Source organism: Panulirus ornatus, chromosome 23 (genome assembly GCF_036320965.1).
Source record: "Panulirus ornatus isolate Po-2019 chromosome 23, ASM3632096v1, whole genome shotgun sequence".
NCBI lineage: Eukaryota > Metazoa > Arthropoda > Malacostraca > Decapoda > Palinuridae > Panulirus > Panulirus ornatus.
The window spans coordinates 1,370,001-1,637,500 of NC_092246.1; the positions used below are offsets into that span (position 1 = coordinate 1,370,001).

The 267,500-nt window shown below is 42.4% G+C and overlaps 1 long non-coding RNA gene and 1 pseudogene across 2 annotated transcripts; both read right to left on the reverse strand.

The window, feature by feature from the left end:
- Nucleotides 1–47,918: 47,918 nt before the first annotated feature.
- On the reverse strand, nucleotides 47,919–48,681 carry LOC139756657 (plasmanylethanolamine desaturase 1-like; annotated as a pseudogene).
- A 14,746-nt stretch (nucleotides 48,682–63,427) lies between these two features.
- LOC139756708 (uncharacterized) lies at nucleotides 63,428–235,349 on the reverse strand. 2 transcript variants are annotated; one of them, XR_011714418.1, is made up of 5 exons: nucleotides 231,086–235,349; nucleotides 142,963–143,140; nucleotides 136,073–136,229; nucleotides 73,060–73,175; nucleotides 63,440–63,869 (listed from the first exon to the last, which is right to left on the reverse strand). It is a non-coding gene; the product is annotated as an uncharacterized lncRNA (long non-coding RNA). The 2 variants fall into 2 exon arrangements; XR_011714417.1 differs by lacking the exon at nucleotides 142,963–143,140 and having other exon boundaries at nucleotides 63,428–63,869; nucleotides 231,086–233,171.
- Nucleotides 235,350–267,500: the final 32,151 nt, after the last annotated feature.

Below are 267,500 nucleotides of genomic sequence, written 5' to 3' on the forward strand. Positions count from 1 at the left end.
GACTTGTAGCTGAAGCTTGGCAGGTAACTAAGGTACAGGAAAAATCTCTTCTTTAAAATTGAAGGCTTGAGTCACGAACGAAAGTCGCCATCAAGGTCTGGCCTTAACTGATATATAGAAAGATTACTGAGAGTGAGAGAAAAAAAAGGGAAAATATATAAAAACTTTGGCGGAAGTGAAAAACCTGTCAAAATCTGATAGGTCATAGTTGTTGGGAAAAGCATGAGAAGGTAGAGAGTTGCAAAGGTTCGGGGTGTAGGGAAAGAAACAGTTATCAAAACAGCCCACCCCTGTGTTGCCGACGGCCACACAGCAATTATGTGACGCAGCAGTTTGCCAAGTATTGCGTGGTCTACCTAGTGCTGGGGGCATACAAGCAACCAGATCTCTGGAATAACACCTATAGAAGAGTCAAAGTTAATCAACATTGCGGCATATGACAAGGGGGTCAAGTTTTGAAGTTAGCCTGGGACAGTTTATAAGGCGGACTGCTTTCGACTTTGTCAAGCAAGGATGCAGAGTTAGAACTATCCCAGATGTGAGAGCAGGACTCCATACAAGGACGCATCAATCCTTTGTATGAACGAAGCAACTGTTCAGAAGAAAAGAAATTTCGACATCTAAACAAGACTCCCAGTTTAAGGACGCAAAGAAGCTGCAGGGAAGGTGCTGTATGAAACCAAGCTGCAAGGAGGGGATCATAAGACAGATAATCAAACTAAAGGAAAAGAATATCCTTCACAGACTTGTCTCGTGCGACCGGAGATGAACACGTCTCTTGAATTCATCAGAGCGTTTGAGGCTGGTGAGGATCAGTTGGTACACAGAGCTTGGAGGAAGCCGTCGACCAGACAGCTCCTGAGAATCAAGCGAGGAGACAGCCAGACGATACGTGAAGGTATCCTGCCGTAGTGATGGACCGATGGGACGTGGAGACGCCGTGACCACAGCAAACAGTCTGACAGTTTGGAGGAGTTAAGATGAGGATCCACGGGTGTAAACCCCTCCTCGCACGTACATATAGGTAACACACGCGCACACAGACACACACACATACACACAGACAGACAGACACACACACACACACACATTCTAATTGACTTACATCGGTCAATGTGTCAACCAAGGTATCTGTGGACGTGTGCTCTTAGCCCTATCAATTTCATCCTTATCTTATACACCTCACATTCTCATACCTCCATCAGCCTTCTCCTCCTCGTCCTACAACCTATCCTTTCCCTCCAACCCACCTCCGTCACCCCTTGTAGGGGGAGGGGAGAGAGAGAGAGAGAGAGAGAGAGAGAGAGAGAGAGAGAGAGAGAGAGAGAGAGAGAGAGAGAGAGAGAGAGAGAGAGACGGGCTGGGGAGATAAAAAAAAAAAGGGGGGGGGAGAGAGGAGCTACGAGAGACTTGATACCATCAGGGAGGAGAGGCTGTAGAGAGGCTTCAACACAAGTTTACGGCTTGACGTGCTGTAAACTGACTGGGTTTATCCTTCCTTCCAGGGAGGCTGTCTGAGCCAGCCTGTGGTAAACAACGATCTGGAGGCTTGCTAAACATGGCCGACCGACCGACCGACCGACCGACCGACGTTCTAAGTTAGTGTTAGTTTGTGTTGGCTAGTTGCAGGGGCGGCCGATAGCGTCTTCTTTTTGTGTTGCAGTGTTGCGGGAGGGGTTGGGCTCCCGCCTACCTGCTGGCGTCAGCACGATTTAATTCTGTGTGTTTTTTTGTTGGTTGCAATTTACATGTATAATTAACGTCTCAACCGAGCAGCCATGGGGGTCTCTCTCTCTCTCTCTCTCTCTCTCTCTCTCTCTCTCTCTCTCTCTCTCTCTCTCATTACAGTAACAACGTGAGACTGCTCATGCCTTGAAATACATTCTTAATCTGAGAAATATGTTAATTGCAATCACGAGTATTTACGACAAATGTTTGCCAAAAGACAGGCTCAGCGCGTAGCGCTCACCACTCACCTCAGGGAAACCAAGGGTTATCAAGAACGCGTCGTATAATTTGCGTATTATTTAAGGGATATGTGTGTGTGTGTGTGTGTGTGTGTGTGTGTGTGTGTGTGTGTGTGTGTGTGTGTGTGTGAGAGAGAGAGAGAGAGAGAGAGAGAGAGAGAGAGAGAGAGAGAGAGAGAGAGAGAGAGAGAGAGAGAGAGAGAGAGAGAGAGACTGAAGAAAACAACCCAGATCTACCACTACTGAGATACACTACATCATCTATCCATTATCTTATCTATTATCTGTCATTTCTTATGTCACCTCTCCTCATCCAGGCAGCGTAACGCCCACTTCACTCATGCCACAGTAACACAGCACAGCGTTATTCAGCATGGCCGTCCGTCATGACGCCCTTAACATAGCAGCATTCACCTGGCTTGACCCTTCCACCTGAACATGATCATCACAGCATTCACCTTGCACGATTCCCCTCTCCTCAGCATCACCACCACAGCACACAGCATCACCACCACAGCACACATCATACAGCATTTGTCAGCAATAAACGAGTCCCAGAGCGCCATCCACCACATCATCATTTACGCATCATACCACAGCACAATCACCAGCGCAAGCATTACGGCGCTTCCCTCAGCATGGACTGCCACAGCCTCCACCACCGAGCATGATGAGCCCCACACTGGACGTGACACAGCACACTTGTCCTTCCACCGTTTACTACGTCGAGCAAGAAGATAAACACCAGACACAAGGATCCCCTCACTCGCCGACCACACTCCGCTCCCCAGCAGGTACTCCTCCTCCTCCTCCTCGGCTCACCAACAGGAATCGATTAATTACTTTCATCCTTGAGGAAGATAATGAGCCGCGCATCTCCTCGGGGCAAACAGGACTCTCCATAGCCATCTTTCAAAGCTTTTTACAACGCACTTTAATCCGCTATCTTGGACATGATTAGCAGCGGGTGTTCCGGCAAGATTTACGAATGTGTCGGAAGATGTCGTCTGTAAATCTTCCGAGGCATATTGGTCAGTGAGGCAGTGTGTGTGTACTGCTGGTGAGGTGGTCAGAAATACCATGTGTAGTGAGGTAGTCGAACGTAGCGGGTTAACACAAGACCCAGTGTTATTCTCACTTTACCTTCCTCATTTATGGACTTATACTCTAATAACTATAGTTTTATATTACTCACTAATCTTCAATTTTCATCTCACTACGCACACACACACACACACACACACACACACACACACACACACACACACACAACATACGGTCAAGTGACCTCCACAAGATTTCTGGAGGACCTACTTACTGTTCCTGCAAGATGCTCACTGCTTACTTGTGGCTGTGTACCTACTTGGTGGAAGAAACGTACTTGGTCTATTCTCGTGCAGGGCTATGGCACAGGGCAGTCCCTCCCCCTACCCACCTTCATCCTCCCGAGATAAACACATACCAAAAACAAGTTCCCCAACAAGGCCATTTAGCACAAACTTGGTCGCCACGTTGTATAAAATTTGAACCAAACCGCTTTTCCTGTTGTATTACCATAATGTACACCTCACAACGCTGTCTTGTTATTTATATCCTTCTGTTAATGGTGGCAATAATTATATGCAAAACATTCTTCAGTTCGTTGCAGTTTTTTCGTAGACGATGAAGAGATAGTACTAATTGTTCCTCTGCTGCTGCTACCTGGGCCATAGTGAGCCTTATAAATTTAAATGAGGCAATGATACAGCAAGTGGCTGCCCTTCCTCCTCCTGCAGGTGGGCAGAGGATGTGGCGGCTCAGTGGGTTAGCCAGACCCGAGCCTGGGAGGCTGGTCACTGACTCATATATGGAAGGTCAGACGAAAGTTCTGGGATCCAACTGAAATACTGAGTAGATTAGGAGACTTCAGTCATGGAGAGGACTCCTAATTATGTTTATTTTGTCTTATCTTTCATTCTCTACACACGCTCATCTTCAGTCTTTAATTACATCACAAAAAGGTCACATCAGACGGGCGCTAGTACTCACAAGGTCAGACATCATGAAAGTAATGTTTAGAAAGTCTCAGATGTTCCCGAAATGAGTTGATTTGTAATCATTCAACTCCGGCTGAGCTGATTACAACCTGGGGTGATGGTACTAGTCCAGACGGTGGGAAGGAGGTCAAGAAATCTACAGTCGAAAGTTTCAGACATGTACAATAAAGCTTTAGAGTCGCTGAATAACAAACGGGGAAGAAATTTGACTAAAGTTTGTAGTAAATGTTGCAAGTTGTACTCAAAGCGGTGAAATTAGTACCAAAGAAATAAAGGTAATCGGAGTCAGTCAGGTGAACTCATGTGTAAAAGGGTAAGAGTAATCGCACTCAAAGAGGTTAAACCAGCAACAACATGGCGAGTATAAGTATTCAAATAAGGTTAAAGTGATCCTCCTCTGGAGAGTGAACATCTCAGTGTCAAGACCCACTATCACATCTTTAAGTTATGGTGTTGACAGGGTTGTTATCGTTGTTATGGTGTTGACAGGGTTGCCATCATTGTTATTGATCTGAATCATTGTATACCAGTGTTTAACATAGTCATGTTACCCCTCCAGCTCTCCTCCCAGGGTGGTGACATCAAGAAGAAGGTTCATTCCTGATGCTCACAGGGAGCGAGGTGGGCACACGACCACCAGTCTTTGCTCTACTTCACTTACATGGATAAAGTGATAAAGTATCATCTTACTCATGTGAGGAAAGTCTTGATAACGGTAGTAAAGTCTTTTTCATATGAACGAAGTCTTATTCATGTGAATAAAGTTTCATTCATGTGAGCAAACTCTTTCTGATGTGAGTAAAGTCTTGTTCATGAGAGTAAAGTCCTAGTGGTGTGAACTGTCTTATCTACGTAAATAAACTTTCCTTCATGTGGGTAATATTTTGTTTGCCGTATCAAATGTTCCTGACTGATGGATGAACATGAGATCTTGATTTGATTTTAATGATTTAGTGTTATTTAGATGATGTTTAGACGAAAGATCTTAACAGTTTCCTGGGAAGATTCTGAAGAAGAATTTGGAAGAATCACAACTTAGACTTTGCAGGTCTACTGTGACCAGGTTGGTTACACTGCTAGTTGCTTACATTCTTGGTTATCTACGTGGTTAGTGGCTACACTGGTAGGAAACTGTTAGATACTTACACTCTTAGTTATGTGTTTTGGCTTACTTATGATCTTAGCTAACGGTTAACTAACCATCCTTGCTACTCATGATATTCATTAGCTAACTTTTGGCTAACCACCTTTGTTAATCATGTTGTTCGCGTTAACTATCCACTAGCTGTCAGAATCTGCTGGTTATACTGTCACTTACACCGTAAGCTAGTTAACTGTTATTTATCTGCTCCAGCTAGCCAGAGTGAGCGGGAGGAGTTAAGTGACTTGTGAGGGTTCTACAGACTCACTTCACTATAAAGGATTCGTCATGAATCATGAAAGGATGGGAGAAGGAAGAGGAAGAGGAGGGAGAGAACACGGGGGCTGGACAAAAGGAGGAGAGGGGGAGAGAACACGGGGGCTGGACAAAAGGAGGAGAGGGGGAGAGAACACGGGAAACTAACAACAGAAGGGAACAAACGAAGGAGAGGATTGGGTGGGATTGAGGGAAGAGGGATTGGGTGGGATTGAGGGAAGAGGGATTGGGTGGGATTGAGGGAGGGAGCTGGTATAGAGGATCATTCCTCTCTCGGTGCACCCGGCATTGGCCTCCACCGGGGTGCCCGCCAGTAAGATGGTCACTGGAGTCCCCACGGTATCATTGCGACCGTCGTGGTATAACATCTAAATGATGTCATTTATGGTGAGACCAACGACGGTCGACCACCACCTTTACAGCTCATAATCCCATACAGGGAACCTAATATATCGGCCTTTGTGGACGGTGACCTCATGGCTCTGTCTTGGTCCGGGGCAGGTGTCAGGGAAGACGACAGATACATCACCTGACGACGTGTCGTCCAGGGGCTAATCATCGCTTGGCGACACTTCGTGGAGGAGGTAATTACAGAGGTGGTGTCGTGCAACACGACGCTTGCACGCTGCCTCCTGATGAGCCGGGGGGGGGGGGGGGGGGGGGGGGCGGTTACTCAGTGATGCAACTTGTGAAGTTATTCTTCTGCATCTTAACATCTCGTCTTCCCTCACTATAGTGAAAATTACATTATATATATATATATATATATATATATATATATATATATATATATATATATATATATATATATATATATATATGTATATATATATATATATATATATATATATATATAGTAGGTGGGATGAAGAAGTAAGATTATTAGTGAAAGAGAAGAGAGAGGCATTTGGACGATTTTTGCAGGGAAAAAATGCAATTGAGTGGGAGATGTATGAAAGAAAGAGACAGGAGGTCAAGAGAATGGTGCAAGAGGTGAAAAAGAGGGCAAATGAGAGTTGGGATGAGAGAGTATCATTAAATTTTAGGGAGAATAAAAAGATGTTCTGGAAGGTGGTAAATAAAGTGCGTAAGACAAGGGAGCAAATGGGAACTTCAGTGAAGGGCGCTAATGGGGAGGTGATAACAAGTGGTGGTGATGTGAGAAGGAGATGGAGTGAATATTTTGAAGGTTTGTTGAATGTGTTTGATGATAGAGTGGCAGATATAGGGTGTTTTGGTCGAGGTGGTGTGAAAAGTGAGAGGGTTAGGGAAAATGATTTGGTAAACAGAGAAGAGGTAGTAAAAGCTTTGCGGAAGATGAAAGCCGGCAAGGCAGCAGGTTTGGATGGTATTGCAGTGGAATTTATTAAAAAAGGGGGTGACTGTATTATTGACTGGTTGGTAAGGTTATTTATGACTCATGGTGAGGTGCCTGAGGATTGGCGGAATGCGTGCATAGTGCCAATGTACAAAGGCAAAGGGGATAAGAGTGAGTGCTCAAATTTCAGAGGTATAAGTTTGTTGAGTATTCCTGTTAAATTATATGGGAGGGTATTGATTGAGAGGGTGAAGGCATGTACACAGCATCAGATTGGGGAAGAGCAGTGTGGTTTCAGAAGTGGTAGAGGATGTGTGGATCAGGTGTTTGCTTTGAAGAATGTATGTGATAAATACTTAGAAAAGCAAATGGATTTGTATGTAGCATTTATGGATCTGGAGAAGGCATATGATAGAGTTGATAGAGATGCTCTGTGGAAGGTATTAAGAATATATGGTGAGGGAGGCAAGTTGTTAGAAGCAGTGAAAAGTTTTTATCGAGGATGTAAGGCATGTGTACGTGTAGGAAGAGAGGAAAGTGATTGGTTCTCAGTGAATGTAGGTTTGCGGCAGGGGTGTGTGATGTCTCCATGGTTGTTTAATTTGTTTATGGATGGGGTTGTTAGGGAGGTGAATGCAAGAGTTTTGGAAAGAGGGGCAAGTATGAAGTCTGTTGTGGATGAGAGAGCTTGGGAAGTGAGTCAGTTGTTCGCTGATGATACAGCCCTGGTGGCTGATTCATGTGAGAAACTGCAGAAGCTGGTGACTGAGTTTGGTAAAGTGTGTGAAAGAAGAAAGTTAAGAGTAAATGTGAATACGAGCAAGGTTATTAGGTACAGTAGGGTTGAGGGTCAAGTCAATTGGGAGGTAAGTTTGAATGAGAAAAACTGGAGGAAGTAACGTGTTTTAGATATCTGGGAGTGGATCTGGCAGCGGATGGAACCATGGAAGCGGAAGTGAATCATAGGGTGGGGGAGGGGGCGAAAATCCTGGGAGCCTTGAAGAATGTGTGGAAGTCGAGAACATCATTTCGGAAAGCAAAAATGGGTATGTTTGAAGGAATAGTGGTTCCAGCAATGTTGTATGGTTGCGAGGCGTGGGCTATGGATAGAGTTGTGCGCAGGAGGGTAGATGTGCTGGAAATGAGATGTTTGAGGACAATGTGTGGTGTGAGGTGGTTTGATCGAGTAAGTGATGTAAGGGTAAGAGAGATGTGTGGAAATAAAAAGAGCGTGGTTGAGAGAGCAGAAGAGGGTATTTTGAAATGGTTTGGGCACATGGAGAGAATGAGTGAGGAAAGATTGACCGAGAGGATATATGTGTCGGAGGTGAGGAAAGATTGACCGAGAGGATATATGTGTCGGAGGTGGAGGGAACGAGGAGAAGTGGGAGACCAAATTGGAGGCGGAAAGAGGGAGTGAAAAAGATTTTGAGTGATCGGGGCCTGAACATGCAGGAGGGTGAAAGGCGTGCAAGGAATAGAGTGAATTGGATCGATGTGGTATACCGGGGTTGACGTGCTGTCAGTGGATTGAATCAAGGCATGTGAAACGTCTGGGGTAAACCATGGAAAGTTGTGTGGGGCCTGGATGTGGAAAGGGAGCTGTGGTTTCGGGCATTATCGCATGACAGCTAGAGACTGAGTGTGAACGAATGGGGCCTTTGTTGTCTTTTCCTAGCGCTACCTCGCACACATGAGGGGGGAGGGGGATGGTATTCCATGTGTGGCGAGGTGGCGATGGGAATGAATAAAGGCGGACAGTGTGAATTGTGTGCATGGGTATATATGTATGTGTCTGTGTGTGTATATATATGTGTACATTGAGGTGTATAGGTATGTATATTTGCGTGTGTGGACGTGTACGTATATACATGTGTATGGGGGTGGGTTGGGCCATTTCTTTCGTCTGTTTCCTTGCGCTACCTCGCAAACGCGGGAGACAGCGACAAAGCAAAATATATTGGGGAAGAGCAGTGTGGTTTCAGAAGTGGTAGAGGATGTGTGGATCAGGTGTTTGCTTTGAAGAATGTATGTGAGAAATACTTAGAAAAGCAAATGGATTTGTATGTAGCATTTATGGATCTGGAGAAGGCATATGATAGAGTTGATAGAGATGCTCTGTGGAAGGTATTAAGAATATATGGTGTGGGAGGCAAGTTGTTAGAAGCAGTGAAAAGTTTTTATCGAGGATGCAAGGCATGTGTACGTGTAGGAAGAGAGGAAAGTGATTGGTTCTCAGTGAATGTAGGTTTGCGGCAGGGGTGTGTGATGTCTCCATGGTTGTTTAATTTGTGTATGGATGGGGTTGTTAGGGAAGTAAATGCAAGAGTCTTGGAAAGAGGGGCAAGTATGAAGTCTGTTGGGGATGAGAGAGCTTGGGAAGTGAGTCAGTTGTTGTTTGCTGATGATACAGCGCTGGTGGCGGATTCATGTGAGAAACTGCAGAAGCTGGTGACGGAGTTTGGTAAAGTGTGTGGAAGAAGAAAGTTAAGAGTAAATGTGAATAAGAGCAAGGTTATTAGGTACAGTAGGGTTGAGGGTCAAGTCAATTGGGAGGTGAGTTTGAATGGAGAAAAACTGGAGGAAGTGAAGTGTTTTAGATATCTGGGAGTGGATCTGTCAGCGGATGGAACCATGGAAGCGGAAGTAGATCATAGGGTGGGGGAGGGGGCGAAAATTTTGGGAGCCTTGAAAATGTGTGGAAGTCGAGAACATTATCCCGGAAAGCAAAAATGGGTATGTTTGAAGGAATAGTAGTTCCAACAATGTTGTATGGTTGCGAGGCGTGGGATATGGATAGAGTTGTGCGCAGGAGGATGGATGTGCTGGAAATGAGATGTTTGAGGACAATGTGTGGTGTGAGGTGGTTTGATCGAGTAAGTAACGTAAGGGTAAGAGAGATGTGTGGAAATAAAAAGAGCGTGGTTGAGAGAGCAGAAGAGGGTGTTTTGAAGTGGTTTGGGCACATGGAGAGAATGAGTGAGGAAAGATTGACCAAGAGGATATATGTGTCGGAGGTGGAGGGAACGAGGAGAAGAGGGAGACCAAATTGGAGGTGGAAAGATGGAGTGAAAAGGATTTTGTGTGATCGGGGCCTGAACATGCAGGAGGGTGAAAGGAGGGCAAGGAATGGAGTGAATTGGAGCGATGTGGTGTACAGGGGTTGACGTGCTGTCAGTGGATTGAATCAAGGCATGTGAAGCGTCCGGGGTAAACCATGGAAAGCTGTGTAGGTATGTATATTTGCGTGTGTGGACGTGTGTATGTACATGTGTGTGGGGGGGGTTGGGCCATTTCTTTCGTCTGTTTCCTTGCGCTACCTCGCAAACGCGGGAGACAGCGACAAAGTATTAAAAAAAAAAAAAAAAAAAAAAAAATATATATATATATATATATATATATATATATATATATATATATATATATATATATATATATATATATATATATAACCTGCCCATTGTTGTGAGCGGTAGGCGCCCACCCTCCCGCCTTATGACTACGTGTAGGTGACAAGTAATCTCCCTCACACACACAAACGCAGTCTCTCCTCTTCCTCTCCTGTGTCAGTAATTAACACAGACTAAAAATAATTAACCGTATGTTATGTTATCATCAGCACCAGTTCGTTTATATTAACCACCTCATTCGCCTCCTAACAATTTCCACCACTAGTGAGGGCAGCGGCGCCATCTTACACCTGTTCCTCATCACGTACCTGCACTAAAGCGTTGTCTTCGGCCTCCACACTACCACACACATGTAATCCTCCAACTCCAAATGATTATAGAAATCATCTCCGCCAGACACAGTTACAATTTCAAAGGGCTGACCATTCTCACAGGCCGACCAGCTGGGGTTATTTGAAACGAGGCGACTTAGTCAAAGTTAATTATAGAAATTACATCTATGTGATCAGACAAGGTGGACCTATTGCCTCCCGCTACCTGGGGTCGTTAGAGCGCGTGGTGTAACCAGCAGTCACCACACCTGTCCTCCCGCAGGCTCTTATTTGCATTATTCTAATTCTCAATTAACGTTTGTTTCATTTGCATTCATGAACGATACTGGTTGTTATCATCCCAGAGAATCGATGGCAATTAGAGGCAAAGGTTGATAAGAATGTGAGCCACATGGAGCAAGGGATGTGGTGGACGCTTTCCTGTGATGATCAAACATAACTCCGCAGGAAACGAGAATGACCGAGGTGGTCATTCACTCGACGTAACGAAAGGAAAACAAGATTGGATCAACGAGTTATCTGAATTTTCCTCATACGAGTTATTACATTATCACCAACAAGATCATTAACCATGTAAATCATCAACAAAAAGATCATTAACATTGTGATTCTTTCTCATACTAATTATACCAGACGAACACCTGGCAGCGTTCATGATGTATAATCACTTGTCTCACTCACACCAACTCTGAAGCTTCACCAGCAAGATGATCATCAATGTCTCTGATTCCTATCATGAAATATTGATAACAAGAATGATATCATCGCCAGATGCTTATCGTGATAACAGTCAGCTTGCTGGCTGTAGCTGTCAATGTTATCATGTGATGATATTTCTCAGTATCCCGTCAAATGTTACCTAACCATGATATGGTCCTAGCATGACGACCATGGTGTGGTGGTCCTAGCATGACGACCATGGTGTGGTGGTCCTAGCATGACGACCATGGTGTGGTGGTCCCAGGTCAGGATCTTATTTTCTCACCCGTGTATCGTGTTAACCCAGACGAGGAACATAATGTAGCCTCCTTAGTGACGTGTGTTGATACTGTGTCACGTGACACGAAGGTTCCCTCGTTAAAACTGTTACCCTGAGACGACGTGATAACTGGTCATTAAGGTTATGTATAGTGGGTAATGCGTTACCTGAACACACACACACACACACACACACACACACACAGGCAGAAGGGGAGAGCAGGTATGAAATATAGAAGGTGGGAGAGAGAGAGTGTGGCTATCTTCCTGCGACGAGACTTTGCATGTGAGAGAGAGAGAGAGAGAGAGAGAGAGAGAGAGAGAGAGAGAGAGAGAGAGAGAGAGAGAGAGAGAGAGAGAGAGAGAGAGAGAGAGAGAGAGAGAGACTAATAAGGGAAGAGCAAACACAGGAAGGATGGGGAAACGAGGGTTGGATAAGGAGGCAAACGTTGGGAGGGTGGGAGAGCTAGAGAATGGGAGGGAACTTTTTAGTGGGTATGGGACAGTATGGGAGCATAATGTCCCGGGATAGGATGGTAAAGCTATGGGCGTGGGAAAGGAGGCATTGCAAGTGGGGCGAGGGATATGGGAAGGAAAACGAGCGAGGTTGGGGAGGAAGACTACAGGTGTGAGACACTTCAGTCGTTGCACACGACCATTAGAAGCAAATGATGATATCAAGATGGCAGTAGACGTTTACCTTGGTCAAATGAAACCGAAAACAATTAGCTTATCTTAAGCAGGAGTCACCGGATGAGGCTGGTGGGGGGTGGGGGTCCTCTCAGCTGGGGGGGTGCGCGGGGGAAGCCATGAGGGCAATGGACGGCTGCTAGGGGGAGGAGGGGTGAGGGGGGGGGGTTGCAAGGTGGGTATGGTCGTCTTGGGGTGAGGGGAGGGAGGCGGGGAGATCTGTGATATGGACCAACCGTCGGAGGGAGGGTAGGTGTCCTCGGTCGTGACCGTCCAAGTGGTCGTTGCTTCGTCAGGAGTAGTGTCGGGGTGGCGGATCGTGAAGTGTTGCGGATCAGTAAAGGTTTTTGCGTGAGATGAATGTTTTTAGTAGCTTTTGAAAGAGGTTATGAGTTGTTTAAGAATATGAGGGACGAGGACAGGGAGAACTGTGGATCACAAGGAGGGGCTTCAGGATAGTTGAAAAATGACTGGGCGTCATCAGATCCTGACGACGCCGGACGAGACGCTACACCAGAAGTAGACCCTGATGACCCCTTCCCTCCCCCGCGAGGATGACCCGAACTTGTCAAGCCTCTAGCGAAGCTGCCACACCCACGCAGGAAGACCCAAATTACATTTTTTTTTTTTTTTTACGATGCGGAGGTTGTGGTGCGCCCAAGAAGATTTACTGCCAAACAGACGCACGGGACTTCCGCTCTGCAGGAAATGGAGGTTCCTGCTTGTTGCTGAACATTATGAACGCCTCAACATCGTCCTGGTAAAGTGTGCGAACACCAGAGTTCCTCCGATAAACATTGTGATGACTATAGTTCATCTGGTGATGACTGTGATGACTATAGTTCATCTGGTGATGACTGTGATGACTATAGTTCATCTGGTGATGACTGTGATGACTGTAGTTCATCTGGTGATGACTGTGATGACTGTAGTTCATCTGGTGGTGACTGTGATGTATCTCCGAAAATCTCTCTTATCAGTACATCACTGTCACGCCTTGCCTTTTCGCAAAGCAACAAAGATGATAAAGATATCATTACGTTACTACTAAGTGGTAACAAGGATAATAAAGATATCATTAAGTTACTACCAAGTGGTAACAAGGATAATAAAGATCACTACGTTACTACCAAGTGGTAACCAGGATAATAAAGATGCCATTAGTTGCCAGCAACTGGGAAAAGCGGTCATGTGACGCTCGAGTTTGACTATGTGGTTCATAATGAAATCAGAAAGGGATCAAAGAGGAAACAAAAAGAGATATAATCGTGATCACGACAGAGAACTGCGCTTATTTGATATCGTATAATGAGAAATGGAGTCCCACACCAAAGATATGTGGATCGTTGTTATAGAAAGTCTTGAGTAAAGAGTTAAAACATGGACGTTACTTGCTGCAGCTTGAGATGCTAGGTCGAAATACAAGCAAACAGAAGTATTGTGGAAAAGATGTCAAAAGGGAAAGGAGATCAGGGATGTACAGTGAAGACATAGGAGTTAAAAAAGAGGAGAGAAGGAGCACAGCAAGATGAGGAAGGGGATGCATAAAAAGTTTGGAGAAAATTTGATGTACAAGACAGGAGGAACGCGGCACTGACCCACCCGGTCCTGGGTTACGAAAGTCAGAGAGAATCAGACGAGCCCAACCTGACCTCAACGCCTCATCCACATAATTACGTTCTCGCTTGACCCAACTTAGTGTATGTAGTGATGATTTTCCATATTCCTACCTACTTTAATATTGTTCTGTTTCCTCAATTATAAGATTTTCTATATGTATGCTTCAACATTTTGTATCTAGATTGCATCTCATACTATCCTTCATGATAGTGTTAATTTGCTTCTCTTTTAAGACTTTCCCTTACTTCTATGTGCTATGTACTGTGTTATTCCCAGTGTGTATCTAATCTATACTTTGGTTGAGTTTTACATATCATATCCAAGTTTTGTGATTTTTTTTCTCCTTGTAGATTCCTAATGATGCCTCTATGAAGGCGAAAGCTTGATTGAAATAAGATGGATAACTTTGGACAACTGGTGTTTGAGTACCCATCTAAAGATAGAATAGTGCTGAGAAAATTAGAGAACATAAGAAAGAAGATTAATAATTCTAGATATTCTGTTGTATTCAATTCTATGTATACACACACACACACACACACACATATATATATATATATATATATATATATATATATATATATATATATATATATATATATATGTATATATATATGAAGTAATCATAAGTAATGCATGATGTTTAAATTTGTATTCGGAAAATAGTCAAGAAAAGTAGCCATATCCATGAAGAAATATTTCCACTCACGTTCATTGAGACATGCACCTCCACATGTACACTCTCAGACGTATACCTTACGTATAGTTTGCATACATAAAGTAAGTGAGCTGGTCAGACAGACAACCATTGAGACATTTATCAGGTCGTATACATCAGAGAAGGTCTGGAATCACAGACAACCCTACGTAATAAGATAACATCGGTAAAGATAATTACACTTCATAACTTATTCTCGAGTGCAGAAAAAACATGCTATAATAACCGGTGCGAACCGCTTGGTGGGTGTACAGTGTCATTCAGGTAACTAAGCCGGGGGAGGGGGGGGTAGTTTGTTGTGTTGGGTGGAGGGATGATGATGAGGAGGAGGTGGGGCACTTAAACGACTTAGTATCTCGTTCCTGTGGTCAGTACAGAGACGACCTATTTTCCATGGTAGGGAAGACGACCCGGGACCCGTGTCACTGGTCGGACACGACGAAGGATAATCTCACCGAGAACAACAGAGGTCGTACTTACCCCTCGACTCATGACGGTTGTAAGTGGGTTTTGCCAGCTGTTTACGACTACCGGTCGAGCCATTAATTTTTTTCGTCTCCTCATTTTCCATGTGGCTGCAGGTACGCCCCGACTCCTGACGACAGAGGGCGAAGATGATCCATGAGCAGACGTCTCTCTTCCCAGACTCACAGACCTGGTGTGGTACTATCCCAGGATCACCAGCAGCCTGGTGGGGTACTACCCTAGGATCACCAGCAGCCTGGTGGGGTACTACCCCAGGATCACCAGCAGCCTGGTGGGGTACTACCCCAGGATCACCAGCAGCCTGGTGGGGTAGCAACAAGGCCAGCAAGGAGCGTAACGAGACCACGCTACCCCCCACTTGAGGGCCGTTACCTCCCCACAGGAGGACCGCTACCCCTACTGGAAGACCGCTACCCTCCACTGGAAGACCGCTACCCTCCACTGGAGGGCCGCTACTCCCACTGGAGGGCCGACTCCCACTGGAGGGCCGCCACCCCCACTGGAAGACCACTACCCTCCACTGGAAGGCCGCTACCCTCCATTGGAGGGCCGCTACCTCCACTGGATGGCTGCTACTCCCACTGGAGGGCCGCTACCCCCATTGGAGGCCGCTACCCCCATTGGAGGCCGCTACCCTCCACTGGAGGGCCACTACCCTCCACAGGAAGGCCGCTACCCCCCATTGGAGGGCCGCTACCCCCACTGGAGGGCCGCTAGCCGCCATACCACAAGATAACACAATGATGACACTTAATTACCATGTTCAAAAGACCTTTCAGGTACTTCATTAGGACAGGGCTCATTACGGTGCTGTGAGCCGGCCACAGTATATATTTACTGGTGAGTTAAGCCATCATCATCATGGTGTATTCCCCAGGAGGAAGGTGCATAACTCCTGCCTGTGAGGACCCCGGTATGTGAGGAGGCAGGACCATATGTATAGTCTCTCTCTCTCTCTCTCTCTCTCTCTCTCTCTCTCTCTCTCTCTCTCTCTCTCTCTCTCTCCGTTGCCCACTGTAACAGCAAGAGGGTCGTGAAGACTTATGGGTCGTTCAGAGACCATACCGTCAATTTACCTTCACCAGGACACAGACGGACAACCTCGCTCAGACACGAGCAAAGTTGCCGGCCAAGACCCAGGTCCTCCTCCTCCAGCCACACACCACAGCGACGTGTGTGATCTTCCTGGACGCCAGTGAGGGTTCTCTTACCCCGGGCAGGCAGGCAGCCAGGCGACGCACGTAGCCGACTACTGCAGGAGAACAACTCCGTCCGCACACAACTGGTGGTGAAGGTGTTAACAGGATCCAAGGAGGGAGGGCTGGAGGATGAGGGGGATGTAGGATGGGGGTCAGGAGGGAGGGTGTGCAGGAGAGGGGGGGGGGGGAAGGGTGTAGGAGGGAAAGCTTCGCTTCCAAAGAGAGTAATTAATCCCTTCTATTGTCCTTCTTGTGCTTGAGGAGCAAGTCGGTTGAGGTCGACATGGTACCCACCTCCAGGTGCAGCTGAGGTCGACATACCTCTGTCGATTCCTTCAGTAAGATGATACAGGAAAGGTGTTGTCTAGGACAATACTGGTTGTGATGACGACGTACAACCACCATATACATATACGTATAACCACCACCACAACCCTCCTGTGCACCGTCAACATGTGGTCACAGTCTGTCTCAGCAACAGATGATATTTATCGAGGAATGACGTCAGAGGGATCGAACCCCGTGTACTCAGGAAGAAGGGCCTGATGAGTGAGATATGTCCAGCCTTGGATACATATATGGGTGTCATATATGAACTAAAGCTATAATATCAGTATCTCATATATAGTCCTTTATGTTGGTGCTGGGGTTTTGGTCTTACTGGTCTGTTGGCAACATTGGACTCTTTTAATGGTCGTTTGGCCTCGTTTGTACTGTATTGTATTACTGTTTAGGTGACAGAGGTGTGTGTTTAGGTGACTGAGGTATGTGTTGTATGAGAGAGAGAGAGAGAGAGAGAGAGAGAGAGAGAGAGAGAGAGAGAGAGAGAGAGAGAGAGAGAGAGAGAGAGTACTGTCATATCCTTGGAAAATTTCAGTTTCCTATTCCTTTATTTCATGATGTTTACCTGGACTTCGTCAATGATTAAAATCATTAACATGTTCAAGGAAGCTGTGTGTGTGGGTTGTCTTATGTACAAACGGTACTCTAGGTAGGATGTCTTATGTACATACATATTCGTTAATATGTAATCAACTGGGTTGCTTAATATCAACCAATATGATTTTTGTTAATGATAATTTTCTCATAGACGTACTCCTTTAGCTTAATTGGCAATTTTCTTTAATGACCAATACTAATTTTCTATGGTAGACATATGGCCTGCATCTTTAATTACTTCCTCCACGTAATCTATGTGATGAACCTTTCCTGCATTTCTATGGGTACTTCATATTCTTCCTTAGGTAAATATTTTCCGTTTTCTTAGTTTCTGTTTAAGACATCACTTTATTCTACTCTTTATGTGTTACTTCCTTCATGACATTAATCGTAAGAGACTTATTTCTCTTGTCTGCTTGCTCAGGTTAATTTGCACGAGTCTTGTGTCTCTCTTGTTTACTGTAACCACGAACATTACCTCCATCCTGGTCTCCAGCGTTGAACCTATACAGTGAACCTGTACAGTGAATCTATACACTGACCCTGTGCACTGGACGTGTGTATCCCTTAAGGATTTCCCTCTTCCCATGCTCTATTCAGTATCCCTCTTCATTGATTCCTTTTATGCTTTTCAGCCTCTCTCTTCCCGTTCAGTTCTCGTGAGAGAGAGAGAGAGAGAGAGAGAGAGAGAGAGAGAGAGAGAGAGAGAGAGAGAGAGAGAGAGAGAGAGAGAGAGAGAAGGGGGGGGGGGGCAAGGTAGTGGGAAGGGCGAGGTCACAGAGGAAGGATGTGGTGGAGGTTATGGATGAACATCAGTATTCACTTTTCTCTTTCTATCCTCGATTTTCTTTTTCTGTGCTGTTGTTCTTCTATAATTTTCTTCTTTTCTACTTTCACCTTCATTCCTTTTATTTTCTTCATCATTTCTCAGTATTTCTCTTTCTTATTTCCTATCCTTTCCCATTTTTTTCTCTTCACATTTTCAGTCTCCTCCTTTGCTTCCGTCTCTCCTCCCTGTTTTTCTGTTCCCTATTCTAATTTTTCCTTCCTGTCCAATTTCACAGTTTCTTTGTTTCTACTCCTCATATTTTCTTTTCTGTCCCACTATTTTCCCCTCATTTCTTATCATTCCTCTTCCTCTTCTATTCTACCATCACCACCAGTTCCTACTGCCAACCTCCCCTCTCCTCCCCCAGTGTTTGGACTAAACAGTACAAGATGATACTGAACCGCAGATTTGGTTACTGACCGCTGGTAGGCTCAGCAAGGAACAGGGCGAGATGGGGGCATGATGAACTAGAGGCATAGTGAACCTAGGTCAGGTTGAACTAGAAACATAGTAAACACGGAACAAGGAGCGTAGTAAACACGGAACAAGGTGATACTGAACAAGTTACAGGAAAAGTGGATGTCGAAATTTACGTTATAAAGGTTTTTTTTTTTTTTTTTAGATCCGTAGCGTCTTGGGTAAAGAACTCTCTAAGGTCCAGAGCTCTCAGTCTCAAGAGCTTTCCAGGTTCGAATCTCACCGGGTCCAAAAGTCTCAGGGTCCAGACCTACCTGGGTCCAGATTTCCATGGCACTGCAGTTCCTCACGTCAAGAGGTTTCTGGCTGTAAGATTCCCTATGTTCCAACATTCTTGACCTTAGCTTCCTTAGGTTTGAAGCTTTTGGGTCCAAGTTGTAGTAAGATCAGAATTCCTGGATCAACAGTTTGCAAAGCCAAAGTTCCCTGGTTCCAAAACTCCTCAGTCCAGCAACTTGGTTTCAGACAGTTTAAGGTCAACATCTATTAACTTTTTTTTATCTCAATTGATCCAAGGCCTTCTAGGCTAAAAGCCCTGTGATCAGAGCCCCTGGAAACCATAGGGTTCAGGTACCAAAGCTTCCTGGAGCTAGAAGTCCCTAGAACTAGAGCTTCCTGACATCAAGAGGTTCTTAGAACAAAAGCTTCCTGGAAGGAGAGATTCCTGCAACTAGAACATATTGAACGCAACGCTCCGTGATTCTAGAGCCCATAGGTGCGTTCTCTTCTGGAGTTGCCCTCCCTCCATGTAGAGCGCTTGGGCGCGTCTCTTCCTCAGGGTAGAGCTCAAGGGTGAGCCCTCTCCGGCTCTGGCTCTCCCCGGCCAGAGCCCCCGGCTGAGAGCTACTCAGGTGTTCTTCCCTTAGACAAAGATCTCGAGAAAAATGTTCAGGATTATTACAAATGATAATCTTGTTCGTTTGTTTTCAAATGTTTTTATCGTGAATCTTATTCGGGTTCAGTTAATTAATTAAAGCCCACACATCTGCACACGAGTGATAAGAAGCCTGTGTTCTAATGTTTGTCGTAAATTATGTTAATTACTTGTCATACTTCAGCATGTGTAGTGAGCTGGACGTGCTCGTGTTGTTACGGAGAGACGATTATTCACATTGCCATCTGTGCTACCATGGGAGAGACAACATACCTCGCTACCATGGGAGAGACAACATACCTCGCTACCATGGGAGAGACAACATACCTCCCTACCATGGGAGAGACAACATACCTCGCAACCATGGGAGAGACAACATATCTCGCTACCATGGGAGAGACAACCCACCGTGTGCACCAGTAGAGGTCAACACAGCACAGGTCGGTTGTATTGACCCTCAGTCATATGACGGTCAGGGGATAATTCATCTTTACTTTCATGATCAATCGCCACCATGGTGTCTCCCACCCCACTCCAGTCCGGCCCTGTTCTGCCCAAGCTGGGGAGCTAGTCTGGCTGTGCTCTCCCCTGGATGGGGAGATATGGTAGGGAGCTTGAGATAAGTCTTGCTTGCGAACCAGCTATTAATTGTTTCGATGATAAACTGAGTTGAGAGAGGGGTGGTGAAGGGGGGGGGGGGGGAGACCTGAGTGAAGGGGAGGGAGGGAGCGTGACCTCAGGACTGGCTAATTACTCCCCACACCTTCCTGCAGTGGGCCAGGCTCCAGCCCCCACCCCTTCCTTCCACTTCCCCTCCCCCTCCCGTGTCGCCCCTCCTCCTCCCTCACACATACCACTTCCGGAGCGCGCGTCACCTGGAGCCTCATGCATACTAATTTAATCATTACCGGGACACGCGGGGAATATACGGCTCTCCAAGACCAAGACCTGAACCTGGACGTAGACCTGGACACGGACCTGAACTAAGACCTGCAACGAGACCCGGAGGTGTGTACCTGGACGCCCAGCGGCTGACATGCATCTGCTGCTGCAAAGCTGCTCTGTGACGCTGTCATGTTGCAGAGCCAGAGCCAGCCTGTTGTGTCCCCTGCTGACCCAACTCGCTCGTGTACATTGTAGGACCTTCCAGCCATGTTCTTGCTATGACATACACATCAGCACCTCGTTGCCACGAGACACACACAGAGGGGTATCGTTGCCACGAGACACACACAGTGGGGTATCGTTGCCAGGTGACACACACAGTGGGGTATCGTTGCCAGGTGACACACACAGTGAGGCGTCGTTTCTTTGGACATACAAGAGTAGCTATAGTGGTGACGGTGGTGGGTGATGGTAATGGTGACGGTAGTGGGTGATGGTAATGGTGACGGTGGTGGGCGATGGTAATGGTGACGGTGGTGGGTGATGGTAATGGTGACGGTAGTGGGCGATGGTAATGGTGACGGTGGTGGGCGATGGTAATGGTGACGGTGGTGGGTGATGGTAATGGTGACGGTAGTGGGCGATGGTAATGGTGACGGTGGTGGGTGATGGTAATGGTGACGGTGGTGGGTGATGGTAATGGTGACGGTAGTGGGCGATGGTAATGGTGACGGTGGTGGGCGTTGGTAATGGTGACGGTGGTGGGCAATGATGGTGGGTGATGGTGGTGGGTGACACGCTGGTGGTAACAGTTGTGAGTTATGGTTGTGGATGACAATGGTAGTTGACGATAGTGAGTGACGGTGATAGGTGAAGGCTGCGATTGTAAGTAACAGATGCTTGATATAGACAAGCAAAAACATATCTACAACACCAGAAGTAATTCGTCACAGTTTTAGGAGAAAACGACACACACACACACACACTGTATACCTCATCTTATCACGTCCAGATCTTTACTACCCACACAGAACGAAAAGCTGCAAGGGAAGACGTTTTGAGTCCTGACACATCATGGATGGTCTGGTCTGTGTGCTTCGTACAACACTTGGGTCACACAGACAACACAAACTGGACTCCACTGGACTGCGACAAGAACAAGATAGGACGATAACGTTTGTCTACATCCCCAATGCCTCAAATGTTGTGTATGTTTGTGTATTTGTTGCTGTCATCACAAACTACAGTGGAACTTTTGTGGTATTTTTGTTATTTGTTATTCTTAGTAATATGTGCTATGGCGAGAGATGATAATTCTTATTTTGCCTTTACGATGATTGTTTCATCATTAAGAATGTACATGAAAGCATTTCTATCACTAAAAAAGTTATAGAATTCTTCAATGATTCAACATTGGAGGATTCAGTCACGAACAAATGTCTACATCAAGACCGGGCCTTAATTGGAATATAGAAAGGTTTATGGAAGAGAAAAACAAAAGACAAGGAAAAGTATTTACGAATTTTGGTGGAAGTGAATAACCTGCCTTTCAAACCGTTCCATGTCATAGTTATTAAGAAAGACATGAGACAGTAGAGAATTTCAAAGCTTCGAGTTGTATGGAAAAAAACAATTATCAAAACAGCCCAGCCTTAAGTTGCCACGCAACAATCATGTGACGTAGCAGCGTGCCGAGTACTGCGTGGTTTACCTAGCGGTGGGTGAGGGCACACAAGCAGCCACCTCTCTCATTTATATTTTCATCATTACTTTTGTTCCTGTGATCATCATTAACTATCATAATCATTATAATTATTATGATAAGAGTAAGCAAACACAATGATGATAATAACAAGTCACAATAATAATGATAGTCATAGTAGTAATATTCATACTTGTAATGTAATACTTCTTTTTCCACGCTTAATCGCCGTTTGCCCCTTTAGCAAGATAGCACCGAGAACAGACAAAGAAAGGCCGCTTTCGCTCACACCCGTTCTCTAGATGTCATGTGTAACGTACTGAAATCAAAGCTCCCTTTCTACAACCAGGCCCTCTCTACCATTACATGATTTACCCCAGACGCTTCACATACCCTGGTTCAGTCCGCTGACAGCGCGTCGACCCCTGTATGTCACATCGTAATATTGTTAGGACTACTATTCCTTTAAACCTGCCAATTTTTCCTCTCCGTGATAACATTCTCTCTTTCCACACATTCTTCAGCGCTTCCAGAAACTTCGTCTCTCTCCCCACCCTAAGACTCGCTTCCGCTTCCATGGATCTATTTGGTGTGACAACTCCAAGGTATCTAAAGCACTTCACTTTCTCCAGTTTTTCTTCATTCAAACTCACTCCCTAACTAACCTGACCCTCAACCCCACTGAACTTAATAACCTTGCTTTCACACACATTTACTCTCAACTTCCTCCTTTCACACACTCTTTCAGACTCAGTCACCAACTTCTGTTTGTTTCTCACTCGAATTTGCCACCAGTGTTGTATCATCGGCGAACAACTGACTTACTTCCCAGGCCCTCGTATCCCCTATGGACTCCATACTCACCCCTCTCTCTCTCTCTCTCTCTCTCTCTCTCTCTCTATTAACCCCCCCTTCCCCGCCTCACCACTCTACCCATAAACAATTGAATAGCCATAGTGACATTACACTCTCCTGCGCAGGCCAACCTTCACTTCAGACAATTCACTCTCCTCTTCCTACAAGCAGACATATCTTGCACCATTAATAAAAACTGTACAGAGACATGGAGGACTCTTCCTCCTCGTCTCAGATTCATATTTTTGAAGTTAAGTTGAGAGGAGAGTGCGTGGGTCAGCTGGGCACCAAGACAACGCAACAAACAGGAAGTTTGTTCGCTCGACTTTGTTACAAGACAACATCTTACGGCTGTGAACAGCGGGTATGTTGCAATGATACATACTCGGACATCGATATATACGAGAAGTATTCAATCACTGTGAAACAACTGTGATATATGCTTGATAAAGGCAGTTATGCGCAGGAAGTACTTTTATGACATTTACTCACAAAAGACGTTATTTTCAAGAATGTAAAAAGCTACTCAACTCATTTCTATGATACTCGTACAAAAAGACGTCATACGCGACAGTTACTTGAAGAAATATGTGATGTGACGGGATGAGGCTCCCACCTATTTTGAGATAATCACTGTGAAGGAAATCCAAACTGGTTCCTTCTACATCTAAGAGCGACGTCTGAAGACGACTGGCTCTCTTGAACATAGACTAACAGGCAGAGCATGTGTTGTAAGACCTAACATGGCATTAAAACTTGCCAAGTCATACATCACAACCTCCAGACTACAGGATAGGTTATTATCATCCTTAAATTCATTTAATATAACGAAAATGAGAAAGAACTAGTTGCAGATACACAGTGAAGCAGTTAACAACTGGTCATGTCTTCGATGCAAAGACGCAGAGACATGTAAACAACAGATCAGTATGTCGTTTGTTGCTGTTTACATTTCTTTATTTCAAGACTTTGATAAGTTGTTTACCGTTTCACCTGCGTCACATATCTGCATAGTGTCCTAACCTTTCCTCTGTATGGCACTCTGACCTGACCTAAAGGCAACGATGATAGCAGATGTCACCCACTTCCCGACAATCAACCCTCGACCCTTCCCTACATAGTTGACCAATCACTCCTCAGTCGACGTACGTACAAACCTTACAATCTTACTGAGAAATAATATACTCCAGCAGGAGGAAGGTCATTATATTCTGAAGATATGTTGAGACCTTTTAGACATACTACCAGAAATAAATTATATGTAAAGACATTAAGGTTTGCGTCCAAAATCAGGCAATTATAGTTGGTCATTCTCGGTCCTGTTCGTTCACACTCAGTCATGTCAGGTTCCAAGCCGTAACAACTGGTCAAGCTTTCACACACTCGGTCATACCGAGTCAAGCTTAGTCATGTTGGTTATCTTCTGTTAGGTTCAATCAGTTTTGGTCATTAACTTGTCCTCTATCATCACACTAGATCATAGTCGCTCGTAATAAATCGTACTGGAACGCAAACCGTCATATTAGGTCATACCGGTCATGCCAGGTCATACCGGTCATGTTAGGTCATACCGGTCATGCTAGGTCATACCGGTCATGCTAAGTCATACAGGTCATGCTAGGCCATACTGGGTCATATCAGCTGATACTCAGTCATGCTAGGTCATATCCTGTCACTTTCGGTCATGTTTACTTGCTCATACTCTGTTATACTTAATCATACTAGGTCAAAGTCACTCAAACCCAGTCATATTCGGTCATAGTCACCATATGCCATATTGATCATAGAGGAAAATTTTTCATATGTCTTACCAGCAGGTGAACGGACCACTAGAAGACCACTGGACTCGCAGACGCCGAGGACCGCACTTGACGAAGCCAGACGAAACCTAAGATCTGACAGACGCGAGTCACATGTCGTCAGCACCGTTCACTATGTGTATGTCACCACTACTGCCCATCGTATACCTATCGCCAGTGCTGTTCTTTATATATTTCGGTGCTGCCCTCTATATATCTCCAGAGCTGCCCTCTATATATCTCCAGAGCTGCCCTCTATATATTGGTGCCCTCTATACATCTCTCGTGCTGCCCTCTATGTATTGGTGTCCTCTGTATGTCTCCAGCACTGATGAACCTTACCGTCAGCCATGCCATATATATAACCACTGTTCTTCACACATGATCAGCACGGCTCTAGTCTAACGTCAGCCAGGCTCTAAATATCTCCAGCGTTGCTCTTTGTAGGTCACTCGTATTGCCTTCTGTATATTGACCTCTACAATTATCACATATTTTCTGTTTCATTCATATGTATACAGACGTGTGGGGCTTCATCAGGGGTTTGTTTCTGTGCGTGACGTCACGGGGTCCATGGCTTTCATGAATGCCATGGGAAGTCGGTGTGACGTCATGAGAGGGTTATCTTTATGTCTAACATCATGCAGCGTTTGATGTCACGACGGTTTGTTATCATATACCTTCCTTCGACCGTTCAGTGTTCGACCATGTGGCCTCAAACCGTAAGGGTCAAATCGTCAAATGACACACCACTTGACACGTTGCTAAGTCTCTCGTCATTTGCATCAATGTTTGCACATGACTTCATTTTCCCTGGTATGTTATGACGTGATTAGATACTATGTTACCTCTCAACCCGAGTTATGGTACCCATGAGGTTGTTATGATGGTAACACGCACACCAGCCGCATCTGTTAAGCTTGGGGTGGTGAGTTTGACTGCCTGCTAGGCCTCCTGTATAGTCGCCAGGCCAAATTCCGACCTATTGCGATATGGTAGCTTTCGGGTCGAGTTTTGATAGCCTTTCGGTCGAATGTAATGGTCTATAGGTCGAATACCTGCCCTATGTGTTGTGCTCACCTCGAGGTCGACCTTTAACTGCCTTTACGAAGAGTTGTACTTTTCGTCAAGTCATTGTGGCAGTTCTGTCTATCACTGGGTTACTGTGGTGGAGTTGAGGTTCTGCACCGATGTATATTCTAGCAATGCTAAGTAATTACTGCCGCTGTGAAAACTCTTACTCTCTATTACTTTCGTCCCGTGTGCTGCAACTGCTGTGGCTGGTACGCTGTTTTTAAAGACTAAACTGGAGGGCAGTTGTCACAGCTGCAGGAGAAACCGTCTCTCTTATGGAAAGTAAATGGTTCACTTGTTACACTTTCTACCTCCACAGCTTTGGATTATGTTCATCCATAAACAAGGTGTCTGTTCACTACATGTAGACCAGATCTGTGAACACAGGGATCCAGACGGTTCCTGTAGAGGAGACCTTATGTGTTGTAGGCACGGTGTCAACCACGAAGGTTGTGATGTGTTTCCCATTTGTAAGTCTTGGTGTAATGTTGATGAGGACCTCGTTCTGCCGTGTGCATCATTCATACAGAAGGTATGGCTGTGGATTCTAGTCTCTGAGGTGATTTTTTTTGGGAAATGAGATGAGTGAGGAGGTGATGGAAGCTGAGGTGGCTTACGGTGAGTCAAGAAAGTGAAGTGAATGACATGCCGAAGGAGACTGCAGAAACATGATTTGCCCGAAGGATGCAATGTGAATGAAGAGGAGAGAGCCAGGCCGGTAGGGCTGAGGGGTTCGACAGGAGTGCCTGATGGCCGGGTTGGTATGGATGGCGGTGGGTCCGACAGCGATGCCTTGAGGGCCAGGTTGGCAGGTGTAGCGGTGGGTTCGACAGAGGTGTCCTGACGGCCATGTTGGCAGGGTTATCCTAAGTCTTGATCCCTCTGCTCCCCTACCCTGTAATCCAGCCTCGTAAACCGGCGTGGAAACATTTGTAGCTCTCAGCTCGTAAAGGTTTACTGCCGCGTAATGAGCGGTCAGGATCAGCCAGCATGTCTGAAGAAGGTCTACCGCCATTCCACCTCCATCACAATCTACCACACAGCCATCCCACCTCCACCACACTCCACCACACCGCAAGTGACAACCTCACCGAGAACAGCAACTGCCGGGAAGTTGATGACACTTATAACCGATCAGAGACAGTTGTGGTAACAGATATAGTAGCATTCTGTGACAGAAGCTACACCAACAACAGCACGAGGAGAAGCAACAGCAGCAGCATAATGGAGCAGTAGCAGGAGCAGCAACAGTAGCTACCTGAAAAATATTGTTATAACAGGAACAACTAAAGGAGCAGCAGTGTCTGAGATAACATCGGTAGCGGCCGCTTGTAACTCATCTTCTTAACGCGAAGAACTAGTTCTGCTGGTGGGTATGGCTCCAGCCAGCAGCAGCAGCAACGCCGTCTCTCCTGCCTGCACGGAGGAACAGGTTAGGTCAAGCACCTGAGGCAAGTGGTGGACCTTGGAGAATGAGAGCAGATCAGGACGAACCGTCACCTCCTGTCTCGTCCTGCTGTCTCAGGGACCCGACACTTTACCACAGGAAATTTCCCTCACCCCAGGATACCTGCTTCATCTGGTGTTATGTGTGAGAGGAACTATAGGCAGCGTAACCACGCATGTACACTGACCTGATGGCACTCATATACATGGGAAAACAGGTTCATATAACTACAACAGTACGAAGCTACATAATTACAAAGGAAGAGAACATGAATGTAGAAACTGATGGTTATGTACCAAATTCATCCATCACATTGCAGCGTCATCTGTGGAAGGACAGACAAACCGTCCCTGACCTTGAGATGACAGAGGTCAGTGAAGATGTTCTGCTTGTCTTCATCATTGTGACGTAAAGGTCACAAGGTTCATTTCTCTCGTGTTACACTCCGCCTCTCTCAAAGCACAGGCAAACACCGACCGACCCCTTCCTCCCCGGGACGCCAGGGATAATTACAGGTCCCAGATGTACTAGATGACTTCGTGGCAGACCACAGTCACTAGGGACCAGCCCCACGGACCACAGAGAGACCGCAGGTCATCTTCTGTTGGCGTGTGCGCCTGTTGAGTGGCCAGCCTGGTCTGCCCTTGTCCTCACTCACCGCAAGGTAGACCTGCTGGTGCTCTACCCAGGCTGTTGGGCTGACACGCACAAGAATGACTTATATAAATGCTCTTCACTGACACAGACCAGGTCTCCCATACAGACATTTGTACTTTACACAAAACATTGTCTCCAATTACTGCATACGTCATCCACTTCACACACACACACACACACACACACACACACACACACACACACTTTAGACCGGTTTGTTTGGAAGTTGATAGTCAGTGACATTTTGCCATTTAATCCCTTCACACGCATTTGGTACGCCATAATTCTGCGTCCACAACTTGTCAGAGGCCTTTCTGAAATCTGTATATGTGACACCAACAATTTACCTATGGTCAAGGGCCTTTCATGTCCTACTGCAGCAGGAACATCCCTGAGCCCTGAGGACCTATTGTCCCTAGTAGTGCAAGACGGTACACTTCATGATTTTCATCTTAAATATTTGGACAACATGTCTGGGAGAGAAGCTGGTCAAGAAGTCTTAAGGTAGCGCTTTACTTCCTTGTTTGTGAGGTGACACCAAGGCTTTGACTAATGGCCATTTAAGTATTCTGGATGGGGCTTTACGAGCCTGGTCTTGGGGCGAAGGATTTGGAAACAATATCTAGTTATCTTTATTTCGATGGAAAGTTGGTTACATCTCGTGTGATGTTATTGTGGGAGTGGTGTTGACGGGTTCTGGTGAAGGTGGCGTGGATGGTGGGTTACTGAAGTGGTGGAGGGACTGTGTTGACGCACAGGTGATGCCAGGATGACGCACAGGTGATGCCAGGATGACGCACAGGTGATGCCAGGATGTTAGTGATGACATGTTCAGAGTCATTGTTGTTGATGGTCTTCAGTAGTTCTTATAAAACTGGTCACATCTTTTCTTCGTAATCTTCCTCATTTCTTTAATGACATTTACTGCAGGTTCAGCCTGTGTGTCAGTAGGACTATCTTGTAATCAGAGGATTTTCCATAGTTCTTAATACGTCTGGGGACAAGAAAACGATGGAACCTTTCACTCTCGGTCAGGTAGAGTTTTATCTTCCAGGACAAGTTGACTTTTTGTGTCTTGTGAAGGGTTTATATATATATATATATATATATATATATATATATATATATATATATATATATATATATATATATATATATATATATATATTATCTTTATTTATCATACTTTGTCGCTGTCTCTCGCGTTAGCGAGGTAGCACAGGGAAACACGAAAGAATGGCCCAATCCACCCTCATACACGTGTATATACATACACGTCCACACACGCACATACATATACCTATAAATTTCAACGTATACATATATATACATACACAGACATATACATATATACACATGTACACAATTCATACTTGCTGCCTTTATTCATTCCCGTCGCCACCCCGCCACACATGAAATGACAACCCCTTCCCCACGCATGCGCTCGAGGCAGCGCTAGGAAAAGACAAAACCAGTTATACGATGTTTTATACGATCTTTGTCTAACATTCTGAGAATATTTCTAAATATTTGTTTCAGTAAATTGAACAGACATTGAATAATTTTTGAAAGTGAGGAAGACCCTGGGAGGACTTACCACAAGCTGAGTATGTAAGACTAAAATGAACCATAGAAACGAAAGAGATGGTTTAGCGTTACTACGTCAGGAACGACTTTTTTCTCTTATCGAATTATGAACAATGATGTTGTTAAAAGAAAAATGAAAAGCGATTCTGTAAACGCCTGCCTTCAGGACCTTGCCACAGTGGTGGGACTTTATTGATCTCTTGAGTGTAATGTCACAACCATTTATATAATGTTTTAACTTCTTCAGTATGATGACACAACTATTTGAAAATGATGCTACAGCTTCTTGTCCAAAATGTCTTAACCCTTTGAGTGTAATGCTTTGTAACACCTTCAGTATAATGACTTATTCCTTTGAACATAATGCTTAGTCCACTGAATATAATGTCTGAACTTTCATAATAACTTTCAACCCGTAAATGTAACGTGTCAACCTTAGAATATAATGTCATCACCTTTGAGTATAATGACTACACTCTTAAGTATAATGTCTCATTCCCATCAATAGAAACATTCAACTGTTTAATGATAAACGTCACTCCCTTATGTATCATAAGAAGCCCTTGAGTATGACAACAAACCCTTGAGCATGATACAAAATACTTGAGTATGACAACAATTTCTTTGACGATGATAACAAAATCCTTAGTATGAAAATGAACTCGTTATTATGAAAAGAAATACTTGAACTTTATAACAAATCCTTGTGTATGACGATAAACCCTAGAGTACGATAATAAACCCTAGAGTACGATAATAAACCCTAGAGTACGATTGTCAAACCATAGAATACGATAATTAAACCCCAGAGTCCGATAACAATTCCTTGGTTATGAAAATATATCACTTCAGATAAGACTGTTTTGTTTAACCACTTGAGCATAATGATAAAATCTTGGAGTACAGTGGACAACCCATTTACCATAATGCTGGAAATGCTTGAGTATTATGAGTTATTCCCTAAACCCCTTAGTTATGATGGCTTAATCCATTAACTACGATGGCTTAACCCGTTACGTTATAATGTTGTGAGCATATGACCTCAGTCACAACCTCGGGAGAACATGAAAGAACAACATGATTGCCTTATGGCTTCCCTGAATGATTATGATAACATCAAATATGATGATGATGATGATGATGATGATGATAATGATGATGATGATAATCATGATAAGAATAATGAGAATGATAATAATGATAATGATTACAATAATTATAATGATGATGATAATTCTCAGACGTGGTAATGCAGGTATGAAACATATGGGACAGCTTGGTAACGTCCAGTAGATAGATAATATTCTCTATAATTATCATGATTATTACTCTCAACACATCATCATCCACATTATGTCCTCAGTCATGTGGTTATCATTTATGTGGTTCTTCCTGCTCATTACTGACTGGCAACATTATTCACCGAGATGTAGTAACATATTCATTTCCTGGTATCAAATGCGATTTATTCATTTATCTTTTTTTGACGCATTGCTGACTTCGCATCTTTGCTTGCACGCACCGCCATTTTGACTCGGTAGCCAAGCAGTCGATATTGGTTTACCGGGTGTCTGGTGTGGCCGTGTGGCATGTAGCGTCCAGCACCGACCGCTGGCTGGTGTGCACTCCTGTACCGACGCCCACATTGTGCACATGAATGAGTTCTAGACGAATGCAAATACGCGTCATCATCGTTGGGTGATCACTGTTGGTAGTTTGGCCGGAGACGCGGCCAGGCTGACCAACCTTACCACGACCAAACTTACAAAATAAGAATGAAAATAGACCAGTTCATCCATGAGATAAAGATAAATGATCAAATTTGGTGAGTTATTATCATTGCTGTAATGAAAAGAAGACGTTTCTGGGCTAGCGAAATGAACACTTCCCAGTGAGACCGAGTCTGTCTGCAGTGTTATGAGGTTGGTGTACGTGTGTGTGTGTGTGTGTGTGTGTGGAGTACCGGATGACCGCATCCACTGCAGCCATGGGGGGTGGGTGGGTGTGGAGGTGGAGGGGTGTGGGGGAGGTAGAGGGGGTGTGGGGAGAGGTGGGGTGTAACGGAGGAAGTGACTCGTGTGGGGGAGACGCTGCCCTCAGCAGGGAGGTACGAAGTCATCGTGGGGAAATTGATATAATATATATATATATATATATATATATATATATATATATATATATATATATATATATATATATATAGAGAGAGAGAGAGAGAGAGAGAGAGAGAGAGAATTCAGTACACAGCTGGAATTTAGAGCCCCATTTTCCACCAGAACAGTTGGCAGAAATCTGTATTGAACAAAATTCGATCATAATGGGACAGGCTAACCTGCCGGTAGGTATGTGGGGAGACTCCCTCATCATAGCCTCCTAATACAACTACAACCTCACCCGAGATAACAACATATCAGGTTTACATCCAGCTACAACCGAGGACCTCCTTCATAATGTTCACCAGCAAATCACTTTTGAGGTGAATTTCAACGTAGACCATTCTGCATGACGCGCTCCTAGCTATATACATGTGTACGTGGCTGTGGACACATATATACATGTGTACGTGGCTGTGGACACATATATACATGTGTACGTGGCTGTGGACACATATACATATCACACTTCCAAGTCATGATACACTCACCCAGCATCAGAGACGCATATTCAGTAATGCCTTTATAATAGTTGAAGGAACATTTGTACCAGCGCGTATAAGACGATAAGTTTATCCGAAGACACTGAAAGAGGAAAAAAATAAGATACTTAAACCCTTGGCTACACTTGTCAATAAGTCGCTCGTTGCTGGAAACGTTCCGGAGGAACACAAGCTTGCCAGTGTAGCCCCAGGATCAAAAAAAAAAAATGGGTATGAAATCACTGCCCGGCAATTATCATCCAATTAGCTTAACGTCTGTAGTTGGTTAACTCATGGAAACCATCATTCGGGATAAGATTGTAAACCATTTCGAGGACCACAACTTGATAAACGATTCATGCATGGTTTTTGATGCTCATGTTTGATGCTCGATGTCTTTTCTAATCAAAATGTATGATGAAAGTAAAGCAGCACCTATCTAAGTTTTCAAAATGTATTCAATAAAGATCCACATCAATGGTTACTGACAAAAGTTAAGTCACAAAGACTAGTGATGAATGGGTAATGGTTAGACGTAACAAGTGGTGTGCCACAGGGATCGGTCTTGGGACAATTTTTTTTTCTCTTATATGTTAATCATATTGACAATAGGCTGCATTCTAGGATGTCAGAATTTGCGGACGATACTAAGTTGAGCAATATAAATGCAACAGAAAATGAACTTCTGAAACTTCAACCTACACAGACGAAGTAATTGACTGGGCTGATAGATGGAACATGAATTTCAATAGTCATAAGAGCAAAGTTTGACATATAGGCTGTAAAAGTGAAAAGGCAAGATATGATATGATTTCCGTTGAGCTACAAAAGGTAAATAAGGAAAGAGACTTGGGTAATATAATCTCTAGTGACCTGAAGCCAAGTAAACAATGCACAAAAATGCAGTAAAAAAGGCGGACATTGTTCTTGGATTCTGAGGAAGAGCTTTTGACTTTAAGTGTCAGGAATTATTCTCACTATTTGTAACTCACTGGTGCTTCCCCATCTGGAATATTGTGTCCAGTTTTGGTCACTCTACTTAATGAGAGACACACAAATGGGAGAGTAGAGGCGCGAGCTACCAAAAAGTTCCCCAGCCTGAGAAAAATTCTATGAGAGCCGAACAAAAGAGAAGGTTAGGGGATGATGTTGTGATTATCTTGATCTCACTTGCTACTACAAGAGAGATTCGTCTGATATCACTCGTGCTAATGGATATAAACTCGCCGCCAAACGTATTATCACATTGGAGGCAGAATACTTTTCCATCAGAATTGTTCACATGTGGAACGATTTACACAGTTGAGTAGTTGAAAGCAATACCATCAGTACGTTCAAACACAGACTTGCTATATGTTTTGCGTCAAATCCAGGACTACCAATATTTTCACCTCCACAGTTATACGATTCATTAACAGGATTTCTTCCTTGAAAATCTCTTTCTACTCCTACCACATTAATCAATGACTTTGCGCTACCTTCCGTTATAACAAACCCTTTGTTAGGACCCAGTCAGTGGTCTGTTGCTGTATAAAGTCAGTTTTGTATTCAATTTTTGTCAGAGCACCTCACCAAGCTACCTACCGGCGCCACCCACTTTCCTAACTCTCCTCTCCCACACACATTAATGCTGATGTTTCCGGACTCCGCCTGCGAGAAGTCACCTTGGGTGGTGCTTGTATGATCGTCAGTGGAGGAAACGGAATATAGTCTTGTGAAAGACCTTCTCGCTCCAGAGGAGTCCAGTGGTCCCTGCTCCAGCCTCGAGGTTCCATAAGGGGAGTCTTGGGGTTTTATAACTAATCAGAAGAATAATTAAGGAAAGTAGGTTTTAGCAAGTAGGAGTAATATCGATAAACTGTGTGGGATGTGAAAATAATTCATAAACAAAGCCAAGCGATGTGAACACTTGACAAACACAGGCACACCATCAGACGTCCACATGAGAGGTATGAGGGGATCGAAGCAACGGTGTATATGGGCCTCCATAACGTTTTAGGATAAGGACAAACCTATTGTATTAGTACTAAATGGAAGAACACACAAATACACACACACCGTTGCCCATACCAGGTACCCATTCTATCGACCAGCCTCTGGGGAAGGATGAACAGCAGGCTGGGCTGTGGACCGACTGCCACGACAGTCACACATCTTAGTACGAGGAGGTATTTGTAGGAGGGGAAGGTAAGAGGGGGCTAGGAAGGGGTAGGAGGGAGGGAGGAGGGGGGTAGGAGGAGGTAGGAGGGGGTAAGATGGGGGAGTCGGGCCGTCACAACTGGCCAAGTGCTTCAAGTGTGGTCGTTATCAGTAAACAGTCTCGCTCCAGAAAAGCTTTGTAACTTCAACTTTTTTTTTTTCAAATTCCAAATCCGGTGAAACCACTTGTAAGATGAGGGGAGATTTTTGTAAATCATCGGATATATATAGGTTTTTCATCTTAGGAAAAAAATCGAGTCGTTGTAAATCATGGAAATTTGAGAGTCGTGGGAGGAGCGTTAAGTTCTCGTAGATCATGGAAAATGGGGAATAGTAGTAATAGCGTTAGTCTGTGTAAATCATGGAAAGTGGAGCCTTACCAGAGGCGTTAAGGCTTTGTAAATCATAGAAATGGGGATCCTTGGTAGGGGCGTCATATATTTGTAAATCGTGATACTCAGGTTTTGGAAGTAGCATCAAATGTCTGTAAATCATGGTAAATGAAGACTTACAGCATCTTCGTCATCTGCGTAAATCATGGTAACAGGGTATGGACCTAAGGTTCGGAACTCCCTCTCATTAAGATGTAAGAGACGACCTTTAGTGCCGTCTCTATACCCTCATTAGCTGGCTATTGGAAGGTTTATGAGTATTTCTCAGCGTCCCCACCCACCCGCGTGGGGAGGGGATCCTCTCCCTGACCAACATGAAGGGGTTATGGGGAGGTGACGCTGCTAAGTATGGTGTGGGGCGACCTTGGTGGTAGTGTCGTGAGAGCTGATGGAACCAAGAAGGCTGTCAGAGGGTAGTTGTATCAGTAGGAGTAGTAATGTAGTATTAGTAGTTGTAGTATTAGTAATAGCAGTAGTAGAAGTAGTGGTTAACTATTAGATGTAGATCCTCTCTTTCATTCATCAGCCACAAAGATCTAAAGGTACATGGGAAGGACAAAAAACGGGAGACCTGATGGTTCATGACGAAGTTATCTGCTGGAAGGCACTACTCGTATCATGAGTTCTTAATCTAACCAATAATGGAGACATGACAGTTAGGCAGAAGGCAGTTCCCCACCGACCCATTGCTTCCTCCGTAAGTAGAGAATATACTGCTATGGGAATTCTATACGAAGGCGTTGATTACAAAGTTGCTAAATCAAATAATGCAGAGGGATGATCCAGGGACGAGGCTCAAACCTGCAACGTTAGTTGGGTCACGTACTGCAGGGATATGGAAAGATTCATCTTTTCCTCCTGGTCAGACCTCTATGCTGATAACTGTTATCACTGAAATATTGATCCAGTCGTGACGTGAGGGTGTGGTGGTGGGTCATGACCGTAGGCAATGGCCTCCAGGATGTTCAGGATGTCCAGGACACTAAATGGGAACCAAGTGGCGCGCGAGGGCTCAAGGAGGCGACCAAGAACAGCGAGGACCCCCTAGGGTGGTGAAGAGAGTGGTGGCGGTGGGGCCCTAAACGGTAGCTGAGAGAGTGGTGGTGGTGAGGGCGGTGGTGAGGCCCACAGACAATACCCATGAAAGTGCTAAGGTTCCAGGCGCTGCCCCTGTGGTCTGCCGGGACCTCACACTATAATAGCCAATGGACGAGCTACTGCGCCTCCCACAGTAGCCAGGAAACCCTCATAAACTAGTGTAAGTCAAGGGCTCAAACTAAACCTGCCCAAGTCGACGGTAATTTTACACTAATCTCCATAAACGTATAATTGAGTCTGAGGGCCTCAGGAGTGGCCTAATAAAACGGGGGTTTATTTAAGGTTTATAATTCATGGTGGTGTAGAATGCCCCCCCCCTCTCCCCTCCCTGGTCGGCCCGCAGGGACAGACGGGATGGCTGCCAGAGAGGGTGTACATATATTTTTTTTTTTAATTTTCCAAAAGAAGGAACAGAGAAGGGGGCCAGGTGAGGATATTCCCTCAGTGGCCCAGTTCTCTGTTCTTAACGCTACCTCGCTAACGCGGGAAATGGCGAATAGTTTGAAAAAAAAAAAAAAAATATATATATATATATATATATATATGTGTGTGTGTGTGTGTGTGTGTGTGTGTGTGTGTGTGTGAATGTGTCCTTCGTTTATTACCTCGCTGACGCGGGTGACGGCAAACTAGTATAAAAAAGGAAATATATATATATATATATATATATATATATATATATATATATATATATATATATATATATATATATATATATATATATATATATATGAATAGGATTATTTAAGCATGTACTTAATGGTGGTAGACCTGCAGGTCAACATGTACCTGATGATGATGATGATGATAATGATGATGATGATGATAATGATGATGATGATGATGATGATGATGATGATGATGATGATGATGATGATCATGAAGCAGGTTTTGTCCCAGCTTTCGTTGTGTATGTCTGTCTCATCACATTCTCCTTCTAGCTCACTATCTCCTCGCCTCACAGTCTCGCCAGCTCACTATCTTTCCATCCCACTATTTTCCCACCACATTATCTTCTCATCGTACTATTTTCCTGTCTCACTATCTTCCTACAACAGTATCTTCTTATTTCACTATCTCTGTTTTTGGCGTGACATCTGCACAACATTTACAAGCTAATCTTGTGGTTACCTGAGCCATGTTGCACCATACCACCATGTTAGGGAGAGAGAGAGAGAGAGAGAGAGAGAGAGAGAGAGAGAGAGAGAGAGAGAGAGAGAGAGAGAGAGAGAGAGAGAGAGAATGATAACAGCGTCATCCCTGCTGCATCCCGTGAGCTGAGACAATTGACTGTACCTGGGGAAAGAAAGTGCTACATCTTCATAGAAGTCAAGGCAGAGAGCTCCCTTATGCAGGGAGTGTGGAAGGTCTCAAGTCCCATCAGCAGTGTTGGACTCCTGACACCTTTTGTTATGTCGGGGTCTTCAATTACGTGGAAGGTGGCTCTTACATCTTGAAGGTTTTTATTTTCATTTTTTGTAGGAGGATCCTTGAGAAGGGGGGGGGGGGGATTGGTGAGGTGGGGTTGGGTGGGGTGATGATGGTGACCGGTCATTCTCGAGTAAGTACACACTCGAGGCCCAGGTTCGAGACTCCGCTGACTTGGGCCATTTAGTCGAATTCGGCGAATCGTTTAGGCTTCCTCCGTGGGGGAGGGGGTCAAGGTGTTGTGGGCTGAGGCTGGTGTTGGCTCACGTACAGGCTTGAGAACCGCTGGGGCTGGTTCTGAGAGAGAGAGAGAGAGAGAGAGAGAGAGAGAGAGAGAGAGAGAGAGCCTTCACATAAGACTTCAGTCCAGCATGGCCATAGGCTGCTCAGTGTGTGTGGGTGGATTTGCGGGGTGGGTGAGAACATCCAGGGTGGGCGGAAGGGTGGATGAGGGCATCCAGGGTGGGCGGAGGGGTGGGCGAGGGCATCCAGGGTGGGCGGAGGGGTGGGCGAGGGCATCCAGGGTGGGCGGAAGGCGCCCCACTCTTTTCTTGTCGCCATGAACAAAGTCCGGAACACAAATGCTTCAGCCTCTCCAAGCAGAACAGGATGTCGTCCTCAACGAATCCACCCAAATTGTGGTATACTGTGGGTGGGGTGGGTGGGGGGAGGGGGGGTTAAGGCGAAAGTATACCTCAGTGAAGGGTCCCTGGGATATGCCCTAGGAAGAATAGGTATCTGGGATGTATCCCATGGGTGTGACAAAGAGATATACTCCATAGGTAGTAAAATATATCTCATGAGTATGCTAGAGTGATATACACTCTACGACTGTACTGAGGTTTTCAATTACGTGTTTGTGTGCTTCTATGGGGTATGTCACATAAGTATGTTAGAGTTATATACTGCAAGAATATGGGAGAGTGGGATGTCTTATGGGAATGATAGAATGATATGAAGTATAATTGTCCTGTTGGCAAATGGTATTGATATGTCCCTTGGGTATAACCGAGTGATGTGGTAATATCGTACTAATCTGTTTCCTCAGCATACCTCAGGGATATAAGCTGTAGAAAACTTTTCTTTATATAGTTGTATCGAGATGTGTTAGAGTTGTGGCTCTCCTTGTATATCGTGAGGACATACTCAAGAGGTATGTTCTTGTTATAAGTTCCTTTTTGTATGTTTCATAAGCATGTGTCAAGGGTATGCTCATTCAATCTATCATAGGGATATGCTCACGGGAATATATTTAAGGCCTGGTACACCCAGTATATATCCTGGGTACATTATCAAGATAAATCTCCAGGGTATGCCCACGTAAATATGGACATATGTAATCTGAGATCGACACGTATTTCTCTCTCACATACGTTCATGTTCAACCTTTCCCGAGTCTCTTCCATGGTTTACCATCATTATACAGCGAAGACGAAGAACGTCAGAAGAATAAACAAATCAGGAAGAAGAATATATGTGTGGGCAAGATTCATGACTGACTATGTCAGGGTAAAATGTGTCAACTTTCCGGTACCACTGGACTATAGCCTAGCCTCAGGCAACAAAAATGTTCATTATAAAAATTGACCAAATTACATAGGGTTATAATCGCAAATTGGTGTATAATTCGATGGAGAAAAAAAAACGCGGCAAATTAGGAAGTTGTCTTACGTGAAGGGCAGGGAGGAAGGGGGCTCCCATACTCTTGTGGTCTTTGGTTAGCCTGGTAGTCTTTTGTTCCTGGTTACTTTGGTGGTCTCTGGTTATTGTAGTAGACCATGGTCATTGTGTGGTCTACTGGTCAGTGTGGTGGCTTCTGGTCACTGTAATGGTCCTTGGACACTGCTGGTCTCTGGTCACTGTCATGGTCTGTGGTGTTGTAGTGATCCATGGTCATTGTGATGGTCTCTGGTCTTTGTATTCATGATAATGGTAACAGTGATAATGATAATGATGATGATAATCATTATTATTATGGCCTTTCTTTCAGCTTTCAGAATAAGGCTGAATAATAATGTATAACATTAGAAAGGACTAATGAGTACAGTGATTGAAAAAAGATTTTCCTGTGTTAACTTTGAAGACTTTTCATGGCTTTAAAAGTAATTCTAGACATACGTGGTATTAGATTATAAGTATTTACATGAAATACATACATTTTCTTCTGAAACCTTTCATAAAAAGTCAAATTAGTTTTTCAGTTTGTGTCTTGATAGATATTTCGAGGATAGATATTATCATAGCAATCCTGGAAATCACTCAGATGTCTTAGAGATAAGGTATTCTTGGAAGGTTATCTTGGTCCACACCTTGTATTTCCTGATATCTTGATTTGCATTCCTCTGGAGTGTCGTCATAGCAGTCACACCACCCTGGGCATGTACCGGCCAGGACCATGGTGGAGGTGATGGTGGTGGTGGAGGTGGTAGTGGTGGTGGAGGTGGTGGTGGTGGTGGAGGAGATGATGGTGGAGATAGTGGTGGTGGTTGGGGAGGGGGGAGTGGGGCAAGACAGACACCTCAGGTAAGTCAGTTTTTTTCTCTTTTTTTTGCCCAAATATGACTGATGTAATTGAATCTAGATTTCCAATAACCCAGGAGGGTTTGGTGTGGTGCGTGGGGAGGGCTGAGTGGGGGGGACTGAGTGGGGAGGGCTGAGTGGGGAGGGCTGAGTGGGGAGGGCTGAGTGGGAGGACTGAGTGAGGAGGACTGAGTGGGGAGGGCTGAGTGAGGAGGAGTGAGTGGGGAGGGCTGAGTGAGGAGTGAGTGGGGAGGGCTAAGTGGGGAGGGCTGAGTGACGAGGGGTTACAAGGGGGTAACTATGGGGCATTACGAGGCAAGGGATGCATGGGGGTAAAGGCTGGCAGAGAGAGAGAGAGAGAGAGAGAGAGAGAGAGAGAGAGAGAGAGAGAGAGAGAGAGAGAGAGAGAGAGAGAGAGAGAGAGAGAGAGAGAGAGAGAGAGAGAGAGAGAGAGAGAGAGAGAGGAGGTATGGGCGACAGGTGAGGTGGGTGGGTGGGGGTGGGGGGTGTATATGCAAAATGATGTCTGGATAGCAACTTGTGTTCCATAATAACAGGTCAGGCCACTTGGCCTCATATGTAATTAGAGTCAATTATATCTTTCTTCATGGCGTCCAGAGGCGGGTGATGTAGGAGGGAGGCTTGTGTCGCCCACGTGATCCCAAGGTTTTCCCTCCTCGCCCCAGAGCCCCCCCCCCCCACACACACACTTACAAGACGTTCACCAAGAACTATACATGGTGGAAGAGGTCGTGACCTGAACACTGATGTTCATAAAGGGAGAATATCAAGGGCTGGAGACGTCGTGACCTGACCTGACCACCAGGTATGCAGAAGGAGCAAAGGAGAAGGTCATGAGGACAAGTCGTGAGAGCAAGATGCTGGCTAGACACCAACAGGTGGCACGCGCACGGTTTGGCGGGCAGGTAGTGCTATCCCCCGGGACCTCTGACCCTGTGACACACTTACAACACAACAACCTCCCGTGACCCCAGCACTTAGTGGGGAACAATACATCTTGATGATGTACGGTGAAGCCATGGTTTGTCCTGTGTTCTCTACGTAGAAACCAAGAGCGATCTTCATGTTGTCCGTGGCCAAGCTCGCGGTCTCACTAGTTATCTTCACTCGAGTCTTGCATCATCATGACCTGACCTGTTCACATCGTCTGGTGTGAGCTGACGTCCCGAGCTGGCCATACTGGTCCAGGCTGTTATCTTACCCACAGTCTAACTACCATGTTGGTGCCTCGTGTGACCCTTACTTTTACCAAGAGAGTAAATAACAATAGTCGTTCAGTCGAGGAACAAGGTGACACAAACTTGGTGTTTTCTTTTATGTGATTTATTTTCCACACAAGATATTCTGCATCACATCAAACACGTGTGTCTTAAACACACTCTCGAAGAATTTTCTAATGTCAGACACAGAAAATGTAGGACAATTGATAAGTATACGTTACAAACCATAAATCAAACAATGACTAATAATATAGATAATCAAAATACCACTTTATGTATAATGAGTTTGAAACAGACAGGTTCTGGTCTATAGATGCAAAGCAAATCAGAGGTACAGGTAATAAGATGTTCTGTACGTGCAGGATATCATAATATTCATCATTATTTATTATAATATTAAGACTATATTTCCATCCCCTCGCAGGAGCATTATGGTCGGTGCAGCAGCTAATCTTTACCTATTAAGAACGTTGCCTGAGGGAGGTCCCTTGTTGTGTGTATCTTTGTCCAAGTTCTTCTCCGGAGGGTTCTGTCCAGGCTCCTCTCTGGAAGATTTTGTCCAGGTATTCGCCCAAAAGAATACCGTCCAGAAATTCACCGTCGTGGAAGGTCGGCCGGAGAGATGTAAGATTTGGGATAATCTTCTTCAGAAAGTTCTTGACCAAAAGATCTGGTGGAGGAAAAGGAAGAAGAGAGAAGAAAAAGAAAGGAGGAAGAAAGAAGGCAGAGGAAAGAGATAGAGGAGAGACACGAAGAGAGAGAGAGAGAGAGAGAGAGAGAGAGAGAGAGAGAGAGAGAGAGAGAGAGAGAGAGAGAGAGAGAGAGAGAGAGAGAGAGAGAGAGAGAGAGAGAGAGAGAGAGAGCATGAATGGGAGAGGATTTACCTCAGTACCTCCTCGCTAGCATGTGAGCGTCCTCACAAAAACCCGTTGCGCACCTGGTCATCTTGCCCTCATCGCCTTGCGACCAGAGGGCACTGTCATTACCTGCCGCCGTCGGGGCCTTCTCCTGCACCGCCTCCTGCAGTAGACGCCTGGTAATGCGACCTCCATGGCGCAGGTCGTCTTTATCCTGTCGGCCTTAACTATGAAGGATCAGGTGGAGCTGCTCTCCTGATGAAACCAGCTCGGTGCAAGCTGATGGATGGCTGCATTTAAAGAAGATAGAATATGATGGAACTCAGGGAAGGGATGCCCACGTGAGACCTCTCCTCCTGCCGGGACGGCCTTGGAAAAGGAGGGGGAGGAGCAGTAGGAAAGGGGGTGGGAGGATGGAAGAAGGGGTCTCTGTAATGCATCCCCAGACTCCAGCCTCCCGCTCTTGTTCACCGCAAGGGAGAGAGAGAGAGAGAGAGAGAGAGAGAGAGAGAGAGAGAGAGAGAGAGAGAGAGAGAGAGAGAGAGAGAGAGAGAGAGAGAGAGAGAGGAGTCCCGTCTTGGGACGGGGAGGAGTGGGAGTGGAACAGGAGGAGGGATGGAGCTGGAGGATGGAGACGGTAAGCCTTGATCTTCATATAAGGAGAGTAACATCTACGTCAGATGCTTCACTAAGCATCCTCCGCCGGGGTAATGGCTGTAGACGGGTAGCATACTAGATGCTGACCCTCCTGCTGTATGCTACCCTCACTGCCAGCATCAGGACCCAGGGTTCCAGCTCGCACGACACCTCCTCCAACGACACTGGAAATGGTTGGCGTTCTCCTACAGGAGTGGAGTGTCGTTTGACATGAGTGACTACGAGTTCCTCGATCTGGTTCCTGGAAATGAGGCATCAGTGCTGTCCTGAAGGTTTGCTCTCTGTCACTTTGATCTCCTCTGCCATTAGTCAGCTGTTACATATCTAATCACCGCTGAGCCGATGTATACAAAGATATCCCATTTTCCGTTTGTGTTTTATGGAAATAGAGAACATCATTGATCTTGTATAACTGGCGGGTAAAGTAAGTCTAGTGATCGGTTGGGTAAGATAAGGAATGTATATATTCTTTATAAACCGTTCGCGTTGTTTTTTAGGGGCGACTGTTTTTTTGTATAGATGCAAATGATGGAAGAGGAAGTGGGCCAGCAGGAGTTTAAGACACCATTCACAGGTGTGAGGCACTGTGATTATTCCTGGCCTGGGGACACATTCACCGGGACTGGGCATGGTTCAGACGGCAGATTTCTTTGTTTTGAGCAGCTTCGCTGTTGGTGTGAGGAGATAGTTAGATGAGGAATGAGGGAGAGACAGGAGTATCCTTGGCCATGAGTAGATTCTATCATGATGTGTGAGATGACTTAAACACGAAGCTCAGTCATTAATGATAGACTCTATGATGAGCAGAAAGACTCAGAACTTCCCCTCAGTCAGGAGTAGACTCAAATTGTCTGAGAAGAGTTGCTCATACGAGGGACTACCTTAGTCAGGCTCTGTCTCACCAGCCGGCGGGGAGTAGATGAGACCAGGAGAGGGAGAGGGAGGGAGGGAGGGGGAGGTTGTTCTGGGAATCAGGTGAGTGTACCATAAACATACTACGGCTGCAGTGGTCCAGGTATTTACAGGAGGCGCGACAGGCGGGAGGCGAGGCCAGGTCCCCCATCATGCTGCTGGTCCGGCAGCAACGTTGTTTTCTTAGCCGTGTTGACCAACGTGATGCCGTTGATGGCTGATTGATGCCGAGGAGTCTGCAGTAACACTGGCAGTTATAGTAACATTGACAGTTGTCGTAACACTGGCAGTTGTAGTAACATTGGCAGTTGTAGTAACTGTCCAGCTTTAGCTAGAGTGCGAGGATATCAGTGAGTAGAGCAGTGTGGGTAGGGCAGTGTGGGTAGGGCAGTGTGGGTAGGGCGGTGTGGGTAAGGCAGTATGGGTAGGGCAGTATGGGTAGGACACTGTGGGTAGGGCAGTGTGGGTAGGACAGTGTGAGTAGAGCAGTGTGGGTAGGGCAGTGTGGGTAGGGCAGTGTGAGTAGGGCAGTGTGGGTAGGACACTGTGATTAGGGCAGTGTGGGTAGGGCAGTGCGGGTAGGGTAGTGTGGGTAGGGCAGTGTGGGTAGGGCAGTGTGGGTAGGGCAGTGTGGGTAGGGCAGTGTGAGTAGGTCAGTGTGGGTAGGGCAGTGTGGGTAGGGCAGTGTGAGTAGGTCAGTGTGGGTAGGACACTGTGATTAGGGCAGTGTGGGTAGGGCAGTGCGGGTAGGGCAGTGTGGGTAGGGCAGTGTGGGTAGGGCAGTGTGGGTAGGGCAGTGTGGGTAGGGCAGTGTGGGTAGGGCAGTGTGGGTAGGGCAGTATGGGTAGGCGTTTGTTACTTCACATTCGTGTTAACTCCTCCTCTCAACCTCCGGTGTCTGGTAAAATAAGAATTCGTTCTGAAAATGATTTACATCAACGTTGTAAACTACGTATGTCTTTGTGTCGTTTCGTTATCACACGAGTCCAACCTGTCCCTGCTGTTGAATGTAGCGCAGCCGTAGAGCTGCAGTGGCCTTTGGAAGAAGTGTCTTGGGATAACACCGGTACCCCTGTCAGGAGCTGGGTAAGTAGTCATGATCGATATATAATGTGTGTGTGTGTGTGTGTGTGTGTGTGTGTGTGTGTGTGTGTGTGTGTGTGTGTGCGTGCGTGCTAGAGTGTATGTTTGTTCATCATTCATCAAACAACAGTTGAGAAATTTCCTCGGGAGTCTCAGGGATCATGGTTGAGTGACACAAAAACATGTAGCCAAAGCAACACACACACACACACACACACACACACACATATGATAATAATAAACTGGTGTCCCTGGCTGGTGTCCCTGGCTGGTGTCCCTGGCTGGTGCGGAGGGAGTGTAGTCGCGTGACCTGGTCTGGGAGAGGCCTGGGGGAGGCAGGTCAGTGGCGGCGACCTGGCGGGGCTGGTGGAACTTCGATTCTGCTGCTGCTGTGACTGACGATGACGTCCCGAAGCAACAGCAGAAGCAGGAACAGCAGAAATAGAAGTAGGAAGATGATGAAGAAGAAGTGGACACTAGGTAATGATGGCTGCTGCATCACATGATTCTGTTTGGTTTCTTTTAGGTTCAGGAAAGTTTATGTCCAGAAACCTGGGCTTCTTAGTGGGTTTCTCATGACTGTTGGTATGGACGGAGCAAGTTTTGTTCTATGATTCGCTATTGGTCTTCCCATGGTTCAGGAACGTGTGTCGGAGTTGTGCCTTGGGTTTCCTTCCAGGCACAGGAAACGTGACAAGAACTCTGTCGAGAACAATGGTCCATGGAACAACTGTCGAGTTTTCTGGGTCTCTGGTTTCCTTCCAGTAGGTCTGGAGGGTGTCTGGTCCTGTAGCTCCCTCGGCAATGGTTCTGAATAGCTCTAGGACTTCCTAGCACTCTGGTATCCTTTCAGTGGGACTGGAACATCTATCGAGTCCCCTGCCCTTGCCAGTAGCTCTGGAATGTATGTGTGAAACATCTATCGAGTTCCCTGATCCTGAGCTGCCTATTCAATGGGTCTGGAACGTGGCTGGAACAACTGTCGCGTTCCCTGATCTTGTGGTACTTTCGCCAGCGGGATTGGAACGTTGCAGACACACTTGCTGAGTTCCCTGGTCTTCTTGCCAGTGGATCTGGAACGTGTCTGGACATCTCTTAAGTTCCCTGGTCGTCTGCTGCCCTTGCCAGTGGTTCTGGAACGTGGCAGAAACATCTGGTCGTCCGCTGCTCTTGACTGAGGGTCTGGAATAAGCTGGAACATCTGCCAAGTACCCTGGTCCTCCGGCGGCCTGGCCGGTGGGTCTGGAGCGTGGCAGGAGTCACTGTCGTGACGTGGGAGTACACATTATGCTGCAATTTCAGTAGATGTACATTTTCTGGTTATAATGGGTTATGTCAGTCTGGAGCCGGCGGCAGGTGACGCCGGGAGCCAAGTGGGTCCTGTGGTGCAGATGACTCACGCATAGGCACGAGGAGGCACGCATAGGGAAGGATAGGCAACCACAGGCAGGGACAGACAAACACAAGCGCGGGAAGGCTCACAGAGGCACGGGCAAGTACGTAAAGGCACGGTCAGGCACGGTCAGGCACGCACTGTGTTTTTGAGAGACTTCGGAGCTGGCAATGTCGCTAATACGTCACCAGTCCTTCGTTAGAGGAAGAATGATGGAGACAAAGTGTCTGTTGATAAATGTGAGGATTCCATGTGAATATATAGATAAGGGAATATCAGTGAATATTAGGTTGAAATAGAATATGCCTCACAAGTTTGGTCACTTCTAAAAATCGCAAGGAACTAACATTGATGGTTCAGAGGAGGGCAACAAGAATGACACAAGATTTAAGAGAGATGACTTATAGTGAGAGGCTAGAGACATATAGTTTGTTCACCATAAAGGAGAATAGAGTAAGGGGTGACTTGATCACAATCTTTAAGTTTTTAAACCATTTTCATCAGTAAACATTTCATCAAAGGCAGCAGACAAAATACAGCCACCGGTCGAACATGCAGTGAAGCAAGAGACTGTTAGAAAAGATGTAAAAAAGAACTTACAGTGTAAGAGTAAAGACGGATAAAACAAACATGATGAAAATGTGAATATGGATAACGTACAGAAGTTTGAAAAGTTGTCTAATCAGTAAATAATGTTCAGGAGATGGAGCCATAAGTGTGCAGACCTCCTCTCCCGTACTGTACAAATAATTAATTACTAAGAAATAGCAACTGTGGGCCGGACGGTCACACATGGTCCCGGACGAACAAACAAAAATAAGAATTTCATCAGGAACGCACAAGGAATAATTCAGAAATGAAGAACCACAAACGAGGGTAGTCAGGGACGCGGAGGGCCACCAACACTCAGGGATATCCAGACTTGACCAGGTAAGTGCATGACACACAAGGAAGGAAGAAGAACCTTAAAAGATGATGGACAGACAGACAGACATGGGCAAGATTGGACATAGAGAAGGATGGAAATACTCAGGGTTGGGACAAACAGATGAAGATCAGGGACAAATATGGGCGGAAAATGGGAAGGGATAAGAACAACTAGGACAGAAGTGAGAAAATAATATGAAAATTGGTTAGAAATGTTCTGAGAATCGTAAATCTTTTTTCATAAGATTCAAATTTTCGGAGAAATGGTTGAAAGTGTATCAAGTTTTTATAGATACATGAAATTAGAAAAGATTGAGTTTGGATTTGTAGATGATAACGGCTGATACCGTATTAGAAAGTGTTAAGTCTTAAACCTATTTCTCTTTTGTGTGTGTTTGTGAGTTTATGTGTCATTACTGATCTGTCCTGAACAGGAAGGGAGTTTTACATTCATGGGGCCACATCTCTATAACCATATCTCTATAATCGCATCTCTATAACTTTCTGTAAATTACAACCTTTCCATCATGTGTTTGATGTTTACATTTACAGTCCCCTCATTAAGGTCATTCTATTGATTTATCACTTAATCCATGAAGATAATGCTGGACATATTTCTGAATAAGTTTCTTGCTTGGTTTCACATTAGTCCCATGACAGATGTATCATGACACCTGTATCATGACAGCCTGTATCATGACAGCTGTATCATGACAGCTGTATCATGACAGCTGTATCATGACAGTTGTATCTCGATATATTTCGAAGAATTGTTTGCTGTTTATGTCATCAGCTTGGTTTTTAAAAACTGTATGATTATGATCATGTCACCTCTCACTCTTCTTTCTTGCACGATGGACAAATTTATAGCCTTTAACTTTTCCCTGTAACTCAGCTTAAATGATTCTGGTATCATCTTTGCTTCCTCCTCTGGACCTTCTCTATTAGCCCTTTGTGCATCTTGGTGTCGCGACCAAACGTGAGCAGCAAATCCTAGCTTTTGGCTTTATATATGACGTGGGGACTTTGCTGAATGTTTTCTTATCCATGAACTTGAATGCAGTTACGATACACGTCAGCAGACAGTTGGTCACCTTAACTAGTGTCCTCAGGTATGACCCTGGCCACAGTTAGGGACATTTCACAAAGAGATTCCTGCGCCGTATGTTCTGACAATGTTCATACTGAGGTCTTCTATCGCTGTGACTCATCTTCATTTCTTCACATTTGTTCTGGTCGCACTTCATCACCGCGCATCAGACCAGCTTTGGTTAATTGATCTAATTTGTTAATGCCACAAATATGGCCAGAAGGTAAACAAAAGCAAACCAATAGTAGTTGGCCTGAATCTGTTCATTACTCCTAAAGCAGAAATTCCAAGTCATATACATCAGGCCTGGGATGGTAAGCATAAAGTTATCTCCATTGGTTTCTATGAAGTCATGTCGGGTGATGGTAGTTGGATTAATGTGGTGATCCGGGAAGGGACGAATGAGATTCTTGCCCAATAGTGGTAGCTCTACTGATCCCCAGGTGTCTGCTCCCCAGTGGACGTCCTGAGGTAAAATCTGCCATGAAAATCCCTGCTAGTGCCATGAGGAGGATTGTAGTCACTTTCTCAAAATTGAAATGAACTGCCATAAAGTATAGATTCAGTACCATCAATGTTATACAGACGCATACACATACTATTTCCTGAATACGTTTCCCTCTACTGTACAGCCCTGCCACCTCCTTTGCGCCCTTATAGTGAGGTCCTCAGCGAGGTTTAGTTTTCTCTTCTTCATTTGTGGCCGAGTTATCGTTGGGGTCATCCTCGAGCATGGAGTTGTGAAGGATTTGGTCCTCAGTCTTGACGGACGGCAGGACAGACGTCGCCATCTTCCCCGGGACTGACAAGGTCTCCCTATCTGTGCTACACCACTGCTGAACTCATCCATTTCCAGAGGGCTACCCTGACGTGTCCTCTCCTCCCTCTCACCAAGATGGACTTATCCATCGAGGGAGCCTCCCCTTGCCTGAAGATCCAGCTTCTTAACCAGCCTCTTATGTGTTACAATAACAGATTCTTTCTGGCGGTCCATATATAGATAACACACCCAGCTTTCTCTCGAAAAAACCTGATAAGTTCGTTATGCATAAACTTCATTCCCTGGAACCACGTTGTCTCTTATGTAGGTAGTTTCTCCTTTGTAAGGAAGTCATCCATTCCCTTATGTTCTTTTCTAGTCCCTCACAAACTACATCCACCAGGGATCCTGGTCTCTAGCTCAGCGCCTCCTCCTGGTTGGAGCGGCGTGTTCAGTGGTCGTGCCGTCTTACCAGCTGCAGTATACCTCATAGTACATAGTGGCTCTTGGTGTTCACTATCTTGGCTGGTGAGCCACGTATGCAGGGCATGACCCGTAGTGAGGGTGAGGAGCCGCCCACCAGTGGGGGTGTCACCCATCACTGCCTATACTGTGATGAGCAAGTTCTCGCCAACCTGAACACAGGACCAACAACAGCGATGTATCTGGAATTCTTTTTTCGGGTTTTGCTGTGTGATGAAAAGCTCATATTGAGCTTCCATGTGAAGTGTCAGGAAAGGTTTTCTAGAGAGGCTGCCCAGATCCATCCAACCTCAGCGTTCTGAAGGATTTTCTAAAGTCCTTCTGCATGAGAAGGAGGAGGAGGAAGAAGAAGAGGAAGAGGAGAGGGAGGAGGAGGAGGAGGAGGAGGAGGAGGAGGAGGAAGAGGAGGAAGAGGAGAGGGAGGAGGAGGAGGAGGAAGAGGAGGAAGAGGAGAGGGAGGAGGAGGATAAACAGCTCAGTGAGAGATGTCATCCGGTAAAAATCAGACAAGAAAATGATAACAGAACAGGAAATCAAACGAAGAGAATAAGACTGGAAGACAAGTGAAGAAGAAACACACTGAATGAAGGTGAAGCACACGAAGAGGAAACACATCAGGCGAGGATGATACATGTCATCGTCAACCATCACTTGAGCTCACATCTATCGACGTCAGCGGGAGAAGCAAAATTATATTGACGCTGTAGTCTGTGCACAGCTACCGGAGCTGTCTCTGTGGTCGGAGGTGAAGGACTTCTCGTCTTGCATACTGAGCTGGCGAACCTTCGGGAAGAGAAAGAACTTGAATTTATTCATCTTTCTGGCAAACACACACACACACACACACACACACACACACACACACACACACACACACACACACACACACAACTTTAGTTTTTTCTCTTACTCTTGTGAGAGGATGGAGCAGGTGCTTCCCCCGAGCAGGTTAGTGGGTTGTGGGTCGTGGATTATGGGGGTAAGAGGCTCAGGGGTAGGGGTGGGTGTTGTGCCGGGAGGGGGAGCTTATTTGGTCTGGTTGTTGGGGCGTTGCCTTGTGGTTTGGTTGACCGGTTTGGCGAGGATAAAGAACGACTCTCAAAGGAGTGTGGTGAGGGAAGTGGCAAGATGTGTCTTACACATAAAATGGCAGGATCTGTCTTGCTGGTAGAGTGGTGAATATTATCTTACAAGCAGAATTGTAAGTTCTTACTTATAATCAAAGTGACAAACTTAACCTCATATTCAAGAGCCAAATGATAAAACTATTTCCATTGAACATTGGACAAAAGAGAGAAAGATTGCCTCATTTGATAACAAGGAAAAGCAGCTTTTACATTCTTAATTAGGAGCCAGAACGCCTGTTTTATCTACCCGGCGAAGATGTGACAGGAAATTTCCATTTATTCCTTTAAAGAAACTCGTAGCATCTCCCGCTTACCGCCCCAGTAAAGGACGACTCAGTTGGAGAGGTTACTTCTGTAAGGCCTCGGTCGCCTTATCAGCCCAAGAGAAGGCGCCAACAAGGAGGGCTTATCTCCCCCTGCCCTGTCGAGCAACCAGTCAGATGGGTGGACACGAGCGATTCTAACACGTACATCCCCAGTGGGGGAGGTGCTCCTGCAGGGAACGAGTCTTACCAGTCTGGTCCGGTTCTAGAGGGTCCTTGGAACCGCCCCTCCTTACACCTGCTCAGGCAAAGTATTGGGGGTGGGTAACGAAGGGCATCATCCCCTCCCTACCTGAAAGGAATTTACGTCGAAGATAATGTGAGGGCAGGGCAGCCAGATGAAAGGATTGTCAATTACACAGACTATCTCCCAGGTCATTAAACATACTTTTCTTTGGATGATATACTAATTAGGGTTGTACTATCTGAGATAAGACCCAGAACTGAGGATTAGCATTGAAGGTTATGTATAGAACGGCAAATACTAGGAGGGAGTGTGGCAGTAATAGAGTGTTATCCATTGGATTATCAAATTATATGTCACAAGGGTTGCGTTAAGTTTGTGATCATAGTCCTGCTTAAACCATGTTGGCATTGTAGATGTCGCAAGATGCGGCGGCTCGCCAGTCACAGAAACTGTCAGCTGTAGGGATCGTCCACTGGTATGGTTGATGTGTATGATCATGTGTGGGTATTCTTGCCAAACGGGTGGGTTGTGGTGGATAATGATTAGAAACACTGCCATAGCTGTTATTATTTACCATTATATGAATACCTCCATTTTGCATACAAGTCATGTCCCTTGTATGTTAATGTTAGATCAAAACTTTTGATAGCAACATGTAGATGTCTCCCTCGTGATCTCATATAATGCTGGGTTAAATGTGACTGGCCACTTGGCTCATCATACTTCTGCCTCCATTTGTTTCAAGTTCTCAGTAGCGTCCAGGACAGTCAGAGACCTGGACTCGGTCTCGTGTTATCACAAACAGTCACTTGCGTCTCAGACTGACAGTAACGTTGTTGTGCGACTCATTAACTCTCTAAATGTCATTCCTCGACCCATTGTGCTGTGCTGGTCGACCCTCTGGTACGGTATCTCTCCCGAGGGTCACCTCTGATGCAGAGTATTTCTTCATTTTTATGTTCATTGCAGCGTCGCCGTTCATGGTGCGAGGATACAGGTTCTGTTCCTCGGTTATTTATCATCTTCTGAGTTCTGAGGTTCGGTCATACCAGACTGGGAGGAACACAGTGAAGATTTTTGTCAAGTTGTTCGTCGATATAAGTCAGTCAGGTACTTGGCGTTCGTCAGAGGTGATGACATCTTGGTGTCGTCTGTATTATGTATCAAGGATCCGACACAGGTGGGATGGCTGCAGTCAGGGGCACTATGTAGGGCGGTAGTTAAGCACAGTGGTAACCAGGGATGTGAGGAGATGGACGGAAGTCAGATGAAACGAAGAAGAAAATTGATCATTCTTGTAACTGGAAATAGAGGAAAATGAACAAAGAAATGGTCTGTTCATCTTCATATAGACACACACACACACACACACACACACACACACACACACACACACACACCACACACACACACACACACACACACACCACACACACACACACCCACACACAACACAACACACACACAACACACACACACACACACACACACACACCACACACACCACACACACACACACACACACACACACACACATACATATATATCATTCAATCACATAGCCCTGGTACACCATATATTTGGTTTCTGCAGCTTGAAGGCTGCGCTGGGATCAGTAGCACTGAAATAGTGGACTCCTGTGGAAAGAGTTGTTCCTTGATGAGACTATACTCTTGGTCGTCCACTGGTGGTGGCACGACCTCTCTGATGGTGGCACGACCTCTCTGATGGTGGTACGACCTCTCTGATGATGGCACGACCTCTCTGATGATGGCACGACCTCTCTGATGATATAAACCCGTACAGGAGGAGCTCTCCCTCTGATCTTCTGTTCTTACTTTACAAAGTAATAATGCAGGAGGAAGATTTCCGCTCCTCTTATTTGTCATCTGTAGCACAGAGATAAAATTCATTCTTTCCCCCCGATCATATATCTATTTCTATATCTATCTGTCTATCTATTCATCTAAGTATGTATCTCTATTTATCTGTATATATATATATATATATATATATATATATATATATATATATATATATATATATATATATATATATATATATATATATATATATATATATATATTGTTCTCACTGGCAAGCATTGTGTGTTAAGGGGAGCAATATATTTTGTATGATAACTCTGATGATACTTCCATCCACCACACTGAACATCAATAACAATATGCAAAACTCAGTTCACTCATCTGCCAGAAATGATTGGTTGTATTGTCTGTCATCAGCAGAGCCACACACCTGCTCCGCTAATGCCGTGGGAAAAAAGAAAATGATTCAAGTATGCGTCATAGATCCGATTCTTTTGTTCAACAGATCCAAAATAAGATCAGAAAAAAGAAATGTTCGCATTTCTGGTGGAGGAATTATATCACCTCAGTGCAATCTTGGCTCAATCTAATGTTGATATGTGGAGACGTGAGGCAGGTCCACGCCACAGGAGATACCGGAGGCAGGCACGGGCGACACCGTCTCTACTCGATCTGAAAAGAAAGTGGAGCTTACCTCGATCCCTGGAGAATGTTTTGCCATATGTACAAGTATTCCTCCTTAGCCAGGCCCTACACACCTTTCTGTGGTTTGCCCGACCACTTCATATGCCCTGGTCCAGCCCATTGATAGCACGTCGTCCCTCTTTACCCCATCGTTCCAGTTTGCTCTATCTCGTGCACTCCTCACGCACTCCGGTCTGTTCAGGCCTCGATAATTCAAAGCGATTTTCTCTTCCTCCTTCTTTATTGTCCTCGGTCTCCCTATCACTGTCTCTCTACTTTTAACGCATACATCATCTTAGTCTCTCCTCACTCATCCTCTCTATATGTCCAAACCATTTCAGCACATCCTGCTCAGCTCTCTCACACATCTTCCCCTTACCCGAGCAACCGTTACCTTACCACATATTCTCGTCAGTTGTGTCATATTCAACACGTCGCCCGTCCTATGTCCAACTGTCCAACACGTCGCCCGTCCTCTGTCCAACTGTCCAACACGTCGCCCGTCCTCTGTCCAACTGTCCAACACGTCGCCCGTCCGCCGTACTTCTGCATCTATGGCCTACGCCTCGCATCGTTACAGCGCCGTCAGAACTACTGCACCGCACAACACACCGTCTTTTCCTTTACAGCCGAGTATTTCTTTCCACAAATTCCTCAGCGCACCCAGGATCTTTGCTCCCTCAACCACACCATGGTTCGCTCCAGTCCCCATAATACCTGTCGCTGCTGTTTCCATTCCCAGACACCAGAAAACCTGACTTCTTCTAGGATCTCTCTATTCCAATTCACACTCAGATCGAACTGCTCCTAGCTCCTGCCAAACCTTATTACCTTGCCTTCATTCACTTCAGTTCTGAACTTCTACCTTTCTCACACTTTCCCTAATTCAGACAACAGGTTCTACCAGTATTGCTATCTTATATCCAAAACTATTTGATGAATTTGTTCAAAGAGGTAAATAGAATTGGAGGATGAATTTATCAGCAACAACACTATCAGACTACATTTCTCTCGTTCACCCATACTTAAGCTTCAGGAACTGAGTGCACAGAATTCAGTCTGCTTAACATTACAAGGGTTCATTACATCTCTCTCCAAGACCCTTGTATTTCCACCATATCGATAAACAGATCAAACAGCCATGGTGACATCACACATCACTGATGTAAACCCACCATCAACTAGAACCACTCACCCTCCTCTCTATTTATTCCCACACATTCCTTACTCTCTTGATAAAAACTCCTCACTGTTTCTAGTAGCTCTACTCCCACACCATACATTCGTAAGACCTTCCACAAGGCATCTCTATCAGCCCTATGCTTTCTCTAGATCCGTAAATGCCACATAGAAATCCATTTGTTTACTCTCAGTATTTTTCGGAAAAAATCGTGGTTTGTTTATTGGGGTTCTTGTTGGATTGTATGTAATCTGTTGTGTAAGATGGATTCAGTTATTTGGGAAATTGTGACTGGTCATTCTCCGTTGAACTGTTCTGGTTGGTTGTATCTGTTAAACAACATTGTCGTTGGATCATATCTGTCCGGCTGTTCTGATGGATTTGGTCTCTTTAGTGACTTGCCTGTCCCTGATAGGCTGTTCTGATGGGTCGGGTCTGGGGTGTAGTGGTTTGCCTGTCGAGGTAGACTTCTGATGGCTTGCTCTCGCTTGATACTATTTCGCCAGAATGGTCAGTGGATTTCAACCCCTTATACACGATGACAGGACGTGTGTGTGTAAGATCAACTAACCCTCACTCGATCTGCCAGTACAGGCCATCATACCCCAAGATGTCCTGCTCTTGTGCTCAAGGATCGTACCAGCCCGCCCAACGGCAGGACCATCCTCCTCAGGAGCTCACGGCACAGAAGGATATGAAGAACATCTTACAAGAACGTGGCGAGGATAGGAAAATGAAATGTTAAGTACATCACTATCTGAACTTGACCGTGGTGACAATGTGAGGTCAAACAGTATCTGAACTTGATAGTCGTGACAACAGACGTTCCACTGGAATGTTTGTCACCGGATATGCCTCTCTCAAAATGGCCGAACGGTGGTTAGCCATGTTTAAAGGGTCGCTATATATATATATATATATATATATATATATATATATATATATATATATATATATATATATATATATATATATATATACATACATATATATATATATATATATATATATATATATATATATATATATATATATATATATATATATATATATATATATATATATATATATATATATATATATGTGTGTGTGTGTGTGTGTGTGTGTGTGTCAGACTTTCCCTTTCATTGCCAGGATGGCTGCCAAGTTCCCGCAGGAGCCCAGACAGGACCACCTGACTGGGCCATGAGTCGTGAAGTATAGTTGTTTTGTGTGTGTGTGTGTGTGTGTGTGTGTGTGTGTGTGTCGGGCGAGTGAAGGACAATTAAGGAATAAAATTCAGTGCTTTTAGTGTAGGTTGCATCTTGAGCATAAAGAGTTAGCAGTGATGTGTTGCATGAGTGTGAGTAATGCAGTAGTGATGGATGGTATCGAGAGTGCAGAGGAGAAAGTGTAACTCGAGCTTGTCTGGGGAGAGTAGTTTCAGATGGTTGCATGTCTGAAGGGTTGTGTTCAAGACTGGATTGGAAAGGCAGTTGTTCCGTGCTTGTTGCGTTATTATGGCGCGTATATGTTATGTTATTATTTTGCTTGCAGGATCTGGGGGACCTGAGAGAATAGAATGATGGATGAAAAAGGTGTATCGCTGTTGCTAAGCATTGAGTGCCGAGCATACTGAACCAAAGAGTGAGTGTTGTGAGTGCTCAGAGTTGTGTGGTTTACAGTTATGTTATATTACCTTCTGACAATGATGGTTGGATGGGGATGAAGTCTATGTAAAGGTCGCCACAGGAGTCTTCACCTTGTCCACAGTTGGTACCAGTAGGCGTTTTGAAGGAGCTTATTTGTTTGTTGTCTTTGTGGTGTGGAGGTTAATTATCATTTATCTGGCCATCATGATGCCCAGCATAACATAAGTTTATCAGAGTGTGACTGACTGACCATCCAGGGTGACAGGGGATTATACCACGTAGGTTGGGTTCTTGTGTCATTAGGGTTACTGTGAGGATCATCACCACATCGTCAGTCATGACGTGAGCCGCAGTTGTCGTGGGCACACAGTAACCCATGGTCTGTCATTATAACCACTGACCCATGAGCACGGCCAGCCGCCCATCACACGGGAGGCACCCATGATGGGTACACAGGAGGCCACTGGTCTCGAGATAATGATACAGTTTACCACGTGTTTCTCACCTGGTGTCAGACGTGCCTACTACTTTACATCTCTCCACAGCTGACCAGCAGCCTCCAGCCATGTATTAGTGCACCTCTGACGCTTGCACAGATATATTAACCCACTACCAGTGTTTGGTAAGACAGGCACTAACCCACTACCTGTGGCTGGCAACACTGGTACTAACCCATTACCTGTGTTTTGACCGTGGATGAAGTCTTCTGCCAAATTATATGTTGTCAAGGCTGGAGTACTGGCCAGATTTCTTCCTATTATGAAACATACACATTAAAACCAAATGTATGTTGCGTATAGTTTGCTTAATATTTTGCTGTCCACACTTGGATGTAATCCCTGCATCACCCGTAGATGATTTGTCTCCTTCACATTTTCCTGAGGCTGAGCTTTAGCGACAGTTTAGGCACAACGTCGTCATCCAGTACCCTCACACACACACCTCCCTTCATCTTGTGTCTCGCGAGACGATACTCGTACTGAGTCCATCCTTCATCGCATCCCATCTTCATTACTCTCAATTTACTTCGGTTGAATTTTATCGGCGATGGAAGAGACTTGCTTTGTAGTGTGTTTAGATTTCCTTGTAAGTTGATACAATCCCCCTCATTCTTTACCTCCCTCAAGACCTCGGCATCATCTGCAAACATATTCAGGTTGGAGACCAATGCTTCTGCAAAGTCCTTCACACAGGTCAGGAGGAGCAGTGGACAGATGACCTCAGTCCATATCGAGGTGGCATCTCTGACGTGCCTCTTTCGTCCCTGTCTACTAAGGTCATTTTCTCTCCATCAGAAGTCTGTTTCTTCTTCCTGCTTGAAGATACAGCTTCCTCACCAGCCTCACATGTGGCACAGTGACAAATCCTTTCCCTATATCCATGACTACCTTGCAGGTAGTCATCATCTGAGTTCTGATTATCTTTTCCATCATCTTAATGACCACGCTCATCAGAGAGATACACACTACTCTGTACTTCGCCGTTACTCTCGGGTCTCCTCCTTTGGCGCTTTGTCTTCCTCCAGCGACATCTTGAACAATACTTTAAGTGAAGTGTCAAGCGTATTGACACACTGCCTCAGTACATGTAGAGGAAGTTCACCTGGAGCGTCAAACGCGTATGGGTCTTCAACAGTCTGTTTACGTCTTCACGAGATATTTCAGTGTTATCTTCCATGTTCCATCTCACTAGGGTTGGATCTGTGGCTTATGTCCGCTGGAGGAACATTTTTGAACCTGAGATTTACCTCCTCACACATCTGGTTAATCTCTTCATGTGTCATGTCTCGTCGCGATATGTTCTCACTTTTTTTCTCTACCAGTTGTATAGCAGCTTCTTTGCTTGCACAGGCTGTTATCATTCTTAAAAATTATATATATATATATATATATATATATATATATATATATATATATATATATATATATATATATATATATATATATATATATATATATATATATATATATATATATATATATATATATATATATATATATATATATTTATACTAAAATTATATGAGTGCCAACAAGAAAATGAAGAAATCTTTAGAAAGTAATAGCTACATCAAAACCTTGGACAACCATATCGCTTGAGCACAAATATTTGTAAGGATGAGAGAGCGTAGGCCTACCATATGTCTATTGTGAGATCCTCAGTCACTAGTATCAATCATTTAAGATTTTCACCGACAACGACTGAAATCAAATCTTAGTATCACTTGTTACTGATTGTGTTACGATCTAATCACTAAGGCTTCAGCGCTGTACAGATGCACAAAGCTCTGGTTAAGTCTCACCAGATAAGCCTGGCGGACTTTTTCCAGAGCATGGAGCCCACTGTGGACCCACTTACAGATACACTTTCCTTTATAATGATGAATGAAAAGCTGGTACCTCCCTCACCTCCTGTGAACACCCGCACAACACCTACTGTTGCCGTAATGTTGAGGTCAACTCTGTGTTTATCGTCACCGTGAAACCTCAGGAACTGTTGGCCATAGCCTCCCTCCTGTCTGGTGCCACTCACCTGCCCCTTAACCCAGACACATCCTCTCTCTTGACGGCAACATAGATGACTGTATATTGTCTGTCGTCCCGTCTGTAGACGAATTTCAGATTTCCACAGATTTTGACAGATTTCTTCCATCAATGTTTGACACATGTTTAAGATGATATGACGTCATGAAACACTTCAAAATATCTGACGCATCACCATTGTTGTGGTTGATGTTTTGGTTGTCTGTTTGGGTTTAAGGCCTACCAAGTGCCTCGGTCACCAGGGGGGTCGGTGTCAAGCTACCTCAACAACCGATGAATCTCTCACCGGTTTTGTCTCTGGCGTCAAAGATAATGCTAAGACACTCCACATAATCTCTTATTATCTACGTGGCTTGTGTATCTACGTGGCTTGTGTAGTTACGTGGCTTATGTATCTACGTGGCTTGTGTAGTTACGTGGCTTGTGTAGTTACGTGGTTACAGTTAACCATCTCAGCTTATCCCAGTGTATCACTTGTGGGAGACCGGGGGAATCTCTCAATGTGAATTATGCTTATATATCACCTTAATCACAAGAGAAATTTGGAAAAATCTATACGATCACTTGTGCTCGGTGGACATGTATTCATCACGTAGTTCTGAAGATGAGGATCAGTAGGGACGAAAACATTCGGAAATTCATTTGTTGTGTTGTGTGTGGCATACATAACAAGCTCTTTCGTCTACTAAAGATAATTCTTATTATTTTCCAGAAAAGAAATATGGAAATAGTTTTAAATATGTCAGGAAGACGATATCTAGATGCTATATGCAGGAATCATTTCATGCTCTGTATGTAAGGAATTATCTGTGTGTTCTATGTAAATAATTCTCTATACATTATATGAAAAGAATTATGTGTTCGCTCTGTGGAAGGAGATATCTATATAATTCATGCAAGCGATTATCTATACACTGTATTTGACAATTTATCCATACAATTCATGTAAGGAATTATCTGTGTTCTTTGCAAATAATTTTCTATGCATTATATGAAAGCAGTTATGTGTTCACTCTGTGGAAGGGGATATCTATATAATTCATACAAGGAATTATCTATACACTGAATCAGATAATTTGTCTATACAATTCATGTAAGGAATTACCTGTACATTGTGTGCAAGGAAATATATTTGCTATATGTGTAGGGGATTACCTATGCATCAAATGCAAGGAATTATCCAAGTAATATATGTAGGCGATCTGATTGTATCTTAGAAGTCCAGTTAGCAAAATAGGATTTCTTTTTCCCATTCTACATTTCATCACTCTCTTGCAGAGTTCTATATTGCTGAATGCAGCCAACATGTATATAACTATATCAAATATACAAAGATTCTTTCTTTATATCCTTTTGAGCCTGTACAAGAAATAGTGCCACTAACCCTCAGGTTCTTCCCCATGTACACAAACAAACACACATACACCTTTACATCTTTCAAACAATTTATTTTCTTGTTTTTTTGGTCAACAGGCGTCTGGCCAGAGCAGCCCACGATGACCTGACCTGCCCTCCTTACCTTCGTATATTCATTTCTATCCCTTGAAGCTTTAACTAGTTTGATAGCAAGTCACTACAAGCATGATTTCTGTATCAGTTTAAACATACAGTCAGTCTATAAGTATCACTCACATCTGGTTTTTGTCACATGGTTTCGGGCTTCTACAGATGTTAAGATCAGAGAGAATTGTCCTAATGGACGCAGTCATGGCGAGATAATCTGCTCTTCTGTTCTCATGAAAGAAGTGAAAATGATCTAAGTCTTATTTCTGTAATGGTATGACATCACCTTTATCATACATGGGAACATCAGCAGTAACAGATCACTGTAGTGTCAAGGCTGCGTGTGATGGTGGAGGAGATGAGATTAGTGAGGTATGAGTAGATAAACAAACAGATGATCAAACTAGAAGTATTTGTAAACATGATATGTAAGTAAGGAGGATCAAATAATGTCAGTCATGAACCTCAAGCAAAGTATATATCAAATTTGTTCATAATCGTATCAATGTTGTTACTTCCAACTACTTTAACTGGTAATTCATTTCAAATATTAACAATCCTCTTAAAAAGAAAATGTACTTTGCCTCATTCGAGTTTGTCTTCATTACTGGTAGTTAAGGCATACAAGATCTAGCCATAAGGAGATCGACATTATAAAGCATTTCAGTATTGTCATTAACTGCTTTCAATCAGCCGTCAACCTTCTCATTCCTAAACTAGATAAGTTTGAGTCGTCACAACTGACTCACATAATCCGGCACTGTTCGGGCAGCTTGCCGCTGTGATCACTCACTTCTGTTTCTATCTTTCATCAACTCGTGTGAACAACAATGAATACAATATTCAACTGCACAGACTAGCAGTAATTGTAGTACTTAATTTCGAATCATCTTCCTATGAATCATAACATTTTGTTCGCCTATGTTTCTGTGCACTGCTTACATAGGTTTAAGTCATCAGACATCATTACATCAAAGACTTTGACTCTAACACCTTTTTTCCATTTTTAAGCTCAGCAGAATCCATACTGTACCTTATCTTCTCGATTTTGCTACCGATGTGTATAATTACACACATCGCGATAATGAAATTCTCTTGTCACCAGTCAGCCCAGCCTACCAGTTTGTCTGTCAGTTTGCAGTGATGTACATTGTTTCTAATGATGAAGGTTTATTTCCCAACTTGCTATCGTCTTAAAGACGTTCATATCTTACAGTGTCGACATCATCAATGTCATTATGACAGAAACCTGATTCCTAAACTTACGATATATGAAACATAGACGGGATAGAAAGACCTAGCTCTCACAAGACGAATTGTAACAAATGAACATTTTTGACTGAAGCTACGTGAAATATACAGGAAATGTGCTAGTGGCTATAGTGATGAACGGAAGGGGTATGCTATGGACGTCACTGGATAAGAAATAGTAAATCATATGTACATAACTTTATATACATAAGATATATCAATATCAGAGACATTGATAATGAAATAAAGATGACTTTCATATCATTAAATACATCATTATCATGCAAGACTTTACATTACAGAGGAATCTTTATAATGTTTCATCAGTCGACGATAATTTCTATAAACTGAAACTTTTTAACATTTCTAGAAAATATCAACATAACAAATAAATCAGATTAATGATCATGGTATTCGAAAATTATCCAAGACGATATTATGATACACACACACACACACACACACACACACACATACACACACACACACACACACACACACACACACACACACACACACACACACACACACACACTGATGACATCGGGTAAAGATATGGAAGAGACAATGAGAACATTAAAACAAATAAAAAGATTGAATGAATTTCAAGAATAACTGGGTATGTCCAAGATGAAAGCAAAGAAAGTTTAGATCTATCGTGAAAGAAAACAGAGAGATAGAAGAGTTAGAAATGATAAAAGGAAATACTAGAAATAGATGAAAGTGTAACAAGGAAACACCAGTGTAGATGTTAGTGAACCAAAGTTAAGCAAGTGGCATCATGAAAGTTCGCTCATGTTCAGTCAAACAGCGTGAAACTGATCACAAGAAATCGTGGAGACAACAAGAACATAAGATAACAATGATAAATCTATACAAACTATTGATAACAAGAGGACTATTGAGAGTCACAAGATAAGACTGAACCTTGAACAAGAGATAAACAAAATTGGGTCATGATAACAAACATAAGATAAAAGAATAAGATGATAAATGATATCAACAATAAACCAAATACAAGATGATAGAAAATACTTGAAATGAAAAAAGATGTCTACAGAAAAAAAAGAAAAGATAAGAGAAAGATAGCATTGAAAAAAATGAATGAATAAAGTCATACTAAAATCAAAATAACAAAATAAGAAGAGTAACTGGTAAGATAAATGAATTAACAGTACTCAGATATGAAGTCGATATAAAAGAGAAAAAATTGAATCATTTAAGCAATTATAATAATAGGCAGAAACAGAGATAATGTGATAAGATAATAACTAACGAAGGTTGAATCCGTGCTAGAGAGAGAGAGAGAGAGAGAGAGAGAGAGAGAGAGAGAGAGAGAGAGAGAGAGAGAGAGAGAGAGAGAGAGAGAGAGAGAGAGAGAGAAGTAAATCCAGTATCTGTCATACTAGTACAAGCTCACACCATTAATCTAAACCTTCTACATTTAGAGAAAAATTAATTTCATGAAACTTCAGACATTAATGTTGATAAATCAGGATCCTGGTGATGATGACTTTATCAGCCTCGTTCACAGGGGAAAAATGAAGACAACTCGTTCATTTATAAATACCTAATAAATTCCCATGGGAAAAAGAAGAAAAAAGAATAGCTAATCAACCTCCAGGGAAAATAAAAGCAGAGTCTCACCTTCATGACATGAGTAGCTAATCAGTCTCCCGGGGGAAAAAAGTGCGACAAAAAGGGAAGGAAAGGAAAAAAAGATGGGAAAAAGTGAGTCAGTGGTGCGAGTCCAGGCTGGAGGCTGGCTCTCCACCCACCGCCCCGCACGTCTCGCTAATGGAATCAGATTGGTCACAAAGTGCATATTCAATCGTGTTTTAATCTCTCTGACGCCGAGAGATATTGGGAACTGGACCTGGGGGTGTGAGGGATTGGGGATGTATGGGACTGGAGGGATTGGGTGGGGGTATATATATGTATATATGGAAATGAAGGGATTGGGAAGCGGAGTGACAGGAGATTAGAAGCATATAGTTAAGGATGCTGGGAAATTGTGATGATAATTGATAATTTGCACAAGTGACCTGCAGGACGGAAGGCTGAGAATATAGATATTCTAGCTTGATTCTGAGACAACGTTATCATATTCTCGCTGACATTACTAGTGAATAGCAGGGAAGAAATGATGTTCAGAGACTGTGTCCATCTTCATTATAAACGTAACAGGGAATATGAAAGGCTTTTTTTTATAAACTTGGAAATCTTTAATCATCCGAAATGTACAAACCTGTTAAGGACATGTATATGCAGGGAACTATACATATCAATTGGGGACATGTACATACAGGGAACTTCACACATCTGTCATGACTTTACATGACCAGTTACAGTATTGAATACAGTTATCATGTATGAGGCATTACAGCAGGCTGAGGATATCTGTATAAGTGTACCAACAGGAACCTCTCATGTTCGTGGGGTTCATTAGTGAGGTCACCTACGGCTGGGGGGACTCCAGAGTAGGTCAGGTATGACAACACATACCTGCCAGCCAGCTGCAGGCCCTCCCCTCCTCTCTCACTTCAGTCCCCAGACGTCGTATCCCCACAGGAAGAGTTGGGTCCCAAGGGTACAGACACTTCACAGACTCTCACTACCTGCTCCACACACTCCTGCAGACAACTGGAAGTAAAGATTAGCAACATGAAAGACTGGAGAATGTGATAAGATTTTGATAGAAATATGTATAATGTCTTGAAATGCACGTTTGGCGATTGAAATAGTAACCCACGCACATACATACATACATACATACATACATACATACATACATACATACATACATATATGCATACATACATGTATACAGAGTGCCAGAAGGCCCTTGACGCTATATTTTCTCAGAGGATGATTAAGATGCTTGAGCGAGAGGCAGGAATAAATGACAGAATCCTTTGCTGGTTACAGAATGACTTGGTTGAAATGTAACAAATGACACAGGTGAGAGAAACTTCCTTAACTGAGGTTCCCACTGGCATGGGGCAGGGCTCGGTCTTGGGTCCACTGCTGTTCTTGGTGTGTGTTAGTAACTTGTCTGATGGACTAGACTCGTATGTTTACCGATGATACCAGAGTCTAAGTCATCGGAGAAGGAAGGAATGAAACGGGTTGTGTCATCTTGATGGACGACCTAAACAAACTTTAGAGTTGGTCTGATAGATGGATGATGAGATTCAGCTTAAGTTCAAGTTACTGAGGATGGGAGTCAGTGAAATAGTCAGTCTGCATTCTACTTCGCAGGAAATTAGCTACAAGAATCGATGTGTGAAAGAGATCTTGAGGGTTGACATCGTACATAGTCTGTCGTCAGAGTTGCTGCACAAGAGAACCGTGAAAGAAGTAAACTGTCTGCTGGCAAATATGAAAATCACATCCAAGTGGATAAATAAGGAAACATCTGGGAAGCTGTTCACAGCTTACAGTAGCCAGAAGCTGGATGATGTCTCTCAGGTGTGGTCACTGCTCCTGAAGACGTATAGAGATATAACTGAGAAGGTCAAGAGAAAAGTGAAGATAGGTGGTAACTGACTTAAGAAAGTTGAGCTACAGTGAAAGGTCGAGGGAGAAGAGTGACCCAAGAACAGCTTACGGTAAACAGTTCTTCACAAGGTATGCTACCAGTGTTACCAGAAGCCATGATCAGAAACTGAGGAAGAGGAAGGTTAAGAAGGATGGAAAGAAATACTGGTTTAGTGTCAGTGTTTTGGATACATATGATGGATGATATGGATGGTCGGAATGGTTTCAGCGAGCTGCTGAACACTGGCAACGTGAAAAGATTTAAAAGTCTTTCTGATGACCTGGCCTTTCACCTGACCCGTGCATTACAGGTTTAAGGCCAGACCTTCAAACCCAAAGGTCGTATTGTCGTGGTCAAGGGCCGTACCGACGTGGTCCAGGGTCGTAACGACGTACTGAAGGATGATCCTGAGGAGGTGGATTTTTTGTTTCGACAATCTACATCTCCGACGATGAGCGAAGTACTATGGAACTAACTACATATAAGTACTATGGAACTAACTACATATAACTACTATGGAACTAACTACATATAACTACTATGGAACTAACTACATATAACTACTATGGAACTAACTACATATAACTACTATGGAACTAACTACATATAACTACTATGGAACTAACTACATATAACTACTATACTGCCTTATGCTAATTACCTTCAAGGATGAATGAGACAAGATTAGTTAATCCTCAATGACATATCGAAAAGAGCGTCTAGGATTCCCCCTTCACGTTTTGTGGCGACAAGAGAGAAGAAGATCCAATTAAAACTTGGAACTCATCAAGGTGATTATTTGATTAGACCAGAGACTTGGGGGACAGAATTACGGACACGTATTTCAAAATTTCTTGTTTCAGAGTCTGTTTTTACCACCAAGGAAGCGCTTCCTCCATCTCTGGCTGAGATTGGCAAAATTCTTTTGATTTTTTTGGGTATCTCTGGACCTGCTTTTGCATACATTGTTTAAAATAAACATCGTCTTGGACTTGACAAAAGCTCGCGAGGTTCACAACTCACTTGACGTTTGAGTACAAACGTAAAATACATTTTGCATCTGCCTGGCCTGACTTATGGCTGGGACTACAGACGAGCTGTTGATAAACAAACCCCTGAACACGACTACACGACCTTCCATCAGGAAGGAACGACACTTGAACACGACTGTACGACTCACGGATATGATGGCCTGGCCTTTGAAACGACCTTTAAGAGCCAAAACGTTATATATACCCATGGGCTTCGCCGTGGTGCCGGGGACGCGAAAGCTTTAGAAAAGAAGAGAGAGAGAGAGAGAGAGAGAGAGAGAGAGAGAGAGAGAGAGAGAGAGAGAGAGAGAGAGAGAGAGAGAGAGAGAGAGAGAGAGAGAGAGAGAGAGAGAGAGAGAGAGAGAGAGAGAGAGAGAGAGAGAGAGAGAGAGAGAGAGAGAGGTTTGGGAAAAGAATGGCAGTTGGTTGTGTACCTTACTGGCTGGTTGGCAGGGGTGTATTGTGGCCTGGAGGGGAAGGTATGGAGACATGGCAAAGGGAGAGGGGAAGGGTAGCTGGCCCCTCTACCCTTATGGTCAGTTGAAGGTGAGGGTGGGAGGTGGTGTGGGTCTATGGAAAAACAGTGGTTGATGTTCAGTGTTCCAGTACCACTTCCATGGTCCAGTAGTGAGGAACCTCAACTCCTCCTGTAACGTACCACACCATATATATCCCCCTCCCCCTCCCTCCCCCCCAGGTGGTTGCTGCCATACCTCCCGGTGGTAGGTTCTCCCCTCCCTCTCCCCCTCCCCTTCTCTCTCTCTCTCTCTCTCTCTCTCTCTCTCTCTCTCTCTCTCTCTCTCTCTCTCTCTCTCTCTCTCTCTCTCTCTCTCTCTCTCTCTCCGGTGTCTCCTCCCCCACCAGTCTCTTCCTGTTTTCGTCTGTTGGTCTGGAAGCGAGACAGATGAATCTCCCGTCCTGCCTCACTATAATCTCCCGTCCTGCCTCACTATAATCTCCCGTCCTGCCTCACTATAATCTCCCGTCCTGCCTCACTATAATCTCCCGTCCTGCCTCACTATAATCTCCCGTCCTGCCTCACTATAATCTCCCGTCCTGCCTCACTATAATCTCCCGTCCTGCCTCACTATAATCTCCCGTCCTGCCTCACTATAATCTCCCGTCCTGCCTCACTATAATCTCCCGTCCTGCCTCACTATAATCTCCCGTCCTGCCTCACTATAATCTCCCGTCCTGCCTCACTATTATCTCCCGTCCTGCCTCACTATAATCTCCCGTCCTGCCTCACTATAATCTCCCGTCCTGCCTCACTATAATCTCCCGTCCTGCCTCACTATTATCTCCCGTCCTGCCTCACTATAATCTCCCGTCCTGCCTCACTATAATCTTTGCTTTTCTTTTACCGTTTTGTTTTCTATCAGCGTTCTTCACTTTGTCTTCTGTCGTGTATTTTCATTCTGTCCTTCCTTCTTGTCTTCTACATGTTGTCCTCTAATTGTCTTCTCTTACTTGGTTTACGTTACTTGTCTTCTCCAGTTTGCAACGCCTCTGCTTGTTTTCTCTCCCAGGTCAGGTCAGCTCCTCCTTCTTATCTAGTTCCAGTTGTCTTCTCTGACCTGTCTTCAGTTACTCCCCATCCTCACACGTCCACCCACCCTTGATCTGTTTCTTAAAGCGTTTGCCTTCCTCCACGTACCTTCTCCTTTAGATCGTTATTTCATTTATCTTCATCGTTTGTCTTCTCTTTCCCTTGTCTTCTTCCACAGGAACTCCTGGGGATTGTTAGTTCCTTTGTCTTCATCAGATGATGTAACATTATCTCCAGTGACACACCTGGTCTCTCCCGTGTTATCTCTTCCCCTCTTCATTTGTTTATGTCTTTGTCTTCCCTTCCCTCTCATCTCCCCTTCTCTCTTATTCTTTTTTATCTTATTTCCTCCCGTACCACAGCGTCTGTGAACCAGCTCTCCTGACTTCCTTACCTACCATCATATAACTCTCTCTCTCTCTCTCTCTCTCTCTCTCTCTCTCTCTCTCTCTCTCTCTCTCTCTCTCTCTCTCTCTCTCTATATATATATATATATATATATAACACAAAGTTAAGGTACATCTATTAGAAAAGATAGATTGATAAAGACGTGCATGTCTCGTCATGTCTGCATATGTCCCCCTCATGTTACATGTTACAGTCATTTCTTTTAACACATCTTCCTTATACCTCACGTGTGTCTCGTCCCCTCTCCCTCCCTCACTCTCCCGCTGGCCGCCTGACCCGCGCTCCACACCACACTGGACACTTCATTCACGTTTCTCAATCCTCGTTTCAGCGTCACGCCTCTCCACATATGCCTCCCACCCTCTCTCACTCTCTCCCCTCCCCAGCCTCCCCCCTCTCCCCCTCTCTCTCCCCTCCGCTCGCCTCCCCTCTCCCTTCTCTATGAGAGAGAGAGAGAGAGAGAGAGAGAGAGAGAGAGAGAGAGAGAGAGAGAGAGAGAGAGAGAGAGAGAGAGAGAGAGAGAGAGAGAGAGAGAGAGAGAGAGAGAGAGAGAGAGAGGAAGGGTGGGCCAGTCCGAAGTCAGCCACACTGATTATTTTCTTGCTCAGTGATGGTTCATCCATCGTGTAATATTGACAAAATCCTTCACGTCGTCGGTGCGTCATAAGGGCCGCTACACCCGGGTCAGATCGTCCTCATCACGGCGTCCTTCCTCTCCTGCAGGACTCGCCAGACCTGTAGATCTACGATGATAATCACCTGATTAAAGCGAGTGACTTCCTACGCTTTCTTACGCCGTCCGGCCCTGTATGAGGGGACATTAAAATGGCGCATTTTTACTCAGCGCTCGGGCGCAAAGGTGCACAAAATGGAGGATTTTATCCCCTCCCCCCCCACCCCACCCACCACTTCCCTCCCTCCTCCTCCTCCTCCTCCTCCTCCTGCTCCCTCCCACCCCACCCCCGCCTCCCGACCCACCCATCGCGTGCGGTCGATGGAAGGAACTTTGCGACGCGACGCGAGACAGCTTCCGGTCGCCTAGCTTCGTCTTAAGACCTTTAACTCAACACGTTGCGTCTGTTCGCTTCTTTTGCTACTTTTTAGCTTTGTAAACTTTGACTTTTTTCAATCCAGCGTCAAGAAATTTGATAATGTATGAGCTTTTGAAACGTATGTCATCATTACAGTTTATATTGTTGAACTTACCACAGAATTGGCTAATACCTCCATTAACTTTACAGTAGGACCTGCAGACTTTCCATAGTCTAAAAACATTAATCATTTTAGTCTTACATCTGCGAATGATATTCCTGTGTGACCTTCCATGGTATGTAAACCTAAATCTTCTAGGTAACGAGATTTATGTAAAAGATCATTATCAGTTACTCTAGAAACTAAACCTTGGATCATTCAGTTAATTAGCAAAGCTGAAGTTAGACTTTCAGTTCTTGGAGACGTGTTGTTCATGGTCTACTAAATCGTGAGTTACAGAGGAGTTTCAGTTCTTGAATTCTCTCTCGCCTCTAAAGTTTGCAATACACTAATTCTTGACCTCATTAAGTTTTCGGATCTTTAACTTTACAAATCAGTAACTTTTTAATCTTCTTGATTCTTAATCTCTCAACTTCTTGATATTCTAAACTTTTAGTGTTTGATTCTTTAATTCGTTAAGTTTTTAATCTCATGTTTGTAGATTTCCAACTCTTGAAGTCCGAGTCATCGATGTTTGGATTCTTGAGAATCTTTTACTTTAAAATTTTTATAATTCACGTTGTGAGCTGTGTGACAATGACGAGCCACGTACACAGTCACATTATGTGTGGTGGTTGGATCATGATCAACGTCTGCTGATGTTGTTAAAGATGTTTCGTCTGCTGGATGTAACTATGCTGACGGTCGTAATGACCCTGGCAGTTGATAGGCATAAAGCCCAAACAACTGGCCATCTATAACGACTAAATGATAACATGGTGAGCTATATAACTCTTGAAGTATATAGTAAGCAATATAACTCTTGAAGTATATAGTAAGCTATATAACTCTTGAAGTATATAGTAAGCTATATAACTCTTGAAGTATATAGTAAGCTATATAACTCTTGAAGTACATAGTAAAGTATTTAGCTCTTGAAGCAAATAAGTCCTGAAGGTGTAGGGTACGAGCTAGTGACTCTCAGATAACAATACAAATCCTTCAGATTGATCTGACAAGCGAAGAAGTTGAGTCTAGGAAGCTCTTGACTAGTTTATGATTCTATCAACAGAATTCTTACAGAAAATTAAAATCATATTCATGAATTCAGAATTTTTTATCTTAGCTTTTACTGTAACTTTCTGAAGATATCATAGATAAAGATCGAGTGGATTACATGAAGGTATTCTTGGCCACTAGAGGGTCACTGGTTTGCTACCCTGGTCCACGTAATGACAAGTTGTGTGTGTGTGTGTGTGTGTGTGTGTGTGTGTGTGTGTGTGTGTGTGTGTGTGTACCTGGGTTTTCTCAGCCAAAGAACACATCTGGTAATTTCTTTATAGCTAAGGTTGTGGTCGCAGCCATGTATGTGGTGATGGTCTTGCACGAAACATGAAAAAATGCCGAAGAAATAAAGTTGTTCACCTCACCACCTCCTCCTCATCCTTTTTTTTACGGGACGAAATACAAAAGTATAAAAGGTCGGTAAAAAGATTGTGACAATAAGTAAATTCCCACCCGCCTCATCCACATCCCCTCCCCTACCCTAAAGCACTTTGAATATTTACCGCCTCACACTGGGAGAGGGAAGGGTAAGAGAGAGAAAATGAAGGCCGGGAAAACAAAAGAAAAGGTTCATGGCGCCTGTAGGGAGACGCTAAGACAAGACCGGTAGCTTAACTTTAATGAAAGAGAAAGTAAGACCAGTCATTGTGACACGACCATGTAAGATGGCTCCGGGCATCACCTCAGTAACCCTGAGCCGGGAGGGTAGTACTAACTACCCTGGGCGGCTGCTGGATACAGCATTCGATGATGCCAGTATAACAGTCTGTACTGGCTACAGGGAGCAGCAGTGTGGCCAGATGCAAGGTAAGGTTTCATTCAACACAGCTTCGTCACGGTCTCCCACGGTGGATAGGAAGGAAAACAGGAGTTTCGTGACTCCAACATCGGAGGGATTCAAGGATTATGATGTATTTTCAGAAAATATTGCGAAACAAGTGTAACACAGCAGTGTTTAGCGTCCCTGTTATGAGAGTGTGTTTTGTATTTCGTCCGTTGCTGGAGAACCAACCCTCCCTCGCCTCTGAGTCTGACTACCATACAACCTCAGGAATCAGTCCAAGCCAACAGTGGTGGTCAGCAACTCACAACGCCAGCAGCCTGAGGTGTGGAAGTCGTCTGGCCAATGTGAAGGTATTTAGGTGACCTGTTTGTCGTCAGTGTGGAGGTATTCTGACGACCAAATTGGAGGGAATGTGAGGGAGTCTTGTCATAGTGTATAACGGGTTCTCAGATGACGTGACTCCTTACAGAGCAGAGCAGGTCACCCTGGCTGGGATATTGTTAGAGACGAGAAGAATAAGACGCATTCTGGAATCCTACACCCAGAAGCATTGTCCTTCCTTTCTCAGTATGGTCCTCCCTTCGTCAGCATGGTTCTTCTTTCCTCAGCATGGTCCTCCCATCCTCAGTATGGTCCACTACTCCTCAGTATGGTCCTCCTTTCCTCATTAGGGACCTCCCTCCCTCAGCATGGTTCTTCCCTCCTCAGTTTGGTCCTCCCTTCCTCAGTATGGTCCTTCCTTCCTCAGTATGGTCCTTCCTTCCTCAGTATGGTCCTTCCTTCCTCAGTATGGTCCTCCCTTCCTCAGTATGGTCCTCCCTTCCTCAGTATGGTCCTTCCTTCCTCAGTATGGTCCTTCCTTCCTCAGTATGGTCCTCCCTTCCTCAGTATGGTCCTCCCTTCCTCAGTATGGTCCTCCCTTCCTCAGTATGGATCGTCCTGAACCCAAGAACCGTTCAAGTTAGGACTTGTGAAGGACGCACATCCTACAGTTTTAATCATCCGATCTTCATCTCTACAATTATCAACTTTATGCTTTATGATTCATCCTCATCCTTCAGGTACCAACTTCAGTTCTTTATTCCCCACTCCTCTACCCTCATCCCCTAAACGTTAAGGGGATGATTCGTCTGACCCAACACTATCCCTTTGTAATGAGGTTTAACTTTAGGATTTTCAGAGGTCGACCTTTACCTTTAGGTACGCCAGAGGTGCGCCATTAACTTTAAATCAGTGGCTTCTTAATCCTGAGCTGTAGCCCACTACAGTTCCTATAGAACCCTTTACTCTTAACCCCTTAAATACTTTACCCACTAAACATAGACATGAAAGATGAAAATTGGGATGCTGTTGTTCGTGGTGGTGTTGGTGGTGGTCGAGTGACATACTAGCTACATGGCTCCACCTCAGTTTGATGCTCTGTGCGTGTCACTACTCTCTCAATCATAACCTTATCACACACTTTACCAGGTATACTTCAGTGTTATATACGTTTGTACTTCCAACATTCACTTTTGTACCTCTTGTCTACACATATGTGCCTTTCTGTACATGTGTCGAGGTACGAACTTTGAGAGTACGTGGTAAGGTGTACTGGCGAGTGGTGATTGACAGGCTAGTGACATGCAGGGAGCACTAACTGGGGGAGGAGTAGTGTGGCCTCGGGAGAGGTAGAGGATGTGTGGATCAGGTGTTCACTTTGAAAGACTATATGAGACATACATGGAGAAGGAAAGTGAAGTGTATGTGGTATATTGATGGCTCCGGAGAAGCTTATGGTTGGGTTGATGGAAAGGCCTCGTAGAGGATGCTACCAATATATGAGGTAAATGGAAAGTTATTAGATGTAATGGGAATGTTATACCAGAGGAGTACAGCACATGTGCAAGTAAGAAGGAAGGAAGTGATTGGTTACTGGTGGAAGTGAGTCTGCGCACATGGTGTGTGATGTCATCGTGGTTGTTCAGTGTTTATGGACAGAGTGAAGCAGGTTCAGTGCAATGATCTTAGAGGAAGGGGAGGGCCTATGATGGGAAGAGAAATAGGGGGAGAGAATTTGAATCAGTTGTTGTTTGTAGATGATGCAGAGAAACTACAGACGCTGATGACTGGTTCTGGGAAAGTGTGTGAGCAGAAATGTTGAGAATAAAAGTGAGCAAAAGCTGAGTAATGATGTGCAGCAGTGCGATGAGAGGGGAGGGTGTGAATGCACGTGTGAACGGGGAGGGCCTGGAGGAGGCGGAGTACTGTAGTTAGGTACCTACCTGGGAGTGGACGTGGCTGAGGATGGAACCATCAGGCTGAGGGTATCACAAGTTGGCTGGTAAATCCCCCACTTGTACTAATGATCATGAAGCCACATGCCAGGAAGATCTCACCTCTGTAGATTAAGACAGAAAGTTAGAAGCTAGAAATATATCATAACTATAAACAGATATAAGACATGAAAGTCAACAACCTATCTTCTTTTAAGAAGAGCTGAGTTACGCTGCTTTAGGAACTGAGGTACCTCACTAATGTAACAAAACTTGAGGTACCTTACATAACAAGGGCCTGAGGTAACTCACTAACGTAAGAAGACCTGAGGTACCTCACTAATGCAACAAGGCCTGAGGTAACTCACCAATCGACAGCACAAAAAGCCTAGGTACATACACGGAACATCGGCCTTATAGAGACAAATTAAAGGCTTATTGACATCGATGTCAATTGGAAAATAAAGGTCCCATATTATGAGCTTTGTCTCATACAAATCCCCTTATTTATAGCTAAATCCAGGTTGTGTCCTGGCATTAGCGCCTCTTACTGTCATGCATAGAATCCAAAGACATAAAAAAGCAAAGGAGGACAAACGCAACACTGAATTGATAATCCTGAGAATCATTGTCCAGATTACATGATGCATCAAGAAATCATCACCAAATGTCAAGAGTTTTAGTTCGTGAGAGATGATGAATTTACGGATTTTAAATCAATATGTCGAAATGAGTATTTCCGGGTCTCAATGTGTCAGATGTGTTCTGGGAAACAGCTTCGTTAAGAGGACCGTGTTTCATGTCATTATAAGTAACGTTGTCATATTTCAGTCTGGCTACAAGGCTTAATGGAAACTAGGTTTTTGGGACATTGATCTCTCTGAGATTTTGTCATATTTTGTTTGGTGTCTGCTGCTGTCTGTCTCTGTGTCTGTCTGTCTGGTTCTGCTGTAAATGTAGAGATGGGGAACTGAATGTGAAGTAGGACAACTGAACATAGATTAAGGAACGGTATTACAGTATATACAGTACAGATACTAAATGTAGAGTAAGCGGACCGAACTTAGGGTAAGGTGGGGGAGTGGAAGTAGATTACTGGCAACTAAACGTAAGGCTGGGGTAGGACTGAACGTAAGGCTGGGTAGGACTGAACGTAAGGCTGGGGTAGGACTGAACGTAAGGCTGGGGTAGGACTGAACGTAAGGCTGGGGTAGGACTGAACGTAAGGCTGGGGTAGGACTGAACGTAAGGCTGAGGTAGGACTGAACGTAAGGTTTGAGTAGGTCTTAAGGTAAGGCTGGGGAAGGACTGAACGTTTGGTAGGGGAATAATTGAACGTGACGAAGTGTAGGTCTGAACTTATATTCGTGTAGCAAAGTATCTGAAGGTTGACTGTTGAATTGTAAGTGTAAGTGTCAGTGGTAAGAGGTGTGAGTCAAACTGTAAGTGTAAAAGTACTAGTGTACGTTTATGTGTGTGTGTGTGTGTGTGTGTGTGTGTGTGTGTGTGTGTGTGTGTGTGTGTGTATAAAAGTACATACATATACAAATATAATTCTAACTGTAAGTACATGTGCAAATATATAGATGCACATTCAAGTATAACTTTAAGTATAAGTACAAGTGTAAGTAGCTGGCCAGCAAGTAGCGGTGTTGTCTATGTAATTCAGTCCACAGGAGCGACCCGTCTACCTACACCCCCCCGGTAACTGACCCCCAGTGTGGAGGGTCGTGTGTGCTGCTGGCGATGTGTTCGCCTCACACGGCAGGTCCAGGCAGGCTGGGAGGGCTGGACCTCCCTCAGGTATTGCAGGTTTTTATTGCCCTGGATGATCCGTCGGCAGTTAAGGAGTTGATGGTAAAAACTAAAGCGTAGTACAAACAGGATCCTTTGGTAAGGTCATGGTGTTGCTGCACGTGGCTGCTGCATATCATCATTCTTTCCCTCTGGACAAAGTGTAAGATGTTTCTCTTGTAACGCAACATTTGGAACGTAAAGCTCCTGAGTAGAACGGTTCGATCCTTCAGTACGACGGTACGACCCTTGAGCACGACGGTACAACCCTTGAGCACGACGGTACGACCCTTGAGCACGACGGTACGACCCTTGAGCACGACGGTACGACCCTTGAATACGACCGTACGACCCTTGAGCATGACGGTACGACCCTTCAGCACGACGGTACTACCTTAGAGTGAGTTAAGGGTAAGGTCAAAGGCCACGCCATCATACCCAAGAGTCGTACCGTTTTCCTCATGGTCGGTATGCAGATGTGACACATTAGAATGTATGATGTGTGGAAACTGATATATTGGAAGAAGCACAGTTTCTGGCACAAGCAAGAAACCATTTTCCTGTGTGAAGTTTGTGAAACCTAGAAACCGCATATGATAAACACACACACTGCTAATGTCCTTGGGTGTCAGGGAGGTCAGTATGAAGTCAGGATCTTATATCATCTAAAACTAAAAGCATTTGTTTATGTCAGAGAAGTGATGCAGAGTTAATGGAGGAATTCATAGAATCTATCAACATCAGCTCCTGCTATATCAAGGTTTATATTGCTATAAGACATTGATTATTAGATGATGACATTAGTGACATCCTACATATTATCTATACCAGTGTGCGACGTCACTATTATTATTAATAGACTTTTAAAGCTAAGTTGTGCAGCCATTATTGATCTTTGTTATCGTTCCTGACAAATATCTAAACAACAAAATAACCAGAGTTGACATGGAAACCAAAGTAAACAAAAGATACTTCCATGATTATTTGTCATATTCTCAAACTAACTAAAAGGATAAACAACATCCACTTTAATCAAAGAAAACGTAAGGTTAAAGTCTATGTTATTACAAAGCAGTTAGTTGGTCGTACACCCACCTGCGGGGTACGAGGGGCGGTGTGCCCTTCGTGTTGCTAAGTGCGCTGGACGCCGGTAATTGCACAGTGTTGTAGCATCACGTTTCCAGTAGCATTTTGCTTTGTTAGCAGAATCTTTTACTGATCATCTTTTGTATTACATAATGTTTTGTAATCAGGGATGCCACAAACCAGAGATGTACTGCTTTGTAACCAGGGGTAGGAGGGGGGAGGGGGTATATATAAAATAAACACCGAAAAGAAACATATCGATGATGTTTACATGGCATGTGACGACCTCTCTCTTAATGATCGCCCAGCAGTCAATGGTCATTTAATCCAACAACATCCATACACAAGACAACGCCAGGTAGTTCTGCTGTTGGCTTCACAGTATGTGACGAGAGGCGAGTGCCAGTTCCGCAGTGGGTTTCCCGGTGGAGTGTGTCTACCCTGGCTACCTATTAGTGTCCCAGTGTCGTGTCACATGAGGAGCCCGTGCATCAGAGCAGACAGTAATGTTTTAACCTTCGCACCGTCGAAGGTAAGACCCTCGTACCTCGTCCACGCCAGGCCCCGTACCGTGTCCAAGCCAAGCCAGGCCACGCACAGTGAGGATGATGACAGTGTGTAAGTTTACCTTCCATTCTGCTCGCGCCCTGGGGGAGGTAACTTGTGTCCATCAAAAGCACGGAAGGTGTGTTGACCAAACGCACTCATCATACACCATAATGAATTCGAGGCGGACATGTAGATAATGTTGTCTTATGATCGAGCGATAACAGTGATGGAGATGATAATGTAAAGAGCCTGACATATAATGAGACGATGGCTATATTTCAATTATTGACCGCGAGTATTTTATCTTTCCCTCCCTCAACAGGTGATAACGGCTCGGTCACTCTCATCCGAGATGGAGCAGATATGGATGGTTAATACCATGATGGAGGCGGCAGATTGCTGGGGTCTCTGTATTTATAAGGGCGAGCCTGAGGCAGGGCGGAGGTTACCTGGCGGGTGGTTCAAATGACTGTTTTTAGCTTCTTGGGTTAGACGGTACGACCCTTGAGCACGACGGTACGACCCTTGAGCATGACGGTACGACCCTTTAGCACGACGGTACGACTCTTGAGCACGACGGTACGACCCTTGAGCACGACGGTACGACCCTTGAACACGGTGGTAGCATATTTCAGCACGACGGTACGACCCTTGAGCAGTACGTTACGACGATCCGGTATTACGGCTTGGCCTTTGTCACGACTCTTAAGGGGTAGTTTAAAGGCCAGACCGTCACACCCAAGGATCGTAACGTCATGTTTAAGGATCGTACCATCATGCTCGGTGGTCGTACAGTCGTGCTCAAGGGGTTAAGGGTGGCCTGGGGGTCATGTGTCGTGTGCGTGAGGAACACGAGCACCACATTTCAGTAATGGCTTTGGTCTGCCTCCGTACTTCATCATGTGTTTATGATGACTGGTTGGCGTGTGTGTGTGTGTGTGTATGTGTGTTGATGTACATATGCATATGTATGTGTGAGCAGGTGCTTTTATGTGCGTTTGCGTGAGAGAGTATATATATATATATATATATATATATATATATATATATATATATATATATATATATATATATATATATATATATATATATATATATATATATATATATATATATATATACATATATATATATATATATATATATATATATATATATATATATATATATATATATATATATATATATATATATATATATATATACACAATGATAATAATAATAATAATAAAAGATATACATAAAGCACAATGAAATTCTGTAGTTTCCCATAAATCAGTCCAGCAAGACTACAAATGAGACTGTATTTCGCCTTACAGAACTGAACTCACATGAATGAAGTGTGTCAACTGAAGTTTGATATCACAGTAACAAGATCAAGATGAACCTGTGTTATGTCTAATGTGATGATAACAGTACATGAGAACACAGCCATCAGATGAACTAGGAAATCTAATAAGTAATATAAAGCTCATAACAGTTAGAAGTTAGAAATTAGAACTGAACAAATTAAGAAGAGAAAGAAGAAAATCTTTCTAATCCATAGAAGGAAGAAACTAAGAGTGACCAGACTAGCATGAGAGACGCACTTCTCCTCCAGCCTTACTGAGACGCAGGGATCAACGTCTGGAGGATCCGCCATCATCGCTGAGTCCTCATATGGGACACAAACTATCCTTGAGCATAAGTAGCTCCGCGTCTTGGTCTAGCCCCGGCTAGCTCAGCCATTGTATATCGTCGGATGTAATGGCTATTGACTCCCAGCTGTCCATTAAGGCAGAACCTTAAACTATACGTCAGACACACAAGACGTTCCTGTATAATACAGGGTGGAGAGCCCCGTGGGAGTGGCCCCCTGATGGCCGAGTAGGGTTTTAAAACATCCAATTTTCCCTGAGTGACCTAAGCGTTTGCATCGTGGGATTATGAGATGGCGTTTTGTTTGGGCAGTGCATGATGCCTGGCGGCCATCACGATTACATTTATGAACAACAGATGACTGTAATTCGCTCAACATTGCGTGTCTCGTGTCAGACGTCTTGTGTTTCCCTTGAAAGATGTGTTTTAACGATGGATTGTAATCGATCTGTAATTTGTAGGTAAGATTCACTGATCACTTTGCTCAACTTGTTACGTGGGAGCTTTTAATTAACTTAGGATTACTCAACATTACTGGAAAAAACTTGAGTTTTGGCCATTACACAAAAATGAAAACGTACTTACGATTGTGGGGCTTGAAAACTGTACTGGTGGGAGATGAACTATGTTTTCTCTGGAGGTCGGGAGGGTCTGGAGGTCGGGACTGGTGATCAAAGGATATATATTTTTTCGAGGACAATAAATGTTATTGGTAAGTGTAGGATGTTGTGAAGGATGCAGGTGTTGTAGTGTTAACTGGCAGTTAATGAGAGATAGGATTGCTCGCAGGAAGTTCCGTCTGTTAACCTGGATGTCTGACCAGTGTTGTTGACAAGAAGATTCTGTGATGAGAGACATCACGTGTGTTGCACTCTGCTGACCAGCGGTGCAGCTCATCTGTCATGCTACTGTGTAACACACACTATTTTCTCCGTTTCTACAGCTGTCGACATGTCAAGGTACGACCATTCATGACTTGGTTCTGTGTCGGTTGATAAGCTGAGAAGAAAAAAAATGATACAAATGTAAATACAATTGTGTTAAAGATACAGAAGCCAGAGGGATTACCCTGTGCTCTTTCAGTGCTTGCGAATGCAGCTCCTGAATGTAGCAAGGATTTAGGAAGAGGTCAAGAGGTCAAGAGGTCAAGAGGAAGAAAATTCAACAGCTTAAATGTGTGAGGAAAGTAGGACGCATCATAAGTGCCAATGCTCGTGTGGTTGGTTCCCACACAGAAACAATGAAAAGAAGCAGCCACTTGCGAGTCATCTCAGGGCCTATGGCACACGTCAACAGTTCATAAGAACAGTTGTTGAAATGATAACTTAAGAACAGAGAGAGAGACACACACAACATCACGACAGACGGAGAGGGATGGTGGACGGAAGGGGAGAGCGAGAAGGTTGATGACACGGAAGGGTGTAGATTCCTCTCTGGCTAAGCGAGATGTGGCAGAAGGAAATCTCGTGGATGTGACCAGAGCTCCACTCAAGTCCAGATGAAACCCTCGTATGTATGGAATGGCTAATGAGAGAAAAAGCAGTTGCCTCACCCATACAACGCCTCAGCTCTGGGGAAGCAGACTTCGTAATGCTCAACATACGGGTGTTTAGGATAGACTGAAGTATAAGGTTCCTCCATGTTTGATGAAAGTGAAGGAGGATGTGATAAAGATGGTGATTAGTGAAATGAATGCTTTGGGCGCACAGGATATTGTGTGAACATGGCCTAGTTAACTCTGTCGCGAGGCTAGAGGTGAGGGTCAATAAGATGGCTCATCTCACTAACATTGTTTACAATTTGACATGATGGAGGCCAGCTGGGGACAAGGCCTGGAAGCAGTAACGAAGAGACGTGTAGATGTCCTTGTCTTGCCTCATACTCACGTCTGCTACAACTCCGTGGTTAAGGACGTACAGGCAGACGGGCCACAGCCAAGCCAGCTGCTGTTTCCTTCTTTTTAGAGTTGGATGAAAAATGTGTGTGTGTGTGTGTGTGTGTGTGTGTGTGTGTGTGTGTGTGTGTGTGTGTGCTTTACATAACCGTCCATCTCCCAGCCAATAGCGCGCCGCGTCATGCTTACGTCATAAAATGCAGCATAATGCGATATCATCAGCAGAGCAGTTGACGCTGGCTCTCGGCTCCCCAGCCAATCACCTTCCTCGTTACGTCACAACCTGCAGCCTTTGGCGGTACTATGACCATTACAGATTCTATGACCCACAGGATACTAGCCATTCACAGCACGCCACGTCATCATTGCGTCACGACTCATAACCTCTTCCAACACGATAATCAACACAGTGGGAGGGGAGATAACATAATCACGTGATCAATATATAGCTTAACAGTTAAGAGAAATCAATGACTGAAATTTGATAAATCCCACAGCCGGTTCTCCCATACAACAAACTACATGAAAGTATATGTGACATGAATTTGTGTGAGTTTTATCTTAGGAAGAATCAGTAGGTTTTATCTTAATTCTTGTTCTGTTTCTAGGAGGCACGTGGCACCTGCCCGTGGAGGATGACACAGACGCTCCTTGGCTCTAGTTTCCATCACAGTACATCATCCAGGACGTGCGTCGTGTGGTGCATCATCCAGGACGTGCGTCGTGTGGTGCATCATCCAGGACGTGCGTCGTGTGGACGCGGGGGGCGGGTCAGCAGGCTTCCTCCCCTCCTGTTGTATAGCTCGCCACTGATCTCAGTTCACAACGACGAAATTTGTCAAAAATGTTTTGTCGAGTGGAAATTCCGAAGTTTCTGTTGAGGTAACTGATCCGGATATCCATTTTTGCCTTCCTTAAGGAAAAGATCTTTAGTTAGGTCGATCATGACGGCACGACCCTCGATCATGACGGTACGACCCTCGATCATGACGGTACGACCCTCGACCATGACGGTACGACCCTCGATCATAATGGTACCATCCTGACCCTGACGAGTGACGTCAGATGCTGGCCATCATTGCCAGGATGTGGCACTGGAGGTCATCCCAGGTCATCTTGTCACGTGACAAACACACAAGATCGCAACAGATCTGCTTCTGGTCCACAGCCTTGGAAGGACCTGGTCGTGTAACACATGGCAGTGCTGGTAGCGGGAGGAGGGACCTGGTCGTGTAACACATGGTAGCACTACCTAGATGATTCGTCCCAGCAGTTCTCCAGTTGGTACCTCCAGACATCACTGATTTCCCAGGTAACAATCACCTCCAGCCAGGCTGCTGACTCGTGATCGAACCAGAGGAAATAAGACTCACAAGATATTGGCAAGTTTGTCTGAGAGAGAAAAAAGTCGATTTGTATAAAAAACCGGAAAAAAGATTTTAATCAGGACAGTGGATGAGATGTGGCTTCAGCCTCGACTTTATCAAACAAATGATCATCACATCATCACACAAATTACTTTTTCATTATCTTTTGTTGATGAAATTACTACTGAGGCTGCCTGACCTGGAGGAGGAGGAGGAGGAGGAGGAGGAGGAGGAGGATGCAGGTGATGGTGGATGCGAGGCGTGATGCTGGGAGATGTTGCCAAATAATGAATGAAGTATATATTCCCAGAGAGAATCGTATTCGATCATAACTGAACAGATGGTTGGTTGTTTGTCAGGCATCAAATGATTCTAGAATTGGTGAAGAGAGAGAGAGAGAGAGAGAGAGAGAGAGAGAGAGAGAGAGAGAGAGAGAGAGAGAGAGAGAGAGTATACTATAATAGGCTTTTAAGATAAATGGAAAGAGTCTTCATACAACTTGTGTCATTTTCTTCGTCAACATTATGCATATCACACAGACGTCTGTCTATATCTTATCTACTTCCTTATCTGCGAGGATAAAAATTTCCAAGAACCTCGGAGGCCAATCTTTGAATGTCTACAGGATCATCATACACGTGACCCTACAAGAGTGTCGCGCGTGTGAAGATCTACCTGACCATCTTCCACTTCAGTTTCTACAAGGACAAATATTGTGTATTTGTGAGAAACCAAAGACTAGATGATTCCCAGACGTGCACGTAGGCCAAACCTGCCTCACCTGTACGCTACATTGTGGACAAGAATCTGAGATCATTTTGCTGGACTTATTTCTGTATCTACAAGACACGACCTGAGTCAAGAACGAGTGTTCTCTACCCTGAGTCAATCGTGTTGTTGGTATCGAACTCTCCTGTGGGTTCTCGAATTCGGTGGTGGGTTTCCAACCCGCGTGTCATATTTCGTTGCCTGGGTGTGTGCCTTTGAGCCAAGCACGCACCATTGTTATAGCATATTTGTTAACGGTGTTCTGTGGGTCGCTCTCTCCATGTGGGACTATACTTTGTCATATTTATATGTACAGGAAAGAAATAAAGACATAAAGATAAACAGACATGTAATGTAATTAGCAGAGATAGAAACACACACACGCACACACACACACACACACACACACACACACACACACGTACACTTGTGTAATAGTGCAACTATATATCATTTAATAATGTCAAGCTCATAATGTATAAAACGTACCATTTACTCTGTAAACATCCCTGTATGTCTGCTATGTAAGTGTACCTCAACCATATGCTTAACAAAACTTTGAAAACAGCCATCTCACCTTAATCTTACGTTCTCTTATGATTAGTTAACAAGTAACTACCATGACCTCCCAGGTCTGTAATATCTGTAATGCCTCAACTGTGTACTTTCAGCCAAATGGCTGCTTAAGTCCAGTAAACCTTTATTCATCTGCTTATTTACTCTTTCATTTACACAAAACACACACACACAAACATACAGACACTACACTTTACTCTTTCATTCGCTCTTCACCTCTCAGTGTTACTCCTTGATTATCTTCTCTGGCTGTATTATTCTTCAAGATCGTCCAACACCCTGAGGCCCTTTTCGTCAGCAATGATCCAACAAGGAGCAGTTTCTCTCCCCCAGGACACAACGCTCCCTCCCTCCTGCACAGATCACAGGGAGTCACACCTGCCTGCGAGGCTTCTAAGTTGTTTTTCCCTTTTTTCCTGCTTCCTGCGAGCGAATCCTGTGATGCTGGACCAGCAAGACCAGATCGAAGAAAGGCACAAAAAGGAGAACGCTCGGAGCTCTGGGTACTGCTGGTGGGTCCTCTTCTTCTCCGGCACCTCCGGGCAGGGAAGGAACAATGGTGGAGACGTTAGAGAGAGAGAGAGAGAGAGAGTGTCGGCAGTAGAGGCAGGCAGGATGTAGGCGTGATGGCGCCTGTGATCAACGGCTGTAACATTAATTGCTGGCGACCTGTCTCTTGCTTGTGTTGATCAAGGCGACAGTCACATGTGAGACCAGTTTACACACACGTGTCACTCCCACACTCGTCAAGCACGGGGGACGGGAACCTCCCACTGCGGGATGCACTGTGGCAACGATCACTCCTTCGTGAAGACATCATGAGTCAGCGACGTAGCCAAAGGACTGTATGAAATAGTGTGTCCAGAAGACAGCACCAGGCGGTACGGCCTGACCAGATGGATGGAGCAAGGGAGGGGGAAGGTGAAAGCCTTCAGGAATGGCCTGGGAATATGGTAGGAATAAAGACCCAGACGATGTATACCACACGTGGCTGGGCCGATGTATTATCTTATCCCATATTCATGTTTATCTACACATAAGATATGGAATCCAATAGAGATTCTAATCCTATAAGCGGGTATGCATGAAGGTAAGAAGCCATCCTGGTCTATAGGATTCCCATATGTCATATCTTATGTTCTACAGATGGCAGCTTTGTCCTGCACAACCAACATTACTCCTTATGAACTGGGGTGTAGGTCGTCATGCTGGGGTGTAGCTCTTCATGCTGGGGGTGTAGCTCTTCATGCTGGGGTGTAGGTCGTCATGCTGGGGTGCAGGTCGTCATACTTCACTACTCTCTGTACAATCTCAGCAGCGGAGCAGGTGGCGGGCGTGAGGTGGGCCAGCTGTCTGAGGTGCTACTGTTTGGTCCGCCACCACTCATTCTGACTGACTGGTTCTTGTATATGTTGTACACGAGGAATGAAATATTTCAAACGTAAAGTAAGGAAATAAAGAAGCACATATGTAAACATGGCTACAGTCAGCAGTGGCTCTGACTCTACCACCTACACTGAAATGTCACGTGCTGCTGCTGCTGCTGCTGCTGCAGGGCGGATACGTATGTAAGGAGACGTGACACCAAGAGCTCATCGACCAGTAAGGGGTCAAATCGACCGAGAAATATTGATGGGTTAATGGAAGGCATGTAGTCGACTGAAGGGGCTCTGGGGAACATATGGTCGACGGAAGGGGGTCTGGTGAAGTATGATGGAGACCAGGTCGAGTGCATTGCGCTTGATCGACGAAAGCTTAATGGTTGACTGTTGAGATCTTGTTGACTGGAGGTGCTTGTAGGTGGAGAGGATGTCAGGTCAGCTGTGGTGCACTTGGTCGACCTGGTAGGGGTGAAGGGGATCCAGATCAACCTGCAGGTGTCGGGTTAACTTGGGGTGCCTGCTCGACTGTGGGTATGGTTGACGAAGCGGAATCTGGTCAACTAGGGTGAGCCTGGTGAAGCCGGAGGAGCCTTGGTAAGCAGAATCAACTAGAAAAATAGAGAGGGACCTAATCGAACACACAGGAGTCTGATCAGCTTGCGATATCCCAACTGAATAAAGAGAGTGTTTGACTGTCTAGATTGATCATCATGGAGCCTGATCGATTTCTATAAAGGCTGTGATCGACTATAGAGGGGCTATGATCGACTACAGAAGGGATGTGATCGACTATAGAGTGACTGTGATCGACTATAGAGGGGCTGTGATCGACTATAGAGGTGCTGTGATCAACTATAGAGGGGCTGTGATCGACTAGAAACAAGATGTAATCGACTTTGTGGAGCCGGATTAACTACATCACATCAAACATGAGGCGTCTGACTTACTAGTGATGCCTGAAGGGGTAGACAGATGCCTGATATGCAGGGGGCTGGGAGGCTCGGGAGAGGAGGTTTGGTCGATAAAGAGGAAGGGGAACTTCTTCCATACGTGCGAGAAGGTAAATTGCTTCCCACATCCCTTAACTGTTTCTCATCTGCCTCACTGATATTCGAAGGTGTTGCGTATATGATGAATCATTAATCTCTATGCATGAAATATTTTTGATATACATACAGTGAAGAATGATCCTACATGCAGAATGATAGCAGAAGATTTTTATGTGTGGCTTGAGAATCTTGAGGAAGAAGGAGGGGGAAAAGAGAAAGGGAGAGAGAGAGGGGAGTGATAGGAGGTAGGATGGGAGACAGATTAGAATGAGCGTAAGGTAAAAAACTAGTGTGGGAGGAGGAGGAGGAGGAGGAGGTTGAGGGCGTCGGAGTGTGGTGGAGTGTGTTGAAGCAGCGAGCCAAGACCCTCTCCCGCCCCTCCTGCTGCCGGCGCGCCGTGCGGGACGACCTGGGCACAGCGTTACCCCCCGGCCCCTTCCCTCCTCCTAGACCACGTGGCTCTTGTGAGGGACCAGAGAACGCTGGGGAAGGGAGGCTGGAGAACACTAAGAGACCAGAGAACACAGAGGAAGGGAGGCTGGTGAACGCTGGAGAAGAGGGAGTGGAGAATCCTGGCGGACGAGAGAATGCTGGGAAGACGAGAGAACTCTGGGGAGGGAGGTGCACGACAAGGCTGACAAACAGTTCGAGAATGGTAAAGAAACGATGTGTGAGGAAGGAAAACAAGCGAGAAATGCGTAATAGAAGGAGGAAACATGTTGAAATAAAGATGCGACAGCATTAAGAGGACGTGCGACAGGGCAGAGGAGATGAGCGAGAAGGCAGAGAAGCGGTGTGAAAGGGATGACTAGAAGTGCGCCTGGCAGTACCACATGTGGTTCAGGGATGAGCCATAATGCAACAGTAGCAAGTCCAACAGTCACGCTGAACGACCGAGAACCTACCATCACTCTTATGAGGCGAGGGAGACGAAGATTAGGTCAGAGGTCACCTCATCATATCCTTGGGTCGTTCCGTCGTGCTTAAGGGTCGTATCGTTGTTTGTTCCCCCTCCATCCCTTCCCCAGAACCGGATGGTCTACAATTCTGTCCTCTAACACAAGGTTGCTCGACCTATTTGTAATTACCTAACTCTATAGCCGGAGAGTAAGTTCTTCGCTCGCGGGGCCCGTCTCCTGAATTATGACATCAAGCAGCCTTTCAAGCTTTTGTAAACTGCCAGGATTTACTGCCTCATTGGTTGGTTAATTCCAGCCATCCAACACCCTAACAGCCAACCAGTAATTCTTAACATCCTTCCTAACAAGGTATTTACCCAGCTCATTGTTATGGCCTCTGGTCACTCTGGTACTGCATCACTTGTGAAGCTGGTCATCATGCGCACCGGGCGGCTGATTTAGAAACCAGAAGACTGTTATCAGGTCCCCTCACTCTCCTCTATCTCATGATGGACAGTTTCGTTGCCTTCAGCATCTCCCTGTAACTCACGTCTCTTGTTACATGTCGTGCCGTCTGACTTACTCTTGCTCTGTACCCTTCCTCTCCCTCAGGTCTTTGAGCTTCTTTAGGTGCGATGACCAGACGTGTGAGGCATGATCCAGATCTGGTGTGGTATGTATCGCGAATAGTGTGTGTGTGTGTGAGTGTGTGTGTGTGTGTGTGTGTGTGTGTGTCACCTTTATATCATGGATCACGCCTAGCTGTAATAACCACATAACACCGGTCCATTACCTCTAAGACAAGCAAGTTGACGACAACCACTGATAAGGTTAGGTTAGGTTAGGTTAGGTTAGGTTAGGTTAGGTTAGGTTAGGTTAGGTTAGGCCTCTCTCTCTCTCTCTGTACAGTCATATCATGTTAGTGTACCTTTATGGAAGGTAAGCAAGCCTCACTCCTCTGATGATACATTGTGTTTCTGTGAAAGAAGTTTACGCAAAAGTCGCCTTCTTGACGCTGGAGTGTGCTTGCACGGGCGTAGGTTACGCAAAACTCATCTCCCCGGCGCGGCGTGGGCGTGTGCTTGCTTAGGAGGAGGAAAGAGAGGACCCGTTCCCCTGGCGTGGGAGTGTGTGTGCTTGCACGGGAGGAGGTTACGCAAGCCTCGACCCTCTGGTGCTGGGCACAGCCATGGGACCAACAAACCGGTCCTGCTGTCTGCTCCTCAGGTGGTGATGGGCTGCGCCAACGGTTGCACACACCTGCTGCACCCCCGCACCCATTGTCCTGCCCACGCCCACACCCACAATGGGGCACATCCACACCCTCATCCACAGTGGGGCACACCCACACCCTCACCCACAGTGGGGCACACCCACACCCTCACCCACAGTGGGGCCACATTCACACCCTCACCCACAGTGGGGCCACATTCACACGTAAGTCTTCGCCCACAGTAGCTCCACCCGCGTCCACCACACTACCACCCATGGGTACTGGCAGGGTGGCAGGGTGGCAGGGTGGGTGGCAGCAAGGGGCGGCGTCAGACGCAAGTCGTCTGGTTCAATACCTGTGAAAGGTCCTCAGACGCTGTCCTCACCGTACCATAAGTTACGTCAGGAAAATATTTTATTTTTTAGAAGTACGAACTGTCGAGCTGAGAGAGAGAGAGAGAGAGAGAGAGAGAGAGAGAGAGAGAGAGAGAGAGAGACCAGTTTGGCGTGCTGTGGTACAGAGCAAACTGGTGTCGTCGTCAAGGCTGTGGTACAAAAGATGACACAACAAAATCTGTGAAAAATTCAACATAACTCAGTCTGACCAAAATTGTGAGGAGACAGATTGGTCGAGGCAACACAGACGGCCAGCCAAGCTTAGACAGCCAAGATTGTGGTCCAGCCAATCTTAGACCGTACCCGAACTAAGAGAAAAAAGATACTTGTGATCTTTTCTAAGAGTGAAGAGAATGGTTTAGCCATACTTGAGCGTGGAAGAATGGTGTAGCCAACCGTGGGAGGACACTGAACCAAGATTTAGCCAGGACCGAGAGAGGCTCATAACGTGGTCTAGCCAAGACCAAAAAGAAAGTGAACTTGTGTAGCTACTCTGACGAGTAAGGGATGGTCTGGCCAGACCTAACAGCAGACAGCGAAATGGTGCAGCCACATTCATGAGGACAGAAAGATATTGGCCCAAGAATGTCGTGAGACAGGAGGAAGGTGTGAGTGTCACCAAGTGGGTAGTAGAAAGGTTTATCCATACCTGAAAGCAAAATCATGGAGACCGGAGTGTGGTGCAGCTGGTGTAGCAGCTGACGGGGGACCGTAATAGCAGGCTGGACTTGTGATAAGATTGTTTATCTTAGATATAAAAAACCGAGATGGCGGCCCACATCCGGGACTCCTGGTGTACGTCTTCTCCTCCCAGCAGCCGGCCGTGGGTGACCGTAATAAATTCTTGATCTATTTATCTAACTACTTAATACAACGTCTAGACGCTGGAGTATTTGTTCTCAGTCTAATACATTAGGTGGGAAAGAGAACAGTGAAGATGCCCCTTTTTCTCAACAAATTCTTAACCTGAGGGATGTGTACCTTCATCATGAGGGATTATAACAATGTCGGAACCTACGTGATGAGTTGAAGTGTGTGTCGATGTTGGCACGAATTACAGACGAAAGGTTGTGGTGGGCAACAGTCTTGTTCCTCTTTTCTTAGTGGCATCCATAAGAGGAAGATGGTTAGTGTTGTGGCATCCATAAGAGGAAGATGGCAAAAGGTTTTATACATTTTTCTCAACGATGAAAACTCTTCTCCTTTGGCAGGTCTTCTCATGTAAATGTTCTACTCAGTAGTATGAAAAGTGAAAAGAAGAAAACTGGTGTAATAAATGTGTAGAAAGTTAGATGAATAAATGAATGTGTGGAGAGAGAGAGAGAGAGAGAGAGAGAGAGAGAGAGAGAGAGAGAGAGAGAGAGAGAGAGAGAGAGAGAGAGAGCAACCTCCTTGTCATACAGTATTGCACCTCAGTAATACAACTCCCAACAAACAAGTCTTACTTCTCTCTCCCTTGGCTGTTTGGTCTTAATTTCATCAGCAGTCAGACATGACCCATCATAGCTGAAGCTTTTCATCGGCACACAAATGCCACAGCAAACCACATCGACTTCCAGTCAGTCCAGATACAATGTGGAAGTCACGACGCAGGAGGAGGACCTCATGCAGCAAGGAACGTCCCTCACCAACATCATGGATCGAACGCAGGTCCTGGCATGTGGGATCATAGCCGGTTGATCACACTACTCCGGTATTCTCCTTACCTGTCACTTTGTTCGACGATCTTGTGTGTGTGTGTGTGTGTGTGTGTGTGTGTGTGTGTTGTTCTTCCTCCCATCCCACACTTTACTTACCTACTCTTCCTCTCAGTGGTTACTCTTGTCGTCATCTACACTCCGTCTGTACAGTACTGTCTCCCCGCCACCGTGCTCCCACCTCCGTCTACATTGGTCTCCATACCATTCTCCTGGTGTTATCTGGGTGTCCTAATCACCCCAGGACTACCTGGATGTCCGACCAATCCCCTTGTACTACCTGGGCGTCCTTCCCCTTTACCGGTACCTGGCGTCAGCCGTGGGACGTCCCCACCTGCCCAGCTGGTCCTGTGCCCCTCACACAGCGCCAAGCGGGCCTACAAGAAGAGCAGTCATCCTCCCTCCATCTAAATGGCAAATAAAAAGCGGACTCAACACCGACCCACAAATTCTACAAAAATGTAAAATAAGCCATTACATGTGGCCGTAATGAGGGAACCACTAAATAGATTCGTTTGACCCTTGTTTGAAAAATCCACACAGCCGTCCACCCATCAACCCTTTCCTGGTAATTGCAGGTAAAGGGTCACCTGCTGTGGTACCTGGTCATTATGGTTAATTCTCCACACATTGGTTAACACTTAAGGCAAATAATTCATAGGTTGTACAAGGTCGGGATTCAATAATTCAAAGAGAGAATGACAGGGGGTATCATCCTTGGTCCTATGAAACAGTCAGTGCAAATTATGGAGGCTGGTTGTGGGAGTCGTCAGGAGAGGAGCTTTGACACTTTAAGAACTGAGGTGAGAACATGATGAATGTGGTAGGCCAGGGGTGAGGCGGCGGCCCGGCTGGTGGGCAGGCAGGACATGATGGTGGGTACCGGGTGGGTTTGGGTCAGATTGACTCCAGGTGCTGGCTGGGGTGGTGGGTAAATGATAGGTAAGGTGAAGGACGACATAATGATGGGAGTTGGATGATGGTTGTAAACATCTGTGATTCCATAACATTCACACAAGATCAAACTTTTCTTTGTCGACATTTTGGCCGGAACTTGTGTCTCGTCCTTGTGTCTCTCATGTTTTGTTGTCTGTTTCTCTCTCTCTCTCTCTCTCCCCTCTCTCTTTATCCATCTCTCTCTACTTATTTTTCACCCTGAACTCTCTCTCTCTCTCTCTCTCTCTCTCTCTCTCTCTCTCTCTCTCTCTCTCTCAAGCCTCCTCCCCTTCAATCATTCAGTAAATGTGTCAATCTCTCATCCATATTTATGAAGTTGTAACTGCGATCCAGCAACATAGAAAACTCTGAATATTCATTGAACACTATTTTCTACAATACACAAAAATAGAAAGACCGCAAAAAAGGCAAATGTATTACAACATAAACATGTAAATATATATATAGACAAGCACTGCGTTATGTGCATATGTCTGTATGTATGTATGTGTAAATTGTGTGTGCGTGTGTGTGTGTGTGTGTGTGTGTGTTCAAAGTAAATACAGGTTCTTGTAGACTGACAGTAGTAAGCAACAGAAGGACAGCTACAATAAACAACAGTACATTTTCACATCCACCATTGATGTAAATCACAACGAACCAAACAGTTCACAACATGTCTCATGTATCGACCCTTATCGTTTCATTGTCTCGTTATCTATCAATGTTTCCTTATCTTTCTTGTAGTCATTTGGTTGTGTTGATTTCGACTAAATTCTATTCTGGAAACTGGATGAATAATGCTTGCCATTAGACCCTGTGAAACCAGAGCTTTAGTTTACAGAATTCGAACTTTAGGGATCTGTTCTGATGTACCGAACTAAGGCATATTGATGCCAGGTTTCAGGATGACCGGGCCAGGAATAAAGGAATGACGCTCATTTAGAACCTGAGTAAAGACAATAACAAGAAAAAAACGAAAGAAGAAACAGAAGAGCCTCACACTTGGACTGATATACAAGTATGGATAAACTAAGGCAGTTCAAAGTAACAAACAAAGCCGTTTCAGTTTCTAAATTATTCATACGAAGCAGACAGGACAGCCTTCTTCCTGTCCACAAAGAAGACATTTCAACGTACCAAACAGTTCGTGTGACCAAACTTAACAAATCAGACTTAACGAGCAATTACTGTCGTCTCAATGATGTAATCAAGGTAGCGTCATTAAGCAAACCTAACTTGCTACAGCAGCTAAACTAAGGAAGTCCATATTTACTCTCCAGACAAGACAATTATAGTTGCCTGAGCAGTTTCATTTTAGTACCCAAGCAAGCCAGGGTCGACACCCACTCAAACTGACAGCGTCGACATCAAATATATATATATATATATATATATATATATATATATATATATATATATATATATATATATATATATATATATATATATATACATATATATATATATATATATATATATATATATATATATATATATATATATATATATATATATATATATTTCCATCATCCAAACAAGACAACAGACTAAATTAATCAACTCACATCGGACAAACAAGTCAGTCAGTTTCAGGACATAAACAACTCCGTCTCTTCAGCCAAACAGAACATTTCCAGGATTCATGTGAGCCCAACCCCCTGCCCCCAACCTCAGCACTCAAGCTACCCTCCATTATAGCTCACACTGAACCTTCTACTCTATCATTCTAGCCATTCACTCAGTGAGTATCCAGAGAAGGAATCCTCAGCACTCAAGCAAGCCAGTCTTGACAGCCTCGGCCAGCTCCTCTCAGCCGATAAACATAGCTCCTCTTAACGGTTGAAACTAGCCCCTCTCAGCGGTTGAAACTAGCCCCTCTCAGCGACCAGAGTGTTAAGGTGTCTCAAGAAACTCACCTCAGTTTCTATACACCTGACGAAGCTGGTCAGACCAGTTTACTTCTGTGAATTTATCCAGGATTTACCTACCCGCCTCAGTGATCTATCCAGCCCGTGTCAGCAGCTGATCTGGCTGACAGAGCGTGTCTCCTACCCACCAATCATGCTGTCAACGCCTGGCAGGTGAGTTCCAGTGGTACCCCTTGCTGACAGTTATGGTACCCCCTGCTGACGGCCATGGTACTCCTTGCTGATGTCCATGGTACCACCTTCTGACACTCATGGTCTCACCTACTGAGGGCTCTGTAGGCCGCTGGAGTCTTTGCTTAGAGTTCTGTAGAGATCATGAGCACTTGCTGACGGGTTCCTCTACCGGCCAGACTTGGCTGACAGCTATACAAGGAGACGGGAGCAGTTGCATCGGAGCGTCGTCAGCCGACTCATGCACACGGATTGCTGCTGACACAGGAACCAGGAGATGAGGGAGGACTGTTTGATACGGCTGACACCGGCCGTTGTCAGCCGTGTCCTTCTCTTGTCTGTTCATCTGTGTTGTGGTGGTGGAGGTGTTGTCTGCCACGCCTCACTTAGTCTATCTGTGTGTCTGTCTTTTCCTGTCTGTTTTCCATTTATCATTCTGTTTCACTTGCTGCCTTTTTATATTTTTCTGACAGTTTTTCTCTTGATCTGAAATTACCTATTTAAACAGTCTTCATCAAACAGCTTTTGAAGAGTTGTATGATGTCCACATTCACTGTCTCATAATTTACTTCTCTCCATTCATCCACTGTCCTTATACCATCAAAACACTACATTTTTTAACACGTTTCTTGCCTGGTTTCATATCATGACTTGTGGTTGTTTAATATTTGATCTTTCCGAGAAGTTTTCACTCGTTTTAAAACTACAATGACTGTGGTCACGTGACCCATTACTCTTCTCTCATCTATTTTGGACAAATCTATGGCCTCAAAAACCAATGACTGTAGCTATGTTATCTTATATCTGGCGCCATCTTTGTTGGCTTTCTGTGGACCGTCTGCATCAGGTCATCATGTTTTCATACATGCAGTTTTCTGAGGCCGGGTTCTGGCGGAGTTCCTCTAACACAACACATTCCCTCAGCACATTGCTGGCAAAGTAACTTTCTCAAGGAGTCCGTCTTTCACTGTATTCCATTTATATTACTTCACACTTACTCGGGTTGAACTGCATTAGCCATTTATCACTTCATTTACCACTTCATTAACATTACGGGAAAATGTGGATTGTATGACATTAAGACAAAAATACATATGTTAATTTTCTTTTCCTATATTTACAGATTCTCATCAATCTCTTTGGGTTAGTCATCATTTTCATTGGTTTTTATAATTTAGAATTCGATATTAAATCAAAATCGTTCAAAGGTTTCAAAAACAGTTTCATATAATGTTTCCCGGTGTTAGATAACAAGATGGTTGTGAGATATCGTGGTAACACCTCGTTATCTCGTCTGTGACTCGATATCATGAGGGTGAGTTGCTCACAAGATAACTGAACATGTGCAGTGTACCAGAATATTTATGAGTTCACGAATGTTCAGATGAATGTCATTTAACACCTCGCTTCTGTGTTCCTAAAGAAACATCAACACTAACAAATTAAGTTCTTATTGAAGCGGTTATTGTGCATGTATACACAAGGAAGATGATGTCTCTGCCTACGTATCTTACAATAGTTAACATAACTAATTGCCCTAACGATCCTATGAAGTAATTCGGAGTTTTGTGATTTATTTATATCAGTCACTTCTTATCCATGACCCTACATGACCTTAACTTTGCATGATTCGTGATATATACCTGTCACTCCAGACCAGGCGATCACGGTGTAGTATTAGGTCATCTGGTCAGCTGCAGATGAGGGTAAGGTCAAGGGTGTGTCTTGGTTCGTGACGTAACATGACTGTGGTCAATCCGGTTTTACAGGAATGAAAACCTGTTTTTCGTTGAGAATAAATATTACCATTTGTAAGAAGAATGAAGAAAAGTTAAGATATTTTTAAAGGAAAATGATTCTTCCCGTTATAAATGGAGACGAAGTTTTGCGTTCGACTGTTTATTTTGGGAATTTTTGTGGTTCAATGAAACTTTGATAACATAATGTGTTGCTAGGGTAGGTTGGTGGTGTTGATGTGAGACGAAAAGAAGGTTTATGTGGACGCCAGTGTAGTTCATGCTACAGTTAGTGTAAGGTGTACGTTAGGCTGCCCGACGCTGGACAACAGGATCAAGACTGTTGGATAAGGTTCCAGTTTCATGGCATCAGACCACACAACAGGATCACAGACTGTTTACCGTTGTACTCACCTACTGGAGAGCAGAGTAACAAATATTCAGTCTATGATCAAACCATGAGATCTTTTTTCCAAATATTTTCCAAATAGCCAATAAAAATATGACTTATTTTGATAGGGTGAGATAAATCTATTATTTATTTGAAGACCAACCCATTAATTTTGCATCTAAATGTTGTATGTTGCTTGATGTACAATGGTTATAGAGATTTTTCCCAGTTCAGTAAACCACGACCTGTACTGTACTCGTGAATCATATAGCGAGAAAACAGATTATAGGAGAACATATAGCGTCCTGGAGCACGCACGTGTGGTGCCACGTGCTTGAAGGCGTCCTATATGACACGTGGGTCGTCTGCTGCCGCCCTGCCTGAACACGTTATGTCCAGCCACCTGAGATCATCATGATGATGACCTCGGAACATGCATGACATATTGACCCGAGCTTATATCTGTGCCATTTTCGAGCTGATTTTCTCTTTGAGAGAGAGAGAGAGAGAGAGAGAGAGAGAGAGAGAGAGAGAGAGAGAGAGAGAGAGAGAGAGAGAGAGAGAGAGAGAGAGAGAGAGAGAGAGAGAACATGCAAAAATCCCATAAAGTATGACTTTTATTTCTGCATACCTTTGCCTGATGTATCATGGCCTTTCCACCTGTCGGAAAAAAGTTTATAAGAAAATATGTGACCGCATGATCGGGCGTGCAGTGACCCCGGGGGGTCGTCACCACGTCACGCTACGTGGTCGTAACTAGTGTTCTTCACTCTGGCATCCTGGCACTAACTACTACAACCATGACATAGAAGGATGAGTAGTTCCCTATAACACTGGTTGATCTCTTCATCCAGTGTACCACACACACACACACACACACACACACACACACATCATCATCATCAGGTACAAACAATTTATAAAGTTTTTAAACCCCAACGCCAGACTTGGACACACCCGACCTCCATTCGGGTAGTTACTTGTTTACCAAATGGCGTCCTAGCTACGTCTCTTCGTTGTATATCAATTGACTGTTATATTTCTTTCTTGTATTTCCCCTGATGTAATAATTACACGAAAGTGCACTTAGGAACTTATCGTGTTTCATTTCCCTGTGGTTAACAAAGGAATACACGAGTGAGTGGTGGTAGTGATGGTTGTGGTGGGTTTGTGTGGTGGTGGCGGAGGGAGGTGTACATGCAAGATACGTTCCTCCATGATATATAAACCCCTCACCCACCTGGTCCAGCCGCTTGACGATATAGCCAAGACTATATCCCCCCTTCCTTCCCCAGTCACATGTTTATCAGTTATTTAGAACGTAATTCAGAGCAGTTTGCTTGGGGGGGGGTGTCTTGTGGGGAGAGGGGGGGGTACGTCTCCTACCCCAGACTTTGGGGGTATCACAACCTCCTCCTTCAGCTCTGGTAGGATGATGAATTCGTGAGTGTGGTTCCACATGATGGTTGTGTGGAGGGTTGTGATTACGAAGCTGTGACGAACTTATCGTTCTATTCTGGTGTTTGCTGTGTTCAGCTGTGTCACGAGGAGAGTGTGGTGAGGTCCACTCATCATGAGGGGCGTTGTGCACTAGTGATTCATGAGGTGTACAGATGAGGTTGGTGTGTGTGTGCGTCAGTGTCCGGGCCAGGATGAGGAACCCATCACGTTATGGTATGTATCAGAGAACAACAGACGGAGGAAGATCAGTCCAGCCAGATACAGAATGGATACAGGATGAGCAGCGGAGGATAGAGTCAGCACTGGAGGCTTGAATCTGGGATAGTCAAAAATAATGAGGAACCTGAGGGTTCCTGTGGGGACGAGCACGAGGGATTCGCTGTGTACATGATCGGAAACGCTAACACAGGAGGAGGAGGAGGAGGAGGAGGAGGAGGAGGAGGAGGAAATGTTGAGGAAAGAAACAGAAATCAATGACTCTGGCGTCAGAACGTTGGGGTAGCAACTTCCAGACGGTCTCGAGTTCAGGGTGTAGGGCTGAGGGTCTCGAGCTGAGGGTGTCGAGTTCATGAAATATCCATACATACTTATCTCATGCATAGTGCATTAATGTATATTACACACACACACACACACACACACCATGTAGGTACTAGCTAAAGAGGAAGAATTGAGGAGGAAGAAGTACTGATCAATGGACCATCAAAAGCCATAGACATAGCAAATGAAATTTCTGAGGTAAAGCAACACATGGAACTGGTAGATATAATCAACATACGTGGGCGACCTGTAATGATCATCCTAGATGTGTAGTTATGTAGTCAGACGGTTGGGTGTTCCTGGGAGGTGATAGACTGGCAGGGGTAGGTCAGAGGGCATGACCTGGGGGACATCAGGAGGTGCTGGGGAGCAGAGCGCCTCCCCAGCACCTCAGGCAGACTAGGAGTGTTGAGCGGCGATAGTGTGTGGTGGAACATGACGTACGCAGATATGGACGGACCGGCGGAATATGGGAGAGATCCAGAGTTTACGGACCGAATTACGAGACAAATGTTACTAAAGAGACGAGGTGTGAGGCTGAGTGGCAGGATACAGGGTGGCACACAGGGAGAGAAAAGGCAGACGAGAAGGGAGATACACTTTCAGTAAGTGACAATATTCACAATTGGGAAATTTGGGTGGATGACCCATGAAATGATATGATAGGGAGAGTAACCGCAGGAACATGCTCAGTAGTGCTGTTGTATAATCGTGCGAGGAAGTTCGCTTAACCTAAACGTATTTCAGACAGTTAATAAACAGCCAGGATGGTGCAGGAAGTAGCAACACACGTACTAATCACGGGTGGAAAATTTCTACTGTGAAGGATTTCAATTATAAAGAAATGGACTGGGAGAATCGAGATTCTCATGAAAACGAGTTCGTAGTGTGTACACCGGAAGATTTCCTGTGTCAGCATGTCAGTAAGCACTGTGCAATAACGGGCTAACACGCCATCATTACGGGATGTTATCTTTACACTCTGTAGCAAGGAAATTGGAAATAAAAGAAATGACACACCAACTGGAAAAAGTGAACACGTAATGCTTCAGTTCCATTATGTGGTTAATGAGAACATAAAGAAAGAGAGGAAGCTAGACCCAGGGAAGAGATGTAATCGTCGAAACTCTGCAGATCTAAACAATTTAGAACATGTATTGGGAAATGAAGTTTCGTCGTCAAAATATGGATCAGTCAATAGAAGGCTCTGGGATATTCCTCCCCAAAAAAGAGTTGAAATAAGTATTTTAGCTACAAATAGAGAAGGAAAGTTGGAAAACAAATAAATGTGGTCCGGCTAAAGATAACAAAATCAAAATAGTGTGAATACACGCTATGAAGGAGACACTGGCAACACATCAGCCATCAAGTATATGAAAGATGTCAGAGAACAAGAGAGGAGAGCAGGAAGATGAGGTAGGAAGAATAGGAAGAATATCATGGAGGCAGTAGGAGACAACCCAAGACCTCTCCATCAGTTCATCAGGAGTCGATCGTCAGCTAAAGAACAACTAAGCAGATGGAGTCAACTGACGAGCTCAACAGTATTTTGATCGTGGGAGACGCCATGGCTCCATTATCAAGGAGATGGGTTAGGGTAAAGGTCTTAGAAAACTTTGAAATATTTAGAAAACATAAATAAGGAGACTACTAGAGGTTCTTGATCCTGAGGAGGCTGATCGTCCTGATGAAGAATCTTCATATGAACGAAGGAATTGTACAGATACACTTGACAAGCCTCATGACTTAGTGCTCAATATGCTGCTGGAGGAAGATGGAGTGCCAGAGTAGTGGAACAGGTCAAATGTCTATCTTAGAAATGGAAATCGGGAAATAGCATTGACCTACAGACGGTCCCCTCTGCCTTCATCAGAGACAACACATGTCCAGGGGTAGAAGGTCATGTGCATCAAATTGTTTAGACATGTCGGAGCGAGTGAGGTGTGTGTTACACAGAGGAGAGGGAGCAACGTGTGTTTTTAGACGACCTAAAGCATGTGACAACACAGGACCTGGTGATGAAGCTGGATCCTCAAGCAGGAATAAAAAAGAGACTTCTCCAGTGGGAAGAAAATTGATTTGATTAAAGAAAAGAAGGAGACGTCAGAAGAGCCAACTGGACGTGTGTTCCACTCACCAGCGGCGGGCCGCAGGGCTGGCCTCTAGGACCATCGATCTTCCTTGATCTGTCTACATTACTTGCCAAAAAAAGATTGGACTGTACCTGAATGTTTGTGTATGATTCCCAGGTCATGAGGGAAGGAAATAATGGGGAGGAATACCTCATGTAAGGGGTAAAAGACACTACAAAGTTGGCCTAATGATGAAACTCATCTTTAATGAGCACAAGGTGATGAAGGTGAGAGACAGTGAATGAGAACATATATCACCAAGCAGAAGACTTAGAAATCTGAAAGTGGCCAATATGCACTGCATATACGGTATAACATCCTGGGCCAGACACACAGGCAAACCATTTTCACAACTTTCCATCACTCACAACACCATGACTACCTCCATCTTGTTCATCATTCTCTCCATCAACTCATCTTCTAGTCCTGCCTGCGCTCTCCCTGGAACACCTGGTCATCACAGTGCCTCCCCGACAGCTGTGCTGCTACATCCACAACACTCCTACGACAGTCCTACGACAACCCTATACACCTTACGGCCAGACATCCACATTACCCAGATCTCTACAAGCTCTCACTCACACAACCTCCACAACCGTAACAACCTCAAAAACCCACAGCACCCGAGTGTCAGCACTGCCAGGGTGTCAGCACTGCCACGGTGTCAGTGACGGCCGCCGGCTCAGACCTCAGTCCGCCCTTGAGCTGCAGGCCCACTGCACTGCTCACGCCCTTGGTATGTCTTCGCTACACTGCACGAAGGAATGGCCGACTTCCGGCCCTACCAGAGAGAGAGAGAGAGAGAGAGAGAGAGAGAGAGAGAGAGAGAGAGAGAGAGAGAGAGAGAGAGAAGAGAGCCTACATACTAGTACCTACTACGAGAAGGTCCTACTAGGTAGGTCTAGCTCGTAGTGCTTGATTTCGTCAGTGTCTCGCTCTGTAGCCAGACACACTACATAACAGTCGTCTGTCGTGGATTCATTTGAAACTGTTTTCTTCACATTTCCGATGTTTCCGTGGACTGTTTCTGTAGTATTGCCTTGCATATTATCCTCTCGTCTTGGCAGTACATTAACTACCCTTTCTAGCTTCCTATCTGACATCTCAAATATTTCTCTTTCATAACATTTATATCGCAGAGTATATCGTAGTCTTGCTGGTATATCGCAGTGTATTATGGTAGACTTTCTGGTATATTGACTGTACCATCGTAGACAAAATCACTGTTTCTTCCTTGATTAGACACATTTACACCGAGTACTTTGTCCTTTGTGCCCTGAGCTTACTGGCAGGTCTACAGTACCAGGTATCTGGTTCTCTTTCTAGTCTGTAAAGGTCATGTTCCTTTGTTTTCTTATGACAGTTCAAGTGATCAGTTTCCACGATATTGTTCACGAAAGGTTCCAGAATCTCTCTCCCACCATATGGTTGGTTGGTGACCAAACCCAAACTATGGCGTTGTTTACGGTTTTGTTGTGTGTGTAAACAACTCTGGTCATTTGCATCAGTACGTCTCTGTCTCACGTTGTGAAAGTTCTCATTATCATACCACTCATTACCTGGTTCGATAATGTTATCACTGTCATTTTTCAAATGTAGATTATGAGGTTACGATGACTCCTAGATCCTTGATGTTTGCTTCTCTTTGTATTTATATCCATGATGGGTTTGTATGATGCCTCTGGTGTAGCATGAAACGTCATAGCAATCATTTCTTTGAGTTTTCTTATCTCCCAACAAGTTCCACCTCAGCTCATGCTTAGTGTGTCGTAGTGAAACATGAACCACCATACTCATAAAAGTGCGTCGTACTTTATTTTTTCCTCTTGTCACACTAAGATGATTCGTCAAGTGAGACTAACCTCTCTCCTCACACCTGCCTCATAGGTACAGTGTTATTGTTGCCTCAGGTCCAACTCTGTAAATATGTGAGGAACAGTCACATGTATGAAGTCAGTCAGTACAACACTTACACGATGATGACCACGGCCAGTCCTGCCCGCCACAGGTGTGGTCACATTACAGATATTTTCCTCTTTATTTCACAGGAAAGTAAGACGTAAATAATGACATGCGTCTTTACTGTCAGGAAATTTCACTTGGACTTCAGTTATGAGATGAAGATGCCAAGTTCACCAGGATCTTAAGCTGAAGATCTCTGGTTTTATAAGTATTGCATTAATACCAGATGATCACACCAAGTTGCATGTTGGCTCAGTTACTTGCTGAGAGTAACACTAAAACACAATCAGGCAAGTTAGACGTCATTGGTAACTGAGTAAAAGTATTTTTCATTATTAGAAATCAATATTGAATGTCACCCATTTATCATAGGAAAGTGAAGGTGATGTTACGATACATATAAATGATCTTATTCATCAGACAGTACACATACCCAGCTAGGGAAGATGGTCATCACTAATACATAATCTGATTGAAGTGCTGATGATGGAGATGATGATGATGATGACGCAACTCATATGGAAGACTTAGAAGATGGTGATAAAAAGCTATGGATTAAGATAACAAGAGAACACGACAGGATAAAGATGATTCGGATGAATCACTTTAATGTAAGGATACACGACGAACCACTAAGAATATTACGGGCTGTCGCAAGGAAAAGGTTCTCAAAATATATTCCAGAATTCATTGATTTGTTCGCGAAACGATGAATTGAAAAACATTTAATGAGAATAACATACGAGAATCAAATGCTAAATGTTACTCATTTGAAGAATATATGCATATGTATAAATATATATCCCATTTGATAAAACTCATAGAAATACGCCTGGACAATGTGAAACTTGAAATGACTTTAAACCCCTGTAACTGCTAGAGATAGGTTCCAGACACTTTATATAAGGTATCTGAGATATAAGAAAACCCATACAATAATCTGCTGTATATCTCCTTACTTATACTTTAAGCAAAGGGTCGCCCTACTCTGCCTTGGAAATGTTAAGAGCCAATTATCAAAACATACCCACAATTTTCGTAGCTTAATCATGGACCTTAGTTGAATGACTGTCACAATTTACATGAAGATATTCTACATGGTAACTGAAAACTAATATTATAAAACTTTAGGTTGAAATAGACAAAGTTTCTGAATAGGAACTCTACCTTGTGGATATCACAGGAGACGGGACAACACGGGTGTGAAACACTTTCCTCATAACTCACAAATTATTGTCACCAAATGCTTGTAATTCACAGTGAAAAATCTCACGTCATCATTACCATATTTTCTCACCTCACTGTGACTCATTACATAAGATAAAGGAAGTAGTATAGGCGTCTAGATCTCCCCTCTGCACCACAGTTTCTTGAATGAAAAATTTCAGAAACAGAAAAAGACAAGTTCTGTAGTAGGCCACGGTCATGTTCGCGCCACACAATACAGCACTGCACCACACAACACTCCACAACTTAGTACTTCACAATTTGATGTTCCTCAAAATGCCAGTTCACAATTCGACAAAGTTAATCACTCCTTCACCCACCTGAGTGTGTCCTATTAGGCTTTCCATATTTCACCCCCCTGAGCACAGTGCCACACCCTCCAAAATTCCACACTACGATATTAGTCACTCGACATCTCGACCCAACACCACGGTAACAATACGGCATTCGCCAACCAACACCACCATCTGGTGTCATCACTGTAGACACAGTCTGGCTCTCCATATTTCGTCACGACACAGACACGTCGTCAGCGTTGTCTGGTGTTCCCCAGTTCGGTCGTCCACAGGTCAACATTACTGAGTTGGATCTCTAAATTCTCAGGGATCACAAGTCAGTACATCTCTGGTGGCGTCCTCACGCGTCTCTTACCTCCCTCACCTCCAGCCAGCACAACACAGTACAGGAACAACAGTTTTATCAAACACAAATCTGAACACGAAAAAATCATCCAACACTACTGTATTACCACATCCATCTCCTCCTCCAGTGTTATGACAGACAACCCAGACTAGTGGAGTCATTCAATAGCAGTAGTTTGCATTTGGCCAAGTAACAACCAAAGAAAGACCTGGAACGCCATCATTAGGTCCTCAGAACAATGTTCAGTGGAGGATGATATGGACGCCCACCGGGGGAAAAAAAATCCTTCAAGAAAAATTAGTGTTAAATCTGTTGTGGTCTATAGCAAGGCCAGACCCTGAGATGCACAGACATACATGAATCTAGAAATATGTTTACTCTGAAGATTGCCTTGATATATTTGTGTCTTGATGATATATTTGTATATTGATATATTTGTGGCTTGATGATATATTTGTATATTGATATATTTGTGGCTTGATGATATATTTGTATATTGATATATTTGTGTCTTGATATATTTCTGTACCTCATCGATCATCATAGCTTACGTAGACACACACAAGATAACACATACTGCCTCTCCTTCCTCACGTGAGGAAGAAATTGATAGTCATTTGGGAAAGTTTTCTGCCTCTAGCGAGACGTGTCAGAGCTGACCCCGTGGGATGGAAGCTGAGCAGACAACATCCAGCAGGAACAACAGCATGCAGGTGCCTCCTTCCTAGTATCCCACGGTGGAGGATGATAGGGGCGCACTCACTCCTGCTGACGTGCTCTGACACGTATCACTGATAAAACCATCTCTGAGATGGTTGGGTAAACTTCATATCTCTGACCTGCACGTGCACGCACACCGTGGTGCCCGTGCACGCGTGCGTGCGTTGGCTCTGAACATAGGAAGAAAAATCCAAAAAGAAGACGAAGGAGAATAAGAGGAACTATGATGATAATGAGAGAGACACCAATAATATAACACCCGCCCACTATCCTGATTCATCTCAGGTAAACATATCAATGATATGCAAATCATTATTTACTTTCTGAACTCTGACAATTAAGGAAAAAGATGAAATTCCACAATTTTCGCCACAATGGCCGGACACAAATAATGAAGGTCATTATCCACGGTGTGATGATCGCGCCAGCCAAGGAAACATGATAATGTTGACCAGCTTGACCTCATCAACAGATGAACTTTAACCTTTGACCAATGCAAATCTCCGGAGCCTATAGGCAGTGGTGTAGGTCGAGAAGTAGTTGTACTAACAGCAGCATTAGTAGCAGCAACAACAACAGCAGCAGTAGTAGCAGTAGTGGTAGTAGTAATAGTAGTAGTAGTAGTAAGTAGTAGCGGTAGTAGTAGTAGTAGTAGCAGTAGTAGTAGCAATAGTAGTAGAAGCAGCAGTAGTAGTAGTAGTAGTAGTGGTAGTAGTAGTGGTAGTAGTAGCAGTAGTAGTAGTAATAGTAGTAGTAGACTGTAATGGTAGTAGTAGACTGTAAGTAGAGGAGGAGGAATAACTTGATGAATAAGAACTTGCAATGACTGTTGTTGCCTTGCCTTAATCTCTGACTAGGAAATGCAACTGGAGAAGATTAATGTATACCTTGAACTATCTACCCAAACGGCTGTCTATCTACTGATGTATCAACCTACTTGTATTTGTCAGTATCCACAGGTTTCTATAATTAATATATCCTTGGCACTATTAATCTTCCTAGCTGTCATGACCTGTTTCTGTATTGCCTATCTATTTGTCCATCTTTTTACCACTAATTATCAACAATAGCTTGAGAAGTAATCCTTGATGACTTTAGATGATTGATTCATATTACACATTGCTCGTTGATTATTGGTATCATCAATTTGCTGTTAAAATCTTAAATGGTTTCTTTTGCTGATAATTGTTTTGGTGTATTGAAAAGATGATTGTTGGTTGTCTGTTCAGTCGAGGCTCCACCCGCCCCTCTGAAACTGGTCCTATTTTCCATATGATATTAGAACTTGAGGCTTAAAGAAAAATAAGAACTCAAGATCCCAAACATGATAGATAAATATTTCAAAAAGCCCGTAGAAAATATGGTACTTTTAAACTTATATGAAAATGGCCTTTGTCTTCTCCAAGCTGATAAGGTCATAAGATTTTCAGAACTTGTTTGGCCCAAAAATGGATAAGTTCAGACCTTTTCGATAAGTCATATAGATCTTTAGGTTCTTCTGGAACATGACACAAGAATTATGTAAAGTTTCCTGAGAGATGAAGTACTGTACACTGACCTGGAATGTGAGGTACAAGTCTGCAGATCTAAAATTGCTAGAATTTATTTCCTGGTCTCTGTACTTCTCAACTTGTTCAGTTCTGTTCATGTTTCATTTAAGGTTCTGGTAAGAACTTTGATCCATGAAGGGAATTTTCTTAATCAAAATAAAAAATTTTTGAACACTTGCCTGACAAATTTCGTTGAACTCATATCAGCAACTGGGAACTGAATTTCTAGTTTGATATATTTTTTCTTATAGGGAACTCCACAAACTTTCTCGTCCACTGGAAAAGAACTGAAATCTGTCCGTCAGAGAGATGTGTCCAGTAGTCGGCTTAGCCGCATCACTCTCCATGGCTTGGCGTTGGATGAACTGTTTTGGCTCATGGGGTTCGCTGGCTTTTCATGGGTGGAATATTCTCTAAGCCAGGAGACAATGGAGGTTCGTGGGACGGTGTACGTCAAGCCAGAATGTGTTGATGACTTTTTATAGGACGATTTAACCAAATCTCAGCCAGATGTGTGGTTGACTCTCCATAGGACAGTATGCTATAAGTTATAAGGTGTCACTGGCATGGGAGACACTTCTCTAACGCAGGAGGAGATTTTCACTCGAAAAAATCTACCCAGAAGGACCCTGGGCCAGTGAAAATTCATATCCAAGAAAGCAGTCAATACTGACTATTTAGAAACACGGACAAAATACCATTGAAAAATCACAAATAATAGAAAAAGTGGACATGTATAGCAAGATTTATTTTCATATATTTCTATGTAATCTTTCCTAACATTTTCAGTTGGAAGTTGATGAAAAAAAAGAATGCAAAAGGACATGTAGAAAATGGAACTAAAACTGTCTGATCCTCTTGAAGCTTTACGTTATCCACTGTGTGTGTGTGTGTGTGTGTGTGTGTGTGTGTGTGTGTGTGTGTGTATGTGTGCGTGTGTGTGTGTGTGTGTGTGTGTGTGTGTGTGTGTGTGTGTGTGTATCTATTTGCAACTGTGCAATTTTGCGAGTTTTTGTATTCGTTGGCTTCACCATGCAAATGTATAATTACAAATATTTCTCCTTTTGTGAGATTTTCTGAAGAATTTCAAAATAATTATATGAAGTAAAAGAATGTAAAGAAACCATTGTGTCATCAGGAGAGAGAACAATACTTCTTAGCCATTGGGTTAACAAATAATTTCATCTATTTCTCTTTCTATTGTTCTGCAGAACTTACTGGGTATTTACATTTACAATGGAAAAAATCTTATATATATATATATATATATATATATATATATATATATATATATATATATATATATATATATATATATATATATATATATATATATATATGTTTAATGCTATTGTGGTTACGAAGATATATGTGTGCAATTCTTGGACCCTAAGTGCAGAGAAAGAGGGTTGATGGATTGGAATTGTAATGCCCAAGGATAGTATGTAGCGTTCTAAGGGCTGATAGTGAAAGGAATGAGAATATCAGAGAGAAGTGAGGCAGTGAGAGAAGTATGACTGAGAGAGATGAACAAGGTGGACTGGAATGGTTTGAAGGTATGGAGAGGATGAGTGAAGAGAGATTGACTAAGAGGATGCGCATGTCACAAATGAAGAAGCAAGGTGAAACAAAGACAGATAAGATGAAAGGATCGAGCGAGAGAGAGAGGCCATGTTTTTATCATGGCTTGAAAATGTAAAAGGATGAGAAACGTGCATAGGATAGAGATAACTGGAGTGTTGTGGTATACAGGGGGCGACGTGATCTCAGTGGGATGAACTAGGCCATGTGAGATTGTCAGGGGAACCCAGGGAGAGGTCTGTGAGGCTGGCTCTGGATACTGGAATCTTGTTTTAGTGAAATAACGGCAGCCAATGAGTGGATGAGAGCAACGTTTATGAAATTGTTCCCAGCGCTACATGCTGACTCAGGGAAAGGAGAACCAGTAAGAAAAGTAAGCTTATTATTATCATTATTACTACTATCATCATTATTATTATTATATTATCATTGTCTAAATTATTATTATCATTTTTATCATTATCATAATTGTTGTTATTATCATTATCATTATCATTATTATCATTATTATTATTATTATTATCATTATTATTATTATTATTATTATTATTATTATTATTATTATTATTATCATTATTATTATTATTAATCATAATCAATCTTTTTACCACCATTATTATCATTACTATCATTATGATAATAATCATCAATATCACTATCATTATGAATATTATCATTATCATTATTATGATTGTCATTACTTTACGATCATTACTTTTATTATTATTATTATTATTATTATTATTATTATTATTATTATTATTATTATTATCATTATTATTATCATTATTATTATTATTATCATTATCATTATTATTATCATTATCATTATTATTACTATCATTTTTATCATAGAAAATATTGTTTTCACCTTTATATTTTGTAATTATTTTATGATTATTATCACCATTATCATTATCAATATAATTATCAGTAGTAATACTGACGTTTTCACTGTTATCATCACCATTATCATCATAATCATCATCATGATTCTGATCATCATTGTCATTATCATCATACCGCCAGACACCACATTATGTGGCTCCTGTAGACCTAACACTCACTACACCTCAAACATAAACAAGAAAATGATGGAATACTTGTGGGAGAGAACGTGATCATGAACAGTGAAGTGTTCTTCTTCCATCCATGATGATAACATGATAATATGATGATGACATAATGATAACATGATAACAGGATGATAACATGATGATAACAGGATGATTACACTCGTTCATGATCATATTTGGGAAGGTGATGGTCGCACTTCAGCAGCAGTTCAGATAATTTTGTTGACTGAAACTTTACAATGAACAACAAGTTTCACGGAAGACATCCTCCTCATGATCAGGTGTAGGTAAACAGTTCACAAAGTCTCACCTCCCAACACCAGCACACAGGCAGTACGTAGCACACAGGCAGTACGTAGCACACAGGCAGTACGTAGCACAGTGGTACCTCACACCCGAGGTGGACCTGCTACTCTAGTATGGCGTGTTGGTGTGACAAGCCTGTGTGACTGTGTTGGTGTGACAAGCCTGTGTGACTGTGTTGGGATTGGAAACTTTGTCATCCATATATATGTATGTGTCAGTAGAAAATAAACATCAGAATAAACCTAATCTGTGGCACATGGGCAACAGAAATCATTATATAAAAGAGCAGTGACACGAGCAGATGATGGCTGTGTAACACAAGCCACTCGTCACACACTACACAAAGCAACAAAAGCACATTACACAGCAACACAAACAACAGTACACACAGCAACATAAGTAGCTTTATCCACAACACAAACAACAGTACACACAGTAACACAAGTAGCTCTACCGAGAACAATACAAACAACATGACACACAACACATGCCACAACACTACACAGAGCAACACATGCTACGACACTACAACATATATTGTCATATGATAAATTCTCTAATATAAGAAATCGTGTATTGACATGTGAGTGTTAGTACCACTTTACGTAAAGACTTGAAATTTATTTTGTGTTGTGGAATAATTGATGTTATATTTGCCAGCTGGTATAAGAATTTACAGAACCATTCATAGAGGAACATGAGATATTCTTATTTCTGAACAATATCATACCAGGTAACGAGGCTGACAACTGAACAAAAGTAAAAACTGATGATTAGAGATCAGGTTACATGTTGAAGTGTGTGTTTAGTAATTGTATTTCGAGGAAAAAATGTGTAAAGCAATCTGTTCTAGTCCCCTCGCATGGACAACACTCAGGAGTGGAACTCAAATGTAGACATCTGAGGGATAAGGAAAAATGTAATGTAATTCTCCCACAAAAGACCTGTGGATGATAATACAGGCAGATACAGCTGTATCAACAACAACCACGACGGTGTAGACTTTAAGGTGAAAATGAGATTATTGAAGGTGTTGTGTTTGACGTTATATAGAATTTTGGTACACACATATATATATATATATATATATATATATATATATATATATATATATATATATATATATATATATATATATATATATATATATATATATATATATATATATATATATATATATATCGTTGGATTAAGCATTCATTAGGCTATAATGTTAACCACGTATGCATAGTATACGAAATTAATTCTTCAGTTTTATTTGAATATGTTGATGACGTCAGTGGTTTAGGGACGCTTCACCAGACTGTTCCTGGAGGTGGTCTGCAGCGTAGCATCATGCTCAGGCCGGCTGGGCCACCATCGTTGAGGGAGGACACAGGTCTAGCCTCTAGGTCTCTGGGTTCCATCCTTGCGACCAAATCGAAAAATTACGATACGAAATAAGTTTTTTTCTTTTTTAACGACCGATGATAACTTACAGCCTTACTACAACCCCTCACAACCCCGCTGGGCTTGCGTGCACCAGCAGTGGCCCCGGTTCCTCACTAGTGCCAGACCCAGACTGATGTTGTCATGTATGAAGAGGAAGACGACCTGGGTACATCAGGCCAAGCTGAGGCAAACAGAAACTATCAGTATTACTGAGTTCACGATGGTCCTCCAACTTAAAGTTTGCTATAGTGTCGTAAGGGATTTTTTTTCTTGTCATTAGGCATTTATTCTAGTCGTCAGGCATATGGTACACACAGTACAAAACACACAGCAACTGTCAGTATGAGTACAGACAGTGATACAGTGACGTCTGTACCACTGTATGTTCTGTGTAATAAACAAATGGTTTTTATGATCAATTTATTTTCAGACACACACACGAACGCTTGAAGCTCTGGGACTTTAAGCAATTCTTGTTTATATTAACCAATTTTGATCATTAAGGTAAACCTTCTTCTTTCAAATTGAACAAATGAAGCATTTATGTTAATTGCATGTTAATGTTGATGGATCCTATATGTCATGATGGACTCATGTAGAGGAATCAGTCTGTATGGTCATCGCTTCTATCTGCCTCCTAATACTTTTCTTTTTCAGAAGTTAAAAAATAAGCTGAGTAATATTGAGAAGATTTTAAGGTTGCATTTTATTAGCTTGTAACTTAATCATTGAACCTCACCCTCCGAAGAATGGATACATATAGATAACAAAATCATGACAGTGATCTCTGAAAACCATAGAGTTGATAAATATCATACTGAAAAAATTTTTCATTTGTTACTAGAATTTCTGAGGACAAAATTCTGAAGGAAAGCAAAATGAAAGAAGGGATTAAAGAATATTGGTGTAGTCTGTTTTCATATAATGACATCTAGAAAATCACTCATGATTTTACATTCAGAAATTTCAAAGTAATTTACTATTTTTCACAAAGGTGTTGTACACTTTTCAGATATTTTTGATCAACATAGAATTGATCAACCGTCAGGTCATTGTGGCATAATGATCTCACGACTTATCACATTCTCACCTGACCAGTGATGACGTAAAGGGGTACATGTTGTATCGTCATGTGTTGAGACAATATACTGCAGGTCAGAGGGCAATGTTTACAAGCTTGAGTCCCATTTGTCATGCTTTCTGATATTTATAATTTAGATAATGAGTTCCTAGGATATCATACATCCTAGGATACATTCATACAATAGGTGCAGTTCTACACGTCTGTATATCTGTTTATTTGTCTGTGTGCTCTGATGTGTGTCTACTTGTTCCCATGCATGAAGGTTTGTGGGGTATACATGTATCTATATGTATGTGCTTATGTATTTGTGTGTTTCATTCAAAATTATAAGAAATATGCATTTCTGTTGTTGAGATTAAATTAATCAACCTTTTCTTACTTTCTTTTAATCTTTTCAACGAAAACGGGAGATCATCAAAAGAATTTGGCATGAAAACTTGAGCATATCTTTACTGTTTATTCCGCAATTAATTAATTTCTGTGTCTCTCATCATCCTCTCGTCCTACCTGTGTCTCTCATAATCGTCTCGTCCTACCTGTGTCTCTCATAATCGTCTCTACGAAGATGCAACAACAATTACCAACGAAAACCAATTATTGCTAAGAAATACAAATATATCCTTGGTAGACAAGAAGCCAGTCTGCTCACATTAACAACAATGGAAGTCGCTGAGAGAAAAGAAAATGAAGGCATAAATTACTTATTGGCACGTTATTTGTATCATGATTCCAATAATGATTTTCCGCTGAGCTTTCCCGTCTTTACAGCATTATAGAATCTGGTGTTGAAAAGGTCGCTAATTACATGAAATGTACCAAGTTTCTGTTTCTCTCTCTCTCTCTCTCTCTCACACACACACACACACACACACATATATATATATATATATATATATATATATATATATATATATATATATATATATATATATATATATATATATATATATATCGGTGTTAAAATGAGAAAATCAGAATTGCAATAATCCCACATTACAGCATTTCAATAAGATCTAAGTTACGTTAGAGGTTTATGAATGACAATCATATTTAGTTTTATCATGTGTGGTTGGGAGGTGGTGGAGGCAAACTTGTCATGTGGTCTGCAGGTAAAAGGTAACATTTATGAAGGCTTCGTCAAGTCATCAATCAAGCAGAGGACGTGGTAAAAAGAGGAAGTAATGTTGAAAGAACATTTTTTGGACCAAGAAAACATTATTAAATATCTGTCCAATTTTATGACATAATTTGTATATTCAGTTCTTGGGTTTTCGGTAAACGTTGATGATTTTTTATATGGGTTTTGAACGAAGTATACATTGTTGTTCAATGAAAGATGAATTATAGAAATGTAATAGTTAATGAAAGATACAGGTGTCACTGTACATGGGTAAGATAGCCTGCCTATGACCATTTCAGGCCATAGGTTCGCGCCATCATACCCAAGGGTCAACTGTTGTCTTTAAGGGTCATACTGTCGTACATAAAGGTCGTAACGTCACGGTAAATGTTCAAGGGTCGTACTGTCGTGCTCAAGGGTCGCACCGTCGTGCACAAGGGCCGTACCTCGTGGTCTAGGGGTTAAAAATCATGGATTATTTGGTTGTTTTTAAGCCATCTTGTATCCAGTAGGTAGACACTACAGACAAATTATCATTTCTTTTTCTATTCAATTTTTAGTTTTGATAAGATTTTTATTTCCAATATTGTTTGTGAAAGCTTGTAGACATAAGCAGGAAATGTAATAATGACAGACGTACTGAGAACAGAATCTGCTTTTCTTGTTTATTGTTATAAAGATGATGTTGCAAAGATGACATAGAAACTTATTTTCCTAAATTAGAAAAATTAAAAGCAAAGTAGAAGACTTTCAAAATTTGTTGAAAACCATTTACCTTTTTCTCATGTTTTCAATTCAATAATATAAAAGTATTTACAGAACTGATGGATCTGTAGAGTTAAGTTTTCATTATGAATTGATTCATCATGTTTCCTTCTCATTCATCGTAGTGTTTCTTTACGTTCCTGAAAAAATATGTTTTGATAGATTTTGAACACGATTTTCTTTTTTGAGAAAGTTCTATAAGTGTTCTGGCTTTTATATAGTAGGGTGGAGGTGATGGTAGTATTATGGTAAAGAGGTTAATTTCATGATATCATACGCAGGTTTAGTCATAAGGAGAAAAACAAAATCATGCATAATTTTTGGTCAGTTTTAAAGAATATTCGGTAATTTTATAGAATTGTTTATACCATTTTGCACAAAGGTTGTTATAATATTGGAATATCACTTTACTCATAGTGACAAGCTGTTGTAATTTTATTTTGGATTTTTATACGAGTTTCAACATACAATTTCAACATAGAAGGAATTTTATTGCATGTAAAAACTGTATATTTTTCTACGTAATGAAGTAGTAAGTTTTCTTCTTGTAATTATGGAGCACAAGTAACCCAGACGTTGTTTATGCATTTCACAATTTCACCTTCTTCCTTACAATATCTGTAATGTGGGTTTATAAAGTGGATCTACACGAACAATGTTTTCACTATCACTATTATTTTTATTATCATTATTATCATTATTATCATTATTATTATTATTATTATCATTATTATTATTATTATTATTATTATTATTATTATTATTATTATTATTATTATTATAATTATTATTATTATCATTATTATTATTATCATTATTCTTATTAACAGTATTATTATTCTCATTATTATTATCATCATCATTATTGTTATCATTATTATTATTATTATCTTTACTATTATTTTGATTATTATTATTATTATTATTATTATTATTATTATTATTATTATTATTATTATTATTATTATTATTATTACTCTCATTATCACGATTATCATTATTCTTATTATTATTATTATTATTATTATTATTATCATTATTATTATTATTATTATCATTATTATCATTATTATTATTATCATTTTCACTATTATTATTATTTTCACTATTATCATTATTATTATTATTATTATTATTATTATTATTATTATTATTATTATTATCATTATTATTATTATTATTGTTTATACTATTATTATTATCATTATTATTGTTTATACTATCATTATTATCATTATCATTATTATTATTATTATTATTATTATTATTATTATTAATATCATTATTATCATTATTAATATTATTATTATTATTATTATTATTATTATTATTATTATTATTATTATTATTATTATTATTATTATTATTATTATTTTCACTATTATTATTATCATTTTCACTATTATTATTATTATTATTATTATTATTATTATTATTATTATTATTATTATTATTATCATTATCATTATCATTATTATTGTTATCAATATTATCATTGTATTACTATCATCATTATCAATATTGTTATTCTATTATTGTCATTACTATCACTGTTATTATCATTATCATTATCATTATCATTATTATTATCACTATTATTATCATTATTATTATTATTATCATTATTATTATTATCATTATTATCATTATTATTATCATTATTATTATTATCATCATTATTATTTTCATTATCATTATTAGTATCATTATCATTATCATTATCAATATTATCATTATTTTTATTATTATTATAATTATTATCATTATTATCATTATCATTATCATTATTTCTTTATTATTATTATCATTATCATTATTATTTCTGTATCATTATTATCATTATCATTATCATTAATGCTGTTATTATCATTATTGCTATCATCATTATTATTAGTATTATCATTATCATTGCTATCATTCATATTTTCATTATTATTATTACTACTATCATTATTTTCATCATCATTATTATTATTATTATCATCATTATCATTATCATTACTATCATCATTAGTATTATCATTATCATTATAATTTTCATAATCATTTTCGTCAGTTTCGTTATTATCATCATTAGCATTATGATGATAGTAATAATAATAATAATGATAATGAATGATAATGATAATCATTTCTATCAATATCATCATTTTTGCTATTATTATGATTATCATTATCAATACAATTATTGATAACTATAGTAATAATTACTATGATAAACACCATTATAACTGGCAAACAACCCTCATTATAATTCTGATAATAACTACCCTAATGAGGGCTTTCTAGTCTATCCTGGGACAAACACATCCACAGAAGCTAATTACATTAATTACATTAATCACTTGTGCCTTTGACTCACGAATCCTTTTTATTTGTTGTGATTGCTAATGGTTGGGTCGTGGCATACAGGTGTGAGGCTTCGTTATACGCTCGTCTTCGTTATAGGCCGACTTAACCAACCTACGTTGTACATGGAATATCCCAGCTTTGTTATATGTTCCTTATAGTGTAACGGGTTTTCTTATATGTGGGCACTGGGGCTTAGTTTTCTTATATATGGTGTAGTTTATATCATCAGTGTACATTTATATACATAGATTTTCATTTTCGCGTTAGCGAGGTAGCGTTAAGAACAGAGGACTGAGCCTTAGAGGAAATATCCTCACTTGGCTCCCTTCTCTGTTTCTTCTTTTGGGAAAAGTAAAACGGGAGAGGGGAGGATTTCCAGCCACCCGCTCCCTCCCCTTTTCGTCGCCTTGTACGACACGCATGGAATACATGGGAAGTATTCTTTCTCCTCATCCCCAGGGATGATCACTGTATTTCATGTTATAAGCTTTTGAGTTGATTTCGTACAACACAGCATACATCAAACGGAACAGTCAGGGTTCGCTATGCAAAGATTCCTCAATTCTACGTTTTACACACACGAGGTGTGTTACTTCGTTATATGATCGAAGAAGCTTTTCCAGTGTTACCCTCGAAAATGAACGACTTACAGACCGTAGCGGAATATCATCACTACTATATCCCAGGTCCCAGTATTCCTCTGATGTCTCAGTATTCCTCTGATGTCTCAGTATTCCTCTGATGTCTCAGTATTCCTCTGAGGTCCCAGTATTCCTCTGAGGTCCCAGTATTCCTCTGAGGTCCCAGTATTCCTCTGATGTCTCAGTATTCCTCTGATGTCTCAGTATTCCTCTGATGTCTCAGTATTCCTCTGAGGTCCCAGTATTCCTCTGAGGTCCCAGTATTCCTCTGAGGTCCCAGTATTCCTCTGAGGTCCCAGTATTCCTCTGATGTCTCAGTATTCCTCTGATGTCTCAGTATTCCTCTGAGGTCCCAGTATTCCTCTGAGGTCCCAGTATTCCTCTGAGGTCCCAGTATTCTTCCGAGGTTCCAGCATTTCTCGCTACCTGCCCAATCTTCCTCCTCGCCACACCAGAAGTTCCAAGTATTTCCCGACGCCACTCAGCCACCACCTGTTCCCACGGGGACAATTTGTCTTCAACATATCGAAAATGGGAAAGAAATTCACATGACGATCTATTTTTTACCCGCAAGGCGTATGTTATTGTTGTGATGACGTCACGGCATCTCTCTCTCTCTCTCTCTCTCTCTCTCTCTCTCTCTCTCTCTCTCTCTCTCTCTCTCAAGCCTTGCCTGCTCCCTTCTCCCCCTCTTACCACAACACTGTGGGAGCTTCAGGTGCACCTGTACTAGTGGCCTTGTCCCACTGGGCTGGAAGGTTATAATACAAGATGCGTGACTAAGGAATACGTCAGGGGACGTGGACGTTGCTGTTTCCACTCCTGTCTTCTATTCTGTCGTCTCATATTTCCCAGTTGTTCCCTGTATGTCTTTCAAGATAAGACGCACATAAACGTACGTTCCGAACTCGTAAGTATACGGAACACAGACATAAATGTACATAATTGGTCAACCTTTCATAAATCTTAACGAAAGACGTTGGTAATTTGTTTAATTTTTTTGAGGTGCTTAAAACTGAGAGGAGCAAATGTTTTTGGGCAGGTTCCAGGTTCCAGGCTGTTACCCAGTGGTCGACATGTTTCCAGGTGTGGAAAAGATATATACTTATGTTGTAATGGCGCAGAGGGAGATAGCATCATCCTCAGGTGAATAGCTTTCAGACTGGTTTTCCTGCGTGTGTACGTTACATCTGTTTACAGACAGATAGATAGTTAGATAGATAATATGAACACACAGGCGTAGCCAGGAAAGATGAAGGTATAATTGTCTAAAATGTAGAAGGAAAATAGCTGGGGGGGACAGACTTGAAGATTGTCATCTCGTTCGTAAAGATGCCAAAGAAGTTTCGATACAACGAAAAATATGAAATTTGATTTTGTATATTTTACCCGACTGAACATGTAAGTCTGTGACCAGATCATATGGTACGTACAGACACACTGGTCCTGGCGGCCACAGACAAAGACAGACACAGACAGAGAGATCCTGGAGGTCTTCCTGGTTACCATGGGAAACTGGTATGACAGACGTAAGTTATCCTCAGTTGTTCCATGCACGACACACCATCATCATTATCATCTTGAGAGTGTCATGCTGTCCATCACGGAGCTCTTCTAACACATACATGACACATACACGACACATACATGACCACCATAAGCTTCTCGACACTACTGCTACTTGTCCCTAGTGCTGCTGCTGCCACGCTCACCTGTGTCCCAGGCTCACCTGTGTCCCAGGATCGTGAAGGTGGCTGGGAAGGAGTTCGTGAAGGTGTGTCATACTGTCGTGGTTAGAGGGGCGTTCTCTGGTCGAGGGTGGAGAAGGACACTCCCTGGTCGAAGATAGAGAGGGACACTCCCTGGTCGAGGGCAGAGAAGACACTCCTTGGTTGAGGGTAGAGAGGGACATGCCTTGGTCGAGGCCTCAGCCATTTGCTTTCCGGTCTTCCCATCAGCGAGTGTGTCTGGTCTGGAGTAATGCAGTACTGAGTACTGTTCTATAACTATACAGCTAAAGAGCTATATACATTATTCCACGACCTCTTTATGTAGTTTTCTGTGAGTAATAACAACATAAGTATCTATGTGAGACAAGTGGAGATTATGAGATGTTTACAAGGTTTCGTAGTTGGGGAAATTTCAGGAATCCTGTCAGTCCTTTTGAATAAATACGTCAGACGTAATCGTCGTGAACACTTGCTCCTCTCACGCACATACTGACGGTGGAGGGTGTGTGTCCCCAGGTGGGAGGTCTGGGAGCGAGCAGAGATTCTTTTGCCTTCGTTTGCCAATATGAAAGAGCAGTAGCAAGGTCTAGGAGAGTGGGGGAGAGCTGTGTGAGAGGTGAAGAGAGACGAGGAGTAGAGGAGGAGGAGGATGAGAGGTGGAACAAAGAGGAGCAAAGAGAGGGAGAGGGAGAATGAGTAAGAGAGTCAAAGTGTGAGGAAGGAAGGCAGTGTTTAGAGTCATGAGAGACGCCAGTAATGGTGGGGGACTCCCGCCCTGCGGTACAACAGGTGTCTCCTTACTTAGTCACCTTTGATTATCCATCATAGTGGAGCTATCACGATGGAGCCATCATGGTGGAGCCATCACGGTAGAGCCATCACGATGGAGCCATTATGGTAGAGCTCAGCGAAAATTCTATAGAATTTTTCCTTCGTCCCAGCGTCTAGCCAGAGACTCGCCAAGATTCCCTCGTCATGTCCCAATGGGGAGGTAACCTATGCGTCCTTGTAGCTTGCATCAACCAATGAGAGAAGGCAACTACGGGTGGCTCAGCCAATGGATTTGCAGTTTTTCCTCACAGTGTGATCAAAGATGAGGCCTCGGAGTACCTTGAGTGAGACACTGAGAATCTGGAGTGATTCCTGCAGCTTGTTCCTCGGGGCAAGATGCTGTTAAGGATGTAATTATGGCTGTGGAGTCAGGTAAGGAGGGGGGGGGGGTGTACGTGGAGGAGGACTGTTGACTAGCAGTGGTACTGACCCGTGGGTTGGTGGCGACTGTAGGGGCCTCAGGGGAGGGGGTGGTTAGCAATGCTACTGGGAGGGAAGGAGAGACTAGGAGAGAGGGAGGGAGAGAGAGAGGAAGGACACTGGTGATACACTGAGGTAGAGTGATAGGAAAAAACAACAAGACTATAACCGTTGGTGGAGTGTGATGGAGGAAAGGTTATGGGAAGAAGGAAGATGATACAGAGGATTATTGTCGTGGCGAATAATAGAAATATGTGAGAATGGTTAGTGGGAGGGAGAATGAAGATGGAATTAGGAGTAGTAAAGGAGGAGGCACATTTGTAGTTGGCAATGTGAAGGAAGAAAAATTATGAGGAATATTTTAGATAAAAGAAGAGAAAAAGGGTTGTGGGACCTCACATGGTTGTGTGGTGGCCAGTGTGGAGATGATGGCTTGTGGTTGTGGAGAGAGTCCCGCCTACGTAGAGACCAGTCCCTGTGATACCACTAAGGCAAGGTGTACACTGTGTCCAGTGTGCTAGTAGTTCAGAAGTTGTGGTTGTGGTAATGGTAGTGGTTGTGGCGGTGGTTGTGGTTGTGGTGGTGGTGCTTTTGATGATAGTCTCGGTGGTTGTAGTAGCGATGGTAATTGACATCATGATCTCCACAACTACTAACGTTATAGTCATCTTTGATGGATTTCCTTGTTCTTAAATCATGTTTAAAATTTCGGTCTTTAACAATACGACAATGAACGAATTACTGGCTATACAGTCATTGTTTACTGTGGTTACCAACAAATGTAATATATATTTTACGACGTTGCTGTGATGATGAGGTGCTTAGATCGTATATTTGTTCAGTTGAAGGTCAGATATGTAGAATTATGACCACTGGAGGATTTAATACTTCGTAATGAACGGAGATAATCAGCGCCCATCACAGTCATGGTGTGGACAATGTGCTCAAGAAATATGGGGAGATGATTATAGGACTGGAATGACATGAATGGTATTATAGGAACATGATTATAGGCATAGGATTTATGGCAAGTTCTTTTAATCTAGCAGAATTATAGGAGTGCGATTCTAAAGCGCTATTATACCACTTACATTATAGGTGCTCAGTGACATGAGGTTAGTTAAAGAGCTTGGATGACTGATAATGATGACGAGTCTCAGGTCCACGCCATGAGATGACCCGCTGAAGTAAAATATAATTACCGTCATAATGCCACTATTCAGCAGATGAGGCGCCATAATCCGATTGTACCGAACTATTTCATATCGGCTACATTTCTGTAGCGAGACAAACGTGGTGTCTTCATCAGCACCGGAGTTAGACGTCTTCATCAGCACCGGAGTTAGACGTCTTCATCAGCACCGGAGTTAGACGTCATCAAGTTAGGAGGATCAACTTACATGACGTTAAACATTAGACGAAAATATAACGATATACTGATGATGAGAGAGCGATGACTCAGGTCGTATATAACTGGTATAACGAATGGCTTGATGAACGAGTTGTTGAGGTTTGTTAAGGTTGATGGATTGATGATTACTTTGTTGATGAGGAAGAGGATGTTAAGGTTGATGAATGAGGTGATGAGTCTGAGGTTGAATCTCCTCCTTATGTGTTGATAACAAGTCTCTTGTTGATGAGTGTATCATCAATAATCTGGCATGAAATGCTTCTATGTGATCAGTAAATGATCACCACAGAAATACCTTGACTGATTGATTGTTTCACTGAATATATATATATTATCATGGACCTGTAGGAACATCATATATATATATATATATATATATATATATATATATATATATATATATATATATATATATATGGGAGCGGGGGGCTGGAAATCCTCCCCTCTCGTTTTTTTTTTTTTTTTTTAATTTTCCAAAAGAAGGAACAGAGAATTGGGCCAGGTGAGGGTATTCCCTCAAGGCCCAGTCCTCTGTTCTTAACGCTACCTCGCTAATGCGGGAAATGGCGAATAGTTTGAAAGAAAGAAAATATATATATATATATATATATATATATATATATATATATATATATATATATATATATATATATATATATATATATATATATATATATATATATATTGGTTCATAATGTTTACCCTATGTGACAGATGTTATTCATCTACCTATAAATTTCTTTGGCTGACAATAGGAATCCCAGCTGATGGTCCCATCCCAGATCTGGGACTTTCAACTCACATGAGTTAGTCTTGCACTTGGCTCAGATGTTGTCAGCTTTGTCATCATCGTGTGATCCGCCTCACTGTCATCAGTGGACACTGATCGTTAGCGTGGGCCTGGGTGGAGGCCACGGTTATACTTGAATTGGTAGTTTGACAGCTGGAACGCATGACTTGACTGCTGGAACCGGTGGCTTGACAGCTGGGTTGGTGGCTACAATCTTGGAAGTGGCGGCTTGACTGCTGGAACCGGTGGCTTGATAACTGGAAGAGGCAGCTTGACTGCTGGAATTGAGGCTTGACAGTTAGAACCGGTCGGCGTCTTGACAGCTGATGCCGGACTCTTGACATCTACCGTCATTGCCTCAGATGACAGAAGTATATCAGTGGCAGGGTGTGTGTTTACCGAAGACCCTGCAGCAGGCTGGCGGCGAGGGACGCCCCAGATAGCACACCAGACCAGACTAGACCACACTAGACCAGACCGGTTCTCTCTCCCAAATAAAGTGTGAGTTACTGCCTTCTGCTCCTCGCTCAGGTCGGCTCAGTAGCTGCTGCTAATGCAGGAAGGAGAGGAACCCCGATCTCTCTCTCGCTCTCTCTAGATTCCTTAGAGATTTTGTTAGTTTCTGCCGGTCTTGAAACCCAGGAACCTTGAGTCTCTAGGTTCCTTGGGTATTGGGGTTCCTGATACGTCCTGGAACTCTGGCTCTCTATAGTTTTAGAGCTTCAGGTTTCTGAAATGTCCTGGAACTCTGAAACTCCAGAATTTCGGATTTGTGACGAGTCTTTATACCTGAGAACCCTGGAGGTTGTGGCTGATCCTGTGGCCCCGAAAGGGCCTCACGGAGCCTAAGCTCTGAGGTCTTCCAGGAGTTGCTGGGAAGACCTTGGTTCATCAACAGGTTTTCTCAGACAAATCTGACGTCTGTTGACCCAAAATATCTGGGAAAAGCCAACAAACGATGGTGGGCATGTTTACACAAGGGATCAGACTCAACAGTAGGAAAAGATCTATTCTTGTAGTAAAATGGCTTCATCATAAGAACTCATCACAGAGTGACTGCGTCTTGCCTCCAAGCAGCCGCGGCCATCTTAGATAACTTACAAGTATGTTTCCCTTTAAGCCATCGCAAGCACGTGAACATTTATCTTTTTATTTTCGTAAAAAGGAAAAGAATTCAGTGTCATATAATCTCATTTTACCCAGGCCAGTTACCAACCATATATAATCCGTGCGATATGCTGTTTGCTTGACGTAGAACAGAAATGATAAATAGAATTTTCAACATCGCATTAAATGGCGATAATAGAAATAAATCTTTTACTGGCAATATTCAGTATGAGACATATTTGTTTGGTGTGGGTCGGCAGAGGTTACACTCCCTCTCTGACACCAGTGTTTGATGGATGCCTCACTGAAGCAAGTGTGAAATAGATGGTACCAATGTCGCAGCCAACACTTCATGGAAAGAGGGTGTATGATCAGACATCTAAGGACCACTGACTGCAAAATGTTCACATTGAGCCAGACCTTGTACCATACACCTCAAAGACAAACAACAGAAAAGAAAAAAAAGAATTATATACACAGTGTATACGTTTTGCATGTTTAATTCCAAGTTGTGCAGATTTAAACATCCAGAAACAAAGTTGTGAATACTTTGAAAGTGAAAATTCAAAACGTGTTTTGACATCTTCATTTCATTCACACATGCACATATCAAGATTACTGACACATCAAACCTTCATGCTTCTGCAGTGAGCTTACCACAAAACAGGCTTTCCTCTCGTCTTACCCAAAGAGGGTTTGGTCGAGCAGTCTTTCAGCATTTTATTCTTTATCACAGAAATGTGTGTTGAGGTGACACCATGACTGGCCAGAATGTCTAGTGAGATCGGTGGAACTAGACTTACGACTCACAAGACAGCAGAGTGAAAGTGTTCTGAGCAATAAACCCAATGTTCTCTGCAACTAAAAGAAAGGATACACGATACAGGAAATTCAATTGACAAAAATAGAAAAAATTATTTCCTTCTTTACTGTACTAAAAACGCCTTAAACAACTTAATGTACCACCAATACCACTATCAAACACACACACACACACACGCACACACACACACACACACACACACACACACACACACACACACACACACACACACACACACACACACGCACACACACACACACACACACCTATACAACACGGGACCGTCTATATCACTCTCCCGTCTGCTAAAATATTCTCTCCTGTCAATGGACGGCTCTGGTTATTGTGTCTGTCTTCCATCATTAACAACCTCGTTCATGTTAGCCAGTTTGGCTTAATCCAGCAGTAAAGCAGCGATGTAGTACCATGTTCACCACCAGTCCTTACTCTGACCAGATTGTAATTCTGTACACAAAGGCTAAATTCTATAGTACATTTTCATCAACTGTGCTTTTATGTGTATGCTTGTGTGTGTGTGTGTGTGTGTGTGTGTGGACATGTGTCTATGAGTCCATCTATACACATGAAATTGTATGTTAATTTCCATTGCATCAAACTCTGAGATACAAGGTAGGAATCTTGATCTAAGGTGTTAAGTCAGTTTGCTACAATGACTCGAACCTGTACACTTATCATAGCCCGGCCTGCAGCCTCACACATGATGTACAAGGTGATGAGGATGTGGAATGTATGATCTACACCTGTGTGGAATGTATGATGACGTTAATGATGCATTAGGCATAAGGAAGAATGACTGAATGATGATTCTGGCGAATATGAGGAAAGTACTGGAAAACTGCCTCAGATGATGAATATGATGAGTCTGGAAATGAATGACTATGATGCTAATGATGATGGTTATGATGATGATGATGATGTTGATGATGATGATGATGATGATGATGTTGATGATGATGTTAGCTAAGAGGAGTGAGTGGATGAATTCATTGGACAGTATGAGGAATCTGGCGTTTTTATGTTGATGAGTCAAATGATGAGTAAGATGAGTATGTTCCTAGGTGTGTTGGGTGTGGGAGAACTGAAAGGTGGAAGATGTATAATGAAACACTAACATACAATAGTGTATACGATAATGAATATAATGACATGATGATAAATGATGAACAACAAGAAAGAATGGATGATATGGTTATGTAAATGATAAATGTAAAGAAGACCGTGATGATGTTAGGTCTCGTTAATACACGAGAGAGAGAGAGAGAGAGAGAGAGAGAGAGAGAGAGAGAGAGAGAGAGAGAGAGAGAGAGAGAGAGAGAGAGAGAGAGAGAGAGAGAGAGAGAGAGAGAGAGAGAGCCAGCCAGCCAGGCACCGGTCTGGGAGGTGCTGCCATCTAGAATCAAGTCTATTTTTCTCCTCTCCTTCCCACACAGGAGATCTATCTAGTAGATCCTTCATCACTTCTTTCCTTCTTTCTTCTCCTAATTCTATATTCCTGTCTTATCCAGGGGAGGCTGTAATGAAACAAAGAACTGAGCTAAAACTGTCATAGCTTTAAAGTAAAAAGTGATATTAGCTGATAATCTTTACACTTCTCAAGATCCGAATTATCTGTCCATCTTGTTTAAAATTTTCCTGTCCCTTAGAGAAAGGTTTTACATGCAATTATTTCTGTATAGAAGAAATATCTGAAATCTACGTATCCTATGTGAGTGATTCATCAACTTCTTCGCCATCGTAATCCTAACAACAAAATGTACTTGAAACTACACACAAAGCATTGTTTTTAAATTGAATATCATAAAGAGAAATAAACTTTAATCATTAGCGATACTTGAATGTTGTGTAGAATAAAGAAATGAAAGAGAGAACAAAAGGCGTTGACCAGAAAGTAACATTTGGGAGATCGAGAAAAAGACGAGAGGAATGATGACAGTGGTATGTTGCCGAGTGTATACACGGCCTCGCTTTGGCCTGGGTCAGTTGAGTGTAGTTCTCCCTGTGTTGTGACCCCTCTAGCACTACTGCCCAGAGGTCAGAGTACCATACCACGTGTTTGGACTTTTTATGTCCGCTTATCCCTGTTTTGTAACCCCTGCACCGCTACTGCCCAGAGGTCATAATACTATACAACTGGCTTTGGTAAGTTGCCTGATGTTCCTACTGACCTGTCACCCTTGTACCACCACTGCCCAGAGGTCAAAATACTATACCAGGCCAGCTGACCTCGAAACCTTACCGGTAGGATGAAGCGATGACTTAACAGTTGCCCCAGTGGTTGTAACCTTAACCCCACCATTAATCCCACTGGTGGTGTGACCTTAAGACACAGTAAACACGTGGTGTGACCTTACGACACGATAAACCCAGTAGTGTGACCTTGCAACACGATAAATCCCAGTGGTGTGATCTTACTACAGGATTTACCGTAGTGGTGTTTCCGTGGGTCACAATAAACCCAGCGCCACTGTGACTTTAGGACACGATAAACTCCAGTGGTGATACCTTACGACACAATGAATTTCAGTAGCGTGACTTTACGACAAAATGAACCTCGGTGATGTGACCTTACGACACGATAAACCCCAGTAGTATGACAAAACGCGACCAACCCCATCTGTGTGACCCTAGGACACAACAAACCCCAGTAGTGTGACCTTAGGACACAATAAACCACAGTGGTGTGACCTTGTGGCATCTAATGACACAATGATGACCCCCTCCAGTGGTGTGTGCTCACGACACAACAGTTCCACAATGATATGACCTTGTCAAACAGTGTCTTTAAGACATACCATTTATGCAATATTGATCATATATATATATATATATATATATATATATATATATATATATATATATATATATATATATATATATATATATATATATTACATATTCGTCAGAGATGAAGTTAATCTTGCGAAACAGATCAACATATAAAGATTACAGAACAGACGTGGACCTGAGATGGATCTGGTATCAAAGTGCTGGTGTAGGTTGGTACCAGTGCTGGTGTAGGTTGGTACCAGTGCTGGTGTAGGTTGGTACTAGTGGTGGTTTAGGTTGGTACCAGTGCAGTGTAAACACAAGCTACCGCGTCCATTAAGAAAGAAAAGTGGTAGTCAGATACACCTACCGATAGTTTGGTGAATTTTGGGTTGCAATATTTAGGTCAGGGCAGAAGACTGTCATAGGAAATATGTTAGACTGAAAGACATTTTATCTAATCACCATCGAAATGAAGAAAAGCTTCTAATCAAATTTTTGAGTCAAGCTAAAGTGATCCCATGTGTAGAAATATGTGTAGCGTTAACACTTCCTCCACACAACACACCCAACATATCACCTATATCTTTTGTTCATTTTCATCTCTGTGTAAACCTGAAGTTGAGTCCATCATGACAGACAACAGCTGCAGAGCAAGAGTGACACATGTTTCATTTATTTATCATCTTCCTGACCTACACTCGGAGGTCACGTGTTTCCTCAGGTATTACCAAGCACTGGCCAGACTCCACCACATGTGGCCGAGCTGGTCACGGTGGCTCGTTGTGGAGGCGTTGACCAAATTAGGTGCCTGTCACTCTACCACAACGGTTAACTACAGGTGACCCAAGACCCAGTGACAGTCGAGTGAATCCAAATAGTCATGGAGCTACAAGCCAGGCACTGTAGACGTTAAGAAGAAACAAACAAAATATTGAGTAAAGCGACATTTTGTATCTTGCGTTGTACAGTTGAGTTCTGGAGACGTTGATGTGGGCCCTCACGACGCTGTGTGACTCCTTGTCAACTGATTATTTTTTCATCTGAATAAAGATATAATAATGTAATCTGCTTTTGCAAATCTTAACTCTTGATTAAATTGAATAATGAATTGATTCTTTTTTATATATTGATCTGCGAGGGAGCACTAGTAACGATTTTACTTTAATATCAGTTAAATGATATATCATAAGAATTAATACATGATTCATTTTCATTTCTCTTATCAATGATTGTGGCCAGAAGAAAAATCAGCCGATTTTTGTAGTGAAAAGAAAAAATAGCCTTTTTCATTATTCACGTGTTCAGCAGATATAAAAAATAATCCTAAATTTTTTCTTCAGCTTTGCGTATGATAAATATTTATCCATTTTAACCATTTCTTTATTAATCTTTTCGTACATGGTAACATAAAATCAAAATCGTTTCATTCATGTGTTTGGTCAAAATAAGAAAAAATCTAAAATTCTCACATCTTTTATACCCAACTGTGTTTGCACAATAAGAATCAATAAAAGACCTTATCATGTGATTTATTTGACTGTTTATACACGAAATGTGTATCACTTTATTCTTTATTTTCCTCTGCGTTCAGAGTTGACAATGGACTGATTGATTGAAATATTGATAGAATGATAAAAAACTTACAATAACCAAAATAACTGATGAACATGAGCAGGGAATTGATAAATGGTATAAATACAATAAATCTTGACAAACAAGATGGGCAATGAATAATTGGTTTTCAGTAATCAACCGAGAAACAACTTTACAAATAGAATGAACTGAGCAGCGAGTTAAACCAGTGTTCAAATGGTCATGTAAAGAACAGATGAACGAACAGATTTATGACTGATGGGGTTAATGACAACTGGACAGGTGGATCAATGTTTATATCCCAGTGTAGTGATGTTTATATCCCAGTGTAATGATGGTTATATCCCAATATAGTGATGGTTATATCCCAGTAAAACAATAATTATATCCCAGTATAATTATGTTATATCCCAGTATAGGGATGGTTATATCCCAGTATAAACATATTTATATCCCATTATAATCATGTTTATATCCCAGTATAGTTATGTTTATATCCCAGTACAAATTATGATATACATGTATAATGATCTTATATCCCAGTATAGGGATGGTTATATCCCAGTGTAATCATGTTTATATCCTAGTATAGTTATGTTTATATCCCAGCATAATGATGACTACATCCCATTATAATGATGGTTATATCCCAGTATAGTGATGGTTATATCTTCCAACCATAAGTCTGTTGTTATAGGAAGAAACAGGAGGAAGTATGAGGCTGTGAGGGACATGAGTGAGTGTACGTGGTGATCATAACTTGTTTCATACGAGGAGTTTATTCAAAGTTTATTCAACGTTTATCGTTATCAAGAATAGGCTGTACAAAGCATTTACTGTCCTCAGGATGATAAGGTACAAGAAATTGACACGTATGAGGTTAGGTTAGGTAATTCCAAGTGACAGGTAACAAGTGGGTTAATCTTAATGAAAGGGTTTACTATGAGAGTCTTTTAGAAAATCATTTGGGAGGTTTTGAAGGGAGTAATGAGAGAGTGATTAAGGGTAAGATGAGTGGGATTATGAGGGATCATTTTGAAGAATTATGAGAAACTAGAACTAAGTGAATCATATGGGAAGTCTCGTGGGAGCATTACTGAAGCCCTTCAAGAAACAGTGAGGGAATTCTTGCGAGCATAATGAAGGTTAGGTTAGAAAAACCATGGTCGAACTTCAGGGGTTCAACGAAGGAGCGTTTAGAGAGTCAGATGAAGAGTTTTCTGGTGGTTAAAGAATGACTCCAGGAAACTAAGGCAGTGCCTTACGATATTATGAAATACCTAGAAAAGTATTGAAACACTTGGGAAAAACAGAATTCTTAGCATCAAGCACTTTTCTTCCAGATTTCTTGAATGTTTTCTTAAAAGGCTGGTTCAGCCTTCCAGAATTTTTGAAATTTACAGTTCAACTTTGCGTCTCATCATCATCATCATCATCATCATCATCATCCACCTGGTGTTCAGATCTTGTAAACATGTCTTCAGTACCAGTATGTAAACTGTAGTTTGGTCATATTGTATTGTTTTTCAAATATCGTTGGAACACTTCTAGTTCTCTCGAGACAGGGGAAAGGGGCCATCAAAGCCTACTCAACCTTCTCCTGGTGGGTCAGTGCTTGGGAAGATAAAAGCAGAGATAATGTGGTGAAATATCGTCAGGAGGTTCACAAACATCTATCGACGTTTCTAAATCTATGTAGTTCAGGTATCTATCTATTTATAGATTTTATCTTCAGATGATGTTTGAGGATAAAGATTACATTACGTATTATCCTGAAGGATCACATTCATCTCTCGTCTCTAAATTTTGTACGAAGTGAATACTTTCTCTCAAACAGAAGTTTCCAAATTTCTTCATCATGGTGTTATGTATTAAGAAAGCTCTCATGTGTAGTGCACATCATTTATAGTCCTGTTTAAAAAACGATCTTTAAACCTTATCTTTATCATGATTATCTTAAGATAATCTTGTTCCTGAAATCCTATCTCAGCCAAGATGAACTCGTATTCATTCCAAAATCCATTTCCAAAAGAGGATTCAAAATCTCAAAGGTTTCGTACAATATTCAAAATATAACCAAGAGAACAGCAGACCTTTATCTCATGAACTGATGCATGACCCATGACCAGGAGGCACCAACCCTTCACCATGACGGTACGAGCCTTCCCCAGCAGGATGGTTGGGTCTTTGACCTGATCATTCTTCAGGATCGCATTTTTGTGCACAAGAGTCATACTTATCATTCTCAAGGGTCGTACCGTCGTGCTCAAGGATCGTAACGTCTTTCTCAAGGATCGCACCGTCGTTCTCAGTCGTTCTCATGATCGCACCATCATGCGAAGAGGTCGCACCGTCGCGTCGTACTCAAGAATCGTACGGTCGTGTTGCAAAGGATTGAAGTCTCCCCATCAGTCAACAGTAAACACTAGCCTCCTGAAGCTCAGTGGTGCCTTACACTTCGCTCTCACACATGACCGTGGGTGGTTACTACGCCTACGTTGTAAACAGAAAAGACCCATCACTTGCGTAGCGCAAAATGGTAATCTAACTCACGTCGAGTGTACGTTTGGAAATACCACTTACTGAAGTCATGTAGATTGCAATCTTTGGGGCAGAGAGGATCAGGTTGTCTACGAGGCTGGCCTAAATCCCACTCTACAGGCACCTTCTTCCTCCTATATGGATGAGGCCTTGCAAGGTACAATCTTAGGTCCTTTATTGTATGTACCAGTATATAGGTTATATTGTGTTCATTGTGTAATATATATATATATATATATATATATATATATATATATATATATATATATATATATATATATATATATATATATATATATATATATATATATATATATATATATATATATATATATATATATATATATATATGACCATAAATATCGGTAATACTTTCTGATGAATTGTGGGTCGTCATCATCACAACATGACAAACAGATATTTGTGACTCATAACATTATAACTCAGGTTGTGCGCAGGTGTGTGTGTGTGTGTGTGTGTGTGTCAGTACACCTTGATCATGTCATCCATGGATCATCAAACACACATACACCACATCACACACCTGTTCCTTTCACATTCGTTTTTATTTGTCACCTGGAGTCAGGTGTGTCTGTTGTGGAGTTCGTCTGTGCTGTGGCATGTACAGATTACATTGTCCTTTATGGTGAGTAATGTAATTGCCCTCCATGGTAAATACTTTCATTTTCCTCAAGCTTCTGTAATTCCATTACTCATCACATTCTGTAACTTGTGTTGTGCAGGTCATGCCCTCGCCCATGTGGTACTCCTAACCATCGTCCACAATACACAGGTCTATAAACATAATACCACACTTAGCGAGACTAACATTTCCATAAGTCTTCGTCTAGCTAGTGTTTTATCAACTGTTATGAACGAGTATGATGGCCTCAGAGTATGATGGCCTCAGAGTATGATGGCCTCAGAGTATGATGGCCTCAGAGTATGATGGCCTTAGAGTATGATGGCCTCAGAGTATGATGGCCTCAGAGTATGATGGCCTCAGAGTATGATGGCCTCAGAGTATGATGGCCTCAGAGTATGATGGCCTCAGAAGGCAGGAAGATTCTCTCCAGGGAGGCGGCTGGCCGGGGACAGGTTGTGGGCAGAAATGCTCGTGGTGTTATTAGATTCCTTATGGAGGAGGAGGGAAGATATTTGGTGAGGTGAGGATTACTAATTGTGGAGGAATAATTTGCTGTGGTCAGAATCATCCGATGTATTGATGAAAATTATTCAGTCTGGTGAGTTTTCAAAGTCTGACAAGTTTGGTATAAGTTCCTGGCTCGCTAAAAACCATCTGACCTGCGTCCAAGTCGCTTTTTTAAATCTTATTCTAGAATTTTTGTGCAAAGTTGTAATAAATTTGTAACAAATGTTTTTGTCAGATATTAAGAATCTAGAATGATTAGGTCTGGTCAGATCCGTTGGTCAGGTCAGATCCGTTGGTCTGGTCAGATCCGTTGGTCTGGTCAGATCCGTTGGTCTGGTCAGATCCGTTGGTCAGGTCAGATCCGTTGGTCTGGTCAGATCCGTTGGTCTGGTCAGATCCGTTGGTCAGGTCAGAGGTAATAGTTTGCAAGGAATTTCTGCTTTATCAATTGGATTATATCTTCTAATTATCGTTTTTTTTTCAGAAATGTGAAATTTGATTGTTTTGAGCTAGGATTATTTGTTAAAATGATAACAGTGATTTGGATTCAGTGTTCAGTTATATTGAGAATTCGTTTCTATAGTTAATGGCCCAGTTAGAAATACAAGAATCATCAGAATAATTTCTATAGCTACTAAAGTGGCAGAATAGATAATATTTTTCCTTAGTAGAATCATTTACATGAGATGATTACAAGATACACTAATCATAGAACTTGTGAAAATCATCAGTTCCAGTACAGTTATGTCTGTCTGGACTGATTAACGAATCTGGTGTATGTTATGGATTTGTTGTTATAACTGGATTTATCAGACACGAGACAAACTGGTCTAGTTCCAATAACCAATTTAGTGGTGTATTAACAAGAACTACTGCTGCTCTACCTGTAATTATTATTTTGTTTAGATTTTTCTGTGTTAAAACTAAACATGCTAGAATTATCATGCATAGTTATAACTATTGTAAGTTAGAATCAACGGTCTGCATGATTTATACCACTGGCGAAAAATGAATGACGTTACAAGAATAACTTTTTTCTGATTCTATTTTTTTTTTTAGTTTAGTATTTCAATTTGGATTTTTTTCTTCGTCCTCGGTACAACTGATAAGAAACAAGAATTTTAGCAGGAATGATTGGTCATATAAGAGTTACTGATAAGTGAGTTATCAACAAGATAGGACGAATACTCTGAAAATAATGGATGTTATTTTAACCCGAGTTGTGATGGTTGTGTGTTGTTGGAATGACGACTGTTGTCAAGACTACATGGTTATTGTTATGGTTGGAAGGAGCAGGTTAACGAGAGTACCTGGTGTGACGATAATGCTATCGATTACTGATATGAAGAAATAATTTGTCTGAGTATGATCATATTTTTCGAGTTGGGTCCTCGTGTAGCAGGAACCATAATCGATGTGTTACGAATTATTGGTCTGATTAAGCCACTGGTCTTGCTTGGTTGGGATTATCATTCCAGTCGCTTTTAACAGCGATGAAAATTAGTCGTCAAATTAAAAGTTCTAATATCAACATAATCATTAGTGTAGCTAAGATTATGTCCAGAAAAATCATTAGTTCTAGATTTAAGTGACGGTCTAAAAATCCTCGATACAACAAAACTGTAGGTTGGGTTAGATTGGTGTAGACAATATAATGATTGGCTGTCTAGATAATTGGTTTAGCTACAACCATTTTGCCTCATAAGATGATCAGTAAATCTGATATAGTGAGATAAATCATCCACCGAGGGTTGTTGGAATTATGTTAACTATTGTTAAATATTTGGTCTCATCACTGAGTTGGACCAACAGTAATAATGTTTATAATTTCCTGATCTACAGAGATTTTTTTTATCGTTTTTTCAGACCTGACCAGCAAAAATTTAGATTTTTCCTAGACCAAAATTCATTTCTTTTCTTAATTTTAATTTGATTCTGTTGGGGAATTTATCATTATGAAACTATTAGTATGAATGTAGATACTACTTGGTTAGAATTCCTTACATTAGATCTTCATAGACCTGATGATCTTGTTAGATAGTTTGACAAAGTATGAACAACTACGCTCATGTTGTCAATATGTTTATTATAATGTAAGATATTTTGTTTTGTATGAATTACATTATCCTAATGTTTCTAGTCGGATATTTTTCTGGTATGAATTACTGGAAATCTTTTTTTCAATGTAATTATTCTGGTACAGGAAATTATTTGAAAACATTATTGTCAAAGTATTTGGTTTATTAGAATGATCATACTGGATAATGTGCGAACACTTGTTCCTTATTTTCTAAAATTCTGTTGTCGTTTTGAGAATGTAAAATTCTGTTTGCACTATATTGAAATGATGCCAACTATAAGGGTAACCTAAAAATGTTCACCAGTTAGTTTAATGCACCGAAAATACAATAACTTAAGTAATTAGGACTGTTCATCATCAGTTACTGTAAGTTAGTTATCTGACGCAAGGTTACTTTTATCAATCTAACAGTTAGATTGAAACCATCGGGTCAATACCCATGACAAAATTTACCTGCTTGCGAACAAGACGTGAGGATTGGTTTTAGTGGACAATGGTAATGGTCCTATGTGGTCACACCACTATGAACGTGTGTGAGGTCAGAGACAACATCTAGCAAGTGGTGAATGGTCATGTGATCTGTCTAGTGTCATTGCTGGAAAGTGTGGATTGATCTGTTTAGCTTAACTGTCAGATAATGTGGTCATGTAGGCTGTCTAGTGACACTTAGCGTTGTTTGAACCGTCCAGTATCATTGTTAGATAACATGGTTTGTTCTCTCTAGACGCTGATGTTAATATATGACATTGTCGTTTGTTCTGATTAGTGTAACAGCTAGTTATGAAGTGTGGTTCAATCTTCCTAGTATCACTGTTAGACAGTGTGGTATGAATCAGGCCTGGTCATTAGAAAGAATATATACAATCTTTTGACCAATGCAATCGCTCAAAATGCTAGAAAATTAGAATTTCATGTTGCAAAGTCGCTGCATCTTTAGGCATAGTCTCTTATTCAAAGAATGATGGAGGAAGTGAGATAAGATAAGAATAAAAACAGTGAGTGATAAGAGCGGTACAGAGGATCAGATAAGTACGTGTGCTGGGGAGAGACCTTCTATAAGAAAGGACCTCCACATTTGACCTGTGGGGCACGATGACGTAGGTCTGGACCAATAGATCTATCTGACAGAAAAATCCTGTAATCCATTTGCGGGAAAATGATTTCCTTTATAGACTGAAACGAAAATTAAGAATGAAAGTCAATTTGTGTTACAGGTAATTACGGAATTTCATTCTGGTATGGATTGGTTAGCTTGGGTTCGGTTAAGTTAGGCTTTGCTAGACTAGGTTAGGTTAGTTAGATTATATATATATATATATATATATATATATATATATATATATATATATATATATATATATATATATATATATATATACATATATATATATATATATATATATATATATATATATATATATATATATATATATATATATATATATATATATATATATATATATATATATATATATATATATATTCCTAAGAGTCCACGGGGAAAATGAAACACGATAAGTTCCCAAGTGCACTTTTGTGGAATAATCACATCATCAGGGGAGACACAAGAGAGAAATATAACAGTCAGTTGATATACAACGAAGAGATGAAGCTAGGACGCCATTTGGTAAACATGCGATTGTCCAAAACAGACAACGAGCGTTCATAAACTTATCATTTTACAAATTCTATCGACAATAAAGTTATCTAATTTGTATAGACCATCACTTATATTAAGAGTATAATTCTTTGTGTATTTGATAACAGAATATTCAATGATATTTCTCGTGGTAATACAGTTAGAGTTAATAACTGAGATGGCATTACTCCAGTCAATACAATGATCATAGTTTTTAACGTGATTAAAAAAGGTATTTGATTCTTGTCCCGTTCTTATACCATATTTATGTTGCTTAAGTCTAACAGAAAGATCCTTACCAGTTTGTTCAACATAAAACTTAACACAATTTCTACATGGCACTTTACAGATGCACCCGGGAGAATTTTCTAGTGAATTCCTGATTAAGATATTCTTTATAGTATTATTGTTGCTGAAGGCAACATTTATATTAAAGGATTTAAGCAACATGGGAAGTAAAGTAAAATTATTATCAAGATGGAGAGCTAAAAGCTTCTTGGTGTCGATGGGAAGTTTGGGCTCAACTCTATAAAATGATTTCTTTGCTAACTTAAGGGATTTATCAATGAAAGGTCTAGGGTACTTTAACTTAGATCCAATAGAATATATCTTCTCAAACTCATCATCAATATACTCTGGACTGCAAATACGTAATGCCCTAAGGAACATAGATTGAAATGATGATAATTTAGCTCCATCATGTAATAATGGATATATGAGCATACATTAGTAGGTTTTCTGTATATGCTAAACTTAAACTTGTTTCCTTGGACAATCGCATATTTACCAAATGGCGTCCTAGCTTCATCTCTTCGTTGTATATCAACTGACTGTTTTATTTCTCTCTTGTGTCTCCCCCTGATGATGTGATTATTACACGAAAGTGCACTTGGGAACTTATCGTGTTTCATTTCCCCCGTGGACTTTTAGGAACATACTTGATCACGTGCAAAATTGTGATCCTTTCCAATATATATATATATATATATATATATATATATATATATATATATATATTTATTTACGCCATTTGGTCGCTGTCTCCCGCGTTAGCGAAGTAGCGCAAGGAAACCTAAGAAAGAATGGCCCAACCTACTCACATACACATGTATGTACTTAAACGCCCACACACGAGCATATACACACCTATAAATTTTATCGTATACATACATATTCATACACAGACATATACATATATACACATGTACATATCCATACTTGCTGCCTTCATCCATTCCATTATCTAATGCGATTCTTAACCACATTTAGCCATTTATCTTTGAGTTATTTTTACGAAATATCCAAATTTGTCTTGATCAGGTCCGCCAAAACCTGTTTGCAACTCTCTAAGCACATTCCTAATTTGCTTTCATGGTACATTATATTTTCTTTTTCGGTTACTCACAATTACATTGAATGATTTGTTTGTTCATACCAGACGAGACTTGAAAAAGAGCTGACTGTGAACATTTCTAAAAGAATAGTGTAGTGTTGCCACTGCACAGTGCATTGTCAGCCTTGCATGGTCTATGTCGTATATTTGTTTTCCAATTTACAAATATGACATTCAAGATGGAAATATGCCGCACCTGGCAAAACTTGCGCATATATATATATATATATATATATATATATATATATATATATATATATATATATATATATATATATATATATATATATATATATATATATATATATATCTTTTTTGTCAGTAATTCTAATGACATTTGTAGAACAGAATATCAGATACTTGACAGAATTCTGATCTTATCGGTAAGAATAAAAATTCATGGTGGAATTTGGTTCTCATATCTCTAATCCTTGTTTAGAAAAATAGCTTTAACAATAAAGATTTGAGTTTTGCAGCAAAATCTTATCTCTGGGATCACATCCATCTCTTCTAGATAGAGCAAAGATAAGAATGAGTTTCCTACAGTGTTTAGAAAAATACAGGAACTACATAGAACTTGACGCTAACTACATCTCCCTACGGAAAGAAATACAATTTTAGGACAGATAAATGTGAAATAAATCTCATTGGATATTTACACCAGCATGTATGCAGCCAGGTCGTCCACGCCGACGACCAGGGCCAGGGCAGGAGGGAGGGTCGTGAACACATGATGATATTCCAGGTCGTCCCAGAGGCGTCAGTAGTCGGGCTGGGTCGTGTGCGGGTGACTCTGGCCGATCCTCCACGCCACACCTGCCGGGGAACACATACTTCAGATTTCACATGTGGATGATATAGTTATGTACACATCTGAAAACGAAACGTCAACCAGCTTTCTTGGATATCTATTTAATTATCTATCTATATATCTATCTATCTATCTATATATATATATATATATATATATATATATATATATATATATATATATATATATATATATAAAGATGAAATCGCACTTCAGTAGGAGTTCATACAATTCTACTGAACATGTAATTTTTTTTTTATACATGTGGCACGACATGTTTCGTGGAGACAATCCACCTCATCAGGTGCCAGTACTTAACAAAGTTATTTAAATCCTAACTTCATACTTGAGTCCCGCCGTCCAGCACCAATCCGTACAGACCAACCAACTAATATATATATATATATATATATATATATATATATATATATATATATATATATATATATATATATATATATATATACTATTTGAACCACATCTATATAGTCATCTATACTACATATGAATACGTACATATGTCTATATATCTACCAGTCTTTTCGTCTGAATACATACATACATATCAATGTGTACGTTTGTGCATCTATTTATTCATTAATTTTCAAATTAGTCAATCGTATAACATGTATAGAAAATGGAAACCAACTCGAAGCTTTGGTGTTAAGCATTTAAGAGAGACTTGTTGGTGTTGCCACAAGCCAGACATTCCTATGTTGCACAAGTCTTCTTGGTCGGTCTAATGTTTCTTGAAACCTTAAATGCTCTCCTGTTCCAGCAGGCAATGGTCGGCATGAGGCAGAAGGCAATGGTCGGCAGGAGGCAGAAAAAAATATTAATAAAAAGATAAGAATCGCACCCACGGTATGTGCAACAGGAGCTCCCTAAGGGGACAGACTTGCACCCAGGCTAATCACCAATACCAAATATGCCCTCCACACTACTCCAACAAACCAGTTTTCTCTGGGCCAAAGCCACCGATCTCAGCGCTCGCCCCCGAACCACCACATACTCGTAGTTTTATTCTTCACTTTTACTTTTCGATGTTATTAAATGCTGGTGTAGGGTTGCGCGTGTCTCCCCTGCCAACTGAAACTAACCCAGTTCCCCGTGTTGGCTCCGAACCAGACTAGGCTTTAAACTTGAAATGTTTAATCATCCCAGTACACGTGACCTGAAACAATTACCTTTATTCATATATATATATATATATATATATATATATATATATATATATATATATATATATATATATATGAAATTCAGAAACACAGATATGGCACAATGTATCTTTCTCCTTGCCTTGTTCTCTCATGATGCATAAGATAAAGAGACAGACAAGCGAATTAAACAAATAAAGTAAGTATTAATAAGACTAATATACCAGACAAGACCACACCAGACCAGACCACACCAGACCAGACCACACCAGACCACACCACACCACACCGGACCACACCAGACCAGACCACACCGGACCACACCACACCACACCGGACCACACCAGACCAGACCACACCGGACCACACCACACCAGACCACACCAGACCTGTGCTTTACAAAATCTGTCTCACTCTGGCGGAAGGACCGAATGTACAGAGATGATTATAGAGGAACTCTTCGTTACACTGCTGCTTTTGCGACCATATCTACATCTATCTATCCATCTTTTTATTTGTTTAGCTACCTGTGTATCTATTTTTTCTTTATCTATATCTACCTGTCTATCTGCTTATCCAAGTATCTACTATGAATTTCTCTATCATGTATGTATCTATGATCATGAAGTAGGCCGTAATGGGTCATGTGTCAGTGTGACCTTTGCTCCGTGTGTGTGTGTGTGTGTGTGTGTGTGTGTGTGTGTCCCAAGAACCTTTGCTCTTTCCCATCACGAACACCATCAACGCTCCCGTCACCTTCATCGTCACCTTCATCGTCACCTTCGTCGTCACCTTCGTCGTCACCTTCATTGTCACCTTCGTCAGCGCCTCCGTCGGCGCCTCCGTCGTCAGCTGCGTGATCTTGCCACTGCTGCTACTTTCCGCACGTGTTGACACGCACACTCGCCTCACGCTTCCCTCCGCCTGGCTCACTCCTCACACTGAGAGCCACCAGTACTGAGCGCTCATGTTTCATCCATCAATTTCTTCAACTCCTTCGTGTCGGCTGGCCTGGCCCAGACCCCCGCCATGCTACGCTCCACTCCACGCACCAGTCATGATAAACATTTCATTGCCATCTAATTCCGACGTTCCTCGTCCTCCTCACAAACCCAGGCCGTGCTGGTGGACATTCCTCGCCAAAGGTTCTAATTTTTCAGGATCATACGAGAGGCGAGCGCTCAAGATCCGTGAATAATTGATAATCCAAGCATTGACGAGTGACCGCCAAGGTGACCAAGTGCTGAGCCAGGTGGTGCAAACTGCCTCACCTCTCCTCAACACTTGAAGAATTGCAAAGTAAAAATCAGAAACGTTTTCCAACTTAGAAAACTTGAATATAAGTACACGTTTGTCTTGTGGGTCACGTATGTGTGATAATACAAGAACAAACTTTGTTAGAAATATATATATATATATATATATATATATATATATATATATATATATATATATATATATATATATATATATATATACATATATATATATATATATATATATATATATATATATATATATATATATATATATATATATATATATATATATATATATATATATATATATTTTAATCAGGATTGATTAATACTCATAAAAAGTGAACGATGTGAAGTGAAATTTAGTGGTATAGCGAATCACTAGAGAAGTTCGTGAAGGTTTTTCTTGTGTGTGGTATTTGACCAAACTTGTTCGTCCTCATAAAAAAGTCGTTCACGTCAGTTATTGCCAAGTCATGTAATAAAGGTAATTGTTTATCATTTATATAATTAAAAAACTCTGTCATGTTTGGTTTTCAGAGCTTTATTGCATGACAGATATGTACGAGAAGGATATTACGGTAAACTACTTCTATTAACAAACTGACTTGTTGTACATTCTAAATGAACTGTAGTAATGTATTGTTGTATTTATGATGATTAAGGTATTCTACAACAACAACAAAACCCTAAAAATTTGGCATGTTTACTGCAGACAATTTCTTACCATAAATGCCAATTTATTTTAGTCATTCTGCAGTAAATTAAAGTTAAAAACTGAGGTTTGTAACTTTGTTTTAAACGTTCTTACAACCCTGATCTATGTGGGATCCACAATATGGCAGGAGAAATAAAAAGTGTATTTATGATTAATGTTGCCCATTAATTTGAACCTCAATATATACCACTGTAATTCGGTGTAATGACGTGGTTACTGGTCAAGATTTAATGCTGGAACTCTGGAAGAAGTAGCACACACACACACACACACACACACACACACACGAGTTAAGGAGGACAGCTAAAAGGAACGGCCGATGGAAAACAGGCGAGCGAGACCCATCCTGCAGGAGGAGAGCGCGAGGGGCTGGCCACAACGTTCTCCCCAGGAGCCAGTACTTGTGTGGGACACCAGCAGCCAGCAGGAGACCCCAGGAGACCAGAGGTGTCTCCTGGTGGGTCACATCTGGTCTCCATCATCTCACACCAACACCTTGTCACAACCCCACAGTCACCCATGATCACAACCACGTCCACAAGCACAACCTTTTGCAGACATTGTGGGCATATAACTCTTCATGTCTGGTCAAGAAGATATTGCTTCCTCAGAAGATGCAACCGGTTCCTTATAACGAGAAACCAGTTCTATATAAGAAGAAACCGGTTCCTTATAAGGAGAAACCAGTTCTTCGGAGGAGAATCTAGTTCTATATAAGATGAAACCAGTTCCTTATAAGGAAAGTATAGTTCTCTACAGGAAAAACCCGGATCTTTTAAGGAGAAATTGTTCTTTATAAGAAACCAGTCTGTAATGAGGAGAAACCGGCCCCATATAAGGAGAAACCAGTTCTCTAGAAGAGAAAACCTGATCCTCCAAGAAGCCCACACTGGAGGAAGAGAAACCATCGTCTGAGGAAAGAATCAGAGACGAACATTCTCCAGTTATGTCCTGCACGTCTGGCTCTCCCCTGACACACAGCAACACTTGACTTAGCTGAGTAGTACTCTCTCTCTCTCTCTCTCTCTCTCTCTCTCTCTCTCTCTCTCTCTCTCTCTCTCTCTCTCTCTCTCTCTCTCTCTCTCTCTCTCCCACCCCACGAGAACAGTAGCCGGTCCTCACAAGGGTCTGTCAGTTCCGCCCCAGAGCCCAAGGCGCCGGCGATGGTGATAAGTTTGCAACGAGATGTGCAGGAGGGGGGGAGGGGGGAGGGGGGGAGGGGGGGGGAGGGGGGAGGGGGAGTAGGAGGGGGAGGAGGTGGCGTTGGTTGGGGGAAGGGCAGGGCAGGGCAGGGCAGGGCAGCCGCCTCCCCCAGGCAGACAACACCCATGTTAATCCCACACACTCTTAACCCCCAGTCACCAGCCTTCATCGCTGTGCTCTTTGGCCACACCGGATTATGCCTCCCCTCCCCCCTCCCAGCACCCACAACCCCCCCTCCCAGCACCCCCATCCCAACCTCCCTCCTCACAATTTTCTTTTTTCCTAACCCATGAAAAAGGAAAAATACATCCAGCATACAGTATACAACTATTCTGAATGCATATGTATGTAAGGTTATGTGGGATGCGAGCTATCTCTCTCTTTTTTTACATTCGCAGTTTGCGATGGATAGAGAAAAATAGATAGAGAAACAGATTCACAAATGGGATTTGAAATGTTTAGAAAATTCCATTGGTGGAATATAACGTAAATGTAAACATTATGTGTTTGCTTCTTATAATCTACTGACGTTGGACTGGATATCTTCTCTTTGTTATGTGTACATACACACATACAGACATCATACAATGTATAAGAAAGAGGCCAAGTTAACGCCAAACTCGAGAGAGAGAGAGAGAGAGAGAGAGAGAGAGAGAGAGAGAGAGAGAGAGAGAGAGAGAGAGAGAGAGAGAGAGAGAGAGAGAGAGAGAGAGTATAGTATGGAGACCCAGGGGGGTCTGGTCCCATATGATTTGGTTCCTTCCATTAGCTGTTGTAGGTCAGAGCCGTGGCTGGTATCTAGGCTCAGTAATAACTATCACACAACACAGCCTTACACCTGAATTATCTCTTATCTTCTCCCGTCAAGATAGAAGTGACAGAAAGAGACGGACATTCAGCATTCGGTTGTGTGAGTCCACAGAAATAGATCCCGAGGGCGAAATATGTATAAAATGACAGAAGGATGTCAAGAAGAGGTCGAACAAGAAAGCAGTTAGAAATAGATTTATAGCTTAATAACCAGAATCAAACAATCGCGAATCAAACACTGGCAAACTGTACTGGGACATAATGATACAAGATGACTGGTCGTGTTGAATGATTCGTTACTAACACCTAGAATATAAAAACACACACAAGAAACTTGTATAACTTACCACAAAGACTCTGACAAAAATGAAAAATCATATCACTGTATAATTCATCACAAATAAACAAATGATTCATCACAAAGACATTAACGTACAACCGCGCAAGAGGAAATGTTGTGTAATTTAGTACACAGACATAATGCCATACAGACATTAACAGATTATCAACAGAGAACGAAGCGAAGGTTAAGACGCAGACGAAGGATAACGTAGTCGAGGAAATGGATTAACGTCAACAGACACAGATGTACCTCACCACCTGAGACCTGTGCAACACAACGGGACGACCCCTGAGCACGACGGGACGACCCTTGACCTTTTGTCTGAACTGAAGGGTATGATAAAAGTCACAAATTCATATCTAAGGGTCGTACCGTCGTCCTCAAGGGCCGCACTCTTGTGCTCGGGGGTCGTCCCGTCGTACTCAAGGGGTTAACGACAATATAGTAGCATTTAGAAATGAAAGTTTAATGATACGTTGTCATTATCAAACAAAACATCAATTGGAAAACATTGTATAAGGAGGATGGGTAACACCTCCACTACATGTATCTTTATGGGTAACACCTCCACTGCACCTACTAGCATACCTGTAAGGGTAACAGCTCCACAGCATGTACCTACATAGGCAACACCCCAGCTACATCTACCAACATACCTACATACCTCTCACCTTGCAGACACATTTACAGACATGATCTTCACAACAGACTCACACTTGCAGACATACAGACAGACATACAGTAGACATGAGTGGTAGTTCGTGGTCAATTGCTGACAGCCAAAGTGTTTTACCCATCAGAAAAAATGATCTAATGTAAGCAATGAAAAGATAATCTGGTGTAATCAAGGAAAATATAATCTAGTATAATCCTAAATAAGGAAACGTAAGATAAAGCCTGTGCAATAAAACACACACACACACACACACACACACACACACACACACACACACACACACACACACACACACCCACACACACACACACAATCTATGGAGTTTGGTAACAACTGCAGGTGGGGAAGATGACTGCAGCATTATGAAATGATTTTTGTGTGAGTCGAGTCGTGTGGCACGGGGCAGGAACAGTTAGGAGAGGCAGGCAGGTGAGGAGGCAGAAACCCTCGAGTGTGAGGAGTTGTGGAGGCAGCAGCGAGGAATGGACGTCGGTGAGGGAGGGAGTTGGAGGGTTGGGTGATGGTGGTGGTCGTCTCCATACAACGAAGTGTGTACACACGTGACTCACTCTGGTTAACGTCGGGATCTGACGTCCAGTCTGGTGTTGGCTACAGTGATCCGCTGGTGGATCATGTGACGAAGACTACAGTGAAGATGTCGCTGCCGGCCATCATAGCGGGAGACACAAGACTGGCTGGTTAGAGAATGATTTGTGATGCCAGACACAGGACAGAGCAGAAGTATTCCTGTGAGGAAGAGAAAGGATGAGAGCGAAGCAGGTACTGCAAGTAAGAGAACTGGAATGTTAGAGGTGTTAGAGTTGTCCCTCATGGAAGACAGAAGAGTAAGGGATGATCTGATCACAGTCTTTGAGTTTTTAAACCTGTTCGATGACGTCGACAGTGAACTGCTATACGAATGTGCCAGGATGCAAGATGCAACGTTAAGAAAAAGAAATAAAAGAACAACTTATTGATAAAGATAAACATAAGCGTTATTATAGTCAGATTAGAACGGATATTGCGAATGTAGACAACATTCATGAGTTTAGAATGTTGTGATAGTAGATAAAGCTCAAGAGATCGGGTTCCATGAGTGCAGAACTCCCTCCCCGTACAGTACAAATATGTTACCACCAACAAGTCATTACACAAAGCACACTTAGGCACACAGGAGTACAGTTCACACCCGCAACTACTGACATTTGGAAACAACACAAGGCCAGAACATGACATGCCCTACCCTGCAACGTGGATAGTGGCATTTGTCTTGCATGTTTAACACAGTTCACGAGCCTTATCGCACTTTATTACCGTAGATAAAACTCTCTCCATAAGGCTATAAGGCTGATGATGTCCTCTTTCCGTATACTATATTTGACAACATTTTGTCTCGAAGAAAGATCTTAAACTGATTGTTATGTTCAGTTTGTTCTACACTTTGTTCAGTCTTTATCGCGATTCATCAGTTTTTGTTCATAAATCATCAGTGTATTGATACTGACAAAATATGATTAAACATATGACATTTGAATGAATAATATCACTCACTATCTTTCGCTCTATATATTTTTTCCCTTCCTTTTTTCCAATGAATCATAGGTGCGCAAGATCTCTCTCTCTCTCTCTCTCTCTCTCTCTCTCTCTCTCTCTCTCTCTCTCTCTCTCTCTCTCTCTCTCTCTCTCTCTCTCTCTCTCTCTCTCTCTCTCGGAAGTCTAAGGTATACTGGGTAGTAGATTTAGACATTGTGCTATGAATATCACGTCTCAGCTCTGGACACCACGTGTGTCTAGACGTACCAGCCTCCTCCAGCCAGTACGTCACATACTTCATCTTCCTTCCTTACCCAAGGAGGTGCACGTGGTGTGCATACATTACCCAGGGAGGTGCACATGGTGTGCATACATTACCCAGGGAGGTGCACGTGGTGTGCATACATTACCCAGGGAGGTGCACGTGGTGTGCATACATTACCCAGGGAGGTGCACGTGGTGTGCATACAGTAGTATGTGTGATGATGCCATGGTTGGATACATAGTTATATGTTTAGCGGAAGATGTTCATATGAAGTGGATAGATAAATGTACATATCGAAATCCGGAATAGTAGGAAGTTTTTACATATGTTTACAAAAGTTTATATAATACATATATAGAATGATTAGATGAGTAAGTCTGTATACATGAGCGCGTACATAAATACATGCACATATAATCATGTACACAAACACACATACCTGAACATACACATGATCATTGACAACACAATGTGAAGAGAAAAGAGAGAGAGAAATTAGATACGTAGATATACTTATGATAAAGAGATAAGACAATATTAACTGTAGATCATTGTTCATTGAAAAATGAAAATCCGAAACTGTAATAACAGGAAATGGTTGACGTAGTATTCATCACAAATCTTATGAAACAATCAAATTTAAGTCTCAAAATTAATGGGAAAATAAAAGGTTCATACCACTATCTAGGATATGGATCCACATTTACTCTGTAATTAACTGAGATACTTAATTACCTAATCAGCAGCCCACACGTATCGTCTCATGAACAATAAGCCAACATCATTGATGAAAACCTAATTAACGTCATAGATTTACCTTAAAAATGAAACACAGAAAATCCCCATTGCACATGAAAGAAAAAATATGTCAAACAAATCTGCGAAAATGGAGTTTAGATACAAATTTCAGGAAACATTGCACAAGACACATGGCAAGATTGTGATAAACATGAATTTAGGACGATTCAAGGCATGAACTAAACTTCCTCAAGATCATAAGAAAATGCTCTAAATTCCTGAGTGATAGATCTAAATGTGTAAAGATTCAGGTATGTGATCATCAAATGAAAGAGAGAGAGAGAGAGAGAGAGAGAGAGAGAGAGAGAGAGAGAGAGAGAGAGAGAGAGAGAGAGAGAGAGAGAGAGAGAGAGAGAGAGAGAGAGAGAGAGAGAGAGAGAGAGAGAGAGAGAGAGAGAGAGAGGAGTACAGATATCCATCCTATACTGACGCGGTACAATCAAAATTTCCAGCGAGGCATCAGCCAGTATATCTCCCGCCAGCCAGCCAGCCAACCATGCCTCCCAAACAAAAAAGAAAGAACAAAATCACCAAATAAAATGGCCATATGACATCTAAATTTCAGGACGCGTTAGTTGCTGTGAAAATATCCCACACTCACACACACACAGACACACACACACACTCACACACACACAGACACACACACAGACACACAGACACACACACAGAAACACACACACAAACACTGGTGCTAGACGGTTCTGTGTCATGGGTCTAAAGGTTTCTGTGGCGGCCACAGACTAAGTCATTAGTGATGATAACGAGGATATAGAACACGGGGTACAGAGTGGCCTGTAAGATGACAAAGTTCGTGTCAGATGGTAAGTTATGGTAGGTACTGGTGGTGGTGGTAGTGGTGGTGGTGTGGTAGTACTGCTGTTTCTAGCACTGACACTGCTACAACTATCACTACCACTACAATACATGATCATACTAACACTTGCACTACGACCGCTAGTACTGCCGCTCCTCCTCCTACCAACCACCACAAACTGCAGCACCACTGTGGCAAACAACGACCACAACAGCACCACTGTGGCAAACAACGACCACAACAGCACCACTGTGGCAAACAACGACCACAACAGCACCACTGTGGCAAACAACGACCACAACAGCACCAGCAACACTGATCATATCAACATAAACACATGAAAAACAAATGTTTTTCTTGTGTATGTGGCCAGCGGGACGATGGCTCATGCATGATGTTCTGTATTTAGTGTATGTCTCCTCCTGATGTGGTTGTGCTCCGGCTATACACAATGTTTCCTTATCTTTATCTTCGTTATGGCAGGAGAAACACAAGAAGGAATAACATCTCAGTATGTAGTGTGATGATCTGGTAGATGTTCCTCCTCTGTATCGCCACAGTGTCTGGCGGTGCATTGTGTGTCTCTGTGTTGTATCACCCATACAGCAGAGTCTATCATCCATACAGCAGATTCTATCATCCATACAGCAGATTCTACCATCCATACAGCAGATTCTATCATGCGTCTGATTCTTTCATCTGACTACAATTGCTGTCGTTCAAGCGACAGATTCTGTTGTACGACGTCAACTTCTTTGACATAGCGACCACTTCTATCACCCGACTTTCCCCTGAATGAAGTAATGGCTCACCTCATTGTCTGGGCTGCAGTCACTATCGTCTTACGATGGCATATATCGCCCGACGTCGGACAGATCGCTCGTCCTCATATCCTCCAAAATCTTACGACAAATGACTGACGCAGATTCTCCCTTAACGTACGTTTTCACAAGAATGAAAATAATTACCTCAAAAAATCAAATCAGAGGACATGAGGGAAACGATCAGTCATTGAAAAAACGTTCCTGAAATAAGATATGAGACCTAAAATATAGGAAATTAGAATAAGATATAACAGTAAGATTTAAGAATTAAGATAATAAGAATTAATAAGTAAGAATTGAAAAGCTGGGAGAATAAAACTGAATCTGAAGCTAAAACGAAAATAGAAAACAAAATAATGCAAACAAAAACAACAAGGAAACAAAGATAATGGAAAACTTAGACACCAAGTTATCGAGACATTAAGATCAGAACATCAACAAGTTGAAATCAAAACTTCAGGAAACGAAGGAATCCAGAGGACGTGGGTGACTGACTTGCCGGTGCAGGACGCCTGCGATGTGGATCCTTGCCTGATGGACAAGTTGACGCTCACTTTGCTCTTCTCAGAGCTGTAGTTAGTTAATGACGTGTGTGTGTGTGTGTGTGTGTGTGTGCGTGCCTCTCTCATCAACTCTGGAAACATACACCCGAGGGAACTGAAGTTCTTCGACCAGTGTTCATCACACCTACCTCATCGGCCGCTCCTCCAGTCGGTCTGTCTGTCACACACACACACACACACACACACACACACACACACACACACACACACACACACACACACACGCACAGTACATCAAGAGGGAACATGTGCCCAAAACAGTAATGAGACTCAAGAGTTCGGTAGAATGCGTCTGCTGGAGGCCAGGGTTACCTCCGTACGCCACCATCAGACCAAGATAAGGTTGTAATTTTACATCGTATTGTCTGATGCTTTAAATGAACGATTCATTTTTCTTCCCTACCCAGGTATGAAACCTTGAACTGCTGTCATTACCTAGTAGCAAGACCAGTACCAAGTATCCAGTATCAGGAAAATATATCTCTATGCCTACACTTACTGTGGCTAAGTACATGGTTGCTAGGCATTCCTCGAGACCCGTTCGCATAGCAAGTGTTCAGACTCCAGCATGAGGCGGGTCCTGGTCTGGGCAAGTGTGGGTCTCACCCGTTCCCTGTATGGACGCATCGAAGTTGTATGGAAGAGCACAAGACCTGATCTCGCCAGCTCTCACCAGCCTGCACCTGGAATGAGCAGGCGATACCACAGTCCTCCTGAAACAGACATACGCTCACGGAGGAGCGGTAACACACCGAGTTTACCGTGTCAACTCGTCAGAGAGTGACCAATTAGAGAGAGAGACTAGACCAACAGTCGTTATCAGTACCACACGAGGCCCCGGGAGCTGTACTGATCCATCTCAGGCAGAGAGAGGGAGGGTGATCCTGGGGACGGCGTCTACCTGACCAGTTATTACTGGCTGTTTCAGCTGGAGGTTAAGCTGGGCAGTAACAGCTTGATGCCTGCTCTTACGCCGCATCGAAGACCAGATGAATTCATCTCCTGATGATCGCTGATGATAGTGGGATTAAGGTCATCATCATGAGAGGACGATATCATTTTGATGACGTTCGTGCAGGGGTTCGAAATTGCTGCGCTTCCTGAGGAAAAATATACCTGAATCTACAGAGGAGAGGAAGTAAATAAACGGTTTCATTTTTGAAGATGCATAATTACAGCTTTGTTTATAATGATGTTTGAGGAAGAGACCACAAGGTAAAACGTCGGTGCTGTGGAGGTGAACGATGATGGTCGACTGCTGCAGCTGTGTGCAACATGATCCTGGACACTGAGGAATCAAGCACTGGAATCGTCTGATGAGAGATTTTCTTCAACATTTATGCGGTCCAAAGAAAGATGATAACATTCACGTCAACAGTTTAAGATCATTACAAAGGAATTCGTCTGTAGCACCAGGTCATCTTCCAGTATTCTGAATCAGACACACCACTACAAAACCACACGAAATTTAGACAAAGGAAAATGAAGACAAAAGAGACACTGGATTGTTCTCCTTAGTTATCTTTCTTTGTCTTGCTGATGACGTTTCTCTCTCTTGCCTGAAGTGGCGTTCAATTTCCTGGAAAACCAATGACCACGAGGATTTTCGTGTGTTTGTGCCTCAAGCGTGGGAGTGGAAGTCGTAGATAAAGGCCCCTGGGATAGTCCACAGATCTATTTTCTTGGCAGGAAATGATTCTAACTGGCGTTGAGAGTCGAGTTAACTCTTCCAGCTCCAGCCAAATCACCATGCTCCAGATAACCCTGTAATGGCAGGACCGCGGCTGGGGCTAAATGTTCCATGAAAAGCACACACAGAGCAAGTCACGAGGATTTTGTTTTATAATTACGAGAGAAATTTAGGTTTTGAGAGGACGAAGAGCACTTCTGAGAGCGTACCATGAGCACTGCTTCCTCATTTCGTGTTGTCCGCATCACGCAAGATAGAATATGCGACGGGAATTTTGTGCTCAGCAGGATCTGAACACACCCAGGCTCTGTGTCACTACAAACCTCATGACTTTAAGGCAGCTGATGTGAGTCCGCCACCACAACACGTTCACCAGGCAAGAGCTCGTACAGCCAGTGACTCCCAACCTGACTGAAACATCCAGCAAGGATATAATTCTTCTGTTTGTTGTTATCCCCCGCCTGTTTACCTGATTCATTCTAGCCACAGTTTTTGGTCACCCGTCTTCATTTAGCGTCGCTAACCTCAGTTACAAACTCACAGAAATGTTTTCAAAGATTTATCAAGGAGACTCTACATCTCCCGTGCTTCTTTATGAAAAGATTGACATCATTATCAGACCACAAAGGTGCCACCCTTTACTTGCGTCATGACGTCATTACGGCAACTCTGTTTCCCACCCCAGACACACACACACACACACACACACACACACACACACACACACTTTAAGAAGCACAGAGAACTGTTAGAGAAGATCCAGAGGAAGGCAAAAACGCACGGTTCGGGAATTAACAGAAGTGAGTTAGATAAAGTTAGAGCCAATAAACTTGTCCACAATAAGGGAGAGAAGAGTAAGGGTTGACTTGATCCTAACCTCTGAGTTTTTAAAGCAGATTGTTGATCTTATAAGTGAACAGTTCTTTGATTGATGTATTGATGAAACAACTGGAGATTGAAAAAAGAAAATAAGCAAGAAACTGTTAGAAAACATGTGAAGGAAAATTTCTAGGGCATATGAGTAGTGAAGGATGAATGGAATAAAGTGAATGATAAGATAGAGAATGTGGGCAACGTCGAGATTTCTTAAAAGGATGTGTGATGGAGAAAGTTCAGGAGATGAGGGCTCACGAGTGTAGAACTCCCTCCCCTTACTGTACAAACCTGTTATTACAAAGAGGTGATTATACAACACAAATGTTTAAGAATTTCTTCATTACTTTCACACCCTTAACATGATAGTTCCTTATTACTCTCACACCCTTAACATGATAACTCCTGCCTCAGGTATGATGACACCCTTCCTCCACATTGTTTACTTTATCTGTTAGATTCACATTAAGATCCAGCCTGTCACTAACACATCCTGGGTGTCCCATTAGAGATAATTCCTTCCCCAGTGACCAACAACGTCACTCCTCCTCCTACCGTCACTCCTCCTCCCACCGTCACTCTTCCTCCTACTGTCACTCCTCCTACCGTCACTCCTCCTCATAGCGTCACTCCTCCTCCTACTGTCACTCTTCCTCCTACTGTCACTCCTCCTACTGTCACTCCTCCTCATACCGTCACTCCTCCTACTGTCACTCCTCCTCCAACTGTCTGTCCTCCTCCTCCTACTGTCACTCCTCCTCATACCGTCACTCCTCCTCCTATGAGGAAAACAATGATTCCCGAGCCATGCCTCAGCCTTCTTCCTCCCGTCCCTGCCTCGCGTCTGTAGTGATGCTGCTCAGTGAACAATGGAGCCTTTCTCCACGTTCTCCTGTATGGTGACCTGAAAGAGAGGTGTACTTTCTCTTCTCTTCTTATTTCTTTGGCTCGGGGAGTCCCGTCGTACAGGTTCCTCTCTTCACCTGTGAGTAGCCTTACTGCTACATTATCTTCTGTTTAATTTCATAGAACTTCTTTCAGAAGTCTTTGCAAAGCTTCAGTTTACAGCCTTTCATCATACCTTAAGTCTCCGTTGTTCAATGAAGAGGTTATGGTAGACACCGTCCTGGGTGTTAGAGATATTCATTGTTATTGCTGGAACTTTACAAGGAACCTTTTGATAGGATTCTTACAAGCTAAGGATCATTTCTCAGCCACTCCACAGCTTTGTTCTTGTTATCTAGAAGGAAACCAAGGTCTATTGTGTGGGTAATTATTTTCTAAGATTCCTTGAAACAACAAAAAAGAGAAAGAAAATACTCTTCGATTACCTAGAAAAGTAATCATTTCATTAGCAAAAAGTCGCAGCTACATGAACAAAACAATCGCTATTTCGTTGACAAATCAAGCGTTGTCTCGTTAACAAAATAATCGTCGTTTTGTTTAACACAAATGAAAGAAAACTTGACAGGATGTAGTTTTAGGAAATGTGACGGGTGACGGTAGTACATGCAATGGAATGAAGGGTGCCTTGCGTCAGCTTTCATAATGACAGGTGTCTTGTATCAGCTGTATTTTACTGTCTTGAGCACGACGGTACGATCCTTGAACACGACGGTACGATCCTTGAACACGACGGTGCGATCCTTAAACACGACGGTACGCTCCTTGAGCACGACGGTACGATCCTTGAAAACGACGGCACAGCCCTTAAGCATGAGTGAGTAAACTTTGAGAACGACATTTTGACTTTATCATAATGTCACCTTATACCCGTCCCTTATGGGCCAGGTCACAAGCCGGGCCATCTGTACCGTTGTGGTACAGATGCGGTACCAGTGTCCTACGGTGAGACACCTAGTGTGTCAGCTGCGTCTGTGAGATAAAGATTCTGTTTCTCTTTTGGTAAACAAACCACAAGAGGTTATGGCTGGCACACCCTCAGCAGAGACGTTCCACATCCACTGATGTCTGCTGCTACATGAAAGAAAAGCTCATAGGAATACACACACACACACACACACACACACACACACACACATGTACGCAGGGAGGAGTCTTTCCCTCTGATGATAATGTACTGTGTCCACCTTACAACGAGCCATACTTGCATTTACAATTTAATGATCTGTGTTATGAGCTCGTACCATAGAGGTAAGACGAGGCGACTGGCTGTTAGCTGGATCAAGTGGTTCCCAACGCCACCATGGAATTACCCAGGGACGGGGTCAAGCCAGGTCAAACTTACACAAGTGCCTCACTAATCCCCCATGTTCTGTTGGTGTAACAAAACTTGGCAATGGCAAAGAAACTGTCTTGTGGTTCCCTTCTACTGTCATTATGTGTTTAACGCTCATTTACATATGTTTCTGGAAGTATACACACCCACAGCTTCAATTGTCGTGTGTCTGTTGAGGTTTGCTGATGGTCCGGTTAAGTGCCGTAATGTGGTGGTCTTCAGCGGATGGTCCGGTGGCTTGATGGTCCTGGGTTGGATTCTTCGTCTGCTGGACAGATGTTACTTGACCACCACGACGCCGATTGACGGGCGTTACCTGGAGGCCTCGAGACAAGAGAAGACATGGCTTCGGATCCTGTCTGACAGTTATATGTAAGCATCACATTGAGGCATCTACTGCCACTATCTATCTCAAGCTACTCTGCGCATTACGAGGTGTTAACACCAAAAGTTTTGAATTGCTAACCTGGCGATGTGATTACTATACTCTCGCTACCTGAGTGACCTTCAGGGAATGTCTGTCTCCTATTTAGTCTAGTGAGGTTAAAGTACAATACACAGTCACCTCGAGCAATGAGGCTGGGTCACCTTGTCATGATACGAATGTCATCTTGAAGGCAGTAAGCAGCAGAAACCAGTGTGTGGTGACTCACATCATCTCTAACCCGTCGCCAGAGTCCCACATCAGGAGAATCGTTATGGAGACAAAGTGTCTGCTGGCATAACGTACAGTTGTATGGGAGTACATGGAAGACGAAATCTTAAGCCAGTTGGTGATCCCAGAGAAGGACAAAATCAGAATATACTTCTCATGTTTCGTCACCGCACTTGGAAGGGCGTAAAGAACTAAAAAAGGAGGTCCAGAAGAGGGTAAAAAAGATGCTTTTAGAACAGAAAGAGCTGAGTTAAGATGAAATGTTTTAAAGTCCAACATGGAAGAGAAAAGAGAAAGGAGTGATTTAATCACAACCTTTAAGTCTTTAGACCAGTTTGATGATATCAACAGTGAACATTTCCTCGAAGGATGCATTGGAATAACCAGATGACGCAACATGAAATTAAGCAAAAAACTTGATAGATGATTGTAAAGGAATACTTTTTGGTATAATTACAAACAGATGAATACACACGTCAGAACATAACAATATGGTGAGCCACATACCCTAAACCTCTCAATATCATTAAGCAATATTTTCCCTTCATCTGTCATTTATCATTATTCTTCCTTTGCTTTATCTCTTCCTTCTTATCTCTTTACTCTTCTTGCTTGTGTAAAACGTACTGAGACTGGTATAGTTTGTTCTCTCCAAACGTTCTAACTGCATATCATCAACATGGGTTGCCTGATAGGCTCTTTGAACACGACAGTACAACCTTTTAGGGTGATGGTACAACCCTTGGTTATGATGGCGTGATGCCTGAAGGTCAGATCAAATGTCAGGTCATCATCATCATCATACCGACGGATCATACCGTCATGTTCAGCGTCCGCACCGCAGTAAACAAGGGATCAATATGCGATATTTTCAGAGCTGCATTTAGCTTCTCGGCCTTTTGAGGTTACGAAAACTGCCCGTCCGAAGACGATGTCTGGGGTGTCATAGATTGTAATATGTTACCCTGATTTAGATGATGTTAGAAAAGGAGGCATATATATATATATATATATATATATATATATATATATATATATATATATGTATGTAGACGGATAAATAGATAAGATATTCTCTTCATACATCTACCTGTCATTGATATTACAAGAAAAGGTACGATGATGTGGAATGGAACTGATTGATCATTATATGAGCGGAAGGCACCAGTCTAACTGTACAGCATCACTTGTCAAACAGAAGAGGCACCAACAACCCAGGCCAGACCCCTGGGTCCTCCACTAGTACAGTAATGTCTACTCACCAGCAAGGCAATGTAGCCAGATGTCTGGTCCAGTAAGAGCAGCCAGCGGACGTGAGTTATCGTGCAGTTAATACGAAGATAATTACACTTGCTTGTGGAGAAAATTGTATGACAATTAGTAGATGTAATGGGCAACTTCCTGCGGTGTAATTCTTGCTCCCTTCCTCTCTCACTTTCTCTCTGTCTTGTCTGTTCATGCATCTTTCTCTATGGCCTGTTTGGTGATAATGATCATTCTCTATCTCTCTCTCTCTCTCTGTCTGGATAGTGTTTCCTTTCTATATCATCTCTTGGTTTGTGATTTAGACTTCATGTCTAATTTTATATTTTATGATTCTCTGTTATATATTCTTTACATTGATTTCTAATTACCACAGGAACCCTTTTTAAGAAAGTCTTGATGCTACCGCTGGCTCCTGGAGTCCTAGACAGGACATCCATCAGCAGGGAAATGTTGACTCCTTTGAAATGAGAAAAATCTTTAACGAGACTGTGTTCCCAGTGACACAACCTCGCTAAAGTGATTTTTCATTTTTGGTGTTAACTTCATAAAAGCGAAGCTCGGCAGCACCGTTTCATATATATACATATATATATATATATATATATATATATATATATATACATATATATATATATATATATATATATATATATATATATATATATATATATATATATATATATATATATATATATATATATTCCTTTTATGGGTGTTCCTGCAGCTCTCAGGAAGTTACTGAGTCCGCCGTCCGGGATTCCAAGTAATGAAGCGTGGTGTTGTGAGTTTTTCTGGTTAGAGTAAGTGAGGGGCATCTAAGCCTTGGGTGTTGGATGGCTTTAGTGTGGGAAATCCGTCCTGGGTCTGATGGGTCTGATGGGTCCTGTGATATGCTGAATCAGTTTTCATAACGTTGGAATGATGGGTGATGCTCAGAGGTGAGGCTTGAGGTGTGATTTCTTCTTGTCTGGAGCGGAGTGTGTGGTTGGTGCGTCTGGTGGAGTGGAGTTTAAGATGGAGTTTACTCTAACTTTGGGTGATATGAATGGCGAGAAAATATGATTGCAATATTTACACACGAATATTGATGGTCGATAGATACATAAAATTATACGTTAGTGTTGAGAAGAAGGGAAGCGAGTGTGTGTCATGAATATTGGAATAATGCAGACATTACTGTGTATATCAAGTAACTACAAGGGGACAATGGCAGTCAAGGAAACTTAACATGAAACTTCCATCAAAGTTAAAATGTGATCCAAGATGCTAAGATAATGCATTATAGATTTAGTGATTCTAGATAGAAAGTCCTTAATGAAAGTATTGTTTCTTAATGTGTGGTATCTCTTGCAGGATATTGAGGACAAAATACTGAATGTTGTTTGGGGTTTTGCTTTGGTCATTCATTGATTCATAATTTTTACGATTTTGTTTGGGTTTGATCAGACCGACGCTTGCAAGCAATCCTTTCTCTACATACGACCAAAATCTTACTGAACAATTTCTAAAGTCAACGATGGTAGATGGGTTTAGTTTGCCTGTTTGTTTAACAGGTTTATTTATGTAATTCCTTTAAATCATTACCCTGTTACCTTCATGTTAGTTGCTTTATACTGTCCTGTTAACTGTGATGTTCGTTCGATGATGGAGATGTGAGGTGGTTCGATCGAGTAAGTAATGTAATGGTAAGAGAGATGTGTGGTAATAAAAAGAGTGTGGTTGAGAGAGCAGTAGAGAGTGTATTGACATGGTTTTGTCACATGGAGAGAATGAGTGAGGAAAGATTGACCAAGAGGATATATGTGTCAGAGGTGGAGGGAACAAGGAGAAGTGGGAGACGAAATTGGAGGTGGAAAGATGGAGTGAAAAAGATTTTGAGCGATCGGTGCCTGAACATGCAGGAGGGTGAGCGGCGTGCAAGACATAGAGTGAATTGGAACGATGTGGTATACAGGGTTGAAAAGCTGTCAATGCACTGAACTAGGGCATGTGAAGCGTCTGGGGTAAACCATGGAAAGGTCTGTGGGGCCTGGATGTGGATAGGGAGCTGTGGTTTCGGTGCATTACACATGACAACTAGAGAATGCGTCAACAAATGCGGCCTTTCTTCGTCGGTTCCTGACGCTTCCTCAATAGCACGGAAAACGGCGTTCATGTATGAAATCTCTCTCTCTCTCTCTCTCTCTCTCTCTCTCTCTCTCTCTCTCTCTCTCTCTCTCTCTCTCTCTCTCTCGATGTTATATATATTTCGTGTTGCTGTTCTTATCATATGCTTATCTTTCTCCAGATGTTGTACGTTGCCGGGAATGATAACATTAGAATACCAGTTTGTGGTGTGTCTTCATTACTCACGGTCTGCCCCGCTCTTGTTTGTATTGTAATTTCATAATCAATTTCAATTTCCTTTTCTGATGATAATTTCTGGTTAAATACATCCTCTCTGGTTTTGTGAAGAAACATCTGTCACTTCTATCACTTTCTGTAAACGTGAATCATATTCACTTGTAAATATATCTAATATGTCTTACATATTCGTGGCAAATATCTATATGCCTTTGGTATTCAATACATAGGTACGCTAGACCTGAGTATTCGTGGGAATGTCCACCACTGTTAAAACTTAAAGCAAATTGTCTGTCGGCAGCACTACCTTCAAACTGTCTGTAGGCAGCACTACCTTCAAACTGTCTGTAGGCAGCACTACCTTCAAACTGTCTGTAGGCAGCACTACCTTCAAACTGTCTGTAGGCAGCACTACCTTCAAACTGTCTGAAGGCAGCACTACTTTCAAATTCTAAGCAGATATTCTGCAAGACAGATTTATGATAGCGTCATCCAGTATTACACATGTGTGATTGTTCTTATTGTTGTGTCGTCTCACATCTAGTCTAAAAAAACGAAAGAAACTTTACGAATACAAGATGCAAGCAAAAATAGATTTCGAAATCGAAATATTAATAATTATAAGTTTGTATTTGTATAGAATTCTTCACAAGTTAGATAGATCCTAGATTTCTATAACACATACCATCATGGGTCAGAATAATCTTTTATGCATTTGATATGTATGATATGCTTATATGTATTTGATATATGTGATATAGGTGGCGTGTGTGTGTGTGTGTGTGTGTGTGTGTACATAGAAGTAAAGATATGGTGCACATATACAGTGTTAAGAGACAGAGGAACACGATCATCAAACTCTCCACGTTACAGACAAACAGTCACCACACACACTCGAACAAGCACTTCGAATATTTCTATAAGTAAACTTATATATAATGATGTGTACTTAATGATCGAGGTGGCCGGTAGACACGCAGACACCACCCCACAATCGTTCCCAAACCTGAACAAGTGATCGTGATCACAAGCTCATCATTGAATCCTCTGCTTACATCCACGCAAACCTCTCCTGCTCAATACCTGGACGGCCATCTGTCATCCTCTGCTCATGACCTCACGTCGGTAAAACTCAAGTGTTCCTTATAATGTTTATTTAGAGTATGTGTTTACACGATCCTGGACGCAGCAGTCAGGCTCATACATCATCTTTATGGTTATCAAACATCCGGTCAATGTGCATTACCTCTCTAGCCCAAGACTTCTCAAGATTATTGTTTTACAACGTGACAAGAACCTGTTTACCATCACAAAGTTCAACATTTTGTATATATATATATATATATATATATATATATATATATATATATATATATATATATATATATATTCTTTTTCTTTATACAATTCGCCATTTCCCGCGTCAGCGAGGTAGCGTTAATAACAAAGGACTGAGACTTAGAGGGAATATCCTCACTTGGCCCCCTTCTCTGTTTCTTCTTTTGGTAAAAGTAAAACAGGAGAGGGGAGGATTTCCAGCCACCCGCTCCCTCCCCTTTTAGTCGCCTTGTACGACACGCAGGGAATACATGGGAAGTATTCTTTCCCCCCATCTCCAGGGATAATATATATATATATATATATATATATATATATATATATATATATATATATATATATATATATATATATATATCAAAAACCAGATAAAGTTTACATTCATATTAAGTTATTATCAGTCAACTGATCGATGAGTTATGGGAGATACTCGTTCCATAAATGTTTCATAAATGTACGTTTATTGTATCTATATGTACTGGTATTTACTGATTCCAAACACAGCATAGCGATAAATGACTTAATAAAATATATATACAGATGTGTGTGTGTGTGTGTGTGTGTGTGTGTGTGTGTGTGTGTGTTTGTGTGTGTGTGTGTGTGTGTGTGTGTGTGTGTGTGTGTGTGTGTGTGTGTGTGTGTGTGTGTGTGTGTGTGTGTGTGTGTGTGTGTGTGTGTGCTAATAATGAAGGTGTTGAGGACAATGATGATGGTGAACATGACAACCATGACACGAAATATATGAATAACAACCATGACATTAAGGTTAGGAACATGACCTCACCTTTTGTGTCAACAGTGATGTTAGGAACCATCTTGCTACAGTGTGCGTGTTAGGATGGCTGGTCTTACTGTGTCTCACCAGAACTACGTTCTCTGGTCAGTCTTCACATCCCTCCCCACCTGCGGCACCACACAACCATCCTCCCCAGTCTGCTCCTGATATGGTTTGTGTGTCATTCATTTACTCACTACAGGTGTGAATCATGACAGGTGTGAGTTGATCATCCCCGGGCCAGACGCAAGTTTTCTACAGTCCTCACAAATCCTTACGATTGTTCTCTTCCTTTCTCCCTACCCTCTACCCTCAGGCCCCAGGGGGCGGCTCTCACCTGGGGCCGGTGCCTCCCTGCCCTCAGTGGTGGCAACGTTGCTGACTCTCCTTCTTCAGGAAGGTAAAGAGAGCCAAACACGTAGCTGGACGTGCGCAGGAACACGGCAGAAGGCTTCGCCCTTCATCCACTATCTGCCACGAATCATGACCCCGTGCTCAGCCGTGTACGACACAGAGCCATAACCCCGTGTTCAGTCGTGTACGACACAGAGCCATGACCCCGTGTTCAGTCGTGTACGACACAGAGCCCCATAACAGGTACGACTCCATTCCGTGACGACCCCGGATGTGTAAAGGCGACGCAATTCACGTCTCGATCCTGCACGACCTTCTCAGAGGTCATCCGAAGTCATAAGGCCAAAGGTCACGCAGGAAAAAAACTATGCGTCAAAATATTGTTGGAACAAAACCAGTAATTGGTCTCATATTTTTTTATGTTGACTTCTGAAATCATTTAAGGAATTGTAGCAAATTAACTGGTAATATCTGTCATTACTACGATAATAAAGCAAAAAGAATTGCGGTTCAAGATCATATGTGATGGGTTAAAGGTCATGTGGTAAGGGTCCAGGTCAAGGCACTTGGAGTGACCGAGAGAGAGAGAGAGGAGTACACATTGAGAAACTGAGTTAGAAGAACAAGCGAATGGTTCCTCAGGTGTTGCTGTTGGAAGGATCTAATTTACGTATATACTTTGCCGGGATGAATGATACCGTCCTTAAGTATCCTGCTGAATACTTCCTCTGCCATACACTTGAGCAATTTGTCAACATTTGCCATACAGTTTGTCTCTTGTACTGTTCTTTTGATGTGTGACTCTGGCGACAGGTTAGGACGATATCAACTCCCAAGTTCCTCACTCACATAGGTCGTTTGAAACACCAATCTTCTACTTTATCTATGTGAACACACCTTGCAATGATCTTAAATTAAATGTATCAATAAAACTAATTTCGTATTGTAATGAATCAATTTTGTTGATATCACTGGGCAACACGGTGGATGAATTTAGCAATCCTTAAAAAGGATGTAATGTTAGCCTGTGTCCTCACTGTATCAGGTATCTGATAGCCTCACCATATCAGTTATCATCTCATGTAGACAATAAGGTTTATAGCAAATATCTATTGAACGTATTACATGTTCATTTCCTTAGTTATAAATGTATCGCATTATTGTCTAATTGTTTTTCATAAATCTATAGATAATCTAGAACTACAAGATTTTAGTTCAGCTTTGTTGTCCCTGTGTATACGTCGTATCCAGGTCATCAAACATCACATAAAGAAGGATGTCATAATCGTTACATAACTCCTGCAGGTTCGGGAGGGCCTCTACTGCACGCAGGAAATGATGGAATCCCGTAGGGCGAGAAGCTCCTGGAGGAGACGCTGCTACATTCCGTCTCCTGACGACGGTACAGCCTTGCCGAAGGTGACCCTTCGTGCACGTAGTCCGTAACACCTGAAGGAGATTATAGTTGGGTTGACACCGGCAGGCACTTCAGCCCAACCGAGATATGTTTTTCCACCTTCTGTCATGGTTTCTGCCAGCCGTACGAAAAAAGAGTACACCTTCCCCATCTACTGAGCGAATCACGCAACATTTGGGAAGACTCAAATCACGTAACGAATCACACAGCATCTACAAGTAGTCGAACCACATAACTAATTACACATCATCTACATAGAACTGAATCACTCACCGAATCCCACAACAAACAGTTGCATCATTGACCGAATCCCACGCCAAACAAGCCCCTTCCACCCCCCCCCCCCCCATACTCGAATACTTTTCCGGTGCACTGAAGCAGAGGTCGACCTGTGATCCGACCTAAACAAGGCATAGAGGAAGGAGTCATCCGATGCGGTCACCTACCAGGTCGGAAGCTCATCCAGTCCAGGAGACCCAGGCAGGTCCTGGTCGAATTCTCAAGCCGACCAGCCAGTACAGTATTCTTCGAACACTTTTGCGATCCAGCGAAGCAATACCGGTCGAACACTGAGTCGAACCAGCGGATCGCCAGTCGAACGCTGACGCGATCCAATGAAACACCATCGGTCAGACACTAATCCGAGCTAAAGAAACACTGATCGAACACTGATCCGAATTAGCAAAACACTGGTCGTACATCTATCCGAACCAGCAAGACAACGGTCGAACATTGACCCTGAACCGAACCAGACAAGCACTGGTCAGTGCGGTGGGTCACGTTCCTCGTCCCTGCTTCAAGCGGCGCTTGTAACCTGGCTGATCGTCAACTGTTTTTATGTCGGTCTCGTCCCAGGAAGTCCGAGGTATGGGGTAATTACCAGGGTATTAAGTCTTCATGTGCGAGCGAGCCGTCAGGTGGGTGCGTGGGGCCAGCAACATTAGAAGAGCTAGTTAGGGCTATGCATCAAGTAGCAAAGTGTCGGTGGGAGGATGATGGTTGCATGCTTGGCGTGGGGAGGTGTGTGAGAGTGGCAGACCTGGTGATGAAGATGTGGGCTTCACGTATTATTATGGTGGTGATGGGGTAGGAGGGTATGTGTGGTGGAAGGAGGAGGGTATGTGTGGTAGAGGGAGGAGGGTATGTGTGGTGGGAGGGTATGTGTGGTGGAGGTAGAAGGGTATGTGTGGTGGAGGGAGGAGGGTATGTGCGGTGGAGGGAGGAGGGTATGTGTGGTGGAAGGAGGAGGGTATGTGTGGTGGAAGGAGGAGGGTATGTGTGGTGGAGGTAGGACGGTATGTGTGGAGGAGGGAGGAGGGAAGGGTGTGGGTATAGTGGTACAAGCATGATAGATTACTGTGGTACGATGTTGGATCATGATAATAGGGATATAGAGGTAATATCATGGAGATGGTTATATGGTGGTGATTATGAGTGGTCGGTGGCTATATTGGTGAGGTCATAGTATAGGGGTATGGTAGTGGTTGCATGGTAGCGAGTGATGGTAGTGAAGGTATGGTGTGAGGGTAATGAAGTATGGTGATGGAATGTATAGTGAATGTTCAAGGTATGCAGTGTACCCACATTCATTAATCAGTTTCCTAACTCATCATTTGAGGTTATCGTGCACTTGTTCGTCACTTCGCTTTTCTAATCATTCTTCTGACTGTTAGTTCAACGAAAATGGCAGTAATGAAACTCATTTTGTCATTAGGCACACACAAACATTCTAAAGAAAAATATACATCACTTTGTGCACTGTATGTGTTTTGATGTTAGGTAATGATTACGACAAAATGTCTCTTAGCTGTTGAGAGTCAATGAGGCTAACAACACACGAATGAAGCAGATGTTCTGTTTACCATAGAATGAAAATATCGATCAATAATGTGACGCAAAAAAGCTATAGAAGTACTTACTGGTGGTACAGAGCAGAGTAAAGATGTAGTACTTACTGGTGGTACAGAGCAGAGCAAAGATGTAGAACTATCTACCGAAGGCGTGTGACAGAGCAAAGTTTTAGGAATCGACGGTATGTAACAGAGGAAAACTATACGATTATCTATCGATGGTATGTGACAGCTAAAAACTATAGCACTATCTATCAATGATACGTGACATTAAAGCTACAGAACTATCTGTCGATGGTATGTGACAGGGAGGCTCTGGGGTCTGCTGTTCCCGCGAGACATGGCCCCACATTATTTGTGTTGCTTCCGGTTTTTGAGATATAATGGAGGTTGATTGTCCTTATTATAAATCGATTATTGTTGAGGATGACTCAAAAAAGTATGATTGCTGAGTTTTAAAACAGTCATTACTATAGATGCAACATTATTCATATATCAGTTGTATTTATAGATCCAGTATTTACAATCTTTGTAAATAAAGGTTCAAGTATATTGTTAATGTAAACATTCAAAGATTGTTGTATCGTTGTCTCTGAGAACCGAAACAAATTTGAATGATAAACAATGAATGACTTAAGTGTTGTAAGTTTGAGATCTCGATGATGAACAGGTAATGAATGACCTCAGAACATATTGAGAATTGTTCCTCTTGATCTGCCACATCTTATCGCTCCCAGGGTTTAACATTCTCCTGGATTTCCACTTGGGATCTTAATAGTTGTAATTAACAGGTTGAGAGTTTGAACAGAGATCAGGTCGGTGTCTGTGAACATGAACACAAGTGAATACATCGTTGCTTCCACTGCACGTACCATGTGCCCCAAGATGGTTTGCTGGAAGTCTGTTGATTAATTTACTTTTATGTGTCTTTGACTGTATGAATCTGTTACACACGAAGGTTGCCAAAATATGCCAAGGTAATTTACAATAAGCCATGAAATGATATAAAAAGTGAGAGGATGAATCATGCTTAGGAATAAAGGAAAAAAAAAAAAACAATCCTCAGAAGAAAAACAGATACCGAATAGTACTGAAATCTAATCTGTTCAACATGAATATGATTTCACCAGGATGACATGTTTGCCATACCTCGTTGCTCATTTATCAAACTTCTGGAACGTTTTATTAGTATCGAACTCCAGGTCTTCACCAACACCAGCTTCACAATAGTTTCGAAAAGATTTCTAAAAGAAAGTCCCAAGATGAAATACAGACCAGAGTTACTAATGATATGATACAACTAATTCGTTAGTGATATCTATGAAATCGGGAACTTTGTCTCGAAACCCTTTTATTCTTCAAAGTCTGAGGGAACTTTTAACACTCTGAAGTAATGATAAAGGTTCGGTCTGTTCTTCCTTGTGCGATGGACTATTTGAAGATAGAGAAGAAATTGATTCGTGTTGGTTGTTTCTGTGTGCTAATCTATAGTTAATCTTCTTGTGTGGAAAGAATTAGGTTCACAAACTCGTTAAAACAATCATACAGAAAAATCCCCTTACCAACCCACCCGTCTACAAATGCCCACACACGCACATACTTACGAGCATACATATTCATAACATACACATACAAATACATACAGGCACAAACATACTCTTAAATCACAACACAAAAACACAACTGTATATACAGAAGCACACATACACAAACACATAGATACTCACATGCATACTTACGTGCATACAAACATACGCTAATGCAGGTAAAAACACAGACACCCATACATGCACAGACAAACACACACGCACGCGCGCGCGCGCGCGCGCACACACACACACACACACACACACACACACACACACACACACACACACACAACTGTACGTAAACACAGACAAATACACAACATCCCTGATACAGCTCCCAGACGAGGCTTTACCATCCCTTCACCATTGTTTTCCAGCAGCTTGTACTGGACGACTCCAGGTACCCTGATGACATGTAGTCTATGCAGGTAAAGGTTTGCAGTCTACAACCATCCCAGGTGACGTGGTCTACACTTCCATCTGACCAAGTGGCGTTTACTTGGTAAACCCACATATAAGGACGGCATCGTGGTCGGATCCGATCAGAAGACTTTGGAAGTCGACTCCACAAATCACTCTTGATGTTCACAGTCATTTGTTGATTACTGGGTTTATTGGTACGTAACCCGATATATGTTATTTCCTCTGTTTGTTTTGACTAGGTACCTGCTACCCATCATTAAGCTACTGGAAGCGACCAGAGAGGTACCGGCTGCCGACCAGTCAGCTACCTGGAACACATCATTTAGCGACCAGATGCCCTCACAACCCCCTTATCTTGTCCCGTCCACCTACCTGCCGGGCCTCCTTCAACTCACCTATCTACTCCCCACCAACTTCTCCAGGACCCGTGTAACAGGTCATTTACCAGGTCCCTCAGGAGTAAAGTAACAGGTCATTTACCAGGTCCCTCAGGAGTAAAGTAACAGATCATTTACCAGGTCCTTCAGGAGTTACATAACAGGTCACCTCCCAGGTCCTTCAGCGAAATGAGAGAACGAAACATAAACTACTAGGATGAGAAAAGAAATCACAATATTTAAGAAACATTTCAATCAAAGTCACAAAGGTTCTGTGAAATGATATAATGGCATCAAAGAAAGTGTTCGAGATCCCAATACAGAGAACGAGAGAATTCCTTGTCATATTACCCTAAGAAAGAGAACCTTACAAGGAGTGAGCACTGAAACACAGGATACTAGACAAATGGTTGCGGTACATGTGGTAAGCGCTACGCGCTAGCCATGTCTGGCAAAATTTGTCGTAGGCATTGGTAGGTATTAAGGTACTGGTAGTGGTTGGTACACACTGTCTCTCTCTCTCTCTCTCTCTCTCTCTCTCTCTCTCTCTCTCTCTCTCTCTCTCTCTCTCTCATGTCCCCTACACCACTAGAACAATTGACCTCCAGTCAGTTGGGTCTGTAAATCACACGCAACTCACCTTTAATTAAAGACTGGATGTAATTTGCATACAGTGATGGCTAGAGACATGAAGAAGAGTCGCCAGTGTGTCTGGCCTTCAACCAGTCTACCAATCAACTATCTGGTTCTTAACAGTCATCTGTCTAATGTCTGAGAATTACCAGTCTAACAATTTACCAAATGAGCTCTACCAGTCTACCAGTTTACTGTCTGGCCTCTACCAGTCTACCAGTTTACTGTCTGGCCTCTACCAGTCTACCAGTTTGCATTCTGATCTCTAACACTTTTCCATCTTACTGTTCAGCTTTTGCCAATTTCCTGTTTACTGTCAAGTTTATAATTGTCAGTTTAGTGTTTGAAATCTGTCTACTTGCTGTCTTAGCTCTTCATATCTACCAGTCTACTGTCTAACTTCAACTACTTTAAAAGTCTACTCCAGGACATCTATCCCTAATTACCTGGCCTATAAGTCATATGATCTACTGTGTGACCTCTGCTTGTCTACCGTCTATTGTCTGATCTTTAAGACTTGTACAAAAAAAGGATTTATATTCTTCCACTCTATAATTCTGATGTCTACCAATTTAATTTTGATTTCTACCAGTTTAGGATAGTCTGATCCCCGCCAGTCTACCAGTCTTCAACCTACAAGGCCGTTCACCAGTGTGGTCTGACTAATGGAACTTAGATCGACGGATCTGCTCCTCAGATCAGACCACACTTGCTACCGTTCCTCGACATCAGTCTGCATAACCTCGTCCACAAGCCACTCAGTCATGGATAGTATCTCTTTCCACAATCTGTCCGCTGCTTCATGTGTACTAACTGATCTCTTACTTTCTATCTGTCATTTGCCTTTCTTGCAAGTTTCTCCCAACATATTCGATCCATAATTTTTCTTATCCTAGCCATCATATTACTCTTACATAACTCTGATCCCTCACCTCCCACCAATCTTTTTTCTTCTGTAAGTCTGTAATCTCATTTTCAACGAAACATTTCTCTGTACAGTCCTCACCTGACGCATCCTATTAGTTATATCTCCTCACAAGCCTCTCCTGTCGTTATCTACCGTTCATGTTTATCTTATACAAGTCTCTCTTCTCTTATCCTACTGGTCACCTCACCCCCCACCGGCCTGTGCACAAGGATAAAACCCAATCACTTCACTAATCCCTCTCACACCGACTGCCTATTCAAACTATTCCTACAACCATCCGTTATACTTAGACTATCTTGATACACATAATACTACATGACCCTTTAACTAGCCAGCCGCCCACCCTTCTCTCCCTCTCCCTGTCTCCCTCTCTTCCTCTCCCAACACTAGCAGGACAAACACCCATTTTCCATCACCGTGTCACCCTATTTCACGAATTTCTCCATTGTAAACTAAACCCCAGATAACAATTACGTCTCGGCTCCCTATTACAACCTTCGCCCCAGGAAAAAAAAAGCCAAAATTGATAACAACAACAACATTTCTAATTTAATGCATCATAATAACATCAGCTTATCAAAAGAATATCGAGTTATGATTGTACTATTTGTTAATTTGTAAACGAATTACGGCCAAACAACACGAGCAACACATAGCCGTCATGAAAACGTCCGCTTCGTTCTAAGTGGGCAGAGAACAAGAGGTCCCTGGGCTGTGATTGGCTAGCGAAGACCCACTCGTAACACGCTAGAGACTACAATCTAAGCCCTCATTGGCTGTGATGTGGGGGTCTTTTGTTTACATTAATACCTTTATGAGCCAATCAGAGAAAAGATGGCCTTCCTCTACGTATTATCCTGCAGAGTTACAGACCAATTATTAGTGTGGTTAAAGGAATAGATGGTTTATGAAGGACGGAGACCTGGGCCAGCCCATCACCATACAGGGAGCCACCTTTCCCATCAGTATGCAAGGATCTACCTTTCCCACTATCATACAGGATCTCCCTTTCCCATTAGTATGTAGGGAGTCTCCCTTTCCATCACCATGAAAGGATCTCTGTCCTATCACCATCACGCACTCACCTCTCTCCCATCAACACGCAACACCACACCCACACGTCCACATACATACACATACGTACATAGTAATCACATACATACACCTCTGTGCCTACACATGCCTCTTACGAACATCACTGCCACATTCACCACACATACTCATGCATCAGCACACACACACACACACGCACACACACACACACACACACACACACACATGGTTACGGCAGATAGGATGCAAAAATTAAAAAATCGGTATGATAATTGAAAAAGTTCAAGAGCTGTGCCTTAAGTAGAAAACTGCTTCCCTATGTAGTACGAACGGGTCGTCGTATACCACCACACCACCACACAACTATTCTCCCTACCACACACATGACCTCTACCAGCCTCCGCTCGCCCTACCTCCTCCTTGGCTCTAATCCTAGTTCGCCTGTTTTGCTTGCGGTCTTGAAACCTAACTTTTCCGTTGTCCTTGGACGTCTGCCTTGGTCCAGTCCGCCCCTGTGAATGGAAACCGTCCTGGATCCTCCATCCATCGTCCCATCGCCCAACAGTTCCATCGTCCGCAAAGGTTTCGAACTCCTCGTTCGCTCTCGCGGTTCAGTGGATCCTGGTGATTTCACCCACGTGACTCACCTCTGGTCTTCCTCCCTTAGGGACACAAGTGAATCTTTGATCGTGGTCTTCGGCCACCTCTGTAGCATTGACGAAGTGTGGCATGGCGTCTACTTACCAAACTCCCTTCGTTTGGCTTTTCCACGTCTCACTCTCCTGTACTACATAGTTTTCTCGCCGTCGCTTCACTGCTGTACTCGTTGATGGGACTCCTCCTCCATCCCGTGCTATCAACAGTGGCGTCCCCCAAGGGTCTGGCATAGCGCCCACTCTCTTTCTTCTCTTCATGAACGGTTCGAGTTCTTCACCGTCTCAACCTCTTCACACTGACTCGGACAGTTCCAGTGTGCGTTCAGGTGTGTGCGTGTGTCGCAGCCTTAAGACATGAAGCTGCGGCACGCGACCAGCTGCTTCATCTCAGTTTCCGTATGTCGACCAGTCACACACACGAGGAATGACCGTTCCTTCCCTCCTCGTACAAACCGATGATGTTGTCTTCCTCCAGTTCTTCCCTCCTCCTATGATAACTTTTCCCTTCTCAAGAACAGTTTTTATGACAACCACATTACCGAAAATCAACCTCAGTTGTATTTTCTTTTTCGACTGACCCAATAGTTCGCCTTGTCAACCGATTGTCGGCTACTGTGCGAAAGACACACCCCAAACAGACAGAGAGACAAAAAGACAGACAGGCAGAGAGACAGACAGACAGACAGACAGATAGACACACTCACAAGCCACACCAGGCTATGCAGATTATAGAGGGAACCTTTTGGGCTTCACCAACGCCTCAACTTAGCTCTTGTATAGTAACTCCTTCAGCAGGACGGTACAACCCCTCAGCACGACGGTACGACCCCTCAGCACGACGGTACGACCCCTCAGCATGACGGTACGACCCCTCAGCACGTTATGACAGCTGGTAGCGATGGTACGACCCTTAGGTATGATGAATGGTCTTTTGACTTGACCCTTACAAGTCAGGTCAAAGAGCAGGCCCATCATGGTCAAGGGTCGTGCAGAAGAGTCGTGCGCTCGACTGAAGGTGTTAACAAGCCTTTCCTCTGTTTTTTTTATGGCTAAGAATTGCTTAGGTCTTTGTTTTTCTTAAAAACTTTTTGAACAGTTTCAGGAACTTGAGGAATTCGTCAAAACTCTTTAAAATACTGTCTTTATTCTCTTGATAGTTTTGAACTTTTTCATACAGCGACCAACAGGACAGGCAAAACATGCACCATTCAAATGCCATCTCGGGCGAAAAGAAAAAAGTATGAAGAAAAGAATGGAAAAATTAATCATGGCTCCACAGGTGTGTGTAGACCTGACTGGAAAAGGTTATAGACAGACTGGAAGAAGAAGACAAAAGGAAGAGAATTCTACAACTTTGCTGTTCAAGGAAAGACTGACGTACTGTATCGGTCATTCCTCTTGTGTTCATCTCCCACACAAAAACTATTGGAAGCAGCAGCCAGACGAGTGTCGTATGTCTGTGAGCCTGTGTCTGTTTGTGTGTCTGTATGATGTGCTTGCGCGTCTGTCCGCATGATGTGTCTGCATGTCTGCCTGCATGTCTGTCTGCATGTCTGTCTGCATGTCTGTCTGCATGTCTGTCTGCATGTCTGTTCCTCAGATGTTGGCGTGATACATTAAGAGCCACTCTTGCAGGTGTCTTGCAGTCTCATGACGGGCGACTTGTACAAACATTGCTAATGGACTCTGATCGTACATTTGGCAGTGTTGTTTTTGGTCAGTCCGCTAGGGCGTCCGCGCTGCCAGTTGTCTTCTTCATAACTGTCATACGTTTCTCGGAGTCAAGAGTCATGTGAGATCTGAGAATCATCTTGAACACCTGAAGAAGGTGGTCAAGTTTTTCTATTGGAGGTTAAGACAACGTTGACGGCATTAATGACCCTGGCAGTTGACGGCATTAACGATCTTGGCAGTTGAAGGCATTAAAGACAAAACAACAGATGACCCAACACGGAGTCATAGAGGCGGGCAACACGGTCGGTGTTACACCATGATGGGTCGTACCTCGTGCTGGACTGCAGGAGGAGACGTGTGCCTTCGTCTGCTGCTTCAGTTCAGAGAAATGTTGAACATACACGAATCATCTCAAGCACTTTTCAACCTGATGTACACCCTGTTAGTGGAGAAGTTACCAGTAAAGCAGAGAGAGAGAGAGAGAGAGAGAGAGAGAGAGAGAGAGAGAGAGAGAGAGAGAGAGAGAGAGAGAGAGAGAGAGAGAGAGAGCTGGTTGGTTCATCTGTTCTCGGAGAATACAAGAAACATAGATGCAGTTCTGGTGTGTATGGTCTGAGCACCATGATGAACACCTGAGGGAGATGCTCACGTTATTCTTACCTCCGGCGGCTCCAAAATGACGCTGTCAGCCTTAATGACCGTATCAGTCGATAGACCTAAAGCCGAGATAACCAACCAACTGGAAAATAGCTGGAAGGTCAACGTGTGAGATCAGAAATTTCTATTCTTTTTTTCCAGAGTCTAATTAAGTGAAGGATCATACCCAAGGTGGCTCGGACAGGGTGATGAAGAGTAGTGTGAGGATGAAGATGGAAGTAGGGTGAGGATGATGAAGAGAGTGAGAGTGGTAATAGGGTGATGATGTTGTGAGGACAGGATAAGTATGAGGTTTAGGAGGGATAGGGTGAAAGTTAGGATAGGGTGAAGCTAGAGATAGGGTGAGAGCGGCTGGCGATAGTGTGAAAACACTGGTTATGGTAAAGTAGAGGGAATAAAGTGATAGGGTTAAGCTGAAACGTGGTGATGATGATGATGATGATGATGATGATGATGATGATGCTAGGGTGTCTGTAAGAGTAGAGTGAACAGGTAAGGTCAGGATGATGCTAGTGTGAGGTCAGACAGGGTGACGGGGAGGGGATGACCCGAGTCTGATGTCAGAAGGTCAGAGGGATAAAGAAGTGCGTCTTGACGATATTGAAAGGTGAGATCAGGTGGATATTCACGATGTTCTCTAATACATTGTGGCTCACTGGGGTCATGGCTGCGGATCTGCGCCTTCCCGGGGTCAAGGGTCACGCGTCCCACACTGGTCAAAGGTCATGCCATTAGCTTGCGTGTCAAAGGAAAATCTTGAGTGACAAGAAATTTGTTGTTTTGCGTCCGGTGTATGTGTGTGTTTTTGTCGCTGTTTTCTTGTGTGTTTATTTGTCTGTTTTTGTGCGTTTTGAAGTTCGAAATTCGTGCTTCTCTAAAATAAATGTCCAGGCACTATTACTTGTAACAAAGACTTTTTTGGTACTTATATCTAAAAAGAAACTGATATCTCTAATGAAACATTTCTCAAATCAAATGAAACTTCTAAACTATCTTCTCCAAACGAACTAAAACTTCTGAACATTTATTCCTCAGAGTTTATGAAAGTTTCAACATTTGTTTCTCATAGCAAAAAAAACTTCCAAACTCTCATCTTCCAAAACAATTGAAACTCATTCTTCAAAGTTAATGAAACTTCCAACTACTTATCTCATAATGCTTTCTAAACTTCTCATTACTTATCTCTCAATGCATAACAAACTTCTAAGCACTTATTTCCCCTCAAAATAAAGCTTTTGGTCTCTTAACGCACAAAATAGAACAGCTTCTGTTTCTCAACACAAGTGGCTGTCTATTACCTTTCTATTTCCCAGTATAAATCCACAACCCACAACAGAGCACCAAAACAAAATACCCAGAAGATCTTTGATGTCATATGAGAAATCTTTCGGTATCAGCTTGAAAAACGAGAATCCTCGTCACAGTGATTAATATGCCATTCACAAAGGATTGGAAAAAAAGGAAAGGCAGGTGCATGATTGGGTAGAATCCTTAATGATTCAAAACCAGGTATCAGGAGTGCGGCTCAGTAGCAGGTTTATGGCGTGCGATTCAGTACCAGGTATCAAGATCCGGTATGATTTATTACCAACTATCAGGGGTATGATTTGATATCGAGTATTAGGGATATAATTTAGCTACAGGTATGAGGGAAATAGTTTAGTACCAGATATCAGGAATATGGCTCAATTCCAGAGAGAATCAGTATTATTCAATCCAAACTCTCAGCTTTGTGAATCATAAACACACATATATGGTGTTCCTGACCTCTATACTTTAATCCAAATCACCCATAAGCCATGAAAGCATCGGATATATTCCCTTTATAATATCAAATGTTAAAATCTATACCTGATGTAATCACTGCATCGTCTATTCATTCGTTATATCTGTATTTCCTATATTCATTATTTCAGTTCTTATTAACATACGAAGACTGAGTGATGTGGCACAGCAGACTGGAAGAAGAAATCGGGTGTACACAACATCTGGACAACCATTACTGATTCCTAGTTCCAGGAACTGAGGTGTTGTTGATCTTGTCTGCTTCTTATAGACCGGGAGGGACAAGTCTCGTCACGAAGGGGGAACCGCCACAAATACAATCATTTCTTCACACAGTTTTTTTTATTTTGATAAAAACTGATGTTCTCATTGTCGTTAACCTGTTATCATTAGCATCATCTGACGGGACGATTCATCTGACATGTGTTTGCTGAAAAAACATCTGGATTTTTTTTTCGTACAGATACGGTCGAGTGATCTTGAATATTAGCCAAACTTCTCGTCCAACAAGGAGAGGGACGAGTAATCGTGGCTAGTCTCAAAATTACCTCCTACAGAGAGAAACAAGTTAGCGAGTCGTATAAGAACTATATAATTGTACAAGTATGTTAGTATTAGACACCGTTAGACAGTGTTAAACAGGGTTAGATAATGTTAAACAGTGTTAGACAGCGTCACACAGTGTTCGGCAGTGTTAGACAGTTAGATACGATATAGATATCTGGGAGAACGCCGAGACCATACATAGATGACTCAGCTATGATTCAAAGATGTTAACTGCACAAAGACAGAGGCAATTTCGATTATAATTTTGTTCTTGACTATATTGTGTCATCACGTGTTATACTTTTAATTAGCAAAAAGCTGTTCATCAGAGGGTCTTGATATCTTCTTTGTACAAGTTTTATGTTTACCTTCATCTTACATGTCGAGTTGAGTTCTGTCTTGAGGATTTGTGCTATTCCTACATGACACAGATTGCGTTTCCTATATGGAACAGATGCTAGTCCACCAGAATTGTACCATACCCTCGTGGAACAGATTTTCTTCCCAGTGGAACTGGCTTATACGTGCCTAACGAGCGACTATGAAAGACACACGTCAACTTCTACAGCGGATAGATATGTTAGTGATTACTGGGACACAAGGGTGAGAGAGGTGTTCCTCCTTGATGGTTGTGTGATCAGTAAGAGGTAGTTAAGTTGACAGTTTGTACCGAGATTAGGTGAGGGTAGGTGCAGTCTTATGTTATACATGCACGCTAAACGCCTGTTCTTAGTGTTCTTAATGGACTGTAACCATACTTTCTATATGCCGACTGTTTTCTGGGCAATCTATCTATATAATTTTTTTGCTGTATGTTTCCTGTACGTCTATTGATAACTGTTTACTTTGGTAGAACATTTATTCCTGTTGTACGTTGGTCGCATACTGACTGCCACCTAGTCTGACTGTGTATTATGTGGTCTGTCAGATGTGTTCTCAATATGTCTTACATGTGTAATAATAATAAACTGAAACACTGGAGTGTTCCTGGAGTGTTGGGTGTATGATCATTGCTATAATATGATTATATACGATATGAGGTATAGCTTTACTCATTATATACTCACTAATACGATATGAGGTATAGCTTTACTCATTATATACTCACTAATACGATATGAGGTATAGCTTTACTCATCATATACTCACTAATACTTTTTGATATACTGTATGGCCACCCACGACATTTCATGAATACTATATGCATGTGACCTAGAAGCATTTGAATCCAAATATAGGTCAGTCAAAGTCTAAACTTCTGTTCTTTTAATTTGGATAATTTCATGTAAGAATGTCCCACTTGTATACTGTGGGCAGTAATACAATTGTTCAAGAATACTAGCGTAAGTGTGTCTAGTATTATGTCAGTGGAAAATGAAAACATATTAGACAGAACGTTTCAATCATCGTCCTCGTTATCTTCAAGATTTTCTCAATATAATTGTCTCAGAGAATTATAGAGTCATTTTTGGTGTGTTCAAAATCAATTTGTTTTGTTTTTTGCGAACATTGTTGCAGAATCTTTGTCTCTTCTAGAATCAAAACTATTAGAGAAATATGTGAGCATCATACTTGGGAAGTATTATATTGCTCACACGATCTTTCTCTCTCATATCCGATGAGAGTGAGCTCAGATATTTTCATGATGATGTTCACAACAATTCCATTAATTTTTCTCAACTATACGACCGTCCTTGGGGGCACTGAAGTGATATCCAGCCATGAAAATACTGTTGTTTTGTGAAACCAATTTTCACTATATCAGTGGACGAGTAAATGAACCTTTAAGGTTACGCGTTGGAAATATCTGTGTCGAGATTTATCAGTTATTCATATTGCAATATATGCAACAATTACCTTCCTAGTTTTGTACAAGTCAATATCAGCTTTTGTAACGTTCCTTGATGTCTTTGTAAGTACCTATGAACTATAGCTGTCTTAGTTCTCATTCCTGCATAGCTGTACAGAAGGCTTGGTCGAACACCTCCATAGCTATACAGGAGGCTTAGCTATGTGATTCTAACTCATCTATATCTAAACAGGAAGCCTAGATCACATCGCTGGAATACCTACATAACCAAACAGGAAACCATGGTAATCCCTCTATAGTGCTCGGACTTCAAATTCTATATCAAATATAGTTAAAGAGCAGCCCAGCGTGTCATGGGCAGCCCAGGGTGTCATGGGCAGCCCAGCGTGTCATGGGCAGCCCAGCGTGTCATGGGCAGCCCAGGGTGTCATACCACTAATTCCTGTCCGAGGAGGCAGGAGACCTGGCTGTCATAGTCCTAATTCCTCCGTCATAAAAACCCAGATTCCTGGCCTTCATTACCACGTGGTTTATCTGTTAGCCAAGATCGGAATTTGCAGCCGCCCGCCCTCTTCCTCCTCCTCTTGCAAAATACCAAGCATTACACCACATCCTTTGAGGAAATTCTACGCTAATTCCAGCCAGGATGGTCCAGTTGACCAGCAGATTACATCCACTTGGGCACAGTCGCCATTTTTCACATTCTTCGTCGCGGACACTGAGCAGTAAGACCTCTGACCCTCCCACTACTGGTACTACTGGTACTGGTACTACTGGTACTGGTACTACTGGTACTGGTACTACTGGTACTACAATACTATTACCATTACCATAACTGGTACTACTATCACTACCACTACTGGTGCTACTATACTACTACTACTACCACTATATACGTACAAAATATATCATGATAGAACACATGATGAACATCTACTTGCTGTAGAATACCTTTAAGATCACGTCCCTTCCTAGTATAAGCTACGCATATAAATTTCCATCACAGCGCAATGATATTCGTCAACATTAAACACCTTATCGTCCGTAGTAACAAAATCATCTCTGAAGTGCAAGATAAAGAATTGTATTAAACTAATACACGTTCATGTCACTGGAACGTGTTTGATTATGTACTGATTCTCCTATATGTTTAATGTTTCGTGATGATGATGAGGTCATCATGGCGTTTTGATCTACTGGATAGTCATCTCAGTCTGATTCATCTGAGAATATCGCTCTGTGCTGGAAGGCAAAGCATATGGAAGTGCTGTCAAGATATATGAAAAATATCCATTTATATATAGGAATCTCCTAGAATTACGATCACCTGCAAAGCCTCTGGAGTTATGGGTTATAACTTGAACCTACAGACAGAACTGAAGTCTAATGTTAGAAGTATTATACAGAAGCTGAATCTAGAGATGAGTTATTATACTAAGTCTTGGTAAAAATATTAATTTGATAATGAACTTAAGCTTCAGCTCAGATGTTTTAAATATTCATGATATTCCATAAGATGTTCCAGACAAGAGCTGGAGACGCTCCCTCCAGCTCTGCCTCGTGAAGGCAACTTCGGCTCCAGACGCCTTTTTTCCTGGAACCTGCAGTCGACCGTCGGTTCCTTACACACACGAGTTCTTAATGGAGAAAACGTGCTTAATCGAGGAGCAGATGTGGTTTTACAATACGGTATAAAAACCTTAGCTACGCGCAGATGGCCGGTTACGTTGTGCCTCCTTCCACGTCTCAACGTCTATGTGTGTTAGCATTCATCAGGGGGATAATTCATATCCTGCCTTGCTTGTGGCTGACAAGGGAAGGAACTCTATTATGCTCCCATGCCTGTGGTTTATATGCCAGAGGACTTTCGTATGTTCCTGGCGAGCTGATGGCTGCTGTGTCTCTGCTGGTACAACACATATACGAAGGTCACGTGTTAAGAAGTCTTCTTCTGCTTAACGAACTCGATGATGGCATTAAAGCCAAGGTCCACCAGCAGGCCAGACCAGGACGTCTCAGATCACACACCCGAGGTGAGCCCAGGAAGTAACCTCCTCTTACCTCACCTTAACCTCTTCTTTCTGCTCCTCCTCCTCCTCCTCCTCCTCCTCCTCCTTGTCCTCCTCTAGGATCACTAATACTTTCCACTAGTGGGAAATCTAAGGATACTTTATCTCACTAGTACTGTACATGAAGTAAATAAGTTCCCTCTTCCTTGCAGAGGGTCACATGATTCCTGCTTTGACGCTTCAGGAGTGGTTAAAGCAAGTGACCTTGGAGTAATAGTAGTAGTCAGTAGTAGTAGTAGTAGCAGCAGCAGCAGCAGCAGTAGTAGTAGTAGTAGTAGTAGAAGTAGTAGTAGTAGTAGTAGTAGTAGTAGGAGGAGGAGGAGGAGGAGGAGGAGGAGCAGGATGCTGGGGGTGTACAATCCTCCACCTGACCCAGCTGGGGGATGCTGGGGTGTGGGTGTTGGTGTATGGAGGCGTCTTCTGTATTTCCTTGTGTCATGTGAGACCTGAGATGTTGTGTGTGTAGGTCTGTAATACATGAGATCCTTCCTCACCACCAGACATCCCCACTGTAGCCTGAACACGAGTAACTCAGCAGAGTAACTGTAGCAGATGTACACCTGAACATGTACAATGTATCACAATGGTTACTCAGTGTTTGAAATCATTAAGATGTAATCAGTAGTCATTAGCCCGAGGATGTATTAATGAATCTCATACCAAGCAAAATATTCTATGGTCTGAGGTGTGGACTTGGTCCTCCATATTCTCCTCCCAGTGTGTGTGTGTGTGTGTGTGTGTGTGTGTGTGTGTGTGTGTGTGTGTGTGTGTGTGTGTGTGCATATCAAAACTCTGGAAAGGTGAGAGGTTTTCATTTCTGTAAGGATATAGAACAATGATCGTCATGTTGAGCTACAAGTATCCGAATTCGCATTACGTATCCAGTCTGGTAGTTTGTATCCGAGAATATACTTGGTATCCGGACTTGTACTTGATGCCTACACACATCTTGTTATCCGGCTCATAAATGACATCCGGACTCGACCTTGGTATCCGGTGTTGGACTTGAGGAATGTGTTCTGACTGCAGACGTGACCATAAACCTCTCAGATGACACATGTTGAGCATATCATTCATGACAAAACTTAACAAAACGCAATCTGATTAGGTAACCCAAGTGTTACTCCTGGGGTAAAATTGTTACTCCTGGGGTAAAAGTGTTATCCCTGGGGTAAAATTGTTACCCCTGGGGTAAAAGAACAAATCTCTGACAAACAATTAACGAGTTCTTCGTAGAACAAACTACAATGTTCTTTAAGAAGCTTAACATCCTGTCACAAAATATCTTAACTTGTTTAGGTCTTGGTTATTCTATTACACACATTGCAATCACAAAAGATCAAATGATTAGAATAATTAGAAACAGAATCTAGAAATGAATGACTCCGACCTGGACACATACTGTTACTACATCTAGCAATACGAACATAAGCTTGAAATTTGGGTTTATGTTACTTGACAGTGATAATGAAAATATATGATTATGATATACGGTAGGAAAATGATATAAAGAAAATGATACAATGCTGATAACCACGTTGCCCACACAAGCCAACATCTCCATTTTGAGAGGAGATAAGACAGACATCTTATGTATCACCTACCATACTCCTTCAAAACCTCTCCAGTATATATATATATATATATATATATATATATATATATATATATATATATATATATATATATATGTATATATATATATATATATATATATATATATATATATATAAATGTGAATAAGAGCAAGGTTATTAGGTACAGTAGGGGTGAGGGTCAAGTCAATTGGGAGGTGAGTTTGAATGGAGAAAAACTGGAGGAAGTGAAGTGTTTTAGATATCTGGGAGTGGATCTGGCAGCGGATGGAACCATGGAAGCGGAAGTGGATCATAGGGTGGGGGAGGGGGCGAAAATTTTGGGAGCCTTGAAAAATGTGTGGAAGTCGAGAACATTATCTCGGAAAGCGAAAATGGGTATGTTTGAGGGAATAGTGGTTCCAACAATGTTGTATGGTTGCGAGGCGTGGGCTATGGATAGAGATGTGCGCAGGAGGATGGATGTGCTGGAAATGAGATGTTTGAGGACAATGTGTGGTGTGAGGTGGTTTGATCGAGTAAGTAACGTAAGGGTAAGAGAGATGTGTGGAAATAAAAAGAGCGTGGTTGAGAGAGCAGAAGAGGGTGTTTTGAAATGGTTTGGGCACATGGAGAGAATGAGTGAGGAGAGATTGACCAAGAGGATATATGTGTCGGAGGTGGAGGGAACGAGGAGAAGAGGGAGACCAAATTGGAGGTGGAAAGATGGAGTGAAAAAGATTTTGTGTGATCGGGGCCTGAACATGCAGGAGGGTGAAAGGAGGGCAAGGAATAGAGTGAATTGGAGTCATGTGGTATACAGGGGTTGACGTGCTGTCAGTGGATTGAATCAAGGCATGTGAAGCGTCTGGGGTAAACCATGGAAAGCTGTGTAGGTATGTATATTTGCGTGTGTGGACGTGTGTATGTACATGTGTATGGGGGGGGGCATTTCTTTCGTCTGTTTCCTTGCGCTACCTCGCAAACGCGGGAGACAGCGACAAAAAAAAAAAAAAAAAAAAAAAAAAAAAAAAAAATATATATATATATATATATATATATATATAGAGAGAGAGAGAGAGAGAGAGAGAGAATTTGCATTAAGAGCAAAATAAGCCCCAACTAACCACTTGGTTTACCAGAGCACTTGGGTTGTACTCACACCAGGTATTCATTCTTAGTTTCCTCAACTAAGTGTTAGTATTCATCACGTCACGTCCTCAGCATGAGTCTTAGAGCGAACGAGAGACTCCTGCTGGTGCAGTCTGCACTGTTGTAGTCTTTGACCAACAGAAGGATGTGTTCTTCCTCATTTCTTCATTGTTGGAGGAGAGGAAGACGCAAGCGTGACCAAGTGTCTGTCCTTGTAAGGCCAGACTACACTTGACCTGCAGTCAACTAACCCTCAGGTTCAGCAAGTGTTGATTCCTTCTTATTCCTCGTACACAGATGAAGACCTTGTGTGCACTGGACTAAGTATTGTTACATTAGGTGTTCTCTCGTCGTGTTTTTGCTTCTCTTTTTCTTTGTTTCGAAGAATGAGACTCAAGTTTTTCATTTAAGTTTTGAATATTTGAGAAGCATTAAGATATACCTCAGAAAAGGGAATCTAGAATTACATTATATGATTACTGACTACCTTAGATTATATGATTACTGATTATCTTACATTATATGATTACCATAACCTAGCATGGCGCTAGGCATGATGGTATAATACTCCTTCCAGCCTACGCCATCTTGTCTACCATCACCCACCCACCTACCACACACCACACCGTCCTCACACAATGATATACAGCCACCAACCACATGTAGGACTATAACGAAACATATCCTGTTGTACACTTACAAGGTAAAAAAGATTGCAATTTTACCAACTGAATTTCTATGAATTTTATGGGGTTGAGTAATTGGTCAAAATGGGTTGTTTGTTCTGGGATGGTGATTAGAGATGATCTTGTGCCTTATGGTGGAGGAACTGTGGTGGTGATGATGGTGGTAGTAGTGGTCGTTGTGGTGGTGATGGTGGTGGTCGTTGTAGTGGTGGTGATGATGGTGGTCGTTGTAGTGGTGGTGATGATGGTGGTGGTGGTGGTCGTTGTGGTGGTGTTGGTGTTGGTTGTGGTGGTGATATCTTTCATCAAGAAAGTTTCGAGAAAGTTTAGGAGCTACAAACATGTACTCCATATGAAGTAAAGATGTCTTGGGTCAGGTCAAAGGTCAAGCCATCATACCCAAGGATCTTGTCGTCGTGTTCGATGGTCGTACCGCCAGGCTCAAGGGTCGTGCACTGTCGTGCTCAAGGATCGCGGATCGTCATGTTTTCACGCTAAATGGAAATGACAAAGGAAGAGAATGTGATGGAGAAGAAGGAAGGGAAGAAACCTTCAAGTGAAACTGCAAAGTACAATTGAGACAGTTGGTCAGGGAAGATATGTAAAGTGCAAGAGTCCTTGAGAGCCCACACTGACCCACGGACCAGGATGGTGTACTAACACTAGCATCCTTAACCTGTTTACGCTATCTTCATGGCCAGTAAAGTATTATCATCATTATTACCATTTTATTATTATCATTATCATTATTATTATTATTATTATCATTATTATTATTATTATTATTATTATTATTATTATTACTATCATCATTATTATCATTATTATTGTTGTCATTATTAGCAGTATCATTATTATGATCATTACTATCATCATTACAATTACATCATTATTATTATTGTTATCATTTTGCTTTCATTTTTAGTGATTTCAAACAAGGAAAAAGAAAAAAATGAAGGAAAAACAGAAAATAATTTGAAACGAAATAAGAAAAATGCAGAAGAAGAAGAAGAAGAAGAAGAAGAAGAAGAAGAAGAAGAAGAAGAAGAAGAAGAAGGATCAAAGGAAAAGAAGAACAGGCAATACAGTGGAATAATAAGAAAAGATCCAGAAACACAAAAGGTTGATGGCCATCAGAGTACAGAGAGTAACAGCAGAAGCTGAGGTGGGTGGAGAGTGGCCAGGCTGGGCGGCGGTCGAGCAGTCAGGTAGGGAGGTCATTTTGCGTGTCAGTCCCACCATTTAGGGTGTTACGTGTGTGTTAATACACAGGAGGAGGGGTGGTGAGTGCAGGGAAGGAGGTGAGAGAGATGAGAAGGATGAGGAGGAGAGACATAATGAGAAACAGGAGGGGTGAAACGAATGAGATGGGGAAGCTGAAAAGAGGGGAGTGAAGAAAATGGCGAGAAGGTTTGGGGGAGGGTGGGATTTTAAAGAGGGGAAGGGGAGGAGGTTGTGGGTGTTGGCAGGGGTTGAGGGAGGGGGAGTATGCTGGGGAGGAGGTTTGGGGTGAGGTCAAAGGAGTTAAAGAGAAAGGTGGTGAACTGACAAGGTTGACAAAGGTCGTGTGCAAAGGGGAAGGAAAAATGTTTAGACGAACAGAGGAGAGTTAAGCCAGCATATACTGAGGAATCATATTGGCGAGGGGATCATTTGGCGCTCGGGTCATCTTGCTCTGGGGTTACTTGACGCTGAGATTGTTTGATGCCGGGAACATTTGCCAGCGACATTTGACGACAGTAACTTTACGAGCTGCTTTTTTTTTTTTTTTCCAGATGTTGAGGTTACAGAAGAAAGCTGAGGTCATAAGACATGCCTTCCTTGGAGCTCAAAGACTGGCAAGGTCACACGAAGCTATAACTTCTCTTTACACACACACACACACACACACACACACACACACACACACACACACACACACACAGAGTAATACTTTTCATGGACGTGAAGAAAAATGATTCCTTCCACTATAAGGATACAAATGAAACCTACAATAGCCACGGTCATTGTACTGGAAAACTGATACCGTTTACGTAATGAGGAGCAAAGGACTAGGTCTATATAGAAGTAGGCTGGTCTGGAGACCCACCTGCTGGAAAGAAAAGAACAAAGATCTGTCTAGAGGAAGACACTGGAGCCAGCACGACCAGGTGGGGTTAGAGAGGCGTAAAATGTTGAGGGATGGATACTACAGGGTACAAGTACCTAGCTACATGAGAGTAACTTCGGGTAATACAGCTGTGGAGGGATCATGCCGACACGATACTGTCACAGATGGTGATGGTCAGCTGTACAATACTACATACCACCAATATTAATAAAAGTTATGCGAGGATTATCTTTCTGTAGCTGCATCACCCAAATTCTTGTTTGTATACCTTTGGCATTTCCATCACTATTGCATTTTACATTTATAAAACGCTTTCATCATTTCGTTCGTGTTTTACATTTATGCTTTAAATATCACAGAAGAAACAACTGACGACACTAACTGGCGGAGGTTGCATTCTTCCCTGCCTGAACACCAACACCCGGGCTGCTCGCACGTACTTGCTTCCCTGCCTGAGCACCACCTCACCACTCCAGCCCTCGGGTATATTCCATCTCCAACTCCAGCCACAACTGTCATGCTAAAACACAACATCTTCTTGATGTAAGCTGATGATTCATGTTGGACCCAGAATCGCAGAGTGACGAGCAGTTGACATATCGCTGGAGAAGATGACAAGTTCTGGACCGGAAGTTATTGCTCAGTCAACTTGACTTTCATAGTTGGTTACTAAACGTACGGAAACCATCATGCGAGGCACAACTTACATCACTAAGAGGATCACTACTTGCTCAACGATCCACATCTTGGTTGGTGACGAAATCGTTCACGTTTGACAAATCTGCTTGATTTCGTTTATGATATATACATAATCAACTGATGAAAGCAGCGGTTGATAGCATGCCTTCATAATTTCAGAAAGCATTCGATGATGAAGCTCCGTATAACAAGTTACTAACGAAAGCTGCCACGTGGTATGAATGGGGCTGCATATCGGTGGTTAAGAAATTGGTCGTAAACATTCAGTAGTGATTAGCGGTCAAGCCTTCAGAATGTTTAGAGATCACAACTGGTGTGCTACAGGGAGGGATCAGTCTTGAGACATGTTCTTTTTCATATATATATATATATATATATATATATATATATATATATATATATATATATATATATATATATATATATATATATATATATATATATCGGTAGCAATGACGATGGGTTACGTTGTAAGTTACCCAAATTCATATCCAGAACCATGTATCAATGTAGAGGAGGAGAGCCAAGGTAGTCAGTGTGTTTAAGAAAGTGGTGGTATGTGGTATCTAGATCGCCAGTCATTATCAAATAGCCTCAGTATCATTTTCTATGGGGATCATGTGCTTCCAAGGCTGCGCTACAATCAGTAGCAGGGAATTCCTTTGGAGTGACAAGTTCCACGACGAGATAGCATTCACCTGCGACAATTGACAGTGATGCAGCCTCGCCGGAGTGACTCTACGTTCGCGGTGGAGCTACAAGCAGGAGGAGTTCGGTAACACCAAAGAATCTTTATCTAGATGACGCAGTGAAGGAAAGCCATAGAGAGATCAGTCTGAACCATCAGAAGTCACTACCAAGCGAGGTACAGGAACAACTGCAAGATCATAACACAATAAAACATAAGAATTTGTAGCTAAGAGGAATGATAGAAAAAATATGAGAAATCGATTCAGGTGGAGTAGCTATGTATAGAAAATCATCCTGGCCTTCCATGACGGTATGAATAACATACTGGAAGCAGACGATGAGTGGGAACTACTGATCAATTGATTTAGATTCATCATGTTGATAAAAAAGATGACTTTGATCCTCGGCGTCACAACAGGTTGTTAAAGAACTTATAACTCCTGGCTGGTGATGAGAGTGGGCGACCTTATGTGGATCAGAAATCACGCAATTGGGAGAGAGCAAAGAACACAGGTAAGAGGCGCTCACTGAAACCGAACGAAATGAACATGTGGAGTCTCACAGGGTTTAGCGCCAGGACCCCTGTTATTTTCCCGTAAATAACTTGTTGAAAATACACGAATTATATCTGCAGACAGTGGTAGTCAGGGGAGCGGCAGCTAGATCAGGTGTAAGTAGTGGTCTGATAGATAGATAATAGTATCTAAATCTATTAATGGAAAAGCAAAAAGCTATAAGAACTGGAAAATGAGAGTAAAGACCGAACAATATCAGATGTATGGACAAAAGAAATTATGAGAATAAATCTTGATGAGCTAGGTAGTGATTAAGACCTGACGCCTAATCACCAGTTGGGTCGTAAGGAAAAAACTTTAAGAACATGGAGAGTGATATGCATATGAAGTTGTTAATGATGTACATTAACCCAACATATGAGTAGGATGATGAACAAGTATATAAATGGAAGATTTGCCGGAGGCGGAGAATTGTGACGGGTATCAAGAAGGAAGACTGACAAGGAAAGGAGACGAGACGTGTAGAGGTGACTCTACCTAGGGCAGAGGTGAGATGAAGGGGAGACGTGAGGACCATCTCTCAGGTCAGTTATAACGATCACGTGCTACACGCGACGTGCACGTGATACAGAAGATGGTGACCAAAGGGTACATCAGAGAGCTGGGTAACGGGAGGAAAATGTAAGGAAACATTCCTTTGGCAACAAATCTGTGGTTATATGAAAGTTAAATAGTGAATGACGGAAATAATGAGGTTGAGTTTGGGCTTCATAAATGTAAAGTATATTAAAGTATATTTACACGTCTCTACGTATATGTATACGTAGAGACGTGTAAATTATTTTGAAATACACAAAGACGCACAGACACTGCCAAGTGTTCTCTTGCTACATTTCCCCTGCAGTCTTGTCCCCTTGTGACAGTCTCAAGTCATTTCTCATCAACGTTCTCTGTTGAGGATGTTTGCCACTGTCTTCAAGCAGTTTCCTCCGCCATCTTACTCTGCCACAGCCACCGTCCAACTCCTGCCTGTCAACCACACCCACACCACCAGCGTGGTGAACGTCACCACCACAACTAAACCTCACAGGTTCGAGGGGAAGTCATGAGGTGCTACTCATATTGTGAGGATATTTTAAGAATGAGGCTCCGTAGCTGTACTCATGAGGAGAGTGAACCGTTGTTGGAGAAAGTACAGACGGGGACAGCAAAAGATGCTGCCAGACCAGATTAGAAAATAAAGATAACATTTTGATTTGAGATTATAAAGAGCGAGAATGTTTACAACAAACTACAAAGAAAGTGACTCCGGTTGAGAACATTTATAGAGACGTTTTACCAGAGAAAATGAAGACTAGAAACTATTCATATATTTTAAAAAAAAAAAATCCTTATTTGAGAAATAAACAGAGTCTCCACTTTTGTCTCATGTCATCTTCTCTTCTGTGTTACTTCTCTTTTAGGGTTGTATTGACCCACTGTTTATTTTTCTTACTTCCTCAGCGAACACCTTCCTGTGTACATCATTGTCTGAAGACCTCACTTCAGTTTATATCTGAAGTCTGTTCACTCGTCGCTTTCCAGTCTATGGTGGAGTGATGAAGGTTCCTGTCGCCCAGCCAGCCGTCGTCCTCAGTGTCGTGTCGTCCACACGTTCATCTGTTCCCATATGTTACTGTGTGACGGTTTACATACCTGAGAACAACGCCATCTTGTTTGTAATGACACGATCTCTCGTGATGTTCCGTTTTCTTGGTGTGTGATTTACCTGGACGAGGACGAATGATTTACAAAGATTCATTAACTTTCCGAATCGTTTTCGTTTACCCGTTAATCTGTTACACTTTTCTTTAAGTTTACATCTTCATCCAAACTCAGCCTCACTTTCCTGCTGCAGAATAACGTGGAAGTTAAAGTTGCAAGACCTTATGGTGATAGAATCAACCATTTTTAATTTCATTTACTATTCCTTCAGGATTTTGCTAATATATATCATTCTTTAGAGCCATATAGTTTAGCTGTTGGTGTGAGTGATAGTAAATGTATTGTGTATATGCTTGGGATGCTCAATGCATTTAGTTCACATATATATTGTGTCTCATCATCTCTACCTCCCCTCCCATCAGCTTCACATATATATACACAGCCACAACATCCTGTTTCATCTTCGGCTCCAGCTACACTGGATGTTTCAGAGTTTTGCTTCATCTTTCACTTTCTCAACGATCCAAGTTTCTGTATATGAACCAGGTCTGTATGTAGTGTGATCTTCAGTATACTTTCTGATGTCACTTACTTTGAATCTATATTTCTTGGTATTTATACTTTGTGTATTTATACATACAATCATCATTCAAGTGTTCACTTTGATTTGTCCTTAGAGCACGCGTGTTTGGTCTTTGTCTCTTCACTTACCTGGTATCTGAGTTTGTTCACTTCAGATTACCAAGGTAACTTACTTGGTTTGGTAAGTTTCAGTTATCAAAATCATGTGGCCAGCACAAATGCTGGTCTTCATTTGATCTTGGTCTCCTGCTTTGATCAGTTTCTATATTGTCACATCCTAGTTCATGTTGATTCATCTCATTATTCAATGTTGATCTTTATTAAAACTTCTTTTTTCTCTTTCTATTTTCTCGACGATGTTCATTCCTCTACTTTATAAGTTTTTCATGAAGCAATGAACAGCTCTTGTTTGATCTTCCTGTTCCTCAGTATCATCTTTTTAGTGATTTCATCTTTCTCTCCTTCTTGCACTGTCAGTGTTTTCATCATTTATTAATGTACCTTCTATATATTTCTCTATTACTTGATATTCAAATCGACGTTATATGTATTTTGAAAAATCACAAAATACTGGCAAATTACAGTTTGGCTTATCCCCTGTGGGTTCCTGACCACGTCCTCATCCAGGTATATCTGTCAAACGTTTGACAGAGTTCATCGGTAAACACAAGTTGTGTGCCGGCAATACTCGCACTGGTCGTGCTCCCTACATCTGCCTCTACCATATGTCTCCGTGTTATCTTGTGTTTCGACTTATTTCTTGTGTCTCTTCATTTTCTTAATCTTTAACAGTTTCTTTTCATCCTTGGACTCCTCTCTTACGTTTTCAGGCGTCATAGTTTCATCATTTTCATCTGCAAGTTGTTTTTGTTGTTGTTTACCTCATCTACATTTTCTCCACATTCCTCTTGTCGATATTCCGTAGTGTTGCTCTCTATATTCCCATCATCACTTTCCTCTTCTTTATCAGTTTCATAATAATTATGTGCATCTTCCCTGCCTATTCTGTACACTTCGCCGTCATCTGTTCTCTGTGACCACATATCATTGTCGTACAAGCGGCCATTTTCTTCAATGTATATCACTTTTACTTGACGTCTTTTCATCGTCCACTGTTTCATTTTCGTTTTAGGTATTATGTTTTTGTTAAATATTACAACGTTTTACATTTCCTACACCTATTAACTATATTACCTTACGTTATTATTTATATAAACATGTCACAAGGTTTATGTCTGTGGTTAGATACCTTAGCTGGAATTAATGTTTTTTGTTTCGTAAGTTTAATTCAGTTTCATGAAATTGTTGGCTCCTTATATCTACAATCTTCAGCTTGTTACTGTATTCATGTTTTATCAGTGTAGTTACGTCTTCATCTTTACTAGAAACTGCTATTGAATCAATCATTGTATTACTGGCAGTTGCTAGTTCCTTTTCTGCTAGTTGATTCTAGCAAGACATTTGCCATTCTCTATCATGCACACTTTCAATACTGACTGAGTCTTTATCGATAACTGCCATATTGCTTGATCACTTCATTGATTGATTCTCTTTACTACAGCTGCCAACCTGCAGCACTGAATCATTAACTGATTCCTTCAGAGTTTGTTTGTTTACATCAGCTAACTGCTGTTGTAGAGCCAGTCAGCCATGACACTTTCATGAATCCCAAAATTTTTGAATTTTTCTGTTATTCCATATACTTCTGATATGCTGTCATTTACCTTAGTTTTCTGAACTCTGAGAGAGAGAGAGAGAGAGAGAGAGAGAGAGAGAGAGAGAGAGAGAGAGAGAGAGAGAGAGAGAGAGAGAGAGAGAGAGAGAGAGAGAGAGAGAGAGAGAGAGCCTTAGTTCAGCCCTCAGGAGCTGCAGTTGTTCACTTCAGGAGTCATAATGTAGATCTGTATAGTCATCATCATCATCCACTCACGAACCATCATTTACCATTCCAGAACATCTGATGCAGGACTTGAGACTTTAAGATCGTAGCTACATAAACCTTTGTCTTGTGCTCAAGGATTCCTTCTCTAGGTTTCAGCGCCTCAGCATAGCGTTCTTGAGGCCCAAGTAAACGTTCCAGGGTCTTACTTTCCAGATCCAACTCTCCTGAAGCACTGGTCTAGTGTTCCAAGAATTTTAAGCTGGTGCTTCCAAGACATTAGTGAAGTACCACAGTCCTGGTACTGCAGGAAGACCTGGTCCAGCACTCCTAGACCCTCCAACCCTGGAACGGTTATCTTATTCCAGGACTCCAAGAATGACAGTCCCAGTAACCCATATGTCCTAGTTTGAATTTCCAGGAGTTCCATTCTGGCATTTTGTTTGTCCTCTTCCAGCATTCCAGTGTTCCAGGAGTCCAAGGCTCGCAGTATATACTTTCTGAGGCGGCGTTCCAGATGTTCCCGTCTAATGCTTCAAGTGTTTCTGGTCAGCAATCTTGAGGGTTTACTCCGGCACCCCAGAAGCCCCTCCCTTACCTGGGGACCAGAGTCTCTGGCTGTGTTATTATATCTATCATTTCTTCTGGTTGTCTTTGGCGGCAATATCTTGTGTCTCATCCATCACTTTTCTTCTTGTTTTGGTTTCTCTGTCGATATTCTTTTATGTATTATATCTTGATTTTCCTTCTCGTTTACAGATTCGTTTTTGAAGTAAGAGGTGAAGATAACAATATCATAGGTCCAGTCACGTCATCTGGAAGTGAATGTCGCATAATTCTAAGTGGAGGAGATGATGCCATTTTCAATATCTGTCAGTAACTTTAGCATTTGTACTGACACAGGATAAAACTATGAAGAAACTCCATTCCCCCTGCAAAAAAATATACAACATGTGTTCCATAAATTCCCTTAATTCTGAGAAACTAACGTACAGATACAAATTCTAAGCAGGATAATATGAGAACAAATGGGAAATACGGAGAGAAAACCGAATGTTTATGTTCTTCACTTCAGTAAATTCCCTGTTGAAAAAAAATGACTTATGAATAATCAAGAAAACAAGAATCTGACTTAATGAAAGATGTGAGGCGTATCCTTATGGAGAATTAGAAAGACAATAGTTTATAGAGAGATTAGCCTACGTTACAAGAGCCAAATGCTATAGAGATAACCAGGTATCAGAATGACAAATATATGTCATTCTAAAACACGTGGGTCATGTGGAAAAATGATGCCTTTCTATCAAAAATCACCACAAATACTTTTTAAAGTGTAACACACAATGCGGCCAACCTGTCTCTGCTTCAGCTGATCACGTTTACCGTTTACGAATGATGGTTATTTACTGTTGTTTGGTCACTATCACGTACAGTAGACCAGGTCAGGTGACCACCAGACCATCAACGGACCATGCGGGCGTGTGGTCAGGTCGACGAGAGGTACGTGGCGCCGGTACTTGGCCCTACGGACGGGAGGCAACACAAGGACAGGAGGAACCGTCGGCTCCAGTGTCCAACACTGCCTCCCCTTTAGGGCCGGCGGGTTTGCCGATTTCCTATCCCCGGGAGATGACGCCGCGGATGACCAGCCTAAAGGCGAGAGAGAGAGAGAGAGAGAGAGAGAGAGAGAGAGAGAGAGAGAGAGAGAGAGAGAGAGAGAGAGAGAGGGTCAGCTGGCCCGTGCACACGGCCCGTCATGCACCATGTGGTCTTCATTAAAAAGGTAGGCGGTGTATTTAGCTCCTTCAAGTTCGTTACTGACGTGCTCGGTGCACTACTACGTCACACCTGAATGTGGACAGAGAGAGAAAACATTTTTTTTTTCTTCGTAATTATCATTCGTTTTACGGGCGGTTGTGCGGACGCTTCCTATTTTCTGAAAACATTGATTTGACACCGTGTTCCGGGTGGCGAGGCTGTCGTCTGCTTGACCTCCCTCCACCCCCCCCCCCCCCCCACTATCGTTACTAAGGTAATACTGCATTTTGTTCTCTTGGTAACGAGGCTACGGTAGTACTGTACAGTGTCTGGTCACCCTTAATGTTCACTGTCACACTTGAAGTCCGTCCTTCAGTGTGATCCGTCACTATTGCCACCTAAAAACCAAAAACGTCAGCAGAGCCGTCAAAGCTTTGTCATGTCAATGGAATATCAACCATGTATGCAGCTATTTTACTGTTTGAAAGACTGAAAAGGAATTATTTACGAAGGGGAACATTTCAACAGTTTCAGTAATCCAGTCGAGATAAACAATATTCCAGACAGCAGCTTAGCCAGGCCAGGTGCAAGTTGTGCATCCAGGCGTCATGACGCCACGCCACCATTCCAGGAAGACGTCATCATGCAATATAGAAGGACCTCAACATTCCAGTCAGATCAGAACCAACCTGGATCTTCACAACTCCAGGCAAATATAACCATATTAACCAATAATCTCCTCATCCCAGCCAAACATCCTGGCTATAGCCACTAAAGTCATCATTCTAGCCAAGGTTCAGCATTTCAGGTAGAGAATCAATAACATGTAAACATCTTCAACACAGTCCAGCGGTCCAGATGTCTTGCAGAACATGACGTCACTACATTTCAGTAGATGATATCATTATTCTCGGTGACGTCACCACTGAGACTTCAGTGGTTACTACGGCAGACACACCTGAGGTTTATTGATTAACCTGATCACAGCAATTAAGTCACCAGCTCTGCTTCCTAAAAGAGAAATCCCCCTCCCCCTCCTAAAAAAAAAGTCCCACTTCACAAAATTCATTTAGAAAAAACGAAAAAACAATACTTTTACTGGAAACAACGAGACACCTTCTTCCAGCAGCACCGTCGCCAGTCCAGGCATCAAAGACCTTTCCTTGAATCAAAGTGTAGGTCGTCCTACCTGGAGTCTCACACTGCCACATAGGTCTATGGTGGCACCAGAACCGTCGCTGCTCTGCGTCATGAGTTCTTCTCTGTGTACGACACATTCCCAGTCTCCACGTACCTTCATAACCCTCTAGAGAAGGACGGTATGAAGACTGGGGTATGATGCCTCGGACTTTGACCTGACCCTGAAAGGTCAGATCAAACACCGAGCCATTATACCCAAGGGTCGTACCTCCGTGCTCAAGGGTCGTATCCTGGTGCTCAAACGTGCTAGTGAGGGTTAACAGGTAGAGGATTTCGTGCCCTGGGTGCTCCGTGCCCTGGGTGCTTCCGTGCCCTGGGTGTTCTACCCGGCTGGTTGTGTGGTAAATTCACTAAATGTTCGAGTCATACGATTCATTACTCGGTCGGGATACGCTCGAAGCAAATCCTGTTCCAGACACACACACGACTTACGTTACTCCTGGAATAGCTACCAAGTCAAGCACCAGAAATTGACTAATACGAACAGTTTCAGATAAAAGATCTCACCTTCACGGCCAAAATGTTCCCATAACTTGCATGCATCACTCCCTCAGACCTAAACTGATTCACTGGCGTTTCGGGAACATGGCTTCGGATCCCCCGGCACAACGAGAGTTGCTGTATCGGATCGTGTGAGGGAAGGAGGCACGGGGAGCCGTCCTGGCTGTACAGACGGGCTCACAAGTTTGGTTTAAAGGCTAAAAAAACTAATGACGAAGGTGGCATCCGCTTCGTTAGATGAGACGGTCTTAACGCACGTTCGTAGATGGCGCTGATGCTGTGATGTGTTATTTAAAGCTGAAGTGGAATAAAGATCTACTTTGTGTTCTGCAACTCACTTTTGTCCGCGGCTGTGGAGCCCATGAAATATTCAGCAGGTGGCAGGGGAGGTAAGAAGTGCTCCGAGGTTTGCCAGACTTGCACGGTGGACGACACTTCCTTACGTTGTTATCATAGTAACCGTCTCAATGGCTATAGGTCGACCAGGGGTCAACCACTTGGGTCGGTAGTTGTGAGGGACGACCAGATCACTTCATGTTGATCAAAGGATCGATCAGGTTTCGACGAGGAATCGACCAGACTCACCCACGACAACCAGAAACCGACCAGAGTGACCTAGAACGACCAGGAGCTGACCAGAATCACCCATGACGTCCAAAGGCCAAACAAACCCGCCCACGACAGCCAGACACCAGACCAGAATCAGACCAGATCCATCAACAACGACCAGAAACCATCTGGTGTGAGCTAAGATGACATGGTTCGAACAAATACTCCAACGACAGCCAGGAGTCGACCAGCCTGGCGTTGGACGCCCATGTGCCCACGATCTCCAGCCAGGGTAAAGTGTACAGCGACAGTAGGGTATCCACGAGTACTTACGGAATCAAACGCAGACAGATCCTCGCTGGATGACCCAAAACTGACTATAATTCCTGACAACAATTTGCTGCAAATCTCAATGAATCTGGGCAACTAGGAAGACCAAGTACGTATACAGCCAGGCTGAGAGAGAGAGAGAGAGAGAGAGAGAGAGAGAGAGAGAGAGAGAGAGAGAGAGAGAGAGCGGGTACCATGTATATTCTCCTGTACCTCCAAAACTCCACAAGACTCTGGCTAGATAACTAAACAACCATTATGTTTAGATGGACAACTAGAAGACGTAAACAATACGAACAAAGAAAATACAAAGATGATAACACACACGGTGGTCAGGTCATCACACACGGTGGTCAGGTCATCACACACGGTGGTAAGGTTATCACAGTAAGAACTCCACTAGGAATACTGCGATATTACATGTGAAACAAGCAGTTGGTAGTGTAATCCAGGGAAATGATTATCGCCCCGCCAGAGAGAACAAGATAAGCAGCTAAAATGTGTCCACCAATTAAAAATCTAAATGACACATCAAATTATAAATCTGAAAAATACTTTATCATTACATTACAGTCCTTAGCAATAAGGATTTTATATATCTGTATGATCTTAGGCAATAATCAATATCTTTATGAGACACACTGCTGTATCTGGTTATTCCTACGATCTAAGATAAAATGTAAGATGCGAATTTTTTATATGTCGGACAAAAGAAAAAATAGACTTTAAAATCTGAAAAAATCAAGATATACAGATTGTGAATCTTAGATGTTTATATATATATATATATATATATATATATATATATATATATATATATATATATATATTCTTTTATTATATATATATATATATATATATATATATATATATATATATATATATATATATATATATATATATAATGTATGACAAGTATACATACGGACGGATGCATGGAAACACACAGAAATAAACATATATACTTGTTGTCACATATATAGAAATACACATACACAAATACTTATAACACACACACACACACACACACTGGCAGGAGGTGTGGTGAGTGGGTGGCATTATACATCATGATCATAACGATGGTGCATGATAGTCTTACTTAGTATGCCATGACCAATATACTTTATGCAAATGTCAAGTGATCGTGTGAGGATAACCTCAAGACTTGTGAGAGACGTACAGCTCTATCTACATCCCAGGAGCACGTCCACAAGTGTTTTATCATAACCAAAAAACACTTCCAAAAGGCATGACACATTTATGACGACCGAGGAACCACTTCTAGTGTATTCGCTTATGCGTGTGTTAATTGGTCTTAATACACACACACACACACACACACATATATATATATATATATATATATATATATATATATATATATATATATATATATATATATATATATATATATATATATATATATATTGGAAAGGATCACAATTTAGAGCGTGATCAAGTATATTCCTATGAGTCCACGGGGTAATGAAACACGATAAGTTTCCAAGTGCACTTTCGTGTAATAATCACATCACTTGTTTACCAAATGGCGTCCTAGCTACGTCTTTTCGTTGTTTATCAAGTGAATTATATTTCTTTCTTGTATCTCCCCTGATGATGTGATTATCACACAAAAGTGCACTTAGGTACTTATCGTGTTTCATTTCCCAGTGGACTCATAAGAATATATATATATATATATATATATATATATATATATATATATATATATATATATATATATATATATATATATATATATATATATATGTGTGTGTGTGTGTGTGTGTGTGTGTGTGTGTGTGTGTGTGTGTGTGTGTGTGTGTGTGTGGGTGTGATTATCAATTCTATAATGTATGGGAGGGGTTTTACACTTCCATATGTATGTTGTTCATTGTCATAATGTCGTAACAATTTGTTCCAGTCATACATTAATCTTATGCTACAAAACTACATCTTTATTTCTTTTCTAATAGATTTCTTGGTAAGTTTCATGTTACGGCTGTGGTTGTTCATGTTACGGCTCTGGTTGTTCTATCCTTACATCTCTCGAAGAACTGTTCATCATGTACTTCATTAAGCTGGTATAGAAGTTAAAGGTTTTGATCAGATCACCTTCTCAATCTCTCTCCATGATGGGCAGATTTAGGACCTCTATAACCTTTCCCTGTAACTCAGTTGTATTAAGGCCGTAATGTCTTTGTTGCTCTCATCTGGAACTTCTCAATTAATTTTTTGTGCTTCTTTGTGTGGCCAGACATGAGAAGTATATATTCTAGTTGTGGCCTAATACAGGATGTGAATAGTTTACTGAATATTTCCTTATCTATGTTCATGGTTGACAGTCTGCAGTTTGCCAGCAGACAGTTTGTTCCTTTTATCATTGGTGACTGGTGACTGGTGACGTATACAGTCAACTCACAAGTCCACACTGGCTCCCGCAGGTTACATCATGCATGGTTGTGGTCAGACTCAGGTTGTCTTCCTCTGTGTCACATCCTCATTACTTGCCATTTACTCAGGTTTTCTGTATGTATAAATAAATGTTTACTTGTGTTAGTTTGTGTTCATATGTAAAGTGGTGTGTGTGTGTGTGTGTGTGTGTGTGTGTGTGTGTGTGTGTGTGTGTGTGTGTGTGTGTGTCCGTCTTTATATAATGAGACGGAAATTCTACTCGCAACGTATCCGACATGTATATAGAATGCATCTCCCACTGGAAGCCTCACGCACTTTACCTTCTTTGAATTTCAACATTACGACCGTTGGGCATAAATTACGTCAGAAATTACACCATCACATAACAATTTGTAGAACTTGCCATGTTCCTCCAATAACAGATGAACTAATGGGGGAAGCGAGTGAACTATCCGTAAGAGTGACTACGTATTTATTACCTTAATACTTTTCATACCTTATTACTTTACATACCATATTGCTTTACATGCCTTATTACTTTTCCTAACTTATTACTTTCCGATGTCATGGGATGCTTGGACATGTAGATTTCCCCGCTAATTACGGAATTGTCGTCATACTGAGTTAACTGAGGATGTGGAGCACTTCCTCTGTGGTCAGGACGAAGGGACGCTTGAGGGGGTGTGGGATGTGGGGTGTGGGGTGTGTGGTGCGTGGGGTATGTGGGGTGTGGGGTGTGTGGGGTGTTGAGTGTAGGGTGTTGTGTGTGGGGTGTGGGGTGTTGGGTGTGGGGTGTGGAGTGTGTGGTATGGGGTGTCGAGTGTGGAGTGTGGGGTGTGGGGTGTAGGTTGTAGGGAAAGCATAGAAAGAAGAATAATAATCGGAAAGAATGAAATTCTCTCTACTTTTCTATTTATTCATTTTTTTTTTGTCTTTTTGACTCATTCATTTGATGTAATGTATGATAATGATGGGAGACGGGCGGGAGCGATTCGTTATACATGGACATGATTCATGTAACCATTGCCTTCATTCACTTACATACTCATACATTCAAGCACTCCCTCAAGCACCATGTCCAGTATTCAGTTACTGTAACACGTATTCACTTACATATTCCCTCACACACGCACCTGCTGATCTTCACCCACTCATACACTTATTCCTCCACTTCACAAGCTTTGTCCCTCCTCACACACTTATAACCATACACACTTACAATTCCAACAGCTAATGAAGACATGTGAGTGTAACTACAATATAAAAAACACTTATCACTGACTCACCGTCTGTAAATGAGTCCATGAAACTTCTAGTTCAAATTAGCAACACAAAACTTTTTTCAGCTTCAACTTTCTTTCGATTAACTTGAGATTCTGTTCCGTCCATCTCCCGTCTTTTTTATGCTTAATTTTTTGGTATGAATCAGTTTGTATCAGTTGTGTCAGGTATTTGTGGTTGCAATCTATCGTTCTTTCTGTTTACCTTAGTTTTTCTTAAATGTTTTTCAATGTCTTTATCTGCTGATCTGATCTTTATGTGACTATCTCATTTTCCCCTAAAGTCACACTGAAATGTTAATTTCTTCAAGGTTTTATTGAGAATTATCTTGCTTACTTTTCGTTAATTCTCCCATCCTCATATTTACTTTCAACTGCTACTCAAGAAAGACAGTAGCTTTCTCTTTAATGGCTTCATTTCAGTCCAGATTTACCCGAGCAGGTATAAGGCAAGGGGTGTCTCAAGACGTTTCCAATACCTCAAACAACAGAAATTGTTCTCTCACCAAACATGTATAACTTCCCTCAGGTGAATTGTGACACTGAGAAGAAATTAGACACAGCGAGTGATAAATAATAACTAAATACACGAATTACATGTAAAAGATTAATGGCTTACATGGAACAAGTGATAAATCAAAATGTTTTATGAGAGCAGCAAGCATCTGCGTCTCACCACCTGAGGCTGATGTTCTTCATGCTGCTGATTTCGTCATAAAATTCTGTGGTAGATTTCCTTGCGGATCTCTGGCCACTTGAAGAACTTCGTTTTAAGTTTGTGTACCACAAATTGCTAGTTATCTCAAATGAGTTGCGGTTCAGACTCTGACAGACAAAAGGACAGGAAGAGGGGATGCACTTCATGCAAGCAGACAGTACCACGAAGACGTGAAGACGCACAGGGACAGGAATACAGAGACATATACTGACGGAATACAGAAACAAACACAATACAATGACAAAGACGGTCCAGACACAAAGACGGATAAGAATACAAGGACGAGAACGTAACACATATGAACCTGCCACCTGTACAAACGGGGCTGTGGCTTTACCAAACAAACTACAGAGAATGAGGCTGGTAAGTAGAGGAAGTCTGTGGTAATGTTTTCGTCTGCATAAGATAAATGTTCATCAAGAGAACAAAATTTTGTCTTCGTCCACAACGTCGTGTGATTATTCATGACAAATACACAAGAAATTACAAATCTTATCAACAAACGACAATCTTTTATGTAACTTGCATTTGTTTGAGGGATAATTTTTGTTGTTTTTCTTTTGATGGCCTTAATGTGGATGTTGAGCACATTCTGAAGAAGGCCTTTCAGAAATAGCGCTATGCCTCAGCATAACATATGTAGTATAGTTCTATAGCTATGATATTAATTCCTTACTGAGGCTTGGCCCAGGCTGGTATAGTGCACAATATACCTTTCATATAATCATGATGGATTGCTTACTGTTAGTCTCTTCAGTACTATATATACAACTCTACCTGATTGTAAAGGGTTCACCCCTTACGTGCGGTCTTACGTAAGACGGTTTTCCAGTTTAAAACTTCGTGGTGCAGAATTCCTTCAAGACACAACATTGTGACCCACAACTATTGTTGCACTAATAGTAACCATATATTGTCACATTTATTATCATGACGAAGAACTACAACCCTTCTAAAAGGGTGATGACAAGATCAGGACATTACCCACATCTCTAGCGGCCATCCTAATGTTACCACCACAACCACAACCACCACCACTACCACAACCACAACCTCCACCACTACCACAACCACAACCTCCACCACTACCACAACCACCGTCCCACCACCACCAGCAACCCTTTCAGCTGCCCTAGTGTGCATTAGCAAGATTAAATATTCCGCATTTAATTCCACTCCTTTTATTTAGAGAGATGATGTCTGGTTATAATTAAATTACTGCCTCACGGTCTTGTGCCATTGTCTGAGATAACCTATCTTCATGTGTACTGCTCATTAAGTAGGACAGAAATATACATATGGATACGTATGTGTGCCAATATATATATATATATATATATATATATATATATATATATATTTAGTGCGAATTTGGTGTGAATTTGGGCATTGCTTGTACCCTCACAAGCCTCACATCTAAGTGTTATTGTCATGACCAGTCAGTACTCGCTAACTGACGCAAAGTAAACACTCATTTCCAGTCGCATAACATCCATGACGCTCGATATCTATGCATGCGACATATTACGCACGGACGCACGGACGCACGACGGTTCCTGGCGCATCAGTGAGCCAACGACTGTTTCGACGTACTAGGCGCGCGCGCGCATCCAGGATCATAGCAAAAAACAAAGACGAGTGTTTGTGATCGTGTACCAATCCTCCTTCTCTTAGTGAGTGCCACAAGACACTCACTGTCAAGCTTACGGTAAATTTAGAATATAAGTACTGTCTCCATCTGCTTATATTGGTCTCTAAATGCGTTTTTGGCTTGTCATACAATTTTCTTTCAGTAAGAATTCTATATTATAAGGTAGCAATTCCCGTATTTACAAAATATTTCCTTAACTAATTCATGTACTGTCAGAATGAGTAACTGGTTTATGACCATTTCAGTACAATGTCTCCCTTACTAAGGGTGTTCAGGGGATGATGGACTTGTGTCAGGGCTTCAAGGGTAGTCTCAGGGCTTTAGGGCCTTGCGAAATGACGCTGTCATACAAAACCAGGTCCAAAACACGTCTCCTAGTTGAGCCTTGTAACATGAAGGTGTTACACAATGGACCACGAGAGATCTGGCTTGAGAAATCTCTGGCGACATCTATTATCATCTAGGAGGAGAACGTGTGTGTGTGTGTGTGTGTATGTGTGTGTGTGTGTACAATACATGGACTACAGACTAACACTTCCAGTTTGATCTATTCTTAATGATCGAAATCTTGGGTTATTGATCTATATTCAATTGGTTTGTACAGTTCCAGTCATACATTAATTTGTTCCTTCATACAGAGAAGAACCGCACCGAATTTTCTTTCTTAGAATGTATGTTTAAGGAAATACAAATGTCGCTATGGGGGTCGAACCAGCGTTCATGAGTCTCGATATTATTATTCATGTTCACTCACAGGATCGTTGCTTCACTCACACTAACGCTGACACATCTCAGGTCTTCGGTTCGATTCTTTCAAACGCCATGATTGTCTTCAGTGAGGTAAGGTCGGAGGGAACAGATAATAATTGTTTAATTCTAAGCGAAAACCAGAAACAGTCGAAGGGAGAAAAGAAAGTTTAAAAGAAGAATGGGATGGAAGGAGATAACAATAGGAAGAAAGTAAGGGAAAAATGAAAGTGTGGAGGATGAAGAGGGGGAGGGAAGGGGTTGAAGAGGGGGAAGGAAGGGGATGAAGAGGGGGAGAACAGAAGAAGATGGGGAGAGAAGAAATAGACGAAGAATGGAAGGAGGGGAGTGAATGGAGGAGAGGCTGGGTTGCACCCCGTGAGGGGGTGTTGGTCACCAGGGGGAGGTTTTGTCCTTACGAGGTCAGCACAGGTGCACGAGTCAAGGGGGAACAGACGTGCACAGGTGCACGAGTCAAGGGGGAACAGACGTGCACAGGTGCACGAGTCAAGGGGGAACAGACGTGCACAGGTGCAAGAGTCAAGGGTAAGGTAAGCACAGGTGCAGGTGTCAGTGAACAGTGCTGTGTGTCAGGCAGATAACTCGTGCGGAGGAACCTCTGTGGCCGGTGGTGATAGATTCCACGAGAGAGAGAGAGAGAGAGAGAGAGAGAGAGAGAGAGAGAGAGAGAGAGAGAGAGAGAGAGAGAGAGAGAGAGAGAGACTCCAACAGGAACACATATAAACACGCCACACTTGTGCAAGACTCACTCCTCTACGCCTTCCAAGACCTCCCCATCTCCCTCCGTACAGGCTCCTCCTATCCTCTCTCTTTGTCCTTCTCCTTCTAACAGGCTCTTCATCTTCCTCCTCCTCCTCCTCCTTCTCTCTCTAATAGGCTCCTCATCTTCCCCCTCCTCCTCCTCCTCCTCCTTCTTCTGTCTCCGTACAGGTACCTCTTTTGGTTCCTCCTCCTCCTCCCGCTCCTGTTCTGGTACTAACACAATTCCTAGAAAACCAGACGATATGTTCTTTAAAACCAGTAATCGTCCATCGTCCGTCGGCTGCGCAAAAAAGCACATCGAGGAATAACACGATTGGTGGCATTCGCACCTCTTGAGGTCGTGGTGTTCCGACGAATGACCTGTGGTCTGATGAGAACATTGTGGTGTGGTGTCGGGACACAGCAGATGTCTGGGGTAGCACCGGTACATGATGACGTGACGCTATCTTAAATGACACTCAGATTACAATGGCTGGCTTGTTCTGCACCACAGGATGACCTGCACCACAGGATGACCTGCACCACAGGGTGACCTGCACCACAGGGTGACCTGCACCACAGGGGGGGAACTGTACCACAGGGTGACCTGTACCACAGGGGGGGAACTGTACCACAGGGTGACCTGTACCACAGGGTACCTGGTTAAGACGGACAGGTCAGGTCAGGTCAGGGTGCTCTAACCTTTCATCTGTATCATAAAACAAATGTTTTTTCTTAACTTTGTAACAATTGTTAAGATATGAATATGATTAATTTTCTTTTGATGGATATTGACTTTAGAGTCAGTATTGTTCCTTGATGTCTTCGCGTGTGTGCACAGTGTGAGTATGTTTGCCATCTTGTATTATATATTATATCATATCTACTTCCTTCCCTATATGATATGAATCCAATGTAATGGTTACATATTGTTGCGTTATATGAAACATCTTCAGTTAGAATATAGACAGTTGTTCATTACCATTCTTAGCGAATTACATAGATTTTTCGTACAGTGGATCTAATGTGTCTATAGCACTGTTCTGTGGTTTACAAATCTTGGTCTGAATGTGGGTCAAGTTATGACGCTGGTGACCGAACTCTCAACCACAACCCTGTAATCTTGTTCTCACTGCATACATCACATTCTATTAAAGAAACCTGGTGTATACGAGTTGCCTTAGCTACACGTACCCAGGATATGGATATATACTTTTAAACCACTTAACATGCTGGGTGTCCCATATAGAACCACTGACATGTCTATCTATGGGACAAATGTGACGAGGATTTATATCAGTCTATTTCAAAAATAGTTAAGCGTTTACATGGTGTGTTGCTGTATAGCACAACCTGTGGAAGTGACTGTGGTGTATGATCTTGTCTGTAGGTTCTCACACATCCATGAGGGATGTATCTAAAGATATCATCAAAACACACATATAATGATAAGAAGTGAGGTTTATCTTTGCGTCACCATGTATATATGTGAGTCGGTAGCTTGAAGACACATGTATACATGTGACTCAGCCTCCTGGAGAAACATGTAAACATACGACTCTGTAGCCATTAGCCACACCTAAAAGAACGTAATCCAAGAGGCAAAATGCACTGAAGGAGATCATAATCTCGTTAGCTTGAGGTAGAGAAGGTATAACATGGTGAACTCCAGGCTATAACATGTACACGAGACTCAGCTTCCTCTCTGAACTGATGATGTCTTGCAAGATGTAATCATGAAGACAACTACGGCTGAAGACATGTCCGTAAATGTCACGATGGTAAATGATGTCAAACAATGCTGTTTTTGAAGCCTTGTAAACAGTCCTAATAGACCCAGTTTACAATAGGGTTTGTTTAGTGTTCAGGTTATGTCTGTCTGATAACTCGTGTTGAAAGTTAGATGTGGTTTCTTCTGGACGATCTGTGTGATTTTTCTAATGTCTCGTCGATTTTTGTTAGAAAATGTTGTCGTAACTTCCTCTCTACTCGTCTGTTACTATACGACTGATCGCTATCGTGACTAATATTCTCTCTAATCACTATTTCATTTTCTTCCTACTCTCTCTCTCTTCTCTCTCTCTCTCTCTCTCTCCTCAAAATGAGTCCATCTCTTATCTCTCCAATCATTACCTCATCATCAGTTCATGCAGCTCGCTAATCATTGCTTTGTCTTCATATCAACCACAATGATCATTGTGAGGATAGATGTATCCATAGATTCGTCTTTCCTCCCAGTCTACTGCTGCGCACAGCACTGTATCAACACGAGCAAGTTGAAAAGGATGTTTTCCTGATATTTGTATGACCTACAACTGTATTTAGTTTCATGTTTCATGGTGTATGATGCAGAATACACACTGCAGTTCAACGTTCAAATGTACATATATTCCAAACCACCATTCATTTGGTCCATACCAAAATGTTTTAAATATATATATCACACCGTAACGTTCGATATGTAAATATCACAAAGTATGCACATACACACACAAACACACATACACAGACACAGACACACATAGACACACAAGCACACACAAACACACACACATACACAGACACAGACACAGACACACAGACACAGACACACACAGACACACACAGACACAGACACATGAAAGTATGTGGGTTGACAACTCTGCCAGTGGTGTCAGCGTTGCCAACACATAACAATGTTCAGAGCCGGACCCCCGCCACCATGAACCTGAACAGTGCTGGTGTTATGTTCATCTGTCTCGCAACACTGTCTCTCTTATGTCTGGTGGTTAGAGGAAAGGAAGAAGAGGTGGGACGGGGAGAGGGCTAGTCTGAAATGGAAAAAAAAAAATTGAATGACCACTAGGCCTCGTTCAACTCTCCTGGACTTACCCTCACCAGGCAAACACGCACAACACCACACTTCATGACCTGTCGTCCCGGTCGGTGGACGTGGCTGAGTTTCTGGACTCTGCAGGAACCCCATAAAAGGGATCCTGGGGATGTCAGCTTCAGTGCTGATAAAAATTCATAATCATTGTGCCATCCTAAGACCCCTTTTATGTGGCTCCTTCAACTTTGATGCTGCTCTCCAAGCAGGAGCAGGGTAAGCTGGGCTTATTTGGTGCAGAATGTCCTCAAAGACGCTGTACCTTTTTCCATCCAGCGACGCAAATACGGCCTCGTGGGAGGTGATCTCTCGCTGGAGGCTTAACCATAGTTCAGTAACACAATGTTGTTATACAAACGTTCAAAACACAACAGACACGTTGTCTCCACTGGTAGTATAAACCAGCGTTCAGAACCGTCCGTTGATAAAGGAATTCTCATGAAATGATAAGAAAAACTTTTCATATGGAAAACCAACTGAATGAACGGCAAAGGTGGAGCATCTTGAGGTGTGGGAGATGAGAGAGGATGCTGCCTCTCCAGGACCCCAAGCTCCTCGAGCGGAGGGTAAGGGTCAAGTTCACTTCTCTCTTTCTTTCTTTCTTTCTTTCTTTCTTTCTCTTTCATCATCATCAACCTCTCCCATTCATGCTTCCACTACGACAAACCTTCAAAGTTCTCTCCATCATCCAACAACTTCCCTTCTTCCCAAGTCCATCTGTTCCCATCATACCGACCCATCAACATCAGTCTTAACATCCCATCTCCTCCACCCTCCCCACTCTCCCCATTTTCTTATACCCATCTTCCTCTCATTCACCAATCAACCCCATTTTCAACCCCCATCCCTCCACCCAATTAACCCCCTTCATGACCTCCTCATCCTTTCTCTCTACAATTCTCTCTCCTCCAGAACTTCTCCAGCACTTGCATCTCCTTCATGACGCTTCCTCCAACAATACCCTTCTCCGTCAATCCCATCCTTTCCATATTCACCATCAGCCAGCCTCCAACATTCCTCTTCTCCACCAAGTTCTCCATTCCTCCAACTTCGTTACCCCGCTTGAGCACCTCTCTCCATCTCCCACCACCCCGCCTCCAACACCAGACCCGCCACCACCCCCGCCAACACCAGACTCTCCACCACCCCCTCCAACACCAGACCCTCCACCACCCTCGCCAACACCTGCCATGGGGCGCGCTAAGCACCAGCCGTCAGATCCGACGATTAAGTAGGGGTCAAGTGATGAGCGGGAGGAGGGGACTGGACGAAGACTGTATCTCCCTCGCCCCAGCCCTCGCCCGACTGGACCGCTAGTCACCTGGCCAGTCACACAGTCAGCGACCAAACCAGCCAGCCAGTTACCCAGTCACATAGTCAGCGAGTAGACCAGCCAGCCAGTTAGCCAGCCAGTCAGCCGGCCAGTCAGCCAGTTAGAGGGACTGGTGAGTGTCAGGGTCACACTGGATAATGACTGGGCAGCTCCGGATTCGCCCCATCCCCGTAAGGCTCAGGTGACCTACTAGACGGTGGTCACATCTGCAGCACCGCAGAACTGACCAGACGAGCTCGGTCCTCATATGACGTCTGAACTCCAACCCAAACACCCACAATGCAAGAAACAAAACAACAAACCAACCAGTAAGATGCAGCTGGTGGTGCTTCAGAAACGAGAGAGAGAGAGAGAGAGAGAGAGAGAGAGAGAGAGAGAGAGAGAGAGAGAGAGAGAGAGAGAGAGAGGATGGAACATAGTAATACGAACTTTGGGACGACTCGTGTATCTAGACGACCATTCCAAATGTTTTTCTTCACCTTCCCAGGGGCCTGAGTAACAGCTCAGAGTCATGTCTGTCTGTCTGTCTGTCTGTCTGTCTCTCTCTCTCTCTCTCTCTCTCTCTCTCTCTCTCTCTCTCTCTCTCTCTCTCTCTCTCTCTCTGCCCCCTCCCCCAGTGGGAAATAGCCTTTAAATCTGTATGTATTCATCAAAGAAACATTTTATTGATAAATGATCTACTGTTATTCAACAATTGTCCTCTGGTGTGTGACATGTTCCCGGAGTGATGCAGTCTACATCTGTGGTAGATGATCACAACACCTGATGTGACAGCTGTGGGGAAGTGATCGTGGAGGATGAGCATGACAAACCTGTGCATGAATTCCTGTGAAGTGATAAAGTGAAGACAGAACATCCTAAGGTAAGGACGGCGTTCATGGTAAACAAGAAGTACAGCATGATACATCTTAGCCTGAAGATGAGCTTTTCTGGGGTGATAGTGAGTGAGGAAAGTGATCGTTAGGAAGGAATATGACACAAGAATAAAGGGACGAACGTGATACCATTTTGCCGTACCTTGATGAGGCAACACCTGACTATGAAAACTCTGAACACATTTTTTTCCTCGTAAGATAAACATGAAGGACGCCTCGCTGTGAGGCTGGAGGTACTGGAAGGTGGGGCGCCTCACCAGAGAGAGCCGGACAGGTTCACTGGAGGAATGGCTGAAGGCTAGAGGTAAGTGCTTAAGATGAGGATGTTGGGTGGTTCGCAGCTGATCATGTGCAGCGCAGGCATTCTGTGTGCGGCGGTGGAAGCCTCAATTCTCACCTGTCGACTGCAGTGGAGGGATTCTTGTGTGTGGCGGCGGAGGGAGGAATGGAAGCCACGACGGCCTCACATAACGACTGATCGTAGCAGACAACACCAGTCATGAAACGCCGACACACTCTGCATGTGTAGCACCGGTGTAGGTGTGTGTGTGTGTGTGTGTGTGTGTGTGTGTGTGTGTGTGCGTTAACTCGACTCCCCATATATGACGTATCATAAGATATGAGCAAAAATCTCGCCTTTTTTTATCCAAATTTTTTTTTTTTTTCTTGAGCTTCACTTTGCGCATGGACCACAAATTTTACAGATTCGCCCACATGAAGCGACTGTCGAAGCTTTATTCTCTGACACAGATGATCTAGGAGTACAATTTTCGTTTTTGGCTTTTAAGAACTGCTAAAATATCGCTAAATTGATTGAAGAAGTTTTGATGTCCTGGTGCTGGCACTGACGTAAGGCAGGGACACCTTCACGAGTTATTTACCGTGGTCCAGGGATGCTCGGAGACCTTAAAAAATTCCCCTCACCCAACTTGAGGTGGAGTCGCCATTACCGGTGCCGAGTCTTGCCATAAAGTAGAAGAGATGGCGACCACAACGTATCATTACCAGCCCTCATTAGCCCCTCGCTACTCCGCAACTTTTAATAGAGATCACGACCAAGCCATTAATTAAAAGGTAGAAGTGGTTATCTTTTGTGGTGTGGTGGTGGTGTGGTGGTGATGATAATGGTGCTAGTGGTGGAAGTGGTTATGGTGGTGTGGTGGTGGTGGTGGTGGTGGTAGTGATGATAGTGGTGATGGTGATGGTGGTGGTAGTGATGATATTTGTGGTGGTGGTAGTGGTGGTAGTGATGATATTTGTGGTGGTGGTGGTGGTGGTAGTGATGATATTTGTGGTGTTGGTGGTGGTGGTAGTGATGATAGTGGTGGTGGTGGTAGAAGGTTACGATAACTGTAGTCAAGTGATAATGAAAGTATTTCTATTTTTGTTGGATCTGTTGAAATAGCAGTAGTAGTAACTGCAATAGATCTAGTTCTATTACTGTTGCTGTTCTATTGCCAGTTGTTTCTATTGATGTTATTGCTTGTAGATTCTTGCTTGTATTGCTGTCGCCTGGCTTTGCTAGTGGTGTTGATGTGGGTGACGACCGGGTCATGGGCAGAGGCTGTGTGCCACTCTCTGGCCTGGTGCTCTTGTGCAGCGGGTAGAGGGAAGGGCTACTGTATGGGGCACAGTGAAAATAAAGAATAAAAAGAAAGAAGAGAAGGCACATAAGGGAGAGGTAACTGAGGTGAGATAGATCGTGTTAAAGCTAAGAAATTTATTCCACAATACAGTTTTGGGGAATGTGGTTTACCACACAGCACAACGGATAAGATATCTGGGAGTCATGAGTTCTACATGGCATGAATGTCAATCATACTTAGTATGAACGGGTCTGGAAATACTGGAGCATCATACGTTACACATGAGCCTCATACACACTGTAAACACGAGGCGTGACACATCATTAATTCATCACATTTACGTAGTTCAGATATTGGAGGAATATTTGATACGATCGTACATTATGTGTGACAACTCAACGCAAAGCTACATGTGCCATATTGATAAGTCAGTAGTACTAATTCTCTTACACACACACACACACACACACACACACACACACACACACACACACACACACACACACATGGAATATCATTTTCTCGTGGAATTTCATTGTGAATGATTCCATATGAATGACTTACTGTTGTAACTGTTTGGGGGAAAAATTGAGGAAAAAATGATTATCAGAAAAAGGAGTAATTAGATGCACTCATATTGGCAAAAACGGAGATCGCCGAACCAGAAAACGTAAAACAGGTTATTACAACTCAACTCCATTACATCGTATTATTAAAAAGGAAGAGAAAAAATTCTACGTTATGATTGGCTAGTGGAATGTTTTTTTCTAACGGCGTTTGTTGAGAGAGAGAGAGAGAGAGAGAGAGAGAGAGAGAGAGAGAGAGAGAGAGAGAGAGAGAGAGAGAGAGAGAGAGAGAGAGAGAGAGAGAGAGAGCCATTTTATATCTAGCAGATTGGTCGTCCATGACAATACATAGGTGATCATCATTACACTTGCCATCACATTTACCTCCAGATGACCTTTGGGAAGGCCGTGTCAACCCACCGTGACCTTATCTAATTCCATGTCTGAGAAAAAGATCGATTCTGTCTTGTCGTTGGCAGATTTTTCTATTTTTTTTTGAAGGAAATTTTCTGGAATAAACTGGATGATAACCTCTTATACATGCTCAAGTTTTACTATGAATACATCGGGAATTTAGAAAAGAAAAATATTCGATTCTTTCTTGAATGGCTTCGTCCATAATGATGGTGACGTACTCGGGTCATCGGTAGTTGGTAGTTTCAAGATGGCGTCGTGCTGACTCACACGACTGCTATATAATGAATCTATATGTGTGTGTGTGTGTGTGTGTGTGTGTGTGTGTGTGTGTGTGAGTAAAACCCTTTTTTGCATATGCAAATTTTGTCAGGAGACGTGTGAGCCATTAGTCAGCCAACCAACCAGTCATCCAATCATCCAACAAGCCATCCAGCCACCTACACAGCCAGTCAGCCACTCAGCCAGTCAACCAGTCAGCCAGTCAGCCAGCCTTGCACCAGCCCCAGCCGCCGCCAGCCAAGCAGGGAGGGAGCCACGGGCCTGCACCACACCAGCAGGAGAGAAAAGAGGAATTTAATGCTAAGCAATACGATAACCAGAGAGCTGCCGGGAGCCATGATGGATGACACACACACACACACACACACACACACACACACACACACACACGCCTTCACCAACAACATCACCCACAACTGCATCAGCTTCTCCACCATTATGAAACACCCCAGCTTCAACATCGTCAACAAAATCCACCAAGAACATCAGCTGTAGTTCCACAAACAACAGCAACACAAACAACAACATCATCACATACATAACCAGGAGCAAGAACACCAACAACTACAACTTGCCCCTCAACAATATCGACAGCTGTAAAACATGAAGAACAATACAAGAAAAAACTGATCAGTCAGCAATGACGTCATGGATGTGCATTTTTACCTCCTCTCTCATTGGCCAGCATGTCACCATGACGTCACTAGGATAGTACTCATATGAACTCTCCCATTGGTCAATAATTGATGACGTCACGAGAGTAGTAAGAAGCTCATCTCTCATTGGCCATCGAGAAGGAGGCGTGATATATACGGTCTCACCAACCCATGATCACTCGTCTATAAGGCACAAAATTTGCCCTTAACACTATACATCATTCACCTTAAAGCCACATAGGATGAGAATCTTTTACCGCTGTTTTTGACAGGATTCAATGTTTGGGATCCGGATTACTAATTTACGGAGAGAGAGAGAGAGAGAGAGAGAGAGAGAGAGAGAGAGAGAGAGAGAGAGAGAGAGAGAGAGAGAGAGAGAGAGCATACTATATAAATTGTGAGTCATGGTTTATTGACAAACTGTGGTGACATACGTCCACGATGACAACATGGTCGATAATCTTACAGAGTGAGAGCCGGCAAAATACTGTATAGACTTACTCTTACACTGTAAAATCATCAGAAACATTTTGGGAGAGTTTAAGTTTGGTAATAATACGTTGGTGTTCATCCGGATGTGAAATTAGAGCAAGAGGATGGCATTCGAAGCAATTCACAAGTTATCAGGGCGTGTCTATAAAGCTATACTCTGCTATACCTCTCCACTCTCGCTCAGGATTATATCTGGTCAGTCAAGTATAGCTTTATAGATGACCCTTTGTAGTTCTGTCTATCAGTCTATTCAGGTATCTATTTATCTATCAGTCTTTTGTTTGTGTTCGATCAAATAACCAGAATGATTATCATCTCGTCAGTCATGGCTTCAAGAAAATTAGTGTAAGTGGGTTTTCCTGGGCAGATGATCCAGTCCGAAATGAAACAAAAGAGGTTCAGTGTTAGAGGGTCAGTTTAGATTTGTTTTCTTATTCATGACAGGACAAGTTAGTTGCTGATACCAGATATCAGGGAGGTATGTGAGCAGCCATGATTTCAAAACACTATCGATAGTCATCGCGTATACTACGTCTGGTGGTTGTTAACCTCAGTGTTCGACAACTTCACAGAGCAAGACACCTTTACCATCGTTCCTGTTACATCTTCCTTTTGATTTCATATCGTTATGTCTATTGGCTGGTTCTCCGTGGAACGTGAGGATCTTCACGTAATGTGAGCAAATTTTCGCATGTTATGTTCTCAAACTTATCTATGATTGTGAAAACTATAATTGCTGCCTTTATCTTTTTATATAGGGAGTGATTTTATGTCTTTGAGTCTATAAAAGGTCTATTTCCAAGTAACGTAATTAGATTTGTTGCTCTTCTGTGGATTCTATATAGGTTTTTCCTTTATCTTTTATTTAGACTGGTGAGCAGAAATGAACAGCGTAATTCAAATGAGGTTCGATGACTGCGTTATACAGACTGGGTCTAATTTGCATTTCTAGATTTGTCATCTTCATCATATGACACATAAATGCTGCAATCTGTATCATATGTAACTAGACACTTATTTCGTATTTTAGATTATGACAGGTAATCATTCCATTGTCTTTTTCGTCCCTCATTCTCATGTGCATTTCACACAACAGACCAAATCTAAAACTTATTCATTTACAACCAACGAACACACTCTTGCTTTTACAACCACAAAACACAATCATTGTAACACCAACACAAAACCACAACCCAATAAACACAAAAAAACCCTCAACCACAGAAGCACCACCACAAAGTCACCATGAACAGAAACACCACAGCCAAAGCCACCACCACAGGAGCACCACCACGGGGACCTTACACAGCACCACACAAATCCTCTTTGCAGTATTTTTCTTCCAGTCTTTGAACTGTTCAGAAAAGGTTGGTTCACCTCTGCAACAATCTGCTCATAGCTAATTTTTTTTTGCTTACAATAGTCAGGGTTTGTGGAAAAAGGAATGTTTTGTGGCTGTGTTCCAGGAAACATATCACATGATTTCTTCTCTTTTCTTTTAGTTTTGTTTAATTACATCATACCAGTTGGTTTACCCATGGCGTTGCTATGTTGAGAAAACTTCCATGATATCTATGTAGACCTGGCTATAATGTAGCATCTATGAAGGACCGGCCTAGACACGGGGAAAGGAAACTTCGGATATAGATTGAAAGAAATGAGATAATAAATCTAATTCTTTATAAGAAATATTTCTATAAAGTGTTCTATATTCTAAGGTGACCGAAAAATAAATACAACTTATTACAAAACATTAACAAATGGTCTTTGAGAAGTGATCAATATTCTCTTGACGAAATATCAAGGTATCAGTTTTATTGTCTTACATAATCGCATCAAGAGCAAAACTATATCAAAAAAAATCTAGAAGAAACAGTACATAATTGTTCCCTGTTTCGTATAAGTTATTTTCTGAATGATATTTTTTGTTTGTTAATCTTGATCTTTATTGTGTTAACAAGTTCTGATTTGTCCGATTTCCGTATGAATCATATTACTGTATCACATTCTTATATCTCCTTCTATTTCTTTGCCTTATTTTCTCATATTTCTCTATCTCAAATGCCTTCTCATACAAAACTCATCATCTCTTTACCCAAGAGCACGGACCCGTATACACCCGCAGCAAACACTCTTGATAGCAACCTTTCATACCTGGGCCGCCCTACCCAGCCAGCGCATAAGCCTCTCCCCACCCACTCACCACACGAAGGTGCGCCTACATATTAATGTCTAGTCTTTGTGTCTTTGTTGCGAGTGCATTAGAGCCATTGTTTTCTTGCTATGTTAGCGAAGATAAGGGTATCCTTCACGGATTTTTTATGAAATATACATATATATATATATATATATATATATATATATATATATATATATTTTTTTTTTTTTTTTTTTTCATACTATTCGCCATTTCCCGCATTAGCGAGGTAGCGCTAAGAACAGAGGACTGGGCCTTTGAGGGAATATCCTCACCTGGCCCCCTTCTCTGTTCCTTCTTTTGGAAAAAAAAAATAAAAAAAAAAAAAACGAGAGGGGAGGATTTCCAGCCCCCCGCTCCCTTCCCTTTTAGTCGCCTTCTACGACACGCAGGGAATACGTGGGAAGTATTCTTTCTCCCCTATCCCCAGGGATAATATATATATATATATATATATATATATATATATATATATATATATATATATATATATATATATATATATGATGTTTTTTATACATGTTCGCCATTTTCCGCTTTAAGAACAGAGGATTAGGCTTAAGAGGTCACAAGCATTTCACCCGTTACTTAACAATTCAGTTCCTTTTATCAACTTTCCTGTGGAAGTGGAATATAACTGTATGTTACCATTTCTATATTTAATGATCCATAGGGATAGAAACATGTTTAAGTTTAGCATAAACAGAAAACCCACCAATTTTTGTTCAAATATTCATTATTAATCAGCTTAAAATGACAGACTTGAATTATTATCATTACGGTCGATGTTCCTTAGGGCATTAAGTATATGCAGTCCATGATTTATTGATGGTGAGTTTAAGAAGATATATTCTGTTGGATCCAAGTTAAAGTATCCTAGAATTTTCATTGACAAATCCCTTAAGTTGGCAAAGAAATCATTTTATAGAATTAGATCCAAACCTCCCCTTGATACCAAGAATCGTTTAGTTCTCCTTTTAGTGAAAATTTTACATTACTTCCCAGGTTGCTTAAATCCTTTAATGTGAATGTAGCGTTAAGCAATAACAATGCTATAAAGAATAACTTAATCAAAAACTCACTATAAAATTCTGCGGGCTGTGTTTACAGAATACCTTGTAAAAATTGTAATGTGTTATATGTTGGGCAGACTAGTAAGGACCTTTATGTTAGACTTAAGCGACATTAATGTGGTATAAGAACAAGACAAAATGCTTTTTTAATCATGTTAAGAATATTGATAATTGTATTGACTGGAGTGACGCCAGTTCAGTTATAAACTGTAACTCCTTTACCACGAGAAATATCATTGAATCTTGTATTGTTATTAAAAACACAAAGAATTATAACATTAATATTAGTGAAGGTCTATACAAATTGCATATATATATATATATATATATATATATATATATATATATATATATATATATATATATATTGAATAGTAGTTCTAGGTACTATAAGCGTAATGTCTGGGGTCTGTTTCTTTTGCTAGAATCATTTCCACTATAGGAAATAGATTTGATGGGGATCTTTCTTAGTAATCCACGAGAATATTTCATAGTTTTCTGATGCCCACAAGACGTGCAGGGAAGAAGACTTTCACTTTGTATGAGTGAGCCTAAAGTTGGTTGATTTCATCTGTCTATCATAATCTCTTTCAGATTAATCCTTCTATAATGTAATTATTCAGAGGAATCTTATAATCTTTGTAAGAATAATCCAACAAGAGACTGTAAGATGATAACTCATTGCTATAATCTACCCAAGTATCATGCAACTATAATGAAAAATTATCATCCGCTAAGAATTATTCTGCTATAGACTATGTGAGATCTACAATGCAATGATCCTAGATATATGTTGGTAGACTCTATTTAGGAATGAAACAGAGGACAGAGCTACTAATCACGATTTCGTACAAATACTGCAATTTCATTTAATTATGATTTCAAAATCTTTATCCTCAGGATCCAAGTCATCTCATCATAGGTTGTGTAGATACAAGACGCTACGACTTCTGGGAAGATATTCAGGTTAACCTCAGCGATATTGATCCCAGCGCTCTACTGTATTTATCCCATAGCTCTACTGTCTTTATCTCAGAGCTCTACTCTATTGATCCCAGAGCTCTACTGTCTTTATCCCAGAGCTCTACTGTATTGATGTCAGAGCTCTACTGTATTGATGTCAGAGCTCTACTGATACCAGAGGTCTGCTTTACTGAACCTAGGTTAGGTGCCATATTAAGCCGAAGCCTTTAAAGATCTCTCAGAATCTCGTCACTTGTAGAGGGCAAGAACCAGACCACACAGAGCAAGAAAATCTAGAATAATTCACAAGTCAAAGTAGGAGGATATAGACGCACTACATATGATACGAAAATCTATCCACACCGGAAAACCTTAGATGAATTAGACACTGTCACCTGGTTATACTGAACACAGAGAGGCAGCAGATTGAACTCAACATCTAACAACCTAGCCATGCAGGACTACTGGAGTCTTTAGGGTCGTCTCTAGGGTTCAGTGACTAAAACAAACATGTCTGAAAAGAAAGGAATAAAAGGGAATGATCAGTGAACCACCGTACGGACAAGGGGAGAAAATGGGAAGCAAGACACTGAAGACCACACATCCTCCTGTGCAGGGGACGACCAGCGTGAGCAGAGGGACTGGAAGGTCACCTTCAGACTTGCTGAGCAGGCTGGCGAGGCGGCGGCGTGCGGCGTACAGCAGGAGGGGCCGCTTGGGCCATCGCTGCGTCGCTAGCGGGTCCCCCTAACAACGTTTCTTGCCCTAAGGCTGAAGAAGCGAGCCGGGTACTGGGGTTCAGAGGGCGTGTGGTTGGCGTGGGGGAGGGGGTGAAGTGTGTGTGTGTGTGTGTGTGTGTGTGTGTGTGTGTGTGGGAGTGGGTGGGGTAATTTAAGGGTTATTGGAGAGGATGGAGGAGAGGCTGGGAGAGGAGGGCAGGAGGGGAGGGTCAGGAGGGGAGGAGGTCATCATAATTGCCAAGACGAAGATGATGAAGATGTTGGAAGTGTGGGGAGGAGCGCGTGGTGGTGATGTTGGTGGTGGTGATGCTGGTGCTGTGGTGGTGGAGATTGTGGTGGTGGCGATGCTGGTGTTGTTGTGGTGGAGGTGATAATGGTTGTGATGCTGGTGTTTTGGTAGACATAGCGATGGTTGTGATGGTGTTGTGGCGCCTCTCCTACGAGAAGAAAAATATTGTTGTCAATCATAAGTGTTAGAACGTGTTGTAGTTGTAGGTGTCAATTTTTTTTGATGTCTGACTGTGATGTAGGATATGTCAATGTTTTCTTTTTTACATTTGTCTTTTCATTGTAGAAGTATCATTTGAAGACTTGTTTGTTGTTGTTGTTTGTTAACCTTGTGTAACTGTGTCCTGCTTCCGTCACTGCTGTAGCGGAGTGGACAGTGTTGTGAACCATTGTTGTTGTTCTTGTCTGTGGAGGTGAATGCATCTCTATGTTGTGACCGAGGTTGTTCGAGCGTATGTAAAGAGCTAGCCTTTACCAGCTATGTATGATAACGTTAGGAGTGTTGTCTGGCACACCTCACAGTATAACAAGTGGCTTACGGTTGTGATTATCAAGGTATACTTGTGTGTGGGAAACGGTTTACGTTTTTATGACTGGGAAGGTATGATTGGGGATAGAGGCTATGATTGGTGTATACTCATGCATAACAAGCAGTTTACCGTTGCTATGATTTACCAAATTTACTCGTGTACTGGAAGCGATTTACATACATGGCCATCAAAGTGTGGTTGTGTTAATGAAAATTTCTATATATACAATTACTTTGATGACCTAAAGCCATGGTTTTATCACATGATTACTTTGAGATATGATGTCTTCACATAATGTGTTTGACACACATTCTTATCACATAAGGTCTGAAAGTCACGATCTCATCATATGAGAAAATATTTCTGTCTATAAAGAGGTTTATATGGTATTTCTGCTGTGTACATCTGCATGGTGGCTCGTGTGAGCTTTAATGAGGCGAAGTTCATGATACGAAACAGCGAGTCTCGTCTGGTGTCGTACAACCAAGTTGTGTATTAACTGATGTGAGAAGCGATATATTTCTGTGGGATGGAATTTATACAGAAAATTGAGAAAGGGAAAGAATCCTATGTGAAACGGAGAGAGAAAAAGAGAAAAAAAGACATGCTCAAATAAATGAAATTAATAAGTATAGGAATAAAAAGGAAAAGTATAAGAAATTATAAAGAAATTTTACGAAACAGAAATAGAAAAGACTAAAGCTGTCCTCAGCTCTACAAGTCCAGAGGGACATAACACTAAAAAACGAAAACAATAGGAAGAGAAAAGATGAACTAGAAGAATTTGGGGAATGGAGAAATAGGTTTAGAATAAAAGTTGAATCTTCAGGTATTGTAAAATGAAAAAGATGACAAGATGAATAAGGGAGAAAAGATGCCACTGGAAAGCTTGGCAGATAAAGACTTCAGGTATAAGATATACAGAGAGATATTGCGGAAGATGTGAATATTTCCCATCTGTCTAATTCCCCTCAGACTGAAGCAGTTCTCACACTTAACATACACACAAAGCTAATGTGATAACAACAGTAATGGTTGACTCTATGGAATAACTTGAAAGTTATTTTGGATTAAACTGAGAAACGAGTATTTTGGAGGAGGTTTGAGGAACTTTGTGATCATCTTAGACAAAGTTTGAGGAACCTGGACGATGTACGAAGAACATGATTATTATTTTGGGTGAAGTTTTGAGATCCATTTCATTATTTTAGATGAACTAAAAGCCTGGTGATTATTCAGGTCAAAGTGTAAAAATCTAATGATTATTTTGGATGACGTTTGAGGAAATTCTATAATCATTTCAGAGAAGGCTTGAAGAAAATGGTGTAATCATTGGCAACAAATGTTTCATCTTGACTTACTAAGCTGGCAGGCTGGATCCTCCTTCCCTCACCTGAGCTACACACCACATACTTACTGACTACCTCTAGTTGCCCACCTCGCAAACTTAACTATATATTTACCCAGACAAACGACGCATCTTATTACCAAATTCAATTTTCAATTCCACTTCACAGGCTGTGGCGTTATCCATCTGTTTACCTTGCCCATATACAGGGAAACCAAAAGCTATCTTTAAAGTGAAATATATTTAGAAAACTCTACGACAAACTTAGATATACGTGATGCAATTTCCTATGTGAAAAAAATTCTTACAATACAATCTCGGGAATTGGAATTTCTTTACCAGTTCTCCCTTGCTTATTTGCCAGTAGCAGACCTTCCCCTCCAGAACCATTCCCCTGGGAAGAGCACAAGAAGTAAAAGAAAGCGAGCAAAATCTCAGGGAATTTCAAAATGGGAAGACTTTAATAAAGGAGAAAGGAGACAAACTTTGCAACTCAAGAGAGGGAAAGATACTGAAAAGTAATGCAGAAGAAAAGAACACTTGAGAACTATATAAGGGAAGGAAACTTTGGGAAACAAAAGAAAGGAAGAGAAACTCTGAGACACAAACAAAAGGATGAATAAACAGAAAAAGGAAAAAATATTAATGACAGAAATAGAAAAGGTGAAGCTGTTGTAGAGAAAATAATGGATCGAAAAATGATATATGATATAAAGGCATTATAGAAAGAGAAAGTGGGAAGCTGAAACATGCTTAAGGAAATATAGTATAAGAAGTAAAGAGCAATGGGAGAGAAAGTTAAGAAAGAAAAATTACGGAAAAAAATGAATAGCAGAAGAAGTGCAGATGAAGGTAGACACAGAAATATGAGAGAACAATGAGATGAAAGAAAGTGAGAAACGTAGAATGGGAAATGAAAAAAAGATAGCAGAGAAAGAAAGAAAGATTAAAAGGGTATAATAAAAGAAGGAAAGAAAAAATACATGAAACAAAGAATGGCTAAGTTTGTACAGAACTGGGAAACAATCACAGGGAAGATATAATACGAATAGTGTAAAACGGACCAAGAAAAATGTACCAAGAAGAAATAAAGGAAAAGTCAGGGTGGGAGTATAGATATGTTGGTCCGGGGAAGCAAAGAAATGGAATGAAAGAAAGAAACAATATAACAAAAACCTCAAGAATAAACAAGAGAATAAAGAATCTGAAGCACACATGAAGGGAACATTATCATCGGAGTCTTTAACATTTTTGCTTCAGGTATTTTGTAATGTTGTCGATAATGTGGAAGTATGTTTGATGGTGAGATAGTGAGGTGTGTAAGAGAGAGAGAGAGAGAGAGAGAGAGAGAGAGAGAGAGAGAGAGAGAGAGAGAGAGAGAGAGAGAGAGAGAGAGAGAGAGAGAGAGAGAGAGAGAGAGAGAGAGAGAGAGAGAGAGAGAGAGAGAGAGAGAGAGAGAGACCTAACTTTAACAGGGAGATACAAGCCAGTAAGCTGGAACATCTCCGCCCTTTACCGTACCATTGCACCAGTAAAACATCACCAGCAGTTCAGGGTGGAGGAACACGGTGTATGGATACATACATCACCTGCCACTCGACCATAAACACTGAGCATGGATCCGGAAGAAAAGGTCGACCTCGACACCATCAGGAAGAAACACTCACGTCCTACAAGCCATCATGTAGATCCTAACCAAGAGTCTTAAACCGTTTTAATAATGAAGAATTTAAAAGTAGCAGGAAGGTGGCCAGCGTAGCCTAGATGGAATGGTAAGGAGCTACACATGGAACAGAGTCACGTTCCTGGGCTCAGAAGATGCCCCCTCCGTACAGCCGTCTCTCCTGCACATGTCGACCAGAAGCTTGATTAAGAGAAGGGTCAACGTGTCAACAGACTTTGACCTGGCCTTAATCTACCTCATGTAAAGCCACTGATAACCTGAGGGAACCATTTACATCATTCTCTGAAACTTTCTTGCAAGGAATTACTGTCTACAAAGTTTAAAAACCTCAAATAAACCAAAAGAACAAACAAAGAAATAAAATGGTGAAAACCTCTTGCCCGTTACGATCCTGATTCCAGTAAATCTTTGAAAGCGTCTTGGCAGGAGAGCATGTAGCTGGGAAAGTTATACTATACTTGTCTGAATCACAATTTCGATTCAAGTCGTCAAATTCTACAAGCGATTCCCCACTCCCGTCTGAGGCCTAACATGACAGACCTGGCAGTAGCGCGGACAGCTTAGTAATTACTGTGGATGGAGTGGATACTTTCGACCGTATATGGCGTCAGGGCAATGGTGGACCTGCTCGTACACCTCGCTTGCGTCTGCACAGATGGTGGCTCATCATTCCCTATATGTGGCTATGAGGGGTCGGGTCTATGTTGGGAGGACATGGGAAGGACAGACAACAGGAGACCTGATGGTCCATGACGAAGTTATCAGCGATCATAATCTTATCTGTGCTACAGGCACGAGAGGAAGGAAGGCAGAGGGCGCCTACCACCACCACCCCGCAAGACGCCTTACTATCCAGGGGGGGTGGGGGGGTCTTCCTCTCCGTGGGCAATGTTCTTATCAGAGACTTTATCCACCGTCTTGCTGCACGCATGACTGCATGCCTACCTTCACCTGCCGATAGGAGGATGGGAAACGGGTTGCCCAGATGGGTAATGAGTATCTTAAGTACGTTAATCCAGATGGACTTACTCTACTGGCATTTGAAGTGCGTCCTTGAGGAGGAGCAGGTACTGCCGATGACCAGGTCTTCTGAGCTGGGAGAACCATGGAGGACCAGGTGTTCTTGTGGGAGACATTGTTGTACAACAGGAGGAGAGGTCCAGCATCGTTCTCAAACTCCCCCACATCTGGAGAGCTTGGCACCCCCACCCCCCCGGCAGACTACACGAGATGTAAACTGTCGTGTTTATCTGGTACACAGACACTACAAATCCCAAACAAGTGACCCTACCATAGCCAACCTTGGCGCGGCAGCCTTGTCAACGATTCTATAAGGCTCAGATCCAAGCTCTCTCGACTAAATTCAACACCCATTACGATCAACACAAACGAGCGGGAGGATAGAGCACTAAAGCGACGTGGTGACTGAGGTTGGAAGGTCGGGCGACAAACATCACTAGAGAACATTTATCTCAGCGAATGGCTGGCTGGCGTGGAATTGGTTTACCGCGAGCGGCTGATGAATTCACAGTAGGTGGAAGTAGCGGCCCATTGCTGGAGGGAACAGCACTCAACACCTTTAATGATATTAGGCACCTGAGCCCACTGCTGAGGTCGGCGTGATTTCGATATACATACATACATACTGATATATATATATATATATATATATATATATATATATATATATATATATATATATATATATATATATATATATATATGTACACACACACACTCCCATGGTGTAGTGATTACCGTTCCTGACTGTGATATGTTCACGGATCGCCCAGGGTAGAGAGCACAGGTTCAATCCTGGTAACGGCAGTCGGTCCACAGTCAACCCAGCTGTTCATCCGCCCTTAGGGGTTGGTCGATAAATTGGGTATACATAAAGACGTTCCCAGACCTGGACGACTCTGCATCGTCGTCGGTGGAAGCAAGACCAGCCTCGTTCAGGACTTTCCCACCTCAAAAGAGCTCACCTTACCCTGCTCCCACCCTGGAGTGTAGTCTCGAAGCTGCCCCCTTCTTCCTCCTTGGGAGTAGGGGGAGGGTAGGAGGCAAAGAACAGAAGTCAGGAGGAAGGAAGCAAAGATCAGGAGGTAGGAGGGAGGAAGCAGGAGGGAGGAGGGAGGAGAGAGGAAGCACGAGGGAGGAGGGAGGTGGCAGGAGGCAGGAGACAGGAGGGAGGAGAGAGGAAGCAGGAGGCAGGAGGGAGGAGAGAGGAAGCAGGAGGCAGGAGGGAGGAGAGAGGAAGCAGGAGGCAGGAGGGAGGAGAGAGGAAGTAGGAGGGAGGAGAGAGGAGAGAGGAAGCAGGAGGCAGGAGGGAGGAGAGAGGAAGTAGGAGGGAGGAGAGAGGAGAGAGGAAGCAGGAGGCAGGAGGGAGGAGAGAGGAAGCAGGAGGGAGGAGGCAGAGGAAGGTGGTGGTCAGGCAGGAGCCGTACGGGGCAGATGCGCCATTGACATGCAAATGGAGTTATGAGGAAGGCAGAGGCTGTCGCCCGGCCCTGTGGCCTGGCTGACGTATGGTCCCATCTTGGCCTCCACTCCAACCCCCTCCACTCCCACTCTCTCCACTCACACTCCCTCCACTCCAACCCCCTCCACTCCCACTCCCCTACCCAGTTCTTCCTTCCCGCCACTTCTTTACTCTCACTCACTCACTCCAACCTTGTAAGTCATCCACTTCCCACGTCCTCCACTCCTACTCCTCCATACAATCTCAACTCCAACCTCACTCCACCAACCCTGGTTGTGACTGAACTAACCTCTAGCACTCCATCTATCTTGCCTTCTACTCTCCCAACTCCTACACTCTCACTCCACTTATCTCGCCTCTCGACTGTCTTCTTATTTTTCTTCATCAGTTCTTCTTTAACAATCTGTAATCCTAAGTGAATCATTTGATAGTAATTACCACGTCTGGTAAGTGTTACTTCAAAAAGTTTCTTTCTCCTCTCTCTCTTTCTCTAGACAGATAGATAGATAGATAGATAGATAGATAAGATCTGAACATTCTTATCGTCATATGAGACATACACTACGTCTGTGAGTCAAATGTACGTGGATAGTAATGATAAACATGATAATGATAACGATAGTGATGATAATAATGATAATAGTACTGATAATAATAATGGTAATAATAATAATAATGATGATGATAATAATGGTATTGATAATAATAGTAATGATAATAGTAATACATTATCATTATAATTATCATCTTTAGCCTTACTCTTATTGGAAATGCGTGTCATACTTAGCATATTTTCTTCTTTCTCTACATTATTTCTCAATAGATCCAAGAAATAGTCATAATATATATGTATATATTGGAAAGGATCACAATTTTGCGCGTGGACTCATAGGAATATATATATATATATATATATATATATATATATATATATATATATATATATATATATATATATATATATATATATATATATATATATATATATTATGACTATCTTTTGTAATCTATTAAGTTGAATGACAGTGTATAGAAAGAATAAAATATGTTAATTATTGTTTTTTGTTATCCTTCAAACCATTTAGAAAATATCTCCCGCCTTCAGAAACTGTAGAATTTCTCTAATTTTTGCGGTCGTAATGGTAAAGCGACCACCAGCTTTGTGATGTATGTCCACAACATATGATACATAAAAATCTACAAAGGATTTTCTGAATCAAACTAACTACAGGATTTTAGAAATCTGTTGTTCTGTGTGGTGCACCTGTGATGTTTCTTAGTGGTTCTGTAATACATCTCGTCATAAAGTAAATCGCTTGATGCATCATCCTTGGATTGTCACAAACCATTCCATAAAATCACACATCAAAGATAACTTACAACGGTTGCAACTCACGTGATATAACTGGCGTTGTACCACAATGGTTAGATAATTGGTTAACTGGCAGTAAACACTCAGTGGTGGTAAGCGGGCAAGCCTCATATGGCTAGATGTAACAAGTGGCGTGAGGCAGGGATGGCACTAGGGGTGGCGTGCCGCAGGGATGGCACTAGGGGCCACTTTTCTTTCTCATATATATTAAGAAAGTTGATAATTGGCTGTGTTGTGAGGATTATGATCCAGATGTGAGACGGTGCGACAGCGGGATATAAACCTGGACCATCAAGTGAACGTTTCCAGCCATCGTAAGGTGACAGAATGAATGATGGTCTGGCTGGACTCACAGGCAACAGATGAAATCAGCAGCGATGAGTGTGAAGTCTTATACAGAGGCTCCCAGGCGAGACGAGAGGGCAAGACGCAAAATGATTTCTGTTGACGAAACGTATTTGAGGAAAAGGAATCTTTAGGTATGATAACCTCTGATGACCGAAAGCCAAGAGAACAACGTACAGAAGCAGTAATAGAGTCGGACATAACTCCAGGCTTCATAGGTAGGTCACTGGTATCCAAGCTCGGGTAAGAACCACGTCTCGCTCGTCATTACACTTGACACGTACGTCGATCCTGCATACTGTGATCACCTGAGGTCGTCCTTCCTGGAGAAGGACATACACCGAGCGGCCAAGATGGTGACTCCCGTGTCAGCCGACTAAACGACCTTAACTTATTTTGCTTAGAAACGGGAAGGTTCACAGGTGATTTGGTCCAGGTATTCTAACCCATCAAAGGACTTGATGATCTCCATCTCACGAGCTACTCAAGGATGCATCTGTCTGAGTTCACTCGTACCAATGGATACAAACTCGTGGGCAAACGTTCTACTTCAAACAAGGAGAAATACTTTAACATAATGATTCACCAGTTACGGTGGTCAGAAGCAGTACCATAGTTACTCTCAAGAACAGGCTTGATAGATACTTCATGCGTAGTCCATGACTAATATTATCTACGCCTCGTAAGTCATATATAAAGTTTACTGGTATTACTCCCAAATGCATCCATTTGTTTGTCTACTCTCACCTCACTGATCTCTGTGTTTCTGACCTCTTCCAATACCGTATACAGCTTCAGAGGGATCCAGTGGTGTGTTACTGTGTGCACACCCTCCTTTGCATTCCTTGTGGAGTCTGTTATCTGTATCATTCTTTGCAATCGTTGATTATATCATTATCCTGTAAGGGAATGTAACTTATAAACTTCAACTTTCTCGTAGAACTTTGTAAATTAATTTGAGGTCTCAGTTTGTATTAGAAATAGTATAATTTCGTACATAAAAGATTTTTTCGTTTTTATATTTAAGAAATCAACTTTATCTCAATAGAAAAACCGATCTTATGTAGGGTATGAAATATCTGATAACATATAAAACGGGAAAGGAAAGTCACTGTGGCTTACATAACTGTGACATCTTAGTCAATATCTGTATTGTATTAAAGGTTATGATTGGTTCTGGGAGGCTTTTATGTAGATCTGTCTACTGGTTGAGTAAGACAATGGCAGCCGATGTTGTACATGTAATATGAGAGATATGAAATATAGTTTTACTTCATATGTCAATAGTTGTTCTCTCATAAGTCAGCCAGTTTTAACCAAATAAATACTTTGTTTTTCATCATGACACAGAGACATCCAGCGTCAAACAGCTAAACACTGATCTTTATATCCAGATATGGAACATCTGATCTAAAGCAATCAAGTGTAGATTTTTTTTTTCATGAGTTAGACACAATCAATTAAGCAACTAGTTTTTCTGTTTCTTTATGTAAAGTGATCTCATCTCAAACTATTACACAGTGATTTCTTATATCATGACATATACACATCTAATGATTTAGTGATCATAAATAAATTCAAATCACTTCAGATTTTCTGCTCTTCTCTCTAATAACACCTAAGTCAAATAATAGTTCATATCCCTTTTGTTATAAGTTAAGAGGTTCAGATAAAGCCACCAATAAGTAGAAACAGTATAAGGTAGAATATCTATTCAGGAGAAACAATGCTAAGTTGATAGATTAATTACATTTGCAATTACTACTGCTTGGAGATCATTAACATTAAGCACAATCCAAATCTATATCTAATTTACTTTAAATAGGTTATTCTAGATATATTGCAGTTTAAGACTAGCACAAATAACGATACTTGTTAGAGGAATTAGACAGTGGGCATGATAGATATACAGGGGCTAGAATCATTACAACCTAGATTTAGTTATGAATTCAAGTTTAAACTTTGTTTAATGAGATGAATGACGTTCGGTTGGAAGAATGCAAATTAGAGTTAAAATCAGGTAAGTAGTGCAAGCTTGGCTACACAAGCTTAGTGTAATACAAGCTATATACACAACGAACTAGAAAAGATAGAAGTGTTATATGACTTGATACAAACAAGGTATCTTACACAATGATCAGTCATACAAGGCTGAACAAAAACAGAAGCTAATTCCGGGTAATGAATAAGCAATCCAGCAAAACAACAACAACAACAACAACAACAACAACATGAATAATGAAAGCAACAACAAAAGCTTATGAAAGCAGAGGTCTGAGTGCATTCACGTGGACAAAAGGGAACGATCAGCTGCGTTCACTTGTTTGGTTCTGATCAATAAGGACGAAGCACTATGATCTGCCATCAAAAAGCTGTTCAACAAAATTAATTGATAAATGTAATTTACCTCTTCACAATATTCATCTGAGGCTGGGTCATGGAAACCCTCAAAATCATTGTATACATTCATTTCATATATATATATATATATATATATATATATATATATATATATATATATATATATATATATATATATATATATATATATATATATATATATCGGTGCCAAAACTCACACCTACAGTAAGATTATATAGAAACGAAAATATTAAAACAAGTAGGTAGGTAGAGCACACACACACACACACACACACACTTAATAAGCAGCTTGAAGATCTAGGTGGATCACGAAGGCGTAAACAAAACCTGTTCTTGGTGAACAAGAGGAACGTGATAGCCAGCGGGCATTACGGGAGGCTGGGCACGGGAGGAGAGGCGTGGGTAGCGCCGGGGGAAACTGCGATTGTTTCAGTAATAAAGTTGTGGAAGAAACCACCTGAAGAAAACGTATTGGTGTTACTTAGGAATACAAAAAGCAACAGACCAGTTGATCTTACAGTGAGGGTTTGTGGAGATGGTCAAAGGCAGATGTGGACATCTGAATCTAACTGCTAGTGTTGTGAAGTGACGGGTCGAACTAAGTGAGATAATAGTATCATTATGGAGAAGTGGAACACGTGGAACGAACTATATGCAGACTTAACACATTTGTGAACTTAGAAGACTATAAGACAACCTTATCATATAACTGACACTAATGAAAAATAGATACCGTTTAATCTGACCATTTACACACACACACACACACACACACACACACACACACACACACACACACACACACACTGTGTGTGTGAGATTGGAATTGTACATTCCTTGGGTTCTCTCACACCTGCAGTAGACAAGCAGGTGTTCTGGCAGGTCATGTGTTTACACTGGGCTCATTAAAGGTTATACATCACCTGGTTTACATTATTTCACATTGTAATGTCCCTTGTTATCATGCGTTTATCTTCTTCAAACACCACGCCTCATCTTTATCTCTTCCATGACTTTATCTCACTTGGCTTTCCACTGACTTTAATGTATCTAAGAGGATCTCTCTCTCTCTCTCTCTCTCTCTCTCTCTCTCTCTCTCTCTCTCTCTCTCTCTCTCTCTCTCGTATACTTCCATGCCTCATACATAACATTTGACTAATTTAAACAAAATTTGGAGATAAAATCATTGAAAATATGACCTTTCCCAAATTTAGAAGATTTACTCTTCGAAAAGAGTTACAATGATAATTACTTTTCGAAATAAGGGAAAAAACTTGAAGCAGAATATTTCCTTGTGTAAAATTCAATAAAGATAAGACTGTACAACATCATCTCCAGATGCTTTTCCTCCATTGCCAGATTTAGGAAGAACAAGTCACGACACCGTCCCTCCTGTGTTTGATATAGACGTTGGTGATGACACTTCCAGTAATGCTAACAGTTAGTACAGTTTCCTGCTACTCTGACGTAGTTAACTAACTAGTCATTGTGTGTGGAGGTTTCTTACGTTACTTACAAGGCTCCGGTCACGGACGAACGTCAAGGCTACATAAGATAGTTACGGCTCCAGTCACGGACAAGAATTAAGACTCCAGCCACAGGTTAAAGCTAAGGCTCCTCTCGCGGACGAAAACCAAGGCTCTTCTCACGGACGAAAGCTAGGGTTACTCTCACGGACGAAAGATAAGATATCAGTCACGGACGAAAGCTAAGGTTTCTCTCACGGACGAAAGTTCAAGCAAGACCTTCACTGAAAGAAAGCAGAGGAAATATCAAAGAAGATGTTCTGTCTCCACTACGAGCTAAGACACACAGTCCCACGTGAAGGATCGATCTCATGTTCCACAACCTGACATACAAAAGGAAAATGATCGTAGTTATAGGAAAACAGAAAAGCAATGACGTCACTTTGATATCTTGTTCTGTACAGCTGGATACTCCTCTGTTTGCATAAGACAAATTAACAAATAATCCTTCTGTCCAATGTAAAATGTAAAATGTAGAACAAATAGGTTTTTGTGTATCATAATCGTTCGAATTTTCCAGGAAAAAAATTACGTCTGACTAATTGAAAGAATCCTGATAAGAAAATTTTTGGGATTATTTTTCCCCAGAAATTTTGACAAGAGTTTGAAAACAATTTGCAGTAAATCAATTTACTGTTTATTTTCCGGTGTATATAAATTCGGGGTAGTTTTTATTCTCTCTCTCTCTCTCTCTCTCTCTCTCTCTCTCTCTCTCTCTCTCTCTCTCTCTCTCTCTCTCTCTCTCTCTCTCTCTCCCAGTTAGTATAACCATGGAACTCTTATGATCGAATTCCCATTACCGATGTTAAAAGTGAACAACAAAAGTGACTTTCAGAAAGTCATATTTGTAAGCGAATTCCTCAAAACTTAGAAACAAATACTTTTATAAGTTGGTTAATATAATTTACTCAACAGATGAATAATGAATAATTTGTTACTCATGTGAGTACAGTATCTTTTGACGTTACTCATGTGAGTACAGTATCTTCTGACATTACTCGTGTGAGTGTCTATCTTCTGACGTTAAGAAGATATAAAAAGATACAGCGGGTATCTCTAACTTATCCAGAGATGTGGGATAATGGTGGCTTAAGGTGGAAGGTGATAGGTGGTAGATGGTTGATGGTGTGCAGTAGGTGGTATATGGTAGGTGGCAAGGGGTCATAAATGGACATTTTCCTCACCAAGGACATGGACAGTGACCCTCCCTCTGTGACTCTCAGATGAATAAAGTTAACAAGTGTGATTAATCTTCTGATTTGGTCAACCCAGATAATGATAAGTCCTTAGTTTATAATTGGAATATTCCATTCACTATGACTTCATTATCATCCACCTCAACGCAACAGTTGATGAATTACCAAGTTATCATTAAGTTACTAGAAAGATGTGGGAATCATTCAACCAACCTCAGATATACTATAAACACACACACACAATATATATATATATATATATATATATATATATATATATATATATATATATATATATATATATATATATATATATATATATATATATATATATATATATATATATATATATATATCATAGATTCTATACGTCACAAACATCCAACATGGATATAGGAAATAAGGACGAAGCTACTGGCTTTTCATGAGCATCCTACAGTGAGTGTGGTGGGGAGGGAGCTGACCGCTGGTACCTTCAAGATAAAGTCTAATCTCTTTTCCTACAAACATCATCATCAATATATTGAAGAAGAAGATGTATGCGGCAAGGTGAGCTGTGCCCTGACATTCCTTGTTTAGTTTTGAATTAGTTAAAGAACAAAAGTTTAGGGCATGTTTTATTACTATGAAAATAATGCTGGTTTTATTACTATGAAAATAATGCTGGTTTTGTGAAGAAACATTAAGTGCACGGTGATGTTGAAGGTCCTTCGTGAAGATTGTCTGATATTTTGAAAATGTTGAGAATGTTTGAAAATGCTTAAAACTTGGAAAATATTCAGAAATTTTGAAAGCACTTGGAGAACTTGAAAGATTTTACTTATAATGTTTTGATGAAGTCATTCAACTGATTTGTTTGACAGCATCAGTGAAATCTTAAATTAAGATCAACTCGTCTTCTTTGTAATTAGATATTAGTAAAAACTATTATGATGTAAACTGCACTATATAATTATAATGCTACAGACACTACACTATATACTTATAATGCTACTGATCTTACCCTATATACGTATAATGCTATAGACCGTACACTATATACTTATAATGCTATAGACACTACACTGTATACTTATAAGGCTACAGACTCCAAACTGCTGTACTCATAAACCTATAGGCTCCACACTGTCTTACTTTTAAAACTACAAACCTTAAAGTTACGTCTCCAAGCTGAAGTACTTATAAAGCTACAAATCTCAAAGTATTGTACTTATAAAGCTACAGACTCCAAATTTCAGTATCAGTAAAGCTATAAACCCACAAATATGTAAGTATCGATATATATATAAATATATATATGTATATATATATATATATAAATATATATATATATATATATATATATATATATATATATATATATATATATATATATATATATATATATATATATATATATATATATATATATATATATATATATATATATATATATACTAAAAACATTATGATCAATAAGTGTGAGACCTCAGAAAAAAAGGGTAAGAGAGAGAATGAGAGACGGGAAAATGGACATGAGATTAAAAAGAAAGAATGTCATGCTGAACCCATAGCTTGTTAGCTTGGTGGGCCCAAGCGAGCTGTTGTTAGCTTGGTGGGCCCAAGCGAGCTGTTGTTAGCTTGGTGGGCCCAAGTAAGCCGTTGTTAGCTTGGTGGGCCCAAGTAAGCCGTTGTTAGCTTGGTGGGCTCAAGCGAGCTTTCTCGTCTAATTATAGATGGTAATTCTCCAACCCACTTTTTCTTTATCTTTTTTTTTCTATTTTTTTGCCCGACCTGGATGGGCATGTCGGACCTTGAGGGAGCATGATAGCACTATCCATCGTGGGCTATTGGGGTGATTATGTGGATCGGTAGGACAGCTTTAAGACCCTAATGGCTGCAGTGATGTAACCCCCCAGCCTGAGCTTCACCTCAGGCTCACTGTTTGTTTCAATGACTTTTTGTTGTTGTTGTTGTTGTTGTTGTTGTTGTTGTTGTTTTCTATATAATCTTGTAGACTTTTATTTTTATGGTATGACGGGCTTCTGGGAACACCAATCTAAGTATGACATTATCCTAGCCATAAAATTTCTTATATTGCCATCTCATATATATATATATATATATATATATATATATATATATATATATATATATATATATATATATATATATATATATATATATATATGAGGGAAGGTATGATCCTCGTGTTTGCAGTGTTGCCTCCTGGGGTCATGGGCCAACTTGGGCCAGTCTTGGGCCAACCCTGGGCCACAACTGGGACAGCCAGGATACTAGACCGCTGGTTAACCTGGTTACGAAGTTAATAACCTTAGCAAATCCTTATATCCTGTTGTCTGGACACATTACACGAACACTGGTTCTTTGTGATCATGTGGAGGAAGGAAAATTGTTTTCTGTTTGTCTTAGAGAGAGAGAGAGAGAGAGAGAGAGAGAGAGAGAGAGAGAGAGAGAGAGAGAGAGAGAGAGAGAGAGAGAGAGAGAGAGAGAGAGAGAGAGAGAGAGAGAGAGAGAGAGAGAGAGAGAGAGAATTAAACATGGCAAGCAGACAACAAGCAGCAACGTGGAATGAAGATAGATTTACTTTCTTATTTGGGAAAAGACAATAGTCACTGCTCATCCCAGATGGAGGTTCTAATGACCCAGGTGATGAGGTCAGATAAAGTGACCCCGCCCTCTGATAAGGTGACCCCGCCCTGTGATAAGGTCAGCTGTTGTCTCGGGCTAAAACAAACAACTTTACTCCCTGGTGTGGGTGTAGGTGGGGGGACAGGTCAAGCAAGAGAGCCTAGGTCATGACATAACCAGAGGTTAACAAATACGATATGAACGTAAAAAAGAAAAATACGAATAAATTTGGGACGCAATGTCATCCCAATGCTACACAATTTGCTCCGTTTTCATGTGAAATTTGTTTACTCTGAAAGAATACAAGATATAAATGACGAGTAAATTGATGTATATATATATATATATATATATATATATATATATATATATATATATATATATATATATATATATATATATATATATATATATATATATATATGACAATCATATGATAATATATGATTTTCAGTTATAGAAACTTTACAAGGATTCCAAATTGTCAGGTATGTGTGAGCCAGCCAGACTTAGCCAAGTTATCATGCTCAAGTTGTGTCAATAAAGTTTCTAGATTAACTCACTCATCATCACGCTGGCTCCTGTTTGGCACCTGAGAGCGACGGTGGTGGTGACCATTTGAGAGCAACGGTGGTGCCAATATGAGATGAACAGAGGTACCGCCCGTGTGACACCAACGGAGCAGCAGGACACAAGGCAGGAAGTGGAACAGTTCTCTTGGGACTTTCGACTCAAGTGTCTACGTAACGATTACGGGACCACTGGGTTCGTATCCCGCCCTAGAATGATCGATCCAGTGTACTCAAGTTTACGTAAGAAATCAAGAAAGCCAAAATATTCGGACCTTCAGCAACGTAAGAATCTCAGATTTTGCCATACGACTTTCGTGTTGTGGGGCGTCGCTCCCCGGGGTGCAGGGACCATAACGTGTCGACGCCTCCTCTTGCGTCACTCCGCATTTTTCGGTGTGGTTCTCCCGCCTCGGTCACCGCTGACGGCGGCAGCGGTGCACGGACGACGGCCGACCAGCCAGCCAGCGGTGACGACCGCCACGAACCTTCCACGACAACAGTAAAAATCGCTAGCGATTGTGTCGTGGACGGAGGGACTGTGGTGTGGTGGACAGCAGAGGTAGAGCAGGGAGACAACACTTCCCAGCTGACGTGAAGCGTCCAGACCCTCACAGTAGGTCTGACGTGAGGGAATTTTTATCACGAACCTTAAATCCTGTCAGTAGCACCGCTTAATCTCACCTGAGCCCTATATATTGTCAGTACCACCGCTTGCTCCCATTTGAAACATCTTTTTTTCATTACTGATTCAAACAATGCTTCGTTAATATTCCTATTCTGAATTCTTTTTTAATTTGAATATGCTTTACAAAAGTTAAAAAAAAATTGTTTTGTTTTAGCTATTGTTGATGTATATCATTTTCAGTTGTAACTGTTTTTTTATATATTGATTCTAATATTTTGTTGATAGACAATTTTTCTTTTCATATACTAGTTTTGTCTCTAATTATTACAGGTTTGTGTTAGTTCGACTGTAACTTTAACATACCTATGTTGAGGAGGTGTCTGCTGGTCAGCCACACGTTCGCCCTCACGTTAGAGATGTCAGGGTCAACCTTGAAGGGCGTCAGGGCTCGCCCTGAGGCACGCCAAGGACTCATTTCAAGGGATGTCACGGCCCATCCTGTGGAATGTCATGGTGCACGGTTAGGGATGTAAGAGTTCGGCTGAGGTATATCAGGCCCTGTATTAAGGGATGTCACGATGCACGTTGAGAGATGACACGGGCCATATTTAGGATGTCACGACCCTCCCAGAGGAGTGTCAGTGCCCACCTTCAGGATCAAACGGCCCAACTTAAAGGCGTCATGGCCTCCCCTGAGAATGTCAAGATCTACTCTGGAAGCGTATCAGAGTCAGCCATGCGGGTGTCAGAGCCCATTTGGGTTGACTTCACGGTCCAGCTTGGGAGAACGCGACATGTAAGGCTCCATCTTGTGACGTGTGTTGAGGTAGACTTCTTTTTTCATATAGATGGCAGATCCTCACCTTCGGGAGTATCACGTCCTCGGTGATGGTTGTTATGCCCTCTCCTTCTGGGACGTTAGGTCCTTTACAGAGGGTGTCAAGGCATACTGCAAGATGGCAAGGGCGCCCCTCACTTCATCTGCTTTAGGCGACGTCATTAGAGTATCTGAAAGACAGACCGCCATGCCCTCGGGTACTAAAAGGGTATATTAGCGGGAGTCATCATCTATGGAGGAGGCTACAGCCAGGGTAGTGAGTGACTCCCATGACACGAGTGGTCACTGATGCCAGCGTTTAGGTCCAGTTGTCCAGTGAAGAACAACCCAAGGTCTAAGAGGCAAACAAAGTGGGTCTCAGAGTCTCAGAAGGCCGACGTACTTGTCCTTAGGTCTAGGAGCCATTGCTCTGCGTCCCAGGATCTAAAGGGTCAGAGGAGTGAGTTCCAGAATCAAAAGGACCGACACTGAGTCCACAGGGTGGGTCGTGGCGACCAGTCCAGGCAGGCGCTACAGTCAAAATGTCCTACACTGAAGCGAAAAGACTGGCACAACGAAGACCAGCATAAAGGGTTCCAGAGTCAGAGGCCGACGCACACTGGGTCTCATGGTCCAGGAGGCCAGAGCAACGTGCCCCAAGGGCCATAGAGGCCAGCAGAGTAGGTCGCAGAGTCCAAGAGGCCGACGGACACGGCCCGAGGGTCCAGGAGAGGATCGGGAGGTCGGTCACTGCGGTAAGTGTGGCCCGAAGGAACAGCCATAACACCTGTACGGGAGGGTCTCAGCCTGCGGCTCACTGACATATAATAACAAGGTGTGTGGACCACCATCTGGGCACAAGACCTGAGTAAGACGATGCTGACCACGTTCCTGCCTCACTCTACCACCCTCGGCCACTCGCACAGTTACTGTTACCTCTGCGGGAGGCTGCTGCCCGTAGTGGAGGCGGACGTGTGCAACTGGTCCCCTGGGCAGAGGTGCAACTGGCGCTATGCATGCCCACTCTGCTGTGCCCAGTCACCTCAATACTAACCACGCTGGCAGGGTCTCGACCTCGCTTCATACCGGCCGGCAGGACAACCCGTTCTCTCGCCCGCTTACAACACCCTGCAGCACGTCTGGACGCTAGGCAACTCGCTGTACCCACATCCCCACCCTCTACTACACCCACGGCATCTGTTGCAGCTGTATCAAGGTAGGCCCAAGTGCACGTGCATGTGTGGAGGGCATGTGGACTTTCACATATGCGGGGTATGAGAGGGGGACGTCCATGGCGACTCATTATGCAGGTTGGTCCCGTCACAGGCAGGGTCCCCCGGGCTTTTGTTGCATGCTGGCTGCTGCGCCCCTGTCCTGCAGGTCCCCGGGACCCTAACCCACGCCCAATCACACTCGCCCCTCGCCCCTCGGCTGCCCCGTCGCAAGATCTAGTACCCCGTGCCCGGAGCGCCTCGCCAATGCTCAGGTCTGGCGACAGATGGCCCGAGTGCTTGTCTGAAACACAAGCTTCCATGGCACACTCACCACAGGCGGGGACCTAACCTCTGGCTCCTTAATGATGGTGGGTCGACTCTTGCAGTACACGACCAAGCACTTCCTCGCGTGATGTAATGTGTTCTCTGTGACACACACATCAGTAAGGGAGAGGGGAAACGGCCGTCTAAAGGCAAGGACAGTTTTTGAGTAAAACCTGGCGAGTCTTGATCAACACGCCACCAGTACAAGGTAGCCGCAGTACAAGGTAGCCGCAGTATCTTGTATTGCATCAAAATGTGTGTAGCGTCAAAGTCTCGGTAACACAGATGTCGTGTGGTTGGTGCTGGGCGTTGTCTGTGTGTGTCCCTCGACCCGTCTGGCGGACACGGGTGTGGGGCATGTGTGTGCTGTGCTGTCGCGAGACTCATCATTCCCCAACACACCACAGGCAGACGTACACCTCCTGGCTGTAATGTACTCTCTGTCCTCTACGTCCTATGTGTACACGAGAAGCAGGATGCTTCGCCTGCAATAAATCTTGCAGCACACAAGGACGGAGAGTACAGACAGTGAGACGCTTTTTTACTGTTTTTTTTTATGACCAATTTCGTCGTCATTCCTGATTTGTTGTTGCTCTGGCGTGCAGCCTGACTAGCAGTCTCATCTTAACCCTAACTTCCACCTGACCTCGGCCTCTGTCGCCACTAAACCTGAACTGGACGCTGACCTGCACCTTGATTTTCATCCAGGTTTTGACCCTGACCTTGACCTGCACTCTGGTGGTCATCCCCACCTGAGTCGGGCCTGACCTGCTGTCCGACCTGCAATACCCTACCACTCAGATCACCTCCCCCACAACCCACAACCTTCTACAACAAGACCTCACAACCTCCTCCAACCTGGCTCGCAACCTTCTACAACAACATACAGTAAAACCGTTATAACTGTCGCTCTCACTAACCATCACCGCCCACCAACCCCATTTTCCGCCACCATTACCACCACTATCACAATCATTGCTACAGCCACTACCACAACTCACACAACGCCAGTATCACCAACACCAACACCTTCTGTATCATCACAACAACCACATGTCATCACTACCACTCCTACCACTGACGTCATCATCAACGTTAACATCCTCACCACCACCATCACCACCATCACCACCACCACAACCACCACCACCATCACCACAACTATAACCATCAATATCACCACAAACATAGCTACAACACTACTATCATGACCACCACCGCTCAGCCAGGCCATAACACGGCGGTGCAGCTCACCAAGGTCAACATAACGTGCGGTTGTTGTATGTGACCTTTGCCACAAGCTTTGACCTTAACCTTGCCGACCACTGGACAGCCCATGTAGGCGACTAAGACAATCCCTCACTAGCAGCATCCCAACCTCACCGGCGACTGGTGTGTTGAGATTCGTAATCTCAACTAACTCCTTCCAGCACTTACCTGCTCACATGTTTGTCTCTAACCACACACGAGGTGAAACCAAGATGTGGTTGGTTGGTTAGTGTCAGGAAGCTACACTCGGCCAGGCGATGGGTATCCAAAATCACAAACTATCAATCCATAGTGCACCTTCCAAAAGTGTGTCAATATACACGTAACAATGGACAATAATCTGGCAAAATATTAATTTGAATATGATTGTCTTGGGAACAGAGATGGAGGAAGGAGGAGAGGAGGTAGGTAGGTGTTGGTTGGGGCAGACGGGATGAATCTCCTACGAAATTATACCTTGGAACTTCTGAGGTCTGACGACGAGTAAGGTTCCTCCCGCGGCTTAAGGTTTGGATGGCTCGTACCGAAGCTATGGAGGGACGCCTCAGCAGGGTCCAGGTGATGTCTGGCCTCCTGCAGGATCGACTGTGGCCCAGAATGAACCGCTCGGTCTCCTCTCTGACAACGAACGCTCCCAAGATCGCCTCTGGCAGGGCAGTGGTTCCTGCAGGCGAAGGGTGACCCTACGCAAGGACGTCCTCAACCCAAATAACCGAGCCACTGGGGCAACAGCCGCTGGCTCTTCTGCCAACAAGCACTTGGATCACAGTTAACTACTCTATTATTATAGTTTGTTTGTATGTACAACACCCCTCCCATCCCATCTCCCCCCCCTCAACCCCCGTCTACATCACTACCAACTCTCACAACAACTCAACATCACCAACTAACTACAACATCATGTATTTGTCTCGAACACATTGTGTTTGTTGGTGAGTCTACTTTACACTAATACAGACGCCGGGTTCATCAACTAGTCATAAAAAGCTTCGATACAATTTTCAGAATAAAATGGTATTCATAACTTCATCTGCATATTTGAGTGCGACGGTACGACCATTTAGCTCGATAGTTCGACCCTTGGGTATGACGACATAACCTTTGACCTGACCCTTAGAACGTCCAGGTCGCAGTTTAGGTCATCATACCCAGGGGTCGTACCGTTGTGCTTAACAGGTCAGGTCTCGCTCTGGGATCCCCTACTAAGCCGTAAAAGATTCGGATCTTCCTCTGGTAAATGATCCAAACAGACGCAGGAAAATCCATGTAGCCTGTGTTTACACACACACACACACACACACACACATACACACATATACTCACATACATATACACACATATATTCACACACACACATACACACACACACACACAGACATACACACATATACTCACTTATACTCACACACACACACACACACACACACACACACATACACACACACACACACCGTAGACACACATACACACACACACACACACTTGTCCATGTTGTGATGGTGATACATACAATGTGTAGAAGTCAAGGCAGCAACGGAAGGTTCCCTCCACGTAAACCCCAGACCCAGTCTCTCTCATGTTGACGACTGTAAGGAGCTGTGAAGACAGCGTGTCTTAACTCAGAGGTTTAGCAGGTAATCTTTTGTGATCTTTCTCAGTGTTTGGAATTTCTTGAGTCAGTCTAGACTTTTAGCTTCACCTAAAGTCAGCAATTTGCAAAAAATAATGACTGAAATTCTCGTAAATGTAAATTTGAAGTTCTCGCTGTATTTGGAGGAAGAAATTATATTTTTTGTATGATTTTATTTATGTATTTCTATCCTCAAAAATAATGGGGGGCATCAAATGATTATTTCCACAATAGTTTCGAAATAATCTAGATAATGGAAGTCCCAGTAACTTGGGAACTTAGGAACCAATGACTTTAGAACATCAGGCTAACCCATGACCGTCTTCATACCCTGTGTCGTGACATTCACCGTCGTTGATGACACCCCAATAATCTCGTCACATATTCCCTAGATCACTGCAATTGCATTTTTATCGGGAAAATCTCCACCTTAACGTGTCTGGCAACCTGGGAATATTATACAAGGAAATAAGTAACGAAATTGTTGCTTCTCATTCTTACTGTTCCCTTCTTCCTGTGCCGAAGGATTGGGGGAAAAAAATCAAAAATGCTAATGGCATAAGAGTAACCAGAGAGCACGTCTCCCTACGAGCGAGACTCTCAGTTTAAACCCATTATCATATATGGGTGACCGACCCATCCAGGCGTAACGTGGCGTTTCTTGGCAAATTATGGGCCGGGAGGCGCAGAAGGAACGCCAATACTGTGTAAGTCAACTCATCTGTAATTTTCGCGACATGCAACTACGGCTGTCTGATTGATCGGCCACGTCTTGTGCAGAGGAGGAAGAATGAGGAGCAGGAGCAGGAAGAGGAGGAAGAAGAAGAGGAGGAGGAGGAGGAGGAGGAGGAGGAGGAGGAAGAACAAGAAGAGGAGGAGGAAAATGAGTGGAAAGGAAATGAAGCAACCTAGAGAGAGAGAGAGAGAGAGAGAGAGAGAGAGAGAGAGAGAGAGAGAGAGAGAGAGAGAGAGAGAGAAGAGAATCCGGACCTTACAGGCATGTAGGGGTCTCCCCTCACCGTATAGTCCATCCCTCACAGTACAGGCCTCCCCTCACCGTACAGGCCTCTCTCCACCGTGCAGACCACCCCTCACAGGAAGGCGATGAATGAAGGATTCATCATTCAAAGTTTTCTCCGTTAAAACCAGTCTTCTCCATAAACCTGTTCTGGGAGACAACATCTGCTGCTCAAAACTGAAGGATAAAAACGTTGGTCTTCCTCTTAGGAAGATTTTTCAAACAAATATAATGTGTAAAAATTCGTAGTGTCTGTTTTGACCTTGGCGAGAGTGGGTGTACATATGTATGTATGTATGTCGATACATTTATGCACAAGTTTGAAAGAAATATTATACATGAGCAAGAAAGATTGACGGGTTTAAAGATTTACATGAACAGACTTTGGTCTGGTCTCTATGTTGCTGTCAGGAGAGAAACCAGTTTATTAAGATGTCTCAACCAGAAAATAAATGAGGTATATATATATATATATATATATATATATATATATATATATATATATATATATATATATATATATATATATATATATATATATATATATATATATATATATATATACGAAAGGAAGAATTGAAAAAATGAGTATGAAAAATTCAGTTTGATATCTAAATAAAAAGAAAAAGAATTACGTTGAGTAAATACCATAATGACAATGATGATGATGATGATAATGATGATGATGATGATGATGATAATGGTGATAATGGTAATAATGATGATGATGATGATAATGATGATGATGATAATGATGATGATAATGATGAGAATGATGATGATAATGATGATGATAATGATGAGAATGATGATGATAATGATGATGATAATGATGAGAATGATGATGATGATGATAATGATGATGATAATGATGAGAATGATGATGATAATGATGATGATAATGATGAGAATGATGATGATGATGATAATGATGATAATGATGATGATAATGATGATGATAATGATGATAATGATGATGATGATGATGATCAGCCATGAGTGTTGACGCTCCGACAGCAAGACTGAGAGAATTCTTCTTGGTGGTCAAGGTCGCGACCAGAAATGTCGTTATGGTTCTTACTGCGTCTGTATGTCTCTGTGCCTCACCTGCCTCTACCTGTGGTGTATGGAAACAGGGGTGTATGGCAGCAGTGGTGTATGGTGAGGGGTGTATGGCAGCAGTGGTGTATGGTGAGGGATGTATGGCAGCTGTGGTGTATGGTGAGGGATGTATGGCAGCAGTGGTGTATGGTGAGGGGTGTATGGCAGCTGTGGTGTATGGTGAGGGATGTATGGCAATAAGACCCCCGTGGGCAGCAGAGGTCAGCGGCTGACGGTGTGGAGGAACCTCTGTGTCGACGGTGTCTGGTCCACAGACTCGGCTGGGTCGTGTGTGGACGTGGAGTGGAGGCGGAAGATGATGGAAAGAGGAGGCAGAGGGAGGCAAGTGGAGGAGAGAGAGAGAGAGAGAGAGAGAGAGAGAGAGAGAGAGAGAGAGAGAGAGAGAGAGAGAGAGAGAGAGAGAGAGAGAGAGAGAGAGAGAGAGAGAGAGAGAGAGAGAGAGAGAGAGAGAGAGAGAGAGAGAGAAAATGAGAGAGAGTATCTCTACAGCTTACAGGTTCGCCACAGACATTTGTACATATCCACAATATGCTGATCAGATGGTAGCGAAGGAAGACTAGTGCGACAGACCATGTATGGTGAACAGATCTACACGTAGAGGAATAAATGATATATATATATATATATATATATATATATATATATATATATATATATATATATATATATATATATATATATATATATATATATATATATATATGTATATAACATCCACGATATATGTAAGAGGAATCAGGAGCAGCAACCTGCAGAAGGAATGCTCAATATGTAAATGTGGCGACAGTACGACGCTTGTACGATGTTTATTAGAACAATAAAGATATAAACACATTTGTATTCTAATAAAACTTTCTTTACTGCCTCACAGCAGGTGTAAACCTGCCAGTAATACGCAGAAAAAACAACTGTGTAACAGCTTTGTTTGTAGGTGAACCTTGTGTACATACCTGAAAACAGGAGTGAACACCTGGAGGACACGTACAACAGATGTTCTGTACACGAGAGAAGACACTGAGAAGCTGGTGTGAAAAGTATGTCTATAAAGAGGAGAGAAGCTCACATAGGAACCTATAAATCATAGAAGGAAACTTATAATACCCATAATGCAGCTCATCCCAGACAGACACGATAACTTCAGAAACTCACAAGATTCTAAAACTAATCTCAAAGGATCGAGAGAGACGTGTGATCGACCACAGAGCTTGGGTAGCGCCACCACAGAGCTGTGGTGCAGGACCGTTGAAGGCAACCCACGCACCTATGACGCAGGCCGGGGGACAAAAAGCAAAGTAATTTTGTGGTATTCCTGTAGGTGGCTACCCCAGGTGAGTGACGGGGAAGAGGACAGTGAAACAGACAGGTAATTAATTGAAACACGCAGGTGAATAGGCCGGTGAGAGGGAGGGAGGCAGGGAGGACGGGAGGCTGGCTGGGAGAGAGAGAGAGAGAGAGAGAGAGAGAGAGAGAGAGAGAGAGAGAGAGAGAGAGAGAGAGAGAGAGAGAGAGAGAGAGAGAGAGAGTTACATAGATACACAGACCAGACTGACTCAAGGTCCATGCGAGATGGTGTGACCTTAGGACTGAAAAAAAAAGAAGGGAAGAAAGAGAAGGCTTCTTGTTGGCAGCATAAGTAACGTATAGCAAAGCACATGCTGTCACCCCATCCTCCACTCCCTCCGGCACACGATGACAGGAAAACAAGTAGAAAAAATACCTTGCAGGATTGGTAAGCCTGAAGGACATTTTCATAGGAAAGTGATACAGTAGAATGAACATGAGCATGTTATGCATCCCATCACCAACGACATGATCCCTTCACTTCCTTTTATGATGACAAACCTAAGGATAAACTTGAGCTCCAGCCTCTTGACTTACCATGCCTATATAATTCCTGATGTTGAAGAATGATGCAATAATTCTTAATTACTCTCTTAAAGCAGGTGACATGGGTTAATCAATGTTAGTATGATACCACAGCCTGGCCAGGGAGAGATCAGTGGTTGAGAAGCTATCATGATACAAAACTGAGTTATGATGACTGATAAATGACAGGTGATGATCAAGCCTAATTTTGAAGATATCAAGGGTGTTGCTCTGGAGAACATGTTGTGGGAGCTTCTTCCATGGCAAAAATATATTTTGTACAGTCCAAATTAACTCGGTGATCTCTAAGTCTTTCATCCATTTTCTCTCGTCGGTAGTGATGGTGCTACTGTAAAGAAATGTTCAATATCGACGTTGTTGAATCCATAAAGTATTTTGAAACATTCTATTTATTGCCCCGGAGGCGCCTCTTGCTTAGGGAGAACAAGTGTATTTCTCGGAGTCTTTCCTCATATGGTTTGTTACGCAAGGAGGGAATCAGTTTAGTTATTCTTCTCTGCACTGCTTCTAATTTTTCTATTTTCTTGTGAGTGCTTGTAAAAAGCCTGTACAGGGCTCCTTGTGCGAATAAGCTCACGTGTCTCTCCTCCATCATGAGAGTCTTCACAAATGAGTCAGACGGGGAAGTTGACCCATGATGGGCAGCAACCATGGTATTTCTTCCCGAGACGCGCTTGCTGAGTGCACCTTCGGTCGTTCCACCACTACAGCACACAGGAACCCCACACATCTAGGACGCTGACGCTGGTGTTGGAGGTCTTGAGATAAGGAAGTCTGGCGTTATCACAGCTTTTTCCATCAAGATATGAGATATCTTGCAGCTGTGACTTACTTCACAACCAAAACTAGCGCCTGTTATATCTGTATCAGCAGCAGATTCTCCGAACCTGAGGCAGACAAACGGATTTTCACTTGACTGAAAAACGTCACTAATAATTGCAGACACACAAACAGATCAACAACAATAACAGACAAGATCTACTGTAACCCAGTCGTCAGCCAGCAAGACCAGACGTCAGGACTCTCCGTAGCTTCCCTTCCTCTCTAACAGCACACACAACCCGACCACCAACTCACACAACCCGACCACCAGCTCACACAACCCGACCACCAACTCACACAACCCGACCACCAACTCACACAACCAGACCACCAACTCACACAACCCGACCACCAGCTCGAACACATAGAATTTCATGACCAACAACCTGAACAGGAACCAGAATCCCCTCCAGAACTCCCACGAAATTTATGAATTCACATGTCAGGTTGTGGGTTGTAAACCCCTAAACAACATTAATGTAGGTAGGCCCCACCCCAGCACCACCACCACCCTGTAGACGTATCACTATGCACCTCCGACAAGGTGGACCCAGGGCGTGCACGGAAACCTAACAACTCGCCACACTAACAAGACAGCAGATGGTAGATCCGTCCAAATTACTAAAGCACATTAGAGACACCCAAGTGACTTTACAACACACAAACTCTCCTAATTCGGGAAAAATGTCCTACAGTCAACTTGCTAAACACTGAACATCATCATACACAACATATCTTCAGCAGCCTGCCACCCACCCACACACACACACACACACACACCTCATATATATATATATATATATATATATATATATATATATATATATATATATATATATATATATTTTTTTTTTTTTTGCTTTGTCGGTCTCCCGCGTTTGCGAGGTAGCGCAAGGAAACAGACGAAAGAAATGGCCCAACCCACCCCCATACACATGTATATACATACGTCCACACACGCAAATATACATACCTACACAGCTTTCCATGGTTTACCCCAGACGCTTCACATGCCCTGATTCAATCCACTGACAGCACGTCAACCCCGGTATACCACATCGATCCAATTCACTCTATTCCTTACCCTCCTTTCACCCTCCTGCATGTTCAGGCCCCGATCACACAAAATCTTTTTCACTCCATCTTTCCACCTCCAATTTGGTCTCCCACTTCTCCTCGTTCCCTCCACCTCCGACACATATATCCTCTTGGTCAATCTTTCTTCACTCATTCTCTCCATGTGCCCAAACCATTTCAAAACACCCTCTTCTGCTCTCTCAACCACGCTCTTTTTATTTCCACACATCTCTCCTACCCTTACGTTACTTACTCGATCAAACCACCTCACACCACACATTGTCCTCTCTCTCTCTCTCTCTCTCTCTCTCTCTCTCTCTCTCTCTCTCTCTCATCTTATGGTTTCTGATCCTCATCAGTGCCATGGCTCTCCCGTTCCTTGGTCCAGCTATCATCTTCTTTTCCTCTTTCTTCTTCCCTTTTTATTTCATGCCTATGTTCTACTTCCTCCCCTCCCATTCATCCATGCCCAGTTGTCTCCCCTTATATCTTGCTTCTCCATTCCACTCGCTGTGTCATGCTCCACCTCCACATGCCCGCCTGCCTCTCTTCGTGTCGTACTGCTCCTGCCTATGTCCTCATGTCCCTTCGCTTACCATACTGCCCTAGTTTGCGTCCCCCTCCCTATGGCCTGTCAACTCTGTCCGTGTCCAGCCGCCCCTTCCCATGTCCTGCCACTCCTCCTGTATATCCTGGCATGCCCTCGTGTCCAGGCGCGCCCCGCCTACCCCTCCCTTCTTCCTTGCAAAAACCCCCGGCATGCTCACGTTGATGGCCGCTCAATGCCTTGCCACTGTCAATAACGTTGCAAAAAAACGTGTGTGTGCGGCTGGTTGAAGGCGTCCCGGTCCCTCCTCTCACGGTAACCCAACACCCCGGGTGCTCTCTCTCTCTCTCTCTCTCTCTCTCTCTCTCTCTCTCTCTCTCTCTCTCTCTCACTCTCCCGAGCTGCCTCGTCCAGCGAGCTGTCGCTAATTACAACTCCTTCGAAGCTCCTTTCGTAATCTTCTAAGTCATGTATGAATACTTTCCGTGCCCGACAGACTCATATTCGTGAGATGCGTCAGTCTCCTCCACCACGAAATGTATAAGATGATGAGGAGGATTATGTCCCCGAATTAGCCCGTGCGGCGGACGTCGGAGTTGCGACAGTGTTGTTTGTTCCCCTCGTGGGTCAGCCTGGAGGGTTCCCACGGACGGGCAGACCCTCACCGCCCCTTGCCAGCAACAGCAAGGCCTCCCGCCCGTCATTGCAAAAAGCAGGAGGCCTGGTTGAAGGTGCAAAAACAGCATAATGAATACTGGTGCACAGAGGACGGTTACAGCCGGTCTCACCTCCTGCTGTCATCCGGAAAATTGCCCGCTGGTAGCCTCTCTTCCCCCAGGGGCAAGGGAGGTGTTCCACTAGGGGAAGGGCAGTGGACAGGGGCAACTGATACCCTTCACAGCTATTCCCGCCCTCTTAATTCATTACGCACACTGGGATCCCCCGTTATAGACCATAGCTTCTGACGGGCAGTATGATGGGCTCCTACGATAAGCCCCTCTCAAACATTCCTGTATAGAGAAGCTTGTAATCCATTTCTCTTGTGCGTTCCACGGCTCTGACAACCAACTCTGCCAATTTCTTGCAGGAATTCTTGTGGAAATATTGGACTCAATTGTCGTATGTTGTGGCAGAAAACCTCCTGAAATGAAGAAAATCTCGTGCGAGACATTACACGTAAATCTTATATCTAAAGAATAACCTTAAGCTATGTAGACTTTTGATAGGGAGAACATTATATTCTCTGCTCAAAAGTAAATTATATATGTATATATATATATATATATATATATATATATATATATATATATATATATATATATATATATATATATATATATATATATATATATATATGTGTGTGTGTGTGGGTGTGTGTGTGAAAGCATTAGGGATGCTGCTCATTATACACATATTGCTGTATAAATTATAGCGAAAATATATCATTGAAATCACTCATTAACATAGCAGACAACATAATTATGTACACTGTATATTTTTCCTGAATTATAATTCATAGCCGGACATGATTTTCGGGGGAAAAAGTTCATAAGTCTAGAAATATTCCCTATTGTACCAGCAGCTCAACCTGCCTGCTCTCGCATGACCAAATGTTCATCTCTTTCATTCAGATTAAAAGTGACTCAGATTTTTCTTTTTCTTACATAGTTTTCACTTACTTCCGACTACTATATCTTGATGCATTCGCGATCTCGAGCAACACGCGTACAATACAGGAACCACGTACTTTAACCCTTCGTGATAACAAGCGTTAGCCTTTGTTACAGACAGTTGATCAATTCCTTACAAGGAAACATCTGAGGTCATGTGTTCGTGATAGCATCCTTCCGTAAGGCATTGTAGACCCTATGATATTACTGATCCTTTGATTAACATTATATAAAGGATATCACTAGTCTTTGTCTTCATACAGAAGATGTTATCGACGTTTGACTTCAGAACAGACCAAGTAAGAGGTGTTAGGAATACCTTTCTCGATACTTGATATCTAAGCAACACAGTCCTGGAACGCATGATATCTAAGCAACACAGTCCTGGAACGCATGATATCTAAGCAACACAATCCTGGAACGCATGATATCTAAGCAACACAGTCCTGGAACGCATGATATCTAAGCAACACAGTCCTGGAACGCATGATATCTAAGCAACACAGTCCTGGAACGCATGATATCTAAGCAACACAGTCCTGGAACGCATGATATCTAAGCAACACAGTCCTGGAACGCATGATATCTAAGCAACACAGTCCTGGAACACTTGATATCGCGATAGTTCTTGATCCACCTGAGATGTCTGAATATCTTTTGACTTATTCCTGAAGGTCACTAGTGTCTTATTACCTCACATTGTATTATGACCACACACACACACACACACACACACACACACACACACACACACACACACACACACACACACACACACACACACACACACACACACACACATATATACTGTTTAGCCCAAAATGTTCTCATGTGACCTCACATGACCTTGTTTCAGATATGTCTCTCCCTGTCTGAACATCTCACAAATCAAGAAGTTCAGCGACTAAAATTTTTGGAATCAGAAGCTAGGAATTAAAACAATGTAATCAGTTACTCACGTAGTCAAGAGCAGATGAAGCGAAGACAAACATCAAATTTCATGGAGCCAAACAGACCTCAGAACTCAAGGACGAAGAAATGTAATACAACTTTAGGGTTTAAGAAATACGAAGGTCTATCTCATCATAACCTTCTTATATGCTCTATTATTTCAATAGGGATTATCTTCTTTTTCTTTAGCATATCTCTGTGCCACAGGCCTGATGAAGGGTCCCTGTCTTGGCCTGGGTCTTTGACCACCAGTTTCCTACTAGCCTGTGTCTCCTGGCGTTGGAAAAGGAAGATATTAATTTTCTTAATAGTTAAGCCTGAGGACATGGCGCAACTAGTTTTCAGGTACCTCACACGTGGGGCAGGAGATGAAATAGAAAAAAAGAATGCGACCGCCATGTATGAGCGTGGACAGAAACTACTGTTCAGGGAGTCTGAAATTGATAGTTAGGGAGGAAGCAATAATATAGGAGGAAGATGAACGCCATCTATGAGGGTGCAGCGGGACAACATACATCACATTCGGTTTATGACCTTCAGGATGGGTCAACTGTGTCTGATGGTCCAGGTCCCAGACGGCCAGAAATTGCGATGCTGAGGACAACCTTAAGCTCCTTAAGTATGACCCTTGAGCACGAAGGGACGACCCTCGAGCACGAAGGGATGGCATGGCTTCGACCTGAACCTAAAGAGTCAGGTCATCATACCCAAGGGTTGTTATGTTGTGCTTAAATGTCACGCTGGTCGTATCATCGTATTGAAGGGTCGTATGGTCGTGTTGAAGGGTCGTATGGTCGTGTTGAAGGGTCGTACCGTTGTGTTCAAAGTGTTAACTTGACCTGCTGTAAATGTGTCTTAAGTTTAATAGATCAGTGTGACCCACGTGTGACCAACCATGACCTTACGTGAAGGAATCCGTGGAAATCCTAACACAGGCCTGGATGGAACCCACCGATTATCAGATATGTGAGTTTATACATGTAACTTCCTATAGGTAAGTAATTATCAAATATATAACTTCATACTGGTAAATAAAACTGTCACATATCTAATATCCCACAAGTAAATGCGTAAACGTATTAAGGGGAAGAAGGAATTAACATTGATTGGATTATATCCCGAGTTTCTTGTTCTCTGGAATGAGATGGTGAATTCGTGAAGGATTGGAAGGACGAGTTGGGGAGTGAGTGGATGTGTTGTGTAGTGGATAATAACTGGATTAGTTGGCTGACTGGGAAGTGACTAGGCTTGTGGATTGAGTAGCAAGTGGATAAACTGTAGGAGCTGAAAGTAATCGTTGATTACTCGAAGTGCTGGAGGGCTTGTGGACTTCGGGGTGAAATAGATATTTTGTGGACGATGGAATGAATTTGCTTATGTCCTTGTTTTAGGATAGAATAACATGCGAGGATCTGGGACATATCTATCATTCGAGGATGTGGCTATACAAATTTTTATTTGAAGAAGACAGGTTACATTAGACAAGTTATACTGAAATTAGAAGAAGGAGGGGGTGAAGATAAAAAGAAAAAAACAGAAATATCAAAAGCTGTAGAATATTTCTGTATATGAACTGATCAGGGAATAGGAATCGAAATGATTCAAGATAAATATCAAAGACATGATAACAAGCAACAATAAACAAACATATACCAGTAAGGTGTCACATTCTTCCATGAAACCAACTCGACCTAAGACCGAACCGCTTCGTCTGTGGTACGAAGCAACACGAGACTTTTTCGAACTTTTGGTCGACCGTCGCTCACGAAGAACTTGTTCAGAGGAAAACTTAAGATGACTTCCTCTCCTGCAGACGGCCCAGAAGAAGGAGGAGGAGGAGGAGGAGGAGGAGGAGGAGGTGGCAGATGGTGTGAGCACTGACGAGGTGGGTGAGTCAGGAGGCTGAGGCGCCGCCGACGGTGTTGTCCGGACAGAAGCTGCTTCATGCTAGACGGTGGTGGAGGGCAGACGCAGGTCAGGCGTCATGAAGCAGAAGCAGGAGTAGGGTAAGTTGGGCTCCTCTGGGGCGAGATGGTCCTCCGCGACGCTCAGCACCTTATGATCCGCTGACGATGATACAGCCTTGTCGAAGGTGTGACTCCTCACTCCCTTCATTACCATCTGCAGGCGGAGTCCCCGACACACACACACACACACACACACACACACACACATATATATATATATATATATATATATATATATATATATATATATATATATATATATATATATATATATATATATATATATGTGTGTGTGTGTGTGTGTGTGTGGGCTAGGTATGTTGCGCAGGTATGTGGCACTGGTACAATGTGTGCGTGTGGGAGCGAGAAGTACCAGCATACCACAAGGGGATCATGATGTTCCATATTCAACAAAGTTTTTGCCGGGGATTCGACCCTGGCAAACCTGACAGGAACCTCTGCTGTTCCTACCTTTTGTCTTTTTTCCATCATTCGCCTCACTCGGCAGCACAACACGTTCCCACACACCATGGTGGCTTCCTGGAGCCGTGAACCCTGCTGACATTACTGGCTGCTCTGATTCCCTGGTTTTTTGTTTACAGAAGGCAATGATGCACAGTCTGAGGAGGGCGGGCTATAGGCAGGGGTTGGGAGATGGTGCGACGGGACAAAAACTGTGTTACTCTCCACTCGCAGGTGCGTCCGAGGGTGAGGTGTGGTGAGATGAGGTTCAATGAGGCTAGGGTGAGGCTGGGTGAGGTTGAGTGATGCTGGGGTGAGGTTAAGGTGAGGCTGTGCAGATCAAAGCGAGTTAGGCCCAGGCTGGGGAAGATGGATGAAATTGTGATGCTGGTGTGAGGCTGAGTGAGGCCGGGTGAGGCGGGGTGAGGGAGGGTGAGTGAGGCTGGGTGAGGCTGGATGAGGCGGGGTGAGTGAGGCTGGGTCAGGCTGGATGAGTGAGGCTGGGTGAGGCAGGGTGAGGCTGGATGAGTGAGGCAGGGTGAGGCTGTGTGAGGCAGGGTGAGGCAGGGTGAGGCAGGGTGAGGCAAGGCGGGGTGTGGGAGCTGGATCGTGGCAGCTGTTACACGATGGAGATCACGACGGAGACGCTTGGTGCTGCACACGCAAAAACTGGCCCAGGGCTTCCACGGTGGTGATGGTGGTGGTGGTGATGGTGGTAATGGTGTTGGTAATGGTAGTGATGGTGGTGATGGTGTTGGTGATGACTATGGATGTAGATGACAACGTTCGTGGTGACGGAGGCGTCTGCTGGGGATGGTACCAATGACAGTAACAATGTTGATGGTGAATGATGAAGCCTTTGATGACGGTGATGGTGTGGTGATGACAGTGACGGGATGGTGATGATTGTGTTGGGATGGCGATGACTCTGGTAGGATGGTGATGTATGTGATGGTATGGTATTGTCGGTGTTAGGATAGTGATGGTAGTGATGGGATAGTGATGGGATAGTGATGGTAGTGATGGGATAGTGATGGGATAGTGATGGTAGTGATGGGATAGTGATGGGATAGTGATGGTAGTGATGGGATAGTGATGGGATAGTGATGGTAGGTATGGGATAGTGATGGGATAGTGATGGTAGTGATGGGATAGTGATGGGATAGTGATGGTAGTGATGGGATAGTGATGGCTGTGAAGGGATGGTGATGATAGTGTTGGTCATGACTGGGATTCGCGTCATGTGAATCTTCCTGGATCTTCCGACCATTTCTTCGTGTGAGCACCATCTTGGATCAGAGAGAGAGAGAGAGAGAGAGAGAGAGAGAGAGAGAGAGAGAGAGAGAGAGAGAGAGAGAGAGAGAGAGAGAGAGAGAGAGAGAGAGAGAGAGAGAGAGAGAGAGAGAGAGGCAATGGCGGGCTCGTCAGAGGAAGAGCTCACCAAATAATTATAATGGTAATAGGGAAATGATATAGAGGACATCCGGAGGGTTGGCCCTGGTGATCGTAAGGGGCATCTCTCTCTCTCTCTCTCTCTCTCTCTCTCTCTCTCTCTCTCTCTCTCTCTCTCTCTCTCTCTCTCTCTCTCTCTCTCTCTCTCCATTAATCCACCGCCTCACGTTCGACACAGAGCCAGACAGATGACCAAATGTCATAACGAAGATGATATAAACTTGAGTGTTCTTGAGGAGCAAACAGACACACAAACCAAGATACTGAACTTAGAAGATACAACTGCACGACTCATTATACTGTGGTGGTGTGCGAGATGCCACAACACATGTACGAGTGTGAGAAGGTACGGTACAGAGACTATGGGTTTGGAAGAGGGAGGACTAACGGCTAAGATAAAGCTAAGAGTCTGAGGAGAGGGGAAGACACGAAGCTGAAATAAAGTGCTGAGGGGATACCAAGGTAATGGTTGAGATAAGGGAAGGCGATGCTGAGGTGGAACAGGTCTGAGAAGGCCAGACAATGGCTGAATGCAGGCGAGAGAGAGAGAGAGAGAGAGAGAGAGAGAGAGAGAGAGAGAGAGAGAGAGAGAGAGAGAGAGAGAGAGAGAGAGAGGACTACAATACGGTTTGAGGTTGAATGAAGCGGGTTGGTCATCCAGAAAAGCCACAACAGAAGCCATCTTATGTATCAATAACTCTTCTCATGGGCAGATATTGCCAGCGAAAATACACGAAAAAGAAAAAAAAAGGCAAAGTAATTAGAAGGTCTATCATGGGATGGAGTTAGAAGCTAAGACACATTAAGGCATATGGATGGGAACTAGACAGCCACCAAGACAATTGATGTGACGGTCGTCAGTGAGTCCCGCCACAGCCAGCAGCCAGGGCTGACTGTCCCCCTCCCTCCCTCCCTCCCTCCCTCGTCCTCCACTAGAGTCTGGTAAACAAGACTAACCCTCCAGCCCACCTCCAGCATTCGCAACACCCTTCAGTGATACCTCGACCTGACCTACAAGCAGACGAACGCTGGCAGAAGTGTGTTCTAGAGTCGACCATCAACGTTTCCAGCGATCAGATGAAAGCCACACACACACACAAACACACACACACACACACACACACACACACACACATGGTCCTGCCCGCCACCCAGGTCTTGCCTGCGTGTACAAGGACACGTAATTCTAGTGGCAAGGATGGCGTATGGAACATATGTCGTATGTTACATATTCAGAAAAACTCCTGTACATATTGCAGAGGAATACAGTGACGTCCACAAGTTTCTGCACATGAATCATAGAGACGTAGTATTTGCATATCATTAACGTGGATATTTCAAAGCAGAAATATACACCAATTCTTCTTTATACCTGTGTTTTAGATTTTGGCTATCAAAGTTGATTTAGAGTTCACATTAAGCGTAGCCATGTACAGAGCATCTGTTTCATTTGATGCAAGAGATTGTCTTCCTCCTTCTACAACAACAAATCTAACAACAATAACAAGAAGAACAGCGACACTAATCATGTTAATTTTCCGAACTTTTGTAGGTAAAGTAGTTACTTAAGAGAGAAAGTATCATATTTTGTCGTCTCTTTAATCTTTACTTTGATCTCTCTCTCTCTCTCTCTCTCTCTCTCTCTCTCTCTCTCTCTCTCTCTCTCTCTCTCTCTCTCTCATCCGCTATTTTCCTTACGTTATGTTCAAATGGTGAAAATTGAAGCTTTTCATATAAAGAAGAGCGAAGACCAGGCATCTGGATGCAAGAGAAGGTGTTGTACCTTGTATCTACGGAGGTGACGCTTCAAGTGGAGGAGGAAGGTGGTGGAGGATGGATGTTTGAGTTCGAGGATATGAATGTACAAGGTCGAGGATCAGAGGCTATGGTGGGTGGAGTAAAATGTGCTACTTGAAGAGGGGGTGATGAACTTCTACTACGTGGAGGAAGATAAGGTGTTGTGCTACTTGAAGGAGGAAGAGGACGAGGATGAGGAGGATGAGGGGGAGGAGGACGAGGATGAGGAAGACGGACTACGGTGCAGGAGGAGGAGGGGAAGGAGGAGGAGGAGGAGGAGGAGGACCACCCTGCAGGTAATCACTGGTGGTCACTCTCGCCTGGGGGCCCCTCCAGTCCTGACTGGCCTCACAGCGTTACCAATCATTCCTCGCCACACTGCTCTTTATCCTTCCAAACCACAAACGCAAGACTATATCTTAACCTTCCGTCTGTCTGGAACTGTTCTTGGTAAAGGTCTTCAGCCACAAAATCGTATCAAGATAATGATAAACTTTTTTTATCTCCAGATTTTTTGGAATCGATAAAGAATGAGATGCTGGCGATTTGACCCTTGAAGTCCTGCTGACGTCCAGGAACACAAAAAAGGGTTCTTCATGAAATCGATTTATGGAAGAGTTTACGCCCTTCAGGGATCTGTCAGGCTTCCGGGTAGTTTAAGGCCTGATAGCCGTCAATTATCACTTTTAACCACTGTTCTGAATAGTTGAGATCAAACAATACATTATGAAATATTGACTGCACACGGGTCAGGTCTGGTCAAGGTGGCGAAGTGACAAATACAGAGGTGCACCCTGGGCCAAGGTGTTCATCCTCATGGCTGAAGTACCGTCAGTCTTCTGGTCAATGATGAGGCTGGAAGAGACAGCAAAATGTACTGTTTCTGATGAGCTTCGTGATGGATTGCCGTCCGTTTAGGTTCCAAGTCTTTGTTCTGGATTCCAGTGACGAGATCTTTCTTTCTCATCCAACTTTTTTTCAGCTTCTTCAGGACTGAATGTTTCCAGACTGCTTGTGTTCGTTTAAGGTTTTTGATCTAATTTTTTTTTGACATCTCAAAGCTTAATTCGCTGAGTTTTAGTTTTAGTACAAGTTCATATTCTCAGCGTTTCAGTCATTTGATAGTTGTTCAAGTTTTTATTTCATTGAATATTTCTTCTTTACATATATATATATATATATATATATATATATATATATATATATATATTTATATATATATATATATATATATATATATATATATATATATATATATATATAATTTTTGATTATCTTGTGTTATTCCCTCCATGTTTCCAGACTTTTGGAACGGGATATCTAAAGTTACTTGAACTGTTAACTTTCCCAGTGTTGGAAGCATTTAGCTAATGAGTGACAGTGACTTTCAAAAAGTCTTAAGTTTTGTAGCACATTTACTTCCGTCATATTTTCAGCCTTTGTGAGCCTTCAAGAAATTACATGCAACTTCCTCTGGCAGGTGAGACCAGTCCAGGTATATCCGGATTCATAGAGGGGACGGGCTAGGATGTCTGCCTTTGTCGTTGAATCGAGTGTTGGACTAAAACATATCACGATTTCTAACAAATTCAGTTGTAGTGAAGTTAATTTGATGCTTTAACCACGCGGGTTATTAACTACGATGTTTGCTGTGGTTGTGTAATTGGTCTGTCCGTTGTCGCGAGTGATATGTCTGTGTGTCTGGGTGTGGCTAAGTGCTGTGTTTAGCTGTGTCCACCAGTAAGACATTGTCTCCCTATCTCTCTGTTTCTCTCTATATCTCTCTCTCACTACTTCTCATTCTTTCCCTCGTATCCAACCTTTATGACTTATATATATATTCCTATGAGTCCACGGGGAAATGAAACACCATAAGTTCTCAAGTGCACTTTCGTGTAATAATCACATCATCAAGGGAGATACAAGAAAGAGATATAGAACGCCTTTGGTAAACAAGTCCTAGTTACGTCTCTTCGTTGTATATTAACTGACTGTTATATTTTTTCTCTTGTATCTCCCCGGATGATGCTTAGAAAACTACGTACCGTTTTAGTAATAGTTTGGTGGATCACAAACTATGATGACAACATGACACACGGTCTAATAAAACAGAAGCTAAACTGAAGACATTTCCCAGCATGTTCCTGGAATACTACCGTGAAAACTCATCTTCCAGTACAGTCAGATGTGATCAATCATCCTGTATCTAGCCCCAAATGGCATTAAGACACACCCTAATGACCTAAAGATAAAAGTTTCTACCAAAATCAAGATACAATAACCCTAAGGAACGACAACCAATAAAGAATTACCCTAGTAAAAAATTTCACGAGACTAGTGGTTCTAATACGATTGAATTACTGTTACACTGCTCTTAACGATGTTTAATGAGCTGCTGTCCGAACCTGCGTCTCATCTACTGGGATAAAAACTGACCAGGTGACTCACGCGTATCGTGGACCAGGGACGGGATGGGGAAAAAAAAGGTGTTGTCATTTGTGTATGTCAGCGGTCGGAATTCATACCTCCAGACGTGACTTGGGTGACGAAAATGAGACCAGCATCAGACGCCTCTCTTGACCAATTGGCTGAGGAAATGTGGCACAGAAATGTTCGATCTTGTTTAGGGAAGTGATGAATGGTTCTGTGTCTACCTGGCTGTGAAGCGTGTCACCTGTGTGAGGAAAGCGATTTATGGAGAGATAGATTACTGAATATATATATATATATATATATATATATATATATATATATATATATATATATATATATATATATATATATATATATATATATATATATATATATATATGCAGAGAGAAAAGAGAACAAAACGAACATCCTCAGATATATTTCATTTGACCCACTGCAGACATGATGGCTGCTCTTCTGGTTAGCAGTGACCGTGATAGCCATTAAAGCGACTGTAATTACCCTCACTTGAGCTCATTTTTACCACCAGGACCGCCACCAACCTGGCCATAATCCAACCACTCATCATCCTCCTTTAAATGATGACTTTCCCTGGCCTACCTGACCACTGGAACGACCCATCACCCACCAAGCCAAACGCCTTTCTTCCGCTAAGTTCATGTCTGTTATATCTGACTTATAGCAACTTGGATATTTACGTATGTTAAGGATAACAGAAGTTCTTTCTTCCAAGTGGGAATAGCGTAAGCGATAACCAGTGGTCAGGTGGGTGCTTCAGCAGGGTCGGGTAAGTGATTCTGACTGAGCGACTTATGATAATAAAGACTCGTGTTCAACCATAACATAGACCCTTCTGTCTTCACCCCAGACACGTCTGTTCGCGCCAGGTGTTTATAGGCGTTTGTCACACAGGCCGCCCCGCGCCCCACAGCTCGGCCCAGCAGCCTTCCACAGGCACTGGCTATGGAGAGGACCAGGATCAGCAGCCTTCCACGAGAAGAAGGATGTATGAGGTCATATGGTTAAAAGAAGAGGACTTATGACCAGATGGAGGGGTTGTATGAACAGGAGGAGGGGCTGTATGAACAGGAGGAGGGGCTGTATGAACAGGAGGAGGGGCTGTATGAACAGGAGGAGGGGTTTGTGTTGACGGAACAACACAGATTTTCCTCAGGAGGGGAGATGCTTCCTGCCTCCTGCAGGAGGGATACTCCCTCAGCAGGTACGCACGTCAGCGTCCAGGAGGCTTCACACACCAGGCGCCAACACAGGAGCTAAACATCAACCTGTCATTAGGGAAGGTGCTCACTGTACGAGCAGCAGACTTACTCACATGTGCTCTACACAGAGGTGCTCCCTTGTGCCTCTGAGAGCAGCGCTCATATGTGTCTCAACGTAACAATGTTCCACTAACAGCTGTGCTCCGTGTGTTCCTGAGGAAGGTAGTCATAGCTTTCGCAACACATGTGTTCTTTGTACGACTAATACATGTGTCTCCTGTGCACACACACACACACACACACACACACACACACACACACACAAAGAACAATACTAAAGGGAAGAAATACCTTACATTAAGACAGTATGGTATGTAATTAGCAGGAAATTAACAAGGTGAACATTGACTTGGTTCATGTGTGCTGCCTGCATGATCATGAGGAGTCAGGGGTGTGTGGTGAGGAGGTGGTGGTGAGGCGGTCGCTCTCGCTCTGCCTGCAGTCGCCTCAGGTCGTCAAGATGAGAAGCAACTGTGGACGAGTGACAACCTTGGTCGCCGAGTCTGCCTCTCGTGGTGGTGAGGCATCGCCTCGTGATCACGTGGCAGAGAGAGAGAGAGAGAGAGAGAGAGAGAGAGAGAGAGAGATGGTACTACTGCCACATCTGGCCCACACGGAACTGATAGATGACCCACAAGAAAGTGATCACCTCACGGTAACATACCACAAATGACACACAAAACATAATAACAATTCACTTCATCTTCCGGTATTCGAACCCTAAACCAGTTCAGCCTCGCCTCTCGCCCACTCGACCAGTAAATTTTCCTACCATGAAACACAAAGAAACAGTCCAAGTGTGAGTCTTTTTTGCCATTATCGTTGTACACACACAGACACACACACACACACACACACACACACACACACACACACATATATATATATATATATATATATATATATATATATATATATATATATATATATATATATATATATATATGACAGACAAGTCTGCACAAAGGAAAAGGAGCTCGGGAGGCGAGCGCGACCGAAGCGATGATCAGTGAAGCCAGTGTGAATTCATCCAACCACAACTGAATTCATATTTCTGAAACAGACAATCGCTGGTCTGAATAGGAAGCCCAGGTCTCGAATTTCAAGTTTTGATATTAACTAACTACGGCTGCGGCGATGGTTTGTGAATGCAATCGCAATATGAATGGAAAATTACGAATTAGTCTCGCTGCAGGACGAACCTAAAATTATCTAAATTAATTTGATATGGTCTCTGCTGGATACCTGTAAGGGGGGGGGGGAGTGTTCTGCAGCTTGAGAGAGAGAGAGAGAGAGAGAGAGAGAGAGAGAGAGAGAGAGAGAGAGAGAGAGAGAGAGAGAGAGAGAGAGAGAGAGAGAGAGAGAGAGACCCTGTACAGTTAGGAATACATTTTCTTCGTACTTCTCTTTATCCTTCTGTACTCGTCTCCGTCAAAACAGATCCTCGTACATTATCTCATTATATTTTCTCCTTCAAGATTATCATCCAGATAATCCCGAGGTACAGCAAATACATTACACATACTCCCCGGCTTCCACCACCCTCATAAAACCTTTGATACATGCAACAATTATCCATAAATGGTTTTTATTGCCTCCTGCGTTTCACACACGTACTTTTGGGTGCAGTGTGTCTGTATGTCTGTGTGTGAGTTCGTCTATGTATAACGCTCTTTGCCGGTCTGTGGCCCAGCAGTCGTCCTTTTTTAACTACATTCGTCTGCTTGTGACTGACTTCTGTACCCATGTCCCTTCGTCTATGGCTGTCTTCGTTCGCCTGTGGCTGTATGGAGACGAAGTCAGGAGATGAAACCAGATGAAACCAGATGAGGCCAAGAGATGAGGCCAGGAGATGAGGCCAGGAGATACGGCCAGGAGATAAGGCCAGGAGATATCATGAAGAAAGTAGACTGATACAACATGATGGCATGTAAGAGATGAGAACGGATGTTCTCGTTATCAGATAAGGTTTGCTGGGATTCTGATATAGCAAAGTGACGAAACAATAACAAAAAAAGATGTTCATATTACGAACCAATTTGAGTTCTATTTGCAGTATCTTATCTTTGTTATGACGTCAATAATTTGTTCTTCTTTTCTGGTGGTTGTAACCGATCTATTCTTGATACACTTCGGTGAAATAGTAATTCAAAGTATTCAAATTAGATTGGATGCAGTGGTCCATGGCATTCAGAATGTAGATTCCAGTGTCGGCATGAGATCCCAGATGATGGTAAAATGGGTTCTTATCTCTCAGTGGGGATCTGTGAGAAGACCCAGAGGAGTCTTAATGTTGTGTCTTCGTCTCGTTAGATAGCTTCAAAAGGTAGTAACAGCTGCCGACAGCCAACCAGTTTGAGTTCTCTACTGGCCACACACGCCTCCCTGCAACTTTTTGCTGTGCTCCCTGTACTGTGTGTGTGTGTGTGTGTGTGTGTGTGTGTGTGTGTGTGTGTGTGTGTGTGTGTGTGTTTTCAGCTTCTTGCTTCGACACCTGGACGAAGCGGCTCGAGCCTGCTCGAACAAACCTTCATCTATTTACTGTCAGGACAGAATGAGAACGTCGCAGGCAACACAGGCCATCAGTTCAGCAACGTAAGAATCACCAGAGACATTGTCTGCGTCTGAGGCGAAGGAATAAAACAAAAAGTCCCACGTAACTGATTTCTTATTTCCAGGTGTTGTAGAGAATGCTCTCCTGCTTTGTTAGAAAATGATACATATCTCTGACCACAAATGTAGCATATTGTATCCTTGGAGATATCTATGATTATTATCCTCATTGTATATAAAAACAACAGTATCGTCTGCAGCTGCTGCTGTCTGCATATGGTGGTGTAATGTGCTTCGTCTCTTGCATCAGCTTCGCTATATGGTTTTACCGACGCAACGGCAACACATAAGGACTGAGAGGGTCTGGATGATGATAGCGTAGAGTAGCTAAGATATCTGGAGCAATACGAATCATATAAGAAACACAAAGGTGGGCTGTATTAAATGTTGTTATTGTAAACTTTCAATTCGTAAGTGAGAAGGATCGTTACCTTCATTTCATTCTGTTCTGGAAACCGCCCCTCCTCCATCCTCCTGGGGCCTATCCAGTCTTCCAGTTCTACTTTCTTAAGAGTTTCCAGATGTCATGTTTACATATCATTTTAGGTCTGCCTGCTCAAGATAAGGCTTAAAGGACAGAAACATAAGTAGAAAGAACTTCTGAGGCAGAAATCCTTTAGCTGTGTAGGACAAGAACCTTTTGGAAAGAATAGTTGAAATTAAAACTCATGAAATCAAGAAATTGTGTTAGAATATGGTAAGAAATGTAGTCATATGGAAATGGGTCTCAGAGGGTGATTATACATGAAAATATAGATCAAATATTGAAATGTATTACGGTTGAGCACTTTGAAAGCAAGGAAAGGAAGTTTAGAAAATATCATTACAAAGAACGGGGCTGAGGATTGAAAATAATCGAAAATAGATATGAAAGAAAGATATGATATGAAGCTAAGAAGGTACATAGAGCAGGATAGCCGTTCTAAACCCAGACTACTTAGGAAAAATGTTGTCCTTAAGGCTTTAAGTTCGTCTTAGATAGTTGTTTCTTTACATTACAATAGCATGACACACACAGTATGGATCTAGTAAAGCTGGAAACATTTACTCCTGACAGACTCACTCCACACAAGTGAAAGTGATGGATTTCATCTGGAATCATAAAAGGAACATTTATGATGTTATCCACGGTCACCAGTTTTGCTATCCAACTTCCACACGATAGACAGCTGGAGTATAGCTGGAACTTGTATAACAGTGTGGTAATATGTTGACCCCAGGCTTGTAACAGACTAGCTGTTGTGAAATGCTCGTGACATACCATACTGACTTATCTCAATAAAAAGAAACAAAAAACGAACAAACTCCTCACTTCATTTACATTCAGGATTACTTTCAGTCAAACATCTCGTGATTTAAGATGAATATTTGGCACATTTTTCAAATCTTATCAGAAAGTTGTGCGCTGAATACCCTGTCTCAGTCTCTACATTCTGAACGAATAACTTAGAGGAAGGAATTCGTTACGGTAACTCTACATTAGAGTAAATATATATATATATATATATATATATATATATATATATATATATATATATATATATATATATATATATATTCGCCATTTCTCGCGTTAGCGAAGTAGCGTTAAGAACAGAGGACTGAGTCTTAGAGGGAATATCCTCACTTGGCCCCCTTCTCTGTTCCTTCTTTTCGAAAAAGTAAAACGGGAGGGGAGGATTCCTTTGAGAACAGTTAAGATCTCATTATTTTGATCATGATCAATACAATGATCATGATAATCATCATAATCATCATCTCATTTCATTCGTTTGGTGACGATGATCGTTAAGACACGGGCGAGGAAACGTTTCGGATGTAAGAAGCGAAAATCATCACTCGGGTTCATGACATGAGTGATGACGTCACTCATAAGTAAATTATCAAAAGGAAAAGACAAACACATGTGGGATGAACGCTCGCCTGCTGCAGTGGATAGTATGACATGCAATATGGAAGGATCTGCTAAATTAAAGAATACTTGCGTTCGAACTATAATTACGTCTTAATTATGATTACGTTCTAACTATGATTACGTTCTAACTATGATTACGTTCTAACTATGATTACGTTCTAAGTATAATTTGATGCATTTCTTTAACGAACTAGAACCCGAAAAAGGAGAATGACTTGCTTACGTAGAGAAAACGCAGCGATGACAATCTCTGATTATCATTTCTTTATGACGGAGGTTCCGGTTATGGTCAGGAGGAGAGAGAGAGAGAGAGAGAGAGAGAGAGAGAGAGAGAGAGAGAGAGAGAGAGAGAGAGAGAGAGAGAGAGAGAGAGAGAGAGTCAATTCACTATGGTATATGCTTAAGTTTTCTGAAACAATTATCAGGCCATAACAACGGCCATAAATCCTGTTGGGAAAGTTTTACAGCAGTGTGACGATTATGTAAACAAAAGGCCGCAGCCTGTACCATAAAAGCCTGGTAGCAGGTACATGAAGCCTGGTAGCAGGTACATGAAGCCTGGTAGCAGGTACATGAAGCCTGGTAGCAGGTACATGAAGCCTGGTAGCAGGTACATGAAGCCTGGTAGCAGGTACAGGATTATAAAGCAACACAAGGACAAGGCGGCTCATGATGTGCGTATGAACTCTCCTCTAACAACCGGAGACACAACACACAACAGAAGACAAGCACGTACGAAGGAGTGATTATGGTCGACCAGGAAACAACAGAAGGAACATTAAGATACGTCATGATGACGTCATTTATAACAACATCCAACAGTAAGCAACACGACCTGCGAGACCTACAACAGGACACCACAACAGACAGCTGACTCACGAGAACCCAGAGGCTTGCCACAACAGCGGTTGTAGAGAACAACCGTCGGGTAACCACGGGAGATGATAAGAACAGCCGCAAGAGACAACAACAACAACACCACAACCACAACCAACAAGAGAAGAACAACCATGTGAGACAGAAATGGCTGACGCCAGTAACTGTAAAATCTTAAGCTTCTCTCTCTCTCTCTCTCTCTCTCTCTCTCTCTCTCTCTCTCTCTCTCTCTCTCTCTCTCTCTCTCTCTCTCTCTCTCTCTCTCTCTCTCTCTCTCTCTTTCCCTCGTTAAACGCACCAGTGAAATCTTGTCAGCATGTTTGTAAACACGAGGCAGAAGGCCGGGTATAGCAAGCCATCCATGATGCTCAGAACCTACACCAAAATCTAATATTCCATAAGTTTAGTTTTAAGGTTTTGAAATCGACCAAGTTAAACCAACGTTCATGGAAAGTAGCTTCAGTTAAACCAATGCTCATAAAAACTAGTGTTAGTTAAACCAATGTTCACGCAAAATGATACTAGTTAAAAATAATTAATTAGAGACATTTGAGATAGATATGGTATGAACTTAAACATTACTTAATCCTGTTTCAATTAAGATGATGTGAAGGTACACAAAACACTTTATGATAATGATGATGATGATTTTGAACACGTATTTTATGGAAAGGTTTGAGGATTAGGCAGGATTGGGCGTAGAGCGACGAGATTGGTGATGTTAGTGATTAGGAACTCTCACACAAGGAGAAAGCAATGGTAATGATTGTGAGGGAGACAGGGATGCTGTTGGTGGCGGTGGTGATGGTGGTGGTGGTGGCGGAGATGATCGTAACTGGAGGTGTTGGCAATGATGTTGGAGGCGATCGACGCCGCAGGCGTTGGTGATGATGATGGAGGAGATGATCACCCTTGGAGGTGTTGGCGATGATGGAGAAGCATCGAGTCATGCTCCAACCATGTACGGCTTGCTGGCTCTGTTGGGGATGCTGCTTCGTCAACAGATGATGAGCGGGAGGAATATATCCATATAACCAGAGTATACTAATATAAGACATAGAGTATACTAATATAAGACATACTAGAGTCCTTCCTGAGTGATATTCAGAGATACAGAGACCAGCGTTATGGTCGTCTGCTGATGAAAACCTCCAGCACAGAGACACTGGGGAAAACATGAATCATTTTTTGGTATGTGGTAACTCGACCCACCAGGCAGGGGGGGGGGGGGCGTGGGGGGGTTGATGGCTGGGACTGTTGGGGGAGACGGTTTGGGGGGAGGGGGGGAGTTGATATTCAATAAGCATGGGCGGGAAGGAGCGATGGGTGGGGAGACATGGCCGAGAGATGGTAGCGTGGGGGTTGAGAGAGAGAGAGAGAGAGAGAGAGAGAGAGAGAGAGAGAGAGAGAGAGAGAGAGAGAGAGAGAGAGAGAGAGAGAGAGAGAGAGAGAGAGAATCCTACATAGATGGAGGTGTGGGATGATGGTGTTAGTGGTGGTGAGAAGTAGGATGGAGGAGGGAAGAAAGACGGATGTAGGAGGAGGGTTATCGAGATGGCTGAGGTGTGTTCCTCCAGCATCCACGTCTTGTGTTGACCGCAAAACTTAGCCACCCCCACCCCCCACACCCTCCACCCCACCCCCACACCTCCACCCCCACCCCCTCACACACCCCACACCCAACACCCAGTTGAAGAACTTTAAGTTTTCTATCAGTGAGGAACCATTCTCGTGTCTCCTGAGCCAAGTAGCACGGAACACGGAGCACAAGCGAGGAACTGCAGCATCATCGGTTGGAGTAAGGAGCAACGGAACTCGGGGAAGCATCTCTCGCGTCGTGAGGAACACATGGGAACACGTAGCGGTGTTTTGCAATATGTTCCGTTGCCCTCCCTCCCTCCCTGCCTTCCTGCCTCCCTCCCTCCCTCCCTCTCTCTCGCCCTGCCAACAGCTGGCCCTGGCCCGTCATGATGAACGCACAGTGAAATATTGGATTCTTCTGCGTCCTTTGTCAATATGGGTGGGCGAGGCGTTGCTGGGCATGCCGGCCACTGCGGGCACGAGACAATATCCATCGCTATCCTCCACACATCCGGGGGTTCCTGGCTCGATGGTCTTGAGACTGGGGATGGGATCTGGGGGAGAGGGGGAGAGGGGGAGGAGAGTCCCTGTGGGGGCCAAGGAGTCGTGTGACTCGGTGGTGGTAGAGGGGCAGGTGGTGGCAAGGAGGGGGCACAGACGGGGAGAGGGAGGTACTGTGGTACTGTGGTTGATTGGAGGATGGTGAGGAACTTGGTAGGTGAGGGAGTGGGTCGGTTATGTGGTAAGTTGTTGAAGAGGTTTAGTTGTCTGGTTGGATGGAGGAATGATATGTTGATGTGGTGGTGGTGGTGGTGATGATGTGTGGTAGTCTGGTGAGTTGGTTAGAAGTTTGGTGATGTGGTAGCTTGGTAAAGTGGTAGTCTGGTATGATGGTTGGTTGATAAGAGGTTAGGTTAGAGAGGAGATTGGCCTATTAGGTGACCGGTGAAGTAGATTGGTGAGAATGATCATTAAAGAAAAGGTGAATTACATGGTTGAAGTAGTGGTTGGTGAGGTGTTTGTGTAGTGGTAGGTTTGTGGAACGGATTAGGTAGTAGGTTGACTGAGAAGTTGGTTGTTGAAGTTGTAGATTGAAGAGGCTTTACGCTGGTTGTGTAGATTGGGGAGATGGTCGACAAGTCAGATGGTCAGTAGGTGAAGTTGATTAGTAGAAGTGTTTGTTTGCAGAGCTGGTGGTTTGCTGTTGTTTTGCTCAGTGATAGATTATGAAATGTTAGTTTGGTAAGATGGTTTGCTGTAGTGGGGTGTCAGATGGAGAGCTGGTAGACTGGTGAGGATGTAGTTTGATGAGAAAACTGTATATTTTTCTGTTTAGTACCTGTCACGACACGGGTAGAAACATGCCTTAATCATGACTAGTTCGGACGAAAGAAAAAGAGAATGTAATGAAAAGAACAAAACCAATTTTGGCTCTTCATACGTTTGTAGACCTGACTTTAAGCTTGAGGTAGAAAGATTGTAGGAGAAGGAAAAGGATGTAGGAGGAGATAAGAGCTGTAGCAGGAGAGAATGGTTGCAGGAGGCGGGAAAGGTTGTAGGGAGAGAGAAAGACTGTAGGAGAGAATAGTTGTAGGGAGAGGGAAGACGAAAAAAGGAAGGAAATTCCACAGCTTCGTTGTTAGCGGAAAGCAGGAGACCTCATAACACTCAATCCTCGTATGGCTGGTCTTCACGCAAGATCTACGATATGCAGCAGCCAGGCGTGTGCCACAGGTCTTGGCGTTAGCAGCTGGGACACACACACGGACAGCTCACGAGACCAGTGGCAAAAATGATACTCGTAGCACAGGGAGAAGGCAGCAACACCACAGGGAACGGGAAGGAATGCTTGAAGGCAGGTGAAAGCTGGAGGAAGGAGGGAGGCTTATATTTCACTCTGGCTAAGGGAAAGGTGGAGGAAGATATGAAGGCAGTGCTCCAACCTGCTGTGAATTAATCCCAGGAAAATTTGGAAAAGGTGCCCACAGGAGAAATGATTATGGCACCTGTACAGTACAGTACGTACTCCCAGCTGTCGGACGGCAGATTTCAAGCGTTCATTATGTGAGTCTACCACGATACAGAAAAGATGGTTATGCCTGATATACTTATGGTACTGCGGGGCTGCACTGAAGTGTTTGGAAATTCAACGGTGGGAAACATGCGAGAATTTAAGCAAGTTACTCGGTATTGTAATGGTAGATTGCTGGTGGTATGGAGGCTGTTGGTGGCTGAAGTGGTACTAGGTTGATGTGGTGCTAGGTTGGCAACGTTCACTGTTGGTGAGGTGGTAGGTTGGTGAGGGGGCAGCACAGTGACGTGTTGTTCGGCTGGTTGGGTTTGTGCTCAAAGCCTATTAACTGCCAGGGTCATTAAGATCGTCATCGTCTGGCTACAACCACCAGTGGAATAATCTTAAGCACGTCCTTCAGGTGTTGAAATCATTCTAAAGCCATACACACTCTCACCATGTATGAGGCCTTCGGTAGTTTGGTGATTTAATGAGGTGATAATGAGGAACGTTGGTGGAATGGCAATCTGAAGATTGACCAGTTGGGGAATTGGTGACGAGGTGTCTGGTGAGTTAACTGCTTGGTGAAGAGTGTGGAGGGTGAGATGGTAGGCTGGTCGAGGTTTGGTCGGCTAAGATTTAGATGTTTCCAGATGGTAGTTATGTGTAGCTGTATGTTGGTGAGGTTGTTGGTTGAGGATGCGTTGCTTGGCGAGGTTGCTGGGTGGTGAGTAATGGCCAAGTGAGGAGGTACGGTGAAGTTTCACCTGAAGAGTTTAGTCAGTTAAGGGCGAACTTCCCTAGAATCATGTTCATGGAAATTGATGATGATGATGATGATGATGATGATGATGATGATGATGATGATGATGATGATGATGATGATGATGATGATGATGATGATGATGATGATGATGATGATGATGATGATGATGATGATGATGATGATGATGATGATGATGATGATGATGATGATGATGATGATGATGATGATGATGATGATGATGATGATGATGATGATGATGATGATGATGATGATGATGATGATGATGATGATGATGATGATGATGATGATGATGATGATGATGATGATGATGATGATGATGATGATGATGATGATGATGATGATGATGATGATGATGATGATGATGATGATGATGATGATGATGATGATGATGATGATGATGATGATGATGATGATGATGATGATGATGATGATGATGATGATGATGATGATGATGATGATGATGATGATGATGATGATGATGATGATGATGATGATGATGATGATGATGATGATGATGATGATGATGATGATGATGATGATGATGATGATGATGATGATGATGATGATGATGATGATGATGATGATGATGATGATGATGATGATGATGATGATGATGATGATGATGATGATGATGATGATGATGATGATGATGATGATGATGATGATGATGATGATGATGATGATGATGATGATGATGATGATGATGATGATGATGATGATGATGATGATGATGATGATGATGATGATGATGATGATGATGATGATGATGATGATGATGATGATGATGATGATGATGATGATGATGATGATGATGATGATGATGATGATGATGATGATGATGATGATGATGATGATGATGATGATGATGATGATGATGATGATGATGATGATGATGATGATGATGATGATGATGATGATGATGATGATGATGATGATGATGATGATGATGATGATGATGATGATGATGATGATGATGATGATGATGATGATGATGATGATGATGATGATGATGATGATGATGATGATGATGATGATGATGATGATGATGATGATGATGATGATGATGATGATGATGATGATGATGATGATGATGATGATGATGATGATGATGATGATGATGATGATGATGATGATGATGATGATGATGATGATGATGATGATGATGATGATGATGATGATGATGATGATGATGATGATGATGATGATGATGATGATGATGATGATGATGATGATGATGATGATGATGATGATGATGATGATGATGATGATGATGATGATGATGATGATGATGATGATGATGATGATGATGATGATGATGATGATGATGATGATGATGATGATGATGATGATGATGATGATGATGATGATGATGATGATGATGATGATGATGATGATGATGATGATGATGATGATGATGATGATGATGATGATGATGATGATGATGATGATGATGATGATGATGATGATGATGATGATGATGATGATGATGATGATGATGATGATGATGATGATGATGATGATGATGATGATGATGATGATGATGATGATGATGATGATGATGATGATGATGATGATGATGATGATGATGATGATGATGATGATGATGATGATGATGATGATGATGATGATGATGATGATGATGATGATGATGATGATGATGATGATGATGATGATGATGATGATGATGATGATGATGATGATGATGATGATGATGATGATGATGATGATGATGATGATGATGATGATGATGATGATGATGATGATGATGATGATGATGATGATGATGATGATGATGATGATGATGATGATGATGATGATGATGATGATGATGATGATGATGATGATGATGATGATGATGATGATGATGATGATGATGATGATGATGATGATGATGATGATGATGATGATGATGATGATGATGATGATGATGATGATGATGATGATGATGATGATGATGATGATGATGATGATGATGATGATGATGATGATGATGATGATGATGATGATGATGATGATGATGATGATGATGATGATGATGATGATGATGATGATGATGATGATGATGATGATGATGATGATGATGATGATGATGATGATGATGATGATGATGATGATGATGATGATGATGATGATGATGATGATGATGATGATGATGATGATGATGATGATGATGATGATGATGATGATGATGATGATGATGATGATGATGATGATGATGATGATGATGATGATGATGATGATGATGATGATGATGATGATGATGATGATGATGATGATGATGATGATGATGATGATGATGATGATGATGATGATGATGATGATGATGATGATGATGATGATGATGATGATGATGATGATGATGATGATGATGATGATGATGATGATGATGATGATGATGATGATGATGATGATGATGATGATGATGATGATGATGATGATGATGATGATGATGATGATGATGATGATGATGATGATGATGATGATGATGATGATGATGATGATGATGATGATGATGATGATGATGATGATGATGATGATGATGATGATGATGATGATGATGATGATGATGATGATGATGATGATGATGATGATGATGATGATGATGATGATGATGATGATGATGATGATGATGATGATGATGATGATGATGATGATGATGATGATGATGATGATGATGATGATGATGATGATGATGATGATGATGATGATGATGATGATGATGATGATGATGATGATGATGATGATGATGATGATGATGATGATGATGATGATGATGATGATGATGATGATGATGATGATGATGATGATGATGATGATGATGATGATGATGATGATGATGATGATGATGATGATGATGATGATGATGATGATGATGATGATGATGATGATGATGATGATGATGATGATGATGATGATGATGATGATGATGATGATGATGATGATGATGATGATGATGATGATGATGATGATGATGATGATGATGATGATGATGATGATGATGATGATGATGATGATGATGATGATGATGATGATGATGATGATGATGATGATGATGATGATGATGATGATGATGATGATGATGATGATGATGATGATGATGATGATGATGATGATGATGATGATGATGATGATGATGATGATGATGATGATGATGATGATGATGATGATGATGATGATGATGATGATGATGATGATGATGATGATGATGATGATGATGATGATGATGATGATGATGATGATGATGATGATGATGATG